The 288358-nt window shown below is 47.5% G+C and overlaps 2 protein-coding genes and 1 long non-coding RNA gene across 17 annotated transcripts; 2 read left to right on the plus strand and 1 right to left on the minus strand.

Annotated features, from left to right (window-relative positions):
• Positions 1 to 654: 654 nt before the first annotated feature.
• Positions 655 to 131190, minus strand: LOC128339987 (uncharacterized). Of its 12 annotated transcripts, none has more exons than XR_008313381.1 (11): positions 131109 to 131190; positions 80430 to 80895; positions 79701 to 79871; positions 79301 to 79468; positions 78909 to 79085; positions 78558 to 78685; positions 77571 to 77702; positions 76732 to 76826; positions 75882 to 75977; positions 42914 to 44973; positions 33337 to 34252 (listed from the first exon to the last, which is right to left on the minus strand). XR_008313381.1 is itself a non-coding variant. In XM_053284563.1 (10 exons), exons 2-9 carry the CDS (start codon positions 80491 to 80493, stop codon positions 75890 to 75892), a joined length of 1023 nt encoding a protein of 340 aa, XP_053140538.1. In that variant the 5' UTR covers positions 80494 to 80895; positions 131109 to 131190; the 3' UTR covers positions 73909 to 75005; positions 75882 to 75889. The 12 variants fall into 12 exon arrangements, 3 of the variants coding, with proteins under 3 accessions (XP_053140538.1, XP_053140539.1, XP_053140540.1); XR_008313383.1 differs by lacking the exons at positions 33337 to 34252; positions 42914 to 44973 and adding exons at positions 73909 to 75005; positions 76081 to 76233; XR_008313384.1 differs by lacking the exons at positions 33337 to 34252; positions 42914 to 44973 and adding exons at positions 74143 to 74178; positions 76081 to 76233.
• Positions 98850 to 110519, plus strand: LOC128339986 (maestro heat-like repeat-containing protein family member 1). Of its 4 annotated transcripts, XR_008313376.1 has the most exons (14): positions 98850 to 99095; positions 99327 to 99491; positions 99707 to 99834; positions 100678 to 100809; positions 101251 to 101330; positions 101968 to 102067; positions 102669 to 102764; positions 104109 to 104213; positions 107408 to 107543; positions 108028 to 108122; positions 108621 to 108773; positions 108877 to 108973; positions 109786 to 109910; positions 110226 to 110519. XR_008313376.1 is itself a non-coding variant. In XM_053284561.1 (13 exons), exons 1-13 carry the CDS (start codon positions 98909 to 98911, stop codon positions 110276 to 110278), a joined length of 1527 nt encoding a protein of 508 aa, XP_053140536.1. In that variant the 5' UTR covers positions 98850 to 98908; the 3' UTR covers positions 110279 to 110519. The 4 variants fall into 4 exon arrangements, 3 of the variants coding, with proteins under 3 accessions (XP_053140536.1, XP_053140537.1, XP_053140534.1); XM_053284561.1 differs by lacking the exon at positions 109786 to 109910; XM_053284562.1 differs by lacking the exon at positions 109786 to 109910 and having other exon boundaries at positions 108877 to 108955.
• Positions 131191 to 284644: 153454 nt separating the features above from the next.
• On the plus strand, positions 284645 to 285506 carry LOC128347809 (uncharacterized). The gene is made up of 2 exons (XR_008317733.1): positions 284645 to 284694; positions 285375 to 285506. It is a non-coding gene; the product is annotated as an uncharacterized LOC128347809 (long non-coding RNA).
• The last annotated feature ends 2852 nt before the right edge of the window (positions 285507 to 288358 follow it).

A 288358-nucleotide genomic window follows, 5' to 3' on the forward strand; every position in this document is an offset into this window, starting at 1 on the left:
ACGTGCAGCCCAATATATATCCAGAGAAGAAAAAATCCACTTTTTGCATTGGTTGTTTTGGGCAACTTTGAACTTGCAGTAAAGCCTCGCAATACACCCACAGTAAAGCCTCCAGTTGTTTTAAAACTCCAGTTGTTTTAACACATCCCCACGTCCTTGATTCTCCTTCCCACTGCATTTACTCATCCCTCTCCCCCAGGCTTTGAAACTGGAATTAAACTCAGGTGAGGGGAAAATGGGAGGAGAGGTAGATGCAGGACATGTTAACCATCTCTTCCTCTGACCCACAAGTGTTCCCTTATGAATGCCCCACATTTGTGGTACTGCAGCCAGCACCGGTTTGGAAACCCACATCCTGTGGGCCACCTCCAGCCTCAAGGGCAGGGTGCCTCTGAGTACCAGTTGCAGGGGAGTAATGGCAGGAGAGAGGGCATGCCCTCAACTCCTGTCTGTGGCTTCCAGTGGCATCTGGTGGGCCACTGTGCGAAACAGGATGCTGGACTAGATGGGCCTTGGGCCTGATCCAGCAGGGCTGTTCTTATGTTCTTATAAATGTGTGATTTCACTGTTAGCCACACTGAGACTTTCAAAAACTGTCCAGGAATCCAACACAGGCTTCTAACTATTCGGAACAAGAAATAACTTTGCTTTGTTCTGTCTGGAATTTATTTTTCTTGAAAAATAATTCATTAGCTCTCAGATTTGATTAACTGTAAAGTGAGGTTTAAAACAGCGACACTTTGTTATACTGGATTACTTTGTTTTCCACATTTGCTAGAGAAAAACAGAAATTATGATACTGGTACATAATGTCTGGCTGTAGGTGGCAGCATATACATGCAGAACAGTAATTCTCAAACCAGTGAATTGTTAGTTTGCCATGAGACTTTTCAGTAATTTAAAAAGTAAAGCCTTTTGTGACTCTGAAGTATCTGTCCACAGAGGAGTCTTCCCACTGGATCTCTTTTTGATTGCCTGCTCTGGCCTTGTCTCTTTCCAAACGGCTTCCACTGGAATTTTGCCCCATCAGGTGTTGTTAGATCAGTGCTTTTAACGAAGAAATTGTTTATTGAGACAAAGTGTACACACAATCAAATACGAGCTTAAAATTCATAACATTACAGAAGCATCTCATTCCTGATTCTTAGAGTGCCAAACAGTTTAAAAAAGAATGTACCAACCAGCCTTCCAAACAGAAGAGAAGAGAAAAGGCAGGGGAGCGGGATTATTCAGCCTTCATATACTTGGTTGTTATATTTTTATTTTTATTGACTGGCCAAACTAACTGCATTTGGAATAACTATATTCTATACACAATCAGTATTTCTTACACTTTTTGATAATATCATTCCACTCAGGTTTTCCTGATTTATTATTCCAGAACCTTTTAACTCCAGTCACTTTCAAATATGGTCATAGCTTTAGCTTTTCCATTTTTCATATTGATGGGTGCACTTATTTTCGCCATTAGCACAATGCACCATATCTTCCTATGTGCTTGGCAATATCCTTGAATTCTAGCATTTGGCTATCAGAATTCTTGCTGCCGCCAAACACTTGCCCACTTGCCAAACACTATTTGCTTTCTTTACCAAACTTCTCAAATATTAGACCAGTTTTTTCCAGCCAGCGATTACCCATACCAGTGGTGGTACTTCAGCTAATATTGGGTGGTACCCAGATCAAAAGGTGAAGTGGCTTGGTTGGAAATCTGATGGTTGTTGAAATCCTTGGCAGGAAAAGTCTTATTGGTTGGCACACATGCACAGGAGGCCAAGAAAAGAAGTAGGCATGTACAAAACACAAAGCATTCTGAGTTAAAGAGAAGAGGAAAGGCACAGCTCAAGGTGTAGGTACAACTGAGCACGCGGGGGGGGGGGAGATGCCCCCTAGTCACACATCTCTGGGGGACATCCACGGCTCCCTCCGTCCCTCTAGATTGGGGGTTCTTGCATCCCTGCAGCTGCTGCTCTGGTCTAGGGCATTTCCAGATCACACGCTGCAACAGATTAGGGGTGTGCACGGAACCGGTCTGGCACTGGGGTAGGGGGTTCCAATAAAAACGGGGGGGGGCTTTACTCACCCCTTCCATCTAAGGCACCGTAATTCTTGTAGTAATCGGGCGGCAGGGTGCCGCCGGCTTCAATCTCCGCTGGCGCAGCTCGGGCTCCTCCATTCCTATATGTAATCGGGTGGCAGGATCGCTCCCAGTCCCTGCCGCCCCCTTCAAGCTAAGCCCCCTCGGCTGGCGGCCGCCCCCTGCAGCTTTCCAAAGGTCCCCTGCCTCCCCCTTCTTGCCAAATATCCCCCCATCTCAAGGGGTCGGCAGGAGAACTCTCCTGCCGTCCCTGTTCTCTTTGCTGGCTGAGTTGCAAATGGCTTCCTAGAAGTTGCAACTTCCTAGAAGTTGCTCTTGCTTGTGCAAGCAGAACAGAAGGAGCTGTGCTTCCCCATTGAACTAAATTATCTACTTCTCCATGTCAACTTCTTCAGGACCTGGCATATCCTCCCTAAATGCCTGCCTGAAAGCAGTAATGGGCTGGATGAGGGAGAATAAACTGAAGCTGAATCCAGATAAGATGGAGGTACTTATTGTGCGGGGTCAGAACTCGAGAGACGATTTTGACCTACCTGTTCTAGATGGGGTCACACTTCCCCAAAAGAAACAGGTTCGCAGTCTGGGAGTACTTCTGGATTCACACCTCTCCCTGGTTTCTCAGGTTGAGGCAGTGGCCAGGGGTGCTTTCTATCAGCTGATAGGCCAGCTGCTCCCGTTTCTAGAGATCAATGACCTCAAAACAGTGGTACATTTGTTGGTAACCTCCAGACTTTACTTCTGTAATGCGCTCTATGTGGGGCTGCCTTTGTACGTAGACTGGAAACTTCAATTGGTTCAGAATGTGGCAGCCAGGCTAGTCCCTGGGTCATCTCGGAGAGACCACATTACACCTCTACTGATGGAGTTACACTGGCTGACAATAGGTTTTTGGGCAAAATACAAAGTGCTGGTTATAACTTATAAAGCCCTAAATGGCTTAGGCCCTGGGTATTTGAGAGAACCTCTTCTTCATTATGAGCCCCACTGTCCATTTTGGTTGTCTGTGGAAGTCCATCTCCAGTTGCTGCCAGTTTGTCTGGTGGCCAAACGGAGACAGGCCTTCTCGGTTGCTGCCCCGGGACTATGGAATGTGCTCCCTATTGAGATACGATCCTCCCCATCTTTGACAATTTGTAAAAAACACTTTAAAATCCATCTTTTTACTCAGGCTTTTTCAGCTTCTGGATAATTTATAGGTTTTAATTCTGTGACTGATTTTTAAATTGTTAGTTTTTAATTGCTTTTATGTGTTTTTATATGTGTTTTTAGCTGTTTTGTCATTGTGAACCACCCAGAGACACAGGTTTGGGGCGGTAGACAAGTGTAATAAATAAATAAATAAATAAACTTCTGTGCAATCCCATCTGTTTACTACACGGCAATGGAGCAGTTCATGGGAGAGAGAGAGAACAGTCACTTACTTAAGAGGAAGGCCATGGAACTGACTCATTTACTTCTGAGCAATCCTACTTGTTTACTGCAAGGCAATGGCCCTTTCACCCCTTGTTTACTGCAAGGATGCCCAGTGAACTGAGTCATTTACCAGGAAGTCTGCAAGGTGTTCTCAATGGTGTGTAAGGCTCATTCTGCAGTTCAAGGATTTGTTGATAACTAAAGCCCTTTTCCGTATATGATTTCTCTGGCGGGGGGGGGGGGCGCTTGGGTTCTTGCGCAAGAATAAATCAACGAATTGTTGTTGGTAACATGGTCCTCCCCCTAGAACATAAGAACAGCCCTGCTGGATCAGGCTCAAGGCCCATCTAGTCCAGCATCCTGTTTCGCACAGTGGCCCACCAGATGCCGCTGGAAGTCACAGGCAGGAGTTGAGGGTGTGCCCTCTCTCCTGCCATTACTCCCCTGCAACTGGTACTCAGAGGCATCCTGCCCTTGAGGCTGGAGGTGGCCCACAGCCCTCTGACTAGTAGCCATTGATAGACTTCTCCTCCATGAAGTCATCCAAACCCCTCTTAAAGCCATCCAGGTTGTTGGCCGTCACCACATCCTGTGGCAGAGAGTTCCACAAGTGGATCACGCATTATGTGAAAAAGTACTTCCGTTTGTTGGTCCTAGACCTCCTGGCAACCAATTTCATGGAGTGACCCCTGGTTCTAGTGTTGTGTGAGAGGGATAAGAATCTCTCTCTCTCCACTTTCTCCACGCCATGCATGATTTTATAGACCTCTATCATGTCTCCCCGCAGTCATCTTTTTTCTAAACTAAAAAGCCCAAGGTGTTGTAGTCTTGCCTCATAAGAAAGGTGCTCTAGGCCCCTGATCATCTTGGTTGCCCTCTTCTGTACCTTCTCCAGTTCAACAATGTCCTTTTTAAGATGTGGTGACCAGAATTGTACGCAGTACTCCAAGTGTGGTCGCACCATAGTTTTGTATAAGGGCATTATAATGTTAGCCGTTTTATTTTCAACCCCCTTCCTAATGATCCCTAGCATGGAATTTGCCTTTTTCACAGCTGTCGCACATTGAATCAACACTTTCAACGAGCTGTCAACCACAACCCCAAGATCCATCTCCCGGTCCATCCCATCAGCATATACTTGAAGTTGGGGTTTTTCGTCCCAATGTGCATCACTTTACACTTGCTAACATTGAACTGCATTTGCCATTTTGTTGCCCACTCCCCCAGTTTGGAGAGATCCTTTTGGAGCTGCTCACAATCCGTTTTGGATTTCACTACCTGGAAGAGTTTGGTATCATCTGCAAATTTGGCCACATTGCTGCTTACCCCTGCTTCTAGATCATTTATGAATAAATTAAAATGCACCGGTCCCAGTACAGATCCCTGGGGGACCCCACTTCTTACTTCCCTCCATTATGAAAACTCTCCATTTATACCTACCCTCTGTTTCCTGTCTTTCAACCAGTTAGCAATCCACACATGTACTTGTCCCTTTATCCCATGACAGCTAAGTTTCCTCAGGAGTCTTTGATGAGGAACTTTGTCAAAAGCTTTTTGGAAGTCCAGGTAGACTATGTCAACTGGATCACCTTGATCCACATACTTGTTGACACTCTCAAAGAAGTCCAAAAGGTTGGTGAGGCAAGATTTACCTTTGCGGAAGCCATGCTGGCTCACTCCCAGCAGGGCCTGTTCTTCTAGGTGCTTTACAATTTTATCCTTGAGGATGCTTTCCATCAATTTGCCTGGAACGGACATTAGGCTAAACGGCCTGTAATTTCCCGGATCGCCCCTGGATCCCTTTCTGAAAATCAGTGTTACATTTGCTACTCTCCAGTCCTCTGGTACAGAGCCCGATTTCAGGGATAAGTTAAATATTTTAGCAAGGAGGTCAGCAATTTCACATTTGAGTTCTTTGAGGACTCTTGGATGGATGCCATCAGGCCCTGGTGATTTGTTCACCAGGTGATTGGGGTGGAGAGTGGAGGTTGAGTCTCTGAGTTAGCTGCAGTGCAGTGCAGTGATAAAGATATTTAAGATAACATCTTCTTAGCTATGAGCCACACGGCCCATTGAGATAACCAGGAGAGGTTCGTCTGCAGTTGCCAGGCTCGTCTGGTGGCTGCTCAGGGACAGGCCTTCTCCGTTGCTGCCCTGAGGCTTTGGAACGTGCTCCCTGCTGAAATAAGAGCCTCTCCATCTCTTACAACTTTTTAAAAGGCAGTCAAGACACATTTGTTCACCCAGGCTTTTTTATTAAAGTGAGCCGTCGAGTCGATTTCGACTCCCAGCACCCACAGAGCCCTGTGGTTTTCTTTGGTAGAACACAGGAGGGGTTTACCATTGCCTCCTCCCGTGCAGTAAGAGATGACGCCTTTCAGCATCTTCCTATATTGCTGCTGCCCGATATAGCACCAGCAGGGATTTGAACCGGCAACCTTCTGCTTGTTAATCAAGCATTTCCCTACTGTGCCACTTAACCTGGCTAGGCTTTTAATTAGATACTGTTTTAATAGTTTGATGGTTTTTAATCATTTTAACGTTGTTTTAAGTTTTAAATTGTTGTAATTGTTTTAACCTTTTTACTTTTTTTTATCCAATTCCAAGCCAGGTAGCCAAAACTGAGCAGGGTGACAGGGGAGAAACGAGTGAGGGCTTAGACAGCCATGCTGGACCAAGGTTGCAGGCATTTAAGGAGTGCCTTTAATGTCCCAGCATCTTCTGCAGGATCTCTCTCTCTCTCTCTCTCTCTCTCTCTCTCTCTCTCTCTTTCCTGCTTTTATATCCCAAACTGTCTTTTGCTTTGTGAGACAACTGGATGAAAACTAGCTGTTTAGTTCACAAGGCTCCAGAGGTGGAAGAGGGGGGAAATAAAACACTTTCCCAGCTGATCTATTTAAAACCACAAAAGAGAATTTCCTAAGTGATCTTATTAATACCAGCCCCAGTGTGAGCACTCTTCGACTGCCTGCACTGTTGTGAAACTGCAGGTGGCCTTCCTCTGCCAAATAGGTACAGCAGCACTCTCTCATCCCTTCTGCCCTGTTGCTGCTGCCTGCAAGTGTGGTCAGGCTCTGGAGAAACTGGGGCAGTTGTGGGCATATCTGGGAGCAGGGGAAGCTGAGTCTTATGTTGTCACCATAGCCAAGGTGTCTATTGGTGCTGTGGCCAGGTACACGAGGAGTCAATGCACCCATTACAAGTCACTCATTGCTCTTGAGATTGGGCATAGCAAGAGCCGAGCCAGTCACCTGCTCACCCAGCACGGCAATTCTTTGACAGGCAGTTGGACTAGCCCAGCAACAACCAGCCAGGTAGCAGAATCATATTATGAGGGGAGCAGCTGAATGTTTGTCTGTGGGGTGTGGGGTAATCATATATAGTTCAGGGACACTAGTGGGGAGTGGCACTGGTAGGGAGAAAGGGGAGGTTTTGGAAGGCAAAATTAAAGTTAGTTTCTGTTTCAGTGAAACATGGTGTCCAGGCTCTTTGTTATCTCCACATTGGGGGGGGGGAGAGATAATTCAGCTGAACCGTGTGAACTATGTGAACTCAAATACCTCATGGAAAGGCTTTTCAAATGTAAAAGTCATGATGACAGGAGGCTGCACACTATTCTATCGTTTCAATGGTGTGGAGGGAAGAAGGAAGGAAAGTTTGCCACCTGGTCAGAATCTGAGGGTTTGTTTCCTACTTCTGCACCCTTTCCTCAGGCATTTCAGAAGCCTGGGCCTGCCAGAGGCATGATCTAAAGGGCAAGAGCAAAAGGGCTCTTTGCCTGTGGATCTAAAGCCAGCCCAGCAGAATAAAATCTTAAGTTGAACTTGACGTTTTTAATCTTCTGTATACCAGTCAGTTGACACCAGTGTGGCACCCATGTGATAACTTCTTATTTTATTCCCATTTATTAACTCTGACTCTTTTTAATGCTGTGTTCATGACTCCATTACGATCTGGTGAATGTTCCTCATATTCTGGGTTGTGATTTGACTGCCTCTGTTTAAGCTAATAAAGGTAAACTGTGCCATCAAGTCGGTGTCGACTCCTGGCGACCACAGAGGCCTTTGGTTTTCTTTTGGTAGAATACAGGAGAGGTTCACCATTGCCTCCTCCCACGGAGTATGAGATGATGCCTTTCAGCATCTTCCTATATTGCTGCTACCCAATATAGGCGTTGCCCATAGTCTGGGAAATATTCCAGCGGGGATGTGAACTGACAACCTCTGGCTTTGTAGTCAAGCCATTTCCCCACTGAAAGCTCTGTTTAATGCCATTGTATTCTTTGGTACAAGCCAAGAGGCATTATAAACAGCTACTGAAAACTAAAAAGAGGGAAGCGGATAGAGTTGTGTGGAATCAGTTAATAGAGGCTGCTCAACTTAAAAATTCATCTTTATTCTGGCATATTATTGCATGACAGAGCAGGCGTCCTTTAAGGTCTGGTTGTCAAATAACAGCAGCAGCCTGGGAAGAGCATTTTTGTAAGTTGTATAGGAAATTGGAAGTAAATATTGAGGTTCCAGAGCTAAATGCTGACACCTTAACTGAATGGCCATTGGTACTGTGTGCAGAAAATGCTTCGCTTGTCAAACAATTAAAACCAGGAAAAGCACCTGGTGCTGATTATATATCGGTAGAGTTAATATCTTGCAATTTGGAATGGTGGACCCCTGTATTGGCAGCATTGTTTTCTTATACTGACAGGACAGCATGTGTAGCAAAAGACTGGGGAGTTGCTATCGTGGTCCCCATATATAAGAAGGGAGATTGGAAGCTGCCAGGGAATTACCACCCTATCAGTCTTCTTAGCATAGTGACTAAGCTGTACACTAGACATTTGTATAATCATCTGGTAGATTAGCTTGACACAGAAACAATCCTAGCAGAGGAGCAAATGGTTTCAGGGCAGGTCATTTGGTAGCAGACCCAGCCTTGGTACTTCAACATTTAGCCAAGAAATATACAGGAAAGTCAAATTCTACATTATACACTGTGTTCGTAGATTTTAAATATGCATTTGATTTAATCTCAAGGGAAATACTGTGGGGGAAATTGGTAAGATCATCCACTGATAGGAGGTTGTTACTCTTAATAATTAAGATGCATGAAAATTCAAGAATAAGGGTGCGTTGCAGTAACAAAGTGCATCTTACAAATGAAATCAGAACGAGTAGAGGGATTAGGCAAGGGTGTATTTTTGCCCCAATGTTATTCAATTTCTATATTAATAACTTAGTTACTCAGATGAATAACCAGGATTTTCACCCCCCCTAAGCTGGCCAATAGACACTTGAATATACTCCTATATGCGGATGACATGGTGATTTTATCACGGACCCCAACTGGCCTCAAGAGAGCCCTTAATGCTCTGGTGTCCTACTGTGATTCACAGGCGATCACCATAAATTATGAAAAGACCAAGATGATGGCTTTTGCCAACAAACTTAAGAAGCGGTGTTGGATGTTGAATGGACATAGACTTGAACAGGGATCACAGTTTAAGTATTTGGGTATAGTCTTCCAGACCAATACTAGGAGGAATGCGCACAAGGAATATATAATGCAAAATGCCTCGAGGACAGCAGCTGCTATTAACTCCTTTCATAGGAGGCAAGGTACAGAGTTTGTTCCGGCTGTCCTTAAACTTTTTTCGGCCAAAGTCTGGCCTTTGCTCCTTTATGGAGTGCAGCTAGGTATCTATTCCAACCTTGACAGGCTGGAGGCAATCCAATCAAAGTTTTTGAGAAGTGTGCTCCAACTACCCCGGGGTGTCCCCAATGTATTTCTATGATTGGAAGCGGGCTGGGTTCGGGTGGAGGCAAGTGTTTGGCTGGTAATATTTGAATACTGGCTGAAGTTGATTTTTCAGCCAGTAGGACTAGCACCCTTAGTGTTGAATGATACATATAGGTCTAGGTGGAAATTTATGTGGAGAAGGGGTTGAATTACTATGACTTCTCCAGCGATGCTTTGGTTGTCTTGGGCTATGGGAGAGCGAGATCATGTCTGCACCAACGCATTATGGATATGGAGAAACAGATGGACAGAAGCCAGATAGGGGTTGACACCTATTTAGGTAATCAAACATCACTGTCTGGCCCAGCAAGATACCTTAATAAAATATTAGTACCTAGTTTCCGGAGGGCTCTGACGCTGGCCCAGTGTAATGCCTTAGAAACGGCTGTCTGGGTGGGGAGATACCGTGAGATCCCCTATAAGGAGCGTGTCTGCCCTTGTGGTTCTGGGGAAGTGGAGTCAACGGCCCATGTTATCTTGAATTGCCAGTTTTATCAAACTTTGTGGGAGAGAGATATAAGTCCTTTTTTAACAGCATACCCCAGTTGTTCTGAACAGTTCTATCTGGAATTACTTTTGACAGACCGTTGGGATGCAGTATCTTATAACATGGCGAAGTACTGTTTTCTGGCTAATAAGACTAGGATAAGAAATGTTGAGAAGCGAGATATGGGGTTGGATTGAATTAAATATTATATTATTACAATGCATGGAGCCCTCTGTTTTATGTAATGGATGCACTCGGGTGTTATGGTTCTGTTCTATGTTTCAACAGTTTATTATTTTATTTGACCAAGTTCGCTTTTATGTAAAGCTCGTTTTTATGTAAAGCTTTTGTACTTTGTGTTTTGCTGGTTGAATGATCGTAACAATAAAGATTTGATTTGATATCCCCACTGTGCCAATAGTTGGTTTTAAATGGAAGAATAAAAAAGAGATAGGAAAGGGACCAGCCCAGCTGATACTTGAACGGGAAAATAAAGCTAAATTGATCAGTTATTAAAAGGAAGAATCTGAGCAACTAAAAAATGGAGATTCCTGTGAGAAATGAAGTTCTGGAATCTGATTTAGACCTTGATAAAAATGTGAATACTGCAGCTCGGTCCCCTGTTCTCTCAGAGCTGAACTGGGTCAAATCACCTTATAAGCCTTGTGTTATCATTGCAGGATTGCAGACTCTCTTGCTTGCAAGAACTGTTCAATCTATTTATGACCAATTAAGGGAAATTCAGGTCAAGTTGGATTTGTTTTATCAGTAACTAACTAAGAGGATGGGAAATCTGAACTAATCACTCTAAATCTGAAAATTAAAAACAAGAAAACTTGCTTTTAAATATGATCCATCAGCTAAGTGTTAAATTATTTATGAAGCGAATAATCTTGAAATTAGTTCTCCCATACAATACAATATAGAAATCAAAATTTTCTTACTATATTTCCTTAGAAAGGGTTTATTTCATAATGGAAGCCCTTTTCTAGTGTGGTTCATCATTTGAGTTTTCTCTTGTATGTTGGACCATTGATTTAAACTGTAAAGAAATTCTACAGGATTAATTGTATAGGAAAATATTTTTGTTAAACTTTGCAAGTGCAATTGAGAGTGTGATACAAAGAGAAAAAGATCTGTCTAGTTACAGAGCAGTAGCTAGTCTAGTCTTTGAAGACAGGTTTGTAAAACCTTTATCTATTTCTGTAAGTAATTTAGCTAAACAACCACCTAGCATTATTAACACTATCAAGATTCCTCCTAACATGAAAAGAATGTCACTAATTAATCCAGGTAAGAAGCAATTCTGAGTCCAGAAACAAGTTCTGTCAAAAAGGGTTTTAAGTGATAGATCTTTGCAAATAGAAAGTCCAGAACCTGAAGAACAACAACTATTTCAATCCTTCTCCATCTTGCATTAATTGAACAACAAGCTATTGTAAATAGATCAGTGTCTTTAGGATGTGTTAGTAAATGAAATGAAGAAACAACTGAAGAGGATTGGATCGATGGTTTTTCAGAAAATCCACAAACACATGTAATAGTACATCCACAAATTACCATTGATAAGAATAATGAAGTAAATAGATGTCAGTAGCAATTTTTCTCCAAAGGAAATTGACACAGTATTATTTAATTTAAAATCAATGCTCCTTCAAGAATAGCAGCCAAAGTCCCCAACATAACTAACCAGGTTGAGCTCAACCCCTACGAAATCACTTACTGAAATGAAGTCTCAGAAATCAGAATAAATCCCATAACTCAGAAGAATGGCAGTACCTATGTTAATCAGCTAGGAATAACTGAACCTACACGTAGACAATCTAAGATCCAAAACATATTCCAGTTATTTCTTTTTTCTTTCATGGAATTAGCTGGATGGGCTAATAAGACAGCAGATAATGAAGCCCATCTCACGATGGGTGAGAAGGGCTACCCACTTTTGCGGGGAGGAAGCCTGATAGCACTAACCTCCCCACAGAGAATCACAGCGAGGTCTCTGGGTGTGCAAATCGCCCTCCCAGACGAGTGTTGGCTCTCCTGCGGGCCACCTGTGCCAGAAGGGGTCAGGCACAGGGAAGCACTGCCGCATGGTGTCCCACCCCCAGGGCCCCAATCACGACTGTGCAAGTGCGCTGTGCATTCCTGGGAGCCCCTCTCCCCCCTGAGTTTGTCCGCCGTGGCTGCAAGCAGCTGCAGCAGGCACACGATCAGGTAGCCCGGTGTTTGGGCACACTCGCGGCCAAAACCTGAGTGAAGTGGTGGGCTACGTAAGAGGCCTCACTGCCGCGCCACCACCGGGAGCCGTGTGGCTCCCAGTGGTTCTCACGAGCAGCAAAAACCGGGATGGGCTTCCCTCGCCTGGTCTTTGCTGCTCGTGAGAATAGCTTCAATGAGTTCTTGGAATATATACATCAGTTTGATATATTATGATTTCAAGAAACTTGGGCCCAAAATAGAATAGAATTAAATAGGCATCAGCGTTTGACATTAGAAGCTGTTGCAGCCGAGCAGAAACGTAGACCATGTGGACGACTTGCCAGCATTATCGCTTCTACTTTAAATGCCACACTAGCTTATTTAGGCAGTAGCAATAACTTTTATTGTTAAAATCTATATATTTAATTCTCCTGGGTGTGCCAGGCAAAAATGTGTCCTGGCAGCCCAGCTGACCCAGGAGAACGGCGGCGGCGGCCGTCGGCCCGGGCCCACTAATTAGACATATTTCTCTGGTTATTAGTTATATCTCTCCAACCTGCCAATTCAAAAAATTGTAAGGTGACCTGCTGGACTAATCAAGAACAATGTCTATTGAAGTCAGGAATTCAACACCCATCAGCTTACGTGGTAATGGCTGGAGATTTCAATGCTTGAACTGATTATATCTTTTATTCCTCTAAGTCTAATAAACCAGGAGGAAATGATGAGGACTTTGGAGTAAAGCTGAGTAACTCTAAAGACAATATTATCAATGCTGCAGGTTTTAAATGATTTCAGTTTAAATTGAGGAGACACTTGAGACACTTACATGGCTCCACTTGTGGAGATCTTACCGGCATATATACCTACAGCACTCTAGCAGGAAGTTGAACTATTGATGAGATATTAATCTCCAAGTCAAACGACTGTCAATAGCTTTACAATAAGTACCCAGGTCTTTAGTGACCATCAGCAGACCATTGGAATTAAGAATGAACGTGCCGGTCTTCCCTTTGCACAAAACGTATTGTGAGCCTATCTTAAAGCTCTTGAAAATTTCAATTCAAGGAGACTTAGGTGGTCATTTAAACTTGACAATATGCTCTACTAAAATGTCCTGATCTTTTATCATTAAAGCCATAGAAAGTGATTCATTAGTATCAGCATTAGTAGCTTATGACTCCGTGATTGTAGTTCTCTATAAACATTTGACTATTACCCAGTCAATTGGATGTTTCAACTCAATAAGGGGAAATCGTTAGTTTGATAGAGATTGAGGCGGGTCTCACGGGGAGAGCGGGCTTAAGCCACTCTCCCCGCAGATGATGAGGGAAGCAGCCCTGGGCGGCCGAACCAATTGCCGGTTCCATCACGGAACTGGCAAGGGATCGGGGGCCACACGGCGCCATGTGAGCGCACAGGGCATGATGGAGAGACCCCTGAGCCGGGAGGCTGCATTAGGCTCCCCACCGGGGGTCTACTTGTGTCTTGCCGCAGTGCAGATCCGTGCCATGGCAACACACAACCAAAATACCTGGGTTAGCGGAGCGCTCGCTCCGCTAATCTGGGCTAAGGGGAGGGCTGCCTCATTGTATAAAACTGAAGAGGAATGTTCATAATCAATATTAGCAATACAGAGCTTCTAGTGTCAAAGTATTACCACATACCTATGTTCAGCTGAGGAATAATTATAAGAATCTCTTAACCAAGAAAGAAAACAGCAGAAAAAAACAGCTGGCAAATATTGAAAATGCATTAGGGTAACCTTGTCCCCAATAAGGAGGTTCGTTCCTGGGCAGATGGAGCCCAATAATCATCAGCCCAGATGAGATAACAAGATCAAAGGTTTATTTACTCTCAAGTAGTAATGGTATTGTTTGGCTCATGCTCAAAACAAGACAAAGGACCATACAGAGAGCATACATTTTATACTCTTAAATAATTGTTCTCCAGAACAACATGTTGTTCAACTACATAGCAAATACGTCATCATGACTTGCTAAGATTAGGGAATAAACCACAAACATGCACGCAGGCAGACAGACAGCCTTATCTTAAAATTGTTCTACATTCTAAATCCATGGTCACTCTAACTCAGGGATTCTCAAACTTGGGTCCCCAGATGTTATTGGACTTCAACTCCCATAATTCCCAACTAAAGGCCACTGGGGCTGGGGATTATGGGAGTTGAAGTCCAATAACATCTGGGGACCCAAGTTTGAGAATCCCTGCTCTAACCTGTGGGGGATGGAAAACTACTAGAGGGAATACACAGTAGTAAGCATCCTTCTAGCAGAGCAGATCCTTGAGTCTAGTTAAACATAATGGCGTTGCTTATGTCAAGCTGTGAACTTCTATACATTTCTGATTTACTATACATCAACAATATATAAGAACAGTAAAGTGTTGGCAAATGATCACAGCAACACTTATTGGTTATGACATAGCAAACGATTCCTGAAATCACATGGGAACATTTCCCCCCACTTTTAATGGTTCTGCAAGAGAATTAAAGGTAAAATGTGCCATCCAGCCGGATCCCTATACAGAATGTTAAATCAGAGTTCCCCACTGAAGGGTTGCCTGAGTAGAAACCAGTCTCAGAGCCGGAGATATTCAATTTTATAGCACAGTTAAAATCTGAGAAGGCTCCAGGTCAATTCCTTCTGAATTGTTCAAATCTAATGTTCACTGGTGAGTAAAACCTCTCACTTCATTGTTCACCCTATTGATAATTTTGGCTGTATTCCCCAAAGCTGGCTTAAAACACTTTATAAACAAGTTGATCTAGCAAGAACTAATCAGCCTACTTTCCTTTCACTGTCTCCTCATCTGGACTAAATTTGGTGCAAATCAAGGTCCACAAGTTCGATCTCTTGCGCCTCAAATGTTCATATGTCCGCTATCTTGGATTGGAGTGGATGTCATCTCTACAAACTGCACCATTGAGGTGTCCCTGTGTGTCACTCACTACAGCTGTTCAAATTTGGTTCAAATCGGCTAGACAGTCCTCAAGTTAGTGCACTTGCGACTCAAAAGTTTATGCATCTGCCATCTTGGATCGGGGTGGGAGATATCACGACAAACTACCCAGTCAACCAGATAGCCATTGAGGTGTCTCTATGTGTCACTCACTGCAACTGTGCCTAATTTGGCTTAAATTGGTTAGACAGCCCACAAATTAGCCCGCTTGCACCTAAGAAGTTCACGTGGCCACCATCTTGAATTGGGGTGGATGACATCATCACACAACACACCATTATTTATTTATTTATTTATTTATTTATTTATTTGCTTTCTATACCATTTGGAAATCCCTATGTGTCTCTACATCTGTAGCAAATTTGGTTCAAATTGGTTGGGGTTCACAAGTTAGCTCACTTGAGTATCAAAGCTTTATGCTTCCACCATCTTGGGTCAGGGTGGATAGCATCATCACAAATTACACCACTGAGGTGTCCCTATGTATCACTCACTACAACTGTACGTAATTTGGTTCAGATCAGTTAGATAGTATACGTTAGCCCACTTGAACCTCAGATGTTCACGTGTCCACCCCGGACAAATTGGATTGGGGTAGATGACATCATCACAAACTATGCCACTGAGGTGTCCCAATGTGTCCCTACAGCTGCAGCAAATTTGGTTCAAATCAGTTAAGCGGTCCACAAGTTAGCCCCCTTCGGCCTCAAAAGTTTATGTGTCTGCCATCTTAAATCGGCTTGGATGACATCATAACAAGTTTTGCCATCAAGGTGTCTGTTTGCGTCACTCACTGCAAACATACCCAATTTGGTTCAAATAGGTTAGGCAGTCCACAAAGTAGTGCACTTGTGTTTCAGATGTTCATGTGGCCGCCATCTTGAATTAAAGTGAATGACATCACCACACACCACACCATTAGGGCATGCCTATGTGTCCCTACAGCTGTAGTAAATTTGGTTCAAATCGGTTAAGTGGTTCACAAGTTAGCCCACTTGTGCCTAAAAGTTAGTGCATCCGCCATCTTGGATCAGCGTAGATGACATCATCACAAACAATGCCCTTGAGGTTTTCTTATGCGTCACTCACTGCAACTGTACCTAATTTGGTTTAAATTGGTTAGACAGTCTACAAATTAGACCACTTGCTCCTCAGATGTTCACGTGGCTGCCATTAATAATAATAATAATAATAATAATAATAATAATAATAATAATAATAATAATAATAGTAGTAGTAGTAGTAGTTATTATTATGCATATTTTTATACTGCCCAAAACTTACGTCTCTGGGCAGTTTACAGCAAGATTAAAAAGAAAAACATTAATTAAAAACAAAAATTAAAAGCCAGAAATTTAAAACACAATTTAAAATTTTAAAACAATATTCTAAAAGCAACATTACAACAATCAAAACAATATCAGTTAAAAGCCTGGGTGAACAGATGTGTCTTTAAAGACTTTTAAAAAGTTGTCAGAAATTGGGAGGCTCTTATTTCATCAGGGAGCGTATCCCAAAGCTTCGGGGCAGCAACGGAGAAGGTCCGTCCCTGAGTAGCCACCAGACGAGCCAGTGGCAAATGAAGACAGACCTCTCCTGATGATCTCAACAGGCGGTGGGGTTCATGACGAAGAAGACGTTCTCTTAAATACCCAGGGCCCAAGCTGTTTAGGGATTTATAGGTTATGACCAACACCTTGTATTTTGCCCGGAAACATATCGGCAGCCAGTGTAAGTCCTTCACATGCGAGTAATATGGTCTCTCCTAGATGACCCAGAGACCAGCCTGGCTGCCACATTCTGGATCAACTGTAGTTTCCGGACTACGTACAAGGGCAGCCCCACATAGAACGCATTGCACTAATCCAGTCTGGAGGTTACCAGCAGATGTACTACTGTTTTGAGGTCGTCTATCTCAAGAAATGGACGCAGCTGGCATATCAGCCAAAGCTGATAGAAGGCACTCCTGGCCACTGCCACAACCTGGGACACCAAGGAGAGACTTGGATCCAGAAGCACCCCTAGACTGCGTACTTGTTTCTTCTAGGGAAGTATGACCCCCATCCAGAACAGGCAGATCAAAATCGTCTCTTGAGTTCTGGCCCTGCACAATGAGTACCTCCATCTTATCTGGATTCAGTCTCAGTTTGTTATCCTTCATCCAGCCCATTACCGCCTCCAGGCAGGCATTTAGGGAGGTTATGCCCTCTCCCGATGATGCCGACATGGAGATATAGATTTGGGTGTCATCAGCATACTGATAGCACCCTGAACCAAATCTCCTGATGATCTCTCCCAGCGGTTTCATGTAGATGTTAAACAACATCAGAGACAATACGGAGCCCCGAGGGACACCGTACTGAAGTTCAGATTTTGAGAAACAACAGTCTCCAAGAGACACCATCTGGAACCTGCCCGAGAGGTAGGAGTGGAACCACTGCAGAGCAGTGCCTCCCACCCCCAACCCCCTCAGATGCTCCAGAAGGATACTATGGTCGATAGTATCGAAAGCCGCCGAGAAGTCCAAAAGGACCAACAGAGTCACACTTCCTCTGTCCATTCCCAATTGGAGATCATCCATCAGGCCGACCAAGGCAGTCTCCACCCCATAGCCAGCTGGAAGCCAGTTTGAAATGAGTCTAGATAATCAGTTTCCTCCAAGACCGTCTGGAGCTGGGAGGCCAGCACCCTCTCAATCACCTTGCCCAGCCACAGAAGGTTGGAGACAGGCCTGTAGTTACTCAGCTCTGAGGGATCCAAGGTAGGCTTCTTCAGAAGCGGTCTAATAATTGCCTCCTTAAGACTAGAAGGCATCCGACCTTCCCTCACAGATGCATTTATGATCTCTACCAGCCTTCTACAACAACCCACCTGGGTGGTTGGGCTGCAGTGTTCCAATCAGTTTGTCCACATCCTCAGGAGTCACAAACTGGAACTGATCCAACCTAACCACGTAAGAGGAGTCGCTGGATACCTCCACAGCAGATACTGAAGTAAGTGTGGAGACAAAATCCAAGTCGGCCCGAATACGATAGATTTTTTCCATAAAATATTCATCAAACACATCACAGCGGGTAATCAATGGTTCCAGATTCTGATTCAAGGGAGGAGGGGGACTCACTAGCCCTCTCACAACCCTGAACAACTCCGCCGGACATGAACTTGCAGAGGCAATATTGGTAGAAAAGAATCGCTTCCTTGCCGCACGTATCACCTGAGCATAGGTCTTCAAATGAGTTCTATGTTGCAATCTGTCGGATTCAAGCCGAGTCTTTCTCCACCTGCGCTCTAGTCGTCTACCTCGCTGCTTCAGCCCCTGTAGTTCTTTCATATAACAAAGGGCCAGTTTTGAAGTGGGTTGGAGAGGACGCTTAGGAGTGATCATGTCTACCGCCCCGGTGAGTTTGCTGTTCCAGTTCTCCACTAGGACATCAACAGGATCGCCGGCAAAGCCAACACTGAATCCCTCCAAGGCTTCTTGAAATCCTATGGGATCCAATAACCTTCTTGGGCGGACCATCCTAATAGGTCCCTCGCCCCTGCAAAGGTGGGGTGTGACTTTGAGTCCAACCTTAACCAGATGGTGGTCCATCTATGACAATGGGGAAATCACAGGAGTCCCCACCCACGGAACACCACCCTGATCAGAGTGAAAGACCAAATCATGCGTGTGACCTGCAGTGTGCGTCGGTCTCGAGGCCACCTGAGATAGGCCCAAAGTCATCATGGCCGCTATGAACCGCTGAGCCACCCCGGACAAATTGGTCCTGAAATGAACATTGAAGTCGCCCAGCACCACAAGTCTAGGCGACTCCAACACAAAACCCTAATTGGAGTGGATGACATCATCCATTCATTCATTCATTCATTCATTCATCCGATTTCTATACCGGCCTTCCAAAAATGGCTCAGGGAGTTTTACATGGAGAAATAACAAAAAAATAAGATGGAACCCTGTCCCCGAAGGGCTCACAATCTAAAAAGCAACACAAGATAGACACCAGCAACAGTCACTGGAGGTACTGTGCTGGGGTGAATAGGGGCAGTAACTTTCCTCCTGCTAAATAAAGAGAATCACCACATTAAAATGTGCCTCTTTGCCACGTTAGCAGGGGGATGCCATTTGGAAATCCCTGTGTCTCAACAGCTGTAGCAAATTTGGTTCAAAGCGGTTAGGCGGTTCACAAGTTAGCCCAAATGCGCCTAAAGGTTTACGTGTCCACCATCTTGGATTGGGGTGGATGACATCATCACAGACTATGCCGTTGGGGTGTTCCTATGTGTCCCTACAACTCTACCCAATCTGGTTCATATTGGTCCAGGTGTTGCAAAGTTGATGGGGGGCGGGAGCACACGGATGGACAAACACACGGACAAACACACAGACACAGACATAGAATGTCGGGTGATGTCATAAGCCTACTGGAAAGTAGGCTAAAAAGGTTTTAAACTAGATCCTTCAAATTATAGACCTATAAGTCTCCTGTCAATAACTGGCAATCTGTTAGAGATTCAGCTCCGCATGGCATCAACCTTTTGCACCAGTAACCCTAATGACAACTAGGGCATTGGGAGCAGAGATAGTCAGTTAGGGTCTCCTACTCTTTCCTGATGATCTCTGCCACTATGACCCCTCAGTTGATTGAATGTACTCAGAAACTTCCTGGGAGTGACTTCCTCCTTCTCCACAGAATGCTTCTAGCTTGCTCGCTCAGCACCATGTTTCTATAGGTCTCTCATTGACCAACATGTAGCCAGAACCTACACATAGGTTCATTTCATTGTAGGTCATTTCCTCCAACACAAACTCTATGCCATACATCTTAATTAAAAATTAGTTGAGGGGTGAAGTGAATAACATCTTTAGTACTGAACAAACTGCATTCTGAAGGGGCCACTCCACTTTAGATCATGCTACTGAGCAGTTCTGGAATGTAGGGGGTTGCCCTCAACCCATATTAGCATGCTGGTGTCTACCTTATTTTCCTGTTTAAATTGTGAGCCCTTTGAGGACAGGAAGCCATCTTAATTAAAAATAAATAAATCTGTGTAAACCACTTTGAGAACTTTAGTAGAAAAGTGGTATATAAGTAGTAGTAGTAATAGCAGCAGCACACTTGAACTTGCTTGTGTGAGTTGGGGGCTCAGGTACTTTTATTTCAGGCATCCAGCCTGCCTGGAACTGCTGGTGGTAGCAGTGAAAACCCTTCTTGGAGGAATCTGGGGGTGTAAAGGCTTGGAAAGTAACATTTCTCACATGGCTGTTGCTGGTGTTTCATTTGTGTTTATTCTTAGATTGTGAGCCCTTTGTAGACAGGGAGCCATTTTCTCAATTATTTTGTTATGTAAACTTTTCTGTGCTCAAGTTAATTCTCAACTCTCGGTGGAAAAGGAAAGCTATTACCATGTTACATTCATAAGAGGGTTGCACAATGCTGCATATAGCTTGAATCTGCTATAAGTGGCACTAATCGTATGCCCCAGAGGGAAGGCAAAACAAAGTAATGCCATGCAAATAGGTGTTGTGGCCTTGTCAGTCCATTAGCACTACTTTGAAATGCCAACTTAGAATTGTGGGTAGGCCAGTTAGCCAGGGCTGGTGCCAGACTATTTTGCAACCCCTCTGAGGTCTGCACTCTGCGCCCCTCTGAGTTCTGCGCCCTAAGCGGCTCCCTAGTTGGCCTGATGGTAACACCGGCCCTGCAGTTAGCACTGAGGAGTGACTTTTAAAAATTGGACAATCTGGGCAGGAGCCCAAAACTGCCTCCAAAAATTAAGAGAGAGGGTTTTCTGATTCCTTCTCATTCTTATTTCTCTAGTCATAAGTCTAAAGTATTTTGGTTATCATGGTTATGGACAGAGGCGCTCTTACCCCTGGACTTCCGGGCTGAAGTCCAGGGCCTCCAATCCCCTTGGGGGTCCCCAAATCCTTTTTAGTCTGTCCCAGGTAGTGTGGTCACGCTAAAAGTGTGTGTGAAAAACTGTTTGTGTGTGTGGGAGAGGCCTTCAAAAACCTTTAGGTCCATGCTCCAAAATTCCCTAGGTGGTGCATTATTGACCCGGTTGTCCAAGAGCCATTCAAAACGTATCTAGCAAATCAGAAGTAAATTCAGAGGCTCAACATAGATTAAAAGCCACTCAGAGAAACGTCGCACTGGGATTCAGGAGGAACAATGGCCCATTAGGACATGACCTCCCTTGTTACACCTCCCCTTTGCTCACTCATCGGTCACATGAGCAGAGGTGCTTTCTGGGAGCAGAAGCATATGCTTTTCTCTGCCGTGTTATAGTGTTCTATATTGACATATACAACATATATAGTTGTATACAGAGTTTAGTATATTGACAAAAAGAGAGAGAAAGAAAGCGTGCATACGTGCATCTGTGTTTGTGCTTAGGCTTTCTGTTAGTGAGAGAAACAAAGGGAGCAAGATGTAAGTAGGATTTCATAGAGGTTTCTACTTCCTGATTCTATCATTCTCTTTGCGATTTCAGGACAGCCTTGGGGCTTCCTCTTCTCTATCTAAGGCAAGCATCTTTTAAATAGAGATTGTCCTCAGGACATGCTCTGATGCTTCAATACACCTGTGTGTGTATCTTCATTGGTCCAGGTGCTGGACCATTCATTTGACCCTTTTAAGCAAAGGCTAGTGCCACCTACTGGCTGGACATATTAGAGCAACATTTCCAAACAGGTGGCCCAAGCTCAGTCTAGGGGCAAAGAGCAGGAGGACCCTGCAAGCCCCACCTCTCATCTTCTTTCCACTCGGTTCTAGGCTGCAAAGGCTGCGGACCTTCCTGCGCAAGCGGAGGCCCAAGTCTGGTCCACCAGAAGGAAGCAGCAAAAGAAAAGAAGAGGGTGCCACAGTTCCCATGGCTGCTCATCCCAAGAGCTGGCACTTGATAGCCTGCTGCAGAAAGCCAAGAGACCACCAGGAACCTGAACAGCAGGGGAGTTTTGGCATCAGCACTCCATCAGCCCCTCCCAGAACCAAATGGTACCATCTGTGCAGGCAGAGGGAGGCTGTCACTGTCAAGGATGGGGGAGAAGCACACAAACTCTGGCAGTGCTTCAGATTCCCAAACAAGCACTCCGAGAATCATAAGCTGCCAGAGACTCAGGTGAAGGAAGAGAAACCACCAAAGTCAGTGGACAGCTCAACAGAGAGTGTCTGAATATGGGAAGAAATGGGCCACACAAAAACAGGCAAAACTCCAGAGCACTTGGAAACCAGTCTGGAGGTGAGGAGATGCTCAGGATTGGGGGGGGGGGGATTTAGGGGTTGGGAATGGAGAATCTTAGAAATTGAGGCCAATAGGTGAGGATGGGAGGCAGAGCAGCTTCGCCGGTCGCTATACTCTTCCTAAACAAAGAGGGTTCCAGTGAGAAGAAACTGGGTCCTTTTTGGAGGAAGGACACAGATGGGTGCATTAATATGTATGCACATTCTTCCTGTTCTTTCCCCCATATTCATCAGTGAGCAGTATGCACTGCTCTCTCGTCTCCTCGGACGAACCAGAGCTGGAGGACCTAAAACTGGGTGAGGAGCTCATGGTGGACCGCTCCACACAGACGGTCTGGGAAGACCTGAGCGATACTGAGAGGGAAAGCTCCAGAGCACTTGGAAACCAGTCTGGAGGTGAGGAGATGCTCATGATTGGGGGGGATTTAGGGGTTGAGAATCTTAGAAATTGAGGCCAATAGGTGAGGATGGGAGGCAGAGCAGGTTCCAAGGTAACTATACTCTTCCTAAACAAAGAGGGTTTCAGTGAGAAGAAACTGGGTCCTTTTTGGAAGAAGGACACAGATGGGTGCATTAATATGTCTGCACATTCTTCCTGTTCTTTCCCCCAGATTCATTAGTCAGCAGCATGCACTGCTCCCTTTTCTCCTCCAGCTCCTACCAGTCTGAGTTGGAGGACTGCAAAGTGGATGAGGATCTCATCGAAATCATCCACAGGCATATGGAGGACAGAGAGGAGGTACAAAACCCCACATCCCAGGTGCTTCCTCCACAGGTTGCTTCCATATTCTGGACCTTTACCTTTCCAAATGCTTTTCTGCCATCAGATGGAAGGGAGGGGAGGTGGGCACGAACGGTGGTTCCACATGACATGTCATATAGGACTGTCACGGTGATATTCCCTGTGAAAATCAGCAATGCCTCTCCCTACCGTCATGTTCTTACTGCATGATGATACTCAGAATTAAGCCCCATTCAGCACCTGCTCCTTTATTTCATTTCTGCCTCCTCAGTCCTCACCTCACTCCTTTCTTTCCAAGTGGCTTCTGCAACTTGGGCTGATTCAGAGGCACACAAGTGAACAGGAAACAACTGAGACAAGGGGCAGAAGCGGAGAACAGAAGCCTATTTAAGGATTTCCTTTAAGGGACGCTAGTCCTGGGAAGCCTCCAGAGTGCCCTGCCTGGATATTCTGGCTCTGTCCTTGCATTTTAACTCCCAAATTGCACCACAAAGAGGGTGTGGAAAAAGACAAGAGGGCATCATTGAAAATACGGGAAAGTGCTGGGTTGCCCTGCCCTCCGTGTCATCTGGATCCCCTGAAAACACTAAGTGGATGAAATGTGTGCCTCTGGGGGGAAATGACTGGAGCAGAAGCAGCCACGGAACCCAGAACAGTTTGCATGGTGGCCTACGGATCCCACCCCTTTTGATTCCATCCCCTTTTCAGTTCCGCCCTCTCTCTGTGCACTAGCACTCTTGGCAGCAAAGTTACTCCCAGGCAGAGGCGTAACTAGGGAAAACTGTGCCTGGGGCAAGCACTGAAATGGCGCCCCCCGCCCCCCCCCCAACATACATCTGACTGACATCCCCCTCTCATGAATTACAAAGTAGCGCTCTCCGGCTGCCCACCCCACCTCCTTGTTCTCTTTCTGCATCACAAACAGCCTCCGGGATTTTATTGCCCAGAGAACTCATTCCTATATCGATGCATCCAGCTACTATTAACAAGACAAGGGGCAAGGCGAGTTGGGGGAATCCAAAGCTTTTGCTCGCAAGAAGAGCACAGTTAAACGAGAAAGGCGACCACAATGCATTCAGTGTCCCCTTTCTGCCCGATTTCAGTATTTGTTGGCACGTTATGTGCTAACAATTCTACTGATTTCCAAAAGCCAAAGTCCATTCACTGGCAAAAGGGAGAAATGTTCTGGTTGCTAAATAATACTGCGGTGTGTGTGTGGGGTGGAGTGGGGGGAATCCAGAGGGGAGAGTCCTTTATTCGAGCAAAAGTCTACAATGACAGCCAGACTTTCTCACATTCAATGCAAATAGTTCAGACATCCCTCTACAGATTAGGGGAATGGCATGGAGAAACATATATTTTACAATTTGTTTTAGGGGCCTTTTAACACACCCCATTCCTATCACTGTCTTTACACCTCCATATGAACTCTCCCCCCACCCTACATTTAGGGCTAGGTGATCCGTCTTTATAGAAAGGACTGGGGTGGGGTGAAGTTTAGGGGTTTAAAAACACCAACAAAGCCCAGCTACTTCCAACGCAGTGACAAAGTTAAACCAAAAAGAAAGAAAAGAAGGGGGGGAGTGAAGGGGGGAGAGAGAGCAGATGTCAAAAGCTCTGTTCACAAGACAATCTTGTGAGAGAAGATTCCACACACACCCCGCCCCACACACACACCCCGCATAAAATAGATTTACACTGGGCATTAGCTCACTTCTGAATTGCACCGACAGAGCATTCCAACTGCACAAATTAAAAGAAGGGGGCCAAAGACGAGATTGCCTTGTTCCTAAGAAGCAGCACTGCAAACAAGCCCGAGTTAAGTTGCTCCTTCTTAGATCCAGGCTTGTCAGGATCTAAGTTGCAGGGTTGCTCCCATCCCAGTCCTCAGGAACACGTTGCTGAAGCTGTGCATTGCTGCATGTATGGATACCCGCACAAATAAATCATGGCAGTGTGAGCTGCTCCAAGCTGCTGCAGGAATCGCTTCAACCTGAGGGCAGATTTCTGCCCTTTTAAATAACACCAGCCCCCAATGGCGCGGAGCGAGGGGTTCCCTCCCTTGTAAAGTCATCCGCAAGGGGAAGGAGCACTCAGTAATCCTCCAAAGCCAGAAGGAACCGAGAGATCAGTTCCCACCCCAGCAATCTCAATACTCCCCCGCCCCAAATAAATCGCCCTGAAGTCCCCCGCTTTCAATCACTCCCTTGGAACAGTGGAGGGGAGAGCCACCAGGTTTGTGAAAGGGGATCGGCCTGAAATCTGCATTTCCCAGTGTTTCCTTGCAAATAGTCAGGTCCCCCCCCTTTCCCCCCCAAAGAGCTTGTTTTGCAAATTGCAAAGAAGGAAAAGAGCTCTCACCGTGGAAGCTGCGTTGCACCAACCCTCCTCCCTCCCTTCTTTTTCCCCCTCGGATTCTCTTCTTCCTGCGGTTGGCGAGTAAATCCAACCCCAAAGCCAAAATAAAATAAAAACGAAGATGAGAAACAGAAGCGGCTCTTCTGTTCCAAGCTCACTTCAGTCCAGCTCGCAAGCGAGAAGCATTGAAACTTCCAAACAAGCACACCAAACAAAAACCCAGTGAGTGGCTGCACGGGGCGCCCTCGGAGCGGTGGGCAGGGCGAGAGGGAAGGCAGAGGGAGACAGGCGAAGGCAAACAACCCCCGATCCAGCCGCGCAGAGCCCTTTCCCCCACTTCGCGGCCGCCGCCCGCTGGGTTTATCTGCTCTGGTGCGGACGATTGGCTGCTCGTCGGTCGCTTGGTCGGTCTGTGTGGCGGCGGCTGCAAAAAAAATTTTCGGCAGCAAAAAAAAAAAAAATTCCAGAAATTTTCAGGGATCAGTGGGGGCACTTTTTGGTGCCCCCCCAGCAAGTGGCGCCCGGGGCACGTGCCCCCCGCCCCCCCTATCGTTACGCCTCTGCTCCCAGGACTCTCATCTCAGAGCTAAATGAGCTTCTTTCAGCCTGACGTGCGGCAGAGTTTGCTCTTCTGACAATATACCTGTTGGTATAAAGTTCATCCTGTCACCAACCCCTTGCCAAGACAGAGAGGAAAATGCACCCTCTTGGAGGGACCTACTTGTTTATTCATGTTAGGAAGGGAAGAGATGAATGGTCTACCCAACTCAGGAATATCAATTGCCCATGAAAGAAGGGGAAGGGCTGACAAAGAAATGTAGATGACAGAGATCCCTCTCATTTTCCTTCCTGCCAAAACTCTACAGAACTCCCCAGTTTGGTCCACCATGCGGCCAAACTTGCAATCTGCGTCATGGATTCCAGGAGGGATGTGAGCCGATATGCCAGGGTGGGAATCTAACAGCTCCTAGAGGTGCTTCTCCACCACAAAGGTAAGAAAGCTGATGAGATCAGCACCGCTTTCTAGATTATTATGTGTTCTATAACAAATGCCTTAGTTTGACATACCAGTAAATAAGATTATAGCCCCTGGTCTCCTGTCTTGGTCCATTTATATCCACTGATTTCAGCTGGGTCCCTTGAAAGATTCTTCAGTAAGGGTGTGTCCTCCACAAAGATGACTCTGCTAGTGTGACCAGCAGCTGATTTAGCTGGATTTCCTCATCTCCCCTTCTCCACTAGACCCCATCCTATAAGCAAACATGGAGACAATGAGTATACAGGCCCTCTCGTAAACCAGACTCGAACCTCTTATTTCTCAAGTCTGGCTTCGGACCACTGCTGCAGTGAGCCATGGCGGGGTTCAGGCAATTCCTCTTGGGGGGGAATCCGGAAAGACTCCCAGCCATTCTGTCAGAAACCCCCTATGTCATCAGGATGTATAACTATTTAGCCCTGATGTTTCCTTCTCAGGCCAGAGCAGCAATGAAGCTGGGGATCTGTGGAGCCGGAGATGGCAGGAGGAGGAAAGAATACTGGCCTATCTCAACACAGCCAGAGTTGGGGAGGTAAGAAGATCCCTCTATGTGGCTCCCTTGGGTGCCAGAATGGTCCGTTGTCCCTCCTTTTGAGAGTGTGAGAATGGGCAGAGGTGTCTTCATCACTTTCTGCATTCAAGAAGCGCCAGTATCAGCATTAGGACATCTTGACACAGACCACTCCAGAGACACAGTGGGCTAAATAACTGCAGTGCATGTTAGTTCATGGAAATGCGACTTTCAACCTGCTGTAGTGGCATGACTCCTTGATAAGACAATGATGATTAATTTGGAATATCTACATCTATCAATGCACATGGTCCTTTACTGAGTAGCCTGAGCAGAAGGACAGGTCCTTCCCCAAGCAGCTTGTCATCTCAATTCTGACTGTGGAGGAGATCAAAGAAGGAAGGAATGAAGAGGGAGAATAGGAGAAACAGTGCTTATGAGCTGAATGCATGTGAATCAAGCTGCACATCTTTGGGCTTCAAGGGAATTAATTGAGGCTGATTCTAGATTTTAGGTTTTTGGAGAGATCTTTAACAAATATCAGCGAAGATCCTTCCTGAGGACCACTCTTTGGGCCATTGATCATCCCCTCCACAGGATTAAAGAGGCTGGTCTGATTCTGCTCTACTCCCTCCTTGGCAAGTCTGATACACTGATGGGGCATGAGGTGAGCCACTGGTTACGCTGCATGGTATTGGGGGTGGGGGATGGCACACAGCCCGAGCCCTTTACTGTAAACAAAAAGGGGCCTCTGATTCAGGCGGGGTGGGCATTTTCCCCATCTCTCCAGGAGGAGGAAATTAGGAAGAAAACCTGGTGTCGTCACTTTAAGGACATTTAAGAACAGCAAAGGGCTGCCTGAAGAACTCCAAGGTATCTATGAAAACCAAGGTAATCTCTATTTCCAAGGAATTGGGGAAGGGAAAGCCACATCCCTGGAGCCACAGTGCAAGTAGAAGTAAGTACTTTCTCCCACCAAAAAGCATCCCCTGTACCTTAGCTGGTCTAAGGAGTTAAAGGTCCCAAACATATTGCTGTAATGTGTGTGACCCGGACTTCCCAAGGGGTCATGTCTTGATTAGTCAGAAAACCTTGCATTAAGTCAATCCTTTTCAGGCCACATGCACATGTGCAGTGCATCCTGGGAAGATGGAACTTTTGGGAGTGAAATTCCTATAGTTCCTTGCTTTTTCAGGGACTACAGGCTCAAGGCCACATCCAGGGACCTCAGATCTAAATCTAGTAATCCTATTATGAATGTCACCCTCCCAGCCACCCTCTACTCCTGCTGCCAGGACCCAGAAATTCAATGTGGACCTAATGCAGAATTTGGGCGAAATTTATGAATGTGGATGCTTATCTAGAAAATGAATCCACTAATGTGGGATTATTTTCAGAGCCAATTTTCAGCAGCCCACCTAACTTCCATGGCATTTAATACAAGCTACACCTTTGACTTGCCTTCTAGCTGTATCTTTTATATCCTGTGCCCTCAAATGATTACTATGACAGGACTATTCTAGAAAAAAATACCAGCCATGACATAGCTCCAACAGGGTTCTTTCTGCGAAAAAACCCACTGCTTTGGAAGCAGACAGTACTATTTGCTTTGAGAGCCTGAATGCTAACACCAGCCCACATACAACTCCTATTACATTAGGAGTTCTACAGTGATTCCCATCCCTAACACTTTCCTTAGTCAAATGGTGCTGGCATCATTATATTTTCCCTTCTCTTCTCTCCCATTCAGTTGACTTACTGATGGACCTTGGCAGTGTAGCTAAGCTGACTACCCTCCCATGAAACCTTCTTCCTTCCCTCCCATGACACCTTTCCTTTGTAACGTGAACGTAATATTTATTTGGTCCTTGACCAGCAGTATTACAAATACAGACATAAAAACATAAACTATACATTAGCACATATTTTACAAAGAATATAACAGTATTTAGCCGCAGTTCTAATTTTATCTTCATCACATAGAGAAAATAAAAACCTCAATGAAACATCATCTGCTCTTCCATTAAAATTTATCAGAAGGGGAGAAAGTAGCTTTCCTCTGGCTTCATCATAGAAGCTTCAATGTAAAAAGGCATGTGCTATTGTTTCAACACAGCTCTTATCACAAGGACATACACGATTCACCAGGGGAATTCCTGCATATCTACCAAACAGAACTGCAGACGGAAGGACATCCAACCTGGCCAGCATCATGGCTCGTCTATATTCAGGAATCGTAACTACCTGGAGATAGAGGGCCAAATTAAATCCACTCAATTGGTCACCCAGGAACAATCTTTTAGATATCTGGGAAATTTCATATTGCAATTCAATGTCCATTAGGCGTTGAATAATTTGGATACGAGCTCTGTTGTAACCAAGCTCCTGTATGGCCTCTAAGGAGTAGCCACAGCGGGCCAGCTTATCAATGGCCTCAGTGTGCCATCTAAATTTAAAGGAGTCCTGTTTTAGAAAAGCAACCAAACCCTCGAGCAAAAAATAAATTTTTAACCAGTAAAGAATAATGACTCTCCATAAGCATGCCTGTAGCCTAATCATTCCGACCTCTCTTCTCAGAGCCACCGTGGGGGCACATCTGGGAACAGCCAGTACAGCTCTTAAAAATTTTGACTGCAGTGCCTCCAATGGATCAAGATTTTTAACTATGCCCAACTGAGCTCCATAAAACTGTTGAGGCAAAACCTTTGCCAAGAATAGTTTGACCACAGCCAGAACATAGTGTAATAGTGTAATAGTATTACCCTTAGTGTAATAGTAAGAGAGTATTGATTTAACTACTGGTTTGGCCTTTAAAACTGCCGAATCGAGGTGAGGTTTACGTGAACAGGAAGAATGAAATAGAGCTCCTAAATACCTAAAGGACTTAACCTGCTCTATCCTATGTGAGCTTATTGACCACTGATGCCCTCTGGGCCGGTTAGCAAAGACCATGACTTTTGTCTTTTGATAATTGATCTTCAAGTTCTCCTGTGTACAGTATTTATCTAACAGAAGGAGAACACGCTTTAGGCCAATAGGTGTTAGCGAAAGAATCGCCATATCATCCACATATAATAGAATGGAGATATGCCTATTCGCGATCTTGGGAGGATGCGTGGAAGGGGAGGAAATAAAAGAGACTATAGAATTGATATACAGGTTAAATAGCGTAGGGGCCAGTATACATCCTTGGTGGACCCCTCTATCTGAGGGTATTGCAGCAGTCAAAGCCTCTTGGAGGTTGTAACATACCTTTAGAGTGGAACCAGAATATAAAGTAAAAATTAACAAGAGCAGTCTTTTCTCGATGCCCAGCATCTTTTCCAGAGTCCTTCTCGAGGGATAAGGTCGAACACTGATTTTAAATCAACAAAGGCTGCAAAAAGTCCTCTATGTGATTTCGTTGAATACTTAGCCAACAGAAATTGAAGAACCAGGGCATGATCCAAAGTGGATCTCCCTTCTCTAAAGCCCGCCTGCTCTAGAGCCAGGATATCCCTTTCCTCAAGCCAATCTTTTAGCTTTAAGTACAGATGTTTAGCATATATTTTGCTAATTAAGCTTAGCAAGCTGATTGGACGATAATTTCTTGGATCGCTCCTAAGTCCTTTTTTATAAATTGGGACCACTATAGCTACTTTCCACTCATTTGGTATTAATGCTGTTACATCCATAGCCGTGAAGAGAGAGGAGAGGAGCGGGACCCACCAGGTTATATTTGCTTTAAGAGCTTCTAGAATGATACTGTCAATTCCAGGGGCTTTCCCCGAAGGGAATGAACTAATCAGCCTCTCTGCCTTTGCATGTGTTACAGGGGCCCACACTGGGGTATCCAAAGTCTGGAGTTGCTGTTCAAAGTCAGTGCTACCACTGACTTTGATGGCTGGTTTTTGATACAACGTACGAAAGTGGGCTTCCCAGATTTCAACAGAAATACATGGTGGGAGACAAGGTGTTGATTTATTTAATGCAGGGGTCACCAATTTCCAAAACCTAATCTGATTTCTCTCCTTGGCTGCCTCTATCAAAAGTTTCCAACCCTCTTTGATTGATACCTCCTTCTTCCTCTTAATTAGTTGTTTATACTGTGCTTTCTTTTCTGCAACCTCCACTCTAGGAAAGCTACCAGGGTCAATAGTAAAGCTTTTAAAAGCTCCCACCAATTCCGTTTTTGCTGCCCGACATTCTTTATCATACCATCACTTGGATGGGAGTTGGGTTGGGTGCATAGACACCTTATTAGAATTTGACATGGCCAGGAGAATACGATTCACAATATTTTCATAGTAACCAAGGATGTCTTCCATCTGATGAACGGGGGATAATTTTAAAATCCAGTCCCGCCATTTAGACATCTCCGCAGAGTGCAGCAAAGCAGAAACTTGCAAAGCACTGTTTTTTGTCCACTTTCTACCTGGAACCAAATTTTCAGTTTTTCCATGGGCATTTACACAGTCTAGGACAGGTGTCCAGTCAGTTATCCAAAAGCAACACTCAAGGGGAAGATGATCACTTTCAGGGTGAGGAATCACCCTGAAAAAAGCCAAATAGGGTATCATATGACGGGAAATGGCCATATAGTCAATCAACGAAGGATTATTGCTGGTCCAATGAGTAAAATGGGCTGGATGATCCAACTCTATAGCACCATTTACAATATGAAGATCAAGCCGGTAGCATATCGTTAGTAGTCTAAACCCTCTCAAATTTAATCTAGCATCTCTGGAGAGTCTAGACAGCAGTGGGAAAGGAACAAAATCGTCCTCAAAATGACAATGAAATCTATTCAAAAGGGAGTTATTATCCGACCCAAGCCAGGCATTAAAATCCCCTGCAACTAAAATCTGTGAGCCAGGATACTTTGCTTCGAGAGAGGATATAAAATCCTCTAACTTATCCCAGACATCATAAATCATAGAGCTGGACCCTTCTGACGGGATATAGACCGAAATCACCAAGATTTGAGCACCACGAACATCAATGAGAACTGCAAGCGCTAAATCATCTAATCTGCCAATTTGGAATGACCTTAAGCTGAACCTGTTTGAAATTAAGACAGCAATTCCTCTCTTGGCGCGATCAGCTCTTATACCTGGTTTGGCATCTATAGAAAAAGTTGTATAGCCTGACACTTCAAAAGGACTCACAGCCCAAGCCTCCTGTAAAAGTAAAATATCGTAAGTTGCTAGGCATAAAATAAAACTGGGATCAGCAGAGCATTTCCTCCACCCAGCAATATTCCAATTTAACAATTTTAACTTAAGAGCAGCACTTATAAGTAGTCTGATTTTATATTATCATATTATTATTATCATTATTATTTTAATATTGTTGTATTGCTGGTCTACGACCAAAATAAAGTTTGACATTTTACATTTACACTTATAAGTCAATTTCTATCGCCAGAGGCCGGAGTCTCCTCTACCTCCTGCTCGTGGGGACCAAAACTGCTAAAATCATTTGGTTAATTAGCTCTGGCGCAGAGTTGCCTCCCCCAACTTGCTCGTAAGGCCGCAATTGTGTCTGCTGGTCCACCAATTTGGTCGCAGCCAGTGTTTCTGAGCAAACAGGAGAACCAGAAGGGGAATTTGAGCCTAAAGAAGTAATGGGGGGATGAGCACTGTTGGTAGATTCAGAGGTGTGTTTAATTCGTCAAAACAAGGATCAGTCAGTATTCCCAGCCACTTATTTTTCTCCTCCTGTGTATATTCAGTTAGGGCCGTCTCAACAAGATTGGTAAGTGCCTTATTGACCAAACCGGAGTCTAAAAGGGGGACGGCGCAGAAAGGAGAGATCCCCTTTAGGTCAGCATTATCAGATATTGGCATTTGAGTATCTGTAGAGTGCGATTGAGTCCACTGGGGGCCTTCATTTTCCATGCACTTAGACAGAAGTTCCTGGTTTTCCTGATGACAGAATGCAAACAACTTAGGAGATACCACCTCCATTAGATTTGTCTCTTTTATGTCCTCATCTAAAGGAGAGGCTAAGGCATAGAAGGAGGCATTGATAAAGTCTTGTATCCTTTGTATTTGTTCTGTCAGCTTAACAGTTTCTGAAGGGGAAAGATGGCTAAACGAGCGTTCAGCTTCATCTTTATCATTCCCAGGGTTCTGTGATTTTAAAGTACAGTTGCAGGTGCATTTTCTTTGATGGACAGTTTCAGGGCCATCAAAAAAGACTATTCATCTCTAGATCTAAGCTTCCAATGCAATATATGTAGATGTTTAAAACATCTAGTTACTCTGATCCCATATTTGGCAAGATATCTGTTGGAACGTAAAAGGATCGATGGAATCATTCCCGCTCTACAAGTCAACATGATCCTTTTACAGCAATTTGAAACTGGTAAAAATTTACAATACATAATGTCATCATATGTAATAGACTTCCTTGTCAATAAAGCAATAGAACGAACAATAAATAAATTTATTCCTTGTCAATAAAGCAATAGAACTATAGCTGCCTTATGGTGCCATTTGTTATTGTTTATTGGGATCTTTGATATTGATAGCATAACATTATTAGGCTGCAACACATAATTGGATTTGGAGAGATGTGCTTCTGAACTTGCTTGAAGGAAAGACTGAGATCTATCCTCAGCTTTAAACATTGCCAAATGGGGCAGAAAGTAATTGGAATTAGGAGCACACATCATAAGAGTTGCCAGTCTGTTGTAATAGAGGTGATAGGGGTGATAGTTTACTCAACTGCCTATCAAGCTTATGCATATTCTCCAATATCAATTTTAAGGTGCTAGCAGTCAATTTATAGAATTGAGAGAGAGTAGTAGTTAGCCAGCTTAATTCTGATATAGGCTTGGCTGGGCTAGCTGAGGTCTTATCTTCAGGATTCTTTGGATTGCTGCCAACATCCTCCAGCAAAGTTATCACCTGGGGTTCTTGTACTTTATTTTGCCTTATTCCCAAAGGGGATTGAGAAACATCAGTTCTGCAGATAAAATAATCATCCAAACAGGATTGCTTAGCATTTTGTTCACCTTCTGCAAAATCTGGAGAATCTCCCAGCATTAGACTAGAAGAAGAGCTCTGTCGAAGTCTTTTATTTTTGACCATTGCTGACTCAGTTATTAGCAACGCAGCTGAGGCAAAACAGAGAATGTCTTATCAAGGTTCTTGACAACAGTTGTCTCAATTTAGAGAAGATTTATGGTCAGCCCAGTTTCCAGCAAAGTCCAGCAAACAAGATAAGGTAATAAATTTTCCTTTATCTTAATCGGAGCAAAGAATTAGACATATCGGCAAAAAACTACTACCAGAGCTGCTTCTAGTGCGTCCTCCCTTCAGTGTTCTGGAACCAGAAGTCCAACACCTTTTCTTCCTTTTCGTATGAGACACTCATACTTGAACTATACATCCTTCCACCCTAAACATATCAAGAGAAAGATCATATATCATCTGAATTAAATGTATCCGTAATCATGATCAAAATTCTTCAAAGGAATCAGGAAACTGAAATAACACCTTTTAAAACGTGGATACCATCAAAGATTACAACATCAATAGGACATCACCCAAAGTCTTTTAAGAACCATAATTCTAATAAGAAAAGATCAAGAAAAAGAAAAGCTCCTGCCTGCAGACTTCCCCAATGAAAGCTGTAAATTTTGTCACCATAGGTTCAATGCTGGTAGTGAAAGCTCTAAAGTGAGAATGTAGTTATCTGGTCATAAAACCCTTCATAATGCAAACCAAATAAAGCAGGAGGATCCCTTAAGGCAGAACTTAAGCTGATTAACATAAATGCAGAACTCTGTGCCAGAACTATGAAGCAAGATCTTAAGCAGATCACATTAATCACTTCCTACTGGTTCTCTTCTCAATACACAATACAGCATAGTTGCCTCCTAAAAAGTCCATGGGAGGTTCAAAAATGATGGAAACACAGAGACTGAGGAACAAAAATGCAAGGAATCCTGTTAGTACTTACAAGCTCAAAAGGTATTCTCAATTGTGGGAGTGTCATTTAAAACAAAAGGGATAGCTACAAAAATAGATCTAAAGTCTAATGAAAAAGATTTTAAAAATGGATTTTGAACTTCCCATTGGACTCTCCAGATAATCCAAGGGTTTAGGAAAGAAGAAAGTTAATTATTAGAGAGGAAGAAACTGACCATGCAAAGACATGAAGTATGGATATTTTAAACGCAGAGCCAAGACAAAATTCCCAACCCATGCACACCAAATACGAGACGTTTTGGCAAATGTTCATGACTGGCATCTAGAACCTATTATATAAAAAAGAGATGACCACCAGGGAGGAATTTGAGAGAAGGGGAAAAGTTAATTTAAAGAGAAGAAGAGATCTTATGAAATACTAATATGAAATCCCTCAGTGAAAAATAAAAAAAATAACTGCATCTGGAACTCTCAATCTTCTGAAAACCAAATACATCTTCAGTGCCATAATCTAATGCAATACCATCCAATCAAACTTCAGTTTTAACCCATGATTTGAAAAAATAGAGAAAAAACAATACCCTTTGGTATAAAGATTTTCCTCTTCACAAGAATTTTTGATAACAGCTTTTAATTTGACAGGGAATCCATAAAACCAATTCTTCATATTGAAAAATACTAATTACACATACAGGACAAAAATATAACAGCAATTATAACAACAGACTAAATGTATAAATGTATAAACTAATTTCCCCTAGTCTCTATAATACTTTTGGAAACTACAATAACAAAGAATCCAATGGGGTGGGGAAATAATCAGCTTTCAGTAAAATCTATCTCTTATAAGTAAGTTCAACCTAATAACTTCAACAGATAAATGCACCTATATGCCTTTAAACACAGATTCCCCTATTCTTCAATATCATACATTTGCTATTTCATCAGAGGGAATAAATTGAATATGTTCATATTAAATAAGCATATAATAATAGCTAAAATAACAAACTAAACATATTAGTATAAATTGTGATAACCTAAATGTATACATTTTTATCTTGAAATAAAGCAATAGGAATTAAAAATAAGAGTAATGAATTTAAAAGGGGGGGAAGGAAATAAAAACCTATTATTTAATTCTCACTTATCATTTACTTCCCAACATCAAAGCAAAATAGTAAAGAGTCCCAGAAAAAATCAGATCGAATAAGTAGATACTATTAAGAGTCTTTCATAGTCCATCAAGGGGTTAACTTGAAAGTCTTAAAAACATTCATGGTAGAAAGATAAGAGGAAACACTGCCTGGACTAGCTCCATAGGAAAGAAAACTTGTGCATGGGGAAATGTGTTATCAGGTTACGTGTAGTAAATATAAAAAGTCTTAGGTCTTCTATTTTTGATCATTCCAATTTCAAATGTTGACTTTCAGGCCAGACTTCTGAATAGGATTTACAATGCTGGGTAATATTTATACTCCATCAGTGGTGCTAGAAGGTATTCATCCAATTAGTCAACAGCAGAAAATAAAGAGAGTCCCAAAGTCCCAAAGGATGCTGAAACGTTCAAAGTTATTTCTTCCCCCCTGTTTTTCCATCACCATAATCCATAATAAAATGAAAAGGAGGCATCAAAAGCTCAGAAAATAATCCCCTTTCCATTTGTCTCTACAGTCCCAACTTCAATAATGTTGCTAAAAATTCCAGGCAGCAAGCAAGAGACATAAACATACTTGTATCACAAAAGAGCTTCTGTATTCAAACTTCCATATACATACTGTATTCAAACCATTAAAAACTAAAAAACCCTCATTCATTTATCTATTCCATCCCAACTTCAATAATGCTACTAAACGTTTGAAACAGAGAGTGCCACACAAAGAGCAAAGAACTTAATTACCAGCCATAAAACACTTTTATCAGTGCCAGAATTCCAGTGCTATGATTAGAGTTCAAAATGAGAGTAATTAGTAACTAGAGCATCAAACGCTTTGCAAAACCACTCACAGGAATTCTTCAAGGTAAAACTAAAAACTGATTGAAATAAGATGCTGGGTTCTGCAAAAAATTAAGCAGTAGAATCGCACATCGGTCATGTAAGACTTCATTCCTCTCCCAGCCAACCCTCTTCTTAATGCCATTTACATAATTACCTCTGGCAAAGTCAGTAGGAGGCTCAAAAGTAATACAGACAAAAAAAGGGGAGGCAAGAAAAAGTAAAAAGAAATGGCAAAGATCTTGCAAGCTCAAAAGCCATGGTCATCTCAGAGATTTGATAGGAAAGAAAAAAATAGATAAATAGCAAGTTGTTCTTCAGAAGGCATGATGTTAAGCCTTTCTCCGTTCAGCCTAATGCTTAATGCAGAAAGGTCTCTCCTGAGGGTTCATCCAGGGTCCTCCAGGCTTTTTCAAGCCTGGAATCTCCCCGGACTCCCACCCTGGGGTGGTGGGGAACAAGCCCCACACACATTCTGATCTTCATCTAACCGATGAAAGATAATTAGACCAAACGGGAGCGGAAAGCCCTGGCAGCCAAATTGCCAGGTGCTTCCCAGCAGAACGCCATCTTGCTTCTCTGTCCATTCCTCAAATTTCTCAAAAATTGTAAGTGATCGGGTAGCTGAACTATCAATGCTACTATCCATCAATATAGATCTAATTTGAAACCAAACTAGCCATGGTATTTGACATCCTGTTTGTTGTTCAATCTCAACCTTCTTAAATAACCTCTTATTTCTATGGATGTCTCTTATTCTATAAAAATTCTTTCCCTTCAACATCTTCAAATAAGCCAATCCATATTGATCTTCCCCACTATCCAGATATGTTAATAAAAGTGTTAGTGGAGAAATATATTTCTTATAGAATTAAATATATTTCTCCTAGGAATGAATCCAGATTGATCTATATGAACAATTTTATAACTAATTAATTTAAGTCAATTTGCCAACAATTTAGTATATAATTTATAATCAACATTAAGTAGCAAAATTGGTCTATAAGAGCTGACTTCCTGGTAAATCTCTACCTATCTGAAGAATTAATGTTATTTTTTGAGTTATACCACGAGGGTGGGAAACACGCTCCCTGACGTAGAACATTAATTAAAATTACAAACTCAGGTATAATAACTTCTTTAAATTCCCTAAAAAATTCCCCTATCAAACCATCTGGTCCTGGAGATTTGTAATTCTGAATGGTTTTAAAAACCTCAAGCACTTCTGCCTCAGTAAATGCTGCATCCAAAATTTTGATTCCTCTGGAGTTAATTGTGGGGTACTAATCTTATCTAAGTAGTTAAGAATTTCCCCTTGTGTTGGGTTATGAGAATTATATAATTGTTCAAAGAACTTAACAAACTGATCACTGATATCTTTAGTATTAGTGATGGTTCAAACTTTACCATCCTTTATTACTTTTATAAACCTCTTCTCCTTAACTTTCTTTAATTTATATGCTAACCATCTTGTAATTTTATTATCATATTCATAATAACTTTGTTTTACATAAATGGGTTGAGTAGAAATTTTTGTCGTTTCCAAAACCATGAGCTCCTTCCTTTTCTTCTCTATTGCTTAAAGGTATTAACATACCCTGTTCTGTTAAATATTGCCAATAAGTGTTTAATCCCCAACTCTAGTTTATCACTCATTTGTGTTGATTCTTTTTTAATCTTTCTCATCGGATTAATGCACTCCCCTCTAATAACAGCTTTCATCACATCCCATTTCATTACTAGTGATGTATGCTCCTTATCATTTCCATTAAAAGAAATTCTTAATGTTTGGGCCAATTGTTGCTTTGCCACCCACTCCACAAGTAATCTAGGTTTAAAACACCAAACCAGGGAGAATAAAATGTTCTCCTCTAAGTAGATACTGTTTTAATTGTGTTTTAATTATGTTTTAATAATTTTAACTTTTTAATTTTAATTTTTGAAATGTTTTAATCTTTTATTGGCTGCCTTTATTGTTTGTAAACCGTCCAGAGAACTTGCGTTTTGGGTGGTATAGAAATGTATTATATAGATAAATAAATAAGTAAATAAATAATTTGAATTTAAAGATCACTGGGGCTTGATCCAAAAAAAGAATAGGTCCAATTTCTCCCTTATGAAATTTTATGAAATGAAAATGAGTTAACAAAGTTTTAGGTGCCCATATATGGCAACCTAGAATAAGATTGGTGTCTTCCTGAAAAAAAGGTAAAACTTTTTGCAGAGGGATTAAGCATTCACCAAGAATCTATAAATTCATATTTATGCATCAATCTTGGAAAGTTCAATGATAGTGAGGCTTGTTCCTTATATTGTAAAGATCTTGATTTATTCTCGTTAGATGACTTAGTGGCATCAATATTAAAGTCTCCCGCCCAACACTATCTTAGTACCAGCAAACATTTTCATTTTCCTCCTTGTTTTCTGAAGGAAGTCAATCTGTCTCTGATTTGGAGCATAAATAGAGGCGCAAGTAATATCCTTATTGTGCAACTTCCCCTTAATAAAAATAAATCTTCCATCTTTATCTTTCAAAAAAAATATTCAGTAACAAGATCAATGTCAGCTTTAAATAAAATACCAAACCCTCTTGCTTTGTTTGTCCCTTGAGCAGAAAACTGTTTTCAAAAATAGCTATCAGCAATACCATCTATCTTATAAGTCTCTTGCAAAAAGACCACAACTAGGTTAAAGGATTTAATATGTTTAGATATCCTGGCCCTTTTGATTGGATCACCCAAACCTCTCATGTTCAAGGAAACAACAGTACAGTGCTCACTCATTTTTAATTCTTAGTCCATGCTGACAATATATATAATTATTTCTCTAAGCCAGAATGTGTGGGGATACCTTGTGGAACGTTCCAGCCAGAGGTGGAGGGCGGCCGGCGGGGAGGAGGATGGCTGGCAGGCGAAGCCCCGCTGGCCTTCTCCACCTATTGGATACCATAATGTTTATTTCATAAACATATCACTGCTTTCTCCCTTATATTGATGCTGTGATGTTGCTAAAGCTTCTCTAATTCATATGATATGGTGTTGCAATATAATAGCTCCTTTTGGCAAGAAGAGATTGCTTAGATCAACCTAGTTTTGAATTCTGATTTTAGATTTTGTGACAATCAATAACTATCCTTCTTAGTCATCTAATAAGCTTCTCTTATTAATTTCTCTTGTGAAACTTCTCTTGTGGTAGCAGATCATGTCTCTCCTTTTGCAGTATGTCAAGCCTTCAGTTTATCAGTAGATGCAGGGGTGGATGAATGGATAGGCAAAGTAGGCACTTTCCTATGGCAGCAGATCAGAGGGGCGCCAACTCAGAGGGGCGGCAAATCAGCCCGACTCTAAGACAATATGGATCTTGTGTTGCCACTGCAAAGCAGGCAGCGTCGAGGTCCGGGGATGGGGTGCAAAAGCCAGGAGGTGCGTGGGAGGGAGGGACGCAAACCTGGAAGCCTGGCAAGGAGGCTCTTCCTCCCGAGTCCCAGTGATACCTCTCTGCTGTGCTAGCATGAGGGGTGGCTGCTGGGGAGGGGACAAAGGAGACAGGGAAAGAGCTTTAAGTCCTGGATGGGGCCAAGCACAAGACATTGAAGTGGTGGATAGCTTCTGCCTTTTAGGATCAACCATCAACGGTAAAGGATCCAGCAGTCAAGAAGTACGCCGCAGACTAGCACTTGGTAGGGTTGCAATGAATGCCTTGGAAAGGATGTTTAGATGCCGTGACATGTCTATATCTACAAAGATTAGAATCCTTCAGACAATGGTTTTCCCCATGACATTCTATGGATGTGAAAGCTGGACTTGGAAGAAAAGCATTGACGCTTTTGAACTTTGGTGCTGGAGAAGACTTTTGAGGATATTCTGGATAACCAGGAAAAGAAACAAATGGATCCTAGAACAAAACAATCCAGAATTTTCACTCGAGGCACAAATGACCAGGCTCAAACTATCATACTTTGGAAACATTATGCGAAAACCCAGCTCCCTTGAGAAGTCCATAATGCTGGGGAAAGTTGAAGGAAAGAGAAGAAGAGGATGACCAGCAGCAAGGATGATTCGATTACGACAGCAATGAATGCACCACTGAGAGACCTTCAAGGCCAAGTTGAAGACAGGTCATCCTGGAGAGAATCTATGTGGCTGCTAAGAGTCGACACCAACTTGATGGCACTTAATCCATCAATCAATCATTAGCCCATCATACTATTCTTAGACAATAGTTCTATAAAACATAACAATAAATAAATATAATATACTTTAGCAAATTATAAATGGTTCAAGAAACTCAGAAAGCCAGGACTATGAGTACATCCGTTGTTTTTGTAATCTTATAGAGTTCTATATTTGCAGCCCCCAATATTATCTGTTTAGCATTTAGCCGTTTTATGTGACATGATAACAGACCTTCAGATGACTGAAAACTGCTACACTCTTTCTGAATTCTTGAGCTACATGAGGTTGCTCCCTGAATAACACAATGTAGGCATTGTATTTTTGAGGGAGGAATAATGGCTAGGTTGCAAAGAACCATGTGACTAGTTCCACACGCCCAAGAAGTGGGCATGTTTTCAAAAAGTAGCCCCCTAATGCTACTGAGGAAAGTTTCATAAACTACTAGTGATATGGCATGATAGTCTGTTTAAAAAAGAAGTTCACAACTCCTACTGGGCAGGTGTAAGCCCCTAACCATGTCTAGCTCTTACAATTCCAATGTATGTCTTTACATTTCAATTTCTGATTTCTTCCTTCCTTCCTTCTTTGGCTTTGGTGGAAATTTTGGGTTTGGATAATAACTTGCCGGGGTTCTTTGATGTAATAAGGTTTCACTAAGGATCAAATCAGGCATGACAGAAACCAATCCTTTTGTGTACACAGTCACAGACCAGCAAACAACCCCAATACAGGTTGAACAAAAGAAAACAAGCGTGTGAACATAATACAATAAGCACAATTGACATTAAAACTATACCTAACACTATCTACCAATACTGTACAGAGTGAGTTTGAACCCCCTACTCACAACCTGTACCGGCTATGAGGAAACTAGTACCTGTTGTCTAATTTTATTTACAAACAGACAGAATATAGTGACATTTTAGGAAATCTCATCTTTCTGGTTGGACAGCAAAATACATAAAATAAAACTGTGTGGCCTGGAAAATTAATTAAAATGCTGATGAAATTGGTGCAAAACACATGTGGTGTTTTGGCCTTTGCAGAGAGATGTAGCCATTGCTGCTTAGGAGCTGGGGGAGACAAACAATAAAATGAGCCATAAATAACAGGTGGTAACGACAGAAGACTATTTCCATGTTTCAGGTGGGAGGGAGAGAGGAAGAAGATCAACTTCCAAATACACAACAATGCTAACTGTGCATGTGTGTTGAATGGAATCCTTTGGTTGTTTCATTATTTTGTTTTTAATTTGTACTTCACCACCCCTGGAGTCTCAGCACAAAAACACAGTATAGAAATGCAACAAGAATTTGACCTGGGAGACTACTGCGCAGGTGCATTAGGCATATATTTTCACAACACAAGGCAGCTTACAATAACTGTCAGAAGCAATTAAAATACAGTAGAATACAAATAAAACGGTGACCTAAAAACAGTCAGCACAACTGAGGCCAGACCAGAGATATACCCTCCTAGAAGCTAGATTTTTTCTGGTAATTCAGGCTGTTAGTCATTCAAGCCATTTTCTATCTCTACAGTTTATCCTTGGTGTGTTACTGAGCCCCATTTCTAACATTTAGCCATGCTTAGTTTTTTCAGTAAGGCCCTGAAGCATGTCCTGCTTTGGATACTTGATAAAGCATTGTGGAGAAATCTCCAGGAGTTTGTCTGAATGAGTGGAGGCCACACCATCCATTAGGTTCAAGATTTATTATCACAACATGCCGGGTGCCTGCAGTAGACTTGGCAAAAGTGCTTTAAACATTTACATATCTTAATGCAAACATAGGCTCACCAGTTAAGGGCTTACAGCACACTGTCTGAAACAATCATAATAGAATAACATTTCAACATTATGCAATAAATTTCCCCCCAATCAGGGGCATACAACATAACCAGTTACCCAATTATTTTAAAGGTCAGACATCGGACTATACTGAGAGTGTGCACCAATCACCATTTGCCAGCAGTTCTTATGTCATCCCATCTCCTTCAATTCCCTCCAAACAGCACAATGATACATTGTGTTACCATAGCAACCCTTCAGGAGCACTGAAATCCAAACTTACAGGCCTTGCCTAGATTTTTGACTAGGCCCAAACCAGACCCAAATAAAGTTTTTCTTCATCATTCCCCGCCTTTGAGGCTCCATGTGAATACATTAAGCCTCACTTTTGCACTTCACACATCTGAAGGCATGCCTCATGTTTGCGCAACTTGGTAGGAATTTCGTGCAGTTCAGCTCGAGTGAGGCAGGCATAAATAGCATCAGATCTGTTTAGAGTTTGCATACAGCATTTCAATAACATGACCCCAACATATAAAAGCCAGCGTGGTGTAGTGGTTAGAGTGCTGGACTAGGACCGGGGAGACCCGGGTTCAAATCCCCATTCAGCCATAAAACTAGCTGGGTGACTTTGGGCCAGTCACATCCTCTCAGCATAACCTACTTCACAGGGTTGTTGTGAAAAAGAAACTCAAGTATGTAGTACACTGCTCTGGGCTCATTGGAGGAAGAGCGGGATATAAATGTAAATAATAATAATAATAATAATAATAATAAAGCAATGGAAATTAGGATAATAAAACAAACTGCTAATTTTTTCCTTCCCTGGGCTCCCAAATCTGGCAGCCAAGACCATGAACCGAGACCAAGTATCCCCAGTGTGATCTGGGGGTACATAGACCACTTGTTGGGTCTTCTGCATATGGTCAAAGGTTTCATCAAAATTGTCAGGAATATATATACAACATTCTTTCCCTACAAGGGCACAAACACCACCCTTAGAAGCCAAGAAGTAGTCCAAAGCCAATCTATTTTGCAGGGTCATTTGCCTAATCTTCCTTTGTTCCTTTGCCAAAGAAAGAAAGGCTTCTCCTGTTTCATTGACCAAAACCTCCACTACTGCCTGGAGCCTAATAACAGCACCTCCAACTCTGGCCACTCCTACCGGTGGGAGGAAGGACCATCCTATTGCATCAGCCACTGTTAAAGGGGTTCTGTTGCCCACTATATCTTGGGCAGAGCCCAAATCCCGCTGATTTCGCATTCCTTCTTTAGGATAGTGTTGGGTAATTGTAACTGTAGGCCATAACTGAGCTACATAAGATCTTCCAGACCAGTTTGGAGGTAAAGTCCTATAGGTTCTATTGCCACATACAAAAGAGTGTCCCACCAGGGCCATATATCCTGTGTTGCAGGTTTGGATGTAGAGGGCTATCTGTTCATAATAGCCTTGAATGGAGTAATCAAAAGGAATGACATTTGGTTTGTAAGAGCCGTTTATGTTAGCCCCATTCTTTACAAAGGTGACTTCACAGGAGCTATTTCTCACTTTATAACCTGTGCCATTACACTGGAAACAAAACTCTCCTTCCTTAGGCTGCACATATAGGCACAAACAAGTCTCATCTTGCATATCTGCCCAGGTGGTATTTGGCTTCGTTCCCCATGTAGCATAATCATAAGCAGACAGTTCAGTACTATTTAAAGGAATAGGGATCATGGGTAACCCCCCTTTGGCATGGACAGGCATGTGATGACATACCCAGGAAAAAGAGACGTGTTGCTATCAGCGTTTAGCTGCAGCTTTCGGACTTGATTTATAGCCGGGCTTAATTGCTCTCCACCTTCGGCCAGCTGACACAGATTCAGGGTTGATCTGGCTTGTGGAGCAGGCATCTACTTCTCCTGAGTTCTTCCACCTGTTGTCTGCGTCTCATCAGTCTTCTCTCGCGAGGATGCAAAGGTGCTTCACCATTTACCTCAGTGTCCTGCTCTCTATTCCCTGTCTACGAGTGCTATCTCTGATGGTTCCATTTGTCCTGAAGCTTCAACTGGACCTGCCTCAGGTATCTGCTGTGGGCTGACAGCTGGACTCTGCCCTTCAGGTTCCCCTGCAGCTGCTGGTGGACTGCCAGCTTTCCCTTCCTCTTCACAATCTGAGGACAGAGGCATGACACCAGGTTTCAAAGATGACAAGCCTCAGTGCTTGGAAGTATATGAGCCTCTTTTACCTGTGAGTGGAGAGACATAAACACTTTAGTCAGGTTTACACAAGACTGTACAATATCTTGGTCTAGCTGGACCAAGCTGTCCTGTACTAACTTTACCCCTGGGTTCGACTCCCACCCTTAGTGGCCTTCGCATCACAATTTCATGGGGTGCTAATCCATGTTTTCGATTTGGAGTATTTCTTATAGATAAGAGCACATAGGGTAGAGCATCTGGCCAGGGCAGGCCAGTATCTTTGATAGTCTTAGCCAGTTTGGTCTTCAAGTCCTAGGTCCTTCTTTCCACGTAGGCTGAGCTTTGAGGATGATGAGGGGTATGAAATTGCAGTTTTACCCCAAGAGCTTTACAAACTGTCTGGATGACCTGTATGTCACTCGACAACAAGCTCTCCTCTATGATTAGAGTGCTGTATTTCATTCAATAACAAGCTCTCCCTTGCTACTGCTGAGATTAGTGGGCACGACATGAAGAAGAACAAAAAGAGGATTAGATCTCCTTTAGAGGGGCAGCCTGACAGGCAAAAGAAGAAGCTGAAAAACTTAAAGATTGATCAATATTTAACGACATTGGGAAATGTAAGTACTGACCTACCTTTGGAAAACAGATACTCGGAGCTAATTGATTTGTGTGAAAACATTACAGCTGAGCAGACACATAAGAACATAAGAACAGCCCTGCTGGATCAGGCCCAAGGCCCATCTAGTCCAGCATCCTGTTTCGCACAGTGGCCCACCAGATGCCATTGGGAGCCTACAGTCAGGAGGCATGCCCTCTCACCTGCCATTACTCCCCTGCAACCGGTACTCAGAGGCACCCTGCCCTTGTGGCAGGAGGTGGCCTACAGCCCTCCGACTAGTAGCCATTGATAGACCTCTGCTCCATGAAGTCATCCAAACCCCTCTTAAAGCCATCCAGGTTGTTGGCTGTCACCACATCCTGAGGCAGAGCGTTCCACAAGTGGATCACGCGTTGTGTGAAAAAGTACTTCTGTTTGTTGGTCCTAGACCTTCTGGCAATCAATTTCATGGAGTGACCCCTGGTTCTAGTGTTGTGTGAGAGGGAAAAGAATCCCTCTCTCTCCACTTTCTCCACACCATGCATGATTTTATAGACCTCTATCATGTCTCCCCGCAGTCGTCTTTTTTCTAAACTAAAAAGCCCCAGGTGTTGTAGTCTTGCCTCATAGGAAAGGTGCTCTAGTCCCCTGATCATCTTGGTTGCCCTTTTCTGTACCTTCTCCAGTTCAACAATGTCCTTTTTAAGATGTGGTGACCAGAACTGTACGTAGTACTCCAAGTGTGGTCGCACCATAGTTTTGTATAAGGGCATTATAATGTTAGCCGTTTTATTTTCAATCCCCTTCCTAATGATCCCTAGCATGGAATTTGCCTTTTTCACAACTGCCACACATTGAGTCGACACTTTCAACGAGCTGTCAACCACAACCCCAAGATCCCTCTCCTGGTCCATCACCGACAGCTCGGATCCCATCAGCATATACTTGAAGTTGGGGTTTTTCATCCCAGTGTGCAACACTTTACACTTGCTAACATTGAACTGCATTTGCCATTTTGTCGCCCACTCCCCCAGTTTGGAGAGATCCTTTTGGAGCTGCTCACAATCCGTTTGAGATTTCACTACCCGGAAGAGTTTGGTATCATCTGCAAATTTGGCCACGTCGCTGCTTACCTCTGCTTCTAGAATCTAGATCATTTATGAATACATTAAAAAGCACCGGTCCCAGTACAGATCCCTGGGGGACCCCACTTCTTACTTCCCTCCATTGTGAAAACTCTCCATTTATACCTACCCTCTGTTTCCTGTCTTTCAACCAGTTAGCAATCCACACATGTACTTGTCCCTTTATCCCATGACAGCTAAGTTTCCTCAGGAGCCTTTGATGAGGAACTTTGTCAAAAGCTTTTTGGAAGTCCAGGTATACTATGTCAACTGGATCACCTTGATCCACACACTCGTTGACACTCTCAAAGAAGTCCAAAAGGTTGGTGAGGCAAGATTTACCTTTGTGGAAGCCATGCTGGCTCACTCCGAGCAGGGCCTGTTCTTCTAGGTGCTTTACAATTTTATCCTTGAGGATGCTTTCCATCAATTTGCCTGGAACGGATGTTAGGCTAACTGGCCTGTAATTTCCCGGATCTCCCCGGATCCCTTTTTGAAAATCGGTATTACATTTGCCACTCTCCAGTCCTCTGGTACAGAGCCCGATTTCAGGGATAAATTAAATATTTTAGGAAGAAGTTCGGCAATTTCACATTTGAGTTCTTTGAGGACTCTTGGATGGATGCCATCTGGCCCTGGTGATTTGTTAGCTTTCAGTTTTTCCAGACAGTTTAGAACATCATCCCTTGTCACTTCTATCTGACTCAGCTCTCTAGCCTCCATCCCTAAAAAGCCTGGTTCAGGAACAGGTATATGCTCAGTATCCTCTGCCGTGAGGACAGATGTAAAGAACTCATTCAGTTTCTCTGCAACCTCCATATCCTCCTTAATAATCCCTTTCACTCCCTCATTTTCTATGGCCCAACCGCGTCCCTGGCAGGTTTCCTGCTTCTGATGTACTTAAAGAAGTTTTTGTTATTCCCCTTGACACTTTTGGCTAAATGTTCCTCAAACTCTCTTTTTGCCTCCCTTATTGTCACCTTGCATTTCTTTTGCCAGAGTTTGTGTTCCTTTTTGTTCTCTTCGTTTGGACAGGCCTTCCAATTTCGGAAGGAAGTCTTCTTCCCTTTTATGGCTTCCTTGATGGTACCCGTTAGCCATGCTGGCATCCTCCTGGACTTAGTGGTACCTTTCCTCCTTTTGGGTATACAATCTAACTGGGCTTCTAGTATTGTGGTTTTGAGTAAACTCCATGCACTCTGGAGCGAAGTGACTCTCCTGATTTTCCCCCTCAGCTTTTTTTTCACCATACTCCTCATTTTGGAGAAGTTTCCTCTTTTGAAATTCAAAATGTCCATGTTAGACATCCTTGGTGATTCACTCCCCGCATGTATGCTGAATTTGATGGCACTGTGGTCACTGTTCCCTAAAGGGTCGATGACACTGACATCACGCACCAGGTCCTGGGTGTCACTCAGAATTAGATCTAAGGTCGCCTTCTCTCTGGTTGGTTCCATGACCAACTGTTCTAGGGCACAGTCATTTAGCGTATCTAGAAATTTGACCTCTTTGTCCTGACTTGAATGTGAATTTACCTAGTCTATGTGTGGGTAGTTGAAATCACCCATTATTACAGCCCTGCCTCTCCTTGACGCCTCCCTGATTTCCTCCTGCAACTCCCAGTCACTGTCATCATTTTGATCCAGAGGGCGATAGCACGTCCCCAGTAGCACAGTAGCACACACAACACCCTTTCGCTGCGTAGTAACGAACTGTCTACTGATTTACTAAATTTGCCAACAGCTGGAGGTTCTCCAGCTCTGCAGGAATTTTTAAGGACTTATAAGCATATTAATAATAATATTATTATTATTATTATTATTATTATTATTATTATTATTAACACAGTCAGGAATCTTTGACCAACTCTCCAGAGGTGAAGCGAGTTCCTTTGAAGCACTGTCCTGTGGACAGCGACGCTCTTTTAAAAGCTTACAGTATTTCAGCTGAGACGTTCCTTTTCGTTTTAAAGAAACTGTCAGCTCTGGAAACCTCTTTAGCCAAGGTCATAAGTCTCTTAATTCCTAAAGACACTCGTGGCAAGCAACAAGATTCAAGGAAGCAGATGGAAGTTGACAAACAATTTTCAAGTTTAGTCCCAGAGAAGGAAACTGTTCAACTTAGGTCTTCTGGGGGAGGGAGTTCAAATTTTTCAGAAAGAGTGCTGCAGACAAAGATGGTGTCCCTCTCAATAGTATGGAACCCCCTATATAGTAACCACTGGACGAATAAATATTATGCAAGGATTTCTCTGAGTAAGCTGTTGCATTTTGACATTTCACAAGTGGATCTTCTACCTTATCAAAGGCTTCCTAGGGCCACTCAGGGAAGAAAACCTGAATTTACTGAAGGGGGAGGGGCTTAGATCTGATGGTGGATGGACGTGTTTTCCTCAGCTCCCCCACTTCTCATCATTGTAACTGTTATTTTTTCCTTTTTTAGTCCCTATCTTTATAGTATTTATTTTATTTTATTTAAATACTTTTTAAATACCTTTTAATCCCTGGGCAGATGTTTTAGTTGATTGGTTTTTTGCTAATTGTGTTTTACTGCTCAAATCTCTCATACATTATGACGAGGAAGAAGAGAGCTCGTCTCAGTCCTGCAGCTGGCAATGTGGAGGAGGATCACCGTCCTAAACAATCTTGGATGGATGAATTTTTACTTACTAAAGTAAGTGCCTCCCATATACCAGCTTCGTTGAATAGGAGTCTTCAATTGACCCAGATTCAGAGCCTAATGAGAGGGCTGCTACGGCTTCTCATCAGACTGATATAGCTCAAGCTCAAGCTTCACAAGACATTGGAAATCTAAATGCCACCCTCTCTCAGTTCTGTAATCTTACTGCAAATACCCTTAAACATGTGCTGCAAAACCTGCATTCTCTTCAAAAGAAACTGGACTCTTTATCTTTGTTTTGTAAACAAAAATTCTCCAGACAAAGTTATTCCCCCCAAAAATGCAATTGTGCCTTTACATCAAGGGCTCTTCCCATGCAAATGGGAACAAGATAATTTGTCTTTGCATCTCCTGAGAAATGTATTAACAAGTCTTGTTATGTTTTGCAATCAAATTGTATCACGCTTCTGATTTCTAGAATTCCCATAAATTACTCTAAATGGCATCACAAGGAAGCCATACTTCGCTCTTTGAGACTTTTAACACCCATTTCATATCAGGATGTAGTCCATTACAACTATCTACCTGATTTTAATTCTTATCAAAGGATTATGATCACGTTTAAAACTGCCAGGTTTCCTTCGATGTTGCTTCGCTCAAACCGGCTATTGACTAGATATGGCATTAGAACTCAAAGATGTTTCGTTGATCTCCAGCCAATGCCTCTCTATGCACAGAAGATCAAAGAGAGAGCAAAAAAGACCAATTTATGTCATGCAAGATTATGTTCATGTCTCGGTGCAGCTAATAGCCTGAATCCTGCAAATGATTTGCTTATCATTATTGACTCTCAAGGACATTCCACTCCCTTTGAGTCTTCACAGCTGGCTGAGCTTAAACAAGGAAGGCAAGAGCTGCTCACCTGTCTGGTTACAGCTGCAACTAATTCTTTTAGACCTAATGACTCTCCCGATCTCATTGATATGATCTCCTCTGAATTACATTAGAGTTCTTTACCATTGACTGAGACAGTGGATAATTTGGCTCCGCTGGGAAACAACACAGAGAAAAATGCCTTGGTTTCAATTCCTGTTTCAACTCGGACAATTAATGATCCCTCTATTCATTCTAAAGAGCTGTATTCACTTTGTATCTCACATTCCTCTCATGTCTCTAAATATAGCTCAGAGGTACTGAAGCTGGTTGATATAGCCATTCAAGAGAATGCTCTGATGGAGAAAAACAGGTGGGCAGGCATGCTCAGTGATCCGCGCTTTGATGCTTTACTGTCCACCTTGGACCCTACCCATATGTCCTCCACTAACAATCCTATGGAGAGTTCGGATGTTCTGGTCTCTCAAGGGGATTCCAATCCTCTCTGTGATCTGCCAGTTGACACTACACAGGAATCTTTATCAAGACCCCTTGTTGTGCTGGACTTGCCATCGGCTACTAACTGCGAATCCTTACGAAGATCCCCTCCTGTGCTGGAGAGTGCTAATGCTCTGGACAAAGAGTGCCCTCACTCTAGACAAAATTGACTTGTGGGGTTCACGGTGTAACTCAGGGTGCTTTCCTGGAAAGTGGCCAGTTGGAAACACAAGATCTGTGATTCAGATTTCCGCTCCTTTATAAGCAGTTTTGATATTCTTTTCCTACAGGAAGCATGGATTATCGGTAACATCTCTTTGTCTGGTTTTTTGGTGCACTCTTTAGATGCAGTACCAGGTACAGGAAAGGGTAGGCCAAAGGGGTGGGGGTTGGCAATTCTTACTTCCACCATGCTCAGGGGTAAAGTGTCCCTAATTGGACAATTGGATTTGCTAGCCCTTGCCGTACTTATTAGCCTGAAAACGTTTAATATAATAGCGATTTCTGTTTATGTACCTCCTGTTGGTTCCTGTACAAATATAGACGAGATATGGCATAAATTAGAGGCCTTTATAGCTTCTATTCGAGCAGCTTTTTGGGGGACTTCTGTGATAATTGTTGGTGACTTTAATGCTCGTTTGGGTTCTGATATCGACACTCTCTGTAATAAATTTCAATACCAACCTGCCGATATCCCTATTCCATTCCCCTTGCTTACAAGGTACTCTAAGGACCCCAGGTCTAATACCCGTGGTTTCCATCCCCTGTCCCTATGCCATAAGGAGGATCTCCATCTCCTTAATGGCTCCGTTATAACAGATTTTCCTGCTGAATTCTCCCATTGGTCTGGTTCCAATCCTTCTTTGATTGATTATATGGCTATCTCACGTAATTTGGCTTCGTTTGTCAGCTTTTTTCTGGTGGTCCCTCGCCCGGAAAGTGACCATTCTCCTTTTGAGCTATGCTTATGGTTGACTGGCTCAATCCATTTGGTGGATGGACAGCTGTCCCATTTAGAATTGGAGCATGGGCCCCTCAGAGCTAAATGGGCAGAAGAATGTGCCTTTCGTTTCTCTGCAATACTGAATTCAGACAAAGCTAGCGGTTTGCAAGAAGCGATATTAGCCCCACATACCATTCAGGAGAGGGATTCTACTCTCTCCATCTATCATGGTATTTTGGCTCTTTTACTTCCTGTGCTGGTTAAATCTCGATCTCATTCTAGTAATCACCTCAAGGCTCCATCTAAGCCGTGGTTCGATCTTGACTGCCTGAATGCAAAAAGGGATTTGGTAAGGGTCTTTAAAAGCCATGTTGCTAATCCCTTGTTAATCTCTAAGCAGGAGATCTCAAATAAATAAATAAATCACAATACAAACAGCTAATTAGAGATAAGAAATTTAAAGCCGCCAGAGAAAACTGGGCCAAATTAATTGAGGCGGCTAGATCAAAGAACCAAGTTATCTTCTGGAGGCTGATCTCACCCGTAATGGGCAAAGCTTTGTCCTCCCCCTCTTATTGTATCTCAGCTGCTGCCTGGGAAGAGCATTTTCGTTTCCTCTATAAAAGGGTTAGTGGGATGGATGTTAATATCATCAACGAATTAAATAATACTGTGATTCCCAGTTGGGACCCTGTATCGTGCCCCGAAGTCGAAAGGCTTATTAAATCTTTTCCTAGAGGCAAGGCCCCAGGAAGCGACTTTATTACTATTGATGCGCTGCGGTCTAATCTTGATTGGTGGGTACCCCTGCTTGCTTCTCTCTTTTCTTACATCGACTCTACGGCTAATATCCCCCGTGATTGGGGTGTAGCCATTATTATACTCATTTATTAAAAGGGCAACAGAGATGACCCTAAAAATTATCGCCCAATCAGCCTTCTAAATGTGATTAGTAAGATCTATGCTAAACCTCTGTTTTATAAATTGGTGGATTGGATTGAAACAAATGATGTTCTGGCCCCGGAGCAGGCTGGCTTTCCAGCAGGCCAGTCTACCCTGGAGCACGCCTTCACTCTACAACTCTTATCTGAAAAATATTATAGTAAGCCAGCTTCCGGACTTTATGTCACCTTTATCGATCTTAAATCCGCATTCGATCATATATCCCATGAAAGGCTTTGGCGTAAACTGTGGGATATCTCGATAGACAAAAGGTTGCTATTATTGATTTCTTCCTTGTATGAAGGCACCTTTCTAAAAGTTCGCTGCAATGCACTAGGGTCCCTTTTGACTGCGATACCTACATACAGGGGCGTGAGGCAGGGTTGCATCCTGGCTCCCTTATTATTTAATCTATACATTAACTCGGTGGTCCCTTTTGTATCTACACCTTCTACGCATCCTGCCAAAATAGCAAATAAGCATGTATCTATCCTTTTATATGCGTATGATATGGCAATCATGTCCCAAACCCCAACTGGTTTGAGACGTGCCTTGGGCCTTCTTTCAAAATTTTGTTCCCAAGAATTCATTGAGATAAATTATGAAAAAACTAAAGTCTTAGTCTTTGCAAAACAATCTAGGCAATATTGTTGGTCCATCAATGGTCATAGGATTGCACACGTCAACTCCTTTAAATACCTAGGAGTGGTTTTTCATTCATCAGGGTCATGCAATGTCCACCTTAAATCTACTTTGTTGACAGCACAGCTAACCACTAATCTAATTACATCTTTTTATTTCTCGAGGGGGGGTTCTTATATCCCCGCTGCAGTTAAACTATTTGTATCTAAAGTCCACCTCAAGTGTTGTACGGAGCCCAAATAGGACCTGTTACCAACTTTGTGGCTTTAGAAGCCCTGCAGTCCAAATATCTGAGATCTATATTGTTAGTCCCCGATGCGTGCCTAATGTTGCATTAAGACGAGAGGTGGGTATTATTAGATTGGAAACTTGTTATTGGAGGAATATCATATTATTCTGGTTAAAATTTGTCTTCTCTTGTGTAGGATTGGCCCTCCTTATTAAGACTGATTGTTTCAGATTCAAGTGGAAGACCCAAATTATTGACAAATTGGCTCATTATGGTTTCTCTCAGGGTGAGATTATCAAAATGGGATATGATCGAGCCAGGACTGAGATCAAACAACGTATCATGGATATGGAACTGCAGGAAGAAGTTGCTTCCTTGCCTAAGAATGTCTTTTTTGGGGATCAAATGCTTAACATCAAACCAGCTAGGTATCTGAGTCTAATTACCATTCCTAAATTCAGATGTGCTTTGATGCTCGCCCATCTAAATGCGCTTCCATCTGCTGTTATGAAGGGAAGATTTAAAGGTACCCCTTTCTCTGCTCGACTTTGCCCCTGTGGGTCTGGTCAAGTGGAGACAAGTGTGCATGCCATTTTATATTGTAATTTCTATAGGGACACCCGCTTAAGATTAGTGTCCCCTTTGCTGCAACGTTTTCCTGGGCATTCGGATGACTTTTATTTGAAGTATTTATTGTCCAGTCTTGATGATGACCTAATCAGCAAAATGGCTAGGTACTGTTATATCATTTGTAACATCCGCTTAGGTTTCCAATAATGTTTTGCTTTCTTTTTTCCATGATTTTTGTTTTATGATTGTAATGGAGGGTGCTCTGCTCCCTTTGGCTATCAGCAAGATCTATCTGGACTTCATCACATCTGCCTTAATTCTAATCTGTTAATATTGCGTTATAATCTGTGTGATTTATTATGCTGAGTTTCTTGCAAGTATGTATGTTTTACTAAGTATTGGTCTATGACCGCAATAAAGAATGATGATGAAAGGCTCCCTAGTAGAAATTTTAGGACCATGAGGCTTGTTCTGACTTTTGGTAATGATGTGATTCCATTAGCTCTAATTAGAATTTGACGCTTTTTGGCCAGGTTTCAGATTTATCTACATAAGTAGTAGAGGTACATACCTGCTGTCAAAAACCATGTGCTTCTGTTTACAAACAAATGCACGTGCCTGGAGAGTGACAGCTGCACCACCCCGCCCACCGTGACAGCGGGGGTGGGTGGGTTATAATGCAAACTATTCTATGCATGCCTACTTAGAAGTAAGTACCATTTGTATCAATTAGCTTGTCTCCCCAGTAAGTCTGTATAGGCTTGCAACCTTAACTGTAAAGCTCTGTGCATTTTTTTTGGTCTTATTGCTGCTTTTAACATCTCAAACTTAGTGTAGTCTTCATCTATTTTCTATAGATATTGTTGTGTTTGTTTGTGTTTAATTTTGCTTTAAGCCACCATTAATTATCCTAACCCCCACCTCTGTTTCCCCCCCAGCCAGTTCTAATGTTCTGAGTCATTTGCGGGAGGGGGGGGGGTTGTTGTATTTTTATGTACTTATCTCAGAATGTAAGTGGTGACCATGAAAGCCTGAATCCCAAGCACCCCCAGTTTTGTAGGTTCAAATGTGGGTTCATGCACTCCTCCTCAGCATGAGCTTTGCTCTGGGTATCTTCACCTTCACCAATAAAATAGCATATTTATTTATGAATAAATAGCATATTCAGGTATTGGGGGACTAAGTGGGGTGGTAGTCTGCAGTTGGTGAGGATTCCATGACCACATTACACACAGCAAATTAGACAAAGTTAAAAACTGAACTTGTATATTTGAAAGTGTTGGGATATAAAAGTCTGGGGCATGGAATGCTCAGGTAAAGAGAGCTTCCCCAAACCTGTGCTGGGTTTATTTTTTCCTCCCTTAGCTTAAATTTCAGGCCTGCAATATCTATTTACCCAGGCTTTCATATGATTATTTCCATTGCTGCTGCTTTGTATCTTTTACATTTTTAGTCTGCTTGTTTTTCTTTTTTAAACTTTTAATCAGATCAGTATTTGTATATTCTAGTTAATATTTTAATTGTGTAATTTTTGTAGTCTTGTTTTAACTTTTTTGTGAACCGCCTTGAAATTGTTTTGATGAAAGGTGGTATAGAAATTTAACAAATAAAAAATAAAAAATATATAAATAACTTTTTATTTTGCTAGTTTACCTTTTAGGCATGTGGGTTTCAAAGGTTTTCCCAAACCACTGAGGGGCCATGTTTTATTTTCTAGTTTCAGCATGAGCTGTTGCGAATTAGCAATCCCATACATCAGATGCCTGTGATGCAGCAGATTCTGGTCCACAAAAGTTTATGATGAATGTGTTGGTTTGAAGGAGTGATTATTTCTTTAGGGTAAAAGAGAGAACTCCACAGAGTGGAGCAGAGTAGCCTACTACATATTGTTTCTCTGTAGAAGCAGCCATCTGTAGAAAACAGCCATGTGTTGGGGACAGCCTGCCACTTGAGAAGTTGCACATGGCAGTCCTATTGAGAAGTTGCACATGGCTTCCTATTCTGGAGGAGCAGAGTTTTAGGGAGATGTGCTGTGACTATTAGGTATGCTAAGCCATATCTGTTCAGCTCTCCCTTTGGGAGGCTTGAGTGGTAGTTCATTCATTCATTTGATTTCTATACTGCCCTTCCAAAAATGGCTCAGGGCAGAGAAATAATAAAGAAATAAGATGGATCCCTGTCCCCAAAGGGCTCACAATCTAAAAAGAAACATGAAATAGACAGCCGCAACCGTCACTGGAGGTACTGTGCTGGGGGTGGATAGGGCCAGTTGCTTTCCCCCTGCTAAATAAAGAGAATAACCACGTTTAAAAGGTGCCTCTTTGCCAAGTTAGCAAGGGTAGTTATCTGCACTTTGAGGAAATAACGGGTTTATTTTAATGGGGAAATATTACTTTACACTGAGCAGTTAGCAACCACATTGAAATGACTGATCCATTATATTGCTGCTTTTGTTTTTTCAGATGTAGACACAATCTACCCATGGTTTTGGACAACACTAAACTATGATATGAAAATGTGCCTTCTCAAGCACATACACTACTGTGTCCGACACTCTACGTAGAATATCATATTCTTAATACGTTACAAATCTGCATTCATTCATGTTCTTTATGTTGTAAGTGTAACTTGACATGACACTTTGCCCTTTGTATTACCCATTCATTACTTTCTCCAGTGAGTGTGGTGTCAGAAAAGTCTTATAGTAACTCTAGCTGCCCTGTGTTCAAGAGCTAGCTTGTTCCATTGTCAGGTTCTTAAGTATTTTTACAAGGCCTCTATCTCTGTAGCCAAGTGAACAGGTTCTAGTTTTTAAAACAGACTCATCCAACTGCATCCCTGGCTGATATCAAAGCATCTGCGTGCCAGACTGTTCAAACTGGTCGTAAAGTCTGGAGCTTGTGCTCCAGATTAGTGTTGTGCTATTGAATGGAGGAATGCCGGTTTTTGTGTGCAACATTTGCACACACACACATAAATGGTATGACACCTCTGTCTGAATGGAAATTTTTCTGCAAAAGTGCTCTTGTGAAAATCCAGGGGGTGTGTGTGTGGTGCAACTCTGTTTAACCTATTTGCTCTGGATGCTGACCCCTGGGGAGTGTGTGAGAACTGGGGTCCTCAAATAGAATGTGGCTTGATTCTGGGCCCCTTTGTCAGAATGCAGTCCTGCTTTAATGCATCTGGTACTGCTTCACCAGCTTGTAATCTGGAACAGCCCAAACTCTGTGGCAGTATCACACTTACAACATAAGGAGATGGGGTTACACAATAAGGTTACAGACAAATATGCTATTTACATTCTCAATCAAAAAGTGAGTTAGTTTTTACTCTCATTCCTCTTCACTGGTGTGTAGAACATAGATTTCTAAAATGTGTGTTCCATCAACAATTGAAAACCCAGGTTTTTAAGGTGACTTTTAGAGAATTATTAATAACTAGAATTTTTCCACACGCGCAATGGATAGCATAGGGAATTTGTACAAAAGCACAACACCATGCTTGTGAGTTTGTGTCTCACCTGGGGCACTAGTTTTAAAGCATTCAGAATAAAAAACTTGGTGTTTTTAGCAACCAATTAAAAACACATACTTTTAAAGAGGATGTAGTTTTGATAGTTCTCAATTTTCTGGCATTTTAAATGACTCAATTTGAAACTTTAAAAATTGTGGTTTTACTCTGGTCTTTTAATTTGTTTAGTTTAATTTGTTTAACTTGATTAGTCTTATTTTACATTGTAGCTATTTTATTAATGTTCTTGTTCGCCTGTGGCTGCCGCTAACTCTTCTGGCAGCTACTCAGGAATGGGCCTTCTCTGGTCTAGCCCCTGGACTTTGGAATGTGCTCTCTGTTGAAATAAGAGCCTCTGATCCACCCCTGAGCAGTAGAGTACTGCAGAGGGTGGGGGTATACATATCTAAATAAATAATCCTTGTGGGGCGGGCTAATGTATAGTTTTCTAACTTTATCATGTTCTTGTTTTTAGAACTCGCTGATGAGGAGCCGGGCAATGCTGACGCTCCACCAAATCTGGTGGTGTGTGGGAAAGACCATATGAATGGCTGAGGGTGATGGCTAGTTTTCTTTATGTCCTTAAAAATGTTGCTGTGCAGATTTTTGAACAAGCCGTGGGAGTTACTGATTACCAGAAGACAGTCCTGAAACTCTATAATGATCTGTCTGAGGCCTTCAAGTTTCAGAAATTAATTAAAAATGAGTACATGTATTCCTGTACCACCACACATTGGGGATCCCGGGGCCTTGCTAACTGGGTAGTAAAGGCCCAACTAGTGTTGTTGTTGTTGTTATTTATCAAATTTGTATACCGCCTCAAACTTTCGTCTCTGGGTGGTTTACAATAACATAAAACCAGTTAAAAACAATTTAAAACTTAAAAACAATTTAACAATTTAAAAATAATCCAGAAGTTAAATCCCAAAAATATTAGGAAGCTGAGAAAGCTGAGAAAGCTTGGGTGAAAAGATGGGGTTTCAGGTGTTTTTTTGAAAATTGCCAGAGATGGGGAGGATCGTATCTCAGCAGGAAGCGCATTCCACAATCTCGGGGCAGTGACCGAGAAGGCCCGTCTCTGTGTAGCCACCAAACAAGTTGGCGGTAACTGGAGACGGATCTCCTCAGATGACCTCAATGGGCAGTGGGGCTTGTAATGAAGAAGACGCTCTCTTAAAAACCCAGGGCCTAAGCCGTTTAGGGCTTTGTAAGTTATAACTAGCACTTTATATTTTGTCCGGAAACCTATTGGCAGCCAGGGTAACTCCATCAGTAAAGGAGTAACATGTTCTCTCCGAGATGACCCATAGACCAGCCTGGCTGCCGCATTCTGAAACAACTGAAGTTTCCGGACTACATACAAAGGCAGCCCCACATAGAGCGCATTACAAAAGTCAAGTCGGGAGGTTACCAGCAGATGTACCACTGTTTTGAGGTAGTTGATCTCGAGAAACGGGCACAGCTGGCGTATCAGTCAGAGCTGATAGAGAGCACCGCTGGCCACCGCCTCAACCTGAGAAACCAGGGAGAGGTGTGAATCCAGAAGTACTTCCAGACTGCGAACCTGTTCCTTTTGGGGAAGTGTGAACCCATCTAGAACAGGTAGATCAAAATCATCTCTGGAGTTCTGACCCCGCACAATAAGTACCTCCATCTTATCTGGATTCAGCTTCAGTTTATTCTCCTTCATCCAGCCCATTACTGCTTCCAGGCAGGCATTTAGGGAGGATATGCCAGCTCCTGAAGAAGTTGACATGGAGAAGTAGATCTGGGTGTCATCAGCATACTGGTAACACCTGGCTCCAAATAACCTGATGATCTCTCCCAGCGGCTTCGTGTAGATGTTAAAAAGCATTGGAGAAAGTACGGAGCCTTGAGGGACACCATACTTAAGCTCAGATTTTGAAGAGTGACAGTCTCCAATCGACACCATCTGGAATCTATCCGAGAGTTAGGAGTGGAACCACTGTAAAACAGTGTCTCCCACCCCCAACATCCTCAGACGTTCCAGAAGGATACTATGGTCAATAGTATTGAAAGCTGCCAAGAGATCCAAAAGGACCAACAGAGTCACACTTCCTCTGTCAATTCCCAATTGCAGCTCATCCATCAGGCCGACCAAGGCAGTCACCCCATAGCCCGACCGAAAACCAGTTTGAAATGGGTCTAGATAATCAGTTTCCTCCAAGCTTAGAAACCAGGCAAGTCCAAAATATTCAAGTAGCTGCACCTCTCTCTATAGTCCTTGATTATACCAGTTTTTTTGTTAGCTGTTGGCTGGTTATTTTGGTTTTTTAAAAAACTTTGGTGACTGATAGTAGTATTGAAAGGAGAGCTCTTCAGCATAAATTCTCTCTCAGGTCTGTGATCTATATGGCTTAATTTTTCAAAACTGATAAAGTAAATGTTGCATAGAATTGCAGCCAGGGTTGATAGAAAACAATGATTTTTTTAAAATCCAGATTTTTTAATTTAAGTTGGATTTTTTTTCTTAAACCAATTTATTTATTTTTTAAAAAGAACATAGATCAAAGATATCATGAACATGATTGTTAATCATAACTCCTAATTATATTCTGTGAACTTGTTGGTCCATTCACACATTCTGTTCAACAATTGTACAATGAGTGTACACACCAGTACAAATCTGTGCACAGGTACAGTCATTCAAATGTTACACAGGTACAGCATTATACATCCTATCTGTACCGTGCACTTTAAGGGCCTGTATCCCGGTCTGAATTTTTAAAATGAACCCAGGTACAGTAATTCATGGCAGCTTGTGTACACTGCCACAGAATAGTGTCTGAATCAGGATAAAGAAGGCCAAGGGATGACAAGAAGATCTGGGGAGGTCGGAATAGATCTGGGCAAGCAACAGGAACATGGAGGAAACCTTTTCCAAGTGTATCCTCCATTTTAGAAGGGAAACATCTATCATGGTTGCATGCTTAAAAGAGACCTCACTTGGGAATATTTTAATCAAGTTTCTGTTCATGTGGGTAAGTCAGGCATGTGTGCAAAAATGCAAACACTGCAACAAAGAAATGCAAGGTCTGGTTGCCCAAATGAAACAGTATTATGATGTCTGAATACGGATTACACCTCTGAATATGTACTAAGGTTATATTCGACAACAAGAATGTACTTTTACTAGAAAATGGTGCTTTAAATTGAGATTTAAATCATTAAAATTAAGTTCTGTGAAGTGATTTAAATCATATAAGACGAGATTGCAACCATTCTATACAGTTTCTAAGTCAAAGCCTTAATGCACCCATGAGGGCTTACTCCCAGGTAACTGTTGTGTGTTTAGGTTTGCAACCAAAGGATATATGTTCCAGAAATGTTCATATTGTGAGAGGGACAGAGAAAAGTCTTGCTTTAGAAAAAGTATGCATGTGCGTATTTGTGAGAAGAAAAGAAATTAGTGGGCTTCGGTGGAAACTTATCATCATCAGAACTTGTGCTAATAGAATGCTTTCTTGGGCTGAGTTTTACAACTGTCAGGGGTACAAGCTGACTCCAGTGATCTCTCTGGGGACCCCATGATCGCACAAACAGTGAGTCTGCAAAATCAGGATGGCTCAGAGAGACACAGGCTATTCACCTACCCCTTGCATTTCATTTTGCCAGAGTTTGTGTTGCTTATCTGTTCTCTTCATTTGGGCAGGCCTTCCAATTTCTGAAGGAAGTCTTCTTCCCCTCTAAAGCTTCCTTGACTTTATTTGTTAGCCATGCTGGCAAAGTGGTGGAGACTTGTTCATAGGCCCTGGGTGGTGAGTTTTGTTCATAGAGGGGACACTTGACCTCGTTTCAGCCAATAAAGTTACATAAAATGGCCGCCTGACCGTTATCAGGCCTGTGCATACAGACAATTCTGGGCTCTGAAACCTGTTCCTATTGGTCCAAGATGGCTTGGTGTGTTTGTAGAGGGGTCAGTTGACCCTGTTGCAGCAAAAAAAAAAAGTTACACAAAATGGCCACCCGGACCTGTGTTTGTAGAGGGGTCACATGCCCACCTTTGGGACATGTCTGGACATATTCTGGGAGTAGGGGTGGAGGGTGGGGGGCAAACCTCCGGGGGTGAGGGTGTACCCCTACTTATGACACTTTCTGGCCACGTGGAGGTTTCCGCTGATGTATTTCCGCTGATGTAAGTGCATTTTGACAGCTGCTACGCCACGCCCCTGTGACGTCACCCTCCAGCCACGTGCATTTGTTTGTAAACACAAGCACATGGTTTTTGACAGCAGGTATGTACCTCTACTACTTATGTAGATAAATCTGAAACCTGCCCCAAAAGTGTCACATTCTAATTAGAGCTAACAGAATCACATCATTACCAAAAGTTAGAACAAGCCTCATGGTCCTAAAATTTCTACTAGGAAGCCTTTGATAAGATAGAATATCCACTTGTGAAATGTTAAAATGCAACAGCTTACTCAGAGAAATCCTTGCATAATATTTATTCATCCAATGGTTACTATTTAGGGGGTTCCATACTATTGAGAGGGACACCATCTTTGTCTGCAGCACTCTGTCTGAAAAATTTGAACTCCCTTCCCCAGAAGACCTAAGTTGAACAGTTTCCTTCTCTAGGACTAAACTTGAAAATTGTTTGTCAACTTCCATCCGCTTCCTTGAAGCTTGTTGCTTGCCATGAGTTTCTTTAGGAATTAAGAGACTTATGACCTTGGCTAAAGAGGTTTCCAGAGCTGACAGTTTCTTTAAAACGAAAAGGAACGACTCAGCTGAAATATTGTAAGCTTTTAAAAGAGCGTCACTGTCCACAGGACAGTGCTTCAAAGGAACCCGCTTCACCTCTGGAGAGTTGGTCAAAGATTCCTGCCTGTGTTAATAATAATAATAATAATAATAATAATAATAATAATTATTATTATTATTATTAATATGCTTATAAGTCCTTAAAAATTCCTGCAGAGCTGGAGAACCTCCAGCTGTTGGCAAATTTAGTAAATCAGTAGACAGTTCGTTACTACGCAGCGAAAGTGTGTCGTGTGTCTGCTCAGCTGTAATGTTTTCACACAAATCAATTAGCTCCGAGTATCTATTTTCCAAAGGTAGGTCAGTACTTACATTTCCCAAAGTCGTTAAATATTGATCAATCTTTAAGTTTTTCAGCTTCTTCTTTTGCCTGTCAGGCTGCCCCTCTAAAGGAGATCTAATCCTCTTTTTGTTTTTCTTCATGTCGTGCCCACTAATCTCAGCAGTAGCAAGGGAGAGCTTGTTATTGAATGAAATACAGCACTCTAATCATAGAGGAGAGCTTGTTGTCGAGTGAAGTACAGGTCATCCAGACAGTTTGTAAAGCTCTTGGGGTAAAACTGCAATTTCATACCCCTCATCATCCTCAAAGCTCAGCCTACGTGGAAAGAAGGACCTAGGACTTGAAGACCAAACTGGCTAAGACTATCAAAGATAAGACCGGAACGAGAGGGCAATGGGTTCCTGTGTATCGAAGCGCAAAGAGACGTCTTGCACCCCGTTGCAGAGTATTCTTAAGGGTTGGAATCAGTATGGGGAAAATTGAGCTCAGGAAGAGCAGAATGACTAGGTACTGTCAGGAGTAATACTGTGGCCCTCAGAAGGCTCATATGTTTACCAAACAATTTTGCAATTGTTCTGCTCAAGAGCTGGTAAAATTGTGGAGCATCACTATGCTCAAAGGTACTCCCTGATTCGGTCCCCGAGGACTATGATTCAGAGGAAGGGATGATTGCATTTTGCTAAAATCATGATGCCTGTGTTCTGTCTCTAAGCTCAGCAGCTACTCGCTGCTTCAACAGAGAGGAAAGAAGGGGGAGCAAGGGGGAAAGTTTAGGGACGGATTCCTGTGGTTTGGAAAGAAACAAGAGGGTGTCATCTGCATATAATGCAATTTTATGTTCTTGTCCATTTACCTTGATCCCCTTAATACCTGCATTTTGCCTCACTGAGCAAGCCAGAGGTTCAAGGGCCAAGCCGAAGAGCAATAGAGATAAGGGACAGCCCTGTCTGACCCCACACTGAAGGCAGATGGGTCCCGTCTGTTGGCCGTTAGTATTGATCCTAGCTGAAGGCATTTTATAGATTGTCCGCACCCAATTTACGAAAGAGGTAGGGAATCTAAATTTCTCAAGAGTTGCCAAGAGGAAGTCTCTATGTACTTTATCAAAGGCCTTTTCAGCGTCAAGGGACAGCAGCAGAGCCTGGTCAGTCCTACGGGATGTAATGTGGATAAGATTATGAACCAGACGTACATTATCTGCTCTCTGCCGCTTAGGGATAAAGCCAACCTGTCCTGGATGTATAATTGTATGTACACAGCTATTAAGACGGGTTGCCAAGATTGTAGCAAAGATTTTGACATCAGCATTCAGTAATGATATTGGTCTATAATTTTCACATTGTTGCAAGTCCCTTTGTGGCTTTGGTATAAGAGACACATTTGCTACATACATCGTTTTAGGCAATTCATGTGTATTTGCAGCTTCGGTGGCCACCTCAGCCAGCAGTGGGGCTAGGTTATCAGAGAATGTTTTGTACCAATCAGACGGGTACCCATCCTCGCCTGGAGACTTTCCAGGTTTAATTTTTTTAATTGCTTCCTGGATTTCAGCCAAGGATATGGGTACGGCAAGATGTGTGGCTTGTGTATCAGTGAGGGTCGGAATCTGAATTTTATCTAGGAAGTTGGATCTCTTCACACCCATAGGAGGGGATATGATTGTATAGTGCTAAGTAAAAATTTTCAAATGCTGCATTAATTGCCTTATTATCAGTATGTAAATGCCCATTACTGTCTTTGATGCCTGCTATATGGGAACGATTTTGTATTTGTTTGATTCTAAAGGCCAGTAGTTTGCCAGCTTTTTCTCCTGATTCCCAGTACGTTTGCCTGGAGCAAGCTAGAAGGAAGTCAGCCTGCCTGGCATGTAATAGATTCACTTCATATTGTAGCTTCAGGAGACTAGAGTAGGAACGAGGGGCTGGGCTGGTATTGTATTCCAACCAAGCCGCTTTGAGTTTCTCTTCCAATTCTTTAATGTTCTTGAGCTGTTCCTTTTTAAAATATGAGGCAAAGGCTAAAATTCTCCCTCGTAAGTAAGCCTTGAGGGTATCCCAAAGAAGTTCCAAGCTAGTCTCAGGTTTTCTACTAAACTTCAAAAACTCTTGAATTTCAGATCCAATCATTGTAATGAATTTGGGGTCCTTTAACAGGGATGTATTTAGTCTCCAATGTTTCTGCTTCTGGTCTCCACTGTCTGCCAATTGTATTTTTAACACCACAGGTGCATGGTCCAAGATAATGAGTGGGCCAATATCACATGCAATTACCTGTTTCCCCAAAATTGGGGACAAGAGCCAGAAGTCAATCCTAGAGCTTGTCTTATGGGGTTTTGATAGGAAAGTAAAGTCCCTGTCTTTGGGGTGTAGTAATCTCCATACATTGTAGAGGCTAAGGTCCTTCATAAAACTATTTAACAGAACACGAGATTTAGATAACACAGAATGCCCTGTGCTCCTGTCCATTAGGGCAGGGATCCTCAACGTTGGGCCCCCAGATGTTCTTGGACTTCAACTCCCATAATCCCCAGGCCCAGTGGCTTTGGCTGGGGATTATGGGAGTTGAAGTCAAAGAACATCTGGGGGCCCAACGCTGAGGATCCCTGCATTAGAGCAGAGCCCCTGGTGGTGCACTGGTAAAACTGCCGCCCTGTAATCAGAAGGTTACAAGATTGATCCTGACCAAGGGGCTCAAGGTTGACTCAGCCTTCCATCCTTCCGAGGTCGGTAAAATGAGTACCCAGAATGTTGGGGGGCAATATGCTAAATCATTGTAAACCGCTTAGAGAGCTTCCAGCTATAGAGCGGTATATAAATGTAAGTGCTATTGCTATTGCTATTAGAGGATTCAGAACCTCGTTGAAGTCTCCTCCTTAAATTAAGTTACTGTTCTCCCTTGCAAGAAGCTTAGCGTGTAAAGCTGTAAAAAAGAGGGGCAATCTTCATTGGGGCATACACATTAACCAAAAGGATGGTTTTTGGCTCAATCTGGGCTTCCACAATGATAAATCTTCCTAGGGGGTCTGCCTCTACATTAAGGGGGTTGAACATGATGCACTTATGTACTAGGATTGCCACCCCTCTTGACTTTGAAGAGGACCCCGCCCCCAAAACATGGCCCACCCAGCTCCGTTTAAGCCTGTGAATGTCTTTTGCTGCCATATGTGTTTCTTGTAGGAAGGCCACATCTACATTTTGTCTCTTTAAATACCTAAGAATTTGGGTTCTTTTTTGTGGTGTTCCTAGTCCCATAACATTGAAGGTAATTAAATTCATATGTCCTGTATGTATTAATGTATGTCCTTAAAATTCATATTTTAAGGACATACAGTGCCCGAGAATCTATAGCCCTAGCACTTAATATTCTAGACCCAGCTGGTCTCATTCGCAGGCTCACCCTTCCCGATCTTGAATCATTAAGGCCCATGACCTGGAGTCCCACAGCTAATGCCAGAGGACAAGTCTCATTCGGGAAGTTCCGTTCCAGTGCATCAGCGGGGGGGAGGGGGTCCTTGTATACCATCCAAAACAGGTCTTCATCAAAACTCAACATAAGTATATTAGAAAACAGAATAGAAAACACTTGATTCGAGCTCTTGTAAAACACAATGTATGTCGGGTTAACCATTCTAGCATTTGTAGGTGTGAAAGCAATGGTGAGAAAGGTGGTTATGAGACAGTAGAGTGGGGAAATGAAAAATAGCAAAAAGGAGAGAATTGGGGGATAGAAGCAAAAGAAAAGTGAGGAAAACATTATTAGACTTTCCAGAAGGGCCAGCTATGGGGCAAATTCCCAGTTACTACCCACCCACCCCCATCCCACATCCAGTACGACACTAACATACAACAACTCCAAACTTGGAATCAACTTCACCCTCCTAGTGATCTATCGCTCTAGCTTCCGCCCACTCTCTGCAAAGGCCAGTAGTTATCCAGGAGTAGTCTCTGTTCTTGCCATCATCGTCGAAAGGCCCGACAGCAGCCGAATCTCCAGGGTTAGTGACTTGCATCTTCACAGAAGCAGTCTTGGAAAGACCCCTGCTCGACTGTACATGCACACACAATGTCCAGATATTACCAAAAGAACAAGTCTCTCCCCGCCCAGAGGTGAAAAACATAAGATTGAACATTATGCTCATGGCAGGATATTGGTTGACCACTCCTGGGTATTCAGCAGCCCTTGACCTATTGAACATTGCATAAGCTCCCTTGGAGCCTCCAGCACACATCCGAACGATACTCAAAGTTAGCACTTTAAGCCTAAGAGGAAGAAAGAAAAACCAGCATCTCAAACTTGAGAAGAAATAGGACACATCAGACTCCTTGTAAAGAGAGAAAGGAAAGATTGCTTGCGAGAAACCCTATGTAAATAAGAGTCAGCCGTTTGCTTGCAAACTCCACAGGAAAGCTTCAGCTTGGGCCGGGTCGCTTTAGCAATGCATTCTGCCTTCCTGGATGCAGCAAAGAATGGCAGGATATTTGAAAAAGCAGGTTACATTCTTTTCTCCAGCCCAAATCCTGCAGCGTTGAAATTTCTTCCTTTGATCCACGACTGCCTTTGGGAAATCATGAAATAGATAGATCCGACTGTTATCTGGGCCCCATCAAAGAGAACCTTTCTCTCTGGCCCTTGCTAAGAGAACTTCTTTGGTTGTAAATCTCAGCAGTTTGAAAATGATGGCCCGAGGTGGAGCACCTCCTGCTGGGGTGGACCCCAGGGCTCTATGAGCTCTCTCAGTCTCAAGTTTGTAGTCATTGGGGTGGTCCAAGGCTTGATGTAGTAAAGTGGTGACAAAGTCAATCATGTTGCGGTCTCCTGAGCCTTCTTTCACCCCCACTAAACGCAGATTATTTCTTCGGTTGCGACCCTCCAGATCAATCAGCTTATCTCTAAAAGATGCCAGTTCATGATTGGTTTGTAGGAGAGGCCTCCATAATGGAGGCTCTATCCTCTACTGCTGAGATGCGTTCCTCAGTTTCTTGTACCCTGGAAGTGAGCTGTTCCATGGAGGTCCGGATTTCACCTATCTCTGCCTTAATCGCCTCCTGACCCATTTGTCACTTGCCACTTCCTTAAGAAGGGAGTGGCACTTGCCACTTCCTTAAGAAGGGAGAAGAGGGCTTTGGTATCTACCCCTTCCTCAGCCGTGCTGTCTGAGCTTGACATCTTGGGGACTGCTTTAGTTCCACTTTTGGGGACTCCCTTACGTTTACTTCTTGACTCCAGGTTGCCGCCCTCTTTCCTTCTGTCCTCTTCTTGCTCTACTATTAAGAATGGCTGAGGGGAGGGTGTTGATGATTTATTGTAACCTGCTTTAGATATTTAAATTTGTAGACTAAGCCAATTCCTCCTCCGTAATTCTATATTGCCCACTTAAAACAATGGCAAATGATCCTTCTCTTTTTGTCCTCTTCCATTGGGCTCTCATCTCTCAAGGAGTTATTCAGGAGAAAAAGCAAAGACAGGAGAGGATCCCACCCCCCCGCTCCAAAGACTAATTTTGAGACAGCAAAGGAGCTTTACTTGATCTCCTCCACCTCAAATCCCACAACTGTTATTCTGCCAAGTGGTGCGGCCCTCCTTCCTCCGTCTCTCCAAGTATGCAAATCTGCACCTTCCCGCTCTCTCAGAAACAGCCAGGGATGCCAACCAACTCTCTCAGGAAGCAGAATAACAATGGCAATGATAACAGTCTCTGTGTCCCAGGAGATAAGGAGGGAAGAGGAGATAAGAAAGATTCGGCTGGAGGGGGAGGGAGAAGCGAGGAGGACCTGTTGCTCGATAGTCCCTTGTTTGAAGTCAAATATAGCAGGGGCTGGAGCTTCAGCAAGCCATCTGATATGCGAAATAGGTAGCTACAGATGTGAGCTTTCTCTGAAGGTGATAATCAGTACTTAATGAGCTCATTAAAGGACCGGATTTTTAGGATGCAGGTGGGGGCCCACGGAGCACACGGGGAAGCTGCCATTTCAGCCGGAAGAGCCCACTGGAAGTCCAGGGGGCTACTTTTTGAGAACGTGCCCACTTCTTGGGTGTGTGGAACTAGTCACATGGTTCTTTGGAACTTGGCCATTATTCCTCCCTCAAAAATACAATGCCTACATTGTGTTATTCAGGGGGCAGCCTCATGTAGCTCAAGAATTCAGAAATAGTGTAGCAGTTTTCAGTCATCTGAAGGTCTGTTATCATGTCACATAAAACGGCTAAATGCTAAACAGATAATATTGGGGGCTGCAAATATAGAACTCTGTAGGATTACAAAAACAACGGATGTACCTATAGTCCTGGCTTTCTGGGTTGTAAGAGTAGTTCTTTTATTGCAGCCATAGGCTAAACAGGCTTTCTGAGTTGCTTGAACCATTTATAGTTACCTAAAATATATTCTATTCTATTTATTGTTATGTATTATAGAACTATTGTCTAAGAATAGTATGATGGGCTAATGATTGATTAATTGATTAAGTGCCATCAAGTAGCTGTCAACTCTTCACGACCACATAGATAGATTCTCTCCAGGATGACCTGTCTTCAACTTGGCCTTTAATGACTCTCATTGGTGCATTCATTGCTGTTGTAATCGAGTCCATCCACCTTGCTGCTGGTCGTCCTCTTCTTCTCCTTCCTTCAACTTTCCCCAGCATTATGGACTTCTCAAGGGAGCTGGGTCTTTGCATAATGTGTCCGAAGTATGATAGTTTGAGCCTGGTCATTTGTGCCTCAAGTGAAAATTCTGAATTGTTTTGTTCTAGGCTGCATTTGTTTGTTTCCCTAGCTGTCCATAGTATTCTCAAACGTCTTCTCCAGCACCAAAGTTTAAAAGCGTCAATGCTTTTCTATCTTTCTTCTTCAAAGTCCAGCTTTCGCATCCATAGAGTGTCACGTGAAAAACCATTGTCCGAAGGATTCTAATCTTTGTGGATATAGACACGTCACGGCATCTAAACATCCTTTCCAAGGCATTCATTGCAACCCTACCAAGTGCTAGTCTGCGGCGTATTTCTTGACTGCTGGATCCTTTACCGTTGATGGTTGATCCTAAAAGGTAGAAGCTATCCACCACTTCAATGTCTTCATTGTCAATTCTGAGGCTGGTTGCTGTACCGCTTGTGCCATGATGGGCTAATAGACTGTAATTAATGGCCTGGGTTTTGGTAGTGTCAACCTTAACACAAGTATCCTCATGAACTGTGCTTTAACTATTTATCTGGCAAATTTGTTTGTTAGTCTAGCATTGTTATGGAAAAAGGGTTAAGAATATTAAACGTTTATGGGAGCTAGAATTCTCATTCCCTCTAATAGTGAATGCAGGTGGTTGAATGTCTTTCAAAAAAGGACTACTCAAGAATGAGTGGGGAGCTCCCTGGGTACATAGAACAGATAAGCTTGTAAACGGAAAGAAAAACAAACAAGGGGGAGAGAGAGAAATATCAGAAGAAAACCCAAATGGCCCTGTGACCTCTCAAGAGCTTGCATTTCCAGGGCTTACAGAATGCTAAGAGCTCTTGAAGGGCCTTTCTCATTTTAGCCAATGTGGCCTCATGATGCCATCAAGCCAGTGTGGCTGCCATGCCTGCTCAGTGAGGCAGTGACATCCTGACCCCAGTGAGAATAGGTGGGCCCTTTTAAGGCAGACTTGCTCTCGCTGGCATTGGGGAAGCTCTCCCTCACCAAACAGGCACAGCTGCCAGCAATGGCCAGTGCAAGTTGTGGCTGAGCACCCAGTAGAGGGAGGGGGCAGGTGGCCCCCAAACACGTGCAGCCCCCAAACATTCAACCCCCCTGTCTGCATTGTAGCTATGACCCTGGCCAGGTGCCAAGCTGTTTAGTGTTTACTATACACTTTGAGTTGTGCCCAGAAATTTAGTTATTCTGGAAAATATCATGTTGTGTCCAGTAACAATGAAACCAAGGGTCTTGGGTGAGTTAAATCAACAAAGTTATGTGTATTCTAACTGAAAATAATATTTATAAATTATTGCATTATCGGGGCTGTACTTGAGGTACTCAAGCATTTAAATCTAAGTCAAACTCACAATAGCCATTCCTGCAAACATATAAATGAGAGATGTAATAGTTTTGTTTATTACATTTCTACAAGTGCTACAACAAATAAAACCATCAAACAACAGTTAAAGCAATTAAAAGTTTTTTAAAGAAAAATATTATTTGTATTACACAAATTTTTCCATGTTAAAACAAATCATTACAACAACAAGGTGGGGATATGAAAAAAAAACAAAACCAAAAACAAATGGGAAAGGAGGATGAAGGGATAAAGATAATTATCAGTCTGGAAGAAATTACACAAATCTAAATACACCTGCCGAATCTTGGTATGAGATTCTTCTTTGAGCGTAGAACAGTAAGTTGTGAATTCAGATGAAGCCAGGTCAGAGAAATCTTCCATCCACTCAGTGCTCATTAACCTTTTTGCCACTCGTAGGCAACCAAGGATTTGCCACCCCTCTCTGTTAAACTCTCAACACGAAAAAACTACTTTGTATATAGTATTCTATGCATCACATGCAGAAATGAAATTCAACAGAGCCAGCCCAGTGCTTCCTCAACCTCCTCCTCCTCCTGAGTCTCCTTTGCATTGGTCCTCCAGCATGGCAGTTGACTGAGGCTGCTGAAGCAGCAGCAATAGGGAGGGAAAGCTGGAGTCAAACTGTGCGAGGTGGTGGGGCAAGGGCTGCTGAGCGGTCTCTCAGCCTTCCACTTCTCCCCACTCGGGGTCTTCTCTCCTCCTATTTCTTCTTCTTGCAATGGGAGTAGCGCACTGCAGATTAAGCAGCAACAGCTACGATCTCCGGCAGCATGAGGCAAACAGACAGTCCCTTTGGGGAAGTAGCAGTAGCAGCAGGCAGCACAGCACCACTGCCGCCCTGCTCTAGGGCTGGGAGCTTGTGCTTGGCCCCATCCAGGACTTCAAGCTGTTTCCCTGTCTCCTTTGGCCCCTCCCCAGCAGCCACCCCTCATGCTAGCACAGCCGAGAGGTATCACTGGGACCCGGGCGGAGGAGCCTCCTTGCCAGGATTCTAAGTTTGCATCTCTTCCTCCCACACACTGCCCGTCTTTTGCACCCCATCTCCGGACCTCGACGCTGACTGCCGACAACACAAGATCCATATTGCCGACAACACAAGATCCATATCGGCAACACAAGATCCATATTGTCTTAGAGTCGGGCCAATTTGCCGCCCCTCTGATTTGCTGTCATAGGCAAGTGCCTACTTTGCCTATCCATTCATCCACCCCTGCATCTACTGATAAACTGAAGGCTTGACATACTGCAAAAGGAGAGACATGATCTGCTACCACAAGAGAAGTTTCACAAGAGAAATGAATAAGAGAAGCTTATTAGATGACGAAGAAGGATTAATTACAGATTGTCACAAAATCTAAAATCAGAATTCAAAACTAGGTTGATGTAAGCAATCACTTCTTGCCAAAAGGGAGTTTTTATATTGCAACACCATATCATATGAATTGGAGAACCTTTGGCAACATCACAGCATCAATATAAGGGAGAAAGCAGTGATATGTTTATGAAATAAACATTACGGTATCCAATAGGTGGAGAAAATCTATTGGATGAGCTTCAATTAAAGAATCAGTGATCATTCATACGACCAGCCCAACAGGGGCAGGACAGGGCTACCCCAGGTAGGGTGGGTTGTGCGCAGTGCCAGGATCACTCTCGATCCCAGCACTCCACCCCAGATAGTTCTGCTTTCATTCCCAGGCTAAAAGTGAAGTCGTAGGAGGGATATGCACTTCCTACCTCATGCCCAGGCCGTGGGGTGCTTTGGCTGCCACAGCCACCATTTCCATAGAACTGGGGGGAGGAGGGAGGGGGAGTGGCCCCGCAGTGGTAATTTCCCAAATGCACCATGCAACTCAAACAGTGCATTGTGGGACTCTAGGAGGTCCAGTTCACTCCCCCCTGCTCTTGATTCCCGTGCGATTGGCCACTTGCCACCATGCCATTCTTCTGGGCATGCAAGTGGCAGAGCCAGGAGGAGCCACCATTCATGTGGGGGAGGTCAGGTGGGCTCCTGCCTTCTCCCCAGTCCCAGCTGATTTAGTCGTGTGAATGATCTTCTAGTGTAGAGGATTTTTTGCTTCCTAGAACATTGGTCCATTTGACTGGAAGGATCTGGTGAGCCAGCGTGGTATAGTGGTTAGAGTGCTGGACTAGGACCGGGGAAACCCGAGTTCAAATCCCCATTCAGCCATAAAACTAGCTGGGTGACTCTGGGCCAGTCACTTCTCTCTCAGCCTAACCTACTTCAGTTGTGAACCTACTTTCAGTTGTGAAAGAGAAACTCAAGTATGTAGTACACCGCTCTGGGCTCCTTGGAGGAAGAGCGGGATATAAATGTAAAAATAATAATAATAATAATATCTCCTCATGTTGCTCGGCACATAGGAGCAATAAGTCAGACTTATCATGTGACGTATCCACGGTATATGGATATGTTTGGTTTCAGCAGGTCAGCAATGCAAATGATATATTCTAAAACTTTAGGGACCTCAGAAGCACTTAGAATCTGGAAGTTATAGTGTGTTTCAGCTGCAGGTATTGCTATTGAGCTGTCAGGGGCAGATCATCCTGTATGCACAAAAGGTGGGAAATTGTGATCGATGTCTAATATCTGGTCAAGAGTTAGAAGATGATTTCTGGCCCCATTATTATCCATAAACATAATACAAGATGTTTTGACTGCAGGATTATATCAGAGAGTCATTTTGTCATGTAAGGATCAGAGTCATTATGTCAGCACAGAGCATAAACATGCTTCTCTCAAAGTCTTGATGGTAGGAGAACAGGTAGCTCCAGTCTGTTAAAATCTGGAGCCCAACACAGGTCTGATTGATAGAGGCTAAACATGCAAACCTCAAGAGTGGACCATGCTGAAGGGTTGGGAAGATCATATTTTAATTTAAAGATCCAACTAAGCCAATTTGTTCTATGATGTTGTAAGATAGCTGAGAAATTAAGATCCCCTTCTAGGACTGGTAACTGTAAGCTATGAAGGGAAAAACTGAGATTGTATGTATGTATGTATGTATGTATGTATGTATGTATGTATGTATTTAGTAAATTTGTATTCTACCCACTACCAAAGTCTCTAGGTGGTTTACTGCATAAAACAAACCAAGAATAAAACAAACCAAGAATTTACTGGTTAAAACATAAAACCAGATTAAAATATCCATAAAATCATTATGCCATATAAAGTGGCAGAAAAGCTTGAGAAAGTGTCTGAAGGATCTTTGGGGAATGAATAAGAGGAGACCCCTTAATACATAAATCAAACGGGGAAGAAGATTCATTTTAATTATGTTTATTGTACTCCAAATGATGTTAGCTAAGGAGATCCATGTATCCACATCAAGTTTCATTTGAGTGAAAATTTATTTTGTTTACAAAAACATAAAACAAAATAAAACAGACATTTTAAAAACAATTTAAAACCACAAGTCTATTCTTGGCAAAGGTTTTGCCTCAACTTTTTTATGGAGCTCTGTTGGGCATAGTTAAAAATCTTGACCCGTTGGAGGCACTGCAGTCAAAAATTTTAAGAGCTGTACTGGCTGTTCCCAGATGTGCCCCCACGGTGGCTCTGAGAAGAGAGGTCGGAATGATTAGGCTACAGACATGCTTATGGAGAGTCATTATTCTTTACTGGTTAAAAATTTATTATTTGCAGGAGGGTTTGGTTGCTTTTCTAAAACAGGACTCCTTTAAATTTAGATGGCACACTGAGGCCATTGATAAGCTGGCCCGCTGTGGCTACTCCTTAGAGGCCATACAGGAGCTTGGTTACGACAGAGCTCGTATCCAAATTATTCAACGCCTAATGGACATTGAATTGCAATATGAAATTTCCCAGATATCTAAAAGATCGTTCCTGGGTGACCAATTGAGTGGATTTAATTTGGCCCTCTATCTCCAGGTAGTTACGATTCCTGAATATAGACGAGCCATGATGCTGGCCAGGTTGGATGTCCTTCCGTCTGCAGTTCTGTTTGGTAGATATGCAGGAATTCCCCTGGTGAATCGTGTATGTCCTTGTGATAAGAGCTGTGTTGAAACAATAGCACATGCCTTTTTACATTGTAGCTTCTATGATGAAGCCAGAGGAAAGCTACTTTCTCCCCTTCTGATAAATTTTAATGGAAGAGCAGATGATGTTTCATTGAGGTTTTTATTTTCTCTATGTGATGAAGATAAAATTAGAACTGCGGCTAAATACTGTTATATTCTTTGTAAAATATGTGCTAATGTATAGTTTATGTTTTTATGTCTGTACCTGTAATACTGCTGGTCAAGGACCGAATAAATATTACGTTCATGTTACGAAGGAAAGGTGTCATGGGAGGGAAGGAAGAAGGTGTCATGGGAGGGTAGGCAGCTTAGCTTCACTGCCAAGGTCCATCAGTAAGTCAACTGAATGGGAGAGAAGAGAAGGAAAAATAGAATGATGCCAGCACCATTTGACTAAGGAAAGTGTTAGGGATGGGAATCACTGTAGAACTCCTAATGTAATAAGTGGAGGAGTTGTATGTGGAGCTGGTGTTAGCATTCAGGCTCTCAAAGCAAATAGTACCATCTGCTTCCAAAGCAGTGAGTTTTTTCGCAGAAAGAACCCTGTTGGACCTATGTCATGGCTGGTATTTTTTTCTAGAATAGTCCTGTGGTAGTAATCATTTGGGGCCACAGCATATAAAAGATGCAGCTAGAAAGCAAGTCATAGCCGTAGCTTGTATTAAGTGCCATGGAAGTTAGTTAGGTGGGCCGCTGAAAATTGGCTCTGAAAATAATCCCACGTTAGTGGATTCATTTTCTAGATAAGCATCCACATTCAGAAATTTCACCCGAATTCTGCATTAGGTCCACATTGAATTTCTGGGTCCTGGCAGCAGGAGGAGAGGGTGGCTGGGAGGGTGACATTCATAATAGGATCACTAGATTTAGATCTGAGGTCCCTGGATGTGGCCTTGAGCCTGTAGCCCCGAAAAAGCGAGGAACTATAGGAATTTCTCTCCCAAAGGTTCCATCTTCCCAGGATGCACTGCACATGTGCATGTGGCCTTAAAAGGATTGACAATGCAAGAACTTGCATAAGGTTTTCTGACTAATCAAGACATGATCCCTTGAGAAGTCTGGGTCACAAACATTACAGCAATATGTTTGGGACCTTTAACACCTGAGACCAGCTAAGGTTACAGGGGATGGCTTTGGGTGGGGGAAAGTACTTCTACCTGCACTGTGACTCCAGGGATGTGGTTTTACCCTCCCCAATTCCTTGGAAATAGAGATTACCTTGGTTTTCATAGAGACCTTGGAGTTCTTCGGCAGCCCTTTGCTGTCCTTGAATTGGCGGAGACAATGCCAGATTTTCCTCCTGATTTCCACCTCCTGGAAAGATGGGGAAAATGCCCACCCCGCCAGAATCAGAGGCCCTTTTTGATTACATGCCACCCCCCACCCCCACTGCCATGCAGCTTAACCAGTGGCTGACCTCATACCCCATCAGTGCATCGGCCTTGCCCAGGAGGGAGTACAGCAGGATCAGTCCAGCCTCCTTAACCCTGTGGAGGGGATGATTAATGGCCCAAATCGTGGTCCTCAGGAAGGATCTTTGCTGATCTTTATTAAAGATCTCCCTGAAAACCTAAAATCAAGAATCAGCCTCAATTAATTCCCCTGAAGCCCAAAGATGTGCAACTTGATTCACATGCATTCAGCTCATAAGCACTGCTTCTCCTATTTTCCCTCTTCATTCCTTCCTTCTTTGATCTCCTCCACAGTCAGAACTGAGATGGCAAGGTGCTTGGGGAAGGACCTGCTCTTCTGCTCAGGCTACTCAGTAACGGACCATGTGCACTGATAGATGTAGATATTCCAAACTAAAGTAATCATCATTATCTTATCAAGGTGTCATGCCACTACAGCAGGTTGAAAGTCGCATTTGCATGAACTAACATGCACTGCAGTTATTTAGCCCACTGTGTCTCTGGAGAGGTCTGTGTCAAGATGTCCTAATGCTGATTCTGGCGCTTCTTGAATGCAGAAAGTGATGAAGATGCCTCTGCCCATTCTCACACTCTCAAAAAGGGGGACAACGGGCCATTCTAGCACCCAAGGGAGCCACACAGAGGAATCTTCTTACCTCCCCAACTCTGGCTGCATTGAGATAGGCCAGTATTCTTCCATCCTCCTGCCGTCTCCGGCTCCACAGCTCCCAAGCGTTTCTGCTGCTCTGGCCTGAGAAGGAAACATCAGGGGCTAAATATTTATACATCCTGATGACATGGGGGGTTTCTGACAGAATGGCTGGGAGTCTTTCCGGATTCCCCCCAAAGAAGAATTGCCTGAACCCCGCCATGGCTCACTGCAACAGTGGTCCAAAGCCAGACTTGAGAAATAGGGGTGTGCACGGAACTGCCAACTGTGGTCCGGCAATGAGGTGTGGGGTACCTTTAAGCGCGGCAGGAGGGTTTACTTACCCCTCCTGCTGCTTTCCCGCTTTGCGCCATAAACTTACGAGTAATTGGGGTGGCAGGATACCTCCCTGCCGCCCCTTCCCCGGCGTTGCTTGCAAAACCTCCCAGGAGTGCATTGCGCACGCACACGAACGTCACAGAGCCCACTCTTGAGCTTTCCTTGAACCTCACCCAACCTTCCGTCCAAAGCACTTGTTTATATCTTGATCGACCACTTACTGTAACTCACTTGAGTGGGAATTACAAGTACTCCACAGTCTTGTGGCTGTTTTTAAATGGACTTAGTGGTCCTGTTCCAAATGGCTGCATTGTCCTACTCTCTAGCAAATCCGCAAGCCTTACTTTTACAGAACCTGCTCAAGATAAGCTTGTGAGCTGCCCTGGGAGCAGTTTGGTGTTAAAAGGCGGAGTCCACATTGATTACACAAATGTGTTGACCTCCCAGTCCCACCCCTTATTTAGCTTCCATTTTTTCACCCGATTTCTGGTCCTCTTTCTCACTCACCACGATTGCCTTTATCAATTCTCCTTTGGTGTAGGGGAGATCCAGAGTCTCCTGGCCGCTCTTATATGCAGCCTTGCAGCAAGCACAGAGGACCGCGAGGAAATGGACATCCTCATCCTGATTGTTGGCTCTCTGAAGTTGCAAGAGAGTCAAGCAGTTACGTAGGAGAGGACATTCTGATAGAGTCCAGCACCCATCCCGCGGTGGCTCTGAATGGGAGAAGAAATGAGGACCTTCCCACCCTGCATAGCATTCTGCTAGTGCACAGAGAGATGGCAGAACTGAAAAGGGGATGGAATCAAAAGGGGTGGGATCCTGTAGGCTACTATGGAAACTGTTCTGGGCTGGGTGGCTGCTTCTGCTTCAGTCATTTTGTCCCGGAGGCACACATTTCATCCATTCACTGTTTTCAGGGGATCCAGATGACACGGAGGGCAGGGCAACCCAGCACTTTCCAGTAATTCCAATGATGCCCTCTTGTCTTTTTCCACACCCTCTTTGTGGTGCAATTTGGGAGTTAAAATGCAAGGGCAGAGCCAGAATATCCAGGCACGGCACTCTGGAGGCTTCCCAGAACTTCCGTCCCTTAAAGGAAATCCTTAAATAGGCTTCTGTTCTCCGCTTCTGCCACTTGTCTCAGTTGTTTCCTGTTCACTTGTGTGCCCCTGAATCAGCCCAAGTTGCAGAAGCCACTTGGAAAGAAAGGAGTGAGGACTGAGGAGGCAGAAATGAAATAAAGGAGCAGGTGCTGAATGGGGCTTAATTCTGAGTCTCATCATGTAGTAAGATCATGACGGTAGGGAGAGTTATTGCTGATTTTCACAGGGAATATCACCGTGACAGTCCTATGTGACATGTCATGTGGAACCACCGTTCCTGCCCACCCCCCTCCCTTCCATCTGATGGCAGAAAAGCAATTGGAAAGGTAAAGGTCCAGAATATGGAAGCAACCTGTGGAGGAAGCACCTGGGATGTGGGGTTTCGTACCTCCTCTCTGTCCTCCATAAGCCTGTGGATGATTTTGATGAGCTCCTCATCCACTTTGCAGTCCTCCACCTCAGACTGGTAGGAGCTGGAGGAGAAAAGGGAGCAGTGCATGCTGCTGACTGATGAATCTGGGGGAAAGAACAGGAAGAATGTGGAGACATATTAATGCACCCATCTGTGTCCTTCTTCCAAAAAGGACCCAGGTACTTCTCACTGAAACCCTCTTTGTTTAGGAAGAGTATAGTGACCTGGGAACCTGTTTTGCCTCCCAGCCTCACCTATTGGCCTCAATTTCTAAGATTCTCCATTCCCAACCCCTAAATCCCTCCCAATTCCTGAGCATCTCCTCACCTCCAAACTGGTTCCAAACCGCTCTGGAGCTTTGGCTGTCCGTGTAGCCCATGTCTTCCCATCTGGAGACCCGCTCTGTTGGGCTGACCACCATTAGCTCCTCATGCAGTTTAAGGTCCTCCAGCTGGGATTGGTCTGAGGAGACGACTGAGCAGTGCATGCTGCTCACTGATGAATCTGGGGGAAAGAACAGGAAGAATGTGCAGACATATTAATGCACCCATCTGTGTCCTTCTTCCAAAAAGGACCCAGTTTCTTCTCACTGAAACCCTCTTTGTTTAGGAAGAGTATAGCGACCTGGGAACCTGCTCTGCCTCCCAGCCTCACCTATTGGCCTCAATTTCTAAGATTCTCAACCCCTAAATCCCCCCAATTCCTGAGCATCTCCTCACCTCCAAACTGGTTCCAAACCGCTCTGGAGCTTTGGCTGTCCGTGTAGCCCATGTTTTCCCATCTGGAGACCCGCTCTGTTGGGCTGAGCACCATTAGCTCCTCATGCAGTTTAAGGTCCTCCAGCTGGGATTGGTCTGAGGAGACGAGGGAGCAGTGCATACTGCTCACTGATGAATATGAGGGAAAGAACATGAAGAATGTGCAGACATATTAATGCACCCATCTGTGTCCTTCTTCCAAAAAGGACCCAGTTTCTTCTCACTAAAACCCTCTTTGTTTAGGAAGAGTATAGCGACCTGGGAACCTGCTTTGCCTCCCAGCCTCACCTATTGGCCTCAATTTCTAAGAGTCTCCATTCCCAACCCCTAAATCCCTCCCAAATCCTGAGCATCTTCTCACCTCCAGACTGGTTCCAATCTGCTCTGGAGCTTTGCCTCCTAGTATCGCTCAGGTCTTCCCAGACCGTCTGTGTGGAGTGGTCCACCATGAGCTCCTCACCCAGTTTTAGGTCCTCCAGCTCTGATTCATCTGAGGAGATGAGGGTGCAGTGCATACTGCTGCCTAATGAATCTGGGGGAAAGAACAGGAAGAAAGTGCAGACATATTAATGCACCCATCTGTGTCCTTCTTCTAAAAAGGACCCAGTTCCTTCTCACTGAAACCTTCATTGTTTAGGAAGAGTATTTTATTTATTTTATTTATTTATTTATTCGATTTTTATACCGCCCTTCCAAGCTGGCTCAGGGCAGTTTACAATTAAAAAACAGAATTCATTAAAAACAATTAAAATAGAAATACAAATATAAACACCAAATTTAAAAACATCTTAAAAAACAATTAAACTATCAAAACAATTAAAACCCTGAAAACCAGGTTAAGATTAAAACAATTAGAACTAAATTAAAAACCCTGAAATGCCAGGCCAAACAGATAGGTTTTAAGGGCTCTCCTAAATTAAAAACCCTGAAATGCCAGGCCAAACAGATAGGTTTTAAGGGCTCTCCAGAAGGTATAGCTACCTGGAAACCTGCTCTGCCTCCCATCCTCACCTATTGGCCTCAATTTCTAAGATTCTCCATTCCCAACCCCTGAATCCCCCCCCACCCCCAATCCTGAGCATCTCCTCACCTCCAGACTGGTTTCCAAGTGCTCTCGAGCTATGCCTGTTTTTGTGTGGCCCATTTCTTCCCATATTCAGACCCTCTCTGTTGAGCTGTCCACTGACTTTGGTGGTTTCTCTTCCTTCACCTGAGTCTCTGGCAGCTTATGATTCTCAGAGTGCTTGTTTGGGAATCTGAAGCACTGCCAGAGTTTGTGTGCTTCTCCCCCATCCTTGACAGTGACAGCCTCCCTCTGCCTGCACAGATGGTACCATTTGGTTCTGGGAGGGGCTGATGGAGTGCTGATGCCAAAACTCCCCTGCCGTTCAAGATCCTGGTGGTCTCTTGGCTTTCTGCAGCAGGCTATCAAGTGCCAGCTCTTGGGATGAGCAGCCATGGGCACTGTGGCACCCTCTTCTTATCTTTTGCTGCTTCCTTCTGGTGGACCAGACTTGGGCCTCCGCTTGCGCAGGAAGGTCCGCAGCCTTTGCAGCCTAGAACCGAGTGGAAAGAAGATGAGAGGTGGGGCTTGCAGGGTCCTCCTGCTCTTTGCCCCTAGACTGAGCTTGGGACACCTGCTTGGAAATGTTGCTCTAATATGTCCAGCCAGTAGGTGGCACTAGCCTTTGCTTAAAAGGGTCAAATGAATGGTCCAGCACCTGGACTCATGAAGATACACACACAGGTGTATTGAAGCATCAGAGCATGTCCTGAGGAAAATCTCTATTAAAAAGATGCTTGCCTAAGACAGAGAGGAGGAAGCCCCAAGGCTGTCCTGAAATCGCAAAGAGAATGATAGAATCGGAAAGTCGAAACCTCTATGAAATCCTACTTACATCTTGCACCCTTTGTGTTTCTCTCACTAACAGAAAGCTCAAGCACAAACACAGATGCACATGTGCACGCTTTCTTTCTCTCTTTTTATGTCAATATAGTGATCCAACACTATAACACGGCAGAGAAAAGCATATGCTTCTGCTCCCAGAAAACACCTCTGCTCATGTGACCGATGAGTAAGCAGGGGGAGGTGTAATAAGAGAGGTCATGGGAATTTTGGAGCATAGACCTAAAGGTTTTTGAAGGCTCCTCTCTCACACACAAACAGTATTTCACACACACTTTTAGCGTGACCACACCACCTGGGACAGACAAAAAGGATTTGGGGTCCCCCAAGGGGACTGGATGCCCTGGACTTCAGCCCGGAAGTCCACGGGTAAGAGCGCCTCCTCTGTCCATAACCATGATAACCAAAATACTTTAGAAGTATGACTAGAGAAAAAGAATGAGAAGGAATCAGAAAACCCTCTTTCTTTATTTTTGGAGGCAGCTTTGGTCTCCTGCCCAGATTGTCCAATTATTAAAAGTCACTCCTCAGTGCTAACTGCAGGGCCGGTGTTACCATCAGGCCAACTAGGCAGCCACTTAGGGTGCAGAACTCAGAGGGGCGCAGAGTGCAGACCTCAGAGGTGTCGCAAAATAGTCTGGCACCGGCCCTAGCTAACTGGCCTACCCACAATTCTAAGTTGGCATGTCAAAGCAGTGACCACAGTGCTAATGGACTGACAAGGCCACCACACCTATTTGCATGGCATTACTTCGTTTTGCATTCCCTTTGGGGTATATGATTAGTGCCGCTTATAGCAGATTCAAGCTGTATGCAGCATTGTGCAACCCTCTTTTGAATGTAACATGGTAATAGCTTTCCTTTTCCACAGAGAGTCGAGAATTAACTTGAGCACCAAAAAGTTTTCAAAGCAGTTATTAGCAAATTAGCAAAATAATTGAGAAAATGGCTCCCTGTCTAAAAAAAAAATCCACAAATCTAGCAAAACCAAAAACGAGTTCAGTGAATTTTAAAATCCTTGTTCTATCAAAACAAGGGTATAACAGGTTTACTGCAGGAACCTCAGCAGCAGACCACCACCAAATGTTATAAAGTTCAGTTGCACCTATCTTCTACTTAAATTTCAATGTTATAAATAAGAGATGAAGGAATCTAAACGGAATTCACGAATTCAATCCTGCTAATAAGAACTCTAAAATAGAGATGTAGTTTTAAATGTATCTCAAATGTACGTCTCAAATATGTCTTAGTATGTAATTTTAAATGTGCTTCAATGCACTATATAATTCCAATAAAATAAAGGGGGAGGATCCCTCAGACAGAAGATAAGCTGGTTCTGCATGGTTCTGCGCCCAAAGCACACCATAGATCACATCAGTCACTTCATACTGGCTGTCTTCTCCAAACGCAGTTCAGCACAGCTACCTCCTAAAAAATCCATGAGAGGTTCAGAAGACAGCAATACAAAAATCATATTAGTATCTGTAAGCTCAGCTATAAATCTAATCGTCAGAGAAAATAGAACCTAAACCTCTCACAGAACACTCCCCCTGAGTTTAATTAGTTATTAGGCAACTATATATTCAAACGATTCCAAACAAGATTGATCAATGGAGAAGAAAACAATTTTTAAAAAACACGCTAGTTTTGCCATAACAGAAATAGTATGTGTATTGTAAATACAAAGCCACATATCCACCAATAAATAATCAAAATTCCCATCTCGTCCTAAACAGGTGTACAAAACGCCACAATAAAGTAATTGACAGAAATCAGCTAAGCCTTTAATAGTCCCCCTCCTTATATAATGAAAAAATAAACAAACCAACCGGAGAGATAAATGGAAAGATATCCTTTCATGAAGAGGGAGACTAAATTCAGCCATAACTGATCTTTATAACCTACAACTGGGAGCATGAGCTATCACACACTATGACAGTGAGATCTCCCCCCTATAGGTATATCTAATCCTTCACAATTTCCTTCCAATTGTTTGCATCACAAACTGTTCATTCAGTTAAGCTTCTCAAAGTATTGTTATAAAGTATTCATAACAAATAATAAAACCATTGGGGAAGAGAAAGGAATATCATCATCATCTTGAAAGAAACCGTGGAAATAATAAAGATATATATTTCTAAAAAATTGAAGATCAGGACATTTTAGTAGAGCATACTGTCAAGTTTAAATGACCACCTAAGTCTCCTTGAATTGATATTTCCAAGAGCTTTAAGATAGGCTCACAATACTTTTTGTGGAAAGGGAAGACCGGCACGTTCATTCTTAATTCCAATGGTCTGCTGATGGTCACTAAAGACCTGGGTACTTATTGTAAAGCTATTGACACTTGTTTGACTTAGAGATTAATATCTCATCAATAGATCAACTTCCTGCTAGAGTGCTGTAAGTATATTTGCCGGTAAGGTCTCCACAAGTGGAGCCATGTAAGTGTCTCAAGCGACTCCTCAATTTAAACTGAAATCATGTAAAACCTGCAGCATTGATAATATTGTCTTTAGAAACTCTTTATTCCAAAGTCCTCATCATTTCCTCCTGCTTTATTAGACTTAGAGGAATAGATATAATCCGTTCAAGCATTGAAATCTCCAGCCATGACCACGTAAGCTGATGGGTGTTGAATTCCTGACTTCAATAGACATTGTTCTTGATTAGTCCAGCAGGTCCCCTTACAATTTTTTGAATTGGTGGGTTGGAGAGATATAACTAATAATCAGAGAAATGTGTCTAATTTTAACAATATAAGTTATTGCTACTGCCTAAATAAACTAGTGTAGCATTTAAAGTAGAAGCTAGAACGCTGGCAAGTCATCCATGTGGTCTACGATTCTGCTCGGCTGCAACAGCTTCTAATGTCAAACCCTGATGCCTATTTAATTCTATTCTATTTTGGGCCCAAGTTTCTTGAAATCATAATATATCAAACTGATGTATATATTCCAAGAACTCATTGAAGCTATTCTCACGAGCAGCAAAGACCAGGCGAGGGAAGCCCATCCCGGTTTTTGCTGCTCGTGAGATCCACTGGGAGCCACACAACTCCAAGTGGTGGTGCGGCAGTGAGCCCTCTTAGGTAGCCCTCCACTTCACCCAGGTTTTGGCCGCGAGTGTGCCTCGCTTGCAGTGTGCCTGCTTGCAGCCGCGGCGGACAAACTCAGGGGGGAGGCGGGCTCCCAGGAATGCACCGCGCACTTGCACATTCGTGATTGGGGCCCTGGGGGTGGGACACCATGCGTCAGTGATTCCCTGCACCAGACCCCCGGAGCAGCGGGGCGAGGCCTGGCGAGGTTTGTAAAACCTTTATCTAGTTCTATAAGTAATTTAGCTAAACAACCACCTAGCATTACTAACACTATCAAGATTCCTCCTAACGTGAAAAGAATGTCACTAATTAATCCAGGTAAAGAAGCAATTCTGAGTCCAGAAACAAGTTCTGTCAAAAAGGGTTTTAAGTGATAGATCTTTGCAAATAGAAAGCCCAGAACCTGAAGAACAACAACTATTTCAATCCTTCTCCATCTTGCTTTAATTGAACAACAAGCTATTATAAATAGATCAGTGTCTTTAGAATGCGTTAGTAAAAGAAATGAAGAGACAACTGAAGAGGATTTGACCGTTTTTTCAGAAAATCCACAAACACGTGCAGTAGTACATCCACAAATTACCATTGATAAGAATAATAAAGTAAATCGATGTCAGTAGCCATTTTTCTCCAAAGGAAATTGACTCAGTATTAGTTAATTTAAAATCAATGCTCCTTCAAGAATAGCAGCCAAAGTCCCCAACATAACTAACCAGGTTGAGCTCAAACCCTATGAAATCACTTACTGAAATGAAGGCTCAGAAATCAGAATAAACCCCAAAACTCAGAAGAATGGCAGTACCTACGTTAATCAGCTAGGAATAACTGAACCTACACGTAGACAATCTAAGATCCAAAACATATTCCAGTTATTTCTACTTTCTTTCATGGAATTAGCTGGATGGGCTAATAAGACAGCAGATAATGAAGCCCATCTCACGATGGGCGAGAAGGGCTACCTTCTTATGCGGGGAGGAAGCCTGAAAGCGCTTACCTCCCCACAGAGGAACACAGTGAGGTCTCTGGGCGTGCAAATCGCCCTCCCAGATGGGTGTTGGCTCTCCTGCGGGCCACCTGTGCCTCGCCAGGCCTTGCCCAGCAGCTCCGGGGGTCTGGTGCAGGGAAGCACTGCCGCATGGTGTCCCACCCCCAGGGCCCCAATCATAACTGTGCAAGTGCGCGGTGCATTCCTGGGAGCCCCTCTCCCCCCTGAGTTTGTCCGCCGCGGCTGCAAGCAGCTGCAGCAGGCACACGATCATGTAGCCCGGTGTTTGGGCACACTCGCGGCCAAAACCTGCGTGAAGTGGTGGGCTACCTAAGAGGCCTCACTGCTGCGCCACCACCGGGAGTCGTGTGGCTCCCAGCGGTTCTCAAGAGCAGCAAAAACCGGGATGGGCTTCCCTCGCCTGGTCTTTGCTGCTCGTGAGAATAGCTTCAATGAGTTCTTAGAATATATACATCAGTTTGATATATTATGATTTCAAGAAACTTGGGCCCAAAATAGAATAGAATTAAATAGGCATCAGGGTTTGACATTAGAAGCAGTTGCAGCCGAGCAGAAACATAGACCATGTGGATGAGATGCCAACGTTCTAGCTTCTACTTTAAATGCCACACTAGCTTATTTAGGCAGTAGCAATAACTTTTATTGTTAAAATTAGACATATTTCTCTGATTATTAGTTATATTTCTCCAACCTGCCAATTCAAAAAATTGTAAGGGGACCTGCTGGACTAATCAAGAACAATGTCTATTGAAGTCAGGAATTCAACACACATCAGCTTACGTGGTCATGGCTGGAGATTTCAATGCTTGAACGGATTATATCTTTTATTCCTCTAAGTCTAATAAAGCAGGAGGAAATGATGAGGACTTTGGAGTAAAGCTGAGAAACTCTAAAGACAATATTATCAATGCTGCAGGTTTTACATGATTTCAATTTAAATTGAGGAGTCGCTTGAGACACTTACATGGCTCCACTTGTGGAGACCTTACTGGCAAATATACTTATAGCACTCTAGCAGGAAGTTGATCTATTGATGAGATGGTAATCTCCAAGTCAAATGACTGTCAATAGCTTAACAATAAATACCCAGGTCTTTAGTGACCATCAGCAGACCATTGAAATTAAGAATGAACGTGCCAGTCTCCCCTTTCCACAAAAAGTATTGTGAGCCTATCTTAAAGCTCTTGAAAATATCAATTCAAGGAGATTTAGGTGGTCATTTAAACTTGACAATATGCTCTACTAAAATGTCCTGCTCTTTTATCATTAAAGCCATAGAAAGTGATTCATTAGTCTCAGCATTAGTAGCTTACGATACCGTGATTGTAGTTCTCTATAAACGTTTGACTATTACCTAGTCAATTGGATGTTTCAACTCAATAAGGGGAAATCATTAGTTTGATAGAGATTGAGGCGGGTCTCACGATCAGTGAGACCCGCCAGATAGCGTTCTGCGGGGAGAGCGGGCTTAAGCCGCTCTCCCCGCAGAGGATGAGGGAAGTAGCCCTGGGCGGCCGAACCAACTGCCGGCTCTGTCACAGAGCGGGCAAGGGATCAGGGGCCACACGGCGTCACGCGAGTGCGCAGAGCATGCTGGAGAGACCCCTGAGCCGGGAGGCTGCATTACGCTCTCCGCCAGGGGTCTACTTGTGTTTTGCCACAGTGCAGAGCCATGCCATGGCAACACACGACCAAAATTCCGGGGTTAGCGGAGCACTCGCTCCGCTAATCTGGGCTAAGGGGAGGTCTGCCGCTTTGTATAAAACTGAAGGGAATGTTCATGATCAATATTAGCAATACAGAGCTTCTAGTGTCAAAGTATTACCACATACCCATGTTCAGCTGAGGAAAAATTATAAGAATCTCTTAACCAAGAAAGAAAACAGCAGAAAAAAACAGCTGGCAAATATTGATAATGGCCACAATAAATAAGAACAGTAAAGTGTTGGCAAATGATCACAGCAACACTTACTGGTTATGACATAGCAAACGATTCCTGAAATCACATGGGAACATTTCCCCCCACTTTTAATGGTTCTGCCAGAGAATTAAAGGTAAAGTGTGCTGTCCAGCCGGTTCCCTATTCAGAATGTTAAATCAGAGTTCCCCACTGAAGGGTTGCCTGAGTAGAAACCAGTCTCAGAGCCGGAGATATTCAATTTTATAGCACGGTTAAAATCTGAGAAGGCTCCAGGTCAATTCCTTCTGAATTGTTCAAATCTAATGTTCACTGGTGAGTAAAACCTCTCACTTCATTGTTCACCCATATTGATATTTTTGGCTGTATTCCCCAAAGCTGGCTTAAAACACTTTATAAACAAGTTGATCTAGCAAAAACCAATCAGCCTACTTTCCTTTCACTGTCTCTTCATCTGGACTAAATTTGGTGCAAATCAAGGTCCACAAGTTCGATCTCTTGTGCCTCAAATATTCATATGTCTGCTATCTTGGATTGGAGTGGATGTCATCACTACAAACTGCACCATTGAGGTGTCCCTGTGTGTCACTCACTACAACTGTTCCCAATTTGGATCAAATCGGCTAGACAGTCCTCAAGTTAGTGCACTTGTGCCTCAAAAGTTTTTGCATCTGCCATCTTGGGTCGGGTTGGGTGATATCACGACAAACTACCCAGTCAACCAGATAGCCGTTGAGGTGTCTCTATGTGTCACTCACTGCAACTGTGCCTAATTTGGCTTAATTTGGTTAGACAGCCCACAAATTAGCCCGCTTGCACCTAAGTTCACGTGGCCACTATCTTGAATTGGTGTGGATGATATCATCACACACCACACCACACCATTTATTATTTATTTTTTTATTCAATTTCTATACCACTTGGAAAACCCTATGTGTCTCTACATCTGTAACAAATTTGGTTCAAATTGGTTAAGCGGTTCACAAGTTAGCTCACTTGAGTCTCAAAGCTTTATGCTTCCACCATCTTGGGTCAGGGTGGATAGCATCGTCACAAATTACACCACTGAGGTGTCCCTATGTATCACTCACTACAACTGTACGTAATTTGGTTCCGATCAGTTAGACAGTACACAAGTTAGCCCACTTGAACCTCAGATGTTCACGCGTCCACCATCATTGGATTGGGGTAGATGACATCATCACAAACTATGCCATTGAGGTGTCCCTATGAGTCCCTACAGCTGCAGCAAATTTGGTTCAAATCGGTTAAGCAGTCCACAAGTTAGCCCTCTTTGGCCTCAAAAGTTTATGCGTCTGCCATCTTAAATCGGATTGGATGACATCATCACAAGCTTTGCCATCAAGGTGTCTGTGTGTGTCACTCACTGCAAACATACCCAATTTGGTTCAAATAGGTTAGGCAGTCCACAAAGTAGCGCACTTGTGCCTCAGATGTTCATGTGGCCACCATCTTGAATTAAAGTGAATGACATCACACACACCACACCATTAGGACATGCTTATGTGTCGCTACAGCTGTAATAAATTTGGTTCAAATCGGTTAAGTGGTTCACAAGTTAGCCCACTTGAGCCTAAAAGTTAGTCCGTCCGCCATCTTGGATCAGCGTGGATGACATCATCACAAACAATGCCCTTGAGGTTTTCTTATGCGTCACTCACTGCAACTGTACCTAATTTGGTTTAAATTGGTTAGACAGTTCAAAAATTAGACCACTTGCTCCTCAGATGTTCATGTGGCTGCCATCTTGAATAATAATAATAATAATAATAATAATAATAATAATAATAATAATAAATTATTATTTATTTACACAGTCAGACAGGTGTTATTGACTGGTTTGTTTTATCCAGACATCGAGTCTTTCCCAAGGACCTAGGATGGCTGAATTTTATTGTCAATGTTGTTGCTGTTGTTATAGATATCGTTGCAGAATATAGGCTGTTCCCAGTAAAGCTGCTTTTTGTAATTGGCTGATGGTGATTTCTGTGGCCCCTATGGTGTTGAGATACTCTTCAAGGTCTTTTGGAACTGCACCCAGGGCGCCAATTACCACTGGGGTTATTTGGGTCTTTTTCTGCCACAGCCTTTCAATTTCAATTTGTAGATTTTGTATTTGGTGATTTTTTTCTATTTCTTTTTCTTCTATTCTGCTATCGCCTGGTATTGCTATGTCAATTATTTTGACTTGTTTTTCTTTCTTCTCGACTACAGTTATATCTGGTGTATTGTGTGGCAGATGTTTGTCTGTTTGTAGTTGGAAGTCCCACAATATTTTTACATCTTCATTTTCTTCAACTTTTTCAATTTTATGGTCCCACCAATTCTTGGCTACAGGTAGCTTGTCTTTTTTGCAGATGTTCCAGTGTATCATCCCTGCTACCTTGTCATGCCTTTGTTTGTAGTCAGTCTGTGTGATCTTCTTACAACAGCTGATCAGGTGGTCCACTGTTTCATCTGCTTCTTTACAAAGGCGGCACTTGCTGTTTGTTGTGGATTTTTTGACTTTTGCTCTTATTGCATTTGTTCTTAGTGCCTGTTCTTGTGCAGCCAGTATTAAACCCTCAGTTTCTTTCTTCAAGTTGCCATTCTTAAGCCATTGCCAGGTCTTGGTGATGTCTGATTTTCCACTTATATTGTGCAAATATTGACCATGCAGGGGCTTATTTCAACATTTTTCTGCTCAGTTCTTGACTTGTTCTTTCTTGTAGGCCTGCTTTGTTTCATTGGTGTTGAATAGTTTATCGTTCTTGACCATTTTAAGTGCATCTTCTTCACTGTCCTTGATATATTCTTCAAGGCCTCTTTTCTCCTCCTCTACTGTTTGATGGACTTGCAGCATTCCTCTTCCACCTGAGCTGCGAGGGAGGTAGAGCCTATCGACATCACTGCGGGGTGCAGAGTATGACTGATGGTCATGATTTTCCTGGTCTTACGATCTAGCGTCTCTAGCTCTGCCTGGGTCCAGTCTATTATTCCTGCGGTGTATCTGATAACCGGTATAGCCCAGGTGTTTATGGCTTGTATGGTGTTCCGGCCATTGAGTTTGGACTTGAGGATTTTTCTAACTCTCCTGATGTATTCACTTCCAATTTTTCTTTTAACTTCAGTGTGTGCAATGTTATCAGCCTGGAGAATGCCCAAGTATTTGTAAGGTTCTTTCTCTTCCAAGTTCTTGATGTTGCTTCCATTGGGCAGTTTTATTCTTTTTTTGTTATTTTCCCTCTGTTCATTATTAATGCAACACACTTGTCTAGTCCAAACTCCATTGCTATATCGCTACTGATTATACGGACAGTATTTAGCAGTGATTCAATTTCTGACTGGGACTTTCCATACAACTTCAGATCGTCCATGTGCAGCAGATGGTTGATTTGACTGGATATTTTAGATGTTTGGTATCCGAGGCCTGTTTTGTTGAGTATTTGTGAAAGTGGGGTCATGGTGATTACAAACAATAGAGGGGATAGTGAGTCCCCTTGGAAAATGCCTCTTCTAATGCTAACCTGTCCAAGTGCCTCACCATTGATTGTTAACTGTGTACTCCACATGCTCATTGCTTTTTAAAATAAAGATCTGAATGTTTTTGCTGACACCAGTTTTTTCTAAACATTTTAGTATCCATGTGTGAGGCAATGAATCGAAGGCTTTCTTGTAGTCAATCCATGCAACACTTAGATTTGTTTTTCTTCTCTTGCAATTTTCTAAAATCATTTTGTCAATCAGCAGCTGGTCTTTTGTGCCTCTGGTGTTCGGGCAATTTCCTTTCTGTTCAACTGGAAGCTGTTTGTTAGTTAATAAGTGTTGCATCACTTCATCTGCTATTATTCCAGTTAATAATTTGAACATGGTTGGCAGGCAGGTGATCGGTCTATAATTACTTGGAACTGCACCTTTTGCTGGGTCTTTCATGATGAGATGAGTTTTGCCAGTTGTTAGTCATTGTTCAATATCACTGCCTTTCATAATGTGATTGAACTGTTTTGATAGTTGTTTATGAAGGCTTGTTAGGTGTTTAAGCCAAAAGCCATGCAGTTCATCGTCTCCTGGCGCAGTCCAATTTTTAATTATCTTTGCTCTTTCACTTATTAATTCTGGTGTTATTATTAGATCTTGCATTTGTTGATTACATTTTTGACCTCTTTCATCCAGCCTGCTTTTTTATTATAATCTATTGGATTGTCCCATAATTTCCGCCAGAATTGCACTGTTTCTTCTTTATTTGGTGTTTCTAGGTTTCTTGCAGTTTCTCCTTCTATGCTTTGGTAGAAACGTCTCTGATTCAACTGGAATTGGAGATTCTGCCTGTGTTGTGTAATTCTGGCTTCATATCTGCTAATCTTCTTTGACACTGCTGTTATTTGCTGCTTCATTATTTCCAGGACTTCTCTAATTTTCCTTGAATCTAGGTGGTATTTTTGGATCAGATACTGTTTGGTGTTTTCATTCTTCAGCTTCTTGTCTTTCATATCTTTCAATTTACTAGCATCTGATCTAAGCCTGGTGATTTTATTTTCTAATCTAATCTTCCATTGAGGTGATCTACTGCTTTCTTTTTTGACAGGTCCACTGATCTTATATCCGAGCTCTTGTGTTGTTATTGTTGCTGCACTGTACATTAGTTGGTTTGTTTCTTGCAAATTCTTGGTTGTTATTTCTGCAAGTGCAGCATTGACATCTTTTAATGCCTGAGCAAGTTGTTTTTTGGCAACTGTTTTTAGAGCTGGAAGTCGAACCCTGGTGGTTGTTTGGTTCATGTGCTCAGTTATTTTTTGCTTTAGTTCTTGTTGCTTTTCTGTTAAACGGCATTCGGATTTTTGAGGTGAAGGCAAAGGGGAGGTTTCCTGTTTTTGATTTTGAAACAGTTCAGCAACAGTGGCATCCTCGATTTCCAACACCTCCTCCACCTGCGCCTGAGCAACTTTTTCAATTGGTGATAATTCTTCTTCCATATCTTTAGCCTGTGTTGCTCTTTGCAGTTCTTCCAGCTCAACTCCTGTGAATACTTTATTTCTAATTATGAATCTTCTCTGGTCTGCTAGCCTTTGTTCTGTTATTTCTGTGTCTGGATGCTTCTCTTTCCAAATTTGGTACATTCTTTTAAAATAACCTCTTCTAGTTGGACTATACTTGTAATAGCAGATCATTATTTCCTTGTTGGCATTTTTCGTATTTTTTTTTTCCGGTTAAGCGACGTTTCTTCCAGTAACTTTGCTGTCTCCAGCCCTGGTTGCTCAACTGAAGATCCTGAGTCCTGTTGCCCACTTGCCACCAGATGTCCAGGGACTATAGCATCTGGCACAGTCCTTGTTGACCCAGGCGACGACCAATCCAGTATAGATTTATTAAAGTTATGTATCACCATATTGTTGATGGGAGAGGCACTCTTTGGCTCCTCTGGTGAGACCAGTCCAGTATGGTTGGACCTCTGGCATAGCTCTCACCTTCATCAGAGCAAACAAGCCCCACAACCACGCCAAGGTAGTGCCTCACTGGGGGATGATGATGATAATGATGAATATTTTATACTGCCCAAAACCTACATCTCTGGGCAGTTTACAGCAAGATTAAAAAGTAAAACATTAATTAAAATCAAAAATTAAAAGCCAGAAATTTAAAACACAATTTAAAATTTTAAAACAATATTCTAAAAACATTAAAACAATCAAAACAATATCAGTTAAAAGTCTGGTGAAGAGATGCATCTTTAAAGACTTTTTAAAAGTTGTCAGAGATGGGGAGGCTCTTATTTCACCAGGGAGTGTATTCCAAAGCCTCAGGGCAGCAACGGAGAAGGCCCGTCCCTGAGTAGCCACCAGACGAGCCGGTGGCAAATGCAGACGGACCTCTCCTGATGATCTCAACAGGCAGTGGGGTTCATGATGAAGACGTTCTCTTACCCAGGGCCCAAGCTGTTTAGGGATTTATAGGTTATGACCAACACCTTGAATTTTGCCCGGAAACATATCGGCAGGCAGTGTAACTCGTTCAACACGGGAGTAATATGTTCTCTCCTAGATGACCCAGAGACCAGCCTGGCTGCCACATTCTGGACCAACTGTAGTTTCCGGATTACGTACAAGGGCAGCCCCACATAGAGCGCATTGCAGTAATCCAGTCTGGAGGTTACCAGCAGATGTACTACTGTTTTGAGGTCGTCTATCTCAATATGCCAGCTGCGTCCACAGAAATGGACGCAGCTGGCATATCAACCAAAGCTGATAGAAGGCACTTCTGGCCACTGCCTCAACCTGGGACACCGAGGAGAGACTTGGATCCAGAAGCACCCCTAGACTGCGTACTTGTTTCTTCTAGGGAAGTGTGAACCCATCCAGAACAGGCAGATCAAAATCGTCTCTCGAGTCTCTCAAAATCGTCTCTCAAAATCGTCTCTCCCTGCACAATGAGTACCTCCGTCTTATCTGGATTCAGTCTCAGTTTGTTATCCTTCATCCAGCCCATTACTGCCTCCAGGCAGGCATTTAGGGAGGTTATGCCCTCTCCTGATGATGCCGACATGGAGAAAAAAATTGGGTGTCATCAGCATACTGATAGCACCCTGAACCAAATCTCCTGATGATCTCTCCCAGCGGTTTCATGTAGATGTTAAACAACATCAGAGACAATACGGAGCCCTGAGGGACACCGTACCGAAGTTCAGATTTTGAGAAACAACAGTCTCCAAGAGATACCATCTGGAACCTGCCCGAGAGGTAGGAATGGAACCACTGCAGAGCAGTGCCTCCCACCCCCAACCCCCTCAGACGCTCCAGAAGGATACTATGGTCGATAGTATCGAAAGCCTCCGAGAAGTCCAAAAGGACCAAAAGAGTCACACTTCCTCTGTCCATTCCCAATTGGAGATCATCCATCAGGCCGACCAAGGCAGTCTCCAACCCATAGCCAGCCTGGAAGCCAGTTTGAAATGGGTCTAGATAATCAGTTTCCTCCAAGACCACCTGGAGCTGGGAGGCCAGCACCCTCTCAGTCACCTTGCCCAGCCACGGAAGGTTGGAGACAGGCCTGTAGTTACTCAGCTCTGAGGGATCCAAGCTAGGCTTCTTCAGAAGCGGTCTAATAATTGCCTCCTTAAGACTAGGAGGCATCTTACCTTCCCTCAGAGATGCATTTATGATCTCTACCAGGTCTTCTACAACAACCCCCCTGCCTGATAGTATAAGCCATGTTGGGCAAGGGTCAAGAGGACAGGTGGTGGGCCGCACCGTTCCAATCAGTTTGTCCACATCCTCAGGAGTCACAAACTGGAACTGATCCAACCTAACCACGTAAGAGGAGTCGCTGGATACCTCCACAGCAGATACTGAAGTAAGTGTGGAGACAAAATCCAAGTCGGCCTGAATACGAGAGATTCTTTCCACTAAGAATTCATTAAACACATCACAGCGGGTAATCGATGGTTTCAGATTCCGATTCAAGGGAGGAGCGGCACATACTAGTCCTCTCACAACCATGAACAACTCCGCTGGACATGAACTTGCGGATACAATACAGGTAGAAATGAATCGCTTCCTTGCCGCACATATCACCTGAGCAGTTCTATCACATGAGTTCTATGTTGCAATCTGTCAGATTCAAGCCGACTCTTTCTCCACCTGCGCTCTAGTTGTCTACATCGCTGCTTCAGCCCCTGTAGTTCTTTCGTATACCAAGGGGCCAGTTTTGAAGCGGGTCGGAGAGGATGCTTAGGAGCTATCATGTCTACTGCCCCGGTGAGTTTGCTGTTCCAGTTCTCCACTAGGACATCAACAGGATCACCGGCAGAGCCAACACTGATTCCCTCCAAGGCTTCTTGAAATCCTATGGGATCCAATAACCTTCTCGGGCGGACCATCCTAATAGGTTCCATCCATGACAATGGGGAAATCACAGGAGTCCCCACCCACAGAACACCACCCTGATCAGAGTGAAAGACCAAATCAAGCGTGTGACCTGCAATGTGTGTCGGTCTCGAGACCACCTGAGATAGGCCCATAGTCGTCATGGCCGCTATGAACTCCTGTGCCGCCCCGGCCAAATTGATCCCGAAATGAACATTGAAGTCGCCCAGCACCACAGGCCTAGGCGACTCCAATACCAAACCCGAATTGGAGTGGATGACATCATTCATTCTTTCATTCATTCATTCATCCGATTTCTTCCAAAAATGGCTCAGGGAGGTTTGCACGGAGAAATAACAAACAAATAAGATGGAACCCTGTCCCCAAAGGGCTCACAATCTAAAAAGCAACACAAGATAGACACCAGCAACAGTCACTGGAGGTACTGTGCTGGGGTGAATAGGGCCAGTTACTTTCCCCCTGCTAAATAAAGAGAATCACCACGTTAAAATGTGCCTCTTTGCCAAGTGAGCAGGGGGATGCCATTTGGCATGCCATTTGGAAATCCCTGTGTTTCAACAGCTGTAGCAAATTTGGTTCAAAGCGGTTAGGCGGTTCACAAGTTAGCTCACATGCGCCTAAAGGTTTACGTGTCCTCCATCTTTGATTGGGGGGGATGACATCATCTCAGACTATGCTGTTGAGGTGTTCCTATGTGTCCCTACAACTCTACCCAATCTGGTTCATATTGGTCCAGGTGTTGCGAAGTTGATGGGGGGCGGGAACACACGGATGGACAAACACACACACACAGACACAGAATGCCGGGTGATGTCATAAGCCTACTGGAAAGTAGGCTAAAAAGGTTCTAAACTAGATCCTTAAAATTATAAACCTATAAGTCTCCTGTCAATAACTGGCAATCTGTTGGAGATTCAGCTCTGCATGGCATCAACCTTTTGCACCAGTAACCCTAATGACAACTAGGGCATTGGGAGTAGAGATAGTCAGTCAGGGTCTCCTACTCTTTCCTGATGATCTCTGCCGCTATGGCCCCTCAGTTGATTGAATGTACTCAGAAACTTCCTGGGAGTGACTTCCTCCTTCTCCACAGAATGCTTCTAGCTTGCTCGCTCAGCACCATGTTTCTATAGGTCTCTCACTGACCAACATGTAGCCAGAACCTAGACATAGGTTCATTTCATTGTAAGTCATTTCCTCCAACACAAACTCTATGCCATATATCTTAATTAAAAATTAGTTGAGGGGTGAAGTGAATAACATCTTTAGTACTGAACAAACTGCATTCTGAAGGGGCCACTCCACTTTAGATCATGCTACTGAAAGTTTCTGGAATGTAGGGGGTTGCCCACAACCCATATTAGCATGCTGGTGTCTACCTTATTTTCCTGTTTAAATTATGAGCCCTTTGGGGACAGGAAACCATCTTAATTTTTTAAAAAAATTCTGTGTAAACTGCTTTGAGAACTTGTGTTGAAAAGTGGTATATAAGTAGTAGCAGCAGCAGCAGCACAATTGAACTTGCTTGTGTGAGTTGGGGGCTCAAGTACTTTTATTTCAGGCATCCAGCCTGCCTGGAACTGCCAGTGGTAGCAGTGAAAACCCTTCTTGGAGGAATCTGGGGGTGTAAAGGCTTGGAAAGTAACATTTCTCACATTGCTGTTGATGGTGTTTCAGTTGTGTTTATTTTTAGATTGTAGACAGGGAGCCATTTTCTCAATTATTTTGCTATGTAAACTTTTTTGTGCTCAAGTTAATTCTCAACTCTCGGTGGAAAAGGAAAGCTATTACCATGTTACATTCAAAAGAGGGTTGCACAATGCTGCATATAGCTTGAATCTGCTATAAGCAGCACTAATCATATGACCCAGAGGGAAGGCAAAACAAAGCAATGCCATGCAAATAGGTGTTGTGGCCTTGTCAGTCCATTAGCACTACTTTGAAATGCCAACTTAGAATTGTGGGTAGGCCAGTTAGCCAGGGCCGGTGCCAGACTATTTGCGACCCCTCTGAGGTCTGCATTCTGCGCCCCTCTGAGTTCTGCGCCCTAAGCAGCTCCCTAGTTGGCCTGATGGTAACACCGGCCCTGCAGTTAGCACTGAGGAGTGACTTTTAATAATTGGACAATCTGGGCAGGAGAACAAAGCTGCCTCCAAAAATAAAGAAAGAGGGTTTTCTGATTCCTTCTCATTCTTTTTCTCTAGTCATAAGTCTAAAGTATTTTGGTTATCATGGCTATGGACAGAGGCGCTCTCACCCCTGGACTTCCGGACTGAAGTCCAGGGCATCCAGTCCCCTTGGGGGTCCCCAAATCCTTTTTGTCTGTCCCAGGTGGTGTGGTCACGTTAAAAATGTGTGTGAAATAGTGTTTGTGTGTGAGAGAGGAGCCTTCAAAAACCTTTAGGTCTATGCTCCAAAATTCCCTAGGTGCCACTCTGATTATGGAACCGGTTGTCCAAGAGCCACTGAAAACATATCTAGAAAATCAGAAGTAATTTCAAAGGCTCAACATAGATTAAAAGCCACTCAGAGAAATGTCACAATGGAACTCAGGAGGAACAATGGTCCATTGGGACATGACCTCACTTGTTACACCTCCCCTTTGCTCACTCATCGGTCACATGAGCAGAGGTGCTATCTGGGAGCAGAAGCATATGCTTTTCTCTGCTCTGTTACAGTGTTGTATATTGACATATACAACATATATAGTTGTATTATATTATTATTATATTACATATATCGTTGTATATATGTTGTATATACAACATATATAGTTGTATATAGAGAGAGTATAATATATTGACAAAAAGAGATAGAAAGAAAGCGTGCATACGTGCATCTGTGTTTGTGCTTAGGCTTTCTGTTAGTGAGAGAAACAAAGGGAGCAAGATGTAAGTAGGATTCCATAGAGGTTTCTACTTTTTGATTCTATCATTCTTATTGTGATTACAGGAGAGCCTTGGGGCTTCCTCCTCTCTATCTAAGGCAAGCATCTTTTTAATAGAGGTTGTCCTCAGGGCATGCTCTAATGCTTCAATACACCTGTGTGTGTATCTTCATAAGTCCAGGTGCTGGACCATTCATTTGACCCTTTTAAGCAAAGGCTAGTGCCACCTACTGGCTGGACATATTAGAGCAACATTTCCTAACAGGTGGCCCAAGCTCAGTCTAGGGGCAAAGAGCAGGAGGACCCTGCAAGCCTCACCTCTCATCTTCTTTCCACTCGGTTCTAGGCTGCAAAGGCTGCGGACCCTCCTGCGTAATCGGAGGCCCAAGTCTGGTCCACCAGAAAGAAGCAGCAAGAGAAAAAAAGAGGGTGCCACAGTTCCCATGGCTGCTCATCCCAAGAGCTGGCACTTCATTGCCTGCTGCAGAAAACCAAAAGAGCAACAGGAACCTGAGCAGCAGGGGGGGGTTGGCATCAGCACTCCACCAGCCCCTCCCAGAGCAAAATGGTATCATCTCTGCAGGAGGAGGGAGGCTGTCGCTCTCAAGAATGGGAGGGATGCACACAAACACAGGCAAAACTCCAGAGGACTTGAAAACCTGTCTGGAGGTAAGGAGATGCTCAGGATTGGGGGGGGGGGATTTAGGGGTTAAGAATCTTAGAAACTGAGGCCAATAGGTGAGGCTGGGAGGCAGAGCAGGTTCCCAGGTCGCTATACTCTTCCTAAACAAAGAGGGATCCAGTGAGAAGAAACTGGGTCCTTTTTGGAGGAAGGACACAGATGGGTGCATTAATATGTCTGCACATTCTTCATGTTCTTTCCCCCATATTCATCAGTGAGCGGTATGCACTGCTCCCTCGACTCCTCAGACCAGTCCCAGATGGAGAACCTAGAACTGGTTGAGGAGGTCATGGTGGACCGCTCAACACAGACGGTCTGGGAAGACCAAAGTGAAACTGAGAGGCAAAGCTCCAGAGCAGATTGGAACCAGTCTGGAGGTGAGGAGATGCTCAGGATTTGGGGGGATTTAGGGGTTGGGAATGGAGAATCTTAGAAATTGAGGCCAATAGGTGAGGCTGGGAGGCAAAGCAGGTTCCCAGGTCGCTATACTCTTCCTAAACAAAGAGGGTTCCAGTGAGAAGAAACTGGGTCCTTTTTGGAAGAAGGACACAGATGGGTGCATTAATATGTCTCCACATCCTTCATGTTCTTTCCCCCATATTCATCAGTGAGCAGTATGCACTGCTCCCTCGTCTCAGACCAATCCCAGCTGGAGGACCATAAACTGGATGAGGAGCTAACCGTGGGCAGCCCAAAAGAGCGGGTCTCCAGATGGGAAAACATGGGCTACACGGACAGCCAAAGCTCCAGAGCAGTTTGGAACCAGTCTGGAGGTGAGGAGATGCTCAGGAATTGGGGGGATTTAGGGGTTGAGAATCTTAGAAATTGAGGCCAATAGGTGAGGCTGGGAGGCAGAGCAGGTTCCAAGGTAGCTATACTCTTCCTAAACAAAGAGGGTTTCAGTGAGAAGAACCTGGGTCCTTTTTGGAAGAAGGACACAGATGGGTGCATTAATATGTCTGCACATTCTTCCTGTTCTTTCCCCCAGATTCAGTGGTCAGCAGCATGTACTGCTCCCTTTTCTCCTCCAGCTCCTACCACTCTGAGGTGGAGGACTGGAAAGTGGATGAGGATCTCATGGAAATCATACACAGGCATATGGAGGACAGAGAGGAGGTACAAAACCCCACATCCCAGGTGCTTCCTCCACAGGTTGCTTCCATGTTCTGGACCTTTACCTTCCCAATTGCTTTTCTGCCATCAGATGGAAGGGAGGGGGGGTGGGCACGAACGGTGGTTCCACATGACATGTCATATAGGACTGTCACGGTGATATTCCCTGTGAAAATCAGCAATGCCTCTCCCTACCGTCATGATCTTACTGCATGATGAGACTCAGAATTAAGCCCCATTCAGCACCTGCTCCTTTATTTCATTTCTGCCTCCTCAGTCCTCACTCCTTTCTTTCCAAGTGGCTTCTGCAACTTGGGCTGATTCAGAGGCACAGAAGTGAACAGGAAACAACTGAGACAAGGGGCAGAAGCCTATTTAAGGATTTCCTTTAAGGGACGGAAGTCCTGGGAAGCCTCCAGAGTGCCGTGCCTGGATATTCTGGCTCTGCCCTTGCATTTTAACTCCCAAATTGCACCACAAAGAGGGTGTGGAAAAAGACAAGAGGGCATCATTGGAATTACTGGAAAGTGCTGGGTTGCCCTTCCCTCCGTGTCATCTGGATCCCCTGAAAACACTGAATGGAGGAAATGTGTGCCTCTGGGGGGAAATGACTGGAGCAGAAGCAGCCACGGAGCCCAGAACAGTTTCCATAGTAGCCTACAGGATCCCACCCCTTTTGATTCCATCCCCTTTTCAGTTCTGCCATCTCTCTGTGCACTAGCAGAATGCTATGCAGGGTGGGAAAGTCCTCAATTCCTCTCTCATTCAGAGCCACCGCGGGATGGGTGCTGGACTCTATCAGAATGTCCTCTCTTACCTAACTGCTTGACTCTCTTGCAACTTCAGAGAGCCAGCAATCAGGATGAGGATGTCCATTTCCTCGCGGTCCTCTGTGCTTGCTGCAAGGCTGCATATAAGAGCGGCCAGGAGACTCTGGATCTCCCCTACACCAAAGGACAACTGATAAAGGAAATCGTGGTGAGTGAGAAAGAGGACCAGAAATCGAGTGAAAAGATGGAAGTTAAATAAGGGGTGGGACTGGGAGGTCAACACATTTGTGTTACCAATGTAGATTCCGCCTTTTAACACCAAACTTCTCCCAGGGCAGCTCACAAGCTTATCTTGAGAAAGTTCTGTAAAAGAAAGGCTTGCGGATTTGCTAGAGAGTAGGACAATGCAGCCTTTTGGAACAGGACCACTAAGTCCACTTAAAAACAGCCACAAGACTGCAGTGTACTTATAATTCCCACTCAAGGGAGTTAAGTGGTCGATCAAGATATAGACAAGTGCTTTGGAAGGAAGGTTGGAAGGTTGGGTGAGGTTGGAAGGAAAGCTCAAGAGTGGGCTGAAATAACCCCTACTAGGAAGCATCATGAATTGATGCTTCTCTGCTCTGTTTTGGCCCTTGGTCTTTCTCAGGTTGTGATGGAGAAGTCCCCTGTGCAGTCTGGGCCTACCATTCTCCTGCTTTATGCCATGGCTGCCGTCTCCTGCCTCAGGTATCTTTTCTGGGAGAAGGGGGATCTCTCTTCACAATAAGCCAAGATGACTAGCAAAAGGGGTGCAGTGAAAGGGGCGAGTGAGGGGAGAAAACCTTCAGACCTGCTCAAAAGCCCCAGAGCAGTTCAAATAAAGGGGAGAGACACGGGCAGAAAAGGAAATGGAAATTGCCTATAAAAAAGAAGGGGTCTTCCCTTTGGCCCACAACACTATCAGTACAAGTGGCTGGAAAAAGAACGGGGATGTATTGGCTCTGTGATGGCCCCAGCGGAGTTTTGATTCCTCTGGAAGCTGCTGAAAATAAAATATTTTTTAATGCTGGACATACAGTAATTTGGGCTAAGCCAGAATGCAAAGCCATAATTCGGGAGGGAACAGAGTCGTGTCTGAACTGGCCCGATAGCCTGCAACGACTTTGGGGTAAATCCAGCTGATATGTGGACTCACGCTCTCTATTCTGGAGGAGATTCGAACTAAAAGCCATGTGTGTAAAAGCTCCAGGTAGGACTTGGGGGGGAGCAAGGTGAGGCAGCAATTTGCACCTCACCTCAGGCTCCCAAATGCCTTGGGCTGCACCTGAGGATGACAGCCTCTCCCCCACCCTGCATAACTTAACTTCCCCCTCTACCCTGCCAGCAAAATCAAGCCTCCAACTGACCCAGAGCTAGAGTCTGCGATCCTGCGCTTCGCTGTTCGCGGGGTCATAGAGGTGCAAGCAGGACATGTCCACAAACAGGTACATTCTTATGGAATTCATCAAACACACCTCCTGGAGCCATGATTGTTAATTCCCTGAGATACCTTCTATCTTCAGGGGTGCAAAGGGAAAAAAAGCAGAGGAGGTGATTCACGGGTGCTCACACAGTCTCTTTCCACCTCCTTCATTGTATGGCCCGTGGGCCGCTGGTGGCCTCGACTTTCCTGTCCTCACCCCCGGCTGACGAGGCCCATGCTCCCCCATGCCTTCTGCTGTGCCTTCTGAGTAGCAGCGAGAGACGGGAAAGCCAGGAAGGTGCCTGGAGAGCCCCCTCAGTGTGCACACTCCCCGCTCGCCACTGGGTCACATGCTGCTAGGGGTGGGGGCACTGGACCAATCACAGGCCTGTGGCAGAAGGCAGAAGGAGATGTGGAAGTGGCAGCAGAATGGGCGAGTGCCGGCAGCCTCTGCCGCATAACCAGTGAAGGTCACTGGTCTCTTTTGTCATCCGGAATCCATGGAATGGCTTTGATGGAAGGCTCTCGCCTTGACTGTGCTGAGCTCCTCTTTGTTGACATGCTGGAGGGCGGGGCCTGGGGGGAGTGCCGCAATTACACACTGGCTCTCTCTTTTCTTTCAGGCTCTGCACAAACTCGCAGCAGACAATCTGGAACTGATGCTGAGGGGTTTTTTGTCAGAGGCCCCAACCACACAGCATCTCTTGTCCCTCCTGGAGGTAAGAACATTGAAGAGGTGGTGAGGTGGGAAGGAGAGCATGGCAGGGAGAGATGGACACCTGGGCCACATGTAGTCAGCGGGAATGCCCACCATGCACCACTGTGGCTCTTCTGTGATTGGCAGCCCAACGGAAAAGGCAGGAACATCATGCGCAATCTCATACAACATGCTGTTGAACAGCATCACATATGCTCTACACATCTCTGAATAAAAGCTTGATCAGGAACAGTATCCCCAAATCAAAGAGACGCAGGAGAGAAACAACTGAGCAGACTCACCTGTTCCATCCTAGAGATCTCTGGGAAGCCACTCACTTCCTCTCCTGGACACAAAGGGCTAGACTATACATGCACAGACTCAAGAGGTAAAGCTTCTCCTTGAAAGCACCACTTTAGGGAGCAGGTGGCTGAGCAGATACTTAAATGCTCCCTGTGGCAAATCAGTACTGCCCTTGACCCTGACTCCCCCCAAAAGCAGTCTCAACTTGACTCTTAGCCAATCTAAGGGCATAGGGGAAGAACTGCCACCAGCTCTGTGAAGAAATTCTGCTATACGTGTACAGGAGTGGCTGGAGGAATAGTTTCAAATCCAGGCAAAGGGGCATGAGAAAGCTAGATAGGTCCCTCACAGGTGCATCACACAGGCTTCTGACACCTCAGTATGAGCAGTTGACAGATTCCCACAGAAAAACAGAGGGCAGAGGAGGAGAGGTGAGAATGGGAGGAAATCCGACTCCTTCTTTCCAGACCAGAGGCTTCACTGGAGTCCCTGACTAAGTCCATGCGGGAGGCAGTTGTGTGATGAGGCACGGGGATAGTCAAGAGTTCAGAAGGCGTGACAGAGACAAAAGGAACTTAAAAACAGGACTATGACTCCCTGTTTCCTGGAAAGAGCCCTGAGAAGCCAAGCATTCCTTTTATACGAAACATACCTGTTTGTTTGTTTGTTTGTTTGTTCAATTTCTATACCGCCCTTCCAAAATGGCTCAGGAAAATAATAAATAAATAAGATGGATCCCTGTCCCCAAAGGGCTCACAATCTAAAAAGAAATGTAAGCGAGACACCAACAACAGTCACGGAAGGTACTGTGCTGGGGGTGGATAGGGTCAGTTGCTAAATAAAGTCAGGCTTTTGGTTTATCATTTTAAAGCTTTAGGTTTTAGAGTTTTTAATCTGTGTTCTAAACTCTTTTAATTGGGTTAATATTTTAACAGGGGTTTTTTTAAGATTGTGAACTGTATAGGGACTTGCATCTGGGGTGGTATAGGGCCATGTTAAATACTGTAAATAAATAAATGTTAGCTGCATGTAATGAGATTCTGCGGTGCTGTTTCTCTTTCAGCACATCAACATCTGGATCCTCTCCAGGAATGCCCAGGAGAGAGCACGAGCCAGCAAACAATGCGCCAGCTTGCTCCGCTTTAGTGTCATGATGCCTGATTGTGATGTGAGTATTACCACACACAGGTTGGCATAACTTGGTTTTGAAGGCCAAGAGAGTCCTTGTTTTGGGAGGCAACCATAGCAAGAGAAGCAAGTGGAAATCCTTATTCTCTTCTTGCTTTGTGGAGTGAGTCTGAAGGCTGGACTCCTTGCATCGAAGTGGCCTGAAGACTTGTCCCAGTCTCTGGAGCTGTTTCCTTTTGAGCTCACATTTGTCCCTTCGATTTGAGGGCAACAGAGGGAAAGCCAAGAATCAAAGTGGGGAAGTGAGATTGGCCTTGTCTGCACCTTCCTCTGGTCTCCGAAGACCAGAGATGCATTTCATGGAGCTCTGAAACCAGGCACAGTTCTAGCTCAGGATAGCGGGACTCTGTGTACTAAATTCAAAGCGAATCAGTCACTTGGCTGATTTTTAATTTTTTTTTTCCTGACAGGGAGGGCATTTCACTTTTTTCTTTTTTAATTTCCCTGTTGATCTTGCACAAGACTGCAATCAGCCACCAGGTGGCAGCCTTGTGCAAGAGCAACAGGGAAAGCACCCTCCCTGTCTAAAAAATTATTAAAAATCAAACCATTGTCTCAAGGGCTTCAAATTTAATACACAGAATCCTGCTATCATGTGCTACAACAGAGCTTGGTTTAAGAGCTCCATGGCCAGCCCTCCCCAACTTAAGAATTTTTTTATAATTTTCCATTGATTCCTACGTTAGAAAACAAAACAAAAAACACCCTTGTAGCTGGCAATAGAGACATGTCACAGCTTGGCCAAGATCCATGACAAATTAATTTTAATTTTAAAAAAATGAGTTGAGCTTTTCAGGAAGGAAGAATTTTTAAAATTAAAGAAAAAATAGAAATGAATGAATGGAAGTTGATTCCAGGGCACAGGAAACAAGTCTGCCCAGAGTGCTATCATGTCAGCAAAGACTCGGCAAAGCCACCCCTCCATCTCATCTTGATCCACTTTATCTGTGGGGTCTCTCCACACATCAGCATCGTATCTGCAGAATGACAGAGTATCCCAGGAAAACATTTTAGGAAGTGCAACTCTTTTTGGATGCAGATACTCTGAATTAAGCTCCATTTGTAAAGATAAAACCTGTATAATTCCGCTTTGCTAGGTGAACAGTACCTTGCTGACATAGTAATGAATTTGGTCTAAATCCCACCCTCATAGGAATGCACCCCAAGCCCCATGCGGAAAAGCTCCAGGAGGGGGCAGGCAGAGTAAGAGAGAGGTGATAGTTAAAAATCAGTTGGATGACAATTGGTCAGACAATGAAGAGGGAGAAGCTAAGCTGGAGGCTTGGGACAAGGGAGGAGTAGTGAACAGGAGGGACTTTTCTGGAGAAGAGAGAAGTCAGGCTTAAGGAGAGGCAGAGGATAAATCCAGAGAGGCGGAGGGTAGATCTGAACGTCCTGAGAGGGGAGGCACATCAGGAAGAAAGCAATCAGGTTAGGCACCTAACCCCTATGTGGAGAGGAGGAAAAGTAAGAAAGAAACTCAGAACATTTCTGTAAGCTGTAAGTTATAAAAATTTAACATCATTCTGAAACCACTATGCTAATGTACATCTGAAACCTTGTTGTAACCATCACGCTTAGATTCCCCCCCCCCGCAAAAAAACAAATAAAACTTGTTACTTAGGTATGTTTTATTTCCTCTCCCTCAACACCAGCAGAAGGACTATGCTATCACACAAACAAGATGGGGGGAAAGTGAGAGTTGGTCTCAGATCCTTTCTAATGAGGTCTGAGTGGTGGTAGCAAAGTTACTCTTGGCAGCAACGTTACTCACAGGCCTCTTATCCTTTCATCTCAGAGCTAAATGGGCTTCTTTCAGCCTGACGTGTGGCAGAGTTTGCTCTTCTGGCAACATACCTGTAGGTCAAGGGCGTAGCAAGGTTGGAGTGGGCCCAGAGACGAGATTTTAAAAAGCCCCCCCCCTCAAAGTCCAGGGCCTCCACACACCCCAGGCCCCCAAGGATTTAAGTCTGATATTTCAAAATATGTATGCTGCCTAGAAATATATTTCACTGAAGACACACACACACACTTCACAATAGATAGTGATATACATTGAGTACTATATATTTGTGCTACTTTTAATGCCCAGAACACACTAGAAACACTAATTATTAAAATGGGACCCTCGCTGCAAATTAGCAAAGGAGACTTTCAACCATGCAGGGTGAGCCTATGTCTGTTTTCTCAGAATTCTGAGTAAATTCAGTAAAGTTTGATTGCAGGAGGTTTTTCACAGGAGGCTTTTAAAGCCCTTTTACACACTTCTCCTCTGGAATGGAGGTGCTGCATTCACATGTTGGCCAGATTGACCCTGAAGTCCCTGCGAGTTACTGGGGAGCAGTTCACACATAAGAAAAATAAAAGAAAAGAAAAGCACCGCACATGCTTCACAGTTCTCACTCAGACCTTCTGGGTTGCAAAACAAGCCAGCAAATATTCCAAGCGGTTTTAAATTAAATATTCAGAGACGTCTCAGTCTCTCCCTGTCCACATCAAAGCCCCATGGCAAGCAGATCCCTATATATGGTCAGGGGGGTGACCACAAAAAGGAGTCCACCTTCTACCTGGCAAATGCTGGGCTGGGCAGAGGGGTCTGCTGCAGAGAGCTGTGGGGGCCACTCTGCCTGCCTGCCTGCCTCCTTCCTTCCTTCCTTCCTTGCTTGGGGCCTCCCTTTAAGCCTACTCCAGTTCAGGCTTCACTGAGGCCTACACGGAGGCCTCCCTGGAAGCCCCGCCCACCCACCCATCAGCTGAGAGGCGCCCGGGAGAAAAGGAGCTCTTGGCAGCTGGCCTGCTGCTTCGATGGCCCCCCAGGAGGACAAGCAGGAGAGAGGCAAGCAGGGCAACTGGCTGAGGGGCCTTGGGGCTGGGCAGGGGGCAGTGGGGAGTCCTGTGAGGTATCCCTGGTTGGGCCCCCAGGCAACCGCCTCCCCTTGCCTAATGGTAGTTACGCCCCTGCTGTAGGTATCCAGTTCATCCTGTCACCAACCCCTTGCCAAGACAGAGAGGAAAATGCACCCTCTTGGAGGGGCCTGCTTGTCTATTCACGTTAGGAAGGGAAGAGATGACTGGTCTACCCAACCCAGGAATATCCATTGCCCATGAAAGAAGGGGAAGGGCTGACAAAGCAATGTGGATGACAGAGATCCCTCTCATTTTCCTTCCTGCTAGAACTCTGCAGAACTCCCCAGTTTGGGCCACCATGTGGCGAAACTTGGAATCTGCATAATGGATTGCAGGAAGGATGTCAACCGAAACGCCAGGGAGGGAATCTACCGGCTCCTAGAAGTACTTCTCCACCACAAAGGTAAGGAAGCTGGTGAGACCAACACTGCTTTCTCGATTATTATGTGTTCTATAACAAATGCCTTAGTTTCAAATACCAGTAAATAAGATTATAGCCCCTGGTCTTTTGTCTTGGTCCATTTATATCCACTGATTTCAGCCGAGTCCCTCAAAAGGTGCTTCAATAAGGGTGTGTCCTCCACAAAGATGACTCTGCTAGTGAGTGACCAGCAGCTGATTCAGCTGGATTTCCTCATCTCCCCTTCTCCACTAGACCCCATCCTATGAGCAAACATGGAGACAATGAGTATACAGGCCCTCTCGTAAACCAGACTCGAACCTCTTATTTCTCAAGTCTGGCTTCGGACCACTGCTGCAGTGAGCCATGGCGGGGTTCAGGCAATTCCTCTTGGGGGGGAATCCGGAAAGACTCCCAGCCATTCTGTCAGAAACCCCCTATGTCATCAGGATGTATAAATATTTAGCCCCTGATGTTTCCTTCTCAGGCCAGAGCAGCAGAGAAGCTGGGGAGCTGTGGAGCCGGAGATGGCAGGAGGAGGAAAGAATACTGGCCTATCTGAACACCGCCAGAGTTGGGGAGGTAAGAAGATCCCTCTGGGTGGCTCCCTTGGGTGCCAGAATGGCCCATTGTCCCCCTTTTTGGGAGTGTGAGAATGGGCAGAGGCGTGCTTTTCACTTTCTGCATTCAAGAAGCGCCAGAATCAGCATTAGGACATCTTGACACAGACCTCTCCAGAGACACAGTGGGCTAAATAACTGCAGTGCATGTTAGTTCATGCAAATGCAACTTTCAACCTGCTGTAGTGGCATGACACCTTGATAAGATAATGATGATTGCTTTGGTTTGGAATATCTACATCTATCAATGCACATGGTCCTTTACTGAGTAGCCTGAGCAGAAGAGCAGGTCCTTCCCCAAGCACCTTGCCATCTCAGTTCTGACTGTGGAGGAGATCAAAGAAGGAAGGAATGAAGAGGGAAAATAGGAGAAGCAGTGCTTATGAGCTGAATGCATGTGAATCAAGTTGCACATCTTTGGGCTTCAGGGGAATTAATTGAGGCTGATTCTTGATTTTAGGTTTTCAGGGAGATCTTTAATAAAGATCAGGAAAGATCCTTCCTGAGGACCACGATTTGGGCCATTAATCATCCCGTCCACAGGGTTAAGGAGGCTGGACTGATCCTGCTGTACTCCCTCCTGGGCAAGGCCGATGCACTGATGGGGTATGAGGTGAGCTACTGGTTAAGCTGCATGGCAGTGGGGGTGGGGGGTGGCATGTAATCAAAAAGGGCCTCTGATTCTGGTGGGTTGGGCATTTTCCCCATCTCCCCAGGAGGAGGAAATCCGGAGGAAAATCTGGCGTCGTCTCCGCCAAATCAAAGAAAGCAAAGGGCTGCCTGAAGAAATCGAAGGTATCTTAAAAAACCAAGGTAATCTCTATTTCCAAGGAATTGGGGAGGGTAAAACCACATCCCTGGAGTCACAGTGCAGGTAGAAGTCCTTTCCCCCACCCAAAGCCATCCCCTGTACCATAGCTGGTCTCAGGCGTTAAAGGTCCCAAACATATTGCTGTAATGTGTGTGACCTGGACTTCCCAAGGGATCATGACTTGATTAGTCAGGAAACCTTATGCAAGTTCTTGCATTAAGTCAATCCTTTTCAGGCCACATGTACATGTGCAGTGCATCGTGGGAAGATGGAACTTTTGGGAGAGAAATTCCTATAGTTCCTTGCTTTTTCAGGGGCTACAGGCTCAAGGCAACATCCACGGACCTCAAATCTAAATCTAGTAGTCCTTTTATGAATGTAACCCTCCCAGCCACCCTCTCCTCCTGCTGCCAGGACCCAGAAATTCAATGTGGACCTAATGCAGAATTCCGGCGAAATTTCTGAATGTGGATGCTTATCTAGAAAATGAATCCACTAACGTGGGATTTTTTTCAGAGCCAGTTTTGAGTGGCCCACCTAACTTCCATGGCACTTAATACAAGCTACGCCTATGACTTGCTTTCTAGCTGCATCTTTTATATGCTGTGGCCTCAAATGATTACTACCACAGTATTATTCTAGAAAAAATACCAGCAATGACATAGGTCCAACAGGGTTCTTTCCAGGGGCATAGCAAGGTTGGAGTGGGCCCAGAGACAAGATTTTAAAATGGGCCCTCCCTCACTGAAGTAGAATATATATAATATATATCCTATGTGTCACAATAGAACATCATTCTAAGTTATTTTTAAAGGGTTTGTAAATTGTGGATGATGCAAGTCTTTTAATGGTACTAGAGAAAGACATGCTGTTCTGGTAGCTCCAGGTCTTAACACTCACATCAATTTCGGAGGATGATTACAACTGAAGGAAGCCCGGGTGGGTGTGTGGCTGGGGGAGTCAGTCATGTGACTAGCCTCTGGGGGGGGGGCCCTCCATGGCAGTGGGCTCCCAGACAACTGTCTCCCCTTGCCCTATTATAGTTACGCCCCGGGTTCTTTCTGTCAAAGAACCCCCTGCTTTGGAAGCAGACAGTACTATTTGCTTTGAGAGCCTGAATGCTAACACCAGCTCCACACACAACTCCTCCACTTAGTACATTAGGAGTTCTACAGCGATTCCCATCCCTAATACTTTCCTTAGTCAAATGGTGCTGGCATCATTATATTTTTCCTTCTCTTCTCTCCCATTCAGGTGACTTACTGATGGACCTTGGAGTTGTAGCTAAGCCGACTAACCTCCCATGACACCTTCTTCCTTGTGGGGCAATAGTTATGGAAATGTCTGCTGATTTGCTTTGCTGTACTTATTATACTGATTTCCTTAGGATGCTGTATTCAGTGTGTACCTGGTCTGATTGCTATGTGTAAACCTAAACTTAAATTTTGGCCTAACAAAAGGGCCAACGGTAATGTAGCTCAATTCATTGCTTTGCAATATCTTGAGATGCATGTTCATGAGGCTTAATAAAGGTTCGCTCTCTAGTGATCACTTGATTTCTTGACCTCAGGGGGGGATTCTGATATCGGTATTAATAGGTAGATATTCTGTTATTGTCTATTGGCCTGGGTTGACGTGTTTGCCATCTTAAACTCTTTAACACAGAGCCTGAAACCTCTGCCATGACCTGGTTCTTTAATCAGCACGTAGAGGGCATCTGGCTGGGTGGTGTCAGCATTCTCGCACATTCCTATTGGGCTCGTCGTGGGTCCGCTTTTAGCCAATCAAACAGACTCAAGGGAATCAATCAAAGGCTTTATTGCATCGCGATAGCAAGGTAGACAATGGAGCTCACGCATCACATTGAATACCCAGAGCACAGTTAGCAATACACTTTTATACATCCCACAAAATGTGAAGTTCCCGGCCCCCAATACACATCCCAAACCGATGACCTAATCCTTTCTAATACGCATGCGTAACTTAACACTACTGTGCATCATGTGATCTTCTCTCTCCTGGGAACCAAGCGCCTGTTTCATTAGCATTTCAATTGCTACTATAATTGTTACTTTGCTTAGCTAGAGAGAGAGAGGTAATGACGACTATTGTTAAAGACAATGTTGCAGAGAATGTCCCTGGGCTGAGCAGCTGAGGTTACTCTAAGTTAGAGCTTTTTAGCTTTCTAAGCAAAAAGGAATTTCTTTGGTTTACTAAGCAAAATGGAGTTGCTTTGGTTTACTAAAACACATCACTTTCACACTCCCATATATTCTTTTTTATCTGGAAATCTTCACAAATGTAAAATTGCATGTATCAATTGGCTGGTCGCGCAGCAGGTAAAACCGCCCTGAGCCATTTTGGAAGCCATTTTATACAAATCAAAATAAATAATAACAACTCGGTTGGCGGATATCACTATGTAGACCACAGTTTCTCAAGCGCCGGTCCCCGGACCGCTGCCGGTCCCCAGGGGGTTGAGTGCCGGTCCGTGCAAGTCCTTTCACACCCCCTCCTTTTCAAGCATGCCAGTCCTTTAACACCCTGGAGATGAGCTCCCTGGAGCTCATCTTTAACCAGGCAGCCTTCGCTGCAGGGCTCTGTCTTCCTCCGGAGTCCCAGACAGCCTTTTCTCACTCCCAGCTAATCTCCAGTCTCTTTGATGAGAGGAGATAGCGAGAGCGAGTGACATCACTGGTATGCAGCCGCCTGTGAAACACACACGAGGCAGGTAGCAGGGCGAGTGAGAGGGAGGGCTTGGCTTGGCTGGAGTGCTGCATGCCTAAACTCTGTTCTGAACTACTACAGAGGAGGAACAGAGGAAGGCAGGCAGGCAAAAGATAAGAAAACAAACAAAAGTAAGCAACAGTGCTGATCAAATGAAAAAAGAAGGGAAAGATAAGAAGAATGAAAGGGGTGGGGGTGAGGGGCGGGCTGATCATGTACTGACGCAACAAAAGGGGATGGAGATCAAATAAAATGGGATTTTTAAAAGCAAGCATACAGGAGAGAACAAGTACAATCTGTGTGAACTGAGAAATAAAATGTGGGGGGGGGGATGAGGGAGATGAAGAAAGGGGTGGCTAGGGTGAGCTACTGACTTACCAAAAAGGGGATGAAGCTAACATAAACTGGGATTTTTAAAAGCAAACATGCAGGCAGAAGAGAGAACAAGTGCAATGTGTGCGAACTGAGAAACCCAGTGGAAAAAAGAGATCACGAGAAAGGGGATGGAGTGGGGGCTGGGTGTAGCAAGGTATGGAATGGTGAATAGAGGAGAGAGAAGGAGGGAAAGAAGGATGAAGAAGAGACCCACTAAAAGTCTTCCCACTCATGTGTGAGTACATAGTGCTCCCCCCCTCCCTTAAACCTCTGCCTAAAAATCATAACAGTTGTAAAAACCTGGAGAGATATGAATGTGTGGTATGAAGGGTTAAATCTCCCACCCCGTTCCCTGTGGTTTACTTTCCTAATGTGGATGCCATATTGCTGTGTAAAGTTCATTACCATAACATTACCTTTTCAAGGTAATGAGTGTTTTAGTTCTGAGTGTACTGCTTGAAGGTTTTTTGGATGATGTTTGTTTACAGACTTCCAGTATGATATGAGATGTCATGTTTTAAGCTTCCTATCAATTAAGTTGATAAGCTGGTTTTATGGTAGCAAACATGCATTGTCCCATTTGCTAAGGAGAGCAAGGGCAGTGATTACCAAATGAAGAGAGGAGGAAATCTGGAGGGGGAGTATTGTGTGTGTAAGAGAGAGTACTCTTTTAAAAGCAATATTAAATTACTATTTTTATGCATTTAAGAAGCAAGATATTATGTATACAGGAACTTGACACAAGTTCCTGCCTGCATGTTTATATGCAAAATAGATAGATGAGGAGTAAGAAAAGACAGAATTGGAAGAATGGAGTGTAAGGTTGCAGCCTAGTTTTAAAAGATGGTAATGTTAAATCTGGACTGGACAAATCTCAGGTGCCAGGGAGCCATGATGTCTCATCCTTTCCTCCCTCCCCCTTCTGAGCCAGAACTTCAAAAGTTAAATATTGATTAAATTCATTTTCATTAATTTCACTTTGATTTAATTGATTGATTAAGTGTTATTTTAATAATCGGCACCCTAAAAATTGACCTCGGCCCCCATGAGCCAAGTTACAGACATTTGAGTGGTGAACACCTGTGAACGCCTGTACTAATAGATAAACTTGAAACCCCTTTGCTAACTGCTGGTCTGGGACTAGAAACTGCACACACACAAATATAGCGGTCCTTGAAACTGTGCATAACTAATTTAGCGGTCCTTGACTCCAAAAAGGTTGAGAAACACTGATGTAGACCATTCTCTGCAAGTACAGTGCTGCCAACACGCTGCAGAAGATGCTCGTGCTGTCTGACTGCAGAAATGTTCTGAACTGCCTTCTAGACATTTTATCAGGGCCTTTGCACTGCACTAGTAATAATGATATTCACCATCTACCATCTGCTGTGAGCTGTTGTAGCTTTTAGCCTCAGTACTACTTGGAGGGTAGGCTGCATTGTTTGTTCAAATTGTTTGGTCAAATCCTAAAGAAAGGGTTTAGATTGCTGTGTCTTACCAACCTGTTTCCGTTCTTTCGCCACTGTTGCTCCCATATCCTGCATCCGATAGAGCAGGACGGCTTGGGATTCTTCCAACGTTTCCCGCATGCTAAGCTCCTTGGACAGGTGCTCCTTTAGCTGCGAGCAGTAAAAATATCAAGTCGACAAATGGATGCTGATGAAGAAATACTTTATTTGGGCCTGGTTTGGGCCTAGTCACAATCTTGAACCTGATGGATGATGTGGCCTCCGCTCATTCAAACAAACTCCTGGAGATTTCTCCAACAATGCTTTATCAAGTATCCAAAGCAGCAGGGACATAGCTAGCCCGCCGCGGGCCCGTGTGCAGCCGCAGCGGGCGCCCCCGCTAACCCCACCCCCCACTTCTGATGTCAGATGCTGGGGGTGTGGTCTGGCAGTGAGTAGTAGCTCAGCTGAAGTTAAGTGCTTAAGCCCCAAGATTTGCAAAAGGACGAATGTTTTAGCCAGTTAACATAACTGTTTCTCCTGCAAAGTGTCAGCAGATGCAGTGAACTGCCCTGCAATTGCTCCACATACATCAATAGTTGTCAGTAAAATCAAACTGACCTCATCATCCCCGGATAAAAAGAGCGGTCTCTTTTGTTCTTCTTCTTCCCCCTTTGTGTGTACACACACACTGCTTCCCCAGTATGCATATTGCAAACCAGTATATGCCACGTTAATTGTGATGCAAAGGGAAGCTTTCCACTGAAACCTGCCTAGGCTGTGCTACATTTTAATGAATGCGAGCAAGGCTTTTTGATCTTTTCTGAGTCAGTTCAGTTGTTGAGGAAGGGAGCCTTGAGGCTCCATTCGGGAGTTGCCGTTACAGTTCAACTTTAACTGCTAAAGGGGCTGGCATCAGAAAGGCATTCACAGGGCTTGAGGGGGGCGGGGGGGGGGGAGAAAGAAAAGGAAAGGGAAAAGGAGAGCTTGTTCCTTCCCATCCAGCCGAGAAGCGCAGTGCTGAGAGGGAACGTACATGTTGACATTACTTGGTCCGAGTAACCATCCTTTCCTGCTGACTGGCAGGCGCTGCTCCTCTGTTTTCCACCACCACCACCCCTCCACACGCGAAGCTGGAGCCCTCTGGCTGGTGCTTGTCCAGCTTCAAGGAAAAGGCACGGAAGCAACGAACATGTCATCAGCTGAGCGTCTTTAAAACTTTTGAGCCCAGTTTGTGTGAGCAGCAGACAGCGGTCGCCTCGCTGCGGCTCTCTGAGCATGGAAAAGACTCACAACAGCAGAAAACCTCCCTTCAGGAGCCTCGTTCCCGCCCAGCCTGGCGATTCCCGCTCAAGGGCGGGCGGGGAGAGACTTGAGGCTGTGGGCTTTCTGGTGGCTCCGCCGCCTCAAGAGCGCCCATGCGGCGGCTCCTGGGCTCTCTCAGCTCTCTGCCTCTCGCCTCGGGAGGCCAGGGAACAATAGTCAGAGAACACCCGATGGCGAGATAGCCATTAGCGCTGCTTTTGCAATGCAGCCCAGGAGCGGCTCTTTCCTGCAGGGAAGAGCCGCTCCTGGGCTGCGCTGCTTGGGCGCCTGTCTTTTAGCTAGTTAGGCTGGCGCTGAGGGGTGGTCAGTGGTAATCATCCGAGATGGGATGGGTGAGGGAGGGAGGGAGGGAGGGAGGGAGGGAGGGGGTGGGGGCGGCAGCCCTGTAGCGAAGGTGGAGAGTGGGGGATGCCCAAGACAAGTACTGCCTGCCTGCCTGCCTTTGAAATGCGTGGGGGGAGGGGGAGGAGAGGCAGCGGCTCCTTGGAGGCAGCGGCCCGTGCGCTTTGAACACTTCTGCACTATGGTAGCTCCGCCAGTGCAAAGCAGGATATGCTTCAGGGCCTTACTGAAAAAACTAAGCACGGCTAAATGTTAGAAATGAGGCTTAGTTACACACCAAAGATAAACCACAGAGACAAAAAGAAAGAAAAGGCTAGAATGACTAACAGCCTGAATTTCCAGGGGAAAGCTGGCTTTTAGGAGGGCACATCTCCTTGGTCTGGCCTCAGTCTTGCTGACTGTTTTGGGGTTACCATTTTATTTGTATTCTACTGCATTTTAATTGGCCCTGACAGTTACTGTAAGCTGCCTTGTGTTGTGAAAGTATATGGGTAATGCCCCTGTGCACAGGGGCAGAGCCACCATTGGGCTAACGGGTTCAAAGAACCTGGGCTGCGTCTAAACATGAGCCAGGAGCATAACAAGGATTGGGCAGGCAGGGACCCTGCGCACCTGGGTACAACGCCTATGTGGAGACACATAGAGCGTCACCACCCAGGTCTCAGGGGACAGGCTGGCAGCGCTAGTGCGCCTTGTGCATCTGCCACTAGGGCGGGCAGCGGCAGTGTGCCAGCCAGCAGGCAGGCTACACTGCCAGTCCAGAGGTGGACGCAGTTGTCGGGCAGCCAGCGTATTGTTCGCGTGGACCATCATCACCTCACCCGCCTCATAGGGGAGATGATTTCCACCGATGACCAGCCGTTTCAGGTGGTCGAGAACAACGGCTTCTGCCGGATTCTCCAATACCTGGCTCCCAAATACGTCATCCCCTCAAGGACCACGTTCAGCCAGAACGTGGTCCCCTCCCTGTACCGCCAGTCAGGGAGCTCGTGTTGGCGGAGCTGCGTGCAGCTCCGGCCGGGACAGGCATGCATTTCACGACTGACCTCTGGACCAGTGTCAGTGGGATGCACGCTGCTTTCCTGGCCCTCACTGCCCACTGGTGGGGACTGGAGAGTGAGGGGACCTCCTCGGGCGATGCTTCCGGGTCCGGTGCAGCTCCCACTGCACTACGGCACAGGTGGGCCGTCCTGCACGTGGAGACGATGGACACGAGGCACACCGGGGAGGAGGTGGTGGCCGTACTCGACCGCCAGATAGAGGAGTGGATTGGCGGGTGTCCACACCTCTCCCGCGGCTCCATTGTCACCGACAATGGAGCCAACGTTATCGCCGCTGTAGAGACGTTCATGGACTGTGTGAACATACGGTGTATGGCACACACGCTCCATCTGACCGTCAGGGACGCCCTTGGCCTTAAGGAGCTGAAGGCGTCCCAGGAGAAAGGGGGCCGCCCCGTCCCAGTTGCTGTTGGTGCCACGGCCACGCTTGTGGATAAGTCCCGCAAGCTGGCCGCCCACTTCCACCACAGCGAGAAGTCCAGGAGACTGCTTCACCAGAAGCAGGATGACCTTGGGCTTCCTCGCCATCTCATCCCTTTGGATGTTGAGACGCGGTGGAACTCCACCTTCCTCCTGTTCCAGCACCTGTTGGAGCAGGAGAGAGCCCTTGTCGCCCTGGCGAGGGACGAGTTCTTGGATGTCTGCGACCTCTCGAACGCAGAGTGGAAGCAGATGTCCGAGGTGGTGTCGGCACTCCAGCCCTTCCAATTTGCCACGAAGGGCTTGTGTGCCGACACCACTCCCTTGAGCCAGGCGCTGCCCACAGCTATGGGTCTGGAGAAGCAGATGGGTGAACTCCAGATTTCTCTGACCACGCCAGAGGGTCGTGCTCTGGCTGGGAGGCTGAAGTCTGGGGTTGACAGGCGGCTCATTGGGGTGCTGGGAGAGAGGGAGGAGTATGTCTCTCCCCACCCATATCAAAGCCCTATGGCAAGCAGATCCCTATATATGGTCAGGGGGGTGACCACAAAAAGGAGTTCACATTCTACCTGGCAAATGCTGGGCTGGGCAGAGGGACTGCTGCAGAGAGCTGTGGGGGCCACTCTGCCTGCCTCCCTGCCTCCTTCTTTCCTTGCTTGGGGCCTCCCTGCAAGCCTACTCCAGTTCAGGCTTCACTGAGGCCTACACGGAGGCCTCCCTGGAAGCTCCGCCCACCTGCCGATCAGCTGAGAGGGGGGGAGAAAAGGAGCTCTTTGCAGCTGGCCTGCTGCTTAGATGGCCCGCCAGGAGGACAAGCAGGAGAGAGGCAAACAGGGCAATTGGCTGAGGGGTCTTGGGGCTGGGCAGGGGGCAATGGGGAGTCATGTGAGGTATCCCTGGTTGGGCCCCCAGGCAACCGCCTCCCCTTGCCTAATGGTAGTTATGCCCCTGCTGTAGGTATCCAGTTCATCCTGTCACCAACCCCTTGCCAAGACAGAGAGGAAAATGCACCCTCTTGGAGGGGCCTGCTTGTCTATTCACGTTAGGAAGGGAAGAGATGACTGGTCTACCCAACCCAGGAATATCCATTGCCCATGAAATAAGGGGAAGGGCTGACAAAGCAATGTCGATGACAGAGATCCCTCTCATTTTCCTTCCTGCTAGAACTCTGCAGAACTCCCCAATTTGGGCCACCAGGTGGCCAAACTCGGAATCTGTATTATGGATTCCAGGAGGGATGTGAGCAGATACGCCAGGGAGGGAATCTACCGGCTCCTAGAGGTGCTTCTCCACCACAAAGGTAAGGAAGCTGGTGAGACCAACACTGCTTTCTAGATTATTATGTGTTCTATAACAAATGTCTTAGTTTCAAATACCAGTAAATAAGATTATAGCCCCTGGTCTTTTGTCTTGGTCCATTTATATCCACTGATTTCAGCCGAGTCCTTCAATAAGGGTGTGTCCTCCACAAAGATGACTCTGCTAGTGAGTGACCAGCAGCTGATTCAGCTGGATTTCCTCATCTCCCCTTCTCCACTAGACCCCATCCTATGAGCAAACATGGAGACAAGGAGTATACAGGCCCTCTCGTAAACCAGACTCGAACCTCTTATTTCTCAAGTCTGGCTTCGGACCACTGCTGCAGTGAGCCATGGCGGGGTTCAGGCAATTCCTCTTGGGGGGGAATCCGGAAAGACTCCCAGCCATTCTGTCAGAAACCCCCTATGTCATCAGGATGTATAAATATTTAGCCCCTGATGTTTCCTTCTCAGGCCAGAGCAGCAGAGAAGCTGGGGAGCTGTGGAGCCGGAGATGGCAGGAGGAGGAAAGAATACTGGCCTATCTGAACACCGCCAGAGTTGGGGAGGTAAGAAGATCCCTCTGGGTGGCTCCCTTGGGTGCCAGAATGGCCCATTGTCCCCCTTTTTGGGAGTGTGAGAATGGGCAGAGGCGTCCTTATCACTTTCTGCATTCAAGAAGCGCCAGAATCAGCATTAGGACATCTTGACACAGACCTCTCCAGAGACACAGTGGGCTAAATAACTGCAGTGCATGTTAGTTCATGCAAATGCAACTTTCAACCTGCTGTAGTGGCATGACACCTTGATAAGATAATGATGATTGCTTTGGTTTGGAATATCTACATCTATCAATGCACATGGTCCTTTACTGAGTAGCCTGAGCAGAAGAGCAGGTCCTTCCCCAAGCACCTTGCCATCTCAGTTCTGACTGTGGAGGAGATCAAAGAAGGAAAGAATGAAGAGGGAAAATAGGAGAAGCAGTGCTTATGAGCTGAATGCATGTGAATCAAGTTGCACATCTTTGGGCTTCAGGGGAATTAATTGAGGCTGATTCTTGATTTTAGGTTTTCAGGGAGATCTTTAACAAAGATCAGCAAAGATCCTTCCTGAGGACCACGATTTGGGCCATTAATCATCCCCTCCACAGGGTTAAGGAGGCTGGTCTGATCCTGCTGTACTCCCTCCTGGGCAAGGCCGATGCACTGATGGGGTATGAGGTGAGCCACTGGTTAAGCTGCATGGCAGTGGGGGTGGGGGGTGGCATGTAATCAAAAAGGGCCTCTGATTCTGGTGGGTTGGGCATTTTCCCCATCTCCCCAGGAGGAGGAAATCCGGAGGAAAATCTGGCGTCGTCTCCGCCAAATCAAAGAAAGCAAAGGGCTGCCTGAAGAAATCGAAGGTATCTTAAAAAACCAAGGTAATCTCTATTTCCAAGGAATTGGGGAGGGTAAAACCACATCCCTGGAGTCACAGTGCAGGTAGAAGTCCTTTCCCCCACCCAAAGCCATCCCCTGTACCATAGCTGGTCTCAGATGTTAAAGGTCCCAAACATATTGCTGTAATGTGTGTGACCTGGACTTCCCAAGGGATCATGACTTGATTAGTCAGAAAACCTTATGCAAGTCCTTGCATTAAGTCAATCCTTTTCAGGCCACACGCACATGTGCAGTGCATCGTGGGAAGATGGAACCTTTGGGAGAGAAATTCCTATAGTTCCTCGCTTTTTCAAGGACTACAGGCTCAAGGCCACATCCAGGGACCTCAAATCTAAATCTAGTAATCCTATTATGAATGTCACCCTCCCAGCCACCCTCTCCTCCTCCTGCTAGGACCCAGAAATTCAATGTGGACCTAATGCAGGCGAAATTTCTGAATGTGGATGCTTATCTAGAAAATGAATCCACTAATGTGGGATTTTTTTCAGAGCCAGTTTTGAGCGGCCCACCTAACTTCCATGGCACTTAATACAAGCTACGCCTATGACTTGCTTTCTAGCTGCATCTTTTATATGCCGTGGCCTCAAATGATTACTACCACAGTATTATTCTAGAAAAAATACCAGCCATGACATAGGTCCAACAGGGTTCTTTCTGTGAAAGAACCCACTGCTTTGGAAGCAGATGGTACTATTTGCTTTGAGAGCCTGAATGCTAACACCAGCTCCACATACAACTCCTCCACTTAGTACATTAGGAGTTCTACAGTGATTCCCATCCCTAACACTTTCCTTAGTCAAATGGTGCTAGCATCATTATATTTTTCCTTCTCTTCTCTCCCATTCAGGTGACTTACTGATGGACCTTGGCAGTGCCGCTAAGCAGACTACCCTCCCATGACACCTTTCCTTCCTTTCCATATAAAACACTCAAGTATAAACATATCAAGAGAAAAATCATATAACATCTTAATTAAATGTATTATGTATTATCATAAATGTATGTATCATATGTATCATATCATAAATGTATTAATCATGATCAAAATTCCTCAAAGGGATCAGGAAACTGAAATAACACCTTTTAAAATGTGGATACCCTCAACGATTACAACATCAATAGGACATCAGCCATATCAAGAGATTCTCTACAGAGGCAAAACAAATATGCAAAAAGAAGAGAGGGTCCCATTTTGGTAGACTTTCATCCTGCCTCACCAAACTATCACCAGGCAATAAAAAGACAGCCACCACCCTGAGAGCTTTTCCCAGAAGTTCAGAATTTGCTTACAGCAATAGCTGTCAGAACATCCACGTGTTGCTTTCCATCAACCATCTAATCTATACAGACGATTACTGAGAGCTGTCCTAAAATCACTGATCAGCAATCCTGGATCACACCACTGTCAATCCAGCCGCTGCATTACTTTCACTTTTCTAAATAATACCATCACTTTTAGCAGTACCACTACCAAGAAAACCTATTACATCTGGGGGAAACTCATCTGTACTTCCACCTGTCATATATATTAAAGAGCGCAGATGTCCATATTGCCATATGCGCTATGTAGGCAAAACATCCTCAGACTTGAAGCCATCTTTCAGGAAGCACAAATCTGCCATCTTAACAAAGAACAACCTATGGGCAGATACTTCAACTCAGCCAACCATCATCTCAATGATATGGAGATCTAAGAGCGCCTTTCATCCAACTGCAACATCTGGCCATCATTCTTTTCTTGTCACTTGCCCTTGGACTCTGCTAACATGGCATTCTTCACTGCCATCTTATGAACTGTATGTGCTCACACACATCATGACGAACGCTAATGGAAGCCACCATGGGACATCCACACCTACAGCTTCTCTTGCTGCCTCATTTCGCCTTTGTTCTAGCCACACAGGAGTCTTTTTGCCAGGAAGTACTGCAGGTATAGGCAATATAAGTAATTCAAGCACCCAGAAAGAAAGAAGAGAATAATTGATTAGAAATACATTTTAAAATGTCGCATAATAAAGAAATACGCAAACCCACTGAAATAAAACCTTCATAGAGTATCCACATAAGAAATCCAACACTTAATGATCCGCATATTAAAAAAGATCAATAAAATCAATACATGTAAATTTCTCCACTCCGATTTATTTATTCAGAAGCTTTCAGAATCCTGAGTCTAACAGAAAGAGATGATATTTTTTTAAAAATTCTCAATTCTCCATTAGTGGAGCTAAACTAATAAACGGGGGTGGGGGGGACTAAACTTCTAAGAAAATGTTAGAAAAATTCAAAGTCTTTTCAGAACCATAATTCTAATAAGAAAAGATCAAGAAAAAGAAAAGCTCCTGCCTGCAGACTTCCCCAATGAAAGCTGTAAATTTCGTCTCCATAGGTTCAATGCTGGTAGTGAAAGCTCTAAAGTGAGAATGTAGTTATCTGGTCATAAAACCCTTCATAATGCAAACCAAATAAAGCAGGAGGATCCCTCAAGCAGAACTTAAGCTGATTAACATAAATGCAGAACTCTGTGCCAAAACTATGAAGCAAGAGCTTAAGCAGATCACATTAATCACTTCCTACTGGCTCTCTTCTCAATACACAATACAGCATAGTTGCCTCCTAAAAAGTCCATGGGAGGTTCAAAAATGATGGAAACACAGAGACTGAGGAACAAAAATGCAAGGAATCCTGTTAGTACTTACAAGCTCAAAAGGTATTCTCAGTTGTGGGAGTGTCATTAAAAACAAAAGGGATAGCGACAAAAATAGATCTAAAGTCTAATGAAAAAGATTTTTAAAAATGATTTTGAACTTCCCATTCGACTGTCCAGATAATCCAAGGGCTTAGGAAAGAAGAAAGTTAATTATTAGAGAGGAAGAAACTGACCATGCGAAGACATGAAGTATGGATATTTTAAACCCAGAGCCAAGACAAAATTCCCAACCCATGCACACCAAATACGAGACGTTTTGGCAAATGTTCATGACTGGCATCTAGAACCTATTATATTAAAAAGAGATGAACAACAGGGAGGAATTTGAGAGAAGGGGAAAAGGTTAATTTAAAGAGAAGAGGAGATCTTATGAAATACTAAAATGAAATTCCTCAATGAAAAATCAAACAAAAAAATAACTGCATCTGGAACTCTCAATCTTCTGAAAACCAAATACATCTTCAGTGCCATAATCTCATGCAATGCCATCCAATCAAACTTCAGTTTTAACCCATGATTTGAAAAAATAGAGAAAAAACAATACCCTTTAGTATAAAGATTTTCCTCTTCACAAGAATTTTTGATAACAGCTGTTAAATTAACAGGGAATCCATAAAACCAGTTCTTCATATTGGAAAAGACTAATTACATGTACAGGACAAAAATATAACAGTAATTATAATTATAGATGAAATGTATAAATGTATAAACTAATTTCCCCTAGTCTCTATAATACTTTTGGAAATTACAATAACAGGGAATCCAATGGGGGAAAATTAATCAGCTTTCAGTAAAATCTATCTCTTATAAGTAAGTTCAACCTAATAGCTTCAACAGATAAATTCACCTATATGCCTTTAAACACAGATTTCCCTATTCACCAATACCATACATTTGCTATTTCTTCAGAGGGAATAAACTGAATATGTTCATATTAAATAAGCATATAATAATAGCTAAAATAACAAACTAAACATATTCGTATAGATTGTGATAACCTAAATGTATACATTTTTATCTTGAAATAAACCAATAGGAATTTAAAATCTTAATAATATTAAAAAAGGATAATAAAAGTAATGGATTTAAAGGGGGGAGAGGAAAGAAAAACATATTATTTAATTCTCAGGTATCATTTACTTCCCACATCAAAGCAATATAGTAAAGAGTCCCAGAGGAATTCAGATCGAATAAGTAGATACTATTAAGAGTCTTTCCTAGTCCTTCAAGGGGTTAACTTGAAAGTCTTCAAAACATTCCAGGTAGAAAGATAAGAGGAAACTCTGCTGGGAGACTAAACACTGCCGGAACTAGCTCCATACGAAAGAAAGCTTGTGCATGGGGAAATGTGTTATCAGGTTACGTGTAGTAAATATAAAAAGCCTTAGGTCTTCTATTTGTGATCATTCCAATTTCAAATGTTGACTTTCAGGCCAGACTTCTGAATAGGATTTACAATGCTGGGTAATATTTATACTCCATCAGTGGTGCTAGAAGGTATTCATCCAATTAGTCAACAGCAGAAAATAAAGAGAGTCCCCAAGTCCCAAAGGATGCTGAAACGTTCAAAGTTTCTTCTTTTCCCCTGTTTTTCCATCACCATAATCCATACTATAAGGAAAAGGAGGCATCAAAAGCTCAGAAATTAAGAATCCCCTTTCTATTTGTCTCTACAGTCCCAAATTCAATAATGTTGCTAAAAGTTCCAGGCAGCAAGCAAGAGACATAAACATAATTGTACCACAAGAGAGCTTCTGTATTCAAACTTCCATATACATACTGTATTCAAACCATTAAAAAGTAAAAAACCCTCATTCATGTATCTGTTCCATCCTAACTTCAATAACGCTTCTAAACGTTCGAAACAGAGAGTGCCACACAAAGAGCAAAGAACTTAATTACCAGCCATAAAACACTTTTATCAGTGCCAGAATTCCAGTGCTGCGATGATGACGACGACGATGATGATGATGATGAATTCGATTTCTACACCGCACTTCCAAAAATGGCTCAGGGCGTTTTACAAAGAGAAACAACAAACAAATAAGATAGCTCCCTGTCCCCAAAGGGCTCACATTCCCAAAAGAAACATAAGACACACACCAGCAATAGTCACTGCAAGTACCGTGCTGGGGTTTGGATAGGGCCAGTTACTCTCCCCCTGCTAAATAAAGAGAATCACCAAGGTAAAAAGTGCCTCTTTGCCAAGTTAGCAGGGAGATAATTAGTAACTAGAGCATCAAACGCTTTGCAAAACCACTCGCAGGAATTCTTCAAGGTAAAACTAAAAACAGATTCAAATAAGAGGCTGGGTTGTGCAAAACAGTAAGCAGTAGGATCACACATTGGTCATGTAAGACTTCATTCCTCACCCAGCCAACCCTCTTCTTAATGCCGTTTACATAATTCCCTCTGGAAAAGTCAGTAGGAGGCTCAAAAGTAATAAAGACAAAAAAAGGGGAGGCCAGAAGAAGTAAAAAGAAATGCCAAAGATCTTGCAAGCTCAAAAGCCATGGTCATCTCAGAGATTTGATAGGAAAGAAAAAAGCCGTTCTTCAGAAGGCATGTTGTTAAGCCTGTCTCCGTTCAGCCTGATGCTTAATGCAGAAAGGTCTCTGCTGAGGGTTCATCCAGGGTCCTCCAGGCTTTTTCAAGCCTGGAATCTCCACGGATCCCCCCCCCACGGGGGTGGGGATGCACCCTGCATGCATTCTGATCTTTATGTAGCCAATGAAAGATAATTAGACCAAACGGGAGCGGAAAGCCCTGGCAGCCAAATTGTCAGGTACTTCCCAGAAGAACGCCATCTTGCTTCTCTGTCCATTCCTCAAACCTATTGGGGGATCTCCAATCTCTATTTGTATTAAAATCGGGTAGCTGAACTATCGATGCTACTATCCATCAATATAGATCTAATTTGTAACTATACTAGCCATGGTATTTGAGATCCTGTTTCTTGTTCAATCTCAACCTTCTTGAATAACCTCTTATTTCTATGGACGTCTTTTATTCTATAAAAATTCTTTCCCTTCAACATCTTCAAATAAGCCAATCCATATTGATCTTCCCCACTATCCAGATATGTTAATAAAGGTGTTAGTGGAGAAATATCTTTCTTATAGAATTAAATAGATTTCTCCTAGGAATGAATCCAGATTGATCAATATGAACAATTTTATAACTAATTAATTTAAGTCAATTTGCCAATAATTTAGTATACTGTATAATTTATAATCAACATTAAGTAGCAAAATTGGTCTATAAGAGCTGACTTCCTGTAAATCTCTACCTATTTGAGGAATTAATGTTATTTTTTGAGTCATACCACGAGGGTGGGAAACATGCTCCCTGACTCAGAGCATTCATTAAAATTACAAACTTTGGTATAATAATTTCTTTGAATTGGCTAAAAAATTCCCCTATCAAACCATCCGGTCCTGGAGATTTGTGATTCTGAATGGTTTTAAAAACCTCAAGCACTTCTGCCTCAGTAAATGGTGCATCCAAAATCTTAATATCCTCTGGAGTTAGTTGTGGGGTACTAATCTTATCTAAGTAGTTAAGAATTTTCCCCTGTGTTGGGTTATGAGAATTATATAATTGTTCAAAGAACGTAACAAACTGATCACTGATATCTTTAGTGTTAGTGATGGTTCGACCTTTATCATCCTTTATTACTTTTATAAGCCTCTTCTCCTTAACTTTCTTTAATAACGATCTTGTTAATAACTATCTTGGCTAACGATCTTGTATTTCTATCACCATATTCATAATAACTTTGTTTTACATAACAGGTTGAGTAGAAATTTTTGTTGTTTCCAAAACCACTAGCTCCTTCCTTTTCTTCCATATTTGCTGAAAGGTATTAACAGACCCTGTTCTATGAAATATTGCCAATAAGTGTTTAAACTCCAACTCTAGTTTATCACTCATTTGTGTTGATTCTTTTTTAATCCTGCTCATCTGATTAATTCACTCCCCTCTAATAACAGCTTTCATCACATCCCATTTCATTACTAATGATGTTTGCTCCTTATCATTTTCATTTAAAAAAAAAAAAAATTCTTAATGTTTGGGCCAATTGTTGCTTTGCCATTTGTCCACAAGTAATCTAGCTTTAAAACGCCAAACCGGAGAGAATAAAATTTTCTCCTCTAATTAGATACTGCTTTAATTGTGTTTTAATTATGTTTTAATAATTTTAACTTTTTAGTTTTAATTTTTGAAATATTTTAATCTTTTATTGGCTGCTTTTATTGTTTGTAAACCGCCCAGAGAACTTGCGTTTTGGGAGGTATAGACATGTATCAAATAAACAAATAAATGGAATTTAAAGATCACTGGGGCATCATCCGAAACAAGAATGGGTCCAATTTCTCCCTTATGAAATTTTATGAAATGAAATTGAGTTAACAAAGTATTAGATGCCCATATATAACCCAACCTAGAATAAGATTGGTGTCTTCCTGGAAAAAAGGTCAAACTTTTGCAGAGGGATTAAGCATTTGCCAAGAATCTATAAGCTCATATTTATGCATCACTCTTTGAAAGTTCAACGATAGTGAGGCTTGTTTCTTATAGTGTAAAGATCTTGATTTATTCTCGTTAGATGACTTAGTGGCACCAATATTAAAGTCCCCCCAGGCCGCAACACTATATTAGTACCAGCAATCCTTTTCATTTTCCTCATTGTTTTCTGAAGGAAGTCAATATGTCTCTGATTTGTAGCATAGATAGAGGCCCAAGTAATATCCTTATTGTGCAACTTCTCCTTAATAAAAATAAATCTTCCATCCTTATCTTTCAAAAAAATTTCAACAACAAGATCAATGTCAGCTTTAAATCAAATACCAACCCCTCTTGCTTTGTTTGGAAAACTGTTTTCCAAAATATTTATCTGCAGTATCCTCTATCTTATAAGTCTCTTGTAAAAAGACCACAACTGGGTTAAAGGATTTAATATAGATATCCTGGCCCTTTTAATTGCATCCCCCAAACCTCTCACGTTCAAGGAAAAAACCATACAGTAATCACTCATTTTTAATTCTTAGTTCTTGCTGACAATCTATAGAATTATTTCTCTAAGCCAGAATGCATGGGGATGCGTAGGGATGCATGGGGATACCTGGTGGAATGTTCCAGCCTGAAAAGGAGGGTGGCCTGTGGGGAGGAGGACCACCGGTGGGCAAAGCTCCGCCAGCCTGAAGAGGAGGGTGGCCTGTGGGGAGGAGGACCACCGGTGGGCAAAGCTCTGCCAGCCTGAAGAGGAGGGTGGCCTGTGGGGAGGAGGACCACCGGTGGGCAAAGCCCCGCCAGCCTGAAGAGGAGGGTGGCCTGTGGGGAGGAGGACCACCGGTGGGCAAAGCCCCGCCAGCCTGAAGAGGAGGGTGGCCTGTGGGGAGGAGGACCACCGGTGGGCAAAGCTCTGCCAGCCTGAAGAGGAGGGTGGCCTGTGGGGAGGAGGACCACCGGTGGGCAAAGCCCCGCCAGCCTGAAGAGGAGGGTGGCCTGTGGGGAGGAGGACCACCGGTGGGCAAAGCCCCGCCAGCCTGAAGAGGAGGGTGGCCTGTGGGGAGGAGGACCACCGGTGGGCAAAGCCCCGCCAGCCTGAAGAGGAGGGTGGCTGGCGGCCCAAGGCCGCCATGAGGAGGAGGCAGCAGCCGAACAGCTAGCCCCGCCTTGCCTGGCCCGGCTGCTGAGGTCAGGAGGAGGTAGCGGCGGGCCCTAGCCTGGCTGCCAGGAGGAGGGGGGAGAAAGTGGAGGGGGACCAGAAGCAGGCAGAGAGGGGAACAGCCAGTCGGCTGGCTGGCCAGCCAGAAAGCTAGCCATGACAGCATCGGGGGGGGGGGGGACACGGCTGGGCCCAACTAGCGCACAGATGCTCTGTGTGGTGTCAGCTAGAAATGATTTAATTTCCAAATTCAAGATAGTTCCAATCCCCTCAAATCACCCATTTCTATCTTAGTATATCCATCTATAGAATGCAACATAATGTATTTAACTGTTCCTTTTTAAAATATGCTTCCCCCTTCCCTGAAAACCCTCCCCTCCAACTGCCTCCTCTCCCTGTCACCCCTTTCCCCCCTCCCTTCCCTCCCTGGTGCACTCAGACCAAAAGCAAATATTGTTGCAGAAAAGTTAAATTCTCTAACTTTTGGGGGGGGGGAGGAGCATCAGCTCACCCTCTCTCCATTCCAGCCCAATATTCCTTATAACCAAATGATTATTTAACTAATTACTTATATTCACCCGGCCCAGCTAACCACCTTAGCATTCTCCTCCCTGCTTCCTAATTTCTCTTTTAAAATTCACGTACTATAGTAATTTATCAAATCTTCCAGCTGCTTCTCGTAGGTTCCATATTTCACAGTTCTAAGGTCAAATGGCCTAGTTTCAAAGGAGAGAGTTTTTTTTAAAAAAAAATCTTGGCAGAGATGCATATCTTAAACAAATTCTTCTGTTTCCCAGTTAACTCAAGGCTAAGTTGCATAGTTCTCTGTGAGACGTTTTAGCCCAGCTACTTCTTTTTGCATTTCTTCCAGAGATGTAATAACTTGCTTCCCTTCAGGTTTGAAGATAATTATTTTAAAGGGAAACCCCCATTGGTATCAAATCCCTTTTGAAAAGAGAATCTCAGTTAAAGGCTCAAATTCTTCACACCACTGCAATGTTGCTGTATTGATATCTTGAAAAAATACTACTTTCTCATTATTCCAGATTACCCCTTTTTGATGCTCTTTATAAAGCACTCTGTACTTCAAGCCAAAATTAACTAATCTCACCAGGACGTCTCTCGGTTTCTGTGTTGAAATCTTATATGATATCCTATGACCTCCTTCCAGATCTCTTTCTACAGTTTGCAAGTCTGAAGACAACTCGTTCATTTTAGTGATAACATAAATAAGCTCATTAAATCCACATTTGGCAACATCACACTAATGCCCCCAATTTTTAAATTATTTCTTCTATCGCGATCATGGATAGTCGCCATAGTCTCTCTTACTTCCTCCACTTTTTTCTGAGTAGCAGATAATTCTAGGGCATTCTTAATCGCCAGATCAAAGACATTACTAGCTGTTTGTCCAATATCAGAGATTTGCAGTGAAAGGTCCTTAAATTGCTTATTAATTTGATCAGTTATACTTGCCAAATCTTGACGGACCGTTGTAAATGTGTGACTCCATTCCACTTGTAGTTCTTTATTAAGCTACATTATCAAATGTTCAATTAATTGTAATGCCAAGGTTTGTCCGGAGGTTTCCAAAGGCTTTTCTTGTTTTTGTAACTCAGTTGAGCTTCTTCCTGGATCTCTTCGTCATCCACACATCCATTATGGGTGTTGGGGGGGGGGGGACATACCAGCTGGCTTCAAATCATCCAGGAAGGCTCTAATTCCTTTTCCTTTCCACTTCAACACTTTCTTGGACATTTCCCCTCCAATATCACTTCAAATTAAGAAATGTAGCTGCCAAACTCTCAAGGCTAGGTCTGGTAGAAGGGCTGAGATGGAGAGAGCGATTGAGCTAACACACCATCCTGTCTGTGGCTTGCGCCACCCTCCCTCTGACAATTTCATTCATAAGCCAGCCATTTCAGTGAAATACAATGACATTAAACTGAAATATCTCTTGGAAGAATGTTGGATAGGGCATTTGGCATCTATAGAAGCTATTGTCTGAAGTTACAAGGAACTATTTTATTTATTGTTAAATTTATATACAGCCTTTCATTAACAATCCCAAGGCAGTTTACAGCAAAATTTAAAAACAAGATTATAAAAAGGCAATCCCAAGGCAGTTTACAGCAAAGTTTAAAAACAAGATTATAAAAAGGACACTATTAAAATATTAAGCTAAAAATATAAAACAAATCTGATTAAAAATTTAAAATGAAAGCATAAAAGCAATACAGAGCAAACGGAGCAGCAGCAGAGAGAATCAAATAAAAGCCTGGGTAAAAAGCCACGATTTAACATGCTTTCTAAAAACTGTGATGGAGACCTAGGAGTGAATAGCTACTAGTACAACTTTTCAAATTCATTGATAGCGACCCTGAATGTGATGCAACCATCAGCACTGAAGCCAAAGGACTACTTCTAAAAAATTACCCAACCATTTTCTGGCACACTTCTTGACACACACACAGGGGCGTAGCAAGGTTGGAGTGGGCCCAGAGACGAGATTTTAAAATGGGGCCCCCCCACTCTAAGTCCAGGGCCTCCGCACACCCCAGGCCCCCAAGGATTTAAGTCTGATATTTCAAAATATGTATGCTGCCTAGAAATATATTTCACTGAAGACACACACACACACTTCACAATAGATAGTGATATACATTGAGTACTATATATTTGTGCTACTTTTAATGCCCAGAACACACTAGAAACACTAATTATTAAAATGGGACCCTCGCTGCAGATTAGCAAAGGAGACTTTCAACCATGCAGGGTGAGCCTATGTCTGTTTTCTCAGAATTCTGAACCAATTCAGTCAAGTTTGATTGCAGGAGGTTTTTCACAGGAGGCTTTTAAAGCCCTTTAACACACATCTCCTCTGGAATGGAGGTGCTGCATTCCCATGTTGGCCAGATTGACCCTGAAGTCCCTGCAAGTTATTGGGGAGCAGTTCACACACAAGAAAAATAAAATAAAATAAAAGCACAAGACATGCTTTACAGTTTTCACTCAGACCTTCTGGGTTGCAAAACAACTTGAACATAAGTGCATTTATAAATGAATGAATGAATGAATAAAATAAATATAATACTGTTTCTTCCACAAGTTTTTGTAATTTTCTGCCATGAAACAAGCCACTTATAGGACTTTTTAAATAGTTTTTTTTAAGCCAGCAAATTTTCCAAGCTGTTTAAAAATAAATATTCAGAGACTTCTCAGTCCCTCCCCCCCATATCCAAGCCCTATGGCAAGCAGATGCCTATATATGGGGGGCGGGGGGCGGGGAAGGTAAGCACAAAAAGGAGTTCACACTCTACCTGGCAGCAAGGGCTCTTCTGCTGCAGAGAACAGTGGTGGCCACTCTGGCTGCCTCCTCCTTCCTGGCTGGCTTGGGCCCTACTGGAGTTCAGGCTTCACAGAGGCCTACACGGAGGCCTCCCTGGAAGCCCCGCCCACCCGCCCATCAGCTGGGAGGCGCCCGGGAGAAAAGGAGCTCTTTGCAGCTTGTCTGCTGCCTGCATTGCCGGCCAGGAGAACAAGCTGGAGAGACGGCGAAGAGGGCAAGTGGCTGAGGGGCCTTGGGGCTGGGCAGGGGGCAATGGGGAGTCACGTGAGGTGCCTCTGGGGGGCCCCTCCAGGCAGTGGGGCCCCCAGACAACTGTCTCCCCTTGCCTGATCATTGTTACTCGCCTGCACACACACACACACCCCGCCCGCCCGCCCCACACACAAATGTCAAAATTGATACATCCAGCTAATGCTATTCTGGAGTTGTTTTCAATAGATATTTCTATTTCCCATGCCCTTGATGTCATCCTGGCAGTTTCACAAGAAATTGCATCACTGCAAAATGATGACACTCAAAATAATGATTTTCAACTGAACACTATAGAACACCAACCAAACCATTCAAATGAAATGACCAATGCCAAAGAGGATATGTAAGTCTCTCTTCCACCTACAAAACATGTATGAAAGCAATGCTGACCGTGCTGTGATCGAGAACTGTCCTACAGATTATCAAACTTTTAGGAGAATATACAGGTGAAACTCGGAAAATTAGAATATCGTGCAAAAGTCCATTAATTTCAGTAATGCAAATTAAAAGGTGAAACTGATATATGAGACAGACGCATTACATGCAAAGCGAGATAAGTCAAGCCTTAATGTGTTATAATTGTGATGATCATGGCATACAGCTCATGAAAACCCCAAATCCACAATCCCAGAAAATTAGAATATTACATGGAACCAAGAAGACAAGGATTGTAGAATAGAACAATATCGGACCTCTGAAAATTATACAGTGTACTGTGCTTGATTGGCCAGCAAACCCACCTGACCTGACCCCATAGAGAATCTATGGGGCATTGCCAAGAGAAGGATGAGAGACATGAGACCAAACAATGCAGAAGAGCTGAAGGCCGCTAATGAAGCATCCTGGTCTTCCATAACACCTCATCAGTGCCACAGGCTGATAGCATCCATGGCACGCCGCATTGAGGCAGTAATTGCTGCAAAAGGGGCCCAAACCAAGAACTGAATACATATGCATGCTTATACTTTTCAGAGGTCCGATATTGTTCTATTCTACAATCCTTGTCTTCTTGCTTCCATGTAATATTCTAATTTTCTGGGATTGTGGATTTGGGGTTTTCATGAGCTGTACGCCATGATCATCACAATTATAACAAATTAAGGCCTGACTTATCTCGCTTTGCATGTAATGCGTCTGTCTCATATATCAGTTTCACCTTTTAATTTGCATTACTGAAATTAATGGACTTTTGCACGATATTCTAATTTTCCGAGTTTCACCTGTATTTCAGTGCAGTTGATACAGAGAAAGGTGAAATGGCAGCTCCATCTGGGGAGAAGTATATGGATATTTCAGTTGCCATACAAACTTTAAAGATTACAGACAAAGACGACTTTCTCGACCCAAAGAAGCTTCTACCACTGTGTGAAATTTCCAAATGAACTTCAGAAATTGAGGAACTTCAAACATGCAAAGAGGTCTACGGATGAAGTGCAAAGATATGGCAGAATCTCACCAACCCCCCTCCCCCCCATCATTTCACAAGCTTACCAAACATTGTACCTTTAAAAGGAAGCAGGATAATGCTTTTTGTCCCAGAGGAGGAGCCACAGAAGTCTGAGAGGAAGGGGGGAAACTGGGGATTGAGACAGAACTATTAAAGGAGCTGAGCAGTCTCCAAATTTGACCTCCATCCCTGTAGCCCACATCCTGCTTCCTTACCTACATCTAGAGGATGAGGTGACCGGACAGATGGAAGGCCTGCATCTGCCTCCACCTAAGAACCCATCCTGCTTCAGCTACAGGTAAATTAGTGCCTAATTACCAGCCTATAACAGACTCAGTAATCTGTGATTACGAGTTGGGTTTATACTGTGTGCACGTGTGTGTTTATATGTTCTTCATTATAACACCCTTTGTTTCATAAAATACATGGTTTTTAATGTAATACATGTGAAAGGGGCTACTAACTGTTCACGTATTATTACTAGCCTACTGCTCCCCCCTTGCCCTGTTAGGAAATATTGTAACTACAGACCTATGTCTTTCATCAATGTTGACATGCAAATCCTGGCTTCCGTTCTGGCCAATAGACTGCAGTCCATTTTATCTTCAATAGTACATCCCAATCAAGTGGATTTCATTCATGGTTAACAAGGCGCAAACAATATCCCAGCCCCCTCATGGCCAACAAGGCGCAGTCAGTTTACTGAATGATCTCACTATCCCAGGACAAATCTATTCCTGCTGCTGTCTCTCTCTTCTTGGCGCTTTCCAGATTACATGCTACAACAGGGGTAAAATGCTTGAGCTTGTCAGGACGGTATTGGAAATGATCCCCAGAATCTCAAACTCCTACAATGGGAAAATGCAGCTCTTTTTCTGCAATGGACTTGTGATGTTGTAGCACTATAACGCAAAGATCAAATCTGAAGGAAGGCATCAGAAATGTGAACGGCACCCTGATGTCAGTGCGGAGACTGTGGTATCACAACACAGGAAGTATGAAAGCACACTTAGCAGATCGGTAGTGACACTGTTGTAGGGTTTAATCTGGAAAGCACCATTGCAAAGAAAGCCTTTGATAAAGTTTCTTGGTCTTTTTTGAATTATGTTCTATTCAAATTTGGCTTTCCTCCTGAATTCATTCACTGGATAGGCATTTGATACTCTGTGCCTCAGTCTCAAAAGTTTTCCAGCGGAGTTTTGTTATTGCCCTTCAGGCTTTCTTGAGCCACCAGACAAGGCTGCCTTTTTATCTCCTTTTTAATTTAGCATTAGGTCTTCTGGCTTGTACAGTCAGACAACATCTCACCATTTAAGGTATAATGATTCATAATAATTAGAGCATAACATAGCCCTCTATGCTGATGATACTCCCCCCTTTAAAGGGTCCTGTTTCTTCTATGCCTGGTTTCCCTCCTAATTCAGAAATGTGGTCAGCTCTCTGGCTACTGCATTAACTGGCCCAAGTCTGAACTGAAGCATCTGAGAACGTGTTCTCCTCTCTCCTTATTTCAAAATTGGAATTTAATAATTTGCCAAACAGATATTAAATACTTCAGAATTATTGTCACCTGCAGTAGTTGCTTGTTAATTAATAGGAATCTTCATCTCATTTTAGGCGTCTTCATCATGAGCCCTATCACCCAATGAAATCATCTGAAGAGGTTCATCTGCGGTTGCCACTAGCCCAAGTGGTGGCTACACAGGGACGGGCCTTCTCTGTGGTCGCCTCGAGACTCTGGAATGTGCTCTCTGCTGAAATAAGAGCCTCCCCATCTCTGACAACGTTCAAGAAACCTTTCAAGAAACATTTTTTCACCAAAGCCTTTTAACTTGACTTGTGGTTTTAAATCGTTTTTAAAATGTCTGTTTTATTTTGCTTTATGTTTTTGTAAACAAAATAAATTTTCACTCAAATGAAACTTGATGTGGATACATGGATCTCCTTAGCTAACAGCATTTGGAGTACAATAAACATAATTAAAATGAATCTTCTTCCCCATTTGATTTATGTATTAAGGGGTCTCCTCCTCTTATTCATTCCCCGAAAACCCTTCAGACACTTTCTCAAGCTTTTCTGCCACTTTATATGGCATAATGATTTTATGGATATTTTAATCTGGTTTTATGTTTTAACAGTTACATTCTTGGTTTGTTTTATTCTTGGTATGTTTTATGCAGTAAACCGCCTAGAGACTTTGGTAGTGGGTAGAATACAAATTTACTAAATACATACATACAGACATACAATCTCAGATTTTCCCTTCATAGCTTACAGTTACCAGTCCTAGAAGGGGATCTTAATTTCTCAGCTATCTTACAACATCATAGAACAAATTGGCTTAGTTGGATCTTTAAATTAAAATATGATCTTCCCAACCCTTCAGCATGGTCCACTCTTGAGGTTCGCTTGTATAGCCTCTATCAATCAGGCTCCAGATTTTAACAGACTGGAGCTACCTGTTCCCCTACCATCAAGACTTTGAGAGAAGCATGTTTATGCTCTGTGCTGACATAATGACTCTGATCCTTACATGACAAAATGACTCTCTGATATAATCCTGCAGTCAAAATATCTGGTATTATGTTTATGGAGAATAATGGGACCAGAAATCATCTTCTAACTCTTGACCAGATATTAGACACCAATCACAATTTCCTACCTTTTGTGCATACAGGATGATCTGCCCGACAGCTCAATAGCAATACCTGCAGCTGAAACACATGACACTATAACTTCCAGATTTGGGCACTCTGCTCTAAGTGCTTCTGAGGTCCCTAAAGTTTTAGAAGATATCATTTGCACTGTTGACCTGCCGAAACCAAACATATCCATATACTGCGGATACGTCACATGATAAGTCTGACTTATCGCTCCTATGTGCTGAGAAACATGAGGAGTTGGAAACCGAGATCCTTCCAGTTGAATGGACCAATGTCCTAGGAAGCAAAAAATCCTCTACAGGAGCTTAACTACTATTAGGCAAGAGGAGGCGGCCGCCTGGGGCCACCCATGCCTTGAGGGACCCCCAGAGGCAAGTCACATGGCTATATATTGTGAAGTGTGTGTATCAGCGAGGGGCCTATTTTACAATTTTGTCTCTGGGCCCACTCCAGCCTTGTTACGCCCCTGTCCTCTGCACTAGAAGATCGTTCACACGACCAAGTCAGCTGGGGCTGGGGAGAAGGCAGTAGCCCACCTGGCCTTCCCCACATGAATGGTGGCTCCTCAGGGCTCTGCCACTTGCATGCCCAGATGATGGCAAAGTGGCAAGTGGCCAATGATACGGGCATCATGAGCAGGGGGAAGGGAGCTGGACCTCCTAGAGTCCCACAATGCACTGTGTGAGTAGCATGGTGCATTTGGGAAATTCCCACTGTGGGGCCACTACCCCCCCTCCCCCCAGTTCTATGGAAATGGTGGCTGTGGCAGCCAAAGCACCCCACGGCCTGGGCATGAGGTAGGAAGTGCATATGCCTCCTATGACTTCACTTTTAGCCTGGGAATGAAAGCAGATCTATCTGGGGGTGGAGTGCTGGGATCGAGAGTGATCCTGGCACTGCGCACAAACCACTCTACCTGGGGTAGCCCTGTCCTGCTCCTGTTGGGCTGGTCGTATGAATGATCACTAATTCTTAAATTGAAGCTGAAGCAGCAGATATTCTCCACCTAGTGGATACCTGTATGTTTATTTCATAAACATATCACGGCTTCTCCCTTATATTGATGCTGTGTGATGTTGCTAAAGGTTCTCCAATTCATATGATGTGGTGTTGCAATATAAAGCTCCCTTCTGGCAAGAAGTGATTGCTTGCATCAACCTAGTTTTGAATTCTGATTTTAGATTTTGTGACAACCTATTTATTTATTATTTCTCTGTGTAAACCGCCCTGAGCCATTTCTGGAAGGGTGGTATAGAAATAGAATTCATCATCATCATCATCATCATCATCATCACCATCATCATCATCTATAACTAATCCTTCTTCGTCATCTAATAAGCTTCTCTTATTCATTTCTCTTGTCAAACTTCTCTTGTGGTAGCAGATCATGTCTCTCCTTTTGCAGTATGTCAAGCCTTCAGTTTATCAGTAGATGCAGGGGTGGATGAATGGATAGGCAAAGTAGGCACTTGCCTATGGCGGCAAATCAGAGGGGCGGCAAATCAGCCCGACTCTACGACAATAAGGATCTTGTGTTGCCACTGCAAGGCAGGCAGCGTCGAGGTCCGGGGGTGGGGTGCAAAAGACGGGAGGTGCGTGGGAGGGAGGGAGGCAAACCCGGAAGCCTGGCAAGGAGGCTCCTCCTCCCGAGTCCCAGTGATACCTCTCGGCTGTGCTAGCATGAGGGGTGGCTGCTGGGGAGGGGCCAAAGGAGACAGGGAAAGAGCTTGAAGTCCTGGATGGGGCCAAGCACAAGCTCCCAGCGCTAGAGCAGGGCGGCAGTGGTGCTGTGCTGCCTGCTGCTACTGCTGCTTCCTGAAGGGACTGTCTGTTTGCCTCATGCTGCCGGAGATCGTAGCTGTTGCTGCTTAATCTGCAGTGCGCTACTCCCTTTGCAAGAAGGAGAAATAGGAGGAGAGAAGACCCCGAGTGGGGAGAAGTGGAAGGCTGAGAGACCGCTCAGCAGCCCGTGCCCCACCACCTCGCACAGTTTGACTCCAGCTTTCCCTCCCTGTTGCTGCTGCTTCGGCAGTCCCAGCCAACAGCCATGCTGGAGGACCAATGCAAAGGAGACTCAGGAGGAGGAGGAGGAGGAGGTTGAGGAAGCGCTGGGCTGGCTCTGCTGAATTTCATTTCTGCATGTGATGCACGGAATACTATATACTAAGTAGTTTTTTCGTGTTGAGAGTCGGACAGAGAGGGATGGCAAATCCTTGGTTGCCTACGAGTGGCAAAAAGATTAATGCGCACTGAGTGGATGGAAGATCTCTCTGACCTGGCTACATCTGAAGTCACAACTTACTGTTGTATGCTCAAAGGAGACTCTCATACCAAGATCTGGCAGGTGTATTTAGATTTGTGTAATTTCTTCCAGACTGATAATTATCTTTATCCCTTCATCCTCCATTCCCATTTCTTGTTTGTTTTGGTTTTTGTTTCATATCCCCACCTTGTTCTCTCTCTCTCTCTCTCTCTCTCTCTCTCTCTCTCTCTCTCTCTCTCTCACACACACACACACACACACACACACACACACTTATAAACCGCCCCATCCAGAGGCTCTGGGCGGTGGACAACAACTTTTAAAAAAGACATAAACCCCACAATTCAAACACAATGCTAAAAACAATATTAAAACAACCCAAACATGATTAAAACCATTTAAAACTAATTAAGATACTTTTAAATATTTTTTTTAACAAGCCTTGGAAGGCCAGGCCAAACAAATAGGATTTTAGGGCTCCTAAAGAAAAGGTTGTGCAGAGCAAGAAGCCTCTTCTCTGCCGCCATTCCCCTGCCTGCATAGGCCAGACACCTATTGGCTGCACTGCAACAATGCCATGTTTACTTTGGGCAAGCCTCCCCTGCACACAGCCATCCCATTGTCTTCAGTCAGCTGAGCAAGAGGTTTCTTGTTTGCTGGCATCACCTTTGAGGCCATAAATCACGGTGATGCCATAACTAGGGGTGTAGCCTCAAGACCCTTGATTTGAGAGGCCTGGAGGCTTTCCCCAAAGCTAAGGAGGAGAGAGCAGTATTGCAAAAGAGCTTTTCCTGAGTGTGGAAACCTGAAAAGTGCCCACCAAAGTTAGGTGATTAGTCAGCCTGAGGATGAATCCTATCCTAAAGGAGCTCCTAAAGAAGAAGGGTGTGGAGAGCAAGAAGCCTATTCCTCAGACTAGTCAAGGTTGGCCAGAGAGTCGGGAGGCCATCCAAAGCCCAAGCTTTCAAGCATCATCAAGTTCCCAAGATCCACCCGCCCAGAGAACATCCCCGTGCTTGCCGCTCTAGGTCAAACCTCTTGTGCCAGCATCTGCTGAGCTCAGGGAGCAGTCGCAGCCAGTAGCATTCCCCGAAGTGGTGCAGCCTCCACCCTCTGAGTCTGATCTAGGGGCTAATAGGAGAGACAAGAGGGAGCCACGTCGGGTTCTAGGCAAGCCTTCCAAGGAACAGGTCGTTTTGCCCAAGCTGCCGGCCGCTAAGCCAAAGCCGAGCACCAGACCAATACCGAAAAAGAAACTGCCAGAGGGTGGAGCACCTTTATCGTCAGAACTCTCTGATGAGCATTTCTGATATCTGTGGGACAGCAAGAAGCTGCAGAAAGGGAAAACTGTCCTTTTAGCAGTGCAGATGATGGATGAGAGCCAAGTCCTAGATACCATCCTGGCTCACCTCCAGCAGCCTCTCCAGCGGACTCCTGCTACAGACCCCAGGCAAGCTGCAAGAAGACATCTCTGCTACAAGCCAGAAAAAAGCAGGACCACAAAAGGGACCCAAAGCACATAGCCAAGAGAAGTCTTCCAATTATAAGTACTATGGGGTAAAACTGCGAGAATCGAAGCATAAAGAGTTGGTCTCCAAACTCCTGAATATGCTTCTGCGGTTAACAGGATGAGAAGGGGGCGGAGAGGGAATCGTAGAAGCAGTCAACCGGGTGGCTTTTTCCAATTTGCCTGAGAACATGGCGACAATTAAGGATTATAGGCACTTGATGCTTACAAGGCACTCTTTGCAGCGAGAGATGTCTGAGTGACAGAAACATGTGCTACGATTTCGCAGGAGATGTTGCCACAAGCAGAAATCCATCAGAGCTCTTCTCTCAGTACCACCGTGACGACAAGGATGACGCAATAAAGAGATGCTTCCTGAAGTCTTCCGGAAGGAAGATAGCTGTGTCCCCCATAAAACTGAACTGGTCAGATGTGTTATACAAATCATTGATGAAGAGCCGCTGGGGTCCTGCTTCATTAGAGTTCTGCACCAGGCCATCATCACCGCCTTGTGTCTGACCTCCTTGAAGCCCCCACTGAGCTCAGAACTCAGATCTGACCTCGTGTACAAAAGTGTCCAGAAGGTCTTCTCTCTGCCCTCCCTGAAGATGACAAAGCTGAAAGCTGGCAGCCCAACGCACCCCATCCAAACACAGGACTTGTATCAACAGACCGCCCATGTCTGCAACAGCATGCTCAGTGGCTTGCTGTCTGAAAACACCAATATTGGGTCATGACAGGATGTTTTGATTCAAAACATGGGTTGAATCCTCCAAAAAATATGAGCAGGAAAGGGCTGTTAGGTGCACCAACTACCTACTGAAGTTTGTCTGGGAACACCCAGATTTTGATTTGGGCCAGGAGTTTCCCTTGCTTGGACATCTGGTGGCACTGCTGTCCCTTTGCATAGCTGACAGTGTGAAGGACATTGGCATGCAGGCCGCAGAGGCCCTGTACTATCTCCATTGTATTGTCATGGGCAAGTAGGCCAGGGAGATGGAGAAGAAACCCAAAAACAAAAAAGGGACCTTTGTGAAATGGTTCCAAGAAGATTTCTTGGTTCCTGGCCCCTCTGTCTTCTTCAACAATATTGCCAAAGTGGCAAAGGCTTTCGGAGAGCACCTGGACCCCAGCCAGATCTCGGAGCTTGTGCTCAAAGCAATAGACCATCTCAAGCATGAAGAGGCGGCCATCTCTCGGGGGGCAGGGGTGCTGCTCAGCTCCTTCTTGGAGGAATGTGGGATGGACATGGAGGACATGCCCATGACAGTCAAGGAAATTTACCAACATCTTCCTCACATCACCGACCCTGTCACCAAAGAGGAGACTCTGAAAGCTGTGTGTCACTTAGCTTCCAAACTCCTGAACCGAGTTTTAGACATCCTCCTTGAATGCTCGCTGGAATGTCATCACAGCGTAGCAGAGATCTGGAAGGCCCTGGCCTGCTAGCCACATCTGAACAAGAAGCTTATCAGGCCACTGCTCAGGAGGCTGCAGGATGAAGAGCCTCTTTCAGATGTCTATCAGAGGCGCCACAGTGACTCTCTCATGCCTATTGCAACTACAAAGGCTTTGTGTCCGATCGTGTCCGTACCTGAGTGTGCGGATGCAATCCAGGGCACGTTTGCCCACCAGCTCATTGCACTGGTCACTCAAATCTATTTTCTCATTGGGGCAGGAAGGAGAGGGTCCAAGAGACTAAGTAATGGCGAGCTCCCCGTCACCCCGCTGGGCTCTGCCGTCCAAGCCCTGAAGAACCTGATTGTGTGTGCCGGCTACCTAAAGGAATATAACCTTCTGGATATGCAAGGCTGTTGGGACATGCTGGCCGCACCAGACAATTTCTTCGAAGGTGTTTTTTGCCTCATGAGTACTTTGATTGCATCTAACAAGATGCACCTGAAACATACTTTCAAACTAGCCAACGCCTACTTACTCCGTGCCGACATTAAGGAGAGAATGACTGGGATGGCCTGCTTCACTGAGCTTCTCTTTCATGCAGAGGTTGGTCTATTTATTTCGAAGCAAGGCATTCTGGATGTCCTCTGAGAATAGATGGGACAGGCCTGCCCGCTCATGCAGATCCTCAATATCGGAGGCCGGGGTACCTTCTGCAACATTCCTCAAAGCATGAGGCTCTCGAGCCCTTCCTCTCTCCCCTGCTGACCTGTGCTTTAGATTCCGACAGGAACATTGCCAAAGAGTCCATTAAGACCCTCCGGGCTATGTTCCAGCACTTTGCCACGGAGGATTTTGTGCCCATGGTGAAGACCCTCATCTCTCACCTCCTGCAGTACATGGATGATGACGACAATGAATTGCGAGGTGCCTCCATTGGTCTCTTTGGGATGCTGCTGAGGGGGATTAAAGATGGCTCCAAACAGAGCCTGAAGGGAGAAGTTTCCAAAGCGTATGTTCCCCTCTTAATTCAGCTGACAGACCCTTTGACCAGAGAAGTCTCTAAGGGTGTGTTTGCCAACTGTATCAATTATATGAACTGGGTAGATATGCCCAAAGATGTGCTGGAAATGGACCCCAGTGTAAGTCTCTTCTATACATATGGAAACATCAGCAAGTACCTGTCAGGATATATCTCTGTTAGGTGTTGTAGTAACATGCCTTCAGGTGAAAACTGCAAGTCACTGTATTTACTGTGATTAGTGACTAGCAACATGTGAGGCCAATTACAAGCTGCTGAGTAATGATCTGCAGTGATTGGCCAAGGCCAGTATAAGAAGGAGGCTCAGAGAAGAGCAAAGAGTCCACAGTGGCAGATGCTGCTACACTGTGGTCCAGCTGGCTGAACTATGTGAATGCTGTATCCATGTGCCTGATGTATATATATATTTACGTGTAATGGACTTACTGAGCTGCAATATCATGTGAGTGCCTTTTCTACAATATATTCTTCAGTTTAAACCCTTGCCTGTGTGTTGGAGTCTTCTTACTTTTCCACTGGGGTACTGGAACGTGACTCTGCGAGTAGGGCGCAACACCAACAGGTTCTGGGCCCAGCACGCTTCCGCTGCACCCTGTGATGAAATGTGAAGCCCTGAAGAAGGAGGATTGAGTACCCCTAGTAACGTGAAGAGTGAAGTGTGGACTATGGCATGTGGACAAACACATAACATCCCGGTAAGCAAGTTAAACGGGACAAATTACTTGGCTTGGAGCCTGAAAATGCAGATGTATCTGTGGAAAGAAGGTTTGTGGGGAGCTGTGATTAACCCCCCTGATGAACCAGATGCTGAAGAACAAAGGCTGGATGAGAAGGCGTTGGCCAGCATAGTGTTATGTTTGGAAGATAACTTGCTGGTTCATGTGAGAGGCCTTGATACAGCTTTGGAATGTTGGAATGTGTTAAGAGAGCTGTTTATGCGTAAGACTGCATGTTCCAAGGTCATGTTGACTAGGAAGCTATATCGCAAGCAATTAAGAGCCGGGGAATCCTTGGAAAAGCATCTGGAATATATGCTTGCAACATTTTCTGAACTGTTTGAGCGTGGGATGGACTTTACAGACTGTCACAAAGCATTTGTGATTCTGTCCTCAAACGAATCTTGGGACACACTTATGTCCCTGGAGGCTTTGGACGAGAAAGAGTTAACTGTAGACCTGCTATCTGCCCGGTTGCTGGAGGAGGAAAAGAGACGAAAAGAAAAAGCAGAGTGTCGGCTGGACAGCTGGAAAGCTTCAAGTCATGAGGAGACTGAGACCGTCCAGAATGTGAGGAGGTGCTTCAAATGTGGTTCCTGTAAACACTTACAAAGAGACTGTAAGCAGAGATTGCCTGCAGCGCAAAAAGGAACTCGGCAACAAAGAGGCGGTCGGCACGTGAACTTGATACGTGAGAGAGACAATGTGAGTAGCTCAGAGTGGATAATAGACAGTGGATGTTCTCAACACATATTTGTGGATCCTGAACTCTGTCCAGAACTGAGGCCAGCTACCGGCAAACATGTGAGCCTGGCTAATGGCAAGTGTTCGGACATTATGGGGGAAGGAACTGTATGTATTCCAGAGTTATGTGATGAAGCAAATGCTTTATGTGTGCCAAGCATTAGGCAGAACCTAATCAGCGTTCCTCGTTTAGATATTGCTGGATACGAAGTGAATTTCAGCAATAAGGAATGCTTAATAACCAAAAATGGCAAAGTGATAGCAAAAGGAAAAATGCATAATAACCTATATTATCTAGAGCAGAATGAAGCAGCCTCAGCTGTGCATGATAATACCTTTTCATGACAAGTGTATTCATCTATTGCATAGAAGGCTAGGTCATGCATGTTTTTCCACAATAACTAAAATGCCTGAATTTGCAGAGGGCTGTGATACAAAGAAGTGTATTAAATACCTTGATTGCTCTATTTGTAAGCAAGCCAAAAGTAAGGTCTATTCAGTAAGTAAAAGAAGTAACAGAGTAACCAAAAGGCCATTTGAGTTGGTACATGCTGATCTGATAGGGCCACTAAGTCAAACGAAAGGAGGGGCCAAATATGCTATTGTTATTGTGGATGACTTTTCCAGATTTGGGTTCTGTTACCTATTAAAAGACAAAAAAAGAGGTATTTGCCAGATTTAAAGAATGGCTTACCTATGTGGAAAGGAAATTTGGAACTTCTGTTGCTGAGATACAGAGGAACAGAGTTTCTGTCTCATCAGTTCCAATCTTGGTTGAAAGGTATTGGGGTATTGCACAGAAAAACTAATCCATACACCCCTGCTGAGAATGGGGTGGCTGAGAGGAGAAACGGGTTACTACAAGTCATGAAGGATGCCCTGCTCCTGGATGCTAACCTTGAAAGAGTGCTCTGGGGGGAGGCAATTCTAACAGCTAACTATATTGTGAACAGACTGTGGAGCTCAGCAATCCAGCAGACTCCCTATTACATGTTATATGGTAAGAAACCGTCTGTTAAACATCTGCGTGTTTTCGGGAGCGATGCTTATGTGCATATACCCAAGCAGTTAAGGAGAAAGAACCAGAACAAAAGCAGGAAGCTGAGGTTTGTAGGATACGGACCAGCCACCAAAGGGTATAGATTCCTAGATAAGGAGAGGATCATTATTTCCAGATCAGCCAAGTTTGCTGAACAAAGTAATTGGGAACATGTGCACGATAATACTGAGGTTTTTCTACCTATAAGTGAGCCAACAAACAGACCAGTGAAACCTGATACAGACAGAGAAAAGGGAATAGCTGACAGTAACGGTCTCCCTAAAACAGAGGCACACTCTGAATCAGAAGATGAGGAAGAGGTAGCGTCAGAGGAAGTACTGCCCAGAAGGTCTGAAAGGGACACAAAAGGAATACCCCCGGAGAGATTTAAAATAAACAAAATAGAACATGTGTTAGTGGAGCCCATGACATACCAGGAAGTTATGGAGCTGCCTGTAGGTGAGAAGAGAGAATGGGAGAAAGCTATGAAAAAAGAAACGCAGGCAATGGAAAAACTCCATGTGTTTGCTCCTACAAAATTACCGGAAGGTGAAGTTGCTTTAGGATGCAAGTGGATATACAGGAAGAAAGTCACACAGAGTGGAGAAGTGATTTACAGAGCGAGGCTGGTAGCACAGGGCTTTACGCAGCGCGTGTTCATACACGATGATGAAAGTTATGCTCCTACTACTAGAGGGGAATCAGTGAGAATATGTTTGAGCAGAGAGGGTTTAAGGTATACCATTATGAGATTGAAACCGCATACCTCAACGCTGAACTAGATGAAGTTTTGTACATGAAAGAAGCACCAGGCTACGAAAGCAAGGAGCCTAACGCGGTGTACAGACTAAAGAAATTCATATATGGGCTGAAGCAGTCAGCTCATCACTGGAATCGCTGTCTAGATAAGGAACTAAAACATCTGGGTTATAAACAGAGCATTGCAGACCCCTGTATGTATATTAGAGGATCAGGAACCAATAGAACAGTAATAGTGGTCTATGTTGATGACTTGTTAGTGCTCGTGCATGATGAAAGACAAAGGAAGAGAATTGAGGTGGAACTTGGCAAGGTATTCACCCTCAAAGGTTTAGGCTTGATCCAAACCTATATTGGCATGCATGTAGACCATACAGACGAGGGGTAGATACTAATACAAGACAATAAAATTGCACAGATGTTAGCAGAATGCAACTTGGAGCAATGTAAAACAGTAGAAACACCAATGGTGACAGGTTTCTTAAACGAAGACAGTTGTACAAGTGAACCATTTGAAAATGTGGAGCTATATCAATCTATAATTGGGAAATTATTGTACGTAGCCCAGTAGTCAAGGCCTGACATATTGACAGCTGTAAATATCTTAAGCAGATATTCCACCAAACCCACGCAAAGACATTGGGTAGGTGTTAAAAGAGTCTTAAGATATCTAAAAGGTACAATGAGCAAGGGGTTGCACTTGGAACCCGATGAAAGCCTAAAAATTGAAGCCTATGTGGACAGTGACTGGGCTGGCGATGTAAGAGATAGAAAGTCCACCACAGGATATGTCATATTACTTGGAGGTAGTTTAATTGGATGGAAGACGCGAAAGCAGAATAGTATTGCGACGTCCACAGCAGAAGCAGAATATGCTTCATTGTCTGATCTGTGTACAGAATTGATGTGGTACAAACAGATATTAAATGAGTTGGATATACATGTGAATTATCCAACGAGGAACGCTGATTAGGTTCTGCCTAATGCTTGGTACACATAAAGCATTTACTTTCTCACATAACTCTGGAATACATACAGTTCCTTCCCCCATAATGTCCGAACACTTGCCATTAGCCAGGCTCACGTGCTTGCCAGTAGCTGGCCTCAGTTCTGGACAGAGTTCAGGATCCACAAATATGTGTTGAGAACATCCACTGTCTATTATCCACTCTGAGCTACTCATATTGTCTCTCTCACGTATCAAGTTCACGTGCCGACCGCCTCTTTGTTGCCGAGTTCCTTTTCGCGCTGCAGGCAATCTCTGCTTACAGTCTCTTTGTAAGTGTTTACGGGAACCACATTTGAAGCACCTCCTCACATTCTGGACGGTCTCAGCCTCCTCATGACTTGAAGCTTTCCAGCTGTCCAGCCGACACTCTGCTTTTTCTTTTCGTCTCTTTTCCTCCTCCAGCAACCGGGCAGATAGCAGGTCTACAGTTAACTCTTTCTCATCCAAAGCCTCTAGGGGCATAACAAGTGTGTCCCAAGATTCATTTGAGGACAGAATCACAAATGCTTTGTGACAGTCTGTAAAGTCCATCCCACGCTCAGACAGTTCAGAAAATGTTGCAAGCATATATATTCCAGATGCTTTTCCAAGGATTCCCCGGCTCTTAATTGCTTGCGATATAGCTTCCTAGTCAACATGACCTTGGAACATGCAGTCTTACGCATAAACAACTCTCTTAACACATTCCAACATTCCAGAGCTGTATCAAGGCCTCTCACATGAACCAGCAAGTTATCTTCCAAACATAACACTATGCTGGCCAACACCTTCTCATCCAGCCTTTGTTCTTCAGCATCTGGTTCATCAGGGGGGTTAATCACAGCTCCCCACAAACCTTCTTTCCACAGATACATCTGCATTTTCAGGCTCCAAGCCAAGTAATTTGTCCCGTTTAACTTGCTTACCGGGATGTTATGTGTTTGTCCACACGCCATAGTCCACACTTCACTCTTCACGTTACTAGGGGTACTCAATCCTCCTTCTTCAGGGCTTCACATTTCATCACAGGGTGCAGCGGAAGCGTGCTGGGCCCAGAACCTGTTGGTGTTGCGCCCTACTCGCAGAGTCACGTTCCAGTACCCCAGTGGAAAAGTTAGAAGACTCCAACACACAGGCAAGGGTTTAAACTGAAGAATATATTGTAGAAAAGGCACTCACATGATATTGCAGCTCAATAAGTCCATTACATGTAAATATATATATACATCAGGAACATGGATACAGCATTCACATAGTTCAGCCGGGTGGACCACAGTGTAGCAGCATCTGCCATTGTGGACACTTCGCTCTTCTCTGAGCCTCCTTCTTATACTGGCCTTGGCCAATCACTGCAGATCATTACTCAGCAGCTTGTAATTGGCCTCACATGTTGCTAGTCACTAATCACAGTAAATACAGTGACTTGCAGTTTTCACCTGAAGGCATGTTACTACAACACCTAACAGAGATATATCCTGACAAGGCGCCAGGGAAAAAAGCAGCTTGCCTGCTGCTTGGATTGACGAGCAGGAGAGGGGGCAAACAGGGCAAGTGGCTGAAGGGTTTTGGGGCTGGGCAGGGGGCAATGGGGAGTCATGTGAGGTGTCTCTGGGGGGCCCCTCAAGGCAGTGGGGCCCCGAGACGACTGCCTCCCCCTGCCTAATGGTAGTTATGCCCCTGGGTCTCCCTCTTAGCCCCCCCATTGCAGAGGGCGGGGCTCTCAGGACGGGGTATGTGTGCTCTGTGGGGGGTGTGGCTCCCCCTCCTTCCCCTCCTCTTTCTTGGGGGTCTTGTCCCCCACTCCCGTGAGGGGCCGCCTGACCGGACTGAGAAGGGGGTGTGGCTTCCTTCTTGCTTGGGGAAGTGCCCCACCCCCTGAAGCCCCGCCCTCTCCCGCCCCCACCCAGCCTGGGAAACTCCCTGCGAAGAGGGAGGATGCTCTAACTCCTCCTCCCGGGGCCGAGTACCTGCCCCGCTGGCTCCTCCCATTGCGCCGCCCACCCCAGCTTGGCCTCGGCTGCAGCAGCCCCTCCCCTCCTCTTTCTCCTCCGCCTCCTCCTCAGGGGCGGGGCTTGCTGCCGCTGCCACTGTGGGAGAGCAGAACCACTCCCCAAGTGGTGGTGCTTATTCTGCATGCAGGTGGCATCCCATCCCCTAAGGGGAAAGTCTTGCCCTGCTCACCTGGAATCTCCCATGCAAATGCAAACCAGGGTGCACCTTGCTTAGCAAAGGGGACCAGTCATGCTTACTACCCCAAGGCATCCCATATGCCATGCGGTGCATCCGCCCCCCCCACCCCAAATTGAGATGTCTCACCCCTGGCTACAACTCCCCCAATCATCCACTGCCACAAAGGACATTGCGGCAGCAGAAGATAATGGGAGTTGTAGTCCAGCCACATCAGGGGACCCAATGCAGGGAACCCTGGCCGTTGTGTATGGGGGAGACCTGGAAGAGAAGTTCCACTTCCAGGGAGGGAGGATGGAGACCAACTGAGAACTGGAGCTCTCCCCTGGAGAATGGAAATGCATGTCCTGCTGCTTCCGTTTTCCGCCTTCAGCTTTCCCTGCTCTGGATGCTGATACTTCATGCAAGTGGAGACTTCCTGTGGTGGCCCTAAACCAAAAGCCAGACTGACTTGTATTCAAATATCCCCAAAGCTGGCTGTCCAAAAGCAAACTGAGAGCTTTGTGGGAAGTCCGAGCATCTGCTTAGCCTTCGATGAATTTAGACTTTGGAAGAGGCTGTTTTCCTCATGGCGGAAAAGGGGGTGCCCTTTCGGGTGGGTCTCCTCCCCAGACCTTCTGCTGCCGCTGAGTAGAGCCCCTGCCTGATCTCAGTCAGGGCCCCCCCACATCTCCTCCCCTCCAGCAGCACCCAGAGCAGGGAATGGATGGGAAGGTCCTTTTGGGTTTTGCAAGCAGATGGGCGAGTGGAGGGCTCAAGTTCTCAGGGAGCATCTTTCATCTGTGCAAGTGGAACAGGTTCACCAAATACTCCGTCTGGAATCGCCAGCTCTCCGTCTCCATCTGGGAATCTCCAAGATCCACATGATCGGGGCAGGCCAAGCAGCCCACCCTAGTTGGGAGCTGTGGTGGGTGCTCCCATTTGGTGATCCGGTCCTCTTGATGACCAGCAAGGTCGGAGGGGGAGGAGCTGCCTCTGGCGGCATTTCCTCCCACCTGGGTAAAGTGCTGGGCACCAGAGCAGGGTGGGACAGCACCATCCATGCCAGCGCCTCTCTCCCAAACCGACCTGGCTTGTCCCCTCGCACAGGCTCACCGAACTGGAGCACGGACAGCTCCTGAACAAGGCTGGGATGCTTAATCTCCCTGAATCGCCATCGTGCAATTGATTCTTCTCATTATTCCAAAGGGAGGGCTCGCCAGTTTGAAAAGAAACACTGCTATTTTTCAGTATGCAGAGCCAGAATGCTTTCTCTCTTGCCTTTTGTGAATGCATTTTTCACAGGGGAAAGCAAGGAGATTTCTGGTCCTGCCATGGCCTCTTCCACCAGAAGGTCTTTGCAGAGCTCTTATGGTTGGGATTCTCCGTGTTGGCCATCTGGGAATGCGAGAACCCCAGATCTCCTGTGGCCATTGTGGCTGGGAATTATGGGAGTGATGGTCCAACAGTGTCTGGGGACCCAAGTGGGAGAACCCCTGCTTTGTGTGGAAAGAGCATAAGCACAGACCCCATTGGATCTAGGCCACATTTGGCTGGATATTCCAGCATCAGCCAGCAGGGGGTGCTGGACTGAAGAGTTAATACAACTCTTCGAGGAGAATAATGCAGATCTGGTAGAGGTGATGCCATTGGCCAGATGAGGAGGGCAGATGAGAAAGCCTGTTTCTCTGGGTCAGCACCAACAACAGCTCCACGGCTGTACCAGGGAACCCATCCTTGATTTCACTCCTTCTCCCTTCTCGGCATCCAAGGTTTCTCCTGTCTGTCCTCTCACTCCTACGAAGCTGCCCTATCAGACCACTGGTCCATCCAGCTTTTCAGGAAGATGCTTTCCCAGCCTTCCTGGGGTGCTGCCGGGGATGGAACCTGGGACCTTTTGCCTGCAAGGCAGATGCACTTCCACTCAGCTACAGCCCTATGATCCCCCAATGCTTGGTCCATCTAGCTTGGGATGGGCTACACTGACAGGCAGCGGCTTTCCCAAGGTTTCCGGCAGGAACTCTTCCCCAGCCTACCTGGAGAATACAGCTGGGATGGGATCTGGGACCTTCTGCATGCCCAGAACCACCACTGAGTTAGGACTCCATCCGCTCGACCACTGAGCTACGACCTACTCCCTTCCAGCTCCCGGAACAATCTTTTCGCACACCCATCTCACACAGCAGCCATGTCTGGGCCCCGGCTCCTTGAAGCACGGCCTTCTGCCAAGTGAAGCTTCCCAGCACACAAGATCTGTTGGGAATACCTTGCTCTGTGTGCCCATCCTTACTGAAGCTCAATTGTCGTACACGCAGGACGGGGCTTTTTCTGTGCTGGTTTTGGGGAAGGTCTGGGAAGGGTGAGGACGGGAAAACACATCCTTTGCCCACCAGACCTTCGGAAGTGTCCTTGTCACTCCAAACAAGGGTCCTGCCCCACGCGGGCTGCAGCCTTGGATGGTTTTGTTAGGGACTGGGGAGACCCTGTGGCAGCATTTTCCTCCACCAGATATGTGGTGCATTCCGTCATATGATGTGGTTTTGCAATTCATTCTAATTTCTACAGCTATTTTGAAGACACACGTTTTTTCTTTTCTTGTAGGGTGCATGGCCGTCCCTCACCCCCACACCACATACCTTTCTACCCATTATCCGCATGATTAGGGCAACCCTGGTGCTTTATTCTGCTTTGGGGTTTGTTTGTTTTTTACACCAGCCATTTCTAATAGAAATAACCACGCTGCAGTTACCCGAAACTTGCATGTGCGCAGACCTAGACCCAAACCACAGACGCTTCTCCTGCGCAGAGATCTCAGGGAGGTTTCTCCTGCTGAATCTGGAGAAAACAACCTGCCAGATGCCCTGAGCCTGACTCTCTGCCCAAGATTGGGTGCTTGAATTTCGGGTCTTTGTTTTGCCGGTCCAAAGAGAAGAGAGGAAGAAAAGCATCTGATGCCAGAGTGCTCCGGTGTGGGTGAACAAGGGGCAAAGTGCTAAAAACCTGTTCGGCATTTCCCAGCAGCAGCCAGTGTGGAAGAAAGCTCCCCCCATTCTAACCCAGATGGGCTTCATCATGTCAGTCCTTCTGGAGAATGTTTTTAATGGCCCTGTGCTTTACCTTGAGTGACATACCATACTATGAAGCCTCAAAAGATACTGGAGGAAAATGTTTTTAGTAACGGATTTTCTTCAAGAACAACAATACCTTATTAATACTAATAGTAATAATAAATAAATAATGAAATCCATTGAGAGAAACAAATATATAAAACCAGGGCACAAAGATGTCCTTAGAAATTAAGTAGGCTTCACCTCGGTATTAGCATGGGAACCAATTCAGTTTCTTCACATTTGGCTTCATGCCCACAAAGATCACCTTCAAGGGCATTGATGAACTTGCTCAAACGGATCCTTTCTGTGCTAGTAAACCAGCTTTCTTTTTGAAAAGACTTATGCAGGTACTATAAAAATTGTGGATGGTCAACAAGGATGAAGACATAGAAGCAAGTCCTTTGGAACTACTTGCTGCTTTAAATATGGTGAACCAATGGCAGCGGAAGGCAATTTCACAGTGGTCAGGTCAAGTGCAGTTCCAGTATAGCAACAGCATCTCAATCCAAGTAGGAGTAGACATAAATAAAGAAAAAAAATAGTAGGTTTTCCCCAGACACCAGCCCAAGAAGACACGTAGACTTTTTATGGGTGAAAGGACCACAATTTTATTAAAGAAACAACAGACATGGCGGACTGGAACGCCAGGTGATTAATCACCCTTAGAGAACAGTGCGGGCCCCTAGGCTCGGGCTAGGACTCTAACGTCCTACCCATCGCCTCACTGGGCGACACACCCTGGCTCAGGAAACAGGCAGTGGCCAATGTGTTGAGAGCAAAAAATTCCTACTCGGCCCCCGCAGGCGACCAGCCGCTAGACCCGCTCTGCATCAGGGAAGGAAGGGAGGGAGGGGATTGCCAAGGCAAAACTGAAGAGCTTGGGGCGTGGATCGGCCGATTACGGCCCAGACCACGCCTCCAATTTCAAGGGAGCCAATCGGCCCGCTTCTTGGGCCTCGTGCGGGGCAGGGCTGGGACAAACTCCCTCCCCTCCGCACGAGGCCAAGGGGAGGGGATTTTGTACAAGTTGACTTGGATATATAATAACAAGAAGTATATGTAATAACATGAAATACAAACGTGACTAGGGCCAGATTCTCCTCCGTTTGATCCTGCAAAAGAGAGAGGAGGAAAGGAATCAGTCCCTGCGGCTGGCCAGGGTTTGCTCTGCAGGCTTCCGCCCGTTCAGATCCAGGAAAGCACCCATCCCAGCCCCATGGCTTTCAGGCCCGGCCTCAGGCCTAGTTCCCACATCTCCATGGAGCTGACCAACCTGTACCCCTTCCCATGGCGCAGGGTGGGCACTACTCAGGTGAACAAATGCTCCCCCATCCAAGAACGTTTCCCCCTCGTGGACAAAAGGTGGATCAGGGAGAGGCCACACCAGAACCCCAGGCCAGAAAGGGAGACTCGTCCGGATGCCGGAGGGCATGAACCACTTGATGCATCGCGGAAGACCCCACAAGAGATTTCTGCCCCGGGCCAAGTTATTTTTTCTGCCTGTGACCCTGCAGAGCTGCTGCTAGTTGTTGATGCCAGTCCTGGTCTGGGAGGACCAAAGCTCTGGCTGTGCTTCAAATCCCCCACACCACCCCGGCCTTCCTTTCGAGGTGGAGATTAACACATCAGGAAAGCTGCAAACAAAGTTACCTTGGGCCTTCTCCTGGATCATATGGCCTTTTCCTCTTCCTGCTCTTCTTCTAAAGGTAGAAAAGAGAGAGACATGAGGATGTCATCCCAGACAAAGGATTCATGAGTGAAGATGAGTTTTAAGGGCTGCACAAGGAGGGGGTCTTCCCTGACCCTGCCCTTTTTCAGAGGAGATCCTTCAGGAAAGAAATGCTATCCTGTCTTGCCTCTTGTTTCCCACCCTGGCCATTTGCTGCCTCTGGGAAGCCCCCAGGCCAGAGGTGAAGGCCTGCCCCCTCCCCTGCCACGGCTCCCTGCAGCTGCTACTCAGGGGCATCCTGCCTCTGAGCCTGGAGGTGGCCTACAGCCATCCAGACTAGTGGCCATGGATAGGCCTGTCCTCTGTGAAATGGCCAGAGTCCCCTTTAAAGCCCTCCAAGCTGGTGGCCAGCACCGCATCCCGTGGCAGAGAATTCCCTAGATTCATGATACACTGTGTCCAAAAGGACTCCCTTCTGCTGTTCCTGAATGACTTGGCAATCATTTTCACGAGATGGCCACTGGTTCCAGTCTAATGGGAGGGGAAGAAATTCTTCTCACTCTCCACGTTCTAGACACCAGGCATCATTTGATAAACCTCAATCATGGCTCCCCTTCGTTGCCTTCTCCCCTCAACTAAAAAGCCCCAGATGTGGAAACTGAGCCTCATAAGGGAGGTGCTCCAGCCCCCTGATCCTCTCGGTTTCCTCTTCTGTACCTTTCATACCTCCAGAATGTCCTCTGAGAGATATGGTGACCAGAACGGTACAGAGTATGACTCCAAATGTGGATGTCTCAAGGGGTGATGATATTAGCAGCTCTGTTCTCAGTCCCCTTCCTGGTGAACCTTTGCATGGAAATTGTCCTTTTCACAGCTGCTGCACACCGAGGCAACACTTCCCAAGAGCCGCTTCCTCCACACCTACTCCCTGGTCTTCACCAAGGCATGCAGACTTTGAAAATGGAGTAATCTGCACTTGTGCTTGGAAGGAGCTGCTGTCCTCTTCCCAGGGGGCAAGATGTCCCCGAGGCACCCACCAGACCAGCTCTCACCTCCTCCCCACTTTCCAGAGTACCAAGGCCCTACTGGGGCTTGCCTTAGACAACCCACACGCTTCCACAAAGAGGCAGAGCTCAGGGAAAAGCTTGTCCCAGAGAACTTGGTACTCCGTTTACTTCTGATTTCCTCACCTCATTCATCTTACGGAAGCGTTTCAATGTCTCGAACCTCCCTTTCTTTTTTAAAAATGTTGTTGTGGGGTCGAGGCCACAGGTAAGGCAGACCTGTTGGTTTTGGGGAGCCTGGTGGAATAAAAGAGACATTCGTCAACCAAGACAGAGACTCGAAGTCTTGGCACTGTAAGATATTCCCCTCCGGGGAAGAGAATGCTGCTCTGGGAAGAGCATCTAGGTTCCAAGTTCCTTCCCTGGCATCTCCAAGGTAGGGCTGAGAAAGATTCCTGCCTGCAACCTTGGAGAAGTTGCTGAAAGTCTGTGTAGATAATTCTGAGCAAGATGGACCAATGGCCTGACTCCGTATATGGCAGCTTCCTATGTTCCTAGTCTGTTATATACATGAAATCAATCATCATCATAACTGCAGGAGCACTTGAAACCCAGAAACAGAAGCAAGCAGAGATCCCCTGCATGTATGGAAACTGAAGAGGAAGGAAGATGAAGTTTGAAGCTAAGCCAGATCTTGCAGTAGAGAATGGGAAGATAGAGAGGCATTGAAAACGTTTGAGAGATAAATAAGTGTCTCCAATACTGGTTGAGAAATAGGGGGCTATACTTCAAACATGTGGGCAGATGAGGTCTGTGGCATTTCTTTTGAGAAAGAGAGAGGGAGGGAGAGATGCCAAATTCTGCCCCAAAGAACTAGAGTGCCCAGGATTCCCTAGAAAGGGAGCTTGCTTACCACAAAGTAGGGTCGGGTTGGGTCGGTCCTGCTGGTGGACAGGGCTGGAGTTTCCAGTGGAGGCTGGTTTCAAGATTCACCAATCAAGAGCACAGTACAGAAGGAAATACAAAAACAAGGTGATATTCTCAGAGATTTGGCAGAATTTGAAAGATTAATCATTCAAAGGCCGAGCACTTCTTGGGTCTCATATACAAACTGGAGATACGTTCTCCTGGATGGATTCAAGGGCAGGAAGAAAGGTGTGAAGAGGGTCTACTGGGATCTACCAGGGAGCCGTGAGCTTCCCAGGCCATGGTGGAACATGAGGATGGCCATGTTGGCTTGGAAAAGGAGAAGCTGCTAGTACTCTACCCAGTCTAGGCACACCCGTGCTGGAGGGGCAGTGCTTCCCACAGGGTGGAGGTGGTGCTTTTGTGCTGAGACTGGGAGAGTATGGAGGGGGGCCCAATCTCCTCCTGCCCACACCCAGTTCCAACGGCACCCAGGCCAAGACCCCCTGAATTCTGCCTTAGAACCACCTTTTGCTTGTTTTTGCTCTTCCATCCAGTTTGGAGGGCTGACCGGATCCAGGGAGGATAGCAGTCCACCAACACCTACCATCCAATGTGACCCAACTTGAACAGTTCTGTATGGAGGAGTGGGCAAATATAGCTCCGTCTAGATGTGCAAGGTTGATAGAGAAGTATGCCAACAGACTCAAGGCTGTTATTAAAGCAAAAGGTGGTTCAACAAAATATTGACATTGGGGGGGGGGGGGTGATCCTTTTTCAATCTCAGTAATTTTTGTTTTTTGTTTCTGACACTTTTTCTGGACTGTAATTGTGATGTTTTTCAGTTGGATGTTATAGGTTGCATTGGATAAGTACAGCTGGTGAAGGGAATTTTCTTTGTGTTTTCATTTCAGGATGTAAGGGAACCAGAATTTAAGGTCTATCAAAGGGGGTGATTCTTTCCAATACCCACTGTAGGTGTTGGCATGAGATGTTCAGATTCCTTAGGTGATGCTCACTCCCATGGCAAGAGCTACCCAGTTTTGGGCAAGCTGAGGCTCTTGGATCTGAGGCAGAAAGGTTCAGCACAGGCTCAGTACCCCGAGGACCAAAAATGCATTTCCGCAGATGGTGGCTGGCATCCAGAACCGCAGAGTGCTACTAGAATGATGCTGAACAATCAACTTTGGAGAAGCCGCTGCCACTCTGTGTAGACAATACTGAGCTAGATGGACCAACGGTATACTGCCACTCAGTATATGGCAAAACTGTTGTGCTAGCCAGCCAGAGATCGAAGCCTGCAGTGGACTTGTCAACACTGCTGAAGCAAGGTCTACCCTGATCCCGTTTTCCCCTCCAGTGCAACTGTCCCTGCCCAGAGCTATCCAAGGTCCTGATCTGCCTGCTAGAATCTTGCTCAGCTGCCTTTTCTTCAGTGGCACTCCCCATCACCCCAATGTGTCAGTCTAGCTCCAACCCTAGCAAATTGTTTTTGGGCCTGTGTGCAGCTTTGGCTGTGATGCACAGCAGTGTGAAGCCCCCCAGGGTGAAAAGGAGAGGTGGGATTCTTTTCTGATTAACTGCCCTGTCCCATAAAAAGTACCCATATTTAGACCCCAATAGCCCCACTTTACCGGTCCCCCTGGCACCAGTGGAATGGGTAGCAGATTTAGCACTCCCACCCTAGCCTGAGGATGCGGGCCATCCCTTGGGTTGTTACCCCCATTCCTCTTCCATAGATAATACGTACCAGCATAGGTCTCATCGTGCCACAGAGAAATTCTTGCAGCCAGCGCTCATGCTCCGGGAGAAATCCACCCAGTCCTATAGTGAGCCAAAGATCTTGGACCTGCAACAGAAAGGTTCAACACAGACTCAGTTCCCGGAGGGATGAAGATGCATGATCTCAGACTGTGGCTGCTATCCGGAGCAGCAGCAGAGCGCTGCTGGAAAGATGCTGCACAAACGCAAAACTGTTGTGCTAGACAGCCACCCTAACTAGCCAGCAAGTCGTCTAAGCCTGCCGTGGGCTTGTCCACATTGCTGAGGCAACCTCTACCCTGCTCTGGTCTCTCCGTCTGGTTCAATGGTCCCTGCCTGGAGCAACCCAAGGTCCTGATCTTCCTGCTATAATTTGCCCCCCGTCAGTGCTTCCTGAGGCAGTCAGGAAGCATCTTTTGTGTACGGCCCCATTGACCCCCATGTGCTTGTTTAGCCCTGACCCACCAGGGGGTGTTTGTGTGTGCTCTCTTAAGGGAGAAGGAATCCCCTTGAGCCCCTGTGCCATCTTGACTTTGTCTCAACTTCTAAAAGAAATCAAGAAAAGGACACAGACCCACTTCTGAAATCTCAGCTAAGTCACAGGAATGATCATGGGACTACTGCACTGACCGTCCCTAGATCTGGCCTAAGGCAGAAGATCACCTCAGCCTGAGAAGGCTTCCAGGGTGGGAGGACATGCGAACCAACTGATGCTAGACGGACAGTGCCAGATGCAGCCCCCCTCCCTCGGGTTCTGGCCCCCATCCCTCTTCTGTAAGGAAGGTAAGATTTCATAGAACGTACGCTGAGAGGTCTCCTCCTGTGGTGGGCAGGTTTTTCTTTTCGCCATTTTCCACATTTAAAGTAGCAGTCACCCTGTGACAGACACTCCGTAAGCCAAGGCTGTTCCACCTGCAAGAGAAAGGTTGGGCACAGGCTCGGTACCCGAAGGGCTGGAACTGCATTTCCTCAGATGGTGGCTGACATTCAGAGCAGCATGAGAGCACTGGTGGAACGACGTGGCACAAGGGCCCTGGACCCATATGTGTGGATGACCATACCCAATGTGCAGTGCTGCCATCTGCACAGGCCAGAGTGTTTGTGTGTGTGTGTGTGTGCTCCCCCAAGCAAAAAGGAACCCCCTTGAGCCCCTGTTCTATGTTGGCAGGCATGCTGGAACTTCAGCCTTCCCAGAGAGCTCTTCCGAGAGGGCTCCTTCTCTCTGAAAGGGCCCTCCCAGCACTGAGAAAAGAGCAGGGCCATGCCAAGGTCAGCACAGTGGGGAATGGCTCTCAGGCTGAAGGGTTTCTGCCCCAATGGCCCCTGCTTGGAACAGAGTCAAGGTCACTGCTCTGAGGTCTGGATTCCTCCTGATACTCTGAAGGCATTTCCTCCAACTTTGCTCCTCCTATGCTCCGGGAAAGTACTGGGTAGGATGACACTGTCAGAGTCTGCACACGCCTCCCATGCATTCCTTTCCCTCTTCTCTGATGAGGTTTTTGACTGGTATGTGATTGGCGCTTGGGAGGGTGCAGAGCTCCTGAAAGAGTCTGGGAGCTTGTCCCACCAACTAATAGCCATGAAGACAGCTCTGTGGTGTGTTATCCATTGAAACTTCACAAGGTGCACACAAGTGTTGGCTTCTTGAATAGGGCCCTTAACACAGGCCTGCAGCAGCATCTGGGGGCTGAGCTATACTTCAAGGTGCACCCTTTACTCACGGTGCCTGCATACACTACCCCACCAGCCGACCCATTTGATCACGATTTTGAAAGACTGCCCTGAAAGGATCACAAGTGCCGACTTAGAAAAGAATACTGACCAATGCATTGATTAGAGCTGAAGAGAACATTCTGGAGAATTATCTTATCCCATCTATTAAATGCATGGGTGAATATTCGATCAACCTATCCGTCATATTCTTTCCCAAGCTATTTCTGTAATGTCTTGAAAAGAGAGACCTGTCTTACTCAGAGTGTATGAATTGCTCCATGACCTGCAGTGGCAATGCTTACACAACCAAACAAAAATTTTGCTCGGGAGTGGGGGTGGGGTAGGAGGGCCGTGAAGATTGATCCAACCGAAGTCTGTGGGGTAAACAAGCTCTTATCACAAGCCTTACACCAGATTCTGCAAGTAGGCCTGGGATGAGCCCAAGGAGCAGAGACATGCTCTGCACGGATGGACCCCATCGCTGGCCTAAGACTGAGGAGTACTTCATCCTGGAAAGTCTTCCACTGAGGGGGTCTCTTCGGACCAACTGATGCAAGATGGACAGTGCCAGATGTGTCAATGGCTCTCTCCACAGCATCCTTCTTTTGCTTTCCCTACTGTGCCCTGGCACAGCTGTGATGCCCAGAAGTGGGGGGAGGAGGCATCGCTTCCGACCTCCTATCCCTCACTCAGTGTTAGGAAGTCCCCAAACCTCAGTAACTGACAGCCCCACTTCAGTGGGACCGCTTGCACAAGGGGAATGGGAGAAAGATCTTCCATCCCTCCATGGCCCAAGGATGCGGCCAACCCCCCATGGGTTCTGACCCCCATTCTTCTGCTGGGGGGAATGTGACGCTTGCATAAAACTTACGTAAACAGGTCCTGGCATCTGATGTTCAGTTTTTTTATAGGGCCGCTTAGGTAAACGCCGATGGTCCACCTGGATACGCCGCTTCTTTCGTACCTGAGACAGAAAGGTTCAGAACAGGCTCGGAACACAGAGGACGCAACATGCATTTCCTCAGATGGTGGCTGCCATGCAGAGCAGCAGCAAAGCCTTCCTGGAAGGATGCTGCACTAGCACCCTAACTAGCTGGCAAGAGATCAAAGCCTGCAGTGGGCTTGTCAACATGGCTGGAGCAACACCACTCCAGCTCTGGTGTCCCCTCCTGTTCAACTGTCCCTGCCTGGAGATCTCCAAGGTCCTGACCTGCCTGAGGCCGTGTTCTTCAGGTCCTCGCTGGATGCCATGCCCTCCCCTCTACTGTATCAGAAGGCAGGGACAGAAAGGCCCCCACCGCCAAGAGGGGATGCCCCTGCGACACGAGTCAGGTGAGAACCAGGGAGCCCGTCCTCCTCTTCGAGCCCTTCTAGAGAGACTGCAGGAGGGTGGAGTGGGCTGGGGAAAGAAGAGAAAGGCAACCCCACCTTCCTCTCCCTGTCTTTGCCACATCAGAACTTGCAGGACACATGTAACGTTGTGTAGCAGGTGAACAGGAGAGACAAGTACAAGAACCAAGGCTTTCCTTTCAAAGGGACATTGTGACAAAGACAATCATGCAGCCCTTAGTAAGGTGTCCGTCTTGACCGCGGATTGGGGAGTCCCCAGTTCCAATCCCCATTCAGCCATGAAACTTACTGGGTGCTTGGGGGCCACTACCTTGGCTCTCAGGCCACCCTACCTCACAGGGTGGTTGTGAGGATAACCATAAGCATGTAGACCACACCAGACCCCGCAGAGGAGGAGTGGGATAGACATGTCCCAATGCTTGACTAAAACAATCCAATTGCATGCAGAATGGCATGGGACTACAATCTGCAGCTAGGGCTAAATGCAGGCTTGTCAAACAAAGCAGTCCCAAACAGAACACAAGGAATGTCTAGGCACTTTGGTTTTTAAAACAGAAAGAGGGGGATCCAAAGCAAAAGCTAAAACAAAAAGTGAACCAAGAAGCCTCAAGAACAGTTCATTGTCTCTCTTTTTTAAAAAAAGAAATGTTATTTACAAAGACAGAGGCAAGCAATATCTTCTGACACTAGTTTCACTATTTCAAGACTTCTGAGGAAATTGGTTGAGAAAACCTTTGTTATGCATATGTCAGATGATAGTTTAGAGAGAGTGTATCAAAAAAGAGAGGACACCGGAAAAATGTTCTAGAGTAAAGCTTCAGAAGCACAAATGGTACCACAAAAAAGGGGTGCGCGCTTCTTTCTAGTGATGGAAACCCTCCAGGAGGCAGGGGACATTAATTAGAATGCAGCAACATAAAAAGCCCGAAACCCCTGCAGAAATGGATACAAATTCTTTGATTTGCCATTGGCTGATGTCCAGCACGAAATGATTTTAGGAAAAGAACAAGTGAACAAACAATTAAGAGAAACCTCTTTGGACCCACCACCCAGGGTTCACTTGGCAAAACGCGACCCTTCTTACCTGTCTCCTCCGCCTTGAACGGCCCTTTTTCCGGTAGATATAGACCAAGACAATGAGGCTTGTAATGGCCAAAGCCAAAACCCCGAGGAAGAAGGCCATCTCGCTTCAGGTCAGCAAGCAGGCAGTTGGCCAACTGTCTTCTGGAGCATCTTTTGCGTTTCTCCATCTCCATGGATGCCGGAACTCTCAGCTCAGTTCTAGGGGGGGATGGGAGCCGGCCAGGCAGAGACAGCTGGGAGGGGAGAGATGCTGACTGCTGGCAGCAGAGGCTGTGGACTGGGGTGCTGGAAGTGGGGTAGGAAAGCGACTCTTGGAGCCTTGGTGTCTCCTAAGAAGAGGCATCATGGGAAAGAAAGAGTGACCACTCCAACATCTCTCATGGGGGGAGGGGTTTGCATTTGATACAGTTGTGGAGCCCGAGGGTTAGGCCCCATCCTGTTTCACTTTTCTGCAACCTTGTAGAAACCCAGAGGACCCACAGGCCTACCAGCTGCCCTCAGGGCACTCCACTGCCATTCAGGGTGGCCAACTGCTTTTCTTAGCCACACTCCTTTGTCTTTAAGAGTAGCCCCAACGGACGCACCAGAAATTCAGAATGGTGAGGCTTTCCCAGGTTAGGGGACAGGCCACCATCAAAGAAGTGTCTGCTAAAAAGTGTTGAGAGCTAATGATGACCACACAAAACGCCCCAGTTGGTGCAACTTAATGAGGAGCTGGACATGGAAAACTGACCCTCTCTGATAAGAAGAGAGATCCGCACACTGAGCAACCGCTTCCTCTATGCAGAGGCCACACATTGCTTTGGTCTGATTCCATTCCTCTCCTTGGCCTGTTTTTCCCAAAAGAGAAGCTGGCTCATTCCCTTGGTCCTGCATTCTCTGGCCATCAGAGCACATGCAAGTCAGACCGGCAAGAATCTGCCTCTGCACCTGGGAAGAAGCTGCAAGGTGGCGTTGGTGAGCAGGGCACCTTCGGGCTGTGTTCATTTCCACCTCACCACAGCCAGCTCTCCTGAGGCCACTTGGCAGAACCAAGCACTGCCCTTTTGCCCCCTTTCCCCATGCCGGGCAAGCACGGAGGAAGTTTCTCTTTGGCCCTGAACGAATAGCCGTAGACACCACTTGGCATAAGCATCTGCGCGACCCCTTGCGCGGAACTCCTGGCCCCAGACATGAAGTGTACAAGCAGCACACTCTCGAGGGCAGACAAGAAACCGGCCAGTTTCCGAGCAGAGTTCAGGCCATCTCGTTTGGGCTCAAGCTCTACAAAGGCGGGAAATGGGAACCGGAGGCTGACGCTTTGACAGAACTGCCACCACCACCTGATCAGTTGTGATGTTGTGCAGCGTCAGCAATTGTGCTGCCCTCCAACTTGCCCTCCGTGCACCCACACTGCTCCTTGGTCTTGGAGACCCAGGTGAAGATGAGGGAGATGCTAGCCCCAGCCACGATGCCCCACGGTGTCTATGTGGGTGCATCCAGGCAAGAATCCACGAGGCGAGGGGTTCCCAACCTGTGGGACTCCAGACTGCAACTCCCATCATCCCCAGCCACAATCACTTGAAGCTGGGGATGATGGGAGTTGTAGTCCAGCAACATCTGGAGTTTTACAGCTTGGGAACCCCTGCACTAGGCATTTGGTGGGTCAGCCTGCGCGCTTCATTGCAGGATGAAGGATCCCCACCTCTCTCTTTCTCAAGGGACTTAATAAACTGGGAAAGAAAGTTTACTCAGAATACTGAGTCCCATTAGCTCTGCCCAGCTGGTTGCCTGTAAACTGCTCTTGGAGTCCATGAACATTCCGCTCCATGGAGTTCCATTGGGCAGTCTGGGGTGAATTGCCCCCTTTGGATTCTTTTCCTTCACAGGTTTGTGAAACCAATGTATCTACTGGTAATTCTGAGTCCACCTTGCCCACAGGTGTTCCGGTTCTGCCTCCATAAGAGATTCCATCTCTTTCAGAAATAGATCTGAGATGCTGTTCCTGAAACTCTATTTCTGTGCCCCACAGGGCTCATCAAAGCTTTAGGGGCAATTTTAGATCAAGAAAAGGGAACTCGGGAAAAGATCCAAGAGTCATTGCTTGAGGAAAGGGAAACTGCTGCCAGCCAGAGCTGGGCGGTGCTGGGTGAGACGGAATGTTGGCGTGTCTGCCACTCTGCTGTCTAGTTTGAAATCTGCCACTCTGCTGTCTAGTTTGAAATCCCAATTGGGATTTCAATTGGGATTTCAATCTACCACTCTGCCACTCTGCTGTCTAGTTTGAAATCCCAATTGGGAGAAATAGATATCTTTGGCCTGAATGCAAATAGGTGACTTTTCCTTCTGTTTTGGCATGCACAGCACATGTAATGCTTCCATTGGCTAATACTCAACATAAATAAGTAGATGGCATGTGTACAGATGTGTATTTTCTTAGGCCCCTGATATCCTGCCCTTCCTTCAGGATGGTGTACACAGTTCTGCCTCCCCACATTTATTCTGACAACAGTCTTGTAAGGAGGGTGAGGATGAGGATGAGAGAGAGAGAGTGTAGTGGCTGAAGGTCACCCAGTGAGCGTTAGGGCTGCATAGAGAAAGATTTGCACACAGGTCTCATCCAGCCCTCTAACTACCCCCCACCCCCACGGACTCTCAGTTGTGTGGGGTATTGGCTGCAGGAAAACAAGGAGATGGAATTCCCTCATTTTAGCAGGGAAACAGGGTAGTGTGTTGGCTACATGTTCTTAAGATTGGCTGGCATACACTTTTAAGCAGTTGAATCTTGCTTCATCTTAGGAGCTCCTGGAAAGTGGTCTTGCTTGGGGCCAAACAAAAGCTAGAGAAGGAGGTCCCACATGTTCCAATTGGTGCACAGCCCCACATCCCCCCGGGATGGCCCTGCTGCAAGCAATGCACTGCTTTTCCGGGCTTCTCAATGTCACCATTGGGAACCTTTCTGAAGATAATGCATCTGAGCATTACGCTGCCAACGATTGGGCACTTGGATTTGGAGGCCATGATTCAACAGCCACCAGGTGTGGATCACTTCAGCGTGGATGAAAGCTCACCCCAGCCCCAAACTTGATGGGCTACATCTTGTAGGTCCATCAGGAGAATGTTTTGTATGGCCCTAGTGATGTACAGTAGTATAACACCTCAAAGGAGAGAGATACTGTAGGAAAATGAGGTTTGAAAATCTATCTATAAGGCTAAGGACGGATGTGGCAAGCCCCTCCCACACAGTGCTTTGCCAATCGGAAGAGAGAAGTTGGCTCATTCCCGGGTCCTGTATTCTCTGGCCATCAGAGCACATGCAAGACCCGCAAGAACCTGCCTCTGCACATGGGAAGAAGCTGCAAGGGGGGGGGGTTGTTGAGCAGGACACCTTCTGGCTGTATTCATTTCTGCCTTACCATGGCGCTCATCCCCTTTGCTGAAGCCTGTGGGCTGTCTCATGCATGCCCAGGGGGTCTTGGCCTGGGTGCTGTTGGAATTGGGGATGGGCAGGCGGACATTGGTGCCCTACCCTCTACGGCTACGTGGCCACCCCCATCTCAGGCTGCCAGGACAGCCCACGGCTGGGTCGTGGATGGTGTGCCTTCTCTACAGAAGGGGCCAGGTTCCCTCCCTGGCGGCATTTCCAAGATTGGGTTGAGGGAGAATCCTGCCTCCAACCTTGGAGTAGCCCCTGCCAGTCTGTGAAGACAATATTGAGCTAGATAGAGCAAAGGTCTGACTCAGGATATGGCAGCTCCATGTGTTCCTAAGCAGGCAAAACCTAGTTCTAAATGACTCCTTAAGGGGAGGTCAATATCCACTTCACTGCAGTTGCCAGAGCACCCGCAAGCAGCTCCCAGAGCTTGGCCCTGAGAGCGAGCCCAGGCATGCCGAGGGGAGGAGATGTGCACCCAGCACCTGGACATGGCCGCATGCTTCCCACTCACCCATCTCTCCCCACAGTGGCGCTCTGAAGCTCTCCTCCCGTCCCTCACAAAAGCAGGCCTCCGCGGCCGAGCTCTCTCCAGTCCAGCTCTTCCGACCCGGCGGCAGCTCCACAGTTCAGCCCCAAGCGGCGTAGCTCATGGTGCCGTTCTTGGATGGGCGGTTGGGCTTGGGCTGCTTTTGAGGGAAGGGGATTCGGGGAGGCTATGTGATTCTGGGTCCGTGCACACAACGGACTCCCTCTGCATTTCACATCCTACCCCCAAATGTCGGGGCTTGTGCCAATTTCCAGCTCAAAGGCTTCTCCTGGATGTCATAGAGCATTTTTAGTGGGGTGAATCGGTTGTCCCAGAACTGGGTCCTTGCCTGGCGTGTGTTGAGCCAATAAAATACAGCCAGGGTGGAGATCTCGAAATCAGCTTTTATTCTGCAGAATAAATGGTTCTCAAGGGAATCATTTCCAAAGCAAAAAGCACACCTAGCACATTCAGCCTCAGCGTTATATAGGAAAAGCCACACATCGCACTCCGCTAGTCCTCCTCCCTTTCTGCTAGTCAGGCAAACATGCTTGAACATCCAGGATCCCTCTGCCCTTTTAGCCTAACCTGCTTTGCATTTCTCTCTGGCAGTTACAGAACCAAGAACCAGGAAGAAAGAACCATTTTCTTCCTTCTTTCGCAGGGGAAACAGAGGTGATTCATACAGGGAGTCATGGTGAATTTGTTGCAAGCAGAAGGCTAAGCTAAGCTGGCAGTTAAAGCCCTCGGCTGACTTAGTGGCCTTACATCCAGGGGAGGGCCAAAATGGCTGCACCCTGGCTCTTCCAATCCATTCAGCAGCTCACCGTTAGGCAGGGTTGTGCTTCCCCCACCAAGCCTCCTGTTTTAAGAACTTGTTTTTAAAAGATGATGTGCATTTCCCTGGCAGAACAAAAACGTTCTCCCCTGGGCTGAGGGGATCTCCATGACGGGAGAGGCCTGGCTGAGTGGTGTGGACTTGCTTTGCCATGAAGGCTGGGAAGTGGTTTGGAAAAGGACATGCAGGAAACCTGCCCTCTGGACCTCCCTGCAGGACGGATCCCAAGTTTCTATGCTGGCCAAGAAGGTCACGCTGCAGGGGAGAGAAGAAGACCACGAGGTCCGTGTAGCTGGAGCTGGTTCTAGGACGCAAAATAAACTCTCCCAGCCCCAAAATATTGCCCTCCTGCATGGTGTGCCGGTATGGGGGGCAGGGGGGTTATTTTCCATTTTTCTCCCCCTTGCAGAAATGGTAGTGTGGCTGTTCGAAGAAAGGGAGGGAGCGGGGAGCTGTTTCTTGCTTCTTTAAAGACTTTTTCCTCAGAAACTGTTGGGAAGAATTTCTGACGGGGCTGGTGAGATCTGCCCCACCCGCCCCCCAGGGATGGAGAAAGCTCTTGGCCAGAGAAGGGCGGCCATTCTGGCACTGGAGTGATGATGTCCCTCACGTCTCTGAGGTGACGAGGGAGACTGGCTCACTCACAGAGGCCTGGGCTCCATGGCCTCCTCCCTCGACCCTCCCAGCGGGCAGTGGCCTCTCCCTTCCTTTTACCTCAGCACTGCCAGGCCTCAGTGCTCCTAGTGGGCGAAAGGAAGTCTCTTCTTAACAGTGCAGGGGTTCCCAGCCATGTTACTCCAGGTGTTGCTGAACGACAAATCCCATCCTCCACAACCATGAATTGTAGCATGGGGGTCATGGGAATCGTAGTTCAACAACATCTGGTTCAGCACTAGCTGGGGACCCCCATCTGAACCGGTTCCCCAAAAGATGGGCGGCTTATTTCAGCCCAGCGTATCGGGACTGATGCTCTGCTTTTCTGTTTCTTTTTCCCAGAGTGGGGAGCTTCCTGTATGGAGCTCCAGAGGAGCAGCTGACGGACATTTCCTCTGAGGCTACACCTGTCCTCAGTTTCCGGTGAGAGACATCCCTCTTACGACTTTGGAAAGGTATCCTCCATCTTCCTGCTCCTTGTTCAGACCTATCCCATGCCCCTCAATCCTCTAGTCATTCCTTGTCCTTCTTTAGGCCGATTCAGACATTATGCTGTACAACTTGAACACATGTTGGTGTGAATTACTGTACCGGGGTTCATTACAAAATTGAACCTCGTTACGGGACCTTCAAATGCATTGTACAGATCGGAATTACACTGTACCTGTGTTCAACATAACATGGGAATGACTGTAGCTGTGCACAGAATTGTACCTGTGTGTATACTCATTGTATGAGTGTTGAACATCATGTGTGAATGGGCCTAATGTCTTTGCACTTGGAGAGAAACACCCAGACACCCACAAGGGCTTGACTGTGTATGTGAGTGCTGTATATTCACCACCTGCAGAATAGGATCAGGCCTGTTCTCTCTCATCCCCATATACTGCTGATAAAAAAATTCACAGAATATCATTAGGAGTTATGATTAACATTCATGGTGATGATGATATCTTTGACCTGTGTTCTTTTGGAAAATAAACTGGTTAAAGAAAAATAAAACACAAGCCAGTTTAAATGGAAAAAATCAGATTTTTTTAAATTAAAAAACAAACAAACATGGGTTTCTATCAACTCTGGATGCAGCCTGAATTCTATGCAACATGTAGTTTATGTGATTTGAAAATGAAGCCATATAGATCACAGACCTGACCAAATCATGCATGCGGAAGATCTCTCCTTTCAATACAACAACAACCACAAAATATTTATATACTGCTTTTCAACCAATGTTTCCAAAGAGATTTACATGCAGAAATAATAAATAAAAAAGATGGGTTCCTGTCTCCAAAGGGCTCACAATCTAAAAAGAAACATAAGATAGACACCAGCAACAGTCACTGGAAGTACTGTGCTGGGGGTGGATAGGGCCAGTTACTCTCCCCCCGCTCAATAAAGAGAATCACCATGTTAAGAAGGTACCTCTTTGCCCAGTTAGCAGGGGCAAAGGATTAATTCCTCTTTAAGAACCTGGGTTTTCAACTGTCAATGAAACACACACACAGAGAGAGAGCTATTTAGAAATCTTTGTCCTACACATCAGTGAGCATCAACAAACTCACTTTTTGACAGAGAATGTACATAGCATATTTGTCTGTCATGTTATCATGATCTTCCCCGTCCCCTTAGGTTGTAAGTAAGTGTGATACCGCAACAGGGTTTGGGTGGGTATACCTGCTCCTGATGACAAGCTGGTGAAGCAGGTCAAGTCACAAAGGGGGAAAGAAAATGATGGCATCAAATATGAGAAGAGGAAGAAGAGAAACCTGCTCCGTTCCACACACACTCGCACTGACACACAGCATCAGAGTGGGGCAGACAAGACAACGGAAACCATGTGGCCCTTCCGCACAGGAAGAATTCCTCTTCCTCCTTCCTGAAACTCCAGGAAGCAGCAGCCGGCCTCTGTAAGTAGAATGCCATGACCACATGGTGCCTGGGGGACTGGGTAGAGTATTCCGCTTTGTCCAAAGCTGCACACAGGCCCAATGAAAACTCTGTCACAGTCAGGACTGGACAGCCACTTAGGCTAAATGGGCCTGCCGCCAAAGAACACTACTTCGAGGGGGAGCAAGATTTTGGCAGGAGGTTCAGGACCTTGGATAGCTCCAGACAGGGACCCTTGAGCCGGTGGGGGAGATTAGAGCAGTGTAGACATTGCTTCAGCAATGTTGACAAGTCCAGTGCAGGATTGGATCTTTGGCTGGCTAGTTAGGGTGGCTGGCTAGTGCCTCAGTTTTGGACTTCTGCAACCTCCTTCCAGCAGCGCTCTGCTGCTGCTCTGGAAGGAAGCCACCACCCTCTGAGCAAACGTGTTTCTGGCCCTCCTGGTACTGAGCCTGTGCTGATCCTTTTTGTTGCAGTTCAGAAAACCTTGCTTCGTACGAGCACCTGTGACGTTTCACATTGAATGTGAGATGCAGACCGAGCAGCCAGGACCTGTCCACGTAAGTTTAATGCAAGCCTTATGTTCCCTATGGACTAAGAATGGGGGCTGGAACCCGAGGTGGGGGCTCCATCCTTGGGCCATGGAGGGAGCGCTAGATTTTTCTCCCATCCCACTTGTGTAAAGGGTTCCAGTGAAGTGGAGCCGTCTCCGTCTGAGCATGGGGACTTCATAAGTCAGGGATAGGACAGTGACTTGGAAGAGATCTTTCCTTCTCTTCCTCCTCCCCCCACTGCTTGGTATCACGACTGTTCCAGGGAGCAGAAAGAAAAGCAAGAGAGGGATGCTTCAAGGTGAATCACTGCCGCATCTGGTACTCTCCGTCTAGCATGACTTGGTCCAAATATCCCCCCTCCGTAGAAGCCTTTTCAGGCTGAGGGATGCCTCAGCCTTAGGCCAGCTAGGAGAACCGTCAGTGCCGAGCATGACTCTCTTTCTTTTGCTCATCCCATGCCCGCTTGCATATGTCTGCATAAGGCTTGCTATTGGAGCTTGTCTACCCCTCCACACTTCAATAGGTTGAATCTCCCGCCATCCCCCGGAGCAAACTTTTATTGTGTTTTCTTTGCATTGCCACTGCAGGTCAAGCAGCAATTCATACAATGAAAAGTAGACAGATCTCTCCTTTGACAACATTACAGAAATAGCTTGGAAAAGAACATTATTTACAGGTCTGGAAAGAATATTCGCCAATGCATTGGATAGAATAGAAAAAAGAATTCTCTTGAGAGAATAGAGAGCCAGTGTGGTGTAGTGGTTAGAGTGCTGGACTAGGACCGGGGAGACCCAAGTTCAAATCCCCATTCAGCCATGAAACTAGCTGGGTGACTCTGGGCCAGTCACTTCTCTCTCAGCCTAACCTACTTCACAGGGTTGTTGTGAGTAGAAACTCAAGTATGTAGTAAACCACTCAAGGCTCCATGGAGGAAGAACGGGATATAAATGTAGTAGTAGTAGTAGTAGTAGTAATAATAATAATAATAATAATAATTATTATTATTATTATTATTAGTCTCCGAAATATTCTCTTCATTTCTAATCAATGCATTGATGAATATTCTTTTCCAAGTTGGGGGCTGTTACACTTGCAGGGCATACTTTCAAACTCTCTCTTCAAGAGAAAATGGATAGGCTAATGTGCTGGTGTATGCAGGCACAGTGAGTTAATCATGAAGCCTGAAGTATTGCACAGCCTCCAGATTTTTCCTCCCCTCTCTTTCCTCGGGGAGCAGGAGAAATCCTGCTGCAGGCCTGTGTTAAGACCCCTATTCAAAAAGCAACACTTTTGTTGTGTCCCTTATGAAGATTCAATAGACAACACACTACAGAGCTCTTCTCATGGCCATTCGCTTGATTGGACAAGCTCCCAAGCCTGTCTCAGGAGCTGTGCGCCTTCCCAAGACTGAGTCATGTATGAATCAAAAACTAGATCAGAGAAGAGTGAAATGAAGCCGTGGGAGGTGGACACAGACTCTGACAGTCTCATCCTACCCAGTCTATTACCCAAGGGGGAGGAAATAACTTTCAAGTCTCAGGAGCAATCCAGAACTCAGAGCAGTGATCTTGACTCTTTTCCAAGTAGGGTCGATTTGGGCAGAGACATTTCTCCGTGAGAGCCATTTCCCTGCACAGCCATTTCCCTGCACAGTCCTGTGCTTGTCTCAATCCGTGGAGGGCCGTTGCAGAGAGAGGAAGCCCTCTCTGAAGAGCTCTCCGGGAAGGGCTGCCCTTCCCAGCCCTCTCTGCAGGCCTTCCCAGACAGTGCAGGGGCTCAAGAGGAATCTGTTCTCCTTAAGGGAGCCTCCACCTTCGGGCCTGCACAGATGGCAGCACTATCCTGCGGGGATGGTCGTTCCAGGGTTTTCAGCTTTTGCTGAATCTGCACACAAGCCCAATCAACAATTGGTCAGACTTAGGGCTAGACAGGCACCAAGAGTTCAAGGAGCCTGCCGCTGAGGATCGGCTCTGACGGGAGAAAGGTTCTGTCAAGAAGACCAGGAACTTGGATATCTGCGGGCAGGGACAGTTGAACTGGAGAGGGACACCGGAGCAGGGTAGAGGTTCTTTCAGCAATGTTGACAAGCCTGCTGAAAGGATTTGATCTTTGCCTGGCCAGTTAGGGTGGCTGGCTAGTGCAATGGTTTTGCACTTGGGCAGCCTCCTCCCAGCAGTGCTCTCCTGCCACTCTGGATGTCAGCCAGCATCTGAAGAAATGCATTTTCAGCCTTCTGGGTACCAAACCTGACCTGAACCTTTCTGCTACAGCTTCCAGAGCCTCGGCGTGCCCAATGGCTAGTTGGATTTTGCTGTGAATATCAGCACTGGCAGAAAGAACCTACATATCGCACGGCAGAATCTGTCCATGTACCTTTGATGCAAGCCTTACGTTCCCTATGGAAGAGAAATGGGGGGTAGGAGCCCAAGGGGTGTGCCGAACGCTTGGGCCATGGAGGGAGTGCTGGATGCACTTGTGCAAGGGGATCTGGTGAAGTGGGGCCATCTGAGCAGAGGGGACTTCATAGCTCTGAGTCAGGGAAAAGACAATTCCTGGGAAGAGAGCTTTGCTCCCCCTGCCCCTCTTCCTCCTCCAACTGCTGGGCATCATGACTCTTCCAGGGCACAGAAAGAAGAGCAGCAGAAGAATGCTACAGAGAGCGTCACTGCTGCATCTGGCAGTGTACCTTTAGCTTCAGGTGGTCCAAATATTCCCCCTCCACGGAAGTCTGTTCAGGCTGAGGTACTCCTCAATCTTCGCCCAGCCCTGGGGACCATCAGGGCAGTATTCCTGGGATGTAGCTGAGATTTCAGAGTTGGGTCTGTCTTGTTTTCTGGATTCCTTTTAGAAGTGGAGACAGTTTGTGGCCATGGAGGGTTTAAGGGAACTCCGCAGTTCGGCCTGTAGGATCCTGGAAGCGCTGGAAGCCATACAGGTAATGTTGAATCAAAAACTTCATCAATAAAGAGGAAGAGGAACCTGTGGGAGGTGGGGGCAGATGCAGCCAGGGTCATCCTACCCACCACTTTCACCCAGCTTATTATTAAGTAGAAGGAAATGCCTTCAGAGTCTCAGGAGGATTCCAGACTTCAAACCAGTGACCCCCCCCCCTTTTTAAAGAGATTATTATTTAAAAACACCAGACACCATTAAAATACATTTATAAAAACTTTCATTAAAAAGAAAAGCAAGAAGAGGCCCAAGCCGATGACTACAAAACATTCAACATATAATACTCTACAATGTCGTTCTTGGGTTGTCTGCTCCTTATGATAATCTTTATAGTTCAAAAATAATCATAGATTCTGCTTGGTCCTAATAAAAGACTGGGATGGAATTACACCTTTTCGAATCTTTAAAGAAAGTTAAAAGTTGGAAATGGTAAGGAGGAAAACAAAGTTGGACTGCATGGCCTAGGAAACAGAAATGAAACAGGAGAATGACTTCTTAGTTTTTGCCAAGCCAATGATCTCTTCATTGTTAACACATTCTTCAAACAACCAAAGCACGCCTATACAAATGGACTTGACCAGATGGAATACGCAGAAATCAAACTGATTATGTTCTTGGTGCAAGGAGGTGGAAGAGCTCAGTTATAACAGCAAAAACGTGGCCGGGGGCCGATTGAGGAACAGATCACTAACTGCTCATGTGCAAGCTCCAAGTCAAGCTAAAGCGGAAAAACCAAAGCTATCCAGCTTCCACGATATGACCTTGGGAAGGTAGCCACCATTTTCAAGGAGCACATCAGGAACCACTTTGAAGTTCTGAACCTCATTGATAGGGAACCAGAGGAACTGTGGAATGAAAAAAGAAGTTGCTAAGGACGAATGTGAAAAGAGACTGCCAAAGACCAAGAAACAGAAGAAAGCAAAATTGCCCAGAAGAGGAGAGAAGCCAAAGTCAAGAAAGAGAAAGACCTCAGGAAGGAACTTAATAGGGAATTTCAGAAAGCTGTAAGAAGAGATAAGGAACAGTACTACTATGACATCTGTAAAGACCTTGGGGATGGAAATAGACACGGAAAAATGAGGAAAGTTTTCCAAAAGATCTCTGAACTCAGAAGCTGGTTCCAACCTTGAATTTGTATGTTCAGGGATGCCAAAGGACAGACAGTCACTGATTCAGAGAAGATCCAACAGAGATGGAAGGAGTATACTGAAAATCTGTACAGTAGGGATGACAACATCCAAGATACTCTAGAAGATATCCCCTACTTGCAAGAAGCTCTAGTATGGGAAGATGAAGTTAGATCAGCATTCTAAGAACATAAGAACAGCCCTGCTGGGTCAGACACAAGGCCTATCTAGTCCAGCATCCTGTTTCACACAGTGGCCCACCAGATGCCGCTAGAAGCCTACAGGCAGGAATTGAGGACACTCCCTCTCTCCTGCGCTTACTCCCCTGCAAATGGAACTCAGAGGCATCCTGCCTTTGAGGCTCGATGTGGCCTATCGGCCTCCAACTAGTAGCCATTGATAGACCTCTCCTCCATGAAGTGATCCAAACCCCTCTTCAAGCCATCCAGGTTGTTGGCTGTCACCACATCTCATGGCAGAGAATTCCACAAGTTGATTATGCGTAGTGTGAAAAAATACTTCCATTTTTTGGTCCTAAATTTCCTGTCAGTCAATTTCATGGGATGACCCCTGGTTCTAGTGTTATGAAGAATTCCTCTCCATCCACGTTCTCCACACCATGCATGACTTTATAGACCTCTACCATGTCTCCCCACAGTTGTCTTTTTTCCTAAACTAAATAGCACTCTGGACATTACCAAATCAGAAGGCTACAGGAATTGTTAGAATAGCTACAGAAATATGGCAAGAAACAGAAGAAGAATCAGTCAAGGCTCTAACCAAACCATGCCAGCAAATTTGGAGAACAACACAATGTCCAACAGATTGGAAGAGGTCAGTCTACATACCCATACCGAAGAAAGGAGCCTGAAGAGATTGCGCAAACCATCACACAATATCCTTAATTCCACATGCTAGCAAAAGAATGCTCAGGATCATCCAATGCAGATTAGAGTCCTACATGGAAGGAGAAATGCCGGATGTTCAAACTGGTTTCAGAAAAGGCCGAGGAACAAGAGACATCATTGCTGACGCACGCTGGAGAATTGAGAAAGCCAAAGAATACCAAAAAGAAGTCCATGTGTGCTTTATTGACTACAGAAAAGCCTTCGATTGCATCGACCCTGTCAAGTTGTAGAATATCCTTAGGAAAATGGGTGTCTCAGAACATCTCATTGCTCTCAAGAGAAACCTATACACAGGACAGGAAGCCACAGTCCAGACAGAACATGGTGAAACAGACTGCTTCCAGATCGGCCAAGGAGTAAGACAAGGCTGTATACTTTCTCCTTCTTGATTCAACTTACATGCTGAACCTATAGTGAGAGAAGCTGGATTGGAAGAAGATGAGTGTGGTTTTAAAGTTGGGGGAAGAAACATCTGTGCTATGCTGATGACACCACTCTGATAGCTGAGAATGTGGATGATCTTTTCCTCTAGTAGGGAAAGTCAAGGACCACAGTGAAAAATGGGACTACGACTAACTGTAAAGAAGACTAAACTAATGACAACGGGTACAGCAACCAGACTCAGAATTGACAATGAAGACGTTGAAGTGGTGGATAGCTTCTGCCTTTTAGGATCTACCATCAGCAGTCAAGATCCAGCAGTCAAGAAATACGCCACAGAGTAGCACTTGGTAGGATTGCCATGAAGGCCTTAGAAAGGATACCTAAGGGCATGAAGGTCTTAGAAAGAGTATAAGGCATATGCCAGATGCAGGGGGAGAGCAGCTGGCCCTATCCATCCCCAACAGCAGAGCATCGCTCCAGTGGCAGTTGCTGGGGTCTATCTTATGTTTCTTTTTTAGACTGTGAGCCCTTTGGGGACAGGGGCCCGTTTTATTGATATCTATGTAAACCGCCTGAGGAACCTTTTATTGAAAAGCAGTCAATAAATATGCACTGAATTCTTATTCGTAAGTCGTGCCTCGCCTTCCGGAGGGCCAGGATGCAGCAGGCACCCTCCTCACACCTTTCTTCCTGTCCTGGAATCCAGGAGACTCAGCTGCCCACCAGACCCAGACCAGAAACACCACGGCAGCCCCTGCCTCCAGCACCAACTCCAGTCCCGCCCAGCACTGCAGGTTCCCCGAGAGTACCGGAGAGGAGGTAAGCAAGCACTGCCTCTCCCGCACGGCCGAGCCCAGACGGGAAGGAGCGCCCCATCTTCCAAGCAAACGTGGCCAGCCAGAGGTTCCCCCCACCCCAGGCCAGGAAAGCCCACGGCTCAGTGGTAGACTGGGTACCTTCTCTGCAGCAGCTCCCAGCTTCCATCCCTGGCAAAGGGCAGAATCCTGTCCAGTCTCTCCCAGGGACCCATGAAGGCGAATGTGCCATTTGGAGGGCAAGGCAGAGTTGCAGGCCAGAGTGGGAGACAGTAGAGGAGCGGGGAGCTCCCCATCCCAAGATGAGGGCAGAGGTACTTCTTCCAGCCGTAAAGGGGTCGCCTTGCCTCGCACGTGCTCACTGCATACAGCCTGGGAATCTAGCATGCATTGGGCTTTCTGCATCTCAGCAGAAAGAATGGAACATGAAGGTCCAAAGCTACCTTTGTCGCTTGAGACCCTTAAGCAGTTCAAGCTGATTTTCCAATTCCTGTCCCAAAACTGGACCCGGATGGTAATTAAGAGCCACTTACGGTCCCTTTCCCAGATGAGTTTCCTGGACCATCCCAATCTGCGTATCCTGTCAACCTGAAGAAAAGTGTAATTAGTACATTTTATTTATTTTAAATAAAATTTATCTTAATTTAGTTCATTACTAAATTAATAAATTGTCAACCGCTTTGAGAACTTGTGTTGAGAATCAGTATATAAAGATTCATCAGCTTTGTAGAATTACCACACACAAAATAGAAGCCATCATTTAAAACTATATGAAAGGGAGAGAGAGAAGAGAGCTGGAAAATGGCCCATTATGGCTAGGAAGAGACCGTTTTCTCTACCTGTGAAGTCTGGCAAGAACTTACAGTCAGAACCAATATCACCTCAAAGAATCACTGTAGTTTTGGAAACTCTCTACATGGCTTTCTTTCTTTGAGGTCCTCCAACTGGGTCCCCGTATCCTGTTGGACTACAAATCCCATCATCACCCCTGAAGGCCACTGTTGCAGGGGATGGTGGGAGTTGAATTCAAATGACCTCTGGTGACCCAGGCTGGAGAACTCCTGCTCTAAAACAAGCAAAGCCAACTGGATTCCCACGCTGAAGCTCCCTAGGCTGCAGGAGACCAGCATGGTCAGAGCTGGATGTGCTGAGCCTTGTTTTAATTGGCTTCATGTTCTGAGACCTCAAACGCTTTTTAGTCTAAATATAGGGATTGAACTAACGGCCAAGGAAGAGTTCCCTTGGAACCTTCAGACTTGCAGGAGGGAGCAACCAGGGTTTCCAGACAGCATAGAAGGTCACTGCATTGCTGACCGACAACAAGATGGGAGAGATCAACTCTTTGGTACCCAAGCTGTCACTCTTCTAGAGAGGCAACCCATCATTTTCCAGGCAAGGACACACACAGTTCTAGACTGGATGGCACAGCAGCAGATAGGCCACATCATGCCACAACAATCAGGTCTGCAGCGAGGTTGCAAAGCTGGCAACCAGAAAAGACTAAACAGGCATGTGTCTCGATGGGATGGGTGGGAAAGCGATGTCCTTTCCTTGCAGCGCCCCCATGTCCTGGGATCCTGGAATAGACACGTGGCCAATATGCCCAAGTCAGTCCTTGAACCCCACCCCCAGGGCTTACCGTGCAGGTAGGGAGAGGAACCTCACCCCCCATTTGCGCTCGTGGGTTTCAGACGCTCTGGACTCATTCCGATTACTGAATGCCATGACCAAGTTGCAGGAAAAACACAGCGGGGGCAAGATGGAGCCTGCCGAGGATATTTCCTTACATACTCAGCAGTCTCTATTTTCAAGGGATTGCAGCTGCAAGGGGTGTGTAGTGGGCTGTGCTTAGGTTCAGCTTGTCAAATCCCTGCAAAACCCAAAGCAAGCAAAAATCAACACAACCACCATGATACCGACCAGTTAGACAAGGACTCCAAAAACAACCCGCCAATAATCAAATCCAAAAGTGCTCCTGCACCTGGTTGTAGGACTGGGCCAATTGCTTGGGGCCAGAACTACCACAGACCTCTCATCCCAGATCTCCCTCTCTCTCGGCAAGGTTTTGTTTCATGAAAGCTTGCCAGATCAAGCCTTTTAAAACGATGCACGAGTTACAAGCAGCTCGGTCCCTTTCGAGAGCTGGCAATTTCTGATCTCAGCCAACGCTATTCAATATCTCCCTGGGAGAAGAGAAGAGCAGCCTTGCTAGATCAGACCCAAGACCTCTCGAGTCCAGCCTCCCATTCCCCGCAGTAGTGCACCAGTGGAGCCCTCTGGGAAGCTCACCACCAGGAGATGACGGCATGCCTCCTCTCCTGCTGTTGCTCCCCTGGAGCTGCTATTCACAGGGGCCCTGCCTCTGAGCCTGGAGGTAGCCTCCAGCCATCAGGACTAGCTGCCACCGAGAGCCCCGCATGGATTGATGTCACTCTCTTTATATCCAAGGAGCCCAGTGTAGTGAACAGGGTTCTGCTTCCCCCCACAACCACCCTGTGAGGCAGGTTAGGCTGAGAGAGAAGTGACTGGCCCAGAGTCACCCAGTGAGCCTCAGGGCTGAACGGAGATCCCATCTCCCTGCTCCTCGCGCAGCACTCTAACCACTACACCACGCTGGCTCTCCAAAGAACCCTTTTCACCCCAGAGGGAACGAGTTTCAAAGTTGTTTATCGCCAGCACAATTAAATGCATACATCAAAGATCGTTTCAATGGAACTTTGAGAACTAGTTCTAATTGGAAGATTTGGGTTTCTTTTTGTAAAATGGTGCGCAGCTAGAATGCAGTACATTTCATCGTGACCATTCCTAGGAAGAGATGAGCTGCACTTCTCTTCCCCTTGAGAAGCAGAGGCCACTGCCATGTGTCCAGCTGAGCCCCTCTGGATTTGGGCTTGAGAAGGAATTCTTTCGAGTCATACAATGTCCTGGGGGAAATGGAAAAGATGGAGGATTCATGAGGATTGGCTGGAGAAAGGACGCCAGCAGCTGCTCTTGCAGGAATCCACTTGGCTCAGAACAAGCTGCCTCTCCCAAGCAAAACTGCAAAGATGCTGCCTGACCAATTCTTCACGGATGCTTTCCAGGGCCGTTCTGGGGACCATCCTTCTGAGCCAATTCAGGGGTTCTGCAGCAGCCCACCAAGTGAAACAGCACACGATGCTCCTTCTTTCCCTTCACTGGAGGCTTCCCTAACTTGGGTCTCCCAAGTTGTCATGGACTCCCATCATACAAATCCTGGGCTGCCCCGGCTGGGAATCCCCACTCATCTCATCAGGAAAACGGGCAGTCACAGCATGCTGTCCTGCAGGGGTCCGAGGACTGGGAGGGCTGCCAGGGTGCCCTCTTGCCCAGAGGTTGCCCCTCCCCAGGCTGCAGCCAGCTGGGTGCTGAAGCTCTGCATCCCCTCTTCTCCTTCTCCCCAGCCTCGCACGGAGCACTCCCCTTGACATGGACCGGACAAGACTTCCATGAGACGGCTTCTTGGCAACTTGGAAGGGGACAGAAACAGCCACAAGCCAGTGACTGGAGTCGCCCCCACCCCACCCCCTGTTGTGTTTTTAGGAGAGCACACACACACACTCTTAGAAGGTGACAGTTGTGAGATGGGCTCCTCCAATCCCTGACTTGCATCCAGATTCAGTTCCTCCTCCTCCTCCTCATCGACTCATTAAAATGGGACATGTAAACCTGTCCCATTAATTTTAGTGAGTGTACTCATGAGTAATGTCTGGATATCAGTCAGTGACTGGCGTCTCCTGTCTCATAACGGCCACATTTATGATTTACACACACACACACACACACACACACACTCAATTGCTGCTCTGGGGTACCTGAGCTGAAGGCTCTCTATAACCCGTACAGAACATGATTCGGCTGCATGCCACTGAATGTTCCCTCTTCAGGTTCTGTTTGGGCAGGAGGAAGGGAAGTGGGGTCTGTCTATCGCAATTAGAATTGCCTTGAGATGGTTCGCCTCTCTGAGGGCAATTTGTTCAGTGCTGCGTTGTGCCTCCAGTGCCTCCTCCTTATGGTTAGGATCTGGTTTCATCTCAATTGCTGCCACTGCTGCTTGGCTGCATCTCTTGAGTTTTGGCTTCAATTGATCTTTCCCCTAATTGGTTTGGCAGCAGAATCACTGACTGGGAGGCTCATTTCAAACTGGCTGCAGGAGGCCCCTGCCGGAAAAATGATCCCATCTCTGGGTCTCCCTCTCAATACTCCTTATCTCTGGGATACCAGAAAGCCAAGATGACTATATGGGACACTCTGTGGGGGTGTTGAGATCTCCTCACCTTGTACAGCAGAGGGCCTTTGACCGCATACCACCACCTCCTTCGGGGCCTTCCTCTTTCCATCTGCGGAGAAGAACACAAGGCTGAATTACTCACAAGGCGACCCCTTAACAGCTGGAAGAGTTGCCTCTGCCCTCATCTTTGGATGGGGAGCCCCCGCCGCTCCTCTTCGGACTCCCACCCCTGCAACACTTCCCATCTGGGCAAGGCCATGCGGGAGGGGCAGTGCTTGCTTACCTCCTCTCTGGTGCTCTCGGGGGAGCCTGCAGTGCTGGGTGGGGCCGGAGTTGGTGCTGGAGGCAGGGGCTGCGGTGGTGTTCCTGGCCCGGGTCTGGTGGGCAGCGGCAGACCTGGCCTCGGCTGAGACTCCTGGATGCAAGAAGAGGAAGTGAGGCGTGCGGAGGGTGCCTGCTGCATCCTGGCCCTCCAAAAGGCGAGGCGCGACTTACGAATAAGAATCTGGTGAATATTTATTGACCACTTGTCAACAAGAATTTCTGCAGGCAATTCACATAGATATCAACGATATCTATGCCCACTGCCCGTGAGCCCGAATTACTTGCGAGGCAAGGCGACCCCTTTACGGCCGGAAGAAGTACCTCTGCCCTCATCTTTGGATGGGGAGCTCCCTGCTCCTCTTCTGTCTCCCACCCTGGCCTGCAACTCTGCCTTGCCCTCCAAACAGCACATTCCCCTTCATGGGTCCCTGGGAGAGACTGGACAGGATTCTGCTCTTTGCCAGGGATGGAAGCTGGGAGCTGCTGCAGAGAAGGAACCCAGTCTACCACTGAGCCGTGGGCTTTCCTGGCCTGGGGCGGGGGGACCTCTGACCGGCCACGTTTGCTTGGAAGATGGGGCGCTCCTTCCCGTCTGGGCTCGGCCGTGGGGGAGGGGCAGTGCTTGCTTACCTCCTCTCTGGTGCTCTCGGGGGAGCCTGCAGTGCTGGGCGGGGCTGGAGTTGGCGCTGGAGGAAGGGGCTTCCGTGTTCTTCCTGGCCCGGGTCTGGTGGGCAGCTGAGTCTCCTGGATTCCAGGACAGGGAGAAAGGTGTGAGGAGGGTGCCTGCTGCATCCTGGCCCTCCAGAGGGTAAGGCACGTATTACGAATAAGAATTCAGTGCATATTTATTGACTGCTTTTCAACAAAAGGTTCCTCAGGCGGTTTACATAGATAGAAATAAAACGGCCCCCTGTCCCCAAAGGGCCCACAGTCTCAAAAAGAAACATAAGACAGACCCCAGCAACTGCCACTGGAGGGATGCTGTGCTGGGGATGGACAGGGCCAGTTGCTCTCCCCCTGCATCTGGCATATGATGTGACTAAGAGAGCGGGCGGGAGAAAACGCTCCGCAGCACCCTCCCGTTTCCGCCTGAAGTCCAGCTGATCCCAGGGGATGGCCACGTTGGCTTGGGGAAGGAGAAGCTGCTGGCAGGCTGCCCAGTCTCTGCTCACCAGTGTTGGAGGGGCAGAGCTTCCCACTGGACTGGGGGGGGCTCCAATCTCCACCTGCCCTCTCGCAACTGCAGCAGCACTGAGGCCAAGACCCTCCTCCTCTCTGCCCGAGACAACCCACAAGGGGCTGAGCGCAGGGGGATCGTGTCCCAGAGAACTGGGTTCTCCGTATGGGGCCCACGTGCTTCCGATTTCCTCACCTCATCCAGCTTCCGGAGGGACCTTAATCTCTGGAAGTGGCCCTCCTTCCTGTATTTGTCCAGGATGCTTTGTTGCTGCAAAGCCTTTTCCTTTGGACCCTGGTGGGGAAAAAGAGCCATTCACCAGCCAAGGCCGAATGAGGTATCTGCATGAAATTCATCATAATCAACATCATCCCCAACGTGTTCCCAATATTGCTTCTCCAAAAGGAGCTAAACAGCACCCTCCGTTTTCAGTGTGATATCCATCTGACCCCTCCACCTGCCAGATGTGTGTTCTCCGGACCCTGGTGGAACAAACTGCAATTCTCCAGCTAAGGCAGGAAAGATTGGCTACTTGCTGTGAAGGATTCTTCCTGCTGCTGGAGATGATGTGAAGGTTTGGCACAGAAAGAATGACCCACCTTGAATCCACTCTCATTCCGACCAGAGAATCTACTCTCAGAAGAACAGCTCTGATACAACAAACCCCCGTGCCCCATGGGTTTTGGGTTAAGGGGTGGTTGGAACCCTATGTGCACTACACCACCACTCGCTCAGAGCATCCCTGGTGCCCCCCAAGTGGAGTTATGGGGCTGCTGAAATTCCCCATCATTCCCGATGGGGGGGAAGCTTAAAGATGCACAAACTTCAGAAATTCTTTTTAAAATCACCCCTTTCACCAATTTCTTTGAAATCTGGGTGGTAGCAGGCACCCATTGGGACACTACCACCTGACCCACTCTTCTGCCCCCTCTGACACTGTCAAGAGTCAGCACCCACCTCCCACGGGTTCTTCCCCATCTCCTCTGATCTAGTTTCTGATGCATCCAAGACTGGGGCTTGGGAGGGCACACAGCTCCGGAGACTGGCTGGGAACGTGTCTGCCCCCCCCCCTAATCTGTTAGGAATTTTCCCCATACATCACCTGCACGGCTTCCATGGCTTGGAGGATTCTTGTTGGGAAGCTCCTGAGCCCGCACCATCCTTCAGGCCAGTTGTTTTCAGTGCCCTGTAGCGAGAAGGTTGACCACAGGGCAATGAGTGCCCCATTCAAACCTGCATTATCTCATTTTGTAACAACTTCTACAAGAAATCCAAGGTCCTGATCTTCTTGCCAGAATCTTGCTCCGCTGCATGAGGCAGTGTCCTTCCGTGGCAGGCCCCATCCGTTCTAGGTGCCTTTGAAGCCCTAGCCCCATGTGCAGCTTCAGCCCAAGCCAAATACCCGGCACCGTCCGGCAGGTGCCATGTGGGGATGACCATTCCCAAGGTGCAGTGCTGCCATCTGGGCAGGCCCGGGGGCGGGAGCATCTTAAGGTCAACGGAGCACTCTTGAGCCCTGCATCATCACCTTGGAAGGCCTGCCGAGAGTGCTGGGCACTGCAACCCTTCCCAGAGAGCTCTCCAGAGAGGGCTCCATTTCTCTGAAAGGGCCGTCCCGGCACTGAGGAGAGCGCAGGACTGTGCAGAGGTCAGCACAGTGGGGAATGGCTCTCGCGCTGAAGGGTTACTGTCAAAAGGGCCCCCGCTTGGGAAAGTCTCAAGATCACTGCTCTGAGGTCTCGATCCCTTCTCGGACTCTGGAGGCATTTCCTCCGACTCGGGTCATATGCTGTGCTGGGTGGCCGGACCCTGTCAGCGTCTGTCCCCACCTCCCACAGGTTCCTTTCCCTCTTCTCTGATCTAGTTTCTGATCCATACATGACTGGGGCTTGGGAGGGCGCACAGATCCAGAGAGGGACTGGGAGCTTGTCCCACCCAGCTGATGGCCAAGAGAGCAGCTAGCGTGCCCTCGGTTGAAGCTCTGCTGGTCCTTCCCCCTCTTGTGTAAGGAGTAGGAGGTTACCCAAACAATACCTGAATGTCTTCTGTGACTGGCAGCGACCCAGGATCACAGTTGCGATCAGATGTCCCCAGTCCCTTCATGCTCCAAGGCTCTTGGTTTGGCTGCAGAAAGATTCAGCACAGGCTTGGTATCCAGAGGGCTGGGAATGCATTTTCTCTGGTGGTGGCTGACATCCAGAGCAGCAGCAGAGCGCTGCTGGAAGGATGCAGCACATGTGTGAAAATATGGCACTAGCCAGAAACCCTAACTAGCCAGCCAGAGACCTAAGGCTGCAGAGGTCTTGTCCACATTGCTTAAGCAACAACTAACCTGCTCTGGTGTCCCCTCCCAGTTCGACTGTCCCTGTCCGGGGCTATCCAAGATCCTGATCTTCTTGTCAAATCCTTCTTCCCCCTTAGAGCTGCCTGCGACAGTGTTCTTCAGTGCCCCATCAACCCTATGCACCTTTAAAGCCCTAAGCCTGTCAAATTGTGGATTGGGCCTGTGTGCAGCTTCAGCCCAAGCCAAATACCTTGCACAGTCCCCCTTGCACCATGTGGGGATGACCATTCCCAAGATGCAGTGTTGCCATCTGTGCACCCTGAGGGTGGGGGCTCCCTTCAGGCAGAAGGAGCCCTCGTGAGCCAAAGCACCACCTCGGAAGGCCTGCAGAGAGTGCTGGGAAGTGCAATCCCTCCCAGAGAGCTCTCCAGAGAGGGCTCCATCCCTCTGAAAGGGCCCTCCCAGCACTGAGAAAAGAGTAAAACTATGCAGAGGTCAGCACAGGTGGAAACGGCTCTCATGCCATTTCGGCCCAATAGGCCCCCACTTGGAAAAGAATCAAGATTACGGCTCCTCTGAGGTCTGGATCCCTTCTGGAACCTGGAAGTCTTTCCCTTCTACTTGGGTAATCTGCTGGGTAGGAGGACACGGTCTGAGTTGGCACCCGCCTCCCATGGGTTCCTCTCCCTCTTCTCTGATCTAGTTTTTGATTTTTTCAGGACTGGGGCTTGGGAGGGCGCACCGCTCCAGAGACTGGCTGGCAGCTTGTCCTACCCAGTCAATGGCCATGAGAACAGCTCTTTAGTGTGCTGTCTGGTGAAGCTCTGCTGGTCCTCCCTATCTTCTGTTCATAATTACTAGCATTTTCCAGACATTACCTGCATGGCTTCCATCACCTTCATGGTTTTCATAATTCTCTTATGGAAGTTTCCTGGCCCATAGAATCTCGCCGTAGGGTTTTTTGCAAGGAATTCCTATGGCAAGAAGGTTAACAACGTGCCCATTAGTGGCCCACTCAAACCTTCATTTCCTACCTTCATGTCCACTTCTAAAAGCAAGCCAGAAAAGAACACAGACCCACTTCTCCTACTTGGGTTATTGGCTGGGTAGACCATATGCTGGGTAGGATGAGCTCAGACTGAGGAGTAGCTCAGCCTGAAATGTCTAAAGGTCTCTGTCTGTATGGGTCTGCACCTGCCTCCCACACAGGGGCGTGACTACCATTAGGCAAGGGGAGACAGTCTTCTCAGGGCCCCACTGCCATTGAGGGGACCCCCAGAAGCACGTCACATGACTCCCTGCCCGCCCGTGTTGCACCCCCTATGAATTAGGTTGATTCTCTTGGATATCGGCAGTAGCAGAGCTTAAAAAAACCTAGATTCAATGTGAACTAGATCTTCACCGTATTCATAATGGGGATGTGAGTGTGAGTGCACTATATATTGTGAAGTGTGTTTGTGTGTGTATATCAGCAAAGGACCCATTTTGAAATCTTGTCTCTGGGCCCACCCCAACCTTGCTATGCCCCTGCTCCCACGGATTCCTTTCCCTCTGCATTGATGGAGTTTTTGATCCAACATTACCTGTGTGGCTTCCAGCGCTTCCAGGATCCTACAGGCCGAACTGCGGAGCTCCCTTAGACCCTCCGTGGCCACAAACTGTCTCCACTTCTAAAAGGAATCCAGAAAACAACACAGACCCAACTCTGAAATCTCAGCTACAGCAAGAGTGAGGAGTACCTCAGACTGAACAGGCTTCCGCAGAGGAGGAATATCTGGACCACCTGAAGCTAGAGGGACCCTGCCAGATGCAGCAGTGACTCTCTCTGTAGCATCCTTCTGCTGCTATTCTTTCTGTGCCCTGGAAGAGTCGTGATGCCCAGCAGTGGGAGGAGGAAGAGGGGCAGGGGGAGCGGAGATCACTACCCAGTAACTGTCTGACTCCGAGCTAGGAAGTCCCCTCAGCTCAGGCGGCCCCACTTCGCCTGAACCCCTTGCACAAGTGGATCCAGCACTCCCTCCATGGCCCAAGGATGCAGCACACTCCTTGGGCTCCTACCCGCCATTTCTCTTCCACAGGGAACCTTGTACTTGCAGCAAACGTACCTGGACAGATTCTGGCTGATACTTCCAATCTTGGCGAGGTTATGGGGTGTGCCGAGGCTCTTGAACCTGCAACAGAAAAGTTCAGGTCAGGTTGGGTACCCAGAGGGCTGAAGATGCATTTCCTCAGAGGGCAGCTGACATCCACAGCAGCAGCAGAACACTGTTGGAAGGATTCTGCATCCGCGCAAAACTGTTGCACTAGCCAGCCACTCTAATTGGTCAGCAAATGCTCCAAGCCTGCAGTGGGCTTATCAACATTACTGAGGCAACATCTACCTTGCTCCGGTCTCTCCCTCCACTTCAGTTGTCCCTGCCTGGGGCTGCCCATGGTCCTGATCTTCCCGCCAGAATCTTGCTCACCCTCCAAGCTGCATGAAGCAATGTCCTCACAGCTTAGACCCAGATAGCCCCACTTGACTGAAACCCCGGCACAAGTGGAATGGGTGACAGATATCGCACTCCCTCTTTAGCCCGAGGATGCAGGCCCTCCCTGGGGTCCCGACCCCCCCTCCTTTTACATAGGGAACGTATGGGAATGACTTGCGTCATACATACGGGTTTTGGTCTCAGCCTGTGATGGGGAGGTTTTCGAATAAAACCTCCGATTCCTGGAGGAAGCTGAGGCTCTGGGACCTGCAACAGAAAGGTTGAGCAAAGGCTCAGTACCCGGAGGTCCAAAAATGCATTTCTTTAGATGGTGGCTGAAATCCAGAGTGGCAGGAGAGCGCTGCTGGGAGGAGGCTGCCCAAGTGCAAAACCGTTGCGCTAGCCAGCCACCTCAGACGGAGACGGCTCCACTTCACTGGAACCCTTTACACAAGTGGGATCAGAGAAAAATCTAGCACTCCCTCCATATCCCAAGGATGAAGCCCCCATATCGGGTTCCTGCCCCCATTCTTAGTCCATAGGGAACATAAGGCTTGCATTAAACTTACGTGGACAGGTCCTGGCTGCCTGGTCGGCATCTCACATTCAATGTGAAACGTCACAGGTGCTCGTACGAAGCAAGGTTTTCTGAACTGCAACAAAAAGGATCAGCAGTGGCTCAGTACCAGGAGGGCCAGAAACACGTTTGCTCAGAGGGTGGTGGCTCCCATCCATTGCAGCAGCAGAGGGATGGTGGAAGGAGGTTGCAGAAGTCCAAAACTGAGGCACTAGCCAGCCACCCTAACTAGCCAGCCAAAGATCCAATCCTGCACTGGGCTTGTCAACATTGCTGAAGCAACGTCTCCCCTGATCTGGTCTCCCCCACCGGCTCAAGGGTCCCTGTCTGGAGCTATCCAAGGTCCTGAATTTCCTGCCCGAATCTCACTCCCCCTCGGAGTAGTGTTCTTCAGCGGCAGGCCCATTTAGCCTAAGTGGCTGTCCAGTCCTGACTGTGACAAATTGTTCATTGGGCCTGTGTGCAGCTTCGGACAAAGCAGAATACTCTACACAGTCCTCCTGGATGCATCTGGGGATGAACTTCCCCACGGTACAGTGCTGGCATCTGGATCGGGCTGGGGGTGGGTGGGGATGCTCCCTGAAGGGAAAAAGGACCCCTTTGTTCCCTGCACCATCTTGTTAGGCCTGCAGAGAGTACTGGGAAGTGCAGCCCTCCGCAGAGAGCTCTTCAGAGAGGGCTCCATCTCTCGGAAAGGGCCCTCCCAACACTGAGGAAAGAGTAAAACTGTGCAGAGGTCAGCACCGTGGGAAATGGCGCTCAGGCTGAAGGGTTTCTGCCCAAATGCTCCCAACTTGGAAATGTGTCGAGGTCACTGGTCTGAGGTCTGGATTCCTCCTTGCGCTCTTGCCTGCACCCGGACCCCTGAGACTGCTGCAACTCCACCCTGGCCAACGACCCAGCAGGGAAGAGGATCCTCTTGGAGCCTTCCCCCCAGCCCCTTGCTATAACTATACCAGTGGCCTCCCCATTGGCCACAACTGCCATTTCCAAAATTGCACCAGCAATACAACTCAACTGCAGTTGCTTTCTGCTAATGCATGGATGAGACCAAGCCAACGAGTATTCCGTGTTGTGTCTTGACCAAACCCCACGGAAAAGGGTGCTCAAAGAAGGGCAACCTTGTTTTCCAAACCCCTTGCTTAAGGGGTTGGGTGGTCTTCCACTCTAGGCTGGACGATGCCATACAAGATGCTCCTCACCTCCTTCCGAGCAAGCTCCCCCAGATGCTCCAGCTGCCACAGGGGGTCTGGCTTCATACGCTTCTATTGACCAAGGAAAGAAAGACAGCTCTTATTTCCTGGCACCTCAGCCTCGACCATCCCAGTTCCCCTTGGGCCCCTACTCCGTGGGAGAAGCACTGCTGAGCGTGCAGAAGGCCCCAGGTTCCTAGGAGCTCTCTTGCACCAATCCCCACCAGTAGCATCCCCACAGGCTTGACTGACAGCAGCACTTCTCTCCGGTCGAGAGCTGTAGACCTGCTGCCAGCCCACCACTCCGCTCAAGCCTCACTTCCAGCCCTTGGAATCAGATGGAAAGGAGAGCGAGAGCTGGAGACACTGCGACATAGCCAGCTGCCTTCTACCGAGTCTGACCAGTGGTCCATCTAGCTCCGTATCGCCGACACAGTCTGGCAGTGGCCGCTCTCCAAGCTTCTTTCCCAGCCATAGCCGGAGATGACAGGGATGGAACCTGGGAGCTTCTGCATGCAAAGTAGATGCCCCAGCACTGAACTATGGCCCCATCCCCTTGGGGTCCTCGGCATGGTGATGGCATCACACCCAGATCCCTGGATGGCAGCCAGAGGCCACACCTCAGCATCCTGTGCACAGCTTGAACACCCTGGGAAATATCCTATGGATGCCACCTGCTGAGTGGACAGAGAGAAATCTCTCTCCCTCTCTCCCAGGACTAGAACCAGAGCTTCTCCCATGAAACGGACTGCCAGGAAATTTAGGACCGACCCAAGGAAGGACCTTTTCACACAGTGCCTCTCAACACCAGTTGCAGGGGAGCAAGAGCAGGAGGGGGGCAGCTTCCCAAGACATCTGGTGGGCCTCTGCGGGAAACAGGGTTCTGAACCGGATGGGCCTTGGGCCTGATCCAGCAAGGTTCTTGGATCCCCTAAGCCCATCTCAGATTCCCTCTCACACTGTCTCTTGCAGCAAAGCCAGTAGACCGGCTTCTTTTCCCTTGGACCTGGCCCATTTAGCATTAGCCCCTTCCACTCTTTGCCCATACTCCTTTTCCAAGACCCTGAGGACTTCTCTTCGAGATCAATCCACTTGGCATCCAAAGGAGGAAATGCTGTCCTCATGGCTGACTCTCTTCCCCCTCACTAGGTAGATGCATGTCTGGGTCAGGACAACCATCCCTAGGAAACCCCCCCATTCTTAAAGATCTGTCACTGTTTGGGAAACAGGATGCTGGGCTTGCTAGACCTTGCTAGAAAGAGAGGCAGAAGTCACACAGCTCCTCCCTGGGGGCAGCCAGAAAGATGAGGAGAGAGCCTGCAAGCAAGATGGAGAGGAGGGGTGAGGCTGCTAAAGCACACCTTTGCTCGGTGGCCACTCCCTGACTGTCCTTTAGCTCCCGCCCTCCCTTCATCCGCAGGGCCCACTTGGCACCAGGTGACCCTTCCTACCTTCCTCAGCAGGGAACCCCAAATAGGTTTGCAGACATAGGCCACAACCAAGAAGATGGGCCTTTGAATGGCCACAGCCAGTGCCTTGAGGCAGAAGGCCATCTCAGCGTCTGGTCAGTAAGGCTGAAGTTGGCCAACTGTCCTCTGGAGCATCTTTTGCCATGGACGCCGGAACTCCCAGCTCTGTTCTATGGGGGGATGGGCACTGGCCAGGCAGAGACAGCTGCGAGGGGGGAACGCTGACTGCGGGAGCAGAGACTGTGGACTGGGGTGCTGGAACTGGGGTAGGAAAGCTACTCTGGGAGCCTTGGGGTGCCTGAAGAAGAGGCATCGTGAGGAAGAAAGAGAGACCACTCCATCTCTCATGGGTGTGTGTATGTTTGCATTTGAAACAGTTGTGGAGCCTGAGGGCTGAGCCCCATCCTTTTTCACCTTTCGGCAACCTGTCACAGTTTTCAGGCACTTCATATGCTTTCACTTAAATCAGACTAAGGAAATACATGGCATGGCCTGGCTTTGTGTGATCGATATGGGTGCCGAATCCAGCTTGTCTTGGCACAGAGTTGGGTGAAATTAACAAAGAGTGCCCCACCTTTGGGGAAGCCCAGAGGACTCACAGGCCTACCAGTTGCCCTCCGGGCACACCACTGCCAGTCAGGGTGGCCAACTGCTTTTCTTAGCCACGCTCCTGTGTCTTTAAGAGCAGCCCTGACACACCATAAATTCAGAATGGTGATGCTTTCCCAGGTTAGGGGACAGGCCGCCACCAAGGAGGTTTCTGCTAAAACGTCTTGAGAGCTAATGATGACCACAAACACAAAAAACGCCCCAGTTGGTGCAATTTAATGAGGAGCTGGAAATGGAAACTGACCCTCTCTGATAAGAAGAGAGATCCGCACACTGAGCAACTGCTGCCTCTATGCAGAAGCCAAAGATTGCTTCGGTCTGATTCCATTCCTCTCCTTGGCCTGCTTTTCCCAAAAGAGAAGCTGGCTTATTCCCCGGGTCCTGCATTCTCTGGCCATCAGAGCACATGCAAGTCAGACCGGCGAGAATCTGCCTCTGCACACGGGAAGAAGCTGCAAGGTGGCGTTGGTGAGCAGGGCACCTTCTGGCTGTGTTCATTTCCACCTCACCACGTCCAGCTCTCCTGAGGCCACTTGGTAGAACTGCCCATGCCAGGAAAGCACGGAGGACGTTTCCCTTCGACTCTGAATTAATAGGGAGGGGAAGCAAAGGCGAAGGCAGTCCTGGGCAGGCTTCCTCGGAAGAAAGCCCCCCCACCCCCACTGCTCCCCCTCCCACTTGGCTCATACTCCCCACCTGGTGGTCCCCACCTCTCCTGCCCAGGTCTCCCCCTCCTCCCTCAGGCTTCACCTTCCATGACTCCCAGAGCAGGATTTGGGCTGATATGAGATTCCGGGAGGCCAAGGTTTTGCAGCCTGCAGAACTCCCAAAGTTGCCAAACTGCTGCATTAGGCACCTGGTGGGTCAGCCTTGGAGCTCCATTGCAGGACGATGGAGAGCTGGTCTTGTGGTAGCAAGCATGACTTGTCCCCATAGCTAAGCAGGGTCTGCCCTGGTTGCATCTGAATGGGAGACTTGATGGGTGAGCACTGCAAGATATTCCCCTCAAGGGATGAAGCCGCTCTGGGAAGAGCAGAAGGTTTCAAGTTCCCTCCCTGGCTTCTCCAAAATAGGGCTTCCTGCCTGCCTGTAACCTTGGAGAAGCCGCTGCCAGTCTGTGAAGACAATACTAAGCTAGATAGACCAATGGTCTGACTCAGCATATGGCAGTTTCCTATGTTCCTATCTCTCTCTTTCTCAATGGACTTGATAAACTAGGAGAGAAAGATCCCCACCATCAGTCAGGCCAACGCTCAGCATTCCAGATCCCCATCGCAAGGGGGGCCATGTCAAGCAAGGGCTCCGTCAGGCTTCCTGGGCTTTGGAGAGCCAGATCACAAACACCTCTCTTGCTCATTTGCCCTGACATTGTGCCGGGGAGGGGAAATCTGGCCCTCCAGCTCTTGCTGAGCGACCATACTGATGTGGATGGGGCTCGTTCCTGGGTCAACGTAACCAGTCAGTCAGACACAAGGATTGGGAATGATTCATTGAGGCTTTATTGCTTCTGCAGATAGCAATAGGTAAGCAGTAGGCTCATGCTCTCAAACCGATTACAGTTTGGTTACAGGTGCACCTACATTTATACAGACAATCTAAATGGTGCTGACGCCCTAGACACAGTATGGTGGTCCAAGTATCTAGTACGCACGCGGATGCCTGATTCATTGTTCATCGGGTGATTACTCCTTAGTTGGCTAGATCCTGTTTTCTAGCCTGGGAACCTTAGCTGTGTTAACAAGTTTCCTCGATACAATTTAGCTGGAGAGAGATAATGACGTTAATCATGAGAGGCAGTGATGTCCCTGAGCTGGGCTAGGTTACTTGAAGTTAGAATGAGGTCTTCTAGGCAAAAATGGAGTTTCGTTGGTTTTCTAAACACATCCAAAGCTTGTGGCTGGGCCGGATGGGAGTTGTCGCTCAACAAGAGCCGGAGGGCCGGACAATTGGCGCCCCCCTGCACTGTGCACTCTCCGCCTGGGGCTGCAAGGGCCCCTCCCCTTCTGCTGTACTGCACCACCTTGGGAGGCTGGCTGAGCTCTCCGGGAGGAAACAAGAGGGTGCTTCCCACCTTTCCTTCCTCCAAGGGCAAAGCCCCGGGGTTGGCAACGCCTTCCCGTCTACCAAGAGGTGTGTTCAGCCCTGATCCTTGGGAGGGGTCCAGCTCCTCTCTGCATCTCCGGTCTTTCTCTGGTCATCTCCCTGTTTGCTTTCTGGCCCCAGTTCTGGGTGCTTCTTTTAATCTTATTTCCTCCACATCTTCCCACTTCATCTTGCCGTATTATAGCTGAAGCTGCTCTCATTAGGTGGAATTCCAGGGTGTCATTCTCCTGTCTTGTGTTGAGCAGTAAGGCCATTTGATCCAGGCACCAACGATGTCTGACATTTCCCCGTCTTTTATTGCTGTCACCTTTGCCGGTGACAGTCACTCCCTGACTGTCCTTTAGCTCCCGCCCTCCCTTCAGTCCCAGGGTCCACTTCATCTTGCCGTATTGTACCTGGACAGAATTCCAGGATGCGATTCTTCCCGTCCTGTGTTGTGCAGTAACGGCCATTTGATCCAGGCACCAAATAGGTCTTATGATTCCCCATAGTTTCTTGCTTTCATGGGGGCACTATAGGCTCATGGCATTTTTTATTTTATTTTATTTTATTATTCTATCACACTCTTCCTCCCAGGAGCTTAGAGTGGTGTACAAGCTTACTTTTATCCTCACAACAACCCTGTGCAGTAGGTTAGGCAGAGAGATGCATGACTGGCCTAGAGTCACCCAAACAATTTCATGGTTGAATGGGGATTCGAACTCGGGGATTCCTCCCGGTCCAAGTCCCACACTCTAAGCACTACACAATGCTGGCCAGCCTACACACAGAGAGGCCTAGGCACATGCACACGCCCAAGGCACTGGCAAATGGCAACAATAGCTGGTGCCCAATAGCCCCTGGTGGCGCAGTGGTAAAACTGCCGCCCCGTAACCAGAAGGTTACAAGTTCGATCCTGACCAGGGGCTCAAGGTTGACTCAGCCTTCCATCCTTCCGAGGTCGGTAAAATGAGTACCCAGAATGTTGGGGGCAATATACTAAATCATTGTAAACCGCTTAGAGAGCTCCGGCTATAAAGCGATATATAAATGTAAGTGCTATTGCTATTGCTATTAAGAGGCTGCAGAATTTGGACTGTGCCATTGACCCATTTGGGCTGCTCTCCCTCCTCTGCAGGGCACTGGGCTTGGCCTGGGATTCCTGCGACTTCCAAGTGAGCCACAGAAGCTCCGTCACACCTTTCCTCTTGTGTTTCTTCTCCGTCTGGACACTTCCTTGGCCCCGCCCTGCCCCTTCGGGATGTCCTTCAAGCTGTCTTTCTAAAAGTGGCAATTCTAAGTCATGGAAATGACCAGAATTGGAGGACTGAAAGGATATTCCACTTGAGGAAGCTTCTCCCCCATTTCCCTCCTTCTCGCTACACCCCTCACATGCAGGAGGAGGAGGAGGAGACTGCGGCAGAACGGACGATGGTAGCCCCACTCCACACACCGCAGGTGGGATGACTGCTTTTCTTTGCAGCAAGCAGACATCCATTCCAGCAGGAGGACAAGTTCTACTTCCCTTCCTCTGACTGAGTCAGTTCTCTTTTATGTTTGATCTGCTCCAGTGTGCATTTCAAATCAGAATTTACTATTTACAGCTGGACTGGACAGCAATTTACGATTTACGCTGGACTCTTTGAAACTTTGCTTTGTTCTGATGAGTCATTGTGTCAGTTCCATAAAATGACAAATACCAAGCACACAGTCTCTAATGCAAGTGTTTATTCGCGATATAGACACAATTCAAGCTATTCCAGATTTTTACATTCTTTACAAATAACCACCCAAAGCCCTTTCACCTCCATATGCAATCCACAGCATCAGGAAAGCCAGAGGCCCTTGCCTTGCTATGGTGCCTCAGGGTTCGTATCAAGTCCCAAAGGAGCCAAGTTGGGAAAAGATCATTTGGCGGCATTCAGGGGACCCTGGAGATGAAAAATCACAACACTGATCTCCCTCCTGATACAAAATGCAGAACAATTCAAAATGAAGAGGAGCCAGTCATGGGCTTGGCATGTCACTAAAAGGAGAAGAGGGGTATCCAAGAGACTCCCATTTGCGTCTTTCACACCGCAGTGATTTCACTGAGTGGAAACCGTTGACTGGGGAGCCCTTTCACCTCCCGCCAAGCGTCTCCCTCCATCCCCAGCTTCCGCTTTGCCAAACGTGGCCCTTCCTGCCAGCATTGGCCTTTGTCGGTTGACAGCAATCCCATTTTGATATCCCGTCTTCTTGGAATATGCAAAAAAAAATCCTGTGTCCAAACAGAGCAAGGATGGGCTTCATCATGGAAGGTGTGTGAACGCATCCAGAGAGAAAGCCACCGGGAGGTGCCTGCCTTGGAGGAGCACCGGGGAGAAGATGCTCTCTGAGTCCCGCTGACTTTGGAAGCATCTTTGGCCGTTCTCCATCTCAATGGATGCTGGGACTCCCAGCGCTGTGGTATTGGAGGGGGGGACACTCCCGAGAGGGCAGGCAGAGAGAGCTGGGAGGGGAGAGACTCGGACTGCTGGCATCCGAGGCCGTGACTCACTCATCTGGTGCTTCGACCTGGCCTGATTATTGTTCATCCAGATTCTGGCTGTCTTTTATCTATACTTAATGAAGCCCATTTCTCTATATTACTCTGTGTATTACTACTACTAAGGATATTTATATACCTCTTTTCAACAAAAGGTGTCTAAGTGGATTGCACAGAGAATTATCCTCTCTAATAAAACGCTTGGTGTCCGTCCGTGGACAGACACCAAGCGTGCGTTCGTGCCTGGCCTGTTCTGGGCATGCCCAGAACAGGGCAAGGGAGGCACGAACGGCAGGACCCGGCGGCCATGTTGGGGCCGGGAGAAGGAGAAGTGGCCGCCGCCTACGCCAGGAGGAGAGTGCGGGAGAGGCGGCGGCGCAGCCGTGGCCACGGCCAGAGGTGGCGGTGGCCGCGACGGGGCAACTGGCGGCGGGAGTGCGGGTGAGGTGGCGGCGGGGCCAGAAGCGGCCGCCGCAAATAAAGGAGAGAGGCGCCGGGGGAAGAGGCGGCGGGGAAGCTGGCCGAGGTGGCAGCAGAGCCGCCGCCGAGGCCTGGCGCCGCCAGTAAAGCCGGGCGGGGGGGGAAACCTTGGGGCCCGATCCCACCATTCCCGTCCCCCCGCCAAATTACTAAGGGCCAAATTGGCCCTGAAAAATGCCGCCGCCGAACCGCCCTCCCAGCTGCCCGATCCCACCATTTGTACAGGAAAGAGGAGCTCGCCAGCAGAGCTCCTCTTTCTGCAAAGGCTCTTCTCAAACTGGCGCTTTGAGCGGAAAGGGCGTCCTTTCCGATCAAAGCGCCAGTTTGAGAAGAGCCTTTGCAGAAAGAGGAGCTCTGCTGGCGAGCTCCTCTTTCCTGTACAAATGGTGGGATCGGGCAGCTGGGAGGTTCGGCGGCGGGGGCCGAAAGCATTACTAGCGCCCGTTTTTCAACGGGCTAAAATTCACTTGTAAATTATAAAAAATAAAGAAGGATACCAGTCCCCAAAGGGCTCACAATCCAAAAAGAAACAGGAGGTAAACACCAGCAGCCGCCACTGGAGGGATGCTGTGCTGGGGATGGATAGGGCCAGTTGCTCTCTGCTGGGATATGCGACAGCTGCGGCCCAACTCACTGTGCATCGCTTGCATCATGCAATTGCTCTGCAGCCAGAGGGGAAAGTGTAGTTTCCTCTGGGCTGGTGGGGCTAGCTAGGAGTTTCTCTTCTCCTTCCTGTTCCTGGGCTCTGTTTCCTGTGTGTGAGTCGGTCGGTTCTATTCTGATCTCCCCAAGTGCCTCTTTGGTTGGTCTCCCAAGGAAAGTGAGCTTAAGCCTTTCTCTGGGGCTTGTTCTGGAAACCAGGCAGACAGCTCACTTTCTTGCTGCTGCAACACTCTCCCCCAGCTCAGGAAGGAGAACCACCCATTGGGAAAGGCCCCTCCCTCTTTCCCATCCTGGTAAGAAGCCGAGGGGGGTGGGGGGAGATGGCCCGTCTCCTGCAGTCAGGTTTCCCCCACTCGCCTTCCTGCGGTCTCCCTGGGGATGACCGTGGCACCGATCCTGCACGCCATTCAGCTGCCTGCTCTTCTGCAGCATGTGGGTGGCACTCCCAGGCCTGGAGTGGAATCCTACATTTTGTGGCTGTCAGTTTCAGGGGAGGCCCCCGGGTTCGAGTATGGTGAGAGAGGGAGGGAAATGTCTCTTCGTCCGCTCCTTCCACACCATGCATGGAGGATTGAAATGAATGGGCTGAAGAGAGGGATGAGTAACTAGTCTCTCTGCTTCCAGTGATGCTCAGTGGTGAACCTCATGATGTCATAATGTAGCCTGTAGCCTGTCTGGTGTCACAGTGGAGGGTGGGATTTGTAGGCAAAGCTAATCCCTGGCAACTCCCTTGTGGCGGTAGCTGGAATTCCACCATGATGATAGAAAACCTAGCAATCTGGAGATTAGGTTTCCCCATTTCTCACCTTCCCTGAAAGACTGATGTGTTATTGGTCAATGCAGTTTTGATCCTTCAGTTACAGATCAGACGTTGAACCTTTCAGGCGCGAAAACGAGAGAAGTGGCCAAGCCTGGACCCAAGGGCTCATCGGCCTCAACGTAGGAAAGAGGGCCCATTCAAAATCTTGGCCAGCTTCAGGAAGCTGGTGAGTCAATCAGAAGCAAACCCCACTGAGAACTAAGCGCGCTGGGGCAACCTTTCCCTGCACTCATCCTCTTTGCTGAAGCCTGTGGGCTGTCTCATGCATGCCCAGGGGGTCTTGGCTTGCGTGCTGTTGGAATTGGGGGTGGGCAGGTGGACATTGGACCATCCCCTTTACTGCTACGTGGTCACCCCCATCTCCCACCCTCCATCCATTGAGCAGGCCCTGCCTGCCTCCACTGTCTCTGCCCCTCGCCATCACTGCAGCCTCCCCTCGCGCTCCCCGGGATCATGCAGGAAGCTCTGCCCCTCCAGCACTGGTCTGCCCATACTGGTAGCAGCAGCTTCTCCTTTTCCAGGGCAAGGTGGCCACCCCCATCTCCCACCGGGGCCAGGAAAACCCATGGCTCCGTCACGGATGGCGTGTCTTCTCTGCAGAAGGGGCCAGGGTCCATCCCGGGCATCTTCCATGAAAGGGTTTCAGGAAGCAAGCCCCAGAAGGACTTGGCTTGGCCTGAGAGCCACTGCCAGACAGAGCAGTCAGTGCTGTGCTTGCGAGACCAATGGCCAGCAGAAAGATCACCCATGCCTTGGGAGAGGCACTTCTGGGAGTGAACTCAGACAGGTGTTCATATCCCAGAGGAGGAAGTTGTCTTCTTATGGGGCTTGTCCAAGCAGTGGTAAACTTCAGGATCTAGAGAGGAACCTAGGAAGCTGCCTCATCCCGATTCATCCGTCAAGCTGCTCGGACGGGCAGTGGCTCTCCAAGGTTGCAGGCAGGAGTCTCTCCGAGCCCTGGGTGGAGGAGATGCTGCCGCCATTTATTTTCTATAGATATTATTTTGTTTTTAAAAATTTGATTTAAACCACCATGAATACCTCCCCACCCTTTTCCAGACTCTTCTAGTATTATAAATCAAAAGGAGTCATTCTGGTGCTATTTATTTATGTATGTATTTAGTTATCATATTTCTATACTGCCTGATATGTACATCTCTAGGTGGTGTACAAAATTCAACACAATATTTAAAAATCAGCACAGGTGAAAATACACAAAACAATCAAAGCAGTAGCATAAAACAGAAATAAAAGCAGTAGCATAAAACAATTATGAAAACAAATTATTAAAAGAATTGTATGTACATTTCATGTACTTCTCTCCAAATGTGCATGGTGACCCTGAAATCCTTAATCCCTACTACCAGTTCCCAGTACCTATTCTGGGAAGCAGAGTTTCAGGGAGGTCCCAGGTTCGATCCCTGGAAATGGGCAGAATCCTGTCCAGTCTTGCACAGGGATCCAAGAGGGCGTATGTGCCATTTGGAAGGCAGGACAGAGTTGCATGAGGGGGCATCAGAAGAGGAGGGGGCAGCTTCCAATCTGAAGATGAGGGCAGAGGCGTCACTTCAGGCAGTTAAGGGGGATCTTGAACCACCCGGACATTTTCCCTTCACATAGCCCTGGACTCAATGCGACACAGCAGGAGCCAGCAATAAGGAAAGAAAGAGGTGTGTGTGGGGGGGGGGGTTGTCTAAAGCAGAGCCCAGGGGGCCTTGGCCTGGGGGTTGTTGGAATTGGTGGTGGGCAGGCACAGATTGGTGTCCCCCCGTCTGTCCTCTCCCAGTCCCAGCTGCAAAGCACCATGTCTACCTCGTGAGCAGCCCCTGCCCCCACTGTCTCTGCCCCTCGCCATCACTGCAGCCTCCCCCTGCACTACCAATGATGTGGCAAGCACTTCCGCTCCAGTAATGGTGAGCCTCAACTAGCAGCAGCGACTCCTTTCCCATGGGGCCATCCCCAAGCATCCGATGGACACCAGGCTGGAAACTGAGGCTGCTGCTTAGCGTCGTCTCCCATCCACTCTCTTCGTCAAGCCATGTGGGCCCTCGAAGGTAGACCTCAGAAGGGCCTTGGCGCTCGTGAAAGTGGGGAGGGGTTGGCGCCCCCCCCCCGGTTGTTCTGGAGTCCAGAGCACAGAAGGAGCCCTCGGCACGCCTGTCTTCTTCTTCCTTAATCCAGGGGACTCTGCGGAGGCCAGTTCTGCCGCCGCTACCCAGACTGGGACCAGCAGGACCACCCCACTACAGCTTCTGCCTCCAGTGACAGCTCCAGCCCCGCCCGGCACAGTGGACGCAGCCATTAGCACCTACGATGTGGTAAGCACCCAACCTACAGTGCTGTTTCACCTAGACTGGAAGTAGAGCCTCTTCTCCCCCCCGCCCCGTCCCACAAAGGACCCTTGCAGGCTTTGAATGTGGCCTATGGGGAGGGGAAAGAGAACGCTCCGCCCCTTGTGCTACTTGCAGGCTTCACAAGGAGGGTGGGCAGAGAAACCCTTCTGCAGAAGCAGTTGCGGAGGCTCAAAGATATTGAAATCCAGCCTAGAAAAGCCCATTGCTAGAGGCAGCAACGCAGGCAAGATACTGATGTGTTTTAGAAAACCAAAGTAACTCCATTTTACTTAGAATACCTCACTCTAACTTAAAGTAACCCCAGCCCAGCTCAGGCCAGCTCAAGGACACGGCCTCACATGATTATCTCTCTCCACTAAATTGTATCTAAAGAAACTTGGTTCTCACCGTTCTTTGCTGACAGTTAAAGAAAACAGGATGTAACCAAATAAGGGGTGATCACCAGATGAACAATGAATCTTTCGCATGCGTACTAGATACTTAGTCCACCATTTTGTTGCCAAGTATACTATGTCTAGGGTGTCAACATCATTCAGATTGTCTGCATAAATGTAAGATGCACCTATAACCAATTTGTATTTCAATGCAGAGCAATAGCCATTGATTTACCTTGCTGGCTGCAGCAGCAAATAAAATGGCCTCTAATTGATCCCCACTGAGTCTGTTTGATTGGCTAAAAGGCGGACCCAGGGACGAATCGGTATTCACATCAATTTGGTGCCGTGACAGTCGGATGTGACTCTGGGTGGACAGTCTGACCCGTCACGGGACAGTGAGATCCAGCGCGCCCCACAGCTTTTGTCTGTGGAGGATTCTCATGGGCCCGGGATGCACCAGTCGTCACAATGCGCCACATCTGGGAATCGAGGCAAGAGTGAATGAAAGTGTGAACAGAGAGAGTGAGTGAGTAAGAGAGTGAAATCCAAAGACGTCTTTTGGTTCTCCTCAGCTGAAGAGGGGCAAAGGGGGGGGGGAAGCCCAGGGAGGGGCAATTTTCAGCCCGAGAAAAGGGGGGAAATCCTACAGCCGAAGAAGGGCTGCCCACGCAGGGGCAAATTAAGCCAAAATCCCGAGGGGGGGGGGCAATTTAAGCCAAAAAGTCCAAGCAGGGGCGGTTTAATCTTTCAGCTCGAGAAGGGGGAAAGAGAGAGAGAGAGAAGAAAAACAAACAAACAAAAAACAACAACCCCACAGCCGAAGTAGGGCTGCCTGGGAAGGAAATAAACAGCCTAAGCCCGAGCAATTCAAAGGGGGGGCTATGGGTAGCAGAAATAGCAAGTACACAAAATCTGAACGGATTTCATGTACACCTTTGGAGTGTGTGTTGAAAAATTGGGTGACTATCATGGGAGCAAAGAGTGCTCTTAGAAAACATGTTTTGAAATGCCTTCGTATGAAAGTTTGGCCACTATGAACTCGAGTCGGAGGCCTCCTGACTCCAAAAATAACATCCTTTTGCACTTGCCTCTGTTTTATAAGTGTTAAGGAAGGAAGAATGATTGTCTTTTGCAAAAATCATTTCTCTCTCTGTGTTCTGTTTCCAAGTTGCTTCCAAGCTTTGCCCGTGTGTTGCAAACAGTCTGCAAACAGTCTCTGCCACTGTCCTGTTGTAACCAAGCCAAAAGATGACACTGTTCTAGCTGCAAAAGTTTCTCTGAACAAAAGGCTGCTTTTGTTCTCTTTTTCTTCTTTTCTATCTCTCTTCAACTACTTCAGTTGGAAAAGAGGAAAGAAAATGGAGTTTTGAAGGAATGCATATGGGAATTGCAGACAAAAGGGGGGAAAAAACCTAGAAGGAAATACGTAAAAGGATTTTGGTTGGAGGTTGTTAACAACAACAAAAAGAAAAATGCTTGAAAAGCACCAGTAAGTTATAAGATTGTGATGTGGAAAGGTAATATAGAATTACAGGTTGTTTTTATGGATGGCTGTGATAAATTTGTTCTATTTAAGCTACTTTCTTAACTGAGTTTATGGCTAACAGATTGAAAATGTTATAAAATTCCTTGTGACTCATATGGAGTTTTCTTTGTTTAGTCCTTTGTTCTGTGAAATACACAAGACAATTCTCTATGTGTGTGTGTGTGTGTCTGTGCATGTTTCTGAGAGGGAGCCCAAAGCTCTGGTTCTGTATAGGAATTCAACCCACATCAATTTTATAGCTCATCTCTGTGAAGATGAGGTTTCTGTTGTATTTATTCTGTTTATTCTGTTGTATTTGTGAATGTATTTATACTAGTGACATGTTTGTGTTTTTTTCCTTTCTGTAAACTGTTCCAGACCAAACTTGCTCTGACATTGAATTCCAAAATTCACAGTTATTATATTAATTGAACATAAAATTGGTCATGGCCTGAGCAACACAGGGAACTTTCAGCGGTCAGCTGGCCAACTGAGGGCTGAATCTTCCCACCTCTGCAAAAGTGCTGCTTATGGCTAAATGCATTAGGCATGAGAGCAAGCTCTATTTCATTCATTCTTATATCAAGTTAATTGTGATATTTCTGCCACTACCGAGTATCATAAGCCTTTAGATGTTATGTTTACTGATTTCCTTGAGATGGTCTCTTACCATTTTCCGTGAGCTCAAAACTCTAAACCGGAAGTTTCCCTTTCAAATTCTTGCTCACAACTGAGCTGATCCCTGATGAACAAGGATAACTCCGCCCATTTCCAGATGGGAGGGGGAAAGAGGTTCTCTGTAAAGCAGTTTGTGTTCCAGCCAGATTAATTGTGGGTGAGAAGGAAAAATGGATTTTAAGATAAATGAGTCTAATTGTATTACTGTCATGTTTTTGCAAAATCTATGCAATATTCCTGCTAGCTGAATTTGATGTAAACTGAGAACTAATGATCAAATGGTCTAAGGTTCAAAAAATTTTTTTAAATTTGTCTCACCACCAGCCCTGCTTTGCCTTCACAGCAGCTGAATCTTAAAATCCCAGACATGAGATTTGATGAAAGGAATTTTGTTTTGCCAATCCTGCAAGTGGCAAGGAGTTCCAAAGCACCGGTTTGCAATTCACCTTGGAAATTTCCCAGCTAAAAGGGATTAGTCTGGGGCAGTAGATGGCTGACTCCCTCACACATGACCGAATATCATGTGACTTTGGTGGGGAATTCTGGGGTTTCCATGGCTATTCTTAATCCAGCTACTTTACTTCCTTTTGAGACTACAGAAGACCAAGAACATGATTGCTTGCAAGCTGTGGACTGCATCTATGCCAAGCCGTCCTGATCTTAAAGATCAACCTCTCCAAAATGCAGACATTGATTTGTACACAGATGGAGGCAGCTTCATGTAAGATGGACAACGTAAGCTGGCTATGGAGAAGTGACTGACCATGCTCTTTCTCCAGGTATCTCAGTCAGCACAGCTTGCAGAGCTCATCACCTTCAAGGTAATTTTTACACAACTCATGGGGCCACTTGGAAAGAAAGAAGATTTTTAACAGTGGGAAACAAGGAAGTAAAATATGGGACACAGATATCAGAACTCTAGAATGCTGTTACACTACTAGAAGAGGTTGCAGTCATCCATAGCAGAGGTCACCAGAGGGAAATGACCCAGTGACAAAGGGTAATTGGATGGCAGATGCTGCAGTTAAAACCGCTGCTCCTTCCATTCCTGTTTCCAAGCAACTTTGATTCCTGTGCTAACCATCTTGGCACAACCCCACCCCCCCACCCCACATATTCAGAAAAAGGACATTGACTTTGCACCACAGCAGGGGGCGCGTTTAGAAGAGGATGGCTGGTAAAGAACAGCAGATGGATGTGGAATTCTTGCAGAACCAATCCTTTGGATTTTCCTAGTCAATACAAAGACACTTTTGTGCCTCTTGGATGTACCCTTTTGCAGAACATGTGGCAACAGCCTGTGTAATTTGTGTAGTAAACAATCCTACTTTACCAAGGTATAGTAGTATCTCACTGGACATACCAAGTCAGGTAATGCCCAAGCTGTGGGTAAACAGAGGGCAGGGATTGACTGTGGGCTATCTTTTTCCTTGTCTCGAGAGGTTGTTTTCGCTTTACAGAAATGTCAAACCCAAACTTGAATCCATCAGTGACTGGTTAATTATGAGGCTAAAGATGGAGAACGGGGACACCACAACTATCTACACGTTACTGACGATGAAGTCAGTTATACTGGATGGAGATTGATTGCCCTGACAAAGGACTGTAAGTATGATTGTCAGCCAGCGTGGTGCAGTGGTTAGAGTGCTGGAACAGGACCGGGAAAACCCAAGTCCAAATCCTCATTCAGCCAAGACACTTGCTGGGCGACACAGAGCCTACAACTCAAATGATTTGGCCTGCCTCACAGGGTTGTTGTAAAGAGGAAGAACAGGATGCAGAAGAGAATGTGAGATGCCACATGGAAACTGGACTTTGTTAGCAGTGACTGTGATTGACCTGAAAGGCTTTAATGCCTCCTCTAAACCCCAAACTCACAAGGGAGGTGAAAAATGTGAATGCCTTTTTCTTTTTGACTTTATTGCCTTGCTTTTGCCCAGGATTGCTGTTTTGTTCTCGTGATCAGAAACCAGCCTACAACACAAGCCAGCCAGCCTCCAAGAAGCACCGGCTCCCACACACAGCCTCACGCCTGGCCACCAAGCCTCAAATGAAGACATCATCCCCTGTTCTGATCTTCAGGGAAAGGGGGGCCCAAGGCAAACAGGGAAACAAAAATATAAATTGGGGGGGGGGGAATTGCCAAAAGACCAAATTGAATTAGCCTCAGGTTTTGTCCATCCTTTGTATTATTTGCCTTGAAAACTTGACTATTCCTTTTGTGCTAATGGTTGGCACCCAGAGACTTAGTCTCAGGATGCTGTCCCTACATGGTGGGGGGGGGGGAGGGAATTGGCAACTCACTTGCCTGTCTTTCTCTCAAGTAAACAGGTTTGCAACCAACAGTGCCTTGAATTGTCTTTCCAAGAAGGATTGGTCCTCCCCAGATGGAAGGAATACCTGGATCCATCGCCAGAATGTGATCCCAAGGGAGTCTCCATCAACAGTGACCCAGGAAAACTAACCAGCAGCAGCAGCAGCTACCCGGGGGCAGTCCCTATCTGCATTTCCAACCCAACCCAATGGTGACAGAACGTCCATCTACTACCCTGTCCTGTGTTCGAGGAAGAAGGCCTAATGCACAGTTCATCTTCCTGCTCCTAAGTGCTGTAGGAGAGGAATAGACAACAAACAAGCAAGCCAATTTGTTCACTTTTCTCTGGAGTCATACATGCAACAGCACTCCCCCAAGCTGTAAAGCCCTGGAACCATCCTACCTGGGTAAGATACCTTGCCAAAGACACTATTTCAAATTCTGCCAAAGACACGATTTCAGATTGCCCACAAGGGGAGGGAGTCAAGGCTCCCACACACATGAACATTTGAGCTTGTCTGTGGACACTAGCCAAACAAGCCAAAACAACACGGATCAGGATAGCCAAAATCCTGCAACGTTTTACAAGAGCATTTGGTTCTCAACTGTAGGACTAAAATATATTTTTCCTTACCAAGGACTTTTAGATTTTGAATTCTAAAGCTCTCCATGGCTTCCTTTTTGGCCATGACAGACTTTAGAGGACACTAAGGGGGGTGGGAGTTGATGATTTGCACCACTTTCTTATATTACTTTCTTGTAGTGACTATGTGCTATCATTATGTTGAAAACCTTGCTATCTCCTGTGCTGTAAGATCATGGGCCTCACATGCTTGCTCTCCAGTCATTTCCTTATTTGTTTCACTTATATATTGTGCCAATCATCTCATTGTTTCAACCAGAGCATTTACCTGCAAGTCTGCACCTATCCCCAAGTTACTGATCCCTTTGTGATCTAAGACATTAAGCTGGCCCAAGTTTTACCTGCAATTTTATAGACACTTGTATTAATCAGTGTGATTATACATGACTTGTCATCGCTATCGCTTTCCACAAACTGATAATCCATTAATCACCAGAAGCACCTGGTTCCACAATGCAAGACTGTTATTGATACTTTATTTGGGATAAAGATGGTTTAAAATCATCTTGCTTGCTGTAAGTTGTATAATCTTTATATGTACACTTTGCTGCTATGTGTAAAACTTTTTATCTATATCAAATCATGCCAGATATGGGTCGTTAAGGATGTGTGTGTGATGTATAGAATTATATAATTATGTTTGTAGCTCTAGAATATTGTATGCAATGTGCCTGCCATAGCACATACCATTTCTGTAAAAACTATGCTTAATGCATCACAAATGTTTAAGGCATCCCAAAACCACATGTGTCCCAAACCCTTTAGCCACACGAAACACAGAGTTCCATCTAAGAGTTTGTGTTAAAAAGGAGCTATTATTAATATTTCCAAACAGTTAGAACTTTCATCTAACTAATATGGAGAGCCTATGGATTTATAGGCACAGAAGATAATTCTAGTTATAGCATGTATTTTCTTTGTATTGATAATCAACATGTTGCTGCTTATAATGCATTCCAGCTTTAATCCAAATGTTTATGAGAACCTTTAAACCTTGCCACAATGTAAGACCCATACATATAGCTGTACCTTTACAAACCTTAATTAAGGCATCCTGAAGATTCAGGATGATGCAGTGTTTAAGGGGGGAATTGATGAGTTTTAGAAAACCAAAGTAACTCCATTTTCCTTAGAATACCTCACTCTAACTTAAAGTAACCCCAGCCCAGCTCAGGCCAGCCCAAGGACACGGCCTCACATGATTATCTCTCTCCACTAAATTGTATCTAAAGAAACTTGGTTCTCACCGTTCTTTGCTGACAGTTAAAGAAAACAGGATGTAACCAATTAAGGGGTGATCACCAGATGAACAATGAATCTTTCGCATGCGTACTAGATACTTAGTCCACCATTTTGTTGCCAAGTATACTATGTCTAAGGTGTCAACATCATTCAGATTGTCTGTATAAATGTAAGATGCACCTATAACCAATTTGTATTTCAATGCAGAGCAATAGCCATTGATTTACCTTGCTGGCTGCAGCAGCAAATAAAATTGCCTCTAATTGATCCCCACTGAGTCTGTTTGATTGGCTAAAAGGCGGACCCAGGGACGAATCGGTATTCACATCAATACCATGAGGGCAACCACCGCAGATTCCAGTTCAGGATTCTCCATAACAAGCAAATCGACAATCAAATCAAGCCCTCTGGACCTACTGCTGCTGTAAATACTGTGAACAGATTGCAGCAGAAGGTATTTTTCACAGCGCTTAGGTCAAACGCATCTCCGTTATAGCAACAGCATATCAACACCAGTAGGAATAGACGTAAACAAACAAACAGTCGGTTTGCACAAGTAAAGACTTGGATATATAAGAAGAACTATATGTAACAATATATCCCGGGCATGAGCATGGCTTGAGAAATGAAGAAGGTTTCACATCAATCCTAGACTTGGGACAAACTCAGTTTCTCACTCTTTTTGCTTGACAGCCACAAAGACCACCTTGGAGGGCATTGATCGACCACCTCCTCAGGCTGATCCTTTCTGTGCAAGTAAAGCAGGTTTCGTTCTGGAAAGACTTGTGTGCTTGCCCAGGCTCAAAGGTATTGAAATCCAGCCCAGAATACCTGTTGCCAGTGGTAGAAACACAGACAAGTTACCATTACGGCAACCACCACCCATTACAGTTCAGGATTCTCCGTCATAACCAAACAGACCATCCAATACTGCAACAACTCTGTGTCAGCTGAACAAAGTGCATTTCTGCCCTAGTCAACCTTGATTAAGAAGCAGAAGGGAAAACCCTCCTGCAGAAGCAAATCCTCTCTGGACCTTCTGCTGCTTGAGATCTTGGGAGCAGATCACAGCTGGAGGAGTTTCCACAATGCTTAGTCCAAATGCAGTTGCACTGTAGCAACAGAGCAATACAAGTAGGAATAGAAAATAACAAACTAATCAAGCAAATAACTGCGGCCAGCTTCTCCTCAGTCTGACCCTGCAAAGGAGAGAGGAGGAAAGGAATCAGTCCCTGCGGCTGGCCAGGGCTTGTTTTGAAATAATGACATGGGAAGACCAGGCTTCTGATTGGCCACACGATTTAACGCCGGGTGGACCAAGACTGTGTCTGTCGAAATGCGTCTGGCCCAAGACACTGGATTGTCACAGCATCTCCTTCCGCTGCGCCACATCACAGGAGCCCAATCTACATGTGCTACAGAACACTTCATTCCTTTGATATAGACAGTTGTCAACCCCTTTGAAGCGCAGGACTCCCGTGTCGCAGGGGCATCCCCTCTCAGTGGTGGGGGCCTTTCTGTCTCTGCCTTCTGATACAGCTGAGGGGAGGGCATGGCATTCAGCAAGGAACTGAAGAACACGGCCTCAGTCAGGTCAGGACCTTGCAGATCTCCGGGCAGGGACACCAGAGCAGGAGTGGTGTTGCTCCAGCCATGTTGACAAGCCCAATGCAGGCTTTGATCTCCCACCGGCTAGTTAGGGTGGTTGTGCAGCAACCTTCCAGGAAGGCTTTGCTGATGCTCGGCATGTCAGCCACCGTCTGGGGAAACGCATGTTGCGTCCTCTGGGTGCCGAGCCTGTTCTGAATCTTTCTGTCTCAGGTACGAAAGCACTGCGTGTCCGGGTGGACTATCACAGTTTACGTAAGCGTCCCTCTAAAAAAACTGAACATCGGATGCCAGGACCTGTTTACGTAAGTTTTATGCAAGCGTCACATTCCCTCCAGCAGAAGAATGGGGGTCAGAACCCATGGGGGGTGGGCCGCATCCTTGGGCCATGGAGGGATGGAAGATCTTTCTCACATTCCCTTTGTGCAAGGGGTCCCACTGATGTGGGGCTGTCAGTTACTGAGGTTTGGGGACTTCCTAACTCTGAGTCAGGGATAGGAGGACAGTGACTTGGAAACTATTCCTCCTCCCCCCCTCACTTCTGGGCATCACAGCTGTGCCAGGGCACAGCAAGGAAAGCAACAGAAGGATGCTGTGGAGAGAGCCATTGACACATCTGGCACTGTCCATCTTGCATCAGTTTGTTACCTGGGAGAACCCCAGTTACCACAAACCAGACGAACAAGGATGATTGAAGGAAGCAATAGTCATCATTTATTGAACCCAAACCAGCGCTGGTGGCTTTTCCTGGCGCCTCGCGGCCTACCAGGAAAAAACGCGCCAAATACCCAGTGCCTTGGGATTTTATGCCTTGGCATTGTTAAACAGCTGGGCATCACCATTCAGCCCGAGGGACCAATTAGTTTATTACATTTACACATGTGTTTGCCTTGAGGCTGGACTTTGCCTTAAGTTTTGGTTCCTCAGCAGACAGATAAGCAAATTAAGAGAAGATACATCTACATTCCAAGAAACAGAACAGTTACAGTCTGAAATAAGCCTATCATTCGACACCTATGCTAATGCAGTTTGCAACATCCGTACCCACTGCCCCCACCCTGTCTGTCCTTGGTAGATAAGAGACTCAACAGTTTCAACAGTAGAGAACAATAAGGAATTTTCCATTCCACAAGTTGGTCCGAATAGACCCCCTCAGTGGAAAACTTTCCAGGGTGAAGTACTCCTCAGTCTTAGGACAGCGATGGGGTCCATCCGTGCAGAGCATGATGGATAGGGTGATCGAATATTCACCCATGCATTTAATAGATGGGATAAGATAATTCTCCAGAATGTTCTCTTCAGCTCTAATCAATGCATTGGTCAGTATTCTTTTCTAAGTCGGCACTTGTGATCCTTTCAGGGCAGCCTTTCAAAATCGTGATCAAATGGGTCGGCTGGTGGGGTAGTGTATGCAGACACTGTGAATTAAGGGTGCACCTTGAAGTATAGCTCAGCCCCCAGATGCTGCTGCAGGCCTGTGTTAAGGGCCCTATTCAAGAAGCCAACACTTGTGTGCGCCTTGTGAAGTTTCAATGGATAACACACCACAGAGCTGTCCTCATGGCTATTAGTTGGTGGGACAAGCTCCCAGCCTCTTTCAGGAGCTCTGCACCCTCCCAAGCGCCAATCACATACCAGTCAAAAACCTCATCAGAGAAGAGGGAAAGGAATGCATGGGAGGCGTGTGCAGACTCTGACAGTGTCATCCTACTTTCCCGAAGCATAGGAGCAAAGTTGGAGGAAATGCCTTCAGAGTATCAGGAGGAATCCAGAGCTCAGAGCAGTGACCTTGACTCTGTTCCAAGCAGGGGCCATTGGGGCAGAAACCCTTCAGCCTGAGAGCCATTCCCCACTGTGCTGACCTTGGCATGGCCCTGCTCTTTTCTCAGTGCTGGGAGGGCCCTTTCAGAGAGAAGGAGCCCTCTCGGAAGAGCTCTCTGGGAAGGCTGAAGTTCCAGCATGCCTGCCAACATAGAACAGGGGCTCAAGGGGGTTCCTTTTTCCTTAGGGGAGCACACACACATATAAACACTGCGGCCTGTGCAGATGGCAGCACTGCACAGTGGGTATGGTCATCCACACATATGGGTCCAGGGGGACTGTGCAGAGTTTTTGGCTTGGGCTGAAGCTGCGCACAGGCCCAGCAAATAATTTGTCAGGGTTAGGGCTAGACAATCACATAAGGTGAAGGAGCCTGCTGCTGAAGAACACTGCTTCAGGCAGCTCTGAGGGGAGCAAGATTCGGGCAGGAAGATCAGGACCTTGGATAGCTCCAGACAGGAACAGTCCAACTGGTGGGGGACACCAGAGCAGGGTAGACGTTGCTTCAGCAATGTCGAGAAGCCCACTGCCGGCTTCCATCTCTTGCTGGCTAGTTAGAGTGGCCGGCTAGCACAACAGTTGTGCCCTTGTGCCGCATCTTTCCACCAGTGCTCTCCTGCTGCTCGGAATGTCAGCCACCATCTGAGGAAATGCATTTCCAGCCCTCTGGGTACCGAGCCTGTGCCGAAACTTTCTCTTGCAGGTGGAAGAGCTTTGGCTTACTGAGTGTCTGTCACAGGGTGACTGTTACTTTAAATGTAGACAATGGCAAAAAGAAAAACCTGCCCATCACAGGAGGAGACCTCTCAGCGTACGTTCAATGAAATCTTATCTTCCTTACCGAAGAGGAATGGGGGCCGGAACCCGAGGGAGGGGGGCTGCATCTGGCACTGTCCATCTAGCATCAGTTGGTTCGCATGTCCGCCCGCCCTGGAAGCCTTTCCAGTCTTTGGTGATCCTCTGCCTTAGGCCAGCTCTACGGACGGTCAGTGCAGTAGTCCCATGATCATTCCTGTGACGTAGCTGAGATTTCAGAAGTGGGTCTGTGTCCTTTTCTTGATTTCTTTTAGAAGTTGACACAAAGTCAAGATGTCACAGGGGCTCAAGGGGATTCCTTCTCCCTTAAGAGAGGACACACAAACACCCCCCGGTTCTGCAGAGAGGGCAGCACTGTACTGTGGGAATGGCCATCTGCACATGGCGCAGGGGGACTATGCAAAGTATTTGGCTTTGGCGGAAGCTGCGCACTATCCCAATACACCATTGGATAGGGTCAGGGCTAGACAGGCACATGGGGGTCAATGGGGCCGGACACAAAAGATGCTTCCTGACTGCCTCAGGAAGCTCCGAGGGGGAGCAAATTATGGCAGGAAGATCACGACCTTGAGTTGCTCCGGGCAGGGACCATTGAACCAGACGGAGAGACCAGAGCAGGGTAGAGGTTGCCTCAGCAATGTGGACAAGCCCACTGCAGGCTTAGACATCTTGCTGGCTAGTTAGGGTGGCTGTCTAGCACAACAGTTTTGCATTTGTGCAGCATCTTTCCAGCAGCACTCTGCTGATGCTCCGGATAGCAGCCAGAGTCTGAGATCATGAATCTTCATCCCTCCGGGTACTGAGCCTGTGCTGAACCTTTCTCTTGCAGGTCCAAGAGCCTTGGCTCGCTCCAGGACTGTGTGGATTTCTCCCTTAGCGTGAGTGCTGGCTACAAGAATTTCCCTGTGGCATGATGAGACCTATGCTCGTACGTACACAACAGTTTTTCCATATACTGAGTGGCAGTATACCATTGGTCCACCTAGCTCAGTATTGTCTACACAGAGTGGCAGCGGCTTCTCCAAAGTTGATTTTTCAGCATCATTCTAATAGCACTCTGCAGTTCTGGATGTCAGCCACCATCTGTGGAAATGCATTTTTGGTCCTCGGGGTACTGAGCCTGTGCTGAACCTTTCTGCCTCAGATCCAAGAGCCTCAGCTCACCCCAAGACTGCGTAGATCTTGCCATGGGAGTGAGCATCACCTAAGGAATCTGAACATCTCATGCCAACACCTATCCATATGCATTTTATGCAAGGCTTAAGTCTCCTATAGAAGAGGAATGGGGGTTGGAACCGAGGGGTGGACTGCATTCTTGGGCCATGTAGGGAGTGCTAGATCTTTCCCCATTGCACTTGTGCAAGGGGGTTCTGGTAGAGTGTCTGTGAAGGTTCAATAGACAACACACTACAGAGCTGTACTCATCATGGCCATTAGCTTGCTAGGACAAGCTCCCAGCCAGTCTCAGGAGCTGTGCGCCCTCCCACTATGGAGTCACGTATGCATCACAAATTAGATCTGAGAAGAGGGAAATGAACCCGGGGGAGGTGGGCACAGACTCTGGCAGGGCCATGCTACCCAGCACACTCAGCCAGCAAATAACCCAGATCGGAGGAAATGCCTTTAAAGCCTGTGTCCGCCTCCCACGGGACCCTCCCCTCCGACGACCCAGCCCTCAACTCACACGCTAGTTGGGGAACACCAAAAACATGCACAACCCCCCCAAGGAGAACAGGATTCCTGTACCATTCAGTCTTTGATTTGGACTGTGAAAACAGCAGTCCTGAGAGAACGTTGAGTATTCCCATGATGGAGCTGAGATTTCAGAAGTGGGTCTGTGTCCTTTTCTTGATGTCTTTGACACAAAGTGCGGAAAGGCAGGATTGCGTTGGCCACTACTTGACCTGTTGTCATTTACCTTCTCACCATGGGTATTTGCAAAAAACTCCACCGAAGAATGGGGCAGACAAAGCAGCTCATCCCACAGAATACTGCAAGCCATAGAGGTAGTGTTTGGGAAATGATGCCGTTGTTAACATCGCGGAGCAGGGGAGGACCAGCAGAGCTTCAAGAGAGCTGTTCTCATGGCCATCAACTGGGTCGGACAAGCTCTCAGCCAGTCCCAAGCCCCAGTCACGTAGGAATCATCAGAGAAGAGGGGGAGACACCCGTGGGAGGCAGGCACAGACTCTGCAAGTTTCACCCTACTCAGCCAAACTTCAATAACAGCTTGCATATAAGATCCAAGAAGTGCTCGGCATTTGAGTTATTAATCTCTCAAATTCTGCCAAATCTCTGAGAATACCACCTTGCTTTTGTATTTCCTTCTGTGCTATGCTCTTGATTGGTGAATCTTGAAACCAGCCTCCACTGCAAACTCCAGCCCTTTCCACAACCAAGGCCGAACGGACCCGACCCTACTTTGTGGTAAGCACCCTCCCTTTCAAGGGAATCCTGGGCTCTCTACTCCTGTGGGATGGCGCTTGGGATTACCCCCCCCCCCTCATATCCCCCTATTTCTCCAGCAGAAAGCCTGTTTCCGGGGTTCAAGGGTTGTTGCAGTGGTGGTGGTGATGAGAACAACAACGATGAATTACATGTGTAAACCTGACTCTGACTTGGCAGGCAAATGGCTCTTTTGTTCCACCAGGAGACAGACCCTAATCACCCCAATCTGTCCTGTGGGCCAAACCAGAGAGCAGTGCTCTTGCAGCAGGTGGGCCGAGAAAAAGTCCTGAGGCGCTTCTGCAAGCTGGCACAAACACACCACCTCCACCCTGTGGGAAGAACTGCCCCTCCAGCACGGGTGAGCCTAGACTGGGTAGAGTACTAGCAACTTCTCTTTTACAAAGCCAACGTGTCCATCCTCATGTTCCACCATGGCCTGGGAAGCTCACGGCTGCCTGGTAGATCCCAGTAGACCCTCTTTACACCTTTCTTCCTGCCCTTGTATCCATCCAGGAGAACGTATCTCCAGTTTGTATATAAGACCCAAGAAGTGCTCGGCACTTGAGTTATGAATCTTTCAAATTCTGCCAAATCTCTGAGAATATCACCTTGCTTTTGTTTTTCCTTCTGTACTGTGCTCTTGATTGGTGAATCTTGAAACCAGCCTCCACTGCAAAGTGTCACTTTCGTGTGTTCCACCAGGGTCCCCAAACCCAACATGTCTGCCTTACCTGTGGCCTCGACCCCACAACTGCATTCCCTAAATAGAAAGGAAGGTTTGAGACATTGGAACGCTTTTGGAAGCGGAATGAGGTGAGGAAATCAGAATCACGCGGGCCCCAAACGGAGTAATAAGTTCTCTGGGAGAAACTTTTCCCTGCGCTCTGCCTCTTTGCTGAAGCGTGTGGGTATCTAAGGCAGGCCCCAGTAGGGCCTTGGCACTCTGGAAAGTGGGAAGGAGGTGAGAGCTGGTCTGGTGGGCGCCTCGGGGACACCTTGCCCCCTTGGAAGAGGACAGCAGTTCTTTCCAAGCAGAAGTGCAGATTGCTGCATTTTCAAAGTCTGCATGCCTTGGTGAAGACCAGGGAGTAAGTGCGGAGGAAGCGCTTCTTGGGAAGTGTCGCCTCAGTGTGCAGCAGCTGTGAAAAAGACCATTTCCATGCAAAGGATCACCAGGACGGGGACTGAGAACAGAGCTGCTAATATCATCACCCCTTGAGACATCCACATTTGGAGTCATACTCTGTACAGTTCTGGTCACCATATCTCTCAGAGGACATTCCGGAGGTATGAAAGGTGCAGAAGAGGAAACCGAGAGGATCAGGGGGCTGGAGCACCTCCCTTATGCGGCTCAGTTTCCACATCTGGGGCTTCTTAGTTGAGGGGAGAAGGCAACGAAGGGGAGCCACGATCGAGGTTTATCAAATGATGCCTGGTGTCCAGAACGTGGAGAGTGAGAAGAATTTCTTCCTCTCCCATTAGACTGGAACCAGTGGCCATCTCATGAAAATGATTGCCAAGTCATTCAGGACCAGCAGAAGGGAGTCCTTTTGGAAACAGTGTATCATGAATCTAGGGAATTCTCTGCCACGGGATGCGGTGCTGGCCACCAGCTTGGAGGGCTTTAAAGGGGACTCTGGCCATTTCACAGAGGACAGTCCTATCCATGGCCACTAGTCTGGACAGCTGTAGGCCACCTCCAGGCTCAGAGGCAGGATGCCCCGGAGTAGCAGTTGCAGGGGAGCCCCGGCAGGGGAAGGGGCAGGCCTTCACCTCTGGCCTGGGGGCTTCCCAGAGGCAGTAGATGGCCAGTGTGGGAAACATGAGGCAAGACAGGATAGCATGTCTTTCCTGAAGGATCTCCTCTGAAAAAGGGCAGGGTCAGGGAAGACCTCCTCCTTATGCAGCCATTAAAACTTATCTTCACTCATCAATCCTTTGTCTGGGATGACATCCTCATGTCTCTCTCTTTTCTACCTTTAGAAGAAGAGCAGGAAGAGGAAAAGGCCATATGATCCAGGAGAAGGCCCAAGGTAACTTTGTTTGAAGCGCAGGAGAGGACGGGTACGTTCCAAGGAGATCAGGGGAGAGTCCTCCAAGAAGTGTGTTGTGTGCTGCCTTCAGCTCTTCCGCCACACTCACCTCCTATGGAAGCAACTCTTTGGATCAGTGGACCGTGGCTGTGCTTCCCATGAGAGCTTTCCTGATGTGTAAATCTCCACCTTGAAAGGAAGGCTGGGGTGGGGTGGGGGATCTGAAGCACAGCCGGAGCTTTGGTCCTCCCAGACCAGGACTGGCATCAATGACTAGCAGCAGCTCTGCAGACAGCAAAAATAACTTGGCCCAGGGCAGAAATCTCTTGTGGGTTCCTCCGCAGTGCATCAAGATGGTTCATGCCCTCCGGCATCCGGATGATTCTCCCTTTCTGGCCTGGGGTTCTGGTGTGGCCTCTCCCTGATCCACCTTTTGTCCACAAGGGGGAAATGTTCTCGGATGGGGGAGCATTTGTTCACCTGAGCAGAGCCCACCCTGCGCCATGGGAAGGGGTACAGGTTGGTCAGCTCCATGGAGATGTGGGAACTAGGCCTGAGGCCGGGCCTGAAAGCCATGGGGCTGGGATGGGTGCTTTCCTGGATCTGAACGGGCGGAAGCCTGCAGAGCAAACCCTGGCCAGCCGCAGGGCCTGATTCCTTTTCTCCTCTCTCTTTTGCAGGATCAAACGGAGGAGAAGCTGGCCATCGTGACATTTGTACTTCACTTAACTATTTTCATTATATTATTTAGTATCATTTGCTTAATTTATGATTGCGTAGGAATGAGATATATAAAAACTTGTGCGAACCTACTCTTTGTGTATGTATTTGTGTTCTTACTTGTATTGATTTGCTGCTGCTAAAATGCAAATGCATTTGACCACCTCAGCCCTGTGGAAACACCTCCTGCTGGGGTCTCTTCCCCATATTTCAGGCACCTGTAGGTCCAGAGCAATTGCTCCTGTGGAAGGGTTTTTCCTTGTCTTTCTTCATCCTAGTTGGCCATCAGTCTCTTTTAGAATCTCTTTAGCGTTTCCCTCAGAGGTTGACAAGCTGCCTTGATGACGATCTTCTTTGATGCCCCTTATCATGGGCTTGTCTGTTGGAAAACTGAAGAGCAGATCTGAGTCGTGCAGAAATGCACTTGGCCCTGCTGAGACAGAACTGTTGCCTGGGATATGTTATTACATATATTTCTTCTTCGTATATATATCCAAGTCTTAACTGGTACAAACCTACTGTTTGTTCCTTTGTTTACATCTACTCCTACTTGGATCGATATGCTGTTGCTATAATGGAACTGCATCTGACCTGACCACTATTCATTATCGTTGTTGTTGATGTTCTTGAATACAATCCATGACTAAAAAAACATTTCCTTCCAGTATCTGTCTCATAGGAACATAGGAAGCTGCCATATACTGAGTCAGACCATTGGTCCATCTAGCTCAGGATTGTCTACACAGACTGGCAGCGGCTTCTCCAAGGTTGCAGGCAGAAATCTCTCTCAGCCCTATCTTGGAGAAGCCAGGGAGGGAACTTGATACCTTCTGCTCTTCCCAGAGCGGCTCCATCCCCTAAGGGGAATCTCTTGCAGTGCTCACACTTCTAGTCTCCCTTTCATATGCATTCAGGGCGGACTTAGGGGACAAGTCATGCTTGCCACCACAAGACCAGCTTTCCTCTCCTCTCTCCTTTGAGGCTTATTGTACAATATGTCACCAAGGCCATACAAAACATTCTTCCAGGGGACTGACACCATGCAGCCCTTCTGGTTTGGAGTTGGGGGGAGCTTTCTTCCACCCTGGCTACTGTTTGAAAATGCCAAACAGCTTTTTAGCACTTCGCCCCTTGCACGCCCACACTGGAGCACTTTGGCATCAGATGCTTTTCTTCCCCTCTTCTCTTTTCAGGGCCAAAACAAAGACCCCCAAATCTCAGCACCCAGTCTTTGGCAGAGTCAGGCTCAGGTGCATTATCTCCTTCAGAAAAGGTCCCAACTGTCACATTGAGAAGCCCTGAAAAGCAGTGCAGAGGAGGCAGGCAGGGCTGTCCCTGGCTGGGCTGTGGGGCTGTAGGGCTGTGGGGCTGTAGGAGCGAGTGGGACCTGGCTGGGCTGTGGGGCTGTAGGAGCGAGTGGGACCTGGCTGGGCTGTGGGGCTGTAGGCTGTGGGGCTGTAGGAGCGATTGGGACCTCCTTCTCTAGCTTTGCTAGGCCCCGGAGAAAGGCAGTTTTCAGAAGCCCCTATGAGGAAGCAAGATTCGACGCTTTAAAAATTCATGCCAGCCAATCTTAACAATGCATAGCCAACCCACTACTCTGTTGCCCTGCTAAAAAGCAGGATTTCCACCTCCTTGTTCTCCTGCAGCCAATACTGAGAGCCCGAGCAGTGGCATAGTGAGAGTTCTGGGGGAGACCAGGGGAGACCTGGGTTCAAATCCTCCTCTACTCAGCCCTAATGCTCACCAGGTGATCTTTGGCCAGATACTCAGTCTCTCTCATCCTAACCTACCTCACAGGATTGTTGCCAGAATAGAAGTGGGGAGGCAGAACCGTGCACACCATCCTGACGGAAGGGCAGGATATCAGTGGCATGACAAAATACATGCCTGTGGACATCCCAGATACCTATTTATGTTCAGTATTAGCCACATTGCGACCTCCAATGGAAGTATCGCTTGGGTGGTCAGTGCCAAAACAGAAGGAAAAGTCACCTACTTGCAATCAATTTAGGCGAAATACAGTATATGTCCCCCAATTGGGATTTCAAACTAGACAGCAGATTGGCAGACACACCAACATTCCGTCTCGCCCAGCACCGCCCAGCTCTGACTGGCAGCAGTTTCTCTTTCCGAAAGCACTGACTCTTGGTTCTTTTCCCTAGTTCCCTTTTCTTGATCTAAAATTGCTTCTCAAGCTTCGATGAGCCCTGTGGGGCATAGAAATATCGTTTCAGCAGCAGCACTATTACATATCTGTTTCGGAAAGAGATGCAATGCTCCTCATGGAGGCACAACTGGGACACCTGTGGGCAAGGTGGATTCAAGATAACCAGCAGATATGTCTCACCAGACTCTGAAGGAAAAGAAGCCAGATGGGGGCTACTCCTCCAAACTGCCCCAATGTAACTCCCTGGAGCAGAATGTTCATGGACTCTCGGCAATTGACAGGCAACTAGCTGGGCAGAGCTCATGGGGCTCAGTGGCAAAGAGGGGAACAGTAGGCTGTAACTGAAAGAGCAGGCAATGTCTCCGCTTGCAGAATACTCCCTCACAGCAGTCACAACCCCTTCTGCTTCTGAGGGGAAAGGGGGTCTCAAACTTCCTCCTTGCACAGCCTCAAGGCATACCAGGGATATGCTGCAACCTGTTCTTGCGGACCTATACTTGCAAGAATCGATTTGGCATAACAAGTCCTTCCAGAAACTGGGGCCCATCCATGCTTGCTGTGTGAGATGGGTGTGGCACAATATTGACCCGGAAGGAGGAAGGGGCGGAGCTCAGGGGAAGATCACCGCTTGGGTCGGCTGGAAAAGACTCCTGCCTGAAATCTTGGAGAGCTGCTGCCAGTCAGGAAGGAAAAGACTGAGCTGGAAGGACCACTGGTCTGATAGGGCCACTTCCTAGGGATGAGTAGACAGGTCCAAGCCTGGAGAAACCCTGTTTGCTGAGAAGGGTGAAGGAGCTGTTGTCTAGACTGAGGGAGAGAAACACAATGCCTCCTCTACACCCATCTGCCCAGGGTCATCACTCCTACCCAACCTGCATTTCAAGTTGAAGAGAGTTCCAGGAATCACCACCACCAGGTGGCTATTTCACCACCAGACAGATGTTCCCAATGGCATCCCATTGAAAGGTGGTAGATAAGTGTTTGTAGTCATAGCACTATCGAATTAAGGCTTTGGTGCTTCCAGAGGAGTGCCACGTAGAGGCTTTGAATCCCTGCAGTCACGGCTGGGTCTATTCCACGTGTCTCACGTGCTCACTGCATACAGCCTGGGAATCTAGCATGCATTGGGCTTTCTGCATCTCAGCAGAAAGAATGAAACATGAAGGTCCAAAGCTACCTTTGTCGCTTGAGATCGTTAAGCAGTTCAAGCGGATTTTCCAATTCCTGTCCCAAAACTGCACCCAGTTGGTAATTAAGAGCCACTTACAGTTCCTTTCCCAGAGGCGGTTCCTGGACCATCCAAATCTGCGTATCCTGCCACCTGAAGAAAAGTGTAATTACTACATTATATTTATTGTAAATCAATAAAATTTATTTTTAGTGAGTTAATGAACTTAATTTAGACCTATGTCAACCGCTTTGGGAACTTGAGAGGCGGTATATAAAGATTCATCAGCTTTGTAGAATTACTACACGCAAAAGAGAAGCCCTTATTAAAAACTATAGGGGAGGGGGAGAGAGAGAAGAGAAGAAAGCTGGAAAATGGCCCATTATGGCTAGGAAGAGACCGTTTTCTCTACCTATGGAGTCTGGCAAGATCTTCCAGTCAGAACCAATATCACCCCAATGAATCACGGTAGTTTTGGAAACTCTCTACATGACTTGCTTTCTTTCTCAAAGGTTCTCCAACTGGGTCCCCATATGCTCTTGGACTACAACTCCCATCATCACCCCTGAAGGCCACTGTGGCAGGGGATGGTGGAAGTTGAATTCAAATAACCTCTGGCAACCCAGGCTGGAGAACTCCTGCTCTAAGACAAGCAAAGCCAACTGGATTCCCACGCTGAAGCTCCCTAGGCTGATAGGTTCTGCAGGAGACCAGCATGGACAGAGCTGGATGTGCTAAGCCCTGTTTTAATGGGCTCCATGTTTTGAGACTTCAAATGCTTTTTAGTCTAAATAGAAGGTTGGAAGTAACGGCCAAAGAAGAGTTCCCTTGGAATCTTCAGACTTGCAGGAGGGAGCAAGCAGGGTTTCCAGACAGCATAGAAGGTCACAGCATTGCTGACCGACAACACGATGGGAGAGATCAACTCTTTGGTACCCAAGCTGTCACTCTTCTAGAGAGGCAACCCATCATTTTCCAGGCAAGGACACACACAGTTCTAGACTGGATGGCACAGCAGCAGATAGGCCACATCATGCCACAACAATCAGGTCTGCAGCGAGGTTGCAAAGCTGGCAACCAGAAAAGACTAAAAAGACTAAACAGGCATGTGTCTCGATGGGATGGGTGGGAAAGCGATGTCCTTTCCCTGCAGCGCCCCCATGCCCTGGGATCCTGGAATAGACACGTGGCCAATATGCCCAAGTCAGTCCATGAACCCCACCCCTAGAGCTTACCGTGCAGGGAGGGAGAGGAACGTCACCCCCCATTTACGCTCGTGGGTTTCAGACGCTCCGGACTCATTCCAATTACTGAATGCCATGACCAGGGGCAAGATGTACTCTGAGTCTGCCGAGGATCTTGCCTCACATACTCAGCAGTCTCTCTTTTCAAGCGATTGCAGCTGCAAGGGGTGTGTAGTGGGCTGTCCTTAGGTTCAGCTTGTCAAATTACTGCAAAACCCAAAGCAAACCAAAATCAACACCAATCTTGCAACCACCATGAAACAGATTCTCTTCAACAATGACACCGACCCATTAGACAAGGACTCCAAAAACCAAGCAGGCAATAAGCAAATCCAAAAGTGCTCCTGCGCTTGGTTGCAGGACTGGGCCAATTGCTTGGGGCCAGAACTACCACAGACCTCTCATCCCAGATCTCCCTCTCTCGGCAAGGTTTTGTTTCATGAAAGCTTGCCAGATCAAGCTTTTGAAAACGATGCACGAGTTACAAGTGGCTCGGTCCCTTCTGAGAGCTCAGTGGGGCTGGCAGTTTCTGCTCTCAGCTAACGGCAGCGACATCTCCCCGAGAGAAGAGAAGAGCAGCCTTACTAGACCAGACCCAAGACCTCTCGAGTCCAGCCTCCCGTACCACACAGTAGCGCACCAGTGGAGCCCTCTGGGAAGCTCACCACCAGGAGACGACGGCATGCCTCCTCTCCTGCTGTTGCTCCCCTGGAGCTGGTATTCACAGGGGCCCTGCCTCTGAGCCTGGAGGTAGCCTCCAGCCATCAGGACTAGCTGCCACCGAGAGCCCCGCATGGATTGATGTCACTCTCTTTATATCCAAGGAGCCCAGTGTAGTGAACAGGGTTCTGCTTCCCCCCACAACCACCCTGTGAGGCAGGTTAGGCGGAGAGAGAAGTGACTGGCCAAGAGTCACCCAGTGAGGCTCAAGGCTGAACAGAGATCCCATCTCCCTGCTCCTCGCGCAGCACTCTAACCACTACACCACACTGGCTCTCAAAAGAACCCTTTTCAAGCCAGAGGGAACGAGTTTCAAAGTTGTTTATCGCCAGCACAATTAAATACATACATCAAAGATTGTTTCAATGGAACTTTGAAAACTAGTTTTAATTGTAAGATTTGGGTTTCTTTTTGTAAAATGGTGCGCAGCTAGAATGCAGTACATTTCATCGTGACCATTCCTAGGAAGAGATGAGCTGCACTTCTCTTCCCCTTGAGAAGCAGAGGGCACTGCCATGTGTCCAGCTGAGCCCCTCTGGATTTGGGCTTGAGAAGGAATTCTTCAAAGTCCTACAATGTCCTGGGGGAAATGGAAAAGATGGAGGATTCACGAGGATTGGCTGGAGAAAGGACGCCAGCAGCTGCTCTTGCAGGAATCCACTTGGCTCAGAACAAGCTGCCTCTCCCAAGCAAAACTGCAAAGATGCTGCCTGACCAATTCTTCACGGATGCTTTCCAGGGCCGTTCTGGGGACCATCGTTCTGAGCCAATTCAGGGGTTCTGCAGCAGCCCACCAAGTGAAACAGCACACGATGCTCCTTCTTTCCCTTCACTGGAGGCTTCCCTAACTTGGGTCTCCCAAGTTGTCATGGACTCCCATCATACAAATCCTGGGCTGCCCCGGCTGGGAATCCCCACTCACCTCATCAGGAAAACGGGCAGTCACAACATGCTGTCCTGCAGTGGTCCGAGGACTGGGAGGGCTGCCAGGGTGCCCTCTTGCCCAGAGGTTGCCCCTCCCCAGGCTGCAGCCAGCTGGGTGCTGAAGCTCTGCATCCCCTTCTTCTCCTTCTCCCCAGCCTCGCACCCAGCACTCCCCTTGACATGGACCGGACAAGACTTCCATGAGACGGCTTCTTGGCAACTTGGGAGGGGACAGAAATAGCCACGAGCCAGTGACTGGAGTCGCCCCCACCGCACCCCCTGTTGTGTTTTTAGGAGAGCACGCACACACTCTTAGAAGGTGACAGTTGTGAGATGGGCTCCTCCAATCCCTGACTTACATCCAGATTCAGTTCCTCATCATCTGTCTCATTGAAATGGGACATGTAAACCTGGCCCATAAATTTCAATGAGAGTACTCATGAGTAAAGTCTGGATATCAGTCAGTGACTGGCGTCTCCTGTCTCATAACTGCCACATTTACGATCCACACACACACACTCAGTTGCTGCTATGGGGTACCTGAGCTGAAGGTTTGCCATGGGACGGGTACACTTCTTGTACAGGGTTGGGACCCCTGCTTGATAGAACTGTACAGAACATGATTCGGCGCATGGTGGCGCAGTGGTATAACTGCCGCCCTGTAACCAGAAGGTTACAAGTTCGATCCTGACCAGGGGCTCAAGGTTGACTCAGCCTTCCATCCTTCCGAGGTCGGTAAAATGAGTACCCAGAATGTTGGGGGCAATATGCTAAACCACTTAGAGAGCTCCGGCTATAGAGCGGTATATAAATGTAAGTGCTATTGCTATTGCTATTGCTATGTCACTGAATGCTCACTCTTCAGGTTGTTTGGGCAGGAGGAAGGGAAGTGGGGTCTGTCTATCGCAATTAGAATTGCCTTGAGATCATTCACCTTACCGAGGATAATTTGTTCAGTGCTGTGTTGTGCCCCCAATGCCTCCTCCTTATGGTTAGGATCTGGTTTCACCTCAATTGCCGCTCCTGCTTGGCTGCATCTCTTGAGTTTTGGCTTCAATTGATCTTTCCCCCAATTGGTTTGGCAGCAGAAACACTGTCTGGGAGACTCATTTCCAACCTGCCGGAAAAATGATCCATCTCTGGGTGTCCCTCTCAATACTCATTATCTCTGGGATACCAGAAAGCCAAGATGAATATATGGGACAGTGACCTGCAAAGAGACCTGAGCATGGCCCCAATGCTTTGGAATTCTTTGGAGAATTCTGCCCCCAGCAGGTTTACTGCTGTCCTGCTAGAGATTTTGCGCATCTCACTGCCTTGCCTCATCGAAGAGCCTTCTTCAGGCTGGCCTGCTACAAGAATGGGCAACCCTGGAGGGAAGATTGCGGGACATCCCTGACCCTGTGCACACATCTGTGTGTCTCCGGGATTCAGCTATGAGCTCTGGCACTGTAAACACTCTCCTTATCCCACCGATTATAACCAATTATTATCATCCGGGTGGACCAGGTGAGTTTGACTTTACCTGTTGTGATCATCCTCATCAGACTGCGGGGCTCCTCCTTCCCCTGCTCTTCTGCTAGGGACAGAAAGAATCGTGGGCAGCTGCTCCTCTCAGTGACCAGCACAAGAGGAGGAAGTGGGTCCCCTCTGGAGCCCCCACCACCAGGGGATGGATGAGGCCTCTCCTGAGGTCTGTGGCACCCGGCATCCTGAGTCCTTTCCCTGCCGGCCTCTGGCCTGCCCTCCAGGCTCTCCACTCAGGCAAGGACCCAACAGGCAGCAGCAGCCCCACAGCCGGGCTCGGCTGAACGGAGGGAGCGGGAGGGCGATGGTGCACAGACCGAGGAGGGTTCGCAGCCCCAGAGCACGTGGGGGCGGCCGCCAGTGGGGCACCCATCATGGGCTGCAGAGCTCTTTTCCTGCCGGCTTTGGCTGCTGCTTGCTGCTGAGCCCCCCTCCTCCAGGCAGCTGTCCGGCAGGTGGCGCGGGGCGAGCAGGGAGCCTGAAGCGGGGATCGCTCCGTCCTCCTCCCTCCGCCCAGCTTCTTTGCTGCTGCTGCCGCTGCTCACCTCGCAGGGGGGTGGCCGAGTGGGCTGGGCTGGGCGGCGAGGAGGGAGGGAGCCCGGCACGGCCAGCCCCGCCTTCTCCCCACTGCCCCTCCCTCTCTTGGCTGCTCCTCCACCCCACCTGGCAGAGGGGGAAACAAAAGAGCAGCCTCCGCACCGGCCCTCCCCAGAGAGAGGCGGGCCGAGCGGGAGTCTCCCTGGGGTCTCCCCAGGGGCGTAACTAGGTTGGAGTGGGCCCTGAGACAAGATTCTTAAATGGGCCCCCCCGCCGAGAAATTTAATAATAATAATAATAATAATAATAATAATAATAATAATAATAATAATAATAATTCGATTTCTATACCACCCTTCCAAAAATGCCTCAGGGCGATTTACAAAGAGAAAAAGGTGCCTCTTTGCCCAGTAAGCAGGGGGCTTTTATTCTCACATTTCTGTCCTCATTCAAAACATACAAAAAACAGATGTACAAAATTGAGCAAATGAGAAGAGAAGAATTATATGGGAGTAAATCCTTTTTTAAAAGGAGTCAGGAAGCGCATCTTTGGAGGCTCAAATGGATACCTTTCAGGCACAAGTATTTCCAAGTCAAAAATTCCTTCTTCATATGGTGTATTTGCAAAACCAAGGATTTGAGTTTGAAGTTCATCTAAGCGACTTCCAGTCTGCCAGCAAGTAATACCCGGTGGTGGCTCTGTGGACAGCAGATGCAGCTCCCTTTTCAATCGTGAAGCTCTCTGCATTGTGCTCCGTTTTCGAAGTAGAGCTCGAAGAGCGGAGCCGAATGTGCTCAGGGGCGTAGCAAGGTTGGAGTGGGCCCTGAGAAGAGATTTTAAAATGCCCCCCCCCAGTCCAGGGCCTCCACAAACCCCAGGCTTCCAAGGATTTAAGTCTGATATTTCAAAATAAGTATGCTGCCAAGAAATACATTTCACTGAATACACACACACACACACACACTTCACAATAGATAGTGATATACATTGAATACTATATATTTGTGCTACTTTTCATGCCTAGAACACACTAGAAACACTAATGATTAAAATGGGCCCCTTGCTGCAGATTAGCAAAGGAGACTTTCAACCATGCAGGGTGAGCCTATGTCTGTTTTCCGAGAATTCTGAACCAATTCAGTCAAGTTTGATTCCAGGAGGTTTTTCACAAGAGGCTTTGAAAGCCCTTTAACACACATCTCCTCTGGAATGGAGGTGCTGCATTCCCATGTTGGCCAGATTGACCCTAAGGGGAAAAAACATAAAAGCACAACACATGCGTCACAGTTCTCACTCATGTCTCAGTTCTCACTCAGACCTGGGGTGCAAAACAACTTGAACATAAGTGTATTTATGAATGAATGAATGAATGAATACATAAATAAATTTGTTCCAGAAGTTTTTGTAACTTCCTGCCATGAAACAAGCCACTTATAGGGCTTTTTAGAGGGTTTTTTGAAGCCAGCACATTTCCCAATCAGTTTTAAATGAAATATTCAGAGACTTCTCCGTCTCCCCACCCCCCATCCAAGCCCTATGGCAAGCAGATCCCTACCTGTAGGGGGTGGGGGGGGTGGGGGGAACCACATCAAGGGATTCCTCTTCTCCCGGGCCAAGGCTGAGCTGTCTGGCCTGGGAAGAGGGTCTGCTGCAGAGAGCTGTGGCGGCCACTCGGACTGCCAGCCTTCTTCCTGGGGCTGGCCAGCCTACTCGAATCCAGGCTTCACGGAGGCCTACACGGAGGCCTCCCTGCAAGCCCCCCCACCCGCCCATCAGCTGAGAGGCGCCCGGGAGAAAAGCAGCCTGCCTGCTGCTGGGATGGCCGACCAGGAGGAAGAGCAGGAGAGGGGGCCAAGAGGGCCAGTGGCTGAAGGGTCTGGGGGCTGGGCAGGGGGCAATGGGGAGTCAGGTGAGGGGTCTCTGGGGGGCCCCTCAAGGCAGGGGGACCCCGAGACGACTGCCTCCCCCTGCCTCATGGTAGTGACGCCCCTGGGTCTCCCTCTTGGCCCCCCCATTGCAGAGGGCGGGGCTCTCAGGACGGGGTGTGTGTGCTCTGTGGGGGGCGTGGCTCCCCCTCCTTCCCCTCCTCTTTCTCGGGGGTCTTGTCTCCCACTCCCGTGAGGGGCCACCTGACCGGACTGAGAAGGGGGCGTGGCTTCCTTCCTCCTCGTGCGGGGATGTGCCCCTCCCCCGGAAGCCCCGCCCCCACCCAGCCTGGGCAACTGGCTGCGAAGAGGGAGGACGCTCTAACTCCTCCTCCCGGGGCCGAGTTCCCGCCCCGCTGGCTCCTCCCATTGCCCCGCCCACCCCAGCTTGGCCTCGGCTGCAGCAGCCCCTCCCCTCCTCTTTCTCCTCCTCCTCGGGGGCGGGGCTTGCTGCCGCTGCCACTGTGGGAGAGCAGAACCGCTCCCCAAGTGGTGGTGCTTATTCTGCATGCAGGTGGCGTCCCATCCCCTAAGGGGAAAGTCTTGCCCTGCTCACCTGGAATCTCCCATGCAAATGCAAACCAGGGTGCACCTTGCTTAGCAAAGGGGACCAGTCATGCTTACTACCCCAAGGCCTCCCATATGCCATGCAGTGCATCCGCCACCCCCCCCCCCCCCAATTTGAGATGTCTCACCCCTGGCTACAACTCCCCCAATCATCCACTGCCACAAAGGACATTGCGGCAGCAGAAGATAATGAGAGTTGTAGTCCAGCCACATCAGGGGACCCAATTCAGGGAACCCCGGCCATTGTGTATGGGGTGAGACCTGAAAGAGAAGTTCCACTTCCAGGGAGGGAGGATGGAGACCCGCTGAGAACTGGAGCTCTCCCCTGGAGAAATGAAATGCATGTCCTGCTGCTTCCGTTTTCCGCCTTCAGCTTTCCCTGCTCTGGATGCTGATACTTCATGCAAGTGGAGACTTCCTGTGGAGGCCCTAGACCAAAAGCCAGACTGACTTGTATTCAAATATCCCCAAAGCTGGCTGTCCAAAAGCAAACTGAGAGCTTTGTGGGAAGTCCAAGCATCTGCTTAGCCTTCGATGAATTTAGACTTTGGAAGAGGCTGTTTTCCTCATGGCGGAAAAGGGGGCGCCCTTTCGGGTGGGTCTCCTCCCCAGACCTTCTGCTGCTGCTGAGTAGAGCCCCTGCATGATCTCAGTCAGGCCCCCCCCTCCACATCTCCTCCCCTCCAGCAGCACCCAGAGCAGGGAATGGATGGGAAGGTCCTTTTGGGTTTTGCAAGCAGATGGGCGAGTGGAGGGCTCAAGTTCTCAGGGAGCATCTTTCATCTGTGCAAGTGGAACAGGTTCACCAAATACTCCGTCTGGAATCGCCAGCTCTCCGTCTCCATCTGGGAATCTCCAAGATCCACATGATAGGGGCAGGCCAAGCAGCCCACCCTAGTTGGGAGCTGTGGTGGGTGCTCCCATTTGGTGATCCGGTCCTCTTGATGACCAGCAAGGTCGGAGGGGGAGGAGCTTCCTCTGGCGGCATTTCCGCCCACCTGGGTAAAGTGCTGGGCACCAGAGCAGGGTGGGACAGCACCATCCATGCCAGCGCCTCTCTCCCAAACCGACCTGGCTTGTCCCCTCGCACAGGCTCACCGAACTGGAGCACGCACAGCTCCTGAACAAGGCTGGGATGCTTAATCTCCCTGAATCGGCATCGTGCAATTGATTCTTCTCATTATTCCAAAGGGAGGGCTCGCCAGTTTGAAAAGAAACACTGCTATTTTTCAGTATGCAGAGCCAGAATTCTTTCTCTCTTGCCTTTTGTGAATGCATTTTTCAGAGGGGAAAGCAAGGAGATTTCTGGTCCTGCCATGGCCTCTTCCACCAGAAGGTCTTTGCAGAGCTCTTATGGCTGGGATTCTCCGTGTTGGCCATCTGGGAATGCGAGAACCCCAGATCTCCTGTGGCCATTGTGGCTGGGGATTATGGGAGTGATGGTCCAACAGTGTCTGGGGACCCAAGTGGGAGAACCCTGCTTTGTGGGGAAAGAGCATAAGCACAGACCCCATTGGATCTAGGCCACATTTGGCTGGATATTCCAGCATCAGCCAGCAGGGGGTGCTGGACTGAAGAGTTAATACAACTCTTGGAGGAGAATAATGCAGATCTGGTAGAGGTGATGCCATTGGCCAGATGAGGAGGGCAGATGACAAAGCCTGTTTCTCTGGGTCAGCACCAACAACAGCTCCACGGCTGTACCAGGGAACCCATCCTTGATTTCACTCCTTCTCCCTTCTCGGCATCCAAGGTTTCTCCTGTCTGTCCTCTCACTCCTACCAAGCTGCCCTATCAGACCACTGGTCCATCCAGCTTTTCAGGAAGACGCTTTCCCAGCCTTCCTGGGGATGCTGCCGGGGATGGAACCTGGGACCTTCTGCCTGCAAGGCAGATGCACTCCCACTCAGCTACAGCCCTATGATCCCCCAATGCTTGGTCCATCTAGCTTGGGATGGGCTACACTGACAGGCAGCGGCTTTCCCAAGGTTTCCGGCAGGAACTCTTCCCCAGCCTACCTGGAGAATACAGCAGGGATGGGATCTGGGACCTTCTGCATGCCCAGAGCCACCACTGAGCTAGGACTCCATCCGCTCGACCACTGAGCTACGACCTCATCCCTTCCAGCTCCCGGAGCAATCTTTTTGCATACCCATCTCACACAGCAGCCATGTCTGGGCCCCGGCTCCTTGAAGCACGGCCTTCTGCCAAGTGAAGCTTCCCAGCACGCAAGATCAGTTGGGAATACCCTGCTCTATGTGCCAAGCCCTGCTGAAGTTCAATTGTCGTACACGCAGGACGGGGCCTTCTCTGTGCTGGTTTTGGGGAAGGTCTGGGGAGGGTGGGGAGGGGAAAACACATCCTTTGCCCACCAGACCTCTGGAAGTGTCCTTGTCACTCCAAACAAGGGTCCTGCCCCACGCGGGCTGCAGCCTTGGATGGCCTCGTTAGGGACTGGGGAGACCCTGTGGCAGCCTCTTCCTCCCCCAGATATGTGGTGCATTCCGGCATATGATGTGGTTTTGCAATTCATTCTAATTTCTACAGCTATTTTGAAGAGACTCGTTTTTTCGTTTCTTGTAGGGTGCATGGCCGTCCCTCACCCCCACACCACATAGCTTTCTCCCCATTATCCACATGATTAGGGCAACCCTGGTGCTTTATTCTGCTTTGGGGTTGGTTTGTTTTTTACACCATCCATTTCTAATAGAAATAACCACACTGCAGTTACCCGGAACTTGCATGTGCGCAATGAATGCAGGCCAGTGTTTAACCTAGACCCAAACCACAGACGCTTCTCCTGCGCAGAGATCTCAGGGAGGTTTCTCCGGCTGAATCTGGACAAAACAACCTGCCAGATTCCCTGAGCCTGACTCTCTGCCCAAGATTGGGTGCTTGAATTTCGGGTCTTTGTTTTGCCGGTCCAAAGAGAAGAGAGGAAGAAAAGCATCTGATGTCAGAGTGCTCCGGTGTGGGTAAACAAGGGGCAAAGTGCTAAAAACCTGTTCGGCATTTCCCAACAGCAGCCAGTGTGGAAGAAAGCTCCCCCCATTCTAACCCAGATGGGCTTCATCATGTCAGTCCTTCCGGAGAATGTTTTTTATGGCCCTGTGCTTTACCTTGAGTGACATACCATACTATGAAGCCTCAAAAGAGACACATACTGGAGGAAAATGTTTTTAGTAATGGATTTTATTCAAGAACAACAATAGCTTATTAATACTAATAGTAATAATAAATCAATAATGAAATATATTGAGAGAAACAAGTCTATCAAACCAGGGCACAAAGATGTCCTTAGAAATTAAGCAGGCTTCACCTCGATATTAGCATAGGAACCAATTCAGTTTCTTCACATTTGGCTTCATGCCCACAAAGACCACCTTCAAGGACATTGATGAACCTGCTCAAACTGATCCTTTCTGTCCTAGTAAACCAGCTTTCTTTTTGAAAAGACTTATACAGGTACTATAAAAAGTGTGGATGGTCAACAAGGATGAAGACATAGAAGCAAGTCCTTTGGAACTACTTGCTGCTTTAAATATGGTGAACCAATGGCAGCGGAAGGCAATTTCACAGTGGTCAGGTCAAATGCAGTTCCAGTATAGCAACAGCATATCAATCCAAGTAGGAGTAGACGTAAATAAAGAAACAAATAGTAGGTTGTCCCCAGACCCCAGCCCAAGAAGACACGTAGACTTTTGATGGGTGAAAGGACCACAATTTTATTAAAGAAACAACAGACCTGGCGGACTAGAACGCCAGGTGATTAATCACCCTTAGAGAACAGTGCGGGCCCTTAGGCTCGGGCTAGGACTCTAACGTCCTACCCATCGCCTCACTGGGCGACACACCCTGGCTCAGGAAACAGGCAGGTACGCCCCGCCTAATTCCTTCAGAGCCAACCGCCCCCTTTAGAAGAGGGGATCTGGATACTTCAAGGTCTTCACCCACCCTGGACTGCACAGCCCAAAGGTTGGTGAAGTCCTGAAGCAGGTTTCATGGCAATCTATTCTCCCCGTGCCGCACAGGCCACAAAGGAGCAATTGACCAATCAACCTTTAAAGATCCAAGGGTGCTCACCGATATTCTAACCCTCAACTTACCCCTCAGCCCGCACTGTTACTGCCAACTCTAACTCTAACTAAACACCTGAGTACAGAACGGAGTAGGCGAAAAAACCCCCAACGGTGGCCAATGCGTTGAGAGCAAAAAATTCCTACTCGGCCCCCGCAGGCGACCAGCCGCTAGACCCGCTCTGCATCAGGGAAGGAAGGGAGGGAGGGGATTGCCAAGGCAAAACTGAAGAGCTTGGGGCGTGGATCGGCCGATTACGGCCCAGACCACGCCTCCAATTTCAAGGGAGCCAATCGGCCCGCTTCTTGGGCCTCGTGCGGGGCAGGGCTGGGACAAACTCCCTCCCCTCCGCACGAGGCCAAGGGGAGGGGGATTTTGTACAAGTTGACTTGGATCTATAATAACAAGAAGTATATGTAATAACATGAAATACAAACGTCACTAGGGCCAGATTCTCCTCCGTTTGATCCTGCAAAAGAGAGAGGAGGAAAGGAATCAGTCCCTGCGGCTGGCCCGGGTTTGCTCTGCAGGCTTCCGCCCGTTCAGATCCAGGAAAGCACCCATCCCAGCCCCATGGCTTTCAGGCCCGGCCTCAGACCTAGTTCCAACATCTCCGTGGAGCTGACCAACCTGTACCCCTTCCCATGGCGCAGGGTGGCCACTACTCAGGTGAACAAATGCTCCCCCATCCGAGAACGTTTCCCCCTTGTGGACAAAAGGTGGATCAGGGAGAAGCCACGCCAGAACCCCAGGCCAGAAAGGGAGACTCGTCCGGATGCCGGAGGGCATGAACCACCTTGATGCATCGCGGAAGACCCCACAAGAGATTTCTGCCCCGGGCCAAGTTATTTTTTCTGCCTGTGACCCTGCAGAGCTGCTGCTAGTCGTTGATGCCAGTCCTGGTCTGGGAGGACCAAAGCTCTGGCTGTGCTTCAAATCCCCCACACCACCCCGGCCTTCCTTTCGAGGTGGAGATTAACACATCAGGAAAGCTTCAAACAAAGTTACCTTGGCCCTTCTCCTGGATCATATGGCCTTTTCCTCTTCCTGCTCTTCTTCTAAAGGTAGAAAAGAGAGAGACATGAGGATGTCATCCCAGACAAAGGATTCATGAGTGAAGATGAGTTTTAATGGCTGCACAAGGAGGGGGTCTTCCCTGACCCTGCCCTTTTTCAGAGGAGATCCTTCAGGAAAGAAATGCTATCCTGTCTTGCCTCTTGTTTCCCACCCTGGACATCTGCTGCCTCTGGGAAGCCCCCAGGCCAGAGGTGAAGGCCTGCCCCTTCACCTGCCGTGGCTCCCTGCAACTGCTACTCAGGGGCAGCCTGCCTCTGAGCCTGGAGGTGACCTACAGCCATCCAGACTAGTGGCCATGGATAGGACTATCCTCTGTGAAATGGCCAGAGTCCCCTTTAAAGCCCTCCAAGCTGGTGGCCAGCACCGCATCCCGTGGCAGAGAATTCCCTGGATTCATGATACACTGTGTCCAAAAGGACTCCCTTCTGCTGGTCCTGAATGACTTGGCAATCATTTTCATGAGATGGCCACTGGTTCCAGTCTTATGGGAGGGGAAGAAATTCTTCTCACTCTCCACATTCTAGACACCAACATTTGATAAACCTCTATCATGGCTCCCCTTCGTTGCCTTCTCCCCTCAACTAAAAAGCCCCAGATGTGGAAACTGAGCAGCATAAGGGAGGTGCTCCAGCCCCCTGATCCTCTCGGTTTCCTCCTCTGTACCTTTCATACCTCCAGAATGTCCTCTGAGAGATATGGTGACCAGAACTGTACAGAGTATGACTCCAAATGTGGATGTCTCAAGGGGTGATGATATTAGCAGCTCTGTTCTCAGTCCCCTTCCTGGTGAACCTTTGCATGGAAATTGTCCTTTTCACAGCTGCTGCACACCGAGGCGACACTTCCCAAGAGGCGCTTCCTCCACACTGACTCCCTGGTCTTCACCAAGGCATGCAGACTTTGAAAATGGAGTAATCTGCACTTGTGCTTGGAAGGAGCTGCTGTCCTCTTCCAAGGGGGCAAGGTGTCCCCGAGGCGCCCACCAGACCAGCTCTCACCTCCTCCCCACTTTCCAGACTGCCAAGGCCCTACTGGGGCCTGCCTTAGACAACCCACACGCTTCCACAAAGAGGCAGAGCGCAGGGAAAAGCTTGTCCCAGAGAACTTGGTACTCTGTTTACTTCTGATTTCCTCACCTCATTCATCTTACGGAAGCGTTTCAATGTCTCGAACCTCCCTTTCTTTTTAAAAAATGTTGTTGTGGGGTCGAGGCCACAGGTAAGGCAGACCTGTTGGTTTTGGGGAGCCTGGTGGAATAAAAGAGCCATTCGTCAACCAAGACAGAGACTAGAAGTTTGGGCACTGTAAGATATTCCCCTCCGGGGAAGAGAATGCTGCTCTGGGAAGAGCATCTAGGTTCCAAGTTCCTTCCCTGGCATCTCCAAGGTAGGGCTGAGAAAGATTCCTGCCTGCAACCTTGGAGTAGTTGCTGAAAGTCTGTGTAGATAATTCTGAGCAAGATGGACCAATGGCCTGACTCCGTATATGGCAGCTTCCTATGTTCCTAGTCTGTTATATACATGAAATCAATCATCATCATAACTGCAGGAGCACTTGAAACCCAGAAACAGAAGCAAGCAGAGATCCCCTGCATGTATGGAAACTGAAGAGGAAGGAAGATGAAGTTTGAAGCTAAGCCAGATCTTGCAGTAGAGAATGGGAAGATAGAGAGGCATTGAAAACGTTGGAGAGATAAATAAGTGTCTCCAATACTGGTTGAGAAATAGGGGGCTATACTTCAAACATGTGGGCAGATGAGGTCTGTGGCATTTCTTTTGAGAAAGAGAGAGGGAGGGAGGGAGAGATGCCAAATTCTGCCCCAAAGAACTAGAGTGCCCAGGATTCCCTGGAAAGGGAGGTTGCTCACCACAAAGTAGGGTTGGGTTGGGTCGGTCCTGCTGGTGGACAGAGCTGGAGTTTCCAGTGGAGGCTGGTTTCAAGATTCACCAATCAAGAGCACAGTACAGAAGGAAATACAAAAACAAGGTGATATTCTCAGAGATTTGGCAGAATTTGAAAGATTAATCACTCAAAGGCCGAGCACTTCTTGGGTCTCATATACAAACTGGAGATACGTTCTCCTGGATGGATTCAAGGGCAGGAAGAAAGGTGTGAAGAGGGTCTACTGGGATCTACCAGGGAGCCGTGAGCTTCCCAGGCCATGGTGGAACATGAGGATGGCCATGTTGGCTTGGAAAAGGAGAAGCTGCTAGTACTCTACCCAGTCTAGGCACACCCGTGCTGGAGGGGCAATGCTTCCCACAGGGTGGAGGTGGTGCTTTTGTGCTGGGACTGGGAGAGTATGGAGGGGGGCCCCAATCTCCTCCTGCCCACACCCAGTTCCAACGGCACCCAGGCCAAGACCCCCTGAATTCTGCCTTAGCCAAGCCATACAATTCAGCAAAGGGGCTGAGCGCAGGGAAAAACTTGCCCCATTGCTCTTGGTTCTCAGTGGGGGTCTGTGTATTTCTGATTTCCTCACCTCAGCCAGCTTGCGGAAGCGCCTCAGGACTTTTGCTCGGCCCACCTGCTGTAAGTGCACTGCTCTCCGGTTAAGGCCACAGGACAGATTGGGGTGGTTAGGGTCTGTCTCCTGGGGGAACAAAAGAGCCATTTGCCAGCCACGTCAGAGTCAGGTTTACACATGTAATTCTTCGTTGTTGTTCTCATCATCATCATCTCCACCACCACCACTGCAACAACCCTTGAAACCCAGAAACTGAAGCAACTAGAGATCTCTACATGTATGGAAAGTGAAGAGGATGGCAAGATGAAGATGATCTTGCAGTACAGAATGAGAAGATAAAGAAGCATTGGAAACGTGAGAGTGATAGATAAGTGTCCCCAATACTGCTGGAGAAATAGGGGGATATGAGAGAGAGAGAGAGAGAGAGAGAGAGAGAGAGAGAGAGAGAGAGAGAGAGAGAGAGAGAGAAATGCCAAACTCCATCCCACAGGAGTAGAGAGCCCAGGATTCCCTGGAAAGGGAGGGTGCTTACCACAAAGTAGGGTCGGGTCCGTTCGGCCTTGGTGGTGGACAGGGCTGGAGTTTGCAGTGGAGGCTGGTTTCAAGATTCACCAATCAAGAGCATAGCACAGAAGGAAATACAAAAGCAAGGTGGTATTGTCAGAGATGTGGCAGAATTTGAGAGATTGAGAACTCAAATGCTGAGCACTTCTTGGGTCTTACAGTGGGTATTGGAAAGAATCACCCCCTTTGATAGACCTTAAATTCTGGTTCTGGTTCTCTAAATTCTCTAAATTCTGGTTCCCTTAAATCCTGAAATGAAAACACAAAGAAAATTCCCTTCACCAGCTGTACTTATCCAATGCAACCTATAACATTCAACTGAAAAACATCACAATTACAGTCCAGAAAAAGTGTCAGAAATAAAAAACAAGAATGATTGAGATCGAAAAAGGATCACCTTTTGAACTTGAACAGTTCTGTATGGAGGAGTGGGCAAATATTGCTCCGTCTAGATGTGTAAGGTTGATAGAGAAGTATCCCAACAGACTCAAGGCTGTTATTAAAGCAAAAGGTGGTTCAACAAAATATTGACATGGGGAGGGGTTGATCCTTTTTCAATCTCAGTAATTCTTGTTTTTTATTTCTGACACTTCTTCTGGACTGTAATTGTGATGTTTCTCAGTTGGATGCTATAGGTTGCATTGGATAAGTACAGCTGTTAAAGGGAATTTTCTTTGTGTTTTCATTTCAGGATGTAAGGGAACCAGAATTGAAGGTCTATCAAAGGGGGTGATTCTTTCCAATACCCACTGTAGGTGTTGGCATGAGATGTTCAGATTCCTTAGGTGATGCTCACTCCCATGGCAAGATCTACCCAGTCTTGGGGCAAGCTGAGGCTCTTGGATCTGAGGCAGAAAGGTTCAGCACAGGCTCAGTACCCCGAGGACCAAAAATGCATTTCCGCAGATGGTGGCTGGCATCCAGAACCGCAGAGTGCTACTAGAATGATGCTGAACAATCAACTTTGGAGAAGCCGCTGCCACTCTGTGAAGACAATACTGAGCTAGATGGACCAACGGTATACTGCCACTCAGTATATGGCAAAACTGTTGTGCTAGCCAGCCAGAGATCGAAGCCTGCAGTGGTCTTGTCAAGACTGCTGAAGCAAGGTCTACCCGGATCCCGTTTTTCCCTCCAGTGCAACTGTCCCTGCCCAGAGCTATCCAAGGTCCTGATCTGCCTGCTAGAATCTTGCTCAGCTGCCTTTTCTTCAGTGGCACTCCCCATCACCCCAATGTGTCAGTCTAGCTCCAACCCTAGCAAATTGTTTCTTGGGCCTGTGTGCAGCTTTGGCTGTGATGCACAGCAGTGTGAAGCCCCCCAGGGTGAAAAGGAGAGGTGGGATTCTTTTCTGATTAACTGCCCTGTCCCATAAAAAGTACCCATATTTAGACCCCGATAGCCCCACTTTACCGGTCCCCCTGGCACCAGTGGGATGGGTGGCAGATTTAGCACTCCCACCCTATCCTGAGGATGCGGGCCATCCCTTGGGTTGTTACCCCCATTCCTCTTCCCTAGGGAATGCATAATACTTACCAACATAGGTCTCATCGTGCCACAGAGAAATTCTTGCAGCCAGCGCTCATGCTCCGGGAGAAATCCACCCTGTCCTATAGTGAGCCAAAGATCTTGGACCTGCAACAGAAAGGTTCAGCACAGACTCAGTACCCGCAGGGATGAAGATGCATGATCTCAGACTGTGGCTGCTATCCGGAGCAGCAGCAGAGCGCTGCTGGAAAGATGCTGCACAAACGCAAAACTGTTGTGCTAGACAGCCACCCTAACTAGCCAGCAAGTCATCGAAGCCTGCTGTGGGCTTGTCCACATTGCTGAGGCAACCTCTACCGCTCTCTGGTCTCTCCGTCTGGTTCAATGGTCCCTGCCTGGAGCAACCCAAGGTCCTGATCTTCCTGCCATAATTTGCCCCCCCTCAGAGCTTCCTGAGGCAGTCAGGAAGCATCCTTTGTGTACGGCCCCATTGACCCCCATGTGCTTGTCTAGCCCTGACCCACCAGGGGGTGTGTGTGTGCTCTCTTAAGGGAGAAGGAATCCCCTTGAGCCCCTGTGCCATCTTGACTTTGTCTCAACTTCTAGAAGAAATCAAGAAAAGGACACAGACCCACTTCTGAAATCTCAGCTAAGTCACAGGAATGATCATGGGACTACTGCACTGACCGTCCCTAGATCTGGCCTAAGGCAGAAGATCACCTCAGCGTGACAAGGCTTCCAGGGTGGGAGGACATGCGAACCAACTGATGCTAGACGGACAGTGCCAGATGCAGCCCCCCTCCCTCGGGTTCTGGCCCCCATCCCTCTTCTGTAAGGAAGGTAAGATTTCATAGAACGTACGCTGAGAGGTCTCCTCCTGTGGTGGGCAGGTTTTTCTTTTCGCCATTTTCCACATTTAAAGTAGCAGTCACCCTGTGACAGACACTCCGTAAGCCAAGGCTGTTCCACCTGCAAGAGAAAGGTTGGGCAGAGGCTCGGTACCCGAAGGGCTGGAACTGCATTTCCTCAGATGGTGGCTGACATTCCGAGCAGCATGACAGCACTGGTGGAACGACGTGGCACAAGGGCCCTGGACCCATATTTGTGGATGACCATACCCAATGTGCAGTGCTGCCATCTGCACAGGCCAGAGTGTTTGTGTGTGTGTGTGTGTGTGTGTGTGTGTGTGTGTGTGTGTGTGTGCTCCCCCAAGCAAAAAGGAACCCCCTTGAGCCCCTGTTCTATGTTGGCAGGCATGCTGGAACTTCAGCCTTCACAGAGAGCTCTTCCGAGATGGCTCCTTCTCTCTGAAAGGGCCCTCCCAGCACTGAGAAAAGAGCAGGGCCATGCCAAGGTCAGCACAGTGGGGAATGGCTCTCAGGCTGAAGGGTTTCTGCCCCAATGGCCCCTGCTTGGAACAGAGTCAAGGTCACTGCTCTGAGCTCTGGATTCCTCCTGATACTCTGAAGGCATTTCCTCCAACTTTGCTCCTCCTATGCTCCGGGAAAGTACTGGGTAGGATGACACTGTCAGAGTCTGCACACGCCTCCCATGCATTCCTTTCCCTCTTCTCTGATGAGGTTTTTGACTGGTATGTGATTGGCGCTTGGGAGGGTGCAGAGCTCCTGAAAGAGGCTGGGAGCTTGTCCCACCAACTAATAGCCATGAGGACAGCTCTGTGGTGTGTTATCCATTGAAACTTCACAAGGCGCACACAAGTGTTGGCTTCTTGAATAGGGCCCTTCACACAGGCCTGCAGCAGCATCTGGGGGCTGAGCTATACTTCAAGGTGCACCCTTAATTCACGGTGTCTGCATACACTACCCCACCAGCCGACCCATTTGATCACGATTTTGAAAGGCTGCCCTGAAAGGATCACAAGTTCCGACTTAGAAAAGAATACTGACCAATGCATTGATTAGAGCTGAAGAGAACATTCTGGAGAATTATCTTATCCCATCTATTAAATGCATGGGTGAATATTCGATCACCCTATCCGTCATGTTCTTTCCCAAGCTATTTCTGTAATGTCTTGAAAAGAGAGACCTGTCTTACTCAGAGTGTATGAATTGCTCCATGACCTGCAGAGGCAATGCTTACACAACCAAACAAAAATTTTGCTCGGGAGTGGGGGCGCGGTAGGAAGGCCATGAAGATTGATCCAACCAAAGTCTGTGGGGTAAACAAGCTCTTATCACAAGCCTTACACCAGATTCTGCAAGTAGGCCTGGGATGAGCCCAAGGAGCAGAGACATGCTCTGCACGGATGGACCCCATCGCTGGCCTAAGACTGAGGAGTACTTCATCCTGGAAAGTCTTCCACTGAGGGGGTCTCTTCGGACCAACTGATGCAAGATGGACAGTGCCAGATGTATCAATGGCTCTCTACACAGCATCCTTCTTTTGCTTTCCCTGCTGTGCCCTGGCACAGCTGTGATGCCCAGAAGTGCGGGGAGGAGGCATAGCTTCGTCCTCCTATCCCTGACTCAGTGTTAGGAAGCCCCCAAACCTCAGTAACTGACAGCCCCACTTCAGTGGGACCCCTTGCACAAGGGGAATGGGAGAAAGATCTTCCATCCCTCCATGGCCCAAGGATGCGGCCCACCCCCCATGGGTTCTGACCCCCATTCTTCTGCTGGAGGGAATGTGACGCCTGCATAAAACTTACGTAAACAGGTCCTGGCATCTGATGTTCAGTTTTTTTAGCGGGCCGCTTAGGTAAACGCCGATGGTCCACCCGGACACGCCGCTTCTTTTGTACCTGAGACAGAAAGGTTCAGAACAGGCTCGGAACACAGAGGACGCAACATGCATTTCCTCAGATGGTGGCTGCCATGCAGAGCAGCAGCAAAGCCTTCCTGGAAGGATGCTGCACAACAACCCTAACTAGCTGGCAAGAGATCAAAGCCTGCAGTGGGCTTGTCAACATGGCTGGAGCAACACCACTCCAGCTCTGGTGTCCCCTCCTGTTCAACTGTCCCTGCCTGGAGATCTCCAAGGTCCTGACCTGCCTGAGGCCGTGTTCTTCAGGTCCTCGCTGGATGCCATGCCCTCCCCTCTACTGTATCAGAAGGCAGAGACAGAAAGGCCCCCACCGCCAAGAGGGGATGCCCCTGCGACACGAGTCAGGTGAGAACCAGGGAGTCCGTCCTCCTCTTCGAGCCCTTCTAGAGAGACTGCAGGATGGTGGATTGGGCTGGGGAAAGAAGAGAAAGGCAACCCCACCTTCCTCTCCCTGTCTTTGCCACATCAGAACTTGCAGGACACATGTAATGTTGTGTAGCAGGTGAACTTGAGAGACAAGTACAAGAACCAAGGCTTTCCTTTCAAAGGGACATTGTGACAAAGACATCCATGCAGCCCTTAGTAAGGTGTCCGTCTTGACCGCGGATTGGGGAGTCCCCAGTTCCAATCCCCATTCAGCCATGAAACTTACTGGGTGCTTCGGGGCCACTACCTTGGCTCTCAGGCCACCCTACCTCACAGGGTGGTTGTGAGGATAACCATAAGCATGTAGACCACACCAGACCCCGCAGAGGAGGAGTGGGATAGACATGTCCCAATGCTTGGCTAAAACGATCCAATTGCATGCAGAATGGCATGGGACTACAATCTGCAGCTAGGGCTAAATGCAGGCTTGTCAAACAAAGCAGTCCCAAAGAGAACACAAGGAATGGCTGGGCACTTTGGTTTTTAAAACAGAAAGAGGGGGATCCAAAGCAAAAGCTAAAACAAAAAGTGAACCAAGAAGCCTCAAGAACAGTTCATTGTCTCTCTTTTTAAAAAAAGAAATGTTATTTACAAAGAGAGAGGCAAGCAATATATTCTGACACTAGTTTCACTATTTAAAGACTTCTGAGGAAATTGGTTGAGAAAACCTTTGTTATCCATATGTCAGATGATAGTTTAGAGAGAGTGTATCAAAAAAGAGAGGACACCGGAAAAATGTTCTAGAGTAAAGCTTCAGAAGCACAAATGGTACCACAAAAAAGGGGTGCGCGCTTCTTTCTAGTGATGGAAACCCTCCAGGAGGCAGGGGACATGAATTAGAATGCAGCAACACAAAAAGCCCGAAACCCCTGCAGAAATGGATACAAATTCTTTGATTTGCCATTGGCTGATGTCCAGCACGAAATGATTTTAGGAAAAGAACAAGTGAACAAACAATTAAGAGAAACCTCTTTGGACCCACCACCCAGGGTTCACTTGGCAAAACGCGACCCTTCTTACCTGTCTCCTCCGCCTTGAACGGCCCTTTTTCCGGTAGATATAGACCAAGGCAATGAGGCTTGTAATGGCCAAAGCCAAAACCCAGAGGAAGAAGGCCATCTCGCTTCAGGTCAGCAAGCAGGCAGTTGGCCAACTGTCTTCTGGAGCATCTTTTGCGTTTCTCCATCTCCATGGATGCCGGAACTCTCAGCTCAGTTCTAGGGGGGGATGGGAGCCGGCCAGGCAGAGACAGCTGGGAGGAGAGAGATGCTGACTGCTGGCAGCAGAGGCTGTGGACTGGGGTGCTGGAAGTGGGGTAGGAAAGCGACTCTTGGAGCCTTGGTGTCTCCTAAGAAGAGGCATCATGGGAAAGAAAGAGTGACCACTCCAACATCTCTCATGGGGGGAGGGGTTTGCATTTGATACAGTTGTGGAGCCCGAGGGTTAGGCCCCATCCTGTTTCACTTTTCTGCAACCTTGTAGAAACCCAGAGGACCCACAGGCGTACCAGCTGCCCTCCGGGCACGCCACTGCCATTCAGGGTGGCCAACTGCTTTTCTTAGCCACACTCCTGTGTCTTTAAGAGCAGCCCCAACGGACGCACCAGAAATTCAGGATGGTGAGGCTTTCCCAGGTTAGGAGACAGGCCACCATCAAAGAGGTGTCTGCTAAAAAGTGTTGAGAGCTAATGATGACCACACAAAACGCCCCAGTTGGTGCAACTTAATGAGGAGCTGGAAATGGAAAACTGACCCTCTCTGATAAGAAGAGAGATCTGCACACTGAGCAACCGCTTCCTCTATGCAGAAGTCACACATTGCTTCGCTCTGATTCCATTCCTCTCCTTGGCCTGTTTTTCCGAAAAGAGAAGCTGGCTCATTCCCTTGGTCCTGCATTCTCTGGCCATCAGAGCACATGCAAGTCAGACCGGCAAGAATCTGCCTCTGCACCTGGGAAGAAGCCGCAAGGTGGCATTGGTGAGCAGGGCACCTTCGGGCTGTGTTCATTTCCACCTCACCACAGCCAGCTCTCCTGAGGCCACTTGGCAGAACCAAGCACTGCCCTTTTGCCCCCTTTCCCCATGCCGGGCAAGCACGGAGGAAGTTTCTCTTTTCCCCTAAACGAATAGCCGTAGACACCACTTGGCATAAGCATCTGCGCGACCCCTTGCGCGGAACTCCTGGCCCCAGACATGAAGTGTACAAGCAGCACACTCTCGAGGGCAGACAAGAAACCGGCCAGTTTCCGAGCAGAGTTCAGGCCATCTCGTTTGGGCTCAAGCTCTACAAAGGCGGGAAATGGGAACCGGAGGCTGACGCTTTGACAGAACTGCCGCCACCACCTGATCAGTTGTGATGTTGTGCAACGTCAGCAATTGTGCTGCCCTCCAACTTGCCATCTGTGCACCCACAGTCCTCCTTGGTCTTGGAGGCCCAGGTGAAGATGAGGAAGATGGAGATGCTGGCCCCAGCCACGATGCCCCATGGTGTCCATGTGGCTGCATCCAGGCAAGAATCCACGAGGTGAGGGGTTCCCAACCTGTGGGACTCCAGACTGCAACTCCCATCATCCCCAGCCACCATCAATTGAAGCTGGGGATGATGGGAGTTGTAGTCCAGCAACATCTGAAGTTTTACAGGTTGGGAACCCCTGCACTAGGCATTTGGTGGGTCAGCCTTCGAGCTTCATTGCAGGACGAAGGATCCCCACCTCTCTCTTTCTCAAGGGACTTAATAAACTGGGAAAGAAGGTTTACTCAGAATACTGAGTCCCATTAGCTCTGCCCAGCTGGTTGCCTGTAAACTGCTCTTGGAGTCCATGAACATTCCGCTCCATGGAGTTCCATTGGGCAGTTTGGGGTGAATTGCCCCCTTTGGATTCTTTTCCTTCACAGGTTTGTGAAACCAATGTATCTACTGGTAATTCTGAGTCCACCTTGCCCACAGGTGTTCCGGTTCTGCCTCCATAAGAGATTCCATCTCTTTCAGAAATAGATCTGAGATGCTGTTCCTGAAACTCTATTTCTGTGCCCCACAGGGCTCATCGAAGCTTGAGGGGCAATTTTAGATCAAGAAAAGGGAACTCGGGAAAAGATCCAAGAGTCATTGCTTGAGGAAAGGGAAACTGCTGCCAGCCAGAGCTGGGCGGTGCTGGGTGAGACGGAATGTTGGCGTGTCTGCCACTCTGCTGTCTAGTTTGAAATCCCAATTGGGGGAAATAGATATCTTTGGCCTGAATGCAAATAGGTGACTTTTCCTTCTGTTTTGGCATGCACAGCACATGTAATGCTTCCATTGGCTAATACTCAACATAAATAAGTAGATGGCATGTGTACAGATGTGTATTTGCTTAGGCCCCTGATATCCTGCCCTTCCTTCAGGATGGTGTACACAGTTCTGCCTCCCCACATTTATTCTGACAACAGTCTTGTAAGGAGGGTGAGGATGAGGATGAGAGAGAGAGAGTGTAGTGGCCGAAGGTCACCCAGTGAGCGTTAGGGCTGCATAGAGAAAGATTTGCACCCAGGTCTCATCCAGCCCTCTAACTACCCCCCCCCCGGACTCTCAGTTGTGCGGGGAATTGGCTGCAGGAAAACAAGGAGATGGAATTACCTCATTTTAGCAGGGAAACAGGGTAGTGTGTTGGCTACATGTTGTTAAGATTGGCTGGCATAAACTTTTAAGCAGTTGAATCTTGTTTCATCTTAGGAGCTTCTGGAAACTGGTCTTGCTTGGGGCTGAACAAATGTTAGAGAAGGAGGTCCCACATGTTCCAATTGGTGCACAGCCCCACATCCCCCGAGGGACGGCCCTGCTGCAAGCTCTGCACTGCTTTTCTGGGCTTCTCAATGTCACCATTGGGAACCTTTCTGAAGATAATGCATCTGAGCATTACTCTGCCAACGATTGGGCACTTGGATTTGGAGGCCATGATTCAACAGCCACCAGGTGTGGATCACTTCAGCGTGGACGAAAGCTCACCCCAGCCCCAAACTTGATGGGCGACATCTTGTAGGTCCATCAGGAGAATGTTTTGTATGGCCCTAGTGATGTACAGTAGTATAACACCTCAAAGGAGAGAGATACTGTAGGAAAATGAGGTTTGAAAATCTGTCTATAAGGCTAAGGCCGGATGTGGCAAGCCCCTCCCACACAGTGCTTTGCCAGTTGGAAAAGAGAAGTTGGCTCATTCCCGGGTCCTGTATTCTCTGACCATCAGAGCACATGCAAGAGCTGCAAGAATCTGCCTCTGCACATGGGAAGAAGCTGCAAGGTGGAGTTGGTGAGCAGGGCATCTTCTGGCTGTGTTCATTTCTGCCTTACCACGGCGCTCATCCCCTTTGCTGAAGCCTGTGGGCTGTCTCATGCATGCCCAGGGGGTCTTGGCCTGGGTGCTGTTGGAATTGGGGATGGGCAGGCGGACATTGGTGCCCTACCCTCTACGGCTAGGTGGCCATCCCCATCTCCCACCGGGACCAGGAAAGCCCACAGCTTGGTCGCGGACGGTGTGCCTTCTCTACAGAACGGGCCAGGTTCCCTCCCTGGCAGCATCTCCAAGATTGGGCTGAGAGAGATTCCTGCCTGCAACCTTGGAGTAGTCCCTGCCAGTCTGTGAAGACAATACTGAGCTAGATAAAGCAAAGGTCTAACTCAGGATATGGCAGCTCCATGTGTTCCTAAGCAGGCAAAACCTAGTTCTAAATGACTCCTTAAGGGGAGGTCAATATCCACTTCACTGCAGTTGCCAGAGCACCCGCAAGCAGCTCCCAGAGCTTGGCCCCGAGAGCGAGCCCAGGCATGCCGAAGGCAGGAGATGTGCACCCAGCACCTGGACATGGCCGCATGCTTCCCACTCGCCCATCTCTCCCCACAGTGGCGCTCTGAAGCTCTCCTCCCGTCCCTCACAAAACCAGGCCTCCGTGGCCGAGCTCTCTCCAGTCCAGCTCTTCCGACCCGGCGGCAGCTCCACAGTTCAGCCCCAAGCGGCGTAGCTCATGGTGCCATTCTTGGATGGGCGGTTGGGCTTGGGCTGCTTTTGAGGGAAGGGGATTCGGGGAGGCTACGTGATTCTGGGTCCGTGCACACAACGGACTCCCTCTGCATTTCACATCCTACCCCCAAATGTCGGAGCTTGTGCCAATTTCCAGCTCAAAGGCTTCTCCTGGATGTCATAGAGCATTTTTAGTGGGGTGAATCGGTTGTCCTAGAACTGGGTCCTTGCCTGGCGTGTGTTGAGCCAATAAAACACAGCCAGGGTGGAGATCTCGAAATCAGCTTTTATTCTGCAGAATAAATGGTTCTCAAGGGAATCATTTCCAAAGCAAAAAGCACACCCAGCACATTCAGCCTCAGCGTTATATAGGAAAAGCCACACACATCGCACTCCGCTAGTCCTCCTCCCTTTCTGCTAGTCAGGCGAACATGCTTGAACATCCAGGATCCCTCTGCCCTTTTAGCCTAATCTGCTTTGCATTGATCTCTGGCAGTTACAGAACCAAGAACCAGGAAGAAAGAACCATTTTCTTCCTTCTTTCGCAGGGGAAACAGAGGTGATTCATACAGGGAGTCATGGTGAATTTGTTGCAAGCAGAAGGCTAAGCTAAGCTGGCAGTTAAAGCCCTCAGCTGACTTAGTGGCCTTACATCCAGGGGAGGGCCAAAATGGCTGCACCCTGGCTCATCCAATCCATTCAGCAGCTCCCCGTTAGGCAGGGTTGTGCTTCCCCCACCAAGCCTCCTGTTTTAAGAACTTGTTTTAAAAAGATGATCTACTTTTCCCCGGCAGAGTCCAAACGCTCACCCATGGGCTGAGGGGATTTCCATGACGGGAGAGGCCTGGCTGAGTGGTGTGGACTTGCTTTGCCATGAAGGCTGGGAAGTGGTTTGGAAAAGGACATGCAGGAAACCTGCCCTCTGGACCTCCCTGCAGGACTGATCCCAAGTTTCGATGCTGGCCAAGAAGGTCACGCTGCAGGGGAGAGAAGAAGACCACGAGGTCCGTGTAGCTGGAGCTGGTTCTAGGACGCAAAATAAACTCTCCCAGCCCCAAAATATTGCCCTCCTGCATGGTGTGCCGGTATGGGGGGCAGGGGGGTTATTTTCCATTTTCCTCCCCCTTGCAGAAATGGTAGTGTGGCTGTTCGAAGAAAGGGAGGGAGCGGGGAGCTGTTTCTTGCTTCTTTAAAGACTTTTTCCTCAGAAACCGCTGGGAAGAATTTCTGACGGGGCTGGTGAGATCTGCCCCACCTGCCCCCCAGGGATGGAGAAAGCTCTTGGCCAGAGAAGGGCGGCCATTCTGGCACTGGAGTGATGATGTCCCTCACGTCTCTGAGGTGACGAGGGAGACTGGCTCGCTCACAGAGGCCTGGGCTCCATGGCCTCCTCCCTCGTCCCTCCCAGCGGGCAGTGGCCTCTCCCTTCCTTTGACCTCAGCACTGCCAGGCCTCAGTGCTCCTAGTGGGCGAAAGGAAGTCTCTTCATAACAGTGCAGAGGTTCCCAGCCATGTTACTCCAGGTGTTGCTGAACGACAAATCCCATCCTCCACAACCATGAATTGTAGCATGGGGGTGATGGGAATCGTAGTTCAACAACATCTGGTTCAGCACTGGCTGGGGACCCCCATCTGAACCGGTTCCCCAAAAGATGGGCGGCTTATTTCAGCCCAGCGTATCGGGACTGATGCTCTGCTTTTCTGTTTCTTTTTCCCAGAGTGGGGAGCTTCCTGTACGGAGCTCCAGAGGAGCAGCTGACGGACATTTCCTCTGAGGCGACACCTGTCCTCAGTTTCCGGTGAGAGACATCCCTCTTACGACTTTGGAAAGGTATCCTCCATCTTCCTGCTCCTTGTTCAGACCTATCCCATGCCCCTCAATCCTCTAGTCATTCCTTGTCCTTCTTTAGGCCCATTCAGACATTATGCTGTACAACTTGAACACATGTTGGTGTGAATTACTGTACCGGGGTTCATTACAAAATTGAACCTCGTTACGGGACCTTCAAATGCATTGTACAGATCGGAATTACACTGTACCTGTGTTCAACATAACATGGGAATGACTGTAGCTGTGCACAGAATTGTACCTGTGTGTATACTCATTGTATGTGTGTTGAACATCATGTGTGAATGGGCCTAATGTCTTTGCACTTGGAGAGAAACACCCAGACACCCACAAGGGCTTGACTGTGTATGTGAGTGCTGTATATTCACCACCTGCAGAATAGGATCAGGCCTGTTCTCTCTCATCCCCATATACTGCTGATAAAAAAAATTCACAGAATATCATTAGGAGTTATGATTAACATTCATGGTGATGATGATATCTTTGACCTGTGTTCTTTTGGAAAATAAACTGGTTAAAGAAAAATAAAACACAAGCCAGTTTAAATGGAAAAAATCAGATTTTTTTAAATTAAAAAACAAACAAACATGGGTTTCTATCAACTCTGGATGCAGCCTGAATTCTATGCAACATGTAGTTTATGTGATTTGAAAATTAAGCCATATAGATCACAGACCTGACCAAATCATGCATGCCGAAGATCTCTCCTTTCAATACAACAACAACCACAAAATATTTATATACTGCTTTTCAACCAATGTTTCCAAAGCGGTTTACATGCAGAAATAATAAATAAAAAAGATGGATTTCTGTCTCCAAAGGGCTCACAATCTAAAAAGAAACATAAGACAGACACCAGCAACAGTCACTGGAAGTACTGTGCTGGGGGTGGAGAGGGGCATTTACTGCTCAATAAAGCAGAATCACCATGTTAAGAAGGTACCTCTTTGCCCAGTTAGCAGGGGCAAAGCATTAATTCCTCTTTAAGAACCTGGGTTTTCAACTGTTAATGAAACACAGAGAGAGAGAGAGCTATTTAGAAATCTTTGTCCTACACATCAGTGAGCATCAACGAGAGCAAAACAAACTCACTTTTTGACTGAGAATGTACGTAGCATATTGGTCTGTCATCTTATTGTGATCTTCCCCTTCCCCTTAGGTTGTAAGTAAGTGTGATACCGCAACAGGGTTTGGGTGGGTATACCTGCTCCTGATGACAAGCTGGTGAAGCAGGTCAAGTCACAAAGGGGGAAAGAAAATGATGGCATCAAATATGAGAAGAGAAAGAAGAGAAACCTGCTCCGTTCCACACACACTCGCACTGACACACAGCATCAGAGTGGGGCAGACAAGACAACGGAAACCATGTGGCCCTTCCGCACAGGAAGAATTCCTCTTCCTCCCTCCTGAAACTCCAGGAAGCAGCAGCCGGCCTCTGTAAGTAGAATGCCATGACCACATGGTGCCTGGGGGACTGTGTAGAGTATTCCGCTTTGTCCGAAGCTGCACACAGGCCCAAAGAAAACTCTGTCACAGCCAGGATTGGACAGCCACTTAGGCTAAATGGGCCTGCCGCCAAAGAACACTACTCTGAGGGGGAGCAAGATTCTGGCAGGAGGTTCAGGACCTTGGATAGCTCCAGACAGGGACCCTTGAGCCGGTGGGGGAGATTAGAGCAGTGTAGACGTTGCTTCAGCAATGTTGACAAGCCCAGTGCAGGATTGGATCTTTGGCTGGCTAGTTAGGGTGGCTGGCTAGTGCCACAGTTTTGGACTTCTGCAACTGCCTTCCACCATCCCTCTGCTGCTGCTCTGGATGGAAGCCACCACCCTCTGAGCAAACGTGTTTCTGGCCCTCCTGGTACTGAGCCTGTGCTGATCCTTTTTGTTGCAGTTCAGAAAACCTTGCTTCATACGAGCACCTGTGACGTTTCACATTGAATGTGAGATGCAGACCGAGCAGCCAGGACCTGTCCACGTAAGTTTAATGCAAGCCTTATGTTCCCTATGGACTAAGAATGGGGGCTGGAACCCGAGGTGGGGGCTCCATCCTTGGGCCATGGAGGGAGCGCTAGATTTTTCTCCCATCCCACTTGTGTAAAGGGTTCCAGTGAAGTGGAGCCGTCTCCGTCTGAGCATGGGGACTTCATAAGTCAGGGATAGGACAGTGACTTGGAAGAGATCTTTCCTTCTCTTCCTCCTCCCCCCACTGCTTGGTATCACGACTGTTCCAGGGAGCAGAAAGAAAAGCAAAAGAGGGATGCTTCAAGGTGAATCACTGCCGCATCTGGTACTCTCCGTCTAGCATGACTTGGTCCAAATATCCCCCCTCAGCAGAAGCCTTTTCAGGCTGAGGGACGCCTCAGCCTTAGGCCAGCTAGGAGAACCGTCAGTGCCGAGCATGACTCTCTTTCTTTTGCTCATCCCATGCCCGCTTGCATATGTCTGCGTAAGGCTTGCTATTGGAGCTTGTCTACCCCTCCACACTTCAATGGGTTGAATCTCCCGCCATCCCCCGGAGCAAACTTGGATTGTGTTTTCTTTGCATTGCCACTGCAGGTCAAGCAGCAATTCATACAATGAAAAGAAGAGAGATCTCTCCTTTGACAACATTACAGAAATAGCTTGGAAAAGAACATTATTTACAGGTCTGGAAAGAATATTCGCCAATGCACTGGATAGAATAGAAAAAAGAATTCTCTTGAGAGAATAGAGAGCCAGTGTGTTGTAGTGGTTAGAGTGCTGGACTAGGACCGGGGAGACCCAAGTTCAAATCCCCATTCAGCCATGAAACTAGCTGGGTGACTCTGGGCCAGTCACTTCTCTCTCAGCCTAACCTACTTCACAGGGTTGTTGTGAGTAGAAACTCAAGTATGTAGTACACCACTCAAGGCTCTATGGAGGAAGAGCGGGATATAAATGTAGTAGTAGTAGTAGTAGTAGTAATAATAATAATAATAATAATTATTATTATTATTAGTCTCCGAAATATTCTCTTCATTTCTAATCAATGCATTGATGAATATTCTTTTCCAAGTTGGGGGCTGTTACACTTGCAGGGCATACTTTCAAACTCTCTCTTCAAGAGAAAATGGATAGGCTAATGTGCTGGTGTATGCAGGCACAGTCAGTTAATCATGAAGCCTGAAATATTGCACAGCCTCCAGATTTTTCCTCCCCTCTCTTTCCTCGGGGAGCAGGAGAAATCCTGCTGCAGGCCTGTGTTAAGACCCCTATTCAAAAAGCAACACTTTTCTTGTCTCCCTTATGAAGATTCAATAGACAACACACTACAGAGCTCTTCTCATGGCCATTCGCTTGATTGGACAAGCTCCCAAGCCTGTCTCAGGAGCTGTGCGCCTTCCCAAGACTGAGTCATGTATGAATCAAAAACTAGATCAGAGAAGAGTGAAATGAAGCCGTGGGAGGTGGGAGGTGGAAACAGACTCTGACAGTCTCATCCTACCCAGTCTATTACCCAAGGGGGAGGAAATAACTTTCAAGTCTCAGGAGCAATCCAGAACTCAGAGCAGTGATCTTGACACTTTTCCAAGTAGGGTCGATTTGGCCAGAGACCTTTCTCCGTGAGAGCCATTTCCCTGCACAGCCATTTCCCTGCACAGTCCTGTGCTTGTCTCAGTTCGTGGAGGGCCATTGCAGAGAGAGGAAGCCCTCTCTGAAGAGCTCTCCGGGAAGGGCTGCCCTTCCCAGCCCTCTCTGCAGGCCTTCCCAGACAGTGCAGGGGCTCAAGAGGAATCTGTTCTCCTTAAGGGAGCCTCCACCTTCGGGCCTGCACAGATGGCAGCACTATCCTGCGGGGATGGTCGTTCCAGGGTTTTCAGCTTTTGCTGAATCTGCACACAAGCCCAATCAACAATTGGTCAGACTTAGGGCTAGACAGGCACCAAGAGTTCAAGGAGCCTGCCGCTGAGGATCGGCTCTGACGGGAGAAAGATTCTGTCAAGAAGACCAGGAACTTGGATATCTGCGGGCAGGGACAGTTGAACTGGAGAGGGACACCGGAGCAGGGTAGAAGTTCTTTCAGCAATGTTGACAAGCCTGCTGAAGGATTTGATCTTTGCCTGGCCAGTTAGGGTGGCTGGCTAGTGCAATGGTTTTGCACTTGGGCAGCCTCCTCCCAGCAGTGCTCTCCTGCCACTCTGGATGTCAGCCAGCATCTGAAGAAATGCATTTTCTGCCTTCTGGGTACCAAACCTGACCTGAACCTTTCTGCTACAGCTTCCAGAGCCTCGGCGTGCCCAATGGCTAGTTGGATTTTTTGTTAATATCAGCACTGGCAGAAAGAACCTACATATCGCATGGCAGAATCTGTCCATGTACCTTTGATGCAAGCCTTATGTTCCCTATGGAAGAGAAATGGGGGGTAGGAGCCCAAGGGGTGTGCTGAACGCTTGGGCCATGGAGGGAGTGCTGGATGCACTTGTGCAAGGGGATCTGGTGAAGTGGGGCCATCTGAGCTGAGGGGACTTCCTAGCTCTGAGTCAGGGAAAAGACAATTCCTGGGAAGAGAGCTTTGCTCCCCCTCTCCCTCTTCCTCCTCCCACTGCTGGGCATCATGACTCTTCCAGGGCACAGAAAGAAGAGCAGCAGAAGAATGCTACAGAGAGCGTCACTGCTGCATCTGGCAGTGTACCTTTAGCTTCAGGTGGTCCAAATATTCCGCCTCCACGGAAGTCTTTTCAGGCTGAGGTACTCCTCAATCTTCGCCCAGCCCTGGGGACCATCAGGGCAGTATTCCTGGGATGTAGCTGAGATTTCAGAGTTGGGTCTGTCTTGTTTTCTGGATTCCTTTTAGAAGTGGAGACAGTTTGTGGCCATGGAGGGTTTAAGGGAACTCCGCAGTTCGGCCTGTAGGATCCTAGAAGCGCTGGAAGCCACACAGGTAATGTTGAATCGAAAACTTCATCAATAAAGAGGAAGAGGAACCTGTGGGAGGTGGGGGCAGATGCAGCCAGGGTCATCCTACCCACCACTTTCACCCTGCTTATTATTAAGTAGGAGGAAATGCCTTCAGAGTCTCAGGAGGAATCCAGACTTCAAACCAGTGACCCCCCCCCCCTTTTTAAAAAGAGATTATTATTTAAAAACACCAGACACCATTACAATACATTTATAAAAACTATCATTAAAAAGAAAAGCAAAAAGAGGCCCAAGCCGATGACTACAAAACATTCAACATATAATACTCTACAATGTCGTTCTTGGGTTGTCCGCTCCTTACGATAATCTTTATAGTTCAAAAATAATCATAGATTCTGCTTGGTCCTAATAAAAGACTGGGATGGAATTACACCTTTTCGAATCTTTAAAGAAAGTTAAAAGTTGGAAATGATAAGGAGGAAAACAAAGTTGGCCTGCATGGCCTAGGAAACAGAAATGAAACAGGAGAATGACTTCTTAGTTTCTGCCAAGCCAATGATCTCTTCATTGTTAACACATTCTTCAAACAACCAAAGCACGCCTATACAAATGGACTTGACCAGATGGAATACGCAGAAATCAAACTGATTATGTTCTTGGTGCAAGGAGGTGGAAGAGCTCAGTTATAACAGCAAAAACCTGGCCGGGGGGCCGATTGAGGAACAGATCACTAACTGCTCATGTGCAAGCTCCAAGTCAAGCTAAAGCGGAAAAACCAAAGCTATCCAGCTTCCACGATATGACCTTGGGAACGTAGCCACCATTTTCAAGGAGCACATCAGGAACCACTTTGAAGTTCTGAACCTCATTGATAGCGAACCAGAGGAACTGTGGAATGAAAAAAGAAGTTGCTAAGGACGAATGTGAAAAGAGACTGCCAAAGACCAAGAAACAGAAGAAAGCAAAATTGCCCAGAAGAGGAGAGAAGCCAAAGTCAAGAAAGAGAAAGACCTCAGGAAGGAACTTAATAGGGAATTTCAGAAAGCTGTAAGGAGAGATAAGGAACAGTACTACTATGACATCTGTAAAGACCTTGGGGATGGAAATAGACACGGAAAAATGAGGAAAGTTTTCCAAAAGATCTCTGAACTCAGAAGCTGGTTCCAACCTTGAATTTGTATGTTCAGGGATGCCAAAGGACAGACAGTCACTGATTCAGAGAAGATCCAACAGAGATGGAAGGAGTATACTGAAAATCTGTACAGTAGGGATGACAACATCCAAGATACTCTAGAAGATATCTCCTACTTGCAAGAAGCTCTAGTATGGGAAGATGAAGTTCGATCAGCATTCTAAGAACATAAGAACAGCCCTGCTGGGTCAGACACAAGGCCTATCTAGTCCAGCATCCTGTTTCACACAGTGGCCCACCAGATGCCGCTAGAAGCCTACAGGCAGGAATTGAGGACACGCCCTCTCTCCTGCGCTTACTCCCCTGCAAATGGAACTCAGAGGCATCCTGCCTTTGAGGCTGGATGTGGCCTATCGGCCTCCAACTAGTAGCCATTGATAGACCTCTCCTCCATGAAGTGATCCAAACCCCTCTTCAAGCCATCCAGGTTGTTGGCTGTCACCACATCTCATGGCAGAGAATTCCACAAGGTGATTATGCGTTGTGTGAAAAAATACTTCCATTTTTTGGTCCTAAATTTCCTGTCAATCCATTTCATGGGATGACCCCTGGTTCTAGTGTTATGAAGAATTCCTCTCCATCCACGTTCTCCACACCATGCATGACTTTATAGAACTCTACCATGTCTCCCCACAGTTGTCTTTTTTCCTAAACTAAATAGCACTCTGGACATTACCAAATCAGAAGGCTACAGGAATTGTTAGAATAGCTACAGAAATATGGCAAGAAACAGAAGAAGAATCAGTCAAGGCTCTAACCAAACCATGCCAGCAAATTTGGAGAACAACACAATGGCCAACAGATTGGAAGAGGTCAGTCTACATACCCATACCGAAGAAAGGAGCCTGAAGAGATTGCGCAAACCATCACACAATATCCTTCATTTCACATGCTAGCAAAAGAATGCTCAGGATCATCCAATGCAGATTAGAGTCCTACATGGAAGGAGAAATGCCGGATGTTCAAACTGGTTTCAGAAAAGGCCGAGGAACAAGAGACATCATTGCTGACGCACGCTGGAGAATTGAGAAAGCCAAAGAATACCAAAAAGAAGTCCATGTGTGCTTTATTGACTACAGAAAAGCCTTCGATTGCGTCGACCCTGTCAAGTTGTGGAATATCCTTAGGGAAATGGGTGTCTCAGAACATCTCATTGCTCTCAAGAGAAACCTATACACAGGACAGGAAGCCACAGTCCAGACAGAACATGGTGAAACAGACTGGTTCCAGATCGGCCAAGGAGTAAGACAAGGCTGTATACTTTCTCCTTCTTGATTCAACTTACATGCTGAACCTATAGTGAGAGAAGCTGGATTGGAAGAAGATGAGTGTGGTTTTAAAGTTGGGGGAAGAAACATCTGTGCTATGCTGATGACACCACTCTGATAGCTGAGAATGTGGATGATCTTTTCCTCTAGTAGGGAAAGTCAAGGAGCACAGTGAAGAAATGGGACTACGACTAACTGTAAAGAAGACTAAACTAATGACAACGGGTACAGCAACCAGACTCAGAATTGACAATGAAGACGTTGAAGTGGTGGATAGCTTCTGCCTTTTAGGATCTACCATCAGCAGTCAAGATCCAGCAGTCAAGAAATACGCCACAGAGTAGCACTTGGTAGGATTGCCATGAAGGCCTTAGAAAGGATATCTAAGGCCATGAAGGCCTTAGAAAGAGTATAAGGCATATGCCAGATGCAGGGGGAGAGCAGCTGGCCCTATCCATCCCCAACAGCACAGCATCGCTCCAGTGGCAGTTGCTGGGGTCTGTCTTATGTTTCTTTTTTAGACTGTGAGCCCTTTGGGGACAGGGGCCCATTTTATTTCTATCTATGTAAACCGCCTGAGGAACCTTTTATTGAAAAGCAGTCAATAAATATGCACTGAATTCTTATTCGTAAGTGGTGCCTCGCCTTCCGGAGGGCCAGGATGCAGCAGGCACCCTCCTCACACCTTTCTTCCTGTCCTGGAATCCAGGAGACTCAGCTGCCCACCAGACCCAGACCAGAAAAACCACGGCAGCCCCTGCCTCCAGCACCAACTCCAGTCCCGCCCAGCACTGCAGGCTCCCCCGAGAGCACCGGAGAGGAGGTTAGCAAGCACTGCCCCTCCCGCACGGCCGAGCCCAGACGGGAAGGAGTGCCCCATCTTCCAAGCAAACGTGGCCAGCCAGAGGTCCCCCCCCCAGGCCAGGAAAGCCCACGGCTCAGTGGTAGACTGGGTACCTTCTCTGCAGCAGCTCCCAGCTTCCATCCCTGGCAAAGGGCAGAATCCTGTCCAGTCTCTCCCAGGGACCCATGAAGGCGAATGTGCCATTTGGAGGGCAAGGCAGAGTTGCAGGCCAGAGTGGGAGACAGTAGAGGAGCGGGGAGCTCCCCATTCAAAGATGAGGGCAGAGGCACCTCTTCCGGCCGTTAAGGGGTCACCTTGTGAGTAATTCAGGCTTGTGTTGTTCTCCGCAGATGGAAAGAGGAAGGCCCAAGAAGAGGTTGTGGTATTCTACTCCCCTGCTGTACAAGGTGAGGAGATCTCATCACCCCCACAGAGAGGCCTGCACTTCAGAAAGGGCAGAGCCCCACATTGGTGCCCAGCATGGCCGAGAAGCTCTTCTCTGCTTCCTGCCTTGTCCAAAGAGGGGCGGCCGGAGGCCTTGAGGTGGTGCCGGAGGGAAAGGGCCAGAGGCTGCCTTGCCCCACAATCCTGGTGGCTTTGGTGCTTCCAGAGGAGGGCCACGTAGAGGCTTTGAATCCCTGCAGTCAAGGCTGGGTGTATTCCACGTCTCTCACGTGCTCACTGCATACAGCCTGGGAATCTAGCATGCATTGGGCTTTCTGCATCTCAGCAGAAAGAATGGAACATGAAGGTCCAAAGCTACCTTTGTCGCTTGAGACCCTTAAGCAGTTCAAGCTGATTTTCCAATTCCTGTCCCAAAACTGGACCCGGATGTTAATTAAGAGCCACTTACGGTCCCTTTCCCAGATGAGGTTCCTGGACCATCCAAATCTGCGTATCCTGTCAACCTGAAGAAAAGTGTAATTAGTACATTTTATTTATTTTAAATAAAATTTATCTTAATTTAGTTCATTACTAAATTAATAAATTGTCAACCGCTTTGAGAACTTGTGTTGAGAATCACTATATAAAGATTCATCAACTTTGTAGAATTACCACACACAAAATAGAAGCCATTATTTAAAACTATATGGAAGGGAGAGAGAGAAGAGAGCTGGAAAATGGCCCATTATGGCTAGGAAGAGACCGTTTTCTCTACCTGTGGAGTCTGGCAAGATCTTACAGTCAGAACCAATATCACCCCAAAGAATCACTGTAGTTTTGGAAACTCTCTACATGGCTTTCTTTCTTTGAGGTCCTCCAACTGGGTCCCCGTATGCTGTTGGACTACAACTCCCATCATCACCACTGAAGGCCACTGTGTCAGGGGATGATGGGAGTTGAATTCAAATGACCTCTGGTGACCCAGGCTGGAGAACTCCTGCTCTAAAACAAGCAAAGCCAACTGGATTCCCACGCTGAAGCTCCCTAGGTTGCAGGAGACCAGCATGGTCAGAGCTGGATGTGCTAAGCCTTGTTTTAATTGGCTTCATGTTCTGAGACCTCATACGCTTCTTAGTCTAAATATAGGGTTTGAAGTAACGGCCAAAGAAGAGTTCCCTTGGAACCTTCTGACTTGCAGGAGGGAGCAACCAGGGTTTCCAGACCGCATAGAAGGTCACTGCATTGCTGACGACAACAAGATGGGAGAGATCAACTCTTTGGTACCCAAGCTGTCACTCTTCTAGAGAGGCAACCCATCATTTTCCAGGCAAGGACACACACAGTTCTAGACTGGATGGCACAGCAGCAGATAGGCCACATCATGCCACAACAATCAGGTCTGCAGCGAGGTTGCAAAGCTGGCAACCAGAAAAGACTAAACAGACAAGTGTCTCGATGGGATGGGTGGGAAAGCGATGTCCTTTCCCTGCAGCGCCCCCATGTCCTGGGATCCTGGAATAGACACGTGGCCAATCTGCCCAAGTCAGTCCTTGAACCCCACCCCCAGGGCTTACCGTGCAGGTAGGGAGAGGAACCTCACCCCCCATTTGCGCTCGTGGGTTTCAGACGCTCTGGACTCATTCCGATTACTGAATGCCATGACCAAGTTGCAGGAAAAACACAGCGGGGGCAAGATGGAGCCTGCCGAAGATATTTCCTTACATACTCAGCAGTCTCTCTTTTCAAGGGATTGCAGCTGCAAGGGGTGTTTATTGGGCTGTCCTTAGGTTCAGCTTGTCAAATCCCTGCAAAACCCAAAGCAAGCAAAAATCAACCCCAGCCACCATGATACCGACCCGTTAGACAAGGACTCCAAAAACAACCCGCCAATAATCAAATCCAAAAGTGCTCCTGCGCCTGGTTGTAGGACTGGGCCAATTGCTTGGGGCCAGAACTACCACAGACCTCTCATCCCAGATCTCCCTCTCTCTCGGCAAGGTTTTGTTTCATGAAAGCTTGCCAGATCAAGCCTTTTAAAACGATGCACGAGTTACAAGCAGCTCGGTCCCTTTCGAGAGCTGGCAATTTCTGTTCTCAGCCAATGCCATTCAATATCTCCCTGGGAGAAGGGAAGAGCAGCCTTACTAGATCAGACCCAAGACCTCTCGAGTCCAGCCTCCCATTCCCCACAGTAGCGCACCAGTGGAGCCCTCTGGGAAGCTAACCACCAGGAGATGACGGCATGCCTCCTCTCCTGCTGTTGCTCCCCTGGAGCTGGTATTCACAGGGGCCCTGCCTCTGAGCCTGGAGGTAGCCTCCAGCCATCAGGACTAGCTGCCACCGAGAGCCCCGCATGGATTGATGTCACTCTCTTTATATCCAAGGAGCCCAGTGTAGTGAACAGGGTTCTGCTTCCCCCCACAACCACCCTGTGAGGCAGGTTAGGCTGAGAGAGAAGTGACTGGCCCAGAGTCACCCAGTGAGGCTCAAGGCTGAACAGAGATCCCATCTCCCTGCTCCTCGTGCAGCACTCTAACCACTACACCACGCTGGCTCTCCAAAGAACCCTTTTCACCCCAGAGGGAACGAGTTTCAAAGTTGTTTATCGCCAGCACAATTAAATGCATACATCAAAGATCATTTCAATGGAACTTTGAGAACTAGTTCTAATTGGAAGATTTGGGTTTCTTTTTGTAAAATGGTGCGCAGCTAGAATGCAGTACATTTCATCGTGACCATTCCTAGGAAGAGATGAGCTGCACTTCTCTTCCCCTTGAGAAGCAGAGGCCACTGCCATGTGTCCAGCTGAGCCCCTCTGGATTTGGGCTTGAGAAGGAATTCTTCAAAGTCCTACAATGTCCTGGGGGAAATGGAAAAGATGGAGGATTCACGAGGATTGGCTGGAGAAAGGACGCCAGCGGCTGCTCTTGCAGGAATCCACTTGGCTCAGAACAAGCTGCCTCTCCCAAGCAAAACTGCAAAGATGCTGCCTGACCAATTCTTCACGGATGCTTTCCAGGGCCGTTCTGGGGACCATCGTTCTGAGCCAATTCAGGGGTTCTGCAGCAGCCCACCAAGTGAAACAGCACACCATGCTCCTTCTTTCCCTTCACTGGAGGCTTCCCTAACTTGGGTCTCCCAAGTTGTCATGGACTCCCATCATACAAATCCTGGGCTGCCCCGGCTGGGAATCCCCACTCAGCTCATCAGGAAAACGGGCAGTCACAGCATGCTGTCCTGCAGGGGTCCAAGGACTGGGAGGGCTGCCAGGGGGTCCTCTTGCCCCGAGGTTGCCCCTCCCCAGGCTGCAGCCAGCTGGGTGCTGAAGCTCTGCATCCCCTTCTTCTTCTTCTCCCCAGCCTCTCACCGAGCACTCCCCTTGACATGGACCGGACAAGACTTCCATGAGACGGCTTCTTGGCAACTTGGGAGGGGACAGAAATAGCCACGAGCCAGTGACTGGAGTCGCCCCCACCGCACCCCCTCTTGTGTTTTTAGGAGAGCACGCACACACTCTTAGAAGGTGACAGTAGTGAGATGGGCTCCTCCAATCCCTGACTTGCATCCAGATTCAGTTCCTCCTCCTCCTCCTCATCGACTCATTAAAATGGGACATGTAAACCTGTCCCATTAATTTTAGTGAGTGTACTCATGAGTAATGTCTGGATATCAGTCAGTGACTGGCTTCTCCTGTCTCATAACGGCCACATTTATGATTTACACACACACACACACACACACACACACACACACACACACACACACTCAGTTGCTGCTCTGGGGTACCTGAGCTGAAGGTTTGCCATGGGACGGGTACACTTCTTGTACAGGGTTGGGACCCCTGCTCTCTAGAACCCGTACAGAACATGATTCGGCTGCATGCCACTGAATGCTCCCTCTTCAGATTCTGTTTGGGCAGGAGGAAGGGAAGTGGGGTCTGTCTATCGCAATTAGAATTGCCTTGAGATGGTTTGCCTCTCTGAGGGCAATTTGTTCAGTGCTGCGTTGTGCCTCCAGTGCCTCCTCCTTATGGTTAGGATCTGGTTTCATCTCAATTGCTGCCGCTGCTGCTTGGCTGCATCTCTTGAGTTTTGGCTTCAATTGATCTTTTCCCTAATTGGTTTGGCAGCAGAATCACTAACTGGGAGACTCATTTCAAACTGGCTGCAGGAGGCCCCTGCCGAAAAAATGATCCCATCTCTGGGTCTCCCTCTCAATACTTCTTATCTCTCGGATACCAGAAAGCCAAGATGACTATATGGGACACTCTGTGGGGGTGTTGAGATCTCCTCACCTTGTACAGCAGAGGGCCTTTGACCACATACCACCCCCTCCTTTGGGGCCTTCCTCTTTCCATCTGCGGAGAAGAACACAAGGCCGAATTACTCACAAGGCGACCCCTTAACAGCCGGAAGAGTTGCCTCTGCCCTCATCTTTGGATGGGGAGCCCCCGCCGCTCCTCTTCGGACTCCCACCCCTGCAACACTTCCCGTCTAGGCAAGGCCATGCGGGAGGGGCAGTGCTTGCTCACCTCCTTTTGGGGGAGCCTGCAGTGCTGGGCGGGACTGGAGTTGGTGCTGGAGGCAGGGGCTTCCGTGGTATTTCTGGTCTGGGTCTGGTGGGCAGCTGAGTCTCCTGGATTCCAGGACAGGAAGAAAGGCGTGAGGAGGGTGCCTGCTGCATCCTGGCCCTCCGGAAGGCGAGGCACGACTTACGAATAAGAATTCAGTGCATATTTATTGACCGCTTTTCAACAAAAGGTTCCTCAGGCGGTTTACATAGATAGAAATAAAACGGCCCCCTGTCCCCAAAGGGCCCACAGTCTCAAAAAGAAACATAAGACAGACCCCAGCAACTGCCACTGGAGGGATGCTGTGCTGGGGATGGACAGGGCCAGTTGCTCTCCCCCTGCATCTGGCATATGATGTGACTAAGAGAGCGGGCGGGACAAAACGCTCCGCAGCACCCTCCCGTTTCTGCCTGAAGTCCAGCTGATCCCAGGGGATGGCCACGTTGGCTTGGGGAAGGAGAAGCTGCTTGCAGGCTGCCCAGGCTCGGCTCACCAGTGTTGGAGGGGCAGAGCTTCCCACTGGACTGGGGGGGGGCTCCAATCTCCACCTGCCCCCTCGCAACTGCAGCAGCACTGAGGCCAAGACCCTCCTCCTCTCTGCCCGAGACAACCCACAAGGGGCTGAGCGCAGGGGGATCGTGTCCCAGAGAACTGGGTTCTCCGTATGGGGCCCACGTGCTTCCGATTTCCTCACCTCATCCAGCTTCCGGAGGGACCTTAATCTCTGGAAGCGGCCCTCCTTCCTGTATTTGTCCAGGATGCTTTGTTGCTGCAAAGCCTTTTCCTTTGGACCCTGGTGGGGAAAAAGAGCCATTCACCAGCCAAGGCCGAATGAGGTATCTGCATGAAATTCATCATAATCAACATCATCCCCAACGAGTTCCCAATATTGCTTCTCCAAAAGGAGCTAAACAGCACCCTCCGTTTTCAGTGTGATATCCATCTGACCCCTCCACCTGCCAGATGTGTGTTCTCCAGACCCTGGTGGAACAAACTGCAATTCTCCAGCTAAGGCACGAAAGATTGGCTACTTGCTGTGAAGGATTCTTCCTGCTGCTGGAGATGATGTGAAGGTTTGGCACAGAAAGAATGACCCACCTTGAATCCACTCTCATTCCGACCAGAGAATCTACTCTCAGAAGAACAGCTCTGATACAACAAACCCCTGTGCCCCATGGGTTTTGGGTTAAGGGGTGGTTGGAACCCTATGTGCACTACACCACCACTCGCTCAGAGCATCCCTGGTGCCCCCCAAGTGGAGTTATGGGGCTGCTGAAATTCCCCATCATTCCCGATGGGGGGGAAGCTTAAAGATGCACAAACTTCAGAAATTCTTTTTAAAATCACCCCTTTCACCAATTTCTTTGAAATCTGGGTGGTAGCAGGCACCCATTGGGACACTACCACCTGACCCACTCTTCTGCCCCCTCTGACACTGTCAAGAGTCAGCGCCCACCTCCCACGGGTTCTTCCCCATCTCCTCTGATCTACTTTCTGATGCATCCAAGACTGGGGCTTGGGAGGGCACACAGCTCCGGAGACTGGCTGGGACCGTGTCTGCCCCCCCCCCACCACCGCCCTAATCTGTTAGGAATTTTCCCCATACATTACCTGCACGGCTTCCATGGCTTGGAGGATTCTTGTTGGGAAGCTCCTGAGCCCGCACCATCCTTCAGGCCAGTTGTTTTCAGTGCCCTGTAGCGAGAAGGTTGACCACAGGGCAATGAGTGCCCCATTCAAACCTGCATTACCTCATTTTGTAACAACTTCTACAAGACATCCAAGGTCCTGATCTTCTTGCCAGAATCTTGCTCCGCTGCATGAGGCAGTGTCCTTCCGCTGCAGGCCCCATCCGTTCTAGGTGCCTTTGAAGCCCTAGCCCCGTGTGCAGCTTCAGCCCAAGCCAAATACCCGGCACCGTCCGGCAGGTGCCATGTGGGGATGACCATTCCCAAGGTGCAGTGCTGCCATCTGGGCAGGCCCGGGGGCGGGAGCATCTTAAGGTCAACGGAGCACTCTTGAGCCCTGCATCATCACCTTGGAAGGCCTGCCGAGAGTGCTGGGCAGTGCAACCCTTCCCAGAGAGCTCTCCAGAGAGGGCTCCATTTCTCTGAAAGGGCCATCCCGGCACTGAGGAGAGCGCAGGACTGTGCAGAGGTCGGCACAGTGGGGAATGGCTCTCGCGCTGAAGGGTTACTGTCAAAAGGGCCCCCGCTTGGGAAAGTCTCAAGATCACTGCTCTGAGGTCTCGATCCCTTCTCGGACTCTGGAGGCATTTCCTCCGACTTGGATCATATGCTGTGCTGGGTGGCCGGACCCTGTCAGTGTCTGTCCCCACCTCCCACAGGTTCCTTTCCCTCTTCTCTGATTTAGTTTCTGATCCATACATGACTGGGGCTTGGGAGGGCGGACAGATCCAGAGAGGGACTGGGAGCTTGTCCCACCCAGCTGATGGCCAAGAGAGCAGCTAGCGTACCCTCGGTTGAAGCTCTGCTGGTCCTTCCCCCTCTTCTGTTAGGAGTAGGAGGTTACCCAAACAATACCTGAATGTCTTCTGTGACTGGCAGCGACCCAGGATCACAGTTGCGATCAGATGTCCCCAGTCCCTTCATGCTCCAAGGCTCTTGGTTTGGCTGCAGAAAGATTCAGCACAGGCTTGGTATCCAGAGGGCTGGGAATGCATTTTGTCTGGTGGTGGCTGACATCCAGAGCAGCAGCAGAGCGCTGCTGGAAGGATGCAGCACATGTGTGAAAATATGGCACTAGCCAGAAACCCTAACTAGCCAGCCAGAGACCTAAGGCTGCAGAGGTCTTGTCCACATTGCTTAAGCAACAACTAACCTGCTCTGGTGTCCCCTCCCAGTTCAACTGTCCCTTTCCCAGGCTATCCAAGATCCTGATCTTCTTGTCAAAATTTTCTTTCCCCTTAGAGCTGACTGTGACAGTGTTCTTCAGTGCCCCATCAACCCTATGCACCTTTAAAGCCCTAAGCCTGTCAAATTGTGGATTGGTCCTGGGTGCAGCTTCAGCCCAAGCCAAATACCTTGCACAGTCCCCCTTGAACCATGTGGGGATGACCATTCCCAAGATGCAGTGTTGCCATCTGTGCACCCTGAGGGTGGGGGCTCCCTTCAGGCAGAAGGAGCCCTCCTGAGCCAAAGCACCACCTCGGAAGGCCTGCAGAGAGTGCTGGGAAGTGCAATCCCTCCCAGAGAGCTCTCCAGAGAGGGCTCCATCCCTCTGAAAGGGCCCTCCCAGCACTGAGAAAAGAGTAAAACTATGCAGAAGTCAGCACAGGTGGAAACGGCTCTCATGCCATTTCGGCCCAATAGGCCCCCACTTGGAAAAGAATCAAGATTACGGCTCCTCTGAGGTCTGGATCCCTTCTGGAACCTGGAAGTCTTTCCCTCCTACTTGGGTAATCCCCTGGGTAGGAGGACATGGTCTGAGTTGGCACCCGCCTCCCATGGGTTCCTCTCTCTCTTCTCTGATCTAGTTTTTGATTTCTTCAGGACTGGGGCTTGGGAGGGCGCACCGCTCCGGAGACTGGCTGGCAGCTTGTCCTACCCAGTCAATGGCCATGAGAACAGCTCTTTAGTGTGCTGTCTGGTGAAGCTCTGCTGGTCCTCCCTATCTTCTGTTCATAATTACTAGCATTTTCCAGACATTACCTGCATGGCTTCCATCACCTTCATGGTTTCCACAATTCTCTTATGGAAGTTTCCTGGCCCATAGAATCTCGCCGTAGGGTTTTTTGCAAGGAATTCCTATGGCAAGAAGGTTAACAACGTGCCCATTAGTGGCCCACTCAAACCTTCATTTCCTACCTTCATGTCCACTTCTAAAAGCAAACCAGAAAAGAACACAGACCCACTTCTCCTACTTGGGTTATTTGCTGGGTAGACCATATGCTGGGTAGGATGAGCTCAGACTGAGGAGTAGCTCAGCCTGAAATGTCTAAAGGTCTCCGTCTGTCTGGGTCTGCACCTGCCTGCCACACAGGGGCGTGACTACCATTAGTCAAGGGGAGACAGTCTTCTCAGGGCCCCACTGCCATTGAGGGGACCCCCAGAGGCACGTCACATGACCCCCTGCCCGCCCGTGTTGCACCCCCTATGAATTAGGTTGGTTCTCTTGGATATCGGCAGTAGCTGAGAGTAAAAAAACCTAGATTCAAAGTGAACTAGATCTTCATCGTATTCATAATGGGGATGTGAGTGTGAGTGCACTATATCTTGTGAAGTGTGTTTGTGTGTGTATATCAGCAAAGGACCCATTTTGAAATCTTGTCTCTGGGCCCACTCCAACCTTACTATGCCCCTGCTCCCACGGATTCCTTTCCCTCTGCATTGATGGAGTTTTTGATCCAAGATTACCTGTGTGGCTTCCAACGCTTCCAGGATCCTACAGGCCGAACTGCGGAGCTCCCTTAGACCCTCCGTGGCCACACTCTGTCTCCACTTCTAAAAGGAATCCAGAAAACAAGACAGACCCAACTCTGAAATCTCAGCTAGATCCCCGGAATACTGCCCTGATGGTCCCTATCACTGGCCAAAGAGTGAGGAGTACCTCAACCTGAACAGGATTCCACGGAGGGGGAATTTTTGGACCACCTAAAGCTAGAGGGACCCTGCCAGATGCAGCAGTGACGCTCTCTGTAGCATCCTTCTGCTGCTCTTCTTTCCGTGCCCTGGAAGAGTCGTGATGCCCAGCAGTTGGAGGAGGAAGAGGGGCAGGGGGAGCAGAGATCACTACCCAGGAACTGTCTGACTCCCAGATAGGAAGTCCCCTCAGCTCAAACGGCCCCACTTCACCCGAACCCCTTGCACAAGTGGATCCAGCACTCCCTCCATGGACCAAGGACGCAGCACACCCCGTGGGCTCCTACCCCCCATTTCTCCTCCATAGGGAGCGTAAGACGTACCTGGACAGATTCTGGCCGACACGTCCATTCTCGGCGAGATTCTGGGGTGCGCCGAGGCTCTTGAACCTGCAACAGAAAAGTTCAGGTCAGGTTTTGTACCCAGAGGGCTGAAGATGCATTTCCTCAGAGGGCAGCTGACATCCAGAGCAGCAGCAGAACACTGTTGGAAGGATTCTGCATCCACGCAAAACTGTTGCACTAGCCAGCCACTCTAATTCGTCAGCAAATGATCCAAGCCTGCAGTGGGCTTATCAACATTGCTGAGGCAACATCTACCTTGCTCCTGGCTCTCCCTCCACTTCAATTGTCCTTGCCTGGGGCTGTCCATGGTCCTGATCCTCCTGCAAGATTCTTGCTCACCCTCCAAGCTGCCTGAGGCAATGTCCTCACAGCTTAGACAAAGATAGCCCCACTTGACTGAAACCCCGGCACAAGTGGAATGGGTGGCAGATCTCACACTCCCTCCTTAGCCCGAGGATGCAGGCCCTCCCTGGGGTCCCGACCCCCCCTTCCTCTTACGTAGGGAACGTACGGGAATGACTTGCATCATACATACGGGTTTTGGTCTCAGCCTGTGATGGGGAAGTTTTCGAATAAAACCTCCCATTCCTGGAGGAAGCTGAGGCTCCGGGACCTGCAACAGAAAGGTTGAGCAAAGGCTCAGTACCCGGAGGTCCAAAAATGCATTTCTTTAGATGGTGGCTGAAATCCAGAGTGGCAGGAGAGCGCTGCTGGGAGGAGGCTGCCCAAGTGCAAAACCGTTGCACTAGACAGCCACCTCAGACGGAGACGGCTCCACTTCACTGGAACCCTTTACACAAGTGGGATGGGAGAAAAATCTAGCACTCCCTCCATATCCCAAGGATGGAGCCCCCACCTCGGGCTCCTGCCCCCATTCTTAGTCCATAGGGAACATAAGGCTTGCATTAAACTTAGATGGACAGGTCCTGGCTGCTCGCTCTGAATCTCACATTCAATGTGAAACATCACAGCTGCTCTATGAAGCAAGGTTTTCTGAACTGCAACAAAAAGGATCAGCAGAGGCTCAGTCCCAGGAGGGCCAGAAACACGTTTGCTCAGAGAGTGGTGGCTTCCATCCAGAGCAGCAGCAGAGCGCTGGTGGAAGGAGGTTGCAGAAGTCCAAAACGGAGGCACTAGCCAGCCACCCTAACTAGCCAGCCAAAGATCCAATCCTGCACTGGGCTTGTCAACATTGCTGAAGCAACATCTACCCTGTTCTGGTCTCCCCCACTGGCTCAAGGGTCCCTGTCTGGAGCTATCCAAGGTCCTGAATTTCCTGCCAGAATCTCTCTCCCCCTTTGAGTAGTGTTCTTCGGCAGCAGGCCCATTTAGCCTAACTGACTGTCCAGTCCTGACTGTGACAACTTGTTCATTGGGCCTGTGTGCAGCTTCGGACAAAGCAGAATACTCTACACAGTCCTCCTGGATGCATCTGGGGATGAACTTCCCCACGGTACAGTGCTGGCATCTGGACCGGGCTGGGGGTGGGTGGGGATGCTCCCTGAAGGGAAAAAGGACCCCTTTGTTCCCTGCACCATCTTGTTAGGCCTGCAGAGAGTACTGGGAAGTGCAGCCCTCCGCAGAGAGCTCTTCAGAGAGGGCTCCATCTCTCGGAAAGGGCCCTCCCAACACTGAGGAAAGAGTAAAACTGTGCAGAGGTCAGAACCGTGGGAAATGGCGCTCAGGCTGAAGGGTTTCTGCCCAAATGCTCCCAACTTGGAAATGTGTCAAGGTCACTGCTCTGCGGTCTGGATTCCTCCTTGCACTCTTGCCTGCACCGTGACCCCTGAGACTGCTGCAACTCCACCCTGGCCAATGACCCAGCAGGGAAGAGGATCCTCTTGGAACCTTTCCCCCACCCCCTTGCTATAACTATACCAGTGGCCTCCCCATTGGCCACAACTGCCATTTCCAAAATTGCACCAGCAATACAACTCAACTGCAGTTGCTTTCTGCTAATGCATGGATGAGACCAAGCCGACGAGTATTCCGTGTTGTGTCTTGACCAAACCCCACGGAAAAGGGTGCTCAAAGAAGGGCAACCTTGTTTTCCAAACCCCTTGCTTAAGGGGTTGGGTGGTCTTCCACTCTAGGCTGGACGATGCCATTCAAGATGCTCCTCACCTCCTTCCGAGCAAGCTCCCCCAGATGCTCCAGCTGCCACAGGGGGTCGGGCTTCATACGCTCCTATGGACCAAGGAAAGAAAGACAGCTCTTATTTCCTGGCACCTCAGCCTCGACCATCCCAGTTCCCCTTGGGCCCCTACTCCGTGGGAGAAGCGCTGCTGAGCGTGCAGAAGGCCCCAGGTTCCTAGGAGCTCTCTTGCACCAATCCCCACCAGTAGCATCCCCACAGGCTTGACTGACAGCAGCACTTCTCTCCGGTCGAGAGCTGTAGACCTGCTGCCAGCCCACCACTCCGCTCAATCCTCACTTCCAGCCCTTGGAATCAGATGGAAAGGAGAGCGAGAGCTGGGGACACTGTGACATAGCCAGCTGCCTTCTACCGAGTCTGACCAGTGGTCCATCTAGCTCCGTATCGCCGACACAGTCTGGCAGTGGCCGCTCTCCAAGCTTCTTTCCCAGCCATAGCCAGAGATGACAGGGATGGAACCCGGGAGCTTCTGCATGCAAAGTAGATGCCCCAGCACTGAACTATGGCCCCATCCCCTTGGGGTCCTCGGCATGGTGATGGCATCACACCCAGATCCCTGGATGGCAGCCAGAGGCCACACCTCAGCATCCTGTGCACAGCTTGAACACCCTGGGAAATATCCTATGGATGCCACCTGCTGAGTGGTCAGAGAGAAATCTCTCTCCCTCTCTCCCAGGACTAGAACCAGAGCTTCTCCCATGAAACGGACTGCCAGGAAATTTAGGACCGACCCAAGGAAGGACCTTTTCACACAGTGCCTCTCAACACCAGTTGCAGGGGAGCAACAGCAGGAGGGGGGCAGCTTCCCAAGACATCTGGTGGGCCTCTGCGGGAAACAGGGTGCTGAACCGGATGGGCCTTGGGCCTGATCCAGCAAGGTTCTTGGATCCCCTAAGCCCATCTCAGATTCCCTCTCACACTGTCTCTTGCAGCAAAGCCAGTAGACCGGCTTCTTTTCCCTTGGACCTGGCCCATTTAGCATTAGCCCCTTCCACTCTTTGCCCATACTCCTTTTGCAAGACCCTGAGGACTTCTCTTCGAGATCAATCCACTTGGCATCTAAAGGGGGAAATGCTGTCCTCATGGCTGACTCTCTTCCCCCTCACTAGGTAGATGCATGTCTGGGTCAGGACAACCATCCCGAGGAAACCCCCCATTCTTAAAGATCTGTCACTGTTTGGGAAACAGGATGCTGGGCTTGCTAGACCTTGCTAGAAAGAGAGGCAGAAGTCACACAGCTCCTCCCTGGGGGCAGCCAGAAAGATGAGGAGAGAGCCTGCAAGCAAGATGGAGAGGAGGGGTGAGGCTGCTAAAGCACACCTTTGCTCGGTGGCCACTCCCTGACTGTCCTTTAGCTCCCGCCCTCCCTTCATCCCCAGGGCCCACTTGGCACCAGGTGACCCTTCCTACCTTCCTCAGCAGGGAACCCCAAATAGGTTTGCAGACATCGGCCACAACCAAGAAGATGGGCCTTTGAATGGCCACAGCCAGTGCCTTGAGGCAGAAGGCCATCTCAGCGTCTGGTCAGTAAGGCTGAAGTTGGCCAACTGTCCTCTGGAGCATCTTTTGCCATGGACGCCGGAACTCCCAGCTCTGTTCTATGGGGGGATGGGCACCGGCCAGGCAGAGACAACTGGGAGGGGGGAGACGCTGACTGCGGGAGCAGAGACTGTGGACTGGGGTGCTGGAACTGGGGTAGGAAAGCTACTCTGGGAGCCTTGGGGTGCCTGAAGAAGAGGCATCGTGAGGAAGAAAGAGAGACCACTCCATCTCTCATGGGTGTGTGTATGTGTGTGTGTTGCATTTGAAACAGTTGTGGAGCCTGAGGGCTGAGCCCCATCCTTTTTCACCTTTCGGCAACCTGTCACAGTTTTCAGGCACTTCATATGCTTTCACTGAAATCAGACTAAGGAAATACATGGCATGGACTAGCTTTGTGTGATCTATATGGGTGCAGAATCCAGCTTGTCTTGGCACAGAGTTGGGTGAAATTAAGAAAGAGTGCCCCACCTTTGGGGAAGCCCAGAGGACCCACAGGCCTACCAGTTGCCCTCCGGGCACACCACTGCCAGTCAGGGTGGCCAACTGCTTTTCTTAGCCACGCTCCTGTGTCTTTAAGAGCAGCCCTGACACACCATCAATTCAGAATGGTGATGCTTTCCCAGGTTAGGGGACAGGCTGAGGCCGCCACCAAGGAGGTTTCTGCTAAAACGTTTTGAGAGCTAATGATGACCACACACACAAAAAACACCCCAGTTGGTGCAATTTAATGAGGAGCTGGAAATGGAAACTGACCCTCTCTGATAAGAAGAGAGATCCGCACACTGAGCAACTGCTGCCTCTATGCAGAAGCCACAGATTGCTTGGGTCTGATTCCATTCCTCTCCTTGGCCTGCTTTTCCCAAAAGAGAAGCTGGCTCTTTCCCCGGGTCCGGTATTCTCTGGCCATCAGAGCACATGCAAGTCAGACCTGCGAGAATCTGCCTCTGCACACGGGAAGAAGCTGCAAGGTGGCGTTGGTGAGCATTGCACCTTCTGGCTGTGTTCATTTCCACCTCACCACGGCCAGCTCTCCTGGGGCCACTTGGTAGAACTGCCCATGCCAGGAAAGCACGGAGGACGTTTCCCTTTGACTCTGAATTAATAGGGAGGGGAAGCAAAGGCGAAGGCAGTCCTGGGCAGGCTTCCTCGGAAGAAAGCCCCCCCACCCCCACTGCTCCCCCTCCCACTTGGCTCATACCCCCCACCTGGTGGTCCCCACCGCTCCTGCTCAGGTCTCCCCCTCCTCCCTCAGGCTTCACCTTCCATGACTCCCAGAGCAGGATTTGGGCTGACATGAGATTCCGGGAGGCCAAGGTTTTGCAGCCTGCAGAACTCCCAAAGTTGCCAAACTGCTGCATTAGGCACCTGGTGGGTAAGCCTTAGAACTCAATTGCAGGACGATGGAGAGCTGGTCTTGTGGTAGCAAGCATGACTTGTCCCCATAGCTAACCAAGGTCTGCCCTGGTTGCATCTGAATGGGAGACTTGATGGGTGAGCACTGCAAGATATTCCCCTCAAGGGATGAAGCCGCTCTGGGAAGAGCAGAAGTTCCCAAGTTCCCTCCCTGGCTTCTCCAAAATAGGGCTTCCTGCCTGCCTGTAACCTTGGAGAAGCCGCTGCCAGTCTGTGAAGACAATACTAAGCTAGATAGACCAATGGTGTGACTCAGCATATGGCAGTTTCCTATGTCCCTATCTCTCTCTTTCTCAATGGACTTGATAAACTAGGAGAGAAAGATCCCCACCATCAGTCAGGCCAACGCTCAGCATTGCAGATCCCCATCGCAAGGGGGGCCATGTCAAGCAAGGGCTCCGTCAGGCTTCCTGGGCTTTGGAGAGCCAGATCACAAACACCTCTCTTGCTCATTTGCCCTGACATTGTGCCGGGGAGGGGAAATCTGGCCCTCCAGCTCTTGCTGAGCGACCATACTGATGTGGATGGGGCTCGTTCCTGGGTCAACGTAACCAGTCAGTCAGACACAAGGATTGGGAATGATTCATTGAGGCTTTATTGCTTCTGCAGATGGCAATAGGTAAGCAGTAGGCTCATGCTCTCAAACCGATTACAGTTTGGTTACAGGTGCACCTACATTTATACAGACAATCTAAATGGTGCTGACGCCCTAGACACACACAGTATGGTGGTCCAAGTATCTAGTACGCACGCGGAAGCCTGATTCATTGTTCATCGGGTGATTACTCCTTAGTTGGCTAGATCCTGTTTTCTAGCCTGGGAACTTTAGCTGTGTTAACAAGTTTCCTCGATACAATTTAGCTGGAGAGAGATAATGACGTTAATCACGAGAGGCAGTGATGTCCCTGAGCTGGGCTAGGTTACTTGAAGTTAGAATGAGGTCTTCTAGGCAAAAATGGAGTTTCGTTGGTTTTCTAAACACATCCAAAGCTTGTGGCTGGGCCGGATGGGAGTTGTCGCTCAACAAGAGCCGGAGGGCCGGACAATTGGCGCCCCCCTGCACTGTGCACTCTCTGCCTGGGGCTGCAAAGGCCCCTCCCCTTCTGCTGTACTGCACCACCTTGGGAGGCTGGCTGAGCTCTCCGGGAGGAAACAAGAGGGTGCTTCCCACCTTTCCTTCCTCCAAGGGCAAAGCCCCGGGGTTGGCAACGCCTTCCCGTCTACCAAGATGTGTGTTCAGCCCTGATCCTTGGGAGGGGTCCAGCTCCTCTCTGCATCTCCTGTCTTTCTCTAGTCATCTCCCTGTTTGCTTTCTGGCCCCAGTTCTGGGTGCTTCTTTTAATCTTATTTCCTCCACATCTTCCCACTTCATCTTGCCGTATTGTATCTGGACAGAATTCCAGGATGCGATTCTTCCCGTCCTGTGTTGAGCAGTAACGGCCATTTGATCCAGGCACCAAATAGGTCTTATGATTCCCCATAGTTTCTTGCTTTCATGGGGGCACTATAGGCTCATGGTATTTTTTATTTTATTTTATTTTATTATTCTATCACACTCTTCCTCCCAGGAGCTTAGAGTGGTGTACAAGCTTACTTTTATCCTCACAACAACCCTGTGCAGTAGGTTAGGCAGAGAGATGCATGACTGGCCCAGAGTCACCCAAAGAGTTTCATAGTTGAATGGGGATTTGAACTCGGGAATTCTTCCCGGTCCAAGTCCCACACTCTAAGCACTACACAATGCTGGCCAGCCTACACACACACACAGACAGGCCTAGGCACATGCACACGCCCAAGGCACTGGCAAATGGCAACAATAGCTGGTTAAGAGGCTGCAGAATTTGGACTGTGCCATTGACCCATTTGGGCTGCTCTCCCTCCTCTGCGCAGGGCACTGGGCTTGGCCTGGGATTCCTGCGACTTCCAAGTGAGCCACAGAAGCTCCGTCACACCTTTCCTCTTGTGTTTCTTCTCCGTCTGGACACTTCCTTGGCCCCGCCCTGCCCCTTCGGGATGTCCTTCAAGCTGTCTTTCTAAAAGTGGCAATTCTAATGAAATGACCGGAATTGGAGGACTGAAAGGATATTCCACTTGAGGAAGCTTCGCCCCCATTTCCCTCCTTCTCGCTACACCCCACACATGCAGGAGGAGGAGGAGGAGGAGACTGCGGCAGAATGGATGATGGTAACCCCACTCCACACACCGCAGGTGGGATGACTGCTTTTCTTTGCAGCAAGCAGACATCCATTCCAGCAGAAGGACAAGTTCTACTTCTCTTCCTCTGACTGAGTCAGTTCTCTTTTATGTTTGATCTGCTCCAGTGTGCATTTCAAATCAGAATTTACTATTTAAAGCTGGACTGGACAGCGATTTACGATTTACGCTGGACTCTTTGAAACTTTGCTTTGTTCTGATGAGTCATTGTGTCAGTTCCATAAAATGACAAATACCAAGCACACAGTCTCTAATGCAAGTGTTTATTCGCGATATAGACACAATTCAAGCTATTCCAGATTTTTACATTCTTTACAAATAACCACTCAAAGCCCTTTCACCTCCATATGCAATCCACAGCATCAGGAAAGCCAGAGGCCCTTGCCTTGCTATGGTGCCTCAGGGTTTGTATCAAGTCCCAAAGGAGCCAAGTTGGGAAAAGATCATTTGGCGGCATTCAGGGGACCCTGGAGATGAAAAATCACAACACTGATCTCCCTCCTGATACAAAATGCAGAACAATTCAAAATGAAGAGGAGCCAGTCATGGGCTTGGCATGTCACTAAAAGGAGAAGAGGGGTATCCAAGAGACTCCCATTTGCGTCTTTCACACCGCAGTGATTTCAGTGAGTGGAAACCGTTGACTGGGGAGCCCTTTCACCTCCCGCCAAGCGTCTCCCTCCATCCCCAGCTTCCGCTTTGCCAAACGTGGCCCTTCCTGCCAGCATTGGCCTTTGTCGGTTGACAGCAATCCCATTTTGAGATCCCGTCTTCTTGGAATATGCAAAATAAAATCATGTGTCTAAACAGAGCAAGGATGGGCTTCATCACGGAAGGTGTGTGAATGCCTCCAGAGAGAAAGCCACCGGGAGGTGCCTGCCTTGGAGGAGCACCGGGGAGAAGATGTTCTCTGAGTCCCACTGACTTCAGAAGCATCTTTGACCATTCTCCAGCTCAATGGATGCTGGGACTCCCAGCGCTGTGGTATTGGAGGGGGGGACACTCCCGGGAGGGCAGGCAGAGAGAGCTGGGAGGGGAGAGACTCGGACTGCTGGCATCCGAGGCTGTGACTCACTCATCTGGCGCTTCGACCTGGCCTGATTATTGTTCATCCAGATTCTGGCTGTCTTTGATCTCTACTTAATGAAGCCCATTTCTCTATATTACTCTGTGTATTACTACTACTAAGGATATTTACAGGTGAAGCTCGGAAAATTAGAATATCGTGCAGAAGTCCATTAATTTCAGTAATGCAAATTAAAAGGTGAAACTGATATATGAGACAGACGCATTACATGCAAAGCCAGATAAGTCAAGCCTTAATTTGTTATAATTGTGATGATCATGGCGTACAGCTCGTGAAAACCCCAAATCCACAATCTCAGAAAATTAGAATATTACACGGAACCAAGAAGACAAGGATTGTAGAATAGAACAATATCGGACCTCTGAAAAGTATACAGTGTACTGTGCTTGATTGGCCAGCAAACTCGCCTGACCTGACCCCATAGAGAATCTATGGGGCATTGCCAAGAGAAGGATGAGAGACATGAGACCAAACAATGCAGAAGAGCTGAAGGCCGTTAATGAAGCATCCTGGTCTTCCATAACACCTCAGCAGTGCCACAGGCTGATAGCATCCATGCCACGCCGCATTGAGGCAGTAATTGCTGCAAAAGGGGCCCAAACCAAGTACTGAATACATATGCATGCTTATACTTTTCAGAGGTCCGATAATGTTCTATTCTACAATCCTTGTCTTCTTGGTTCCATGTCATATTCTAATTTTCCGGGATTGTGGATTTGGGGTTTTCATGAGCTGTACGCCATGATCATCACAATTATAACAAATTAAGGCTTGACTTATCTTGCTTTGCATGTAATGCATCTGTCTCATATATCAGTTTCACCTTTTAATTTGCATTACTGAAATTAATGGACTTTTGCACGATATTCTAATTTTCCGAGTTTCACCTGTATATACCTCTTTTCAACAAAAGGTGTCTAAGTGGATTGCACAGAGAATTATAAAAAATAAAGAAGGATCCCAGTCACCAAAGGGCTCACAATCCAAAAAGAAACAGGAGGTAGACACCAGCAGCCGCCACTGGAGGGATGCTGTGCGGGGGATGGATAGGGCCAGTTGCTCTCCGCTGCGATATGCAACAGCTGCGGCCCAACTCACTGTGCATCGCTTGCATCGTGCAATTGCTCTGCAGCCAGAGGGGGCACTGTAGTTTCCTCTGGGCTGGTGGGGCTAGCTAGGAGTTTCTCTTCTCCTTCCTGTTCCTGGGCTCTGTTTCCTGTGTGTGAGTCGGTCGGTTCTATTCTGATCTCCCCAAGTGCCTCTTTGGTTGGTCTCCCAAGGAAAGTGAGCTTAAGCCTTTCTCTGGGGCTTGTTCTGGAAACCAGGCAGACAGCTCACTTTCTTGCTGCTGCAACACTCTCCCCCAGCTCAGGAAGGAGAACCACCCATTGGGAAAGGCCCCTCCCTCTTTCCCATCCTGGTAAGAAGCCGAGGGGGGTGGGAGGAGATGGCCCGTCTCCTGCAGTCAGGTTTCCCCCACTCGCCTTCCTGCGGTCTCCCTGGGGATGACCGTGGCACCGATCCTGCACGCCATTCAGCTGCCTGCTCTTCTGCAGCATGTGGGTGGCACTCCCAGGCCTGGAGTGGCATCCTACATTTCGTGGCTGTCAGTTTCAGGGGAGGCCCCCGGGTTCGAGTATGGTGAGAGAGGGAGGGAAATGTCTCTCCGTCCGCTCCTTCCACACCATGCATGGAGGATTGAAATGAATGGGCTGAAGAGAGGGATGAGTAACTTGTCTCTCTGCTTCCAGTGATGCTCAGTGGTGAACCTCATGATGTCATAATGTAGCCTGTAGCCTGTCTGGTGTCACAGTGGAGGGTGGGATTTGTAGGCAAAGCTAATCCCTGGCAACTCCCTTGTGGCGGTAGCTGGAATTCCACCATGATGATAGAAAACCTAGCAATCTGGAGATTAGGTTTCCCCATTTCTCACCTTCCCTGAAAGACTGATGTGTTATTGGTCAATGCAGTTTTGATCCTTCAGTTACAGATCAGACATTGAACCTTTCAGGCTCGGAAATGAGAGAATTGGCCAAGCCTGGACCCAAGGGCTCATCGGCCTCAACGTAGGAAAGAGGGCCCATTCAAAATCTTGGCCAGCTTCAGGAAGCTGGTGAGTCAATCAGAAGCAAACCCCACTGAGAACTAAGCGCGCTGGGGCAACCTTTCCCTGCACTCATCCTCTTTGCTGAAGCCTGTGGGCTGTCCCATGCATGCCCAGGGGGTCTTGGCCTGTGTGCTGTTGGAATTGGGGGTGGGCAGGTGGACATTGGACCGTCCCCTTTACTGCTACGTGGCCGCCCCCATCTCCCACCCTCCACCCTTTGAGCAGCCCCTGCCTGCCTCCACTGTCTCCGCCCCTCGCCATCACTGCAGCCTCCCCTCGCGCTCCCCGGGATCATGCAGGAAGCTCTGCCCCTCCAGCACTGGTCTGCCCATACTGGTAGCAGCAGCTTCTCCTTTTCCAGGGCAAGGTGGCCACCCCCATCACCCACCGGGGCCAGGAAAACCCATGGCTCCGTCACGGATGGCGTGTCTTCTCTGCAGAAGGGGCCAGGGTCCATCCCGGGCATTGTCCGTGAAAGGGTTTCAGGAAGCAGGCCCCAGAAGGACTTGGCTTGGCCTGAGAGCCACTGCCAGACAGAGCAGTCAGTGCTGTGCTTGCGGGACCAATGGCCAGCAGAAAGATCACCCATGCCTTGGGAGAGGCACTTCTGGGAGTGAACTCAGACAGGTGTTCATATCCCAGAGGAGGAAGTTGTCTTCTTATGGGGCTTGTCCAAGCAGTGGTAAACTTCAGGATCTAGAGAGGAACCTAGGAAGCTGCCTCATCCCGATTCATCCGTCAAGCTGCTCGGACGGGCAGTGGCTCTCCAAGGTTGCAGGCAGGAGTCTCTCCGAGCCCTGGGTGGAGGAGATGCTGCCGCCATTTATTTTCTATAGATATTATTTTGTTTTTAAAAATTTGATTTAAACCACCATGAATACCTCCCCACCCTTTTCCAGACTGTTCTAGTATTATAAATCAAAAGGAGTCATTCTGGTGCTATTTATTTATGTATGTATTTATCTATCATATTTCTATACTGCCTGATATGTACATCTCTAGGTGGTGTACAAAATTCAACACAATATTTAAAAATCAGCACAGGTGAAAATACACAAAACAATCAAAGCAGTAACATAAAACAGAAATAAAAGCAGTAGCATAAAACAATTATGAAAACCAATTATTAAAAGAATTGTATGTACATTTCATGTACTTCTCTCCAAATGTGCATGGTGACCCTGAAATCCTTAATCCCTACTACCAGTTCCCAGTACCTATTCTGGGAAGCAGAGTTTCAGGGAGGTCCCAGGTTCGATCCCTGGAAATGGGCAGAATCCTGTCCAGTCTTGCACAGGGATCCAAGAGGGCGTATGTGCCATTTGGAAGGCAGGACAGAGTTGCATGAGGGGGCATCAGAAGAGGAAGGGGAAGCTCCCAATCCGAAGATGAGGGCAGAGGCGTCTCTTCAGGCAGTTAAGGGGGATCTTGACCCACCCCCACATTTTCCCTTCACACAGCCCTGGACTCAATGGGACACAGCAGGAGCCAGCAATAAGGAAAGAAAGAAGTGTTTGTGTGTGTGGGGGGGGCTTGTCTAAAGCAGAGGGGAGCCTTGGCCTGGGGGTTGTTGGAATTGGGGGTGGGCAGGCACAGATTGGTGTCCCCCCGTCTGTCCTGTCCCAGTCCCAGCTGCAAAGCACCATGTCTACCTCGTGAGCAGCCCCTGCCCCCACTGTCTCTGCCCCTCGCCATCACTGCAGCCTCCCCCTGCACTACCAATGATGTGGCAAGCACTTCTGCTCCAGTAATGGTGAGCCTCGACTAGCAGCAGCTACTCCTTTCCCATGGGGCCATCCCCAAGCATCCGATGGACACCAGGCTGGAAACTGAGGCTGCTGCTTAGCGTCGTCTCCCATCCACTCTCTTCGTCAAGCCATGTGGGCCCTCGAAGGTAGACCTCAGAAGGGCCTTGGCGCTCGTGAAAGTGGGGAGGGGTTGGTGCCCCCCCCGGTTGTTCTGGAGTCCAGGGCACAGAAGGAGCCCTCGGCACGCCTGTCTTCTTCTTCCTTAATCCAGGGGACTCTGCGGAGGCCAGTTCTGCCGCCGCCACCCAGACTGGGACCAGCAGCACCACCCCACTACAGCTTCTGCCTCCAGTGACAGCTCCAGCCCCGCCCGGCACAGTGGACGCAGCCATTATCACCTACGATGTGGTAAGCACCCAACCTCCAGCGCTGTTTCACCTAGACTGGAAGTAGAGCCTCTTCTCCCCCCCGCCCCGTCCCACAAAGGACCCTTGCAGGCTTTGAATGTGGCCTATGGGGAGGGGAAAGAGAACGCTCCGCCCCTTGTGCTACTTGCAGGCTTCACAAGGAGGGTGGGCAGAGAAACACTTCTGCAGAAGCAGTTGCGGAGGCTCAAAGATATTGAAATCCAGCCTAGAAAAGCCCATTGCTAGAGGCAGCAACGCAGGCAAGATACTGATGTGTTTTAGAAAACCAAAGTAACTCCATTTTACTTAGAATACCTCACTCTAACTTAAAGTAACCCCAGCCCAGCTCAGGCCAGCCCAAGGACACAGCCTCACATGATTATCTCTCTCCACTTAATTGTATCTAAAGAAACTTGGTTCTCACCGTTCTTTGCTGACAGTTAAAGAAAACAGGATGTAACCAAATAAGGGGTGATCACCAGATGAACAATGAATCTTTCGCATGCGTACTAGATACTTAGTCCACCATTTTGTTGCCAAGTATACTATGTCTAGGGTGTCAACATCATTCAGATTGTCTGCATAAATGTAAGATGCACCTATAACCAATTTGTATTTCAATGCAGAGCAATAGCCATTGATTTACCTTGCTGGCTGCAGCAGCAAATAAAATTGCCTCTAATTGATCCCCACTGAGTCTGTTTGATTGGCTAAAAGGCGGACCCAGGGACGAATCGGTATTCACATCAATACCATGAGGGCAACCACCGCAGATTCCAGTTCAGGATTCTCCATAACAAGCAAATCGACAATCAAATCAAGCCCTCTGGACCTACTGCTGCTGTAAATACTGTGAACAGATTGCAGCAGAAGGTATTTTTCACAGCGCTTAGGTCAAACGCATCTCCGTTATAGCAACAGCATATCAACACAAGTAGGAATAGACGTAAACAAACAAACAGTCGGTTTGCACAAGTAAAGACTTGGATATATAAGAAGAAGAACTATATGTAACAATATATCCCGGGCATGAGCATGGCTTGAGAAATGAAGAAGGTTTCACATCAATCCTAGACTTGGGACAAACTCAGTTTCTCACTCTTTTTGCTTAACAGCCACAAAGACCACCTTGGAGGGCATTGATCGACCACCTCCTCAGGCTGATCCTTTCTGTGCAAGTAAAGCAGGTTTTGTTCTGGAAAGACTTGTGTGCTTGCCCAGGCTCAAAGGTATTGAAATCCAGCCCAGAATACCTGTTGCCAGTGGTAGAAACACAGACAAGGTATCATTATGGCAACCACCACCCATTACAGTTCAGGATTCTCCGTCATAACCAAACAGACCATCCAATACTGCAACAACTCTGTATCAGCTGAACAAAGTGCATTTCTGCCCTAGTCAACCTTGATTAAGAAGCAGAAGGGAAAACCCTCCTGCAGAAGCAAATCCTCTCTGGACCTTCTGCTGCTTGAGATCTTGGGAGCAGATCACAGCTAGAGGAGTTTCCACAATGCTTAGTCCAAATGCAGTTGCACTGTAGCAACAGAGCAATACAAGTAGGAATAGAAAATAACAAACTAATCAAGCAAATAACTGCGGCCAGCTTTTCCTCAGTCTGACCCTGCAAAGGAGAGAGGAGGAAAGGAATCAGTCCCTGCGGCTGGCCAGGGCTTGTTTTGAAATAATGACATGGGAAGACCAGGCTTCTGATTGGCCACACGATTTAACGCCGGGTGGACCAAGACTGTGTCTGTCGAAATGCATCTGGCCCAAGACACTGGATTGTCACAGCATCTCCTTCCGCTGCGCCACATCACAGGAGCCCAATCTACATGTGCTACAGAACACTTCATTCCTTTGATATAGACAGTTGTCAACCCCTTTGAAGCGCAGGACTCCCGTGTCGCAGGGGCATCCCCTCTCAGTGGTGGGGGCCTTTCTGTCTCTGCCTTCTGATACAGCTGAGGGGAGGGCATGGCATGCAGCAAGGAACTGAAGAACACGGCCTCAGGCAGGTCAGGACCTTGCAGATCTCCGGGCAGGGACACCAGAGCAGGAGTGGTGTTGCTCCAGCCATGTTGACAAGCCCAATGCAGGCTTTGATCTCCCACCGGCTAGTTAGGGTGGTTGTGCAGCAACCTTCCAGGAAGGCTTTGCTGATGCTCGGCATGTCAGCCACCGTCTGGGGAAACGCATGTTGCGTCCTCTGGGTGCCGAGCCTGTTCTGAATCTTTCTGTCTCAGGTACGAAAGCACTGCGTGTCCGGGTGGACTATCACAGTTTACGTAAGCGTCCCTCTAAAAAAACTGAACATCGGATGCCAGGACCTGTTTACGTAAGTTTTATGCAAGCGTCACATTCCCTCCAGCAGAAGAATGGGGGTCAGAACCCATGGGGGGTGGGCCGCATCCTTGGGCCATGGAGGGATGGAAGATCTTTCTCACATTCCCTTTGTGCAAGGGGTCCCACTGATGTGGGACTGTCAGTTACTGAGGTTTGGGGACTTCCTAACTCTGAGTCAGGGATAGGAGGACAGTGACTTGGAAACTATTCCTCCTCCTCCCCCCCCACTTCTGGGCATCACAGCTGTGCCAGGGCACAGCAAGGAAAGCAACAGAAGGATGCTGTGGAGAGAGCCATTGACACATCTGGCACTGTCCATCTTGCATCAGTTTGTTACCTGGGAGAACCCCAGTTACCACAAACCAGACGAACAAGGATGATTGAAGGAAGCAATAGTCATCATTTCTTGAACCCAAACCAGCGCTGGTGGCTTTTCCTGGCGCCTCGCGGCCTACCAGGAAAAAACGCGCCAAATACCCAGTGCCTTGGGATTTTATACCTTGGCATTGTTAAACAGCTGGGCATCACCATTCAGCCCGAGGGACCAATTAGTTTATTACATTTACACATGTGTTTGCCTTGAGGCTGGACTTTGCCTTAAGTTTTGGTTCCTCAGCAGACAGATAAGCAAATTAAGAGAAGATACATCTACATTCCAAGAAACAGAACAGTTACAGTCTGAAATAAGCCTATCATTCGACACCTATGCTAATGCAGTTTGCAACATCCGTACCCACTTCCCCCACCCTGTCTGTCCTTGGTAGATAAGAGACTCAACAGTTTCAACAGTAGAGAACAATAAGGAATTTTCCATTCCACAAGTTGGTCCGAATAGACCCCCTCAGTGGAAAACTTTCCAGGGTGAAGTACTCCTCAGTCTTAGGACAGCGATGGGGTCCATCCGTGCAGAGCATGACGGATAGGGTGATCGAATATTCACCCATGCATTTAATAGATGGGATAAGATAATTCTCCAGAATGTTCTCTTCAGCTCTAATCAATGCATTGGTCAGTATTCTTTTCTAAGTCGGCACTTGTGATCCTTTCAGGGCAGCATTTCAAACTCGTGATCAAATGGGTCGGCTAGTGGGGTAGTGTATGCAGGCACCGCTAGTAAAGGGTGCACCTTGAAGTACAGCTCAGCCCCCAGATGCTGCTGCAGGCCTGTGTTAAGGGCCCTATTCAAGAAGCCAACACTTGTGTGCACCTTGTGAAGTTTCAATGGATAACACACCACAGAGCTGTCCTCATGGCTATTAGTTGGTGGGACAAGCTCCCAGCCTCTTTCAGGAGCTCTGCACCCTCCCAAGCGCCAATCACATACCAGTCAAAAACCTCATCAGAGAAGAGGGAAAGGAATGCATGGGAGGCGTGTGCAGACTCTGACAGTGTCATCCTACTTTCCCGGAGCATAGGAGCAAAGTTGGAGGAAATGCCTTCAGAGTATCAGGAGGAATCCAGACCTCAGAGCAGTGACCTTGACTCTGTTCCAAGCAGGGGCCATTGGGGCAGAAACCCTTCAGCCTGAGAGCCATTCCCCACTGTGCTGACCTTGGCATGGCCCTGCTCTTTTCTCAGTGCTCGGAGGGCCCTTTCAGAGAGAAGGAGCCCTCTCGGAAGAGCTCTCTGGGAAGGCTGAAGTTCCAGCATGCCTGCCAACATAGAACAGGGGCTCAAGGGGGTTCCTTTTTCCTTAGGGGAGCACACACACATATAAACACTGCGGCCTGTGCAGATGGCAGCACTGCACAGTGGGTATGGTCATCCACACATATGGGTCCAGGGGGACTGTGCAGAGTTTTTGGCTTGGGCTGAAGCTGCGCACAGGCCCAGCAAATAATTTGTCAGGGTTAGGGCTAGACAATCACATAAGGTGAAGGAGCCTGCTGCTGAAGAACACTGCTTCAGGCAGCTCTGAGGGGAGCAAGATTCGGGCAGGAAGATCAGGACCTTGGATAGCTCCAGACAGGAACAGTCCAACTGGTGGGGGACACCAGAGCAGGGTAGACGTTGCTTCAACAATGTCGAGAAGCCCACTGCCGGCTTCCATCTCTTGCTGGCTAGTTAGAGTGGCCGGCTAGCACAACAGATGTGCCCTTGTGCCGCATCTTTCCACCAGTGCTCTCCTGCTGCTCGGAATGTCAGCCACCATCTGAGGAAATGCATTTCCAGCCCTCTGGGTACCGAGCCTGTGCCGAAACTTTCTCTTGCAGGTGGAAGAGCTTTGGCTTACTGAGTGTCTGTCACAGGGTGACTGTTACTTTAAATGTAGACAATGGCAAAAAGAAAAACCTGCCCATCACAGGAGGAGACCTCTCAGCGTACGTTCAATGAAATCTTATCTTCCTTACCGAAGAGGAATGGGGGCCGGAACCAGAGGGAGGGGGGCTGCATCTGGCACTGTCCATCTAGCATCAGTTGGTTCGCATGTCCGCCCGCCCTGGAAGCCTTTCCAGTCTTTGGTGATCCTCTGCCTTAGGCCAGATCTACGGACGGTCAGTGCAGTAGTCCCATGATCATTCCTGTGACGTAGCGGAGATTTCAGAAGTGGGTCTGTGTCCTTTTCTTGATTTCTTTTAGAAGTTGACACAAAGTCAAGATGTCACAGGGGCTCAAGGGGATTCCTTCTCCCTTAAGAGAGGACACACAAACACCCCCCGGTTCTGCAGAGAGGGCAGCACTGTACTGTGGGAATGGCCATCTGCACATGGCGCAGGGGGACTATGCAAAGTATTTGGCTTTGGCGGAAGCTGCGCACCATCCCAATACACCATTGGATAGGGTCAGGGCTAGACAGGCACATGGGGGTCAATGGGGCCGGACACAAAAGATGCTTCCTGACTGCCTCAGGAAGCTCCGAGGGGGAGCAAATTATGGCAGGAAGATAACGACCTTGAGTTGCTCCGGGCAGGGACCATTGAACCAGACGGAGAGACCAGAGCAGGGTAGAGGTTGCCTCCGCAATGTGGACAAGCCCACTGCAGGCTTAGACATCTTGCTGGCTTGTTAGGGTGGCTGTCTAGCACAACAGTTTTGCATTTGTGCAGCATCTTTCCAGCAGCACTCTGCTGATGCTCCGGATAGCAGCCACAGTCTGAGATCATGAATCTTCATCCCTCCGGGTACTGAGCCTGTGCTGAACCTTTCTCTTGCAGGTCCAAGAGCCTTGGCTCGCTCCAGGACTGTGTGGATTTCTCCCTTAGCGTGAGTGCTGGCTACAAGAATTTCCCTGTGGCATGATGAGACCTATGCTCGTACGTACACAACAGTTTTTCCATATACTGAGTGGCAGTATACCATTGGTCCACCTAGCTCAGTATTGTCTACACAGAGTGGCAGCGGCTTCTCCAAAGTTGATTGTTCAGCATCATTCTAATAGCACTCTGCAGTTCTGGATGTCAGCCACCATCTGTGGAAATGCATTTTTGGTCCTCGGGGTACTGAGCCTGTGCTGAACCTTTCTGCCTCAGATCCAAGAGCCTCAGCTCACCCCAAGACTGCGTAGATCTTGCCATGGGAGTGAGCATCACTTAAGGAATCTGAACATCTCATGCCAACACCTATCCATATGCATTTTATGCAAGGCTTAAGTCTCCTATAGAAGAGGAATGGGGGTTGGAACCGAGGGGTGGACTGCATTCTTGGGCCATGTAGGGAGTGCTAGATCTTTCCCCATTGCACTTGTGCAAGGGGGTTCTGGTAGAGTGTCTGTGAAGGTTCAATAGACAACACACTACAGAGCTGTACTCATCATGGCCATTAGCTTGCTAGGACAAGCTCCCAGCCAGTCTCAGGAGCTGTGCGCCCTCCCACTATGGAGTCACGTATGCATCAAAAATTAGATCTGAGAAGAGGGAAATGAACCCGGGGGAGGTGGGCACAGACTCTGGCAGGGCCATGCTACCCAGCACACTCAGCCAGCAAATAACCCAGATCGGAGGAAATGCCTTTAAAGCCTGTGTCCGCCTCCCACGGGACCCTCCCCTCCGACGACCCAGCCCTCAACTCACACGCTAGTTGGGGAACACCAAAAACATGCACAACCCCCCCCAGGAGAACAGGATTCCTGTACCATTCAGTCTCTGATTTGGACTGTGAAAACAGCAGTCCTGAGAGAACGTTGAGTATTCCCATGATGGAGCTGAGATTTCAGAAGTGGGTCTGTGTCCTTTTCTTGATGTCTTTGACAGAAAGTGCGGAAAGGCAGGATTGCGTTGGCCACTACTAGACCTGTTGTCATTTACCTTCTCACCATGGGTATTTGCAAAAAACTCCAACGAAGAATGGGGCAGACAAAGCAGCTCATCCCACAGAATACTGCAAGCCATAGAGGTAGTGTTTGGGAAATGATGCCGTTGTTAACATCGCGGAGCTGGGGAGGACCAGCAGAGCTTCAAGAGAGCTGTTCTCATGGCCATCAACTGGGTCGGACAAGCTCTCAGCCAGTCCCAAGCCCCAGTCACGTAGGAATCATCAGAGAAGAGGGGGAGACACCCGTGGGAGGCAGGCACAGACTCTGCAACTTTCAACCTACTCAGCCAAACTTCACTAACAGCTGGCATATAAGATCCAAGAAGTGCTCGGCATTTGAGTTATTAATCTCTCAAATTCTGCCAAATCTCTGAGAATACCACCTTGCTTTTGTATTTCCTTCTGTGCTATGCTCTTGATTGGTGAATCTTGAAACCAGCCTCCACTGCAAACTCCAGCCCTTTGCACAACCAAGGCCGAACGGACCCGACCCTACTTTGTGGTAAGCACCCTCCCTTTCAAGGGAATCCTGGGCTCTCTACTCCTGTGGGATGGCACTTGGAATTACCCCCCCCTCATATCCCCCTATTTCTCCAGCAGAACGCCTGTTTCCGGGTTTCAAGGGTTGTTGCAGTGGTGGTGGTGGTGGTGGTGAGAACAACAACGATGAATTACATGTGTAAACCTGACTCTGACTTGGCTGGCAAATGGCTCTTTTGTTCCACCAGGAGACAGACCCTAACCACCCCAATCTGTCCTGTGGGCCAAACCAGAGAGCAGTGCTCTTGCAGCAGGTGGGCCGAGAAAAAGTCCTGAGGCGCTTCCGCAAGCTGGCACAAACACACCACCTCTACCCTGTGGGAAGAACTGCCCCTCCAGCACGGGTGAGCCTAGACTGGGTAAAGTACTAGGAACTTCTTTTTTACAAGCCAACGTGTCCATCCTCATGTTCCACCATGGCCTGGGAAGCTCACGGCTGCCTGGTAGATCCCAGTAGACAATCTTCACACCTTTATTCCTGCCCTTGTATCCATCCAGGAGAACGTATCTCCAGTTTGTATATAAGACCCAAGAAGTGCTCGGCACTTGAGTTATGAATCTTTCAAATTCTGCCAAATTTCTGAGAATATCACCTTGCTTTTGTTTTTCCTTCTGTACTGTGCTCTTGATTGGTGAATCTTGAAAGCAGCCTCCACTGCAAAGTGTCACTTCCGTGTGTTCCACCAGGGTCCCAAAACCCAACATGTCTGCCTTACCTGTGGCCTCGACCCCACAACTGCATTTCCTAAAAAGAAAGGAAGGTTTGAGACATTGGAACGCTTTTGGAAGCGGAATGAGGTGAGGAAATCAGAATCACGCGGGCCCCAAACGGAGTAATAAGTTATCTGGGAGAAACTTTTCCCTGCGCTCTGCCTCTTTGCTGAAGCGTGTGGGTATCTAAGGCAGGCCCCAGTAGGGCCTTGGCACTCTGGAAAGTGGGGAGGAGGTGAGAGCTGGTCTGGTGGGCGCCTCGGGGACACCTTGCCCCCTTGGAAGAGGACAGCAGTTCTTTCCAAGCACAAGTGCAGATTGCTGCATTTTCAAAGTCTGCATGCCTTGGTGAAGACCAGGGAGTAAGTGTGGAGGAAGCGCCTCTTGGGAAGTGTCGCCTCGGTGTGCAGCAGCTGTGAAAAAGACAATTTCCATGCAAAGGATCACCAGGACGGGGACTGAGAACAGAGCTGCTAATATCATCACCCCTTGATACATCCACATTTGGAGTCATACTCTGTACAGTTCTGGTCACCATATCTCTCAGAGGACATTCCGGAGGTATGAAAGGTGCAGAAGAGGAAACCGAGAGGATCAGGGGGCTGGAGCACCTCCCTTATGCGGCTCAGTTTCCACATCTGGGGCTTTTTAGTTGAGGGGAGAAGGCAACGAAGGGGAGCCACGATCGAGGTTTATCAAATGATGCCTGGTGTCCAGAACGTGGAGAGTGAGAAGAATTTCTTCCTCTCCCATTAGACTGGAACCAGTGGCCATCTCATGAAAATGATTGCCAAGTCATTCAGGACCAGCAGAATGGAGTCCTTTTGGACACAGTGTATTATGAATCTAGGGAATTCTCTGCCACGGGATGCGGTGCTGGCCATCAGCTTTGGAGGGCTTTAAAGGGGACTCTGGCCATTTCACAGAGGACAGTCCTATCCATGGCCACTAGTCTGGACAGCTGTAGGCCACCTCCAGGCTCAGAGGCAGGATGCCCCTAAGTAGCAGTTGCAGGGGAGCCACGGCAGGGGAAGGGGCAGGCCTTCACCTCTGGCCTGGGGGCTTCCCAGAGGCAGTAGATGGCCAGTGTGGGAAACATGAGGCAAGACAGGATAGCATGTCTTTCCTGAAGGATCTCCTCTGAAAAAGGGCAGGGTCAGGGAAGACCTCCTCCTTGTGCAGCCATTAAAACTTATCTTCACTCATCAGTCCTTTGTCTGGGATGACATCCTCATGTCTCTCTCTTTTCTACCTTTAGAAGAAGAGCAGGAAGAGGAAAAGGCCATATGACCCAGGAGAAGGCCCAAGGTAACTTTGTTTGAAGCGCAGGAGAGGCCGGGTACGTTCCAAGGAGATCAGGGGAGAGTCCTCCGAGAAGTGTGTTGTGTGCTGCCTTCAGCTCTTCCGCCACACTCACCTCCTCTGGAAGCAACTCTTTGGATCAGTGGACCGTGGCTGTGCTTCCCATGAGAGCTTTCCTGATGTGTAAATCTCCACCTTGAAAGGAAGGCTGGGGTGGGGTGGGGGATCTGAAGCACAGCCGGAGCTTTGGTCCTCCCAGACCAGGACTGACATCAATGACTAGCAGCAGCTCTGCAGACAGCAAAAATAACTTGGCCCAGGGCAGAAATCTCTTGTGGGGTCCTCCGCGATGCATCAAGATGGTTAATGCCCTCCGGCATCCGGATGAGTCTCCCTTTCTGGCTTGGGGTTCTGGTGTGGCCTCTCCCTGATCCACCTTTTGTCCACAAGGGGGAAACGTTCTCGGATGGGGGAGCATTTGTTCACCTGAGCAGAGCCCACCCTGCGCCATGGGAAGGGTTACAGGTTGGTCAGCTCCATGGAGATGTGGGAACTAGGCCTGAGGCCGGGCCTGAAAGCCATGGGGCTGGGATGGGTGCTTTCCTGGATCTGAACGGGCGGAAGCCTGCAGAGCAAACCCTGGCCAGCCGCAGGGCCTGATTCCTTTCCTCCTCTCTCTTTTGCAGGATCAAACGGAGGAGAAGCTGGCCATAGTGACATTTGTACTTCACTTAACTATTTTCATTATATTATTTAGTATTATTTGCTTAATTTATGATTGCGTAGGAATGAGATATATAAAAACTTGTGCGAACCTACTCTTTGTGTATGTATTTGTGTTCTTACTTGTATTGATTTGCAGCTGCTAAAATGCAAATGCATTTGACCACCTCAGCCCTGTGGAAACACCTCCTGCTGGGGTCTCTTCCCCATATTTAAGGCACCTGTAGGTCCAGAGCAATTGCTCCTGTGGAAGGGTTTTTCCTTGTCTTTCTTCATCCTAGTTGGCCATCAGTCTCTTTTAGAATCTCTTTAGCGTTTCCCTCAGAGGTTGACAAGCTGCCTTGATGACGATCTTCTTTGATGCCCCTTATCATGGGCTTGTCTGTTGGAAAACTGAAGAGCAGATCTGAGTCGTGCAGAAATGCACTTGGCCCTGCTGAGACAGAACTGTTGCCTGGGATATGTTATTACATATATTTCTTCTTCGTATATATATCCAAGTCTTAACTGGTACAAACCTACTGTTTGTTCCTTTGTTGACATCTACTCCTACTTGTATCGATATGCTGTTGCTATAATGGAACTGCATCTGACCTGACCACTATTCATTATCGTTGTTGTTGATGTTCTTGAATACAATCCATGACTAAAAAAACATTTCCTTCCAGTATCTGTCTCATAGGAACATAGGAAGCTGCCATATACTGAGTCAGACCATTGGTCCATCTAGCTCAGGATTGTCTACACAGACTGGCAGCGGCTTCTCCAAGGTTGCAGGCAGAAATCTCTCTCAGCCCTATCTTGGAGAAGCCAGGGAGGGAACTTGATACCTTCTGCTCTTCCCAGAGCGGCTCCATCCCCTAAGGGGAATCTCTTGCAGTGCTCACACTTCTAGTCTCCCTTTCATATGCTTTCAGGGCGGACTTAGGGGACAAGTCATGCTTGCTACCACAAGACCAGCTTTCCTCTCCTCTCTCCTTTGAGGCTTATTGTACAATATGTCACCAAGGCCATACAAAACATTCTTCCAGGGGACTGACACCATGCAGCCCTTCTGGTTTGGAGTTGGGGGGGGCTTTCTTCCACCCTGGCTACTGTTTGAAAATGCCAAACAGCTTTTTAGCACTTCGCCCCTTGCACGCCCACACTGGAGCACTTTGGCATCAGATGCTTTTCTTCCCCTATTCTCTTTCCAGGGCCAAAACAAAGACCCCCAAATCTCAGCACCCAGTCTTTGGCAGAGTCAGGCTCAGGTGCATTCTCTCCTTCAGAAAAGGTCCCAACTGTCACATTGAGAAGCCCTGAAAAGCAGTGCAGAGGAGGCAGGCAGGGCTGTCCCTGGCTGGGCTGTGGGGCTGTAGGGCTGTGGGGCTGTAGGAGCGAGTGGGACCTGGCTGGGCTGTGGGGCTGTAGGCTGTGGGGCTGTAGGAGCGATTGGGACCTCCTTCTCTAGCTTTGCTAGGCCCCGGAGAAAGGCAGTTTTCAGAAGCCCCTATGAGGAAGCAAGATTCGACGCTTTAAAAATTCATGCCAGCCAATCTTAACAATGCATAGCCAACCCACTACTCTGTTGCCCTGCTAAAAAGCAGGATTTCCACCTCCTTGTTCTCCTGCAGCCAATACTGAGAGCCCGAGCAGTGGCATAGTGAGAGTTCTGGGGGAGACCAGGGGAGACCTGGGTTCAAATCCTCCTCTACTCAGCCCTAATACTCACCGGGTGATCTTTGGCCAGATACTCAGTCTCTCTCATCCTAACCTACCTCACAGGATTGTTGCCAGAATAGAAGTGGGGAGGCAGAACCGTGCACACCATCCTGACGGAAGGGCAGGATATCAGTGGCATGACAAAATACATGCCTGTGGACATCCCAGATACCTATTTATGTTCAGTATTAGCCACATTGCGACCTCCAATGGAAGTATCGCTTGGGTGGTCAGTGCCAAAACAGAAGGAAAAGTCACCTACTTGCAATCAATTTAGGCGAAATACAGTATATGTCCCCCAATTGGGATTTCAAACTAGACAGCAGATTGGCAGACACACCAACATTCCGTCTCGCCCAGCACCGCCCAGCTCTGACTGGCAGCAGTTTCTCTTTCCGAAAGCACTGACTCTTGGTTCTTTTCCCTAGTTCCCTTTTCTTGATCTAAAATTGCTTCTCAAGCTTCGATGAGCCCTGTGGGGCATAGAAATATCGTTTCAGCAGCAGCACTATTACATATCTGTTTCGGAAAGAGATGCAATGCTCCTCATGGAGACACAACTGGGACACCTGTGGGCAGGGTGGATTCAAGATAACCAGCAGATACGTCTCACCAGACTCTGAAGGAAAAGAACCCAGATGGGGGCTACTCCTCCAAACTGCCCCAATGTAACTCCCTGGAGCGGAATGTTCATGGACTCTAGGCAATTGACAGGCAACTAGCTGGGCAGAGCTCATGGGGCTCAGTGGCAAAGAGGGGAACAGTAGGCTGTAACTGAAAGAGCAGGCAATGTCTCCGCTTGCAGAATACTCCCTCACAGCAGTCACAACCCCTTCTGCTTCTGAGGGGAAAGGGGGTCTCAAACTTCCTCCTTGCACAGCCTCAAGGCATACCAGGGATATGCTGCAACCTTTTCTTGCGGACCTATACTTGCAAGAATCGATTTGGCATAACAAGTCCTTCCAGAAACTGGGGCCCATCCATGCTTGCTGTGTGAGATGGGTGTGGCACAATATTGACCCGGAAGGAGGAAGGGGCGGAGCTCAGGGGAAGATCACCGCTTGGGTCGGCTGGAAAAGACTCCTGCCTGAAATCTTGGAGAGCTGCTGCCAGTCAGGAAGGAAAAGACTGAGCTGGAAGGACCACTGGTCTGATAGGGCCACTTCCTAGGGATGAGTAGACAGGTCCAAGCCTGGAGAAACCCTGTTTGCTGAGAAGGGTGAAGGAGCTGTTGTCTAGACTG

This window comes from Hemicordylus capensis, chromosome 1 (assembly GCF_027244095.1).
Source record: "Hemicordylus capensis ecotype Gifberg chromosome 1, rHemCap1.1.pri, whole genome shotgun sequence".
Lineage (NCBI taxonomy): Eukaryota > Metazoa > Chordata > Lepidosauria > Squamata > Cordylidae > Hemicordylus > Hemicordylus capensis.

What these genes read in the sequence shown, in the direction of transcription:
- LOC128339986 (XM_053284559.1), top strand. Translation starts at nt 98,909, where the DNA reads ATGTTCTTTCCCCCATATTCATCAGTGAGCGGTATGCACTGCTCCCTC. An exon ending in CAGGACATGTCCACAAACAG is followed by an intron (nt 102,068 to 102,668) that starts GTACATTCTTAT and finishes CTTTTCTTTCAG; the next exon opens with GCTCTGCACAAACTCGCAGC. An exon ending in TCATGATGCCTGATTGTGAT is followed by an intron (nt 104,214 to 107,407) that starts GTGAGTATTACC and finishes CCTTCCTGCTAG; the next exon opens with AACTCTGCAGAACTCCCCAG.
- LOC128339987 (XM_053284563.1), bottom strand. Translation starts at nt 80,493, where the DNA reads ATGGGAAGAAATGGGCCACACAAAAACAGGCATAGCTCGAGAGCACTT. An exon ending in ACTTGGAAACCAGTCTGGAG is followed by an intron (nt 79,872 to 80,429) that starts GTGAGGAGATGC and finishes TCTTTCCCCCAG; the next exon opens with ATTCATTAGGCAGCAGTATG. An exon ending in GGTTTGGAACCAGTTTGGAG is followed by an intron (nt 78,686 to 78,908) that starts GTGAGGAGATGC and finishes TCTTTCCCCCAG; the next exon opens with ATTCATCAGTCAGCAGCATG.